Consider the following 264,285-nt stretch of genomic DNA (forward strand, 5'->3'; position numbering starts at 1 on the left):
AGCTGGCCTGTTCTGGGTGAACCAGGACCTGGGCCCCACCCACCCCCCGTTCTGCTGTCCCTTCTGCACACGTCTCGCAGCACCAGGGTGAGGCATGGAGCAATGGGACCACACTCCCAAAGCCTCTTCCACGGCCTGTACAGCCTGGCCTTCCCTGCTCCCGCCTGGGCCCTTGTCCCGAGTGGCCACTGATTGCGGCGGCGCTCTGAGGCGTCCGGCCCCTGTCCTCCGAGCTGCCCGCCTCTGGAAACCCCACTCATCCCTGGAACGCCTCCCGGCGCCTTCCTTCCGGGTCGGGTCAGCGCCCCCCATCCGACGATGAGCCCTGTCACGGGCCCTCCCCACACGGGGACACCCTTGGGAGCAGTTGGATGAGCGTGGAGCCCGTGCGGACACCTCGCTGACCGCCACCTGCCTGGGTGCGTCGCGCTGTGCCTGCCCCGTCCCCGTCCCGTGCGGCCGCCACTGGTACTGAAAAGCAGCAGTAACTCCTCTCCACTTGGGGTGAAATGGGCACGGGAGGCTGCGTGTTAGGTTGACCGCAGACGGGAGAGCGCTGCTGTCGCCCCAGCCCCCGCCACGGCTCGGCAGGAGCCCTCCCTACCCCCCACATTCTTGGCCAGCACAGCACTCCTGGCGCCTGGTCAGTAGCCACCACGCCCTGTGCCAGGCACAGCCCTGGGTGCAGGATGCACAGGGGGCCATTAGCCTCTGCTAACTGAAACTCAGCCCCAGGCCCTGAGGACCCGCCCACCCCCGAGGCCACAGGCCAGGCTCCGTGACTGCAGCACAGGCCGGCCTGGACAGGCTGGGGTGGGGTCCGAGCCTGCAGGGCCTCCCCCAGGGCTTGCTCCTCTGCACACTGCCTCAGCGTCCCAGCGGCAGGGAGAAAGCCTGGCAGGGCCACAGCAGGCCTTAGGGCTTGGCCCCGGAAGTGACGCGGGTCCCCTCGAGTCCCCACCCGTTGTCCAGAGCCGGTCACGTGACTCCACCCAGCTGCCATGGGGTCCAGGAAGCGTGGGAGTCTGTGTGTCCCAGGAGAGGCAGAAGACGGGAACCAGATGTGCACATCTGGAGCTCGGCACAGCCACGGTCCTCCCACGGCTCTCCCTGTGAGCCCGCCTGGGCCCCTTGCTGCCCCGGGGCCAGCAGGTGACCTCAGATGGCCACCAGGCCCTCCGCACCTCCGCCCTGCCCAGTGCGCCCTCCTTGGGGGAGGGGGATTCGCCTCGGCAGGGGTGCCATGTGCTGCCACAGGCTCGCTGTCCACAGCCCAGGTGATCAGGCAGGGCCCAGGGAGGGGCACTCAGAAAGGAGCCAGAGCAGGGGGAGCCGGGGCGCGGTTGCAGAGTCACAGGACTGCAGCCCACCCTGCTGGAGGGCAGGACCACCGGGAGGCCCCGGGGTGCACCAGCCCCCACTGGGCGGGCGCAGCTTCTGAGAGGCTGAGAGGCAGGATGCCGCCTCCCGTGTTCAGCTTGGAAAACTCCTCCAGGGTGCTCGCCCCATGCTGGCCCTGCGCCCCCCTGGTGGACGCACGGCCCCAGGGAGGGGCACCTGCTTCTCCACGCTTCCTCCCGGAGCACTCTGGGTCCCCTGACCATCTGGGAGGCGGAGCCTTCTGGAACCCACGGTTCACAGAGGCAGAAGGGCGGCTCCGAGAGGCACCAGGCCACCTTCCCGGGGCTGCCCAGCTCAGCACCACTGAGGAGGCTGCGCTCTGGGCTGGTGGCAGAGCCTGGCGTGGGGGTGGGGCTGCTGGCCCCCCCCAGCTGGGGAGGAACAGGTGCCGGGGGCGGGATTTCTCTGCCCCCGACCCCAACACAGGGCAGGTTGCCAGGCCGAGGCTGGACTCCTGGCCCTGGTTGTGTCGGCAGGTGGGGACACTCACCATCATGCCAGTGCGGGTGGGCTTGCTGTGGCTGGCTGGGAGCTGGGTCCTTGTCGGGGCGGCCTGGCCAGGGAGTCCTGAGGTTGCTGCCTGTCACCTCGGTTCTTGGGGATCCCCTGAGACACTGGCCTTGGTCAGTGGCCTTCCTTCTGGCCTCAACACCCCATGGGTCTTCTCCTTCCTCCCTTCAAAGCAGCCCTGGCCCCCATTTCCCAGCCTCTCTGGTGCTGCTATGGCTGCCATGTTCCAGCTGCAAGACTCCCCAGACCCCTGCGACCGCCAGGACTGAGCCAGGCCACAGCCAGGAGCCCTGAGCTCAGAGCAGGGACCCCAGTACTAGAGCCTCCCGAGACAGGAGTCAGCAGGAAGCTGGCAGTCCTGGTGCAGCCAGCCAGGACTGTGGGCTGTGGGGGTCTCCAGCCGTGTCTCAACTGCTGTGCCAGGCACGTCTCTGCCGCCCAAAACACGAGGCCACCCCCGTGGGGACCTCTGTGGCCCGTGAATGATCCCAAGACCTCTCTCTCCCATAGGAAAGCTGGTAAATGCAGTCGTCCGGCCAGGCCATTCTCCAGCCCCAACAAAGCCCTGGACACAGTGTGCGGCCGAGGACCCTGCCATCACGCCTGGGACGGGAGGCTGGGCCAAAGTGGCCACTTTTGGCCGGTGTCTGGGTACCAGCCACGGCCCCGCCCCCGGGGCGCAGGGCTCCAGCTCTGCCCAGGAATGACCCTGAATGCCGTGGGGCCCTGGCCCCGCCCTCCTGAGCGCACCTGATTGGGCCAGAGGGGGCAGCCGGCCCAGAGGTCGGAGCCCATAGGCTGGCTAGCAGCCCACGAGGTCTGGTGTGGACATTCTGTCCCACAGGAGGGAGGGTGAGCCTGGCCAATCAGAGTCTCTCTCTGAAAGCGGAGCAGGGCAGTGGGGGGTCCGCTCTGGAGAGGAAGTGGAAGCGGGTCGTGGCAGAGCCCAAGACAAGACCCCCAGGTAGGAGACCCCGCGTCTTGGTGGCCTCTGTGTAGATGGGCCTGGAGCAGCCACTCAGACCTCATTCCAGAGAGTGGGGGTGGGGCAGGTCCAGACGGAGCCATTCCGGGCCAAGTGGCCAGGCCGAGGGCTGGGAGGTCGGTTGGTCCCGGGCTCGGGGTGTGTGTGCCTGAGGCGGGTCCTCCGCACCAGGCCTCAGATTCTGCACCTGCCGGAGGCACCGGACTCCAGGGTCCTCCGTTGGCCTCGCACACAGGCGCCCCAGGTGGCGCGAGCCATTCCTGGTCCTCAAAGTGAAATGCTCCTTTGACAATGTTGTTAAAATGCGTCTGATCCGTTTTTGATACGTAATAAAGGTTCCTCATGTGAAAGGCTCCAGGCCGGTCCGCTGCCCTGCCCCCGCCTCCACTCCCGCCCAGCCCACCTTTGTCCACAGCTACGCCCAAACACAAGCTTAAGTCGACAGCGGCGGAGGTGGGCGCCTCGCTCTGGCTTTCCTAGGAGTTTCTCGCCTGATGCCAGGTGTTGGGTGTGCATGGTATCCTGTCCAGGAACCAGCAGCCCTCTGTGTGTGTGTGTGTGTGTGTGTGTGTGTGAGAGAGAGAAAGAGAGAGAGAGAGAGAGATTGGGAGCCGATGTTGAATTTTCTCTGAGCCTTGTCAGCTGGCTGGGAGGTAACTGTGTTGGTGTTCTGGTGTTCTCGGTGGGAGACCTGTCCCTGAGCTCTAATCCCAGCTTTGCTAATACCAAGCCCTGTCACATTTGAGAGAGAGAGAGAGAGAGAGAGAGAGAGAGAGAAGAGAGAGAGGTCTTCCATCCACTGGTTCACTCCCAGAGCTGCACTGATCTGAAGCCGGGAGCCAGGAGTTTCTTCCAGGTCTCCCTCGTGGGTGCAGGGGCCCAAGCACTTGGCCATCTTCTACTGCTTTCCCAGGCCACAGCAGAGAGCTGGATTGGAAGAGGAGCAGCCGGGACTCGAACTGGTGTCCACATGGGATTCCCGCACTGCAGGCGGCGGCTTTACCCGCTATGCCTTGGCGCCGATCTCGGGGCTGTTTTTGACTTCCTGTTCAGTTCTCTAGGCTTTACTCTGAAAGCCACAGGTGAGCCCGCTTGAGAGAGAGATGTTTTTCACAGAAGTCCCACGCTTTTGGGAAATCATTAAACTCTGCCAGGGAGAGAGAGAGAGAGAGAGAGAGAGAGAGAGAGAGCGGGCTAGGGTAGAGCCGCTCAGCACACATGCACACTGGCGCCCCCCCCCCCCGCTGTTGCCACGGCGTGTCAGCACGATACCACGTTTCTGTGGCCACTGCAGCCAATGGGTGTTTCATATGAAATGGAATTAGAGGGAAAAAAAAGCATGGATTGAATTGGAATCTGAAAAGAACCAGGAGTGGAAATGCTGTCTTAAAGAAATATTTTGTTGGCAGAAAGCACCAAAAAAAAAAAAAAAAAAAAACCCAAAATGAAACATTCCATTGAGATGAGGCCTGGGAGCTCCCAGCCAGCTGAGCCCGCGCGCTGCAGTCCCAGCCTGCCCCGCGTTCCTCCTCTGAGGCCGCCTCTCCGCGCACTGGAGTCGCCATTAACTCCTGCTCCGAGCCGGAAACGAGCCGGCGGCTTGCAGGCGTTGCCCGGGTTCGAGCCGGAGCGGCTGGGGGAGGCGGGCGCCACTGGCTCTGCTCTACGGCTGAGCAAACTGAGGCCGGGAGAAGCCAGGGAATGGCCTTGGGTCCACGGGGGCCGGGGGGGTGGGGGGTCAGACCAGCGAGTCAGACTGCACAGCCCGGGTCTTCGAGACCGAGCAGGGATTCTCGGTCCCCCGCTGTCTGACCACGGCCCGGGGCCTGCCTAAGGCTCAGAGTCCACGGCCGGGGCTCAGAGCTGTGGCATCTGTGCCCGGCTGAGGGCCTCTAGGCCCGTGCGTCCCCTGGTCCTTGGTGCCCCCTCTTCCCTGTGCCCCACACCCCGCCGGGTGATGCCCGGGTGCAGCCGCTGTTGTCTACAGCGAGCCTGCGGGGACGCTTCCCTCGCCCAGGCCCGGGGGTGGGTGTGACCTGCGTTCTCTGTCGCGGGGCATCACACCTGCCCCTGCGGGCGCCGAGTGGGTGGAAGTCAGCTTGGTTTCGGCCATCACATTCATCTGAAATCGGAAGCATGGTGAGGAGCCTGGTGGGGGGCGGGGTCCTCAGAGACCGGCCAGGCCCGCTCCCGGGTTCTGCAGGAGGCAAACAAGAGCGAGCGACCACCCCATCACCAAGAGACCGCCCAAGCCCCAAAGCCCAGAGCGTGAGCGCCTGTGCGGGGTGAGGGTGGGGCTGCCGCCTCTGCCGCCCACCTGCCGTGGGCGTGGGCGAGGCCAGCCGGAAGTGTCTTTGGGGTGGGTGTGGGGCACCCACTGGTGTCCCTGCGAGGCCCACCCTGTCGTTTGGGAGACACTCGCAGGAAGCTGCAGCTGCACGGTGCTGGTGGGTGTGGCCTAGGCCACGCACTGGGCGCTGGCCATGAGGTCCTGATTGATTGGCGTGCACATCGTGGCGCTCCGCCCTCGGCGGCCGCCCGGCTCTCAACTCCACGCCTACCCAAACGTACACTTGCGTGGGCAGCTGCCAGCCGGTTCCTGTCCATGGAGGTTTAACTTCACTCGTCGCCCAGGGGCTTCGCGTCCAACCTGCCCTTCCAGGCGGGAATGGTGGGGTTCACCCTGAGGACCATCCGTCCCCTTTCCTGACCCCAGACTGCCTGGGGAGAACGGCAGGGGGTGGCCAGGGCGCAGGTGGGGAGGCTGGTGCTGGCGCAGCAGCCAGAGCCCTGAGGGAGCTGCAGAGGCCCGGAGGCAGGGCAGGAGGACCCGGGTTCCACAGGGAGAGAAGAGGCAGGCCTGGGTCTTGCTTTCTGCCGTGGGTGATGGGGGGTGGCGGGGGAACCCAGGAGGAGCCCTGGGCTTGGGGAGCGGGAGAGCAGCTCCATCTCACTGAGGAGACAGCTGGACAGACGGACCTGACTGGGGGTGGGGACGGCGCCCAGGGCGATGGCGACAGTGAGTGGAGCTGAGAGCCCTGTGCAGAACCTGAGGCAGGGTGGTCCCTTTAGGGTGTGGTGGGGGGAGGGCAGAGCAGGACGAGGAGAAGGAGGGTCAGCAGGAGTGTGGAGCACCCTGGACGCCAGGGGAGCAGGATCCGAGCAGCAGAGGTCCAGGTGGGCTCACACAGCACTGGGTGAGTCCTCTGAGGGTAGCCCCAAGGAGTGCGCAGGGACCTTGGCAAGGAGAGCCCTGTGCAGTGGGGGAGGAGTGACAGAGAGAGTGTCACATTGGCACCCATGCGTCCACCTGGGGGTCACAGGGCACCCACGTGTCCATCTGGGGGTCACAGGGCACCCACGTGTCCACCTGGGGGTCACACGGGCACCCACATGTCCACCTGGGGATCACAGGGCACCCACGTGTCCACCTGGGGACCACATGGGCACCCACATGTCCATCTGGGGACTACAGGGGACACCATGTCTCCATCTAGGGGTCACACCAGGCACCCACCTGTCCATCTAGGGGTCACACAGGCACCCACATGTCCATCAGGGGATTACAGGGGACACCCACGTGTCCATCTGGGGGTCACACTGGCACCCACGTGTCCATCTGGGGACCATAGGGAACTCCCATGTCTCCATCTAGGGGTCACACCAGGCACCCACCTGTCCATATAGGGGCCACACAGGGCACCCACGTGTCCATCTGGGGGTCACACTGGCACCCACATGTCCATCTGGGGACCATAGAGGACACCCACGTGTCCATCTGGGGGTCACACTGGCACCCCATCTCCATCAGAGGGTCACACTGGCACCCATGTGTCCATCTGGGGACCACAGGGGACACTCACATGTCCATCTGGGTGTCACACTGGCACCCACGTGTCCATCTGGGGACCACAGGGGACACTCACATGTCCATCTGGGTGTCACACTGGCACCCACGTGTCCATCTGGGGACCACAGGGGACACCCACGTGTCCATCTGGGGGTCACACTGGCACCCACCTGTCCATCTGGGCACTATAGGGGACTCCCATGTCTCCATCCGGGGGTCACACTGGCACCCAGGTGTCCATCTGGGGACCACAGGGGACTCCCATGTCTCCATCTGGGGGTCACACTGGCATCCACCTGTCCATCTGGGGGTGGGGTGGCTCAGGCAGCAGCTGGAAGGGTGGATGTGCTGTCTTTACAACTCAGACCTGAGCACATCAGGACCGACGGAAAACAGGAAAATACGCTGCAGCAGTGTTGTGAAAGATTGAAACCTCTTGACAGCCCCATGAGCTGCACCAATTACATCAGCAAATAATCCCTGCGCACCTGCTGTGGCCAGGTACCCTTCTGGAATGCAAAGGTACAGTGGTGAACAAGGCAGATAAAAATCTGGACCTGCCCTCCAACTGGGGTGGGGGGAGCCGAGGGAGAAGAAGGACGATGAGGGTGTCAGTGAGGGGGACGGTAGGGTCCCTCTGGGGGGAGGAGGAGCAGGCAGAGTGCTGGTGCGTGTGAGCATAAATATTCCCAGCATAAGATTAAGATCTGGACAACTCTCTGACATCCAGCTGTCTCCCAACAAACAATAAGCATTCGTCAAGCACCCATGACAGACCCAGGCACCCCGTGGGTGCCAGGGAGGTTAGGGGCATCGCCTGCTGTGGGCAAGTTCCCCAGAGCACACAAGAGACAGATCAGGAAACACACCAGGACCGTGTGGACTAAGCACTGTGGTACTGTGGTTGTTCAAGTGGCCCAGAGAGGGTGACGTTCGAGCTGAGTCTGGAGGGGCGGGTAGGGCCGTGCCAGCAGGGGAGGAACTATCCATGAAGTGCCTGCGTGAGATCAGCAGTTTACAGATCCAGTCCCAGGGGTCCAGTGTGGCAGGGCTGGTGCGTGTTACATGGATGTGGCCACTGCCGGTGGGGAAGCTGAGAGACCTGCCCGTGGTCATACGAGTGTCAGAGCTGGTCTCAGAAGGCGATTGTGTGTGCTTTCTCTGACACCACCCACCCCATCCTTCCGATAGGCCAGAGTTTCCAAAGGGGCAGAGCCCTGCAAGGGGGCCCCCTGTGAGGTGTTTCCTTGTGCGGGGAGCCGACTGCAGCCAGTGCGCGACAGCCGTGGTGGAGCCGTGGGTTCTGCAGCAGACCGAGTGCCATTATTCCATTGTCTTCTGGCCTCCATTGTGCTGGGTGAGGAGTTGTCTGTCATTCCTGTATTCTACAGCACAGAGTGTGATGCTTGATTGTTTTTGGTTGCTTTTAAGATTTAAAAAACGAATCATTTGTTTTCAGCAGGCAGCCCCTGGGGTGCACCCCACTTCCTGGCACTCTCAGCCTTGTGTGACCCCTTCTGTTGAGTGTGGGCTGCTCCTACGGACTTAGTTTACACAATGCCAGACAACGATGAGATTCCCCTTCTGGACCTGGGTTAGTAAGGACTGTGGCTCCATCGTGGGTGCTTTCTCTCGCCCCCTCGCTGACCTGTTCCTGAGTCATCTTGAAAATGCTTAGCTGTGACTTGACCTGTGAATGACTCATGTGACAAGCCATGGAGGGAGACCCACAGCTGGCCAGGGGCTGAGGTCTGTCATCATCGTGTGAGTGAGCTGGAGACAGCTCCCCCTCTCACAGTCCCAGCTACAGATTCCCTGCAGCCTTGGCGAGAGACCCTGAGCCGCGGGCACCGGGGAATGCAGGCTGGGGTCCTGCCCCACAGACACTATGAGATCACCGCTGCTGGTTTGAGTCTCTAGGCCTGGGGTGGGTAATTGTGCGTGCAGCTGCCCCGTGAGCTTTCACTCCGGTGAACTGGGATGGCATCTGACTGGGGCCCCGGATTCCCCCGGGTGCCCGGGGGTCGTGGGTGAGCTCTGCTCCCTGTAGGCACGCTGCGTCCAGAGTATCAGGGAAGTGGAGCTTACTCTGGCTCTGAAACAGCTGTGACAGTTTCCTTTCTCGTGAGATCTGTTGCTGGGAAAGTTTGGGGAACGGTCTCGAGTCACCAGCTCCACCAGGTAGCCCTTCGCAGAATCAAGCTGGCCTGGTCCAGCTCTCGGAGCAATGAACCTGCTCATTCTCCTGGAGAGAGAGGCTCTCTCTACGTCAGAAGGCTGTGGCGGGAAAGCAGGGTTTGGTTTGTGTCTTGAGGTCTCAAGAGGTGAATTTCATTTTCATAAGACCTTTCTGCTAATCCGGGTGTACTGCTCTGCCCGCAACCGGGCCGGGGGTGTTGTGAGGGGCACCCCACGACGGCTGGTCCCTGACAATGATTTCTCAGCCGTACGATGGCACACGAGGGGCACTCATTCGGTGAAAACCACACCTTGAGTTTTAAATTGTGATCTTGTCCCACGGAAGCAGTGCACGGTGCAGGCCTCTCTGGTGACGCCAGGCAGTGGCCCTGTGCTGCTGCGTCCAGTCTGAGGCTCACACGGGCCCCTGCACTGCGCCGTGCGGCTGAGCTGGGATGCCTGGTGGGTCAGGTGCGCTCAACTCGGGTTCAGCTTCGGATGTTTTCAACTTTTGATGGGATAATTGGGATGTGACATCTTCGTAAATCAAGGGGCCTGGCCACGTCCCTCCGAGGTGGGCTGAGTTTATCCTACAAATAGGCATCGAGTGTCCACAGGCTTCACTGAGAATCCTTTGTGTGAGGTGGAAGCAGCCAACAGTGGCCTCACCAAAGAGGCCTTTGTGTCTCCTGGCTCATGGGAGTTTTGGGGGTCGGTGACGCAGGTCCTGTTCCAGGGACCCAGAGCCTGTCTGGTCTCCTTGTGTTCCCCATGGCTACAGCTCAGCCACATGTATGTCCAGGGCCACAAGGGCTGTGCGTGGATGTGAACGGGACCTGTTCCCTGACACCACGCAGGGCCTGTCCCCTGACATCACGCAGGGCTGCACTCCCCAACATGTTATGTCTGTGGTAGTCAGAGGGTGAAAACTCAATCCCACCTTGGAAAATGAGTGGATTATGTCGATAGGGTGGAGCCCTGGGATTTGAATCCTGGAGGCCCTGCAAGATGGCACAGGGACAGACACCCCTGTCCCATGCCACGTGCACTCTGCACGCCGAAGGGCTCATGCTGGGTGAGGTGGCCATCACCAGGAAGGGCCGTGGGCCAGAATAAACCTCTCATCTTTATAACCTGACCGCCTTGGGCAGTTTGTTACAGAGACAAAAGCTGAATCTGGGAAGAAGAGAGGAAAAGTCCGGATTTTTGCCAATTTTGGGGTAGACTCATCCAGTCTGCTGATTTCAGGCTGCCAACACGACCTCTCAACCCCTTAAGTAAGATTTCTATCACACAGGAATCCACACGCCTCAGGAGCCAGGATCAGGAAATAATGGATTTCGACTGTCTTTGTTTTCTACATAGTTTAATGTGTGTTGTGTATTAATATATTTTTGACATAGTTTAAATTGCAACCTTAACCTGATATAATATTTAAGTAACAAATATAGTGGCTCACTTGGCTAATGCTCCACCTGCGACATCAGCACACCGGGTTCTAGTCCCAGTTGGGGCGCTGGATTCTGTCCCGGTTGCTCCTCTTCCAGTCCAGCTCTCTGCTGTGGCCCAGGAAGGCAGTGGAGGATGGCCCAAGTGCTTGGGCCCTGCACCCCATGGGAGACCAGGAGGAAGCACCTGGCTCCTGGCTTCGGATCGGCGCAGCGCCGGCCATAGCGGCCATTTAGGGGGTGAACCAACGGAAGGAAGACCTTTCTCTCTGTCTCTCTCTCTCTCACTGTCTAACTCTGCCTGTCAAAAAAAAAATAGACTTATAAAATTCCTGAACAGGCGTCAGTGTTGTGGTGTTGTGGGTTAAGCCCCTGCCTGCAGCGCCGGCATCCCATACAGGGGCCAATTCGAGTCCCGGCTGCTCCACTTCCAATCCAAGCTCACTGCTAATGCACCTGGGAAAGCAGTAGAAGATGACCCAAGTCTTTGGGTCCTTGAACCCCTGTGGGAGACCTGGATAAAGCTCCTGGCTCCTGGCTTTAGCCTAGCCCAGCCCTGGACATTGGGGCCATTTGGGGAGTGAACCAGATGAGAGATCTCCCCCTCCCCACCTTCCCTCCCTCTCTGTAACTCTGCCTTTCAAATAAAAAATGAATAAAACTTAAAAAAAAAAATCTCTGAACAACAGACAGTCAGCGCTCATGGCCACAAACCCGCCATAGTGGGCCCACCCCTAGAAGCCTCCCGCCACCTGCACTCACGCTGACCTGGCCTGGGCACAGTGCCACGGCCGCCCGCCGAAGCTCGCCCGGTTTCTGTGGCAAAGCACGGCCGGGGGAAGGGAGGCGGGTCAGCCACCCGTGTCTGCAGCCCATCTGGAGGCCAGCCATGGGCCTGCAAGTGGGTTTCTGTTCTCACGGGGACTTCTTCCCACTGGCCAGAGAGAGACCCGAAACTGTAAGGACGACTGTGATGAATGCCAGGAAGAAGCAGGGGGAGCTAGGACGGGGTAGTGCCAAGGAGACCCGCACAGTTTTATCTGAAAGGCAGGGTCGCAAGTGCTGGAGCCGCCACCTGCTGCCCCCCAGGGTCTGCTTTAGCAGGGAGCAGCATGGAGGGCAGAGCTGGGACTTGCACCCGGGCCCTCCAGCATGGGCTGTGGGCCTCGCAAGAGGCAGCCAGGCCAGCACACGGAGTGTCTGCCCCGTGTCTGCTTTATACTGCTTCATGGCAAATAACCACAGACTCCGCTGGAAACAGCAGCCCAGTCTCGTAACTGAGCGTCAGGGGCGCGCAACCCTTTACCTGGGTCCTCTGCTGGGGTCCTCACCAGCTCCATGCAGCCCCACGGCTGGGCAAGATTCCATTTCCAGACTCCTGCTGGTCGAGCAGACCCCTCCCCAGAGGCGCCCTGCACACACACCTCCTTCTGATGTCCTGAGGTGGAGGCTCAGGGAACGCCAGGTGACCGCGGTTACACACTTGCCCCGGTTCTGCCCGCAAGCGAGGCTGGGGGCATCATACAAGGGTGTGGATCACGGGTCACCTCTTCCCGCGAGGCTGCCGCAGTGGTGAGGGTGGTGGCTGGGAGGTCTCACCTTTAAGGCGAGGCTTGAGGTGCCGGCAGGAGTTGGCCAGGCCCAGGGTGCAGGGGGGTCAGGTTGCCTGGGCGTTGGCTTTTCCTGGTCCCCAAGGACACCCCAAACCACAGTGGGGCCCTGGGTGGGGAAGAGCTTGTTTGAGGCCAGGTTTTCAGCCGCCGGCAGGTGTGTGAGTGGGTGTGCAGGTGTGTGTGTGTGTGTGTGTGTGTGTGTGTGGAGGGAGCTGAGGAGGGGTCCCCGATCCGTGCTTCCAACTTCCGCTGTGCACAGAGAGGGCTAAGGATCGGACCCTGCCTTCGCGGAGGCGAGACCCACAGACCCCTGCGCGGGCAGCGAGGCCTGTTGGGGGTGGGTGGGGGGAGGAACAGAGGGCGGCCTTAGCGTCCGACCTGAGCTGCTTCCCGAGAGGAGGAATGCGGCGGAGCCGGCTGGGGCTGGGGGCTGGGGGCGGCGAGGTCCTTCCCTCGGGGAGGTGCCTCCGGCAGCCAGAGCCAGGAAGCAGGTGAGGGGGCCAAGGCACAGGTCGGCAGCAAGGGCGCGGATCGAGGTGGGCGCCGGACCCGCGGGCAAGGGCAGCCGCTGCGGGGGAGGACGCCAAGGCTCGCGGTGAGGACGGCGGCACCTGCCGGAATGGGGGTGACAGGCGCGGACCCGGGCACCGCAGGTGCGCACGGCAAGGACAGAACAGCCGGAGGCGGGAAAGGGCGGTCCGGCGCCTCGGGGACGCCGAGGACCCTCTCCACCTCCGGCCCTGCCGGGACCCGGCGGTGGGCGCTCGGGCGGCAGGCGGCTTCGCCCCCCGGCGCGGTTTCCCTTGCCTGCAGCACGGCCGCCCGGTCGCTCTCAGCCCCGCGGACCTGAGTCCGGGGTGTGCCGTGGACGCGTCCAGGTGAACCGAGGCCACGACGCCTTAGGGTGGGGCTGGCGGGAGCCGCGAGCCCGGCCAGCGCCCGGCCCCGCCCCCGCGCCGGGACCCCCGCAGCCCCCGCGGCGCCGCCCCGCCCCGGCTCCCTTTGTTTCCCCGGCCCCGCCCCCTCCGCCGCGCTGCCTCCCCATTGGCCGGGGGGCGGGGCCTGGGCGCTGGGCTCCGCCGGGGGCGGGGCGGCGTGCGCCTGCGCGGTGTGCGCCTGCGCCGAGTCGGCCCGGCCGCATCCCCTCGCCGGCTGCAGCTCCGCGCGAGCCCGAGCCCGAGCCCGAGCGGGGCGACCGGCTGAGGCGAAGGCGGCGGCGGCCCCGCCCCGGGGGTCCATTGTTGAGGCGGCCGTGGCGCTGCCGGCTGCTCAGCTGCCTTCACTGTGCCGGGCGCCTCGGGCCGGGAGCGAGCGCTGGGGGCGGCCCGAGGCGAGGCGGCGGCCTGAGGTGAGGCGGCCGGGCGGGGGTCTCCGCACAGGGCTGGGAGGGGTGTCCGGGGCAGGGCTGGGGTCTCTGCACCGGCCGGGTTTCCCGGAGCCGCGCGGGGGTCTCCTGGCGGCCCGGAGATCTCAGGGCATGGCAGGGGTCTCCCCGTCCGGCCGGGGGTCTTTGGACCGGGCTGGCTTTCGAGGGGCGGGATTGGGGTCTTGGAGGCAGGCGGGGGTCTCCGGGGCCCAGCTGTGGTCCGTAGACGCGGCGGAGGTCCCCAGGGGCTGGGCCGGGGTCCCGGGGCCGGGCGTGACGGGCGCGAGTGGGGCGCCGCCCTGAGCGCCGCCGAGACGGGGCTCGGGGGTCGCGGCCTGACGGCCGCCGCGCGTCCGTGCGCCCCGGCCTGGCCTCGTCTCGGGGACGCCGAGGGGGCTCCGCGACCCTGCGGGGCCGCTGCCCGGCGAGTCGGGTGCGCGTGCGGGGCTGGCTGTCCGCGGGGCCCTGCCTGCCCGCCGCGCGTGTCGCCGGCGGTGCCTTGTGCTTTGTGCGTGGCCCCGGGGTGCGTGCGCGGCCCCTCCCGGCGCCCGCGGGGCCGCCGTGTGCGTGTCAGCGGGCCCGGGTGGGACGCCCGCCTCGCCGGGCCGGGGCGCGCGGGCGCGTGGGGCGCCCTCCGGGCCGGGCCGGGCCGGGCGGCTCTGGACCCTGGCGCGGGGGTCGGCCGGGCCGCCCCTCTGCCCCGCGAGCGCGGCTGTCAGGCCGCCGGCTCCAATGGGAGGGAGCAGAGCCCTCCGCCCGGCGCGTCTTGGTGTCTTCCGTTAGATTTGGGAAGAAAAAAACCCCGGACGGGCCGACTTCCCTGCGCGCGGGGGAGCGCGGGCCGGGGCGGGCCGGGCCGGGCCGGGCCGGCGGTCCTCCTGCTGGTCTCGGCCTGGCCGCCAGGCTCTGCCGGCCCCGGGCCGCTGTGTTGCAGCCACCGCGCGGTGGAGGCGGTCGGCCGGCCGGAGTTTCATCAGCCGCCCTGTGCCACGCGTGACTGTGGCCCTGGGCACCGCAGGCTCCCGCAGCACAGCCTTTCCCTTTCCAAGGTGTCCCTGGGCACGGGCAGCGCGCGTTTCTCTCCGGGCTGGAGGCGGTGCGTGGCCGCCGGCGGTCACCGCTGTGCCTGCCTGGGCGACACCCTGGCGCTGAAGCTGCGTCCTGCCCGTCCCAGCTGAGGGTCTGCAGGGCAGAGCGGTCGGCCCAGGCTAAGGGCCGTGGTCTGAGCCCGTAGCCGGAGGAGGCCGCTCCCCTGCCTGGACCCCTGGAGGAGGCCGCTCCCCTGCCTGGACCCGCGCTGCGCCGGGTGTTAAGCCTCCAGTTCTCCAGGGGTTTTCAGATGCCCCTGCGCCCTTGGCTGTGGGCACTGGATTTGAAGTCTCTCGTTCTGATGTGACTCTGGTGGCCCTGGTTCCTGGGGGCTCCCTCTTCTGGGCTGGGCTCTTCTCACCCCGAGGGTCTTAGACCAGGTGTTTGTGAGAGCCCTGTCAGCCCTGAGCCTTGCACCGCGAGCCACAGGTTTCCTGGTGGCCGTGTCGTGAATGGTGGAGGACGTTTCCCTCCCGATGAAGCTAGGGCGTGCACTTGGCAGTTCCGGGCAGGGGCACCCTGGTGTTCTTCATCCATGTTTTAGTTGCAACATCTTCACTTCTAGACCGGTTCCTTCTTGACGAAGGTCGTGGGTGCAGGTCCTTTTCTGTTTTTTTTTTCCAGGGTGGGTTTTTTTTTTTTTTTTTTTGAGTCTTTTAAATCTCATCTGAAATCTACCGAATGTAGGCTTCTCTGTGTCCCAGTACTTTACAGAGATTTTGTTTTGGAGAATCTGAAATCAATGGAATTTTGGGAGTGCCTTGAAGACTTGCGTTATACGTTAAGGGACCTTTAAGGAGGCTCTGAGGCTCAGGAATGTAGCAGCCAACCCTTTCGAACGTCACCCCCTTCCCCGTGTACCTGTTTGTAAGGTGGGACTGGGGTTGCCTGGGTTTCTTCAAGCCACATGTTTCTGTCTGTAGAAAACATTCATAAACAAATTCCCTTCGCTACTCTTAGTCATTTACAGAGATTAAGTTTAAAATTAAAATTAAATTACAGAGATTAAAAATAGTTGATAACTGTCAAGTAGGGCTGCTGAAACCCACTTTTTGTTTAAGTCACTGGAGTTTCGTCTTGGTTTTGATTTGCATTCTTCACTTACGACGCGCTCTGTCGTTTGCCCCATGTGGTGTGTTTTGTAAGGGTCTCTTATTTTAGGAGGGGTCTTCACACTCAACTATATTTTTCTATTTCTTTCTTTTTTATTTTTTTATTTAAAGATTTTATTTATTTGAAAGTCTGAGTTACACAGAGGAAAGGCAGAGGGGGGGTGGTCTTCCATCCAGTGGTTCACTCCCCAATTGGCTGCAACGACCGGAGCGTCACTGATCCAAAGCCAGGAGCCAGGAGCTTCTTCCGGGATCTCCCATGCGGGTGCAGGGCCCAAGCACCTGCGCCATCTTCCACTGCTATCCCAGGCCACAGCAGAGAGCTGGATTGGAGAGGAGCAGCCGGGTCTCGAACTGATGCCTATTTGGAATGCCTGCACTTCAGGCCAGGGCATTAACCCACTGAGCCACAGTGCCGGCCCCTCTTTCTTTTTTTTATTATGCAGTTTACGGGGAGTGGGGGGTGGAGGGGAGAGAGCCATCTATCTCCCATCTACTGTTTCACTCCCCAGATGGCCACAATGGCTGGAGCTGCGCCGATCCAAAGCCAGGAGCCAGGAGCCAGGAGCTTCTTCTGGGTCTCCCACGTGGGTGCAGGGGCCCGAGGACTTGGGCCATCTTCCACTGCTTTCCCAGTCCACAGCAGAGAGCTGGATCGGAAGTGGAGCAGCCGGGACTCAAACTGGTGCCCATGTGGGATGCCGGTGTCACAGGTGGAGGCTTTACCCACTAAGCCACATACCAGCCCCTAGATTTCTTTATGGCCTTGGATTTTATTAATGTTTAAAATGAAACTTAACTAGTTCACGCTTGCTTTGTATTGAGAGTGTTTTTCATTTATAGCAGGATTGGTTCAAAGAAATTATTTATTTGAAAAGGCAAAGCGAGAGGCAGAGAGAGCTCTCCCGTCTGCTGGTTCACTCCTGCAGTACCGTCAGTAGCTGGGCCTGGGCTAGGCTAAAGCCAGGAGCAGGGGCGTTGCATCCAGGTCCCCCATGCAGGTGGCAGGGACCCACAGAGCTCAGCCATCGCCTGCTGCCTCCTGGGGGCGTTTGCCCAGGCGTTGCGGTTTGGGCTGCGGGTGTCCCACACAGCGTCTTAACTGCGTTGCCAAATGCCTGCCCCAAGTTGATTTTATGTGGATTACACGGAAAGGGATCTCCCTCATAGACGTGGGTGCAGGTGGAGAAGACAGATTTTGGACTCTGTTTCTGAGTCGTCCGTTCGTCTGTGCCCAGAGGACCTAATTCAGCTCGTTACTGGGCACTGCTCGGTTTGATGCCGTGGCGCGGCGTCCCACAGGTCTGCTGCGGCTGCCAGGAGTGTTTGAGGAACTCGGGACGGTCACTTGTGCGGAGGGTTGAACCCCTTGTTGCAGCGCCCGTTCCTAGTCCTTGGCCGTGCCTCAGGACCTGTCTCCCTGCTGACGTGCCTGGCAAAGCAGCAGAGATGGTCCCAGTACTTGGGTCCCTACCCACGTTGGAGACCTAGATGTTGCTGCCTCCCGGCGTCAGCCCGGCCCAGACCTCTGTGACGTCCATCTGGGAGTGAACCAGGAGGTGGGAGATATTCTGTTTCTCTCTCCTCTCTCTCAGTCACGCTGCCTTTCAAATAAATAGAATAAACCTTTGAAAAACGTGTTTCTCTTGGGGCCGGCCCTGTGGTATAGTGGGTAAAAGCTGCTGCCTGTGGTGCTGGCATCCCATCATGGGCACTGGTTCGAGTCCTGGCTGCTCCACTTCCAATCCAGCTCCCAGCCAATGGCCTGGGAAAGCAGGGAAGATGGCCAAGTGCTTGGGCTCCTGCACCCACGTGGGAGACCCAGAGGAAGCTCCTGGCTCCTGGCTTCAAACTGGCCCAGCCGTTGTGGCCATTTGGGGAGTGAACCAGCGGATGGAAGATCTCCTCTCTCTCTCTCTCTCCCTCTCTCTGTAACTCTGCCTTTCAAATAAATAAATAAATAAATCTTTTAAAACCCCTGATTTCTCTGTTTTCGGATTACGATGGTTCTGTAAATCTTCCTGTTTAAGTAAGTATTGCTTTTCAGGGAAGAAGTTCAGAGATAATTTTTCTTGGGCTTTAAGTTCTAAGTCTTTGGTGTCAGCTCCAGCAAAGACCGTTTCCTGTGTTTGGTTTCGCACCTCTCGCTGCCCAGGTGTGGTAGTGCAGACGGCCTAGGAGCCTTTCGGGTGGTGACCGCGTGGGAATACGAATCGTATGATAGAACTTCCTGGAGTGCTTTTGGGTGAGGGCTTGAGTTGGAGACTGGGTCTTGAAGGCCTTTGTCATGGCCAGGCGCGTCTCAAACTTCAGTTCCGTCACCCGTGGGTGCGGTGAGGCCTCAGTAAGACCCTCTCCACCCGGCCGGGATCCCGGATCGCGCGAGTGACGGAGGCATGGGATCTTGTTAAGTTGTACAATTTCGTGTTGCCAGAGGTTTTCAATAATGCTTTATTAAACAGAGGGCCTTCAATCCGTGTGTTAGGCAGCTTCGTTTAGGGTCCTCTTCTCTCTTTAATTGGCCCTCTAGCATTTCTGCCCGACGTGAGGCCTGGGTTTGTTAGCATTAACCTGCTCTGAGCAGAACTGTGATTGAGCGCACACGATTCGGCCCGCGTCGCCTCGGTTCCCGACGTGTGCGTGAGCCTCCCTTTAACGCAGCACAGGGGCGGGACTTTCAGTTCCTAAGTGACCTGTCTTGAGGTTGGGGAAGCAAAGGGCAGCCGAGGTCAGGGGCAGAAAAACACTGGGCAGCCTGCGTTTGAAGTGTCCGGCACTGGTGGGCAGCAGGTGTCTGGTGACTGCCCCAGCACCCAGGAGCAGCCTGCAGCCCTTCTTTCCCCAGAACCAGCGGAGCCCCTCGTGGAAGGCGCGTGCGATTAGGTTGGGCCCTCCCAGAGCATCGGGACAGTCGCCTGCGGTACTGTGGCTCAGTCGCAGGCTCCGGGAGCTCGGGGACCGCTTTCTGCCCACCGTGGGAGTCTGAGGCACTTACAGCAGCGTCCTGTGAGCTCGTTCTGCTGGACACGCACGCCGAGGCGGGGACGTGAGGGTCCCTCCGCGGTGACTGACTCCCGGTGAGCCGTTGGCGAGGTTCACAGCGGGGAGGGGGTCAGTCAGACGCAGCGCCAAGTTCTGTGTTTTGGAGCCTTGAGGCAGCCTGATCTGCCTCCCCAGGTTCTGCCGGGAACTCATTAGAGAAACACCCGTGTGGGGAATTTGGGGTGCTGGCTGTTCAGGGTTTACATGAAGGAGTCTACGAGGTGAGGAGTGCGTGGTTCTGTGTCCCTCTGGAACGGAGACAGCGACTCGAGTGCCCGAGGTTCAGAGACTGCCTGCAGGCTGGAGACAAGTCCGGCCGGCCACCTGTCCCCTCACTGACAGCCAGGAATCAGGAGTCTCTTGTGGGCCAGGACCCAGCTGATGGCGCTCGTCCAGTGCTTCAGGACCCAGCGTGACCTCGTTGACCTTGCAGGTGGCTGGGAGTTTGTCATTAAGCTTTTCTTCCTGGGGGGTGGGCGTTTGGCGCAGCAGCGAAGACGCCGCCTGGGAGCCTGCGTCCCTCGTGAGAGGGCCCGGGTTTGAGTCCTGGCTCCACTTCTGACTCGGCTCCCTCTCACGTGCACCCTGGGAGGCACAGGGGTGGCTGGGTGCCTGGGTGCTTCCCCCAGGTGGACTGGAGATCCGGCCTGGCCCAGTCCTGGCTGCTGCAGGCGTCTGGGAAGTGGGATGGGCACTCGCTCTCTGGCTGTCGAAGAACATGAAAGTGAATCTCTAAGATGATTAAAATTTCTTTCCTGTATAATGAATGGAAAGCTCTGATTTGAAATGAATTTTCTGTAAGAAACAAGAACACGCCCGTAAGGCAGTAAACCTCGTCTTCAGGCTTCAGGAATATAGAATCCCCTGAAATACTGCAGAAAAAGTTTTCTGGGCCGCTGATGTGTGTGTACCTGGGAGAGGATCTTTTTTTTAAATATTTTATTGAAATGCAGCATACGTACCAGGAACTGCACATAAATGCACAGAGAGGTGAGCTTTTGTCTTCTATCACACGCGTGACCAACACTCAAATTAAGAACAAAACATTACCAGCACCCAGTACCCCCCGTGTTCAGTATTTCCGCCCTCACCCTTCCTCCCAGGGGCGGGATTCGCAGCTTTCCTGGTTTTCAAAGTTGTGGATTCCGAGCAGCTGGAGAACATAGCACTCCATGTGGTGTTCTTGTTGGTCGAGTATCAGATATTGTTTAAACATTCAATACTCTTTAGCAGAGCTATAGGGCACATCACATCGTTTTAAGAATCACCAGTTCTGCAGAGGCCTGGAGCGGAGAGATAGCAGTCGCCCACCCTCTGCACTCCCCAGGGGCTGCCACTGGCGTGTTTCAGATCTTCTGGGGGGGGGGGAGAGAATGGATTTCTTGCTACTGGGGAAGAGGATTTAGGTCACTTCTCTCTCCCCTACCCTCCCGTGTAATTATTGTGGTATAGTCAGAAAAATGTATCTGGTTTTCATCCCTGGGTCCGGCCCAGGGCTTCTAAAAGGCTTGTAATTTTCTGAGTGATAGGGCGGGAGGGACCCTCCGGGATGAGTGTCTTTGCTTGGTAGTGAGGTGACTGGTGGCCCGGAGAGCTCAGGCTTGGGGGCTGCTCACCAGGCAGACCAGGGCTCGGGAGCTCGGCCCCAGGCCTGCTCACGCTGTGATGTGATCAGGCCTCCGTAAAGGGTGCGTTCTGAGAGCCTGCAGGTTGGTGAACACAAGGAGGTGCTGGGAGGGTGGCACCCAGAGAGGGCACGGAGGCCCCGTCTCCCCCAGACCTTGCTCTGGGCACGGAGGCCCCGTCTCTCCCCCAGACCTTGCTGTGGGTACGGAGGCCCCGTCTCTCCCCCAGACCTTGATGTGTGCACGGAGGCCCCGTCTCTCCCCCAGACCTTGCTCTGGGCACGGAGGCCCCGTCTCTCCCCCAGACCTTGCTGTGTGCACGTCTTCCGCTTGGCTGTGGCTGAGCTGTGTCCTTTGCAGTAAACTAGTAACAGTGAGCTCTGTGTTTGGGTGTGGGTTGAGTTTGCGCCCAAGGGTTTATGTTGTTGGCAGTTGGGTCCCCGTGTGGTGATGTTACTGGGGGGGGGGGAGGCAGTGGGTCCTTGGGTAGCTAGTGGGTGTGCCCTCAGAAGGGATTCAGGGGATTTCCTGGGGTCCTCAAGTTGGTGTTTGTGAGACAGTTGTTACGGAAGGACAAGCCTAGCTGCTCCCCACGCTGGGCTTCCTGTCTGGCCAGGGACCTCTCCTGTTCATGTGCCCCACCGCCGTGATGCCAGGCGCCATGAGGGCCTCACCAGCGTCCCGCTGATGCCAGCCCCAGCTCAGTAGGCGTCTTCATAAACTTACTGTGCCCCAGGTAGTTTGTTTTGTTTTTTTAAAATTTAGTTATTTTACTTGAAACTCAGTTACACATAGAGAGAAGAAGAGGCAGAGAGAGAGAGAGATCTTCCATCTGCTGGTTCACTCCCCAATTGGCCGTAATGGCCTGAGCTGCGCCCATCTGAAGCCAGGAGCCAGGAGCTTCTTCCAGGTCTCCCACACGGGTGCAGGGACCCAAGCACGTGGGCCGTCTTCCACTGCTTTCCCAGGCCATAGCAGAGAGCTGGATAGGAAGCAGAGCAGCCGGGACTTGAACGGGCACCCATATGGGATACTGGCACTGCAGGTGGTGGCTTTACCCTCTACGCCACAGCACCAGCCCCAACCCCAGGTGTTTTGTTACGGTGGTGGAAAACGGACTGAGTGCAGTGCTTGTCTGAGTTTTGCAAGAGCTGTAGTCAGGGAACCCAAGGAGAGGTTGAGGGAACCCTGCAGGGCCAGCTGGTTGGTCAGACGTTCGTCCTGGGGTCTGGAGGGCGAAGTCTTGTGACTGAGCCGTCACACGTAGGACCTGTGTGCACTCCAGACAGACGGTACCGGCACCGGACTGAACCGTCGGAGGCCCGGCTGGGGCCAGAGGAACGGGGTCAGAAGTGTCCTTGGGAAAAGAAAGTGTTGGCTAAGTAAGTATCAACAGCACTTAGGATGATGATGGAGATATTTTTTCAGATGAGATACTGAGTCTATTTTGATTAGATTTCCTTTCTTCTATAGTTTTTTTTTTGGGGGGGGGGGGCTTGGTCTTCTTTGTATCATCATTTATCGCCCCCGCCTCAGCAGTATCAGCCTCTGAATACAAAGCTCTCGCAGGCAGCCTGTGCAGTTCCTCCGGTTAGGCCCACTCTCCTGTGATGTGGGCACGGCTGTGAATTTCACTCCAGGTTCTCCTCTTGCCTAAAGACAAAGGTTCTAAGTGCAGACACGTGCAAAGTGTGGAATGTGGTAACATTGTATTCTGAAGGTGAGAAAGCCAAGGTGGGTGCAGTTAGGAGGGGTTGCCCCTCATGGAGAAACCCCCTCAGGATGGGCAGTGGGCCAGGAGGTTGTCTGGCAGGAGGCGGGGAGGGGGGGGGCGCAGGGCGTGACAAAGGGCACCTGGGCAGTGTCCCGGCCTCCCAGCGTGGGCCTGTTTTCTGAGCTGGAGCCACTGGGGGTCACGTGGCGCCCCACAGTCCCGCATGGCCTCGGTGTGCATTTGTTCCTGGGGTCCCTGCTTAGGTCTTGGGAAAGGAGGCGGTTTGATTGACACAGGAGGAGGATGGAGTTACCTGAACCGGCCCCTCCCTGCCCCAGGCTGGCCGCTGCTCCGCCGGGAGTCCTCCTTTTTATGTTTTCTCTCATAGTTTTGTTGAGAGAAATATAGGTGAGCATGATCAGCAGTGCCGTTCTGAGTAATCCTTTTTTAGATACATAACATTTGAATATTTTACTGTCACATTTAGTTGATCGTTTTGTGTATAGAATTTGGGGTTAAAATACATTTTCTGTGGAATTAACATTTAAAAAAATACATGAAAGGTGCACGTATGTCCACGTGCACACGCACACGCACACACAGCCCCCATCCCTGGTTCACTCCCCAGATGCGCACAACGGCTGGGACTGGGCTGCGGCTGCGGCCGGGAGCCAGGAGCTGCGAGTAGCGGGAATGCACTGTTGAGCCTTCCGCTGCCTCCCAGGGTCACACCAGCAGGAAGCTGGAGCCTGGACCACCGCCAGGACTGGAACCCAGGCTCGCCCGTGGGGGACGCGGGCGGCCCCCGCCAGGGCCCAGCTGCCCCGTCACAGCCTGCCCTTAATTTCCTGTGGAATTTTGATGACGCTGCCTGCTTGGCTTCGTCTTCCAGCAGGAAGATGGATGTGTCTGGAGCCGTCGTGTGTGACCAGCGTCTGTCCCTCGATCCTCACTGTCCTGGTGCTGGGGCGCTGCGAGTTCTGTGTTCATTCACTGCGCCGGCTTGGGTGTGCTGTGCCTGTCGGCTGCTGGCCTCTGTTCTGAGCACGCGTCCTGTCCATGTCCCTGTCTCTGTTCTGAGCACGCGTCCTGTCCATGTCCCTGTCTCTGTTCTGAGCACGCGTCCTGTCCATGTCCCCTGTCTCTGTTCTGAACATGCGTCCCTGTCCCATGTCCCTGTCTCTGTTCTGAACAGGCATCCTGTCCATGTCCCTGTCTCTGTTCTGAACATGCGTCCCTGTCCCATGTCCTCTGTTCTGAACACGAGTCCTCTCCCATGTCCCCTGTCTCTGTTGTGAACACACGTCCTCTCCCATGTCCCCTGTCTCTGTTGTGAACATGAGTCCTCTCCCATGTCCCCTGTCTCTGTTGTGAACATGAGTCCCTGTCCCATGTCCCCTGTCCTCTGTTGTGAACACAAGTCCCTGTCCATGTCCCCTGTCTCTGTTGTGAACATGAGTCCTCTCCCATGTCCCCTGTCTCTGTTGTGAACATGAGTCCCTGTCCCATGTCCCTGTCCTCTGTTGTGAACACGAGTCCTGTCGCATGTCCCCTGTCTGTTCTGACACGTGTCCCTGTCCCATGTCCCCTGTCTCTGTTGTGAACACGAGTCCCTGTCCCATGTCCCCTGTCTCTGTTGTGAACACGAGTCCCTGTCCCATGTCCCCTGTCTCTGTTGTGAACACGAGTCCCTGTCCCATGTCTCCCGTCCTCTGTTGTGAACACGCGTCCCTGTCCCATGTCTCCCTTCCTCTGTTGTGAACACGCGTGCCTGTCCCATGTCCCCTGTCTCTGTTCTGAACACGAGTCCCTGTCCCATGTCCCCTGTCTCTGTTGTGAACACCGTGCCTGTCCCATGTCTCCTGTCTCTGTTGTGAACACGAGTCCCTGTCCATGTCCCCTGTCTCTGTTGTGAACACGAGTCCTCTCCTATGTCCCCTGTCTCTGTTGTGAACACGTGTCCTCTCCCATGTCCCCTGTCTCTGTTGTGAACATGCATCCCTGTCCCATGTCCCCTGTCTGTTCTGACACGCGTCCCTGTCCCATGTCCCCAACCTCTGTTGTGAACACGAGTCCCTGTCCGTGTCCCCGTCTCTGTTCTAAACACGAGTCCCTGTCCCATGTTCCCGTCCTCTGTTGTGAACACACGCCCCTGTCCCATGTCCCCGTCCTCTGTTGTGAACACGCGTGCCTGTCCCATGTCCCCGTCTGTTCTGACACGAGTCCCTGTCCATGTCCCCTGTCTCTGTTGTGAACACGAGTCCCTGTCCCATGTCCCCTGTCTGTTCTCACATGTGTCCCTGTCCCATGTCTCCCATCCTCTGTTGTGAACACGAGTCCCTGTCCCATGTCCCCTGTCTGTTCTGACACGCGTCCCTGTCCCATGTCCCCTGTCCTCTGTTGTGAATGCGAGTCTCTCTCCATGTCCCCTGTCTCTGTTGTGAACACGAGTCCCTGTCCCATGTTCCTGCCCTCTGTTGTGAACACGTGTGCCTGTCCCATGTCCCCTGTCTCTGTTGTGAACACGCGTGCCTGTCCCATGTCCCCTGTCCTCAGCTTCGCCATCTGTTGTTTTGTTTTCCATTTTGGGACGTTCTCCAACATCTTCTCCAGAGCCTTCTGTGAATCTTTTGTTAGTATAATACGTGTATTTCAAGAATACCTTACAGCCCCTGAAAGTAGTTTTTAAAAATACCGCACTTCCTTGTTTCAAGGATGTGGTCAGACAGGGTTTTTAAAAGCTGTTTTATTTTTAACGATTGTGATTTCTGTTTGAGAGGCCGAGAGACAGAGGCTGGCCTCCTATGCTGTTTGACCCCCAGATGCCCTGGAGCCGGGGGCACATCCTAGGTCTCCCACATGGATGGCAGGGACCCGAGCTTTGAGCTGTCACCCACTGCCTCCCAGGGTGTGCATCAGTGGGAAGCTGGAGCCAGGGCAGAGCCAGGACTTGGCCCGGCACTGGTGTGGCGTGTGGGCGTGCCAGGCAGCATCTCAGCCAGGATTTGGCCCGGCACTGGTGTGGCATGTGGGTGTGCCAGGCAGCGTCTCAGCTAGGACTTGGCCCGGCACTGGTGTGGCGTGTGGGTGTGCCAGGCAGCGTCTCAGCCAGGACTTGGCCCGGCACTGGTGTGGCGTGTGGGCGTGCCAGGCAGCGTCTCAGCCAGGACTTGGCCCGGCACTGGTGTGGCGTGTGGGCGTGCCAGGCAGTGTCTCAGTCACTGTTCAGATGCCTGCTCCCGTTTTGTATTTCCATTGATAAAAACTGTATGCATTTTTAAACATCTATTTTAAAATTTTATTTATTTAAAAGGTGGATTTATAGAAAGTGGTGGGGTGGGAGAGACTGACCTTCTATCTACTGGTTCACTTCCCAAGAGGCCACAATGGCCAGGGCCGGGATAGGCCCAAGCCAGGAGACTGGGACTCCATCCGGGTCTCCCATGTGGGTGCAGGGGTCCACGTACTTGGGGCATCTTCTGCTGCCTTCCCAGCCACAGCAGGGAGCTGGATCAGAAGCAGGGCAGCCAGGACAGCAGTCGCACCCCTATGGGATGCTGGCTTTGCAGGCGGCGGCTTAACCCACAGCGCCACATCACCAGCCCTGAGCCTAACATTTCCAAATTTAATAAAGGTTTCTATTTATTTATTTGAGATTTATTTGTTTATTTGGAAGTCAGAGTTAGAAGGAGAGGCAGAGAGGGAGGGAGGGGGGGGAGAGAGAGAGAGAGAGAGAGAGAGGGAAAGGTCTCCCATCTGCTGGTTCACTCCCCAAATGACTGCAATGGCTGGAGCTGCGCTGATCCAAAGCCAGGAGCCAGGAGCTTCCCTCAGGTCTTCCCACGTGGGTGCAGGAGAGAGTGAGAGAGAGCCAAATGCCATCTGCTGGTTCATCCCCAAATGCCCACTGAAGCCAGGCGCCAGGAACTGTTTGGTCTCCCACATGGCCTGCTGGCACCTGCTCCTGAGCTGGAGTCGGGTGCGGCCGGTGCTGGAAACCGGACACTCAGCCCGGGAGACCGGTGTCGTCCTGCTGTGCCGCACGGCTGCTCCTGGAACGTGACTTCCCAGACGTTGACGTATCCTGATTGTTGGTGACTTGAACCCTAGATGGGGGAATACGAGACAATTAGGATGAATCTTTAGGAGGTTGTGGGGAGCAGGGCCCGTCTCCCGCAACATGGCGGGGCACCCGGGAGACAAATAAGTACTGAGACTACCGAGACTGGACTAGACCACTGAGATGATTGAGACTATCTCGATGCACCAGATCTCCCACCATATGGCGCTGAGAGGGAGTAAACAAATCTTACACAGCTGCTTCGTTGATTAGCTGATTCCTGGCCCAACCCCCTCAAAGGGGGAGAGAGACAACATGTGTGGCCGCGCCCCCCTGAGAGAGTCGGATGGAGAGCTCGCCGGTGCCGCTCCTCCGCGGAGGCGGGGGGGGGGGGCGGCAGCAAACCCGGGAAGGGCCGGGAAAGAGAACAGCGCAGGGTCCGGTGTCGTTCCTCCGCGAGTGGGGGAGCGACAGAGGTGTGCTGGGATTAATCCCCTCATCCCAGTTAATTCAAATTTGTGTTTTGGGTGGGAGGTCATAGGTTAGTTAAGACTTTTCTCTAGTTACATCAATTATTTGAATTTTCGTATTCTTGAAGAGTGACCCCCTAAGCAGCTGGGATGTGCTGTGTCTGTGCTTGTGGTCTCTCTGTGGTCTTCGTGCCCCGAAAGCCTGTCCTGTCCTGGGGCCCGGCAGCCTCCAGTCCAGCCTAAGCTCTGGAGGCACCCGCTGGCCTGTTGACCACAGTGGTCACGGGCCTGGTGCCCTGTGCTTTGTAGCACCTGGGGCTCGCGAGGCTGGAACCTGGCTGCGGAGCTGCCATGTGCCTGGAGCGCTGGCTTGGCCGCTGGACGCGGTCGTTTCTAGATTTGTGCCTGTTGTCCCTTTTATGGCTCTGGGGCCGTTCTGATGGGTGGAGCAGGCTGTGCTAATATATATATATATATATTTTAAGATTTATTCATTATTTGAAAGGCAGAGTTACAGAGAGGCAGAGAGAGAGAGGTCTTTCATCTGCTGGTTTGCTCCCCAAATGGCCACAATGGAGCTGAGCCGATCTGAAGACAGGAGCCAGGAGCTTTTTCTGGGTTTACCACATGGGTGCCAGGGCCTGAGGACTAGGGCCATCTTCTGCTGCTTTCCCAGGTGCATTAGCAGGGACCTGGATTGGAAGTGGAGCAGGTGGGACTTGAACCAGCGCCCATATGGGGTGCCGGCACCCCGGGCGGCCGCTTCTCCCGCTGCACTGCAGTGCTGGCCCCTGGCTGTACTGTTCTGACCAGGACTACAAGGAAGAGGTGGTTTCCCCTGGGAGGGGGCAGGAACCCTCTTCTCAGTCACAGGGTGCTGTGGCCGCATGACCCTTGGAAGCCACCTAGGACAGCAGGACCATCTGGCGTCCTCTCTGAAACTGGCGTGAGCACTGCTGGTGTCAGTGCACAGCTCGTGTGCAGTGGACTTCCCGAGTGGCCACGGGCGGGACTGGTACTTTCCCAGGGGCCATCTCGTGGGCCTGTATCCTCATGGTGTGCTGTAACTACAAGACCATCAGGTGCTGAGAAATTAATCAAGTAAACTGAATTAAAATCAACCCGTATGGAATTCCTAGAGCGAGTGATTATTATAGACTTCCATGAAGTGGATAATCAGCCCAGCTCCTCTGCTCGGCAGCTGTCAATGGAGGCAGAGAAGCCGGGCCTCTCCTCTCCCCTGGTGGTAGGGAGACTGGGGAGCCTCCTCACCCCTTCCCTGGCCAGAGCCGTGTCAGGAGCAGCCGGCTACAGCAGATTTAAACAAGATCCAGCGTCTCGTGACCTAACGCCCCAGATGTCCGGGTTTCCATAAACAAAACAACCACAAAAAACATCCTTCAGAAGATGCAGGGAAGCCTCACCTCGAGTGGAAGATGCGGAGGTGGGAACTGAAACGGCAGGATGCTGGGGTCACCGGAGATGTTCGTGAGGCGGTGAGCACAGTGCTCCGCAGTGGGCAGCGAGGGACACGCCTGAATCAGTGGAAGCTACCACGCCTAGCAAAGAACAGAAAATACAGAGGGAAACCAAATGAGAACTCCAGAACCCAAAAGTTCCGATTGCAGATAACACATAAAAGTGTGTTCAGCGCCCTTGGCCTTTATGCAGAAGTGAATTAAAATCACAATGAAATACCATTACAGACGGATCGGAATGCAGGAATAGGGAACAGCAGTGCCCCGGTGCTGGCCGGGGCTCAGAGAAGCGGAATCCCCCGTTCGTCGCTGCGCTGGTGGGAGGGTCGAGTGACACAGCCACCCTGGGAAAGATTGGGAGTTTTTTGCTTTTTGTCACCAAATCTAAACACGCAGCTATTGGACTGCTCCGGGAGCACACTCCTGGCATCTACCCCGGAGAAGTGAACGCTGTGCTCACACAGAGGCCGTGCACACTCGTCCGTAGCGGGGTTTCTCCCAGTAAACGGCCCACCCCGGGAGCCGGTGCCCTTTAGTGGGTGAGGACACGCTCCTGCACACCGGGGCGGCGTCCACAGAAGGGGACATGGGGGCTACTTGCAGGAGCCTGTGTGGATTTCCAGAGAACCATGCTGAATGAGTAAGACTAATCCGGAAGGGTTTCCTGCCACGAAATTCCATTCACATAGCGTCCTGGACTGACAGTGTTGTGGAAGGGGTGGAGCACGGGGCCGTCCTCCACTGCTTTCCCAGGCTGTAGCAGGGAGCTGGACTGGAAGTGGAGCAGCCGGGACTCGAACCGGTGTGCATACAGGATGCTGGCGCTGCAGGCGGAGGCTTAGCCTACTATACCACAGCGCTGGCCCCTGAGTAACCATGTTTAAAGCCGCACGACTTGAGGTCTTGTCAGTTAGTGCTATGCCGCTCTGGGCTGTGTGCTGTCACCCCCCCCCGCCCCCACCTCCTGTGTGTGGGGGGAACTGCAGACTAGAATGATTTCCTTCCCGGAAGCTGCTTGGTGCCTCGGGTGAGCAGATGTGGTGCTGACGCTGGTGAGCCACGCGGCTGCGTGTGTAGAAGAGGCGGGAGAGTGCTGGTTGAGATACGTGCAGGTGCCCCCCAAGAACTCTGTGAAGTGCAGACCTAGCTGCCAGGGGCGGTGGCGGGTTAGGTCCCGGCCTCCCCACCGCTGGGCTGTGAGTGCCCGCCTGAGAGTGCCACTGGCCTCTGCCGCTTTGGCCCCTTTCCCAGTGTCTCCCGCGGGAGGCAGGGCACCGGTTTTGGCCGCCGAGTATTTATAGCAGTTGGTACCTCCTGCGCGGGTCACTTCTGTACCGTGGTTTCTCGGGGGACATTGAGTGTTGCTGTCCTGTCCAAACCACACCGCCCACTTCAAGGTGTTGCTGACTTCTGGATCCCTCAGCGACCGTCCAAGCAGGGAAGCACCTGCATCGGGCAGAGCCTGAGTGCCAGGTGGGGAGGCCTGGCAGGGACCTTGGCCTGGGTCCGTGACGGACTTCCCTCCTCCCTTTGCCTCCTTTCACGTGTGTGTGTATGTATGTGCGTGTATATGTACGTGTGCATGTATGTGCATATGTATAGGTGTGCGCATGTATGTGCACGTGTTATGTATGTGTGTGCATGTGTGTGCGCATGTATATATGTGTATATGTATGTGTGTGTCTGTGTGCATGTCTCTGTGTGTATATGTGCATGTGTGTATGTGTGTATGCATGTATGTGTATATGTATATGTGTATATGTATAGGTGTGTGTATGTGTATATGTGTATGCATGTATATATGTGTATATGTCTGTGCATGTGTGCTTGTCTCTGTGTATATGTACATGTGTGTATATGTACGCATGCATGTATGTGTATATAGGTGTGTATGTATGTGCATGTGTGTATGTATGTGTGTGCATGTGTGTGCGTGTATGCATGTATATATGTGTATATGTATGTGTGTGTCTCTGTGTGCTTGTCTCTGTATATGTACATGTGTGTATGTGTATATGTATGTGTGTGCATGTGTGTATGTGTATGCATGTATATATGTGTATATGTCTATGTGCATGTGTGTATGTGTGTATGTATATGTGTGTGTGTGTATGTGTGTGTGTGTGTATGTGTAAGTGCATGCATGTATATATGTGTATATGTCTATGTGCATGTGTGTATGTGTGTATGTATATGTGTGTCTGTGTATGTGTGTGTGTGTGTGTGTATGTGTAAGATCTCTTATTAAAAATTGAACCGTTATTTTGGTCCTTCGTTTGCTGTCCTTTGCTAACTGACTATAGGGTGACCTGGGAAGGCGAGACAGACTCAGGAGCCTCAGTTGTAACAGCCTCACTGAGGGCTCGTGCGTCGCAGACGTGTCAGTGGCTGTGCACGCGCCTGCCTTTCAGTCCTCAGAGCCCACCAATGGAGGTGGCGTGGCTGTCCCCAGTAAGGATGAGGACGTTTAGCTCCGAGCGGTCCCAGGAGCTTCCTCATCACAGAATTAGGGGCAGCAGATCCTCTGAGTCAGGCACGTCGTCTGATTCCAGGATGGGCTCTGACCCTGGGACGGGGTGGACGTGACGTAGCCAGTCTCTTACGTCTGATACGCACCTGTCCGAGTGGCTGAGATGAAAAGCAGTGACAGCACCAGTGCTGGTGGGGGGGAACCCGATCACTCAGCCGGTGGTGGTGAGGGGGGCCCGGTCACTCAGCTGGTGCTGGTGGGGGGGACCTGATCACTCAGCCGGTGCTGGTGGGGGGGCCCGGTCACTCAGCCGGTGCTGGTGGGGGGGGGCCCGATCACTCAGCTGGTGCTGGTGGGGGGAACCTGATCACTCAGCCGGTGCTGGTCGGGGGGCCCGGTCACTCAGCTGGTGCTGGTGAGGGGGGGACCCGATCACTCAGCCGGTGCTGGTGGAGGTGGAGGATGGACCAGCCACACCGGGACTCAGTGGAACAGTCTCTTAACAGACGGACTGCTGGTGCAGTTGTCACAGGCCCAGTGGTGGCACCCGTGGCATTTTCCCCAGAGACGTGAAGACCTTGTGCCTACGGAAACTTGTCCGTGCGTGTCCATAGTAGTTTTGTCCTCAGGGGCCAGACCTGGGAATGCTCTGGCGTGTTTCAGGAGGTGACTGGTTCGACAGACGGGTCCTGCTTAGGGGTGGTAGTGCAGCCTTGGTCATCAGTCTTTCTGGTGGAAGTCACCGTCATTGCTACTCCCCCTTTCATCTCATGTTTTATTGGACTCATTCCTTCCTTTCTTTCTTTTCCTCCCTCCCTCCTTCCTTCCTTCCTTCCTTCCTATCTATCTATCTGTCATCTCTCTATCTATCATCTAATCTATCATTATCAATCATCTATCTATCGTCTAATCTATCATTTATCTATCATCTATCAATCATCTAATCTATCTATAAATCATCTAATCTATCAATCATCTAATCTATCTATAAATCATCTAATCTATCAATCATCTAATCTATCTATCAATATCTAATCTATCATCTATCTATCATCCATCTATCACCTAATCTATCATCTAATCTATCTATCATCTATCTACCTATCTATCAATCATCTAATCTATCATCTATCTATGTATCATCTATCTATCCATCTATCATCTATCAGCTATCCATCTATCTATCATCTAATCTGTCTATCCATCTATCTATCATCTATCATCTAATCTATCATCTATCCATCCATCTATCATCTAATCTATCATCTATCTATCATCTGTCTATCCATCAATCATCTAATCTATCATCTAATCTATCTATGTATCAGTCATCTAATCATCTATCATCTATCTATCTATCATCTATCAATCATCTATCGTCTATCTATCATCTATCTATCATCTAATCTATCATCTATCAATCATCTATCTATCAATCATCTATCTATCGTCTAATCTATCTATCATCTATCTATCTATGTATCTATGTATCTATGTATCTATGTATCTATGTATCTATGTATCCTTAAAGCTGCATTTATTTACTTGAAAGGCAGAGCCCTGCTTTCCCAGGTGCATCAGCAGGGAGCTGGATGGACGTGGAGCAGCAGGTGCTGGAACCAGCTCCTGTGTGGGATGCCAGCATCGCGAAGTGGCGGCTCAGTCACCGCACATGGTGCCGTTCCCACTTGTGTTCTTTCACGCGCGCTTTTCCCTGCGTCCTCCCGTGAGAAGCATTCACACTGTGTCGCGGACGCTTGATTGGCGCTGCTGTCCGCACTTCACCCTCCACGTCGCCGTCGGCACGACCCTCCCAGAACATAAAGGAACTCGGTGCAGGATGCTCTTGGTGCCCCTGCAGCAGGACTGTGCTTCCTGTGGGAGGTTTTGTTACTTTCCAGGGAAGCCGGGGACTCTGGACAGACACACTGTGCCTGCGTTCCTCTCGGGTGTTTATCTGTTCGTGTGTGTTCAGGTTTATTTCATTTATTTGAAGCACAGAGTTAGAGAAGGCAAGAAGGAGAGAAGGAGAGAGAGAGAGAGAGAGAGAGAGAGAGAGAGAGAGAGAGAGGTCTTCCATCCTCCAGTTCACTCCCCAGATGGCTGCAACAGCCAGGGCTGGGCCGGACAGCCTGGATGCAGGAGCCCGGAGCTTCCTCTGGGTCTCCCATGTGGGTGGCAGGGGCCCAAGCACTCGGGCCATTTTTCTCTGCTCTCTCAGACACATTTTAGGGAACTGGGCTGGAAGTGGAGCTGCCAGGACTCCCAGTGGCTCCCACGCGGGTGCAGGTGTTGCAGGCAGCTGATCCTGCTGGGCCACACTGCCTGCGTTCCCAGGCCCAGTGGGCATCCCTGGAGGGACCGCAGGGCAGACGGCCCCTGTCCTGGAGCTAATTCTAGCTGCATGCCCTTAATTTCGGAAAGGTTTGGTTTCGTTATCTAGAGGAATGGGAGGGGCAGAGGGGACAGTTGTGTGGTGAAGGCGCTTTGCGGTCTGTAACGTGTTACATGTGTGTGAGCGCTTTGCGGTCTGTAACGTGTTACATGTGTGTGAGCGATTTGCGGTCTGTAACGTGTTACATGTGTGTGAGCGCTTTGCCGCCTGTAACGTGTTACATGTGTGTGAGTGCTTTGCCTTCTGTAACGTGTTACATGTATGTGAGTGCTTTGCCTTCTGTAACGTGTTACATGTGTGTGAGTGCTTTGTCGTCTGTAACATTATATGTATGTGAGTGCTTTGTCGTCTGTAACGTGTTACATGTGTGTGAGTGCTTTGTCGTTTGTAACATGTTACATGTGTGTGAGCACTTTGCCGTCTGTAACATTATATGTATGTGAGTGCTTTGTCATTTGTAACGTGTTACATGTGTGTGAGCACTTTGCGGTCTGTAACGTGTTACGTGTGTGAGCACTTTGCCGTCTGTAACGTGTTACATGTGTGTGAGCACTTTGCCATCTGTAACATTATATGTATGTGAGTGCTTTGCGGTCTGTAACGTGTTACATGTATGTGAGTGCTTTGCCGTCTGTAACGTGTTACATGTATGTGAGCGCTTTGCTGTCTGTAACGTGTTACATGTGTGTGAACACTTTGCCGTCTATAATGTGTTACACATGTGTGAACGCTTTGCTGTCTGTAACGTGTTACATGTGTGTGAGCGCTTTGTGGTCTGTAACATGTTACATGTATGTGAGTGTTTTGCGGTCTGTAACATTACATGTATGTGAGGGCTTTTCAGTCTTACATGTTACGTGCACGTGGGCGAGGAAGCTGTCTGAGTAGGCAGCATTTCTGGAGTAACCGTGGAAGTTTAAAAAGCTCCTTTGCAGTTGTGCCGGCCGACACCCGGGCCGCGTTGTGCCCGCCGTTGGTGACATGGGTGCGGCCGGGCTTTGCAGTTGTGCCGGCCGACACCCGGGCCGCGTTGTGCCCGCCGTTGGTGACATGGGTGCGGCCGGGCTCTGTACAGCCCCCCCCTTCTGCTGTGGGGAGACGGAGGCGCTCTCCTGCCTATATTTGGTGGGCTCGTCTCCGAGGGCTTCAGGACAGGAATGCACAGGGAGTGGTGGGGGAGAAGGCTGTCCTCGCTGCCTGCCAGTCCCACACGCGAGGGAGCCGCGGCCGCGCAGCCTGCCAAAGGCTTTCCTAGCCCTCTGCGTGGAGGAGCGGCTGGCATGACAAGGACAGGATCTGCTGGACACAGAGGGGCTGCGTTAGCCCCGTCCGTTAGGCTCGTGTGGCCTCAGGGCTGTGGGCGTGGCTTGCTTCCTGGGGGATGCTGGGTTAGTCGGGGCCTGAAGAACGTGGCAGGAGGAAAATCCATTCGTGTGTGCTATGGCCTGCGTGGGCTGGGGGGCCATCGGACAGGCTCTCGCACGTCGTCCCCGAGAGCAGAGGGGCTCTGTGGGGATGAGATGAGATGCGACGGAGTAACGTGCCTGCCACCTCAGGGAGCTTGCCCCAAGGAAGGCTCGGCCAGGCGCGGCCGCTCGCTTCCGATACCTGTGGCCTGGGTGAGAGTGAGCGTGTGAGCGGCAGGTGACCCACACCGCTCCTCTGTCCAGGTTCCCGCACTGTGGGCTGGGCACACCGCTCCTCTGTCCAGGTTCCCGCACTGTGGGCTGGGCACACCGCTCCTCTGTCCAGGTTCCCGCACTGTGGGCTGGGCACACCGCTCCTCTGTCCAGGTTCCCGCACTGTGGGCTGGGCACACCGCTCCTCTGTCCGTGTTCCCGCACTGTGGGCTGGGCACACCGCTCCTCTGTCCAGGTTCCCGCACTGTGGGCTGGGCACACCGCTCCTCTGTCCGTGTTCCTGCACTGTGGGCTGGGCACACCGCTCCTCTGTCCAGGTTCCCGCACTGTGGCCTGGGCACACCGCTCCTCTGTCCGTGTTCCTGCACTGTGGGCTGGGCACACCGTTCCTCTGTCCAGGTTCCCGCACTGTGGCCTGGGCACACCGCTCCTCTGTCCAGGTTCCCACACTGTGGCCTGGGCACACCGCTCCTCTGTCCAGGTTCCCACACTGTGGCCTGGGCACACCGCTCCTCTGTCCGTGTTCCTGCACTGTGGGCTGGGCACACCGCTCCTCTGTCCAGGTTCCCGCACTGTGGCCTGGGCACACCGCTCCTCTGTCCACATTCTCATGGATGCTGTGAGCAGTCCACACGTGTTCTGGCCGTGTTCCCGTGGCTGCTGTGAGTGGTCCACGCGTGTTCTGTCCGTGTTCCCGTGGCTGCTGTGAGTGGTCCACGCGTGTCCTCCTGTCCGTGTCTCTGCACTGTGGCCTGGGTGAGCGTGAGAGCAGCTGGTGGCCTCCCCGCTCCTCTGTCTGCGCTGTTTCTCTTACTTCAGTCCATTTGACGTGCTGGCTGCTGGATTTCTGCTTTCACTTTTGATTTCTTAAGAAAGGAAAAGTACCAGAGATCCCAGTGTTGCCTTCGTGTCCCTTTGTTCCTCTGTGTGAGACACTGGAGCTTGGGGTAGCGTTTCTTTGTTCCCTTGGCCCTCGCTTCACTGTTACCGAGCTGAGAGCAGAGCCTGGCCCAGCTGGAGCGGGCGGGTCTGGGACTCCGGCCTCCTGGCTGCCGGCAGGGCCGTGTTCCGTGCCCGCTGCCTTGCCTGTGTCCCCCCTGCACTGCGGTCCAGGGCAGCCTGCGCGTTCCCGGGGAGCTGGGGGAGGGCGTGCACTCTCCCGGTGGCCGGCGTTTAGACGTGAATCCTCCTTCCGTTCAGAATTCCCCTGGCTCGGAGTTGGTCCCGCGACCCCCAGGGAAGATGCAGGAGGCCGCTGGGTGTGGAAGCCCGTGCCGGCTGCCTTCCCCTGGGGCTGTGTTTGGTTTGGACCACGTACATCTCTGCTTTTGGTGTCTCCCCGTCACGGCAGAGAGCTATGGACTCTGTGGGGGGCAGCTGCCTGTCTCCCTCCAGGCTGCTCCCTGGAGCTCAGAATCTCAGTGCGTCTGCTGAGCGGAGCTCCTGCGTGAGCGGCTCGCGCCGCTGGCAGCCCCGGCGGCGTCTGTGGAGACGCGCCTCTCCTGGCAGACAGGTTACCTGCACTGCTGCGCCGTAGCCTGGGTGGCTGCGTTTGCAGAGGTCCTGGATGGCTGTGATCGCCAGCAAAGGCCCGGAAGCCCTGGAGGCCCCGGCAATGGAAGTGTCTCGTCTTCGCCGGCTTAGAGTGGCTCTGGGTACCTTGGGGATGAGTTGAAGGACGCTGCGCCGGCAGACGTGGAGTGACGCAAGCGCCGCTCCCCGTCTCTTCTCGGGACCACGATCCGACAGCTGATGGCGCCGACCTCTGCCAGCCGAGGATTGGCAGGAAGCGCTCCGCAGGTTCCTGTTGCACTCCTGTCCTGGCGCCGGGCTGGCAGCTGCTGGGCGATGCTGCCTTCTTCGGTCAAGGTCTGTGGATTGAGGCCGGCCGGCCGTGTGACCTGGGACAGAGCTTAGGCTTCCCTGAGCCTGGCTTGCCCCACGTGTAGAGGGTGACGGTCTGCCTGCAGACACGCGTGGCGGTGCTAGCCTGGTGCCTGGCTCATCTCAGTGACTTACGCTGCCACTGGACAGCGTGCTTTTTCATGTAAACATTTGATTCACATAATCAGAAAGTTCTCTCGCTGTCCCTGGCGATGTGAATCTACCTCTGCAGTACCGGCCTCGTGCAGACGCTGCGTTTCAAGTGGAAGTAGCCGCGGGTTTCCTGGCCGGGCTGCTGCCCCTAGCGCTGGTTCTAATCTCTGTCTGAGAAGGAGCACTGCGGCTGTGCACTCCTCTTTGGCGTCTCTGGTCCCGAGGGCATCACCTCACTGCCCTTGGCTAGCGCTGCGGGAGAGAGGATCTCGTGCTACCGGGAGCTCAGGCTCTGAGGTTTGCATGCTGCCCGGGTGCGGCTAGGCCGGGCGCGGCCTGTGGCAGCCTGCGCCCCCTTGGCTCTCTTGTCAGTCTGCTGCTGCCTGCTGCCCTGTCTCCTGTCTCCCATTCGGCTGTCACTTCCTTCTGAACGAGGACTACTGTCCCTGCCTTTGTGAGCTTCTCAGTGAATAAGAAGCCTCCCACATACCATGTTCTCACTCGCATTTAGCAAGTGAAAATCCGGCAGAACACAAGGCAAACACACAGGTCGAGCTTCAAGCTGTGTGGCATGAAATCGGCATTGGCTAAACTTGTTAATTCAAAATGAAAACACTTTTTTTTTAAGATTTATTTATTTATTTGAAAGTCAGAGTTACAGAGAGAGAGAGAGAGAGAGAGAGAGAGGTCTTCTATCCTCTGGTTCACTCCCCAGTTGGTTGCAACAGCCGGAACTGAGCCGATCCAAAGCCAGGAACCAGGAGCTTTTTCCATGTCTCCCACATGGGTGCAGGGGCCCAAGGATTCAGACCACTTCTACTGCTTTCCCAGGCCATAGCAGAGAGCTGGATCAGAAGTGGAGCAGCCGGCACTTGAACCTGCGCTCATATGGGACGTCGGCACTGCAGGTGGCGGCTTTACGCGCTATGCCACGGTGCAGGCCCCAAAACACATCTATTCGAAAGGCAGAGTGACGGGGTTGGGAGTGTAGAGACGAGAGACAGAGACACAGAGAGGACTTCCGTCCGCCGATTTACTCCGCAAATGCCTGCAACAGCTGGGGCTGGGCCAGGCTGAAGCCAGGAGCCTGGAACTCCACTGGGGTTCCCGCGTGGGTGGGCAGGGACCCAAGTACGTGAGCCATCATTTGCTGCCTCCCGGCGTGCACTGGCAGGGAGCTGGGCTGGAAGCGGAGGAGCCGGGATGGAACCGGGATTCTGGTGTGGGATGTGGGCCTCCCGAGCCGCGGCTCGCCCACTGCACCCCCACGCCACCCCACACTTTTACAGGTTTTAGCAGTTTGTTTGCTAATCATTATGGAGTATCTTACAGGCTGGGCAGTGAGTACAGAGCGTGTGTGGTGTGGGGGACACTGGGCAGTGAGTACAGAGTGTGTGTGGTGTGGGGGGGACACTGGGCAGTGAGTACAGAGTGTGTGGTGTGAGGGGGACACTGGGCAGTGAGTACAGAGTGTGTGGTGTGGGGGGGGGACACTGGGCAGTGAGTACAGAGCATGTGTGGTGTGGGGGGGACACTGGGCAGTGAGTACAGAGTGTGTGGTGTGGGGGGACACTGGGCAGTGAGTACAGAGCATGTGTGGTGTGGGGGGGGACACTGGGCAGTGAGTACAGAGAGTGTGTGGTGGGGGGGACACTGGGCAGTGAGTACAGAGAGTGTGTGGTGGGGGGGACACTGGGCAGTGAGTACAGAGCGTGTGGTGTGGGGGGGGACACTGGGCAGTGAGTACAGAGCGTGTGGTGTGGGGGAGGACACTGGGCAGTGAGTACAGAGTGTGTGTGGTGTGGGGGGGACACTGGGCAGTGAGTACAGAGTGTGTGTGGTGTGTGTGGGGGACACTGGGCAGTGAGTACAGAGCGAGTGTGGTGTGGGGGGGACACTGGGCAGTGAGTACAGAGTGTGTGTGGTGTGGGGGGGGACACTGGGCAGTGAGTACAGAGTGTGTGGGGGGGGACACTGGGCAGTGAGTACAGAGTGTGTGTGGGGGGGACACTGGGCAGTGAGTACAGAGTGTGTGTGGTGTGGGGGGACACTGGGCAGTGAGTACAGAGTGTGTGTGGGGGGGACACTGGGCAGTGAGTACAGAGTGTGTGTGGGGGGGACACTGGGCAGTGAGTACAGAGTGTGTGTGGTGTGTGGTGGGGGGGACACTGGGCAGTGAGTACAGAGCGTGTGTGGTGTGGGGGGGGGACACTGGGCAGTGAGTACAGAGTGTGTGTGGTGTGGGGGACACTGGGCAGTGAGTACAGAGTGTGTGTGGTGTGGGGGGGACACTGGGCAGTGAGTACAGAGTGTGTGTGGTGGGGGGACACTGGGCAGTGAGTACAGAGCGTGTGTGGTGTGGGGGGGGGACACTGGGCAGTGAGTACAGAGTGTGTGTGGTGTGGGGGGGACACTGGGCAGTGAGTACAGAGTGTGTGGTGTGTGGGGGACACTGGGCAGTGAGTACAGAGTGTGTGTGGTAGGGGGACACTGGGCAGTGAGTACAGAGTGTGTGTGGTGGGGGGACACTGGGCAGTGAGTACAGAGCGTGTGTGGTGTGGGGGACACTGGGCAGTGAGTACAGAGTGTGTGTGGTGTGGGGGGGACACTGGGCAGTGAGTACAGAGTGTGTGTGGTGGGGGGGACACTGGGCAGTGAGTACAGAGAGTGTGTGGTGGGGGGGACACTGGGCAGTGAGTACAGAGTGTGTGTGGTGTGGGGGACACTGGGCAGTGAGTACAGAGTGTGTGTGGTGGGGGGGACACTGGGCAGTGAGTACAGAGAGTGTGTGGTGGGGGGGACACTGGGCAGTGAGTACAGAGTGTGTGTGGTGTGTGTGTGGGGGGACACTGGGCAGTGAGTACAGAGTGTGTGTGGTGTGTGTGTGGGGGGACACTGGGCAGTGAGTACAGAGCGTGTGTGGTGTGTGTGTGGGGGGACACTGGGCAGTGAGTACAGAGCGTGTGTGGTGTGGGGGGGGGACACTGGGCAGTGAGTACAGAGTGTGTGTGGTGTGGGGGGGACACTGGGCAGTGAGTACAGAGTGTGTGGTGTGTGGGGGACACTGGGCAGTGAGTACAGAGTGTGTGTGGTAGGGGGACACTGGGCAGTGAGTACAGAGTGTGTGTGGTGGGGGGACACTGGGCAGTGAGTACAGAGTGTGTGTGGTGTGTGTGTGGGGGGACACTGGGCAGTGAGTACAGAGTGTGTGTGGTGTGTGTGTGGTGTGTGTGTGGGGGGACACTGGGCAGTGAGTACAGAGCGTGTGTGGTGTGTGTGGGGGGGGACACTGGGCAGTGAGTACAGAGAGTGTGTGGTGTGGGGGACACTGGGCAGTGAGTACAGAGCGTGTGGTGTGGGGACACTGGGCAGTGAGTACAGAGCGTGTGGTGTGGGGACACTGGGCAGAGGCTGTGACCGAATACCGGCAGTACGAGGCGCGCCCTGTGTTTACCGGGGCCCGCAGCAGGGGCGTGCGTCCTGACCGTGGGTCACTTGAAGCTGCCCTCACGGCTTCCTGCGCACATGTCCTCGTGGGGAGCCTTGGCCTCCAAATGGGTGCCGTGTGAGCCCCATACGGCCCCTGCCCACGCCTGGGTTTTTCTGCCCTTCCTTAGGAAAAGCATTCAGTGCGGTCTTGTTGCCGGCGCCCTGGCGGTGTAGGCTGCAGGGTTTTGATTTCGGCTCCCACTTAGCCCAGACGGTTTCTTTCCATTCCCTGGGCCTCAGGTCCCTCCACGGTCAGGGCAGGGGTTGGGCCTATGCAGTCCTGACTGTGAGACCCCTCACGTAGCCCTCGTCCTCAGCGGTGGACAGAGAACGCGGTGGTCTGGGAGCTGTTGATCTGCGGTTGCTGGGGTTCTGTCCCTAACTCTGGGTGAAGGTCATCTTCCATGGGCCCAGGGAGGGGCGTCAGTGGCTGCGTTCAGCCCTCAGCTCTTCTGGGTTCAGAGGCGTGGTCGTTTTCCTGGTATTTGTCGGAGCTTGTGGGGCTCCCAGCAGCAGTGGATTGGCTGGAAGAGGAGGTGGGTGGCTCCAGTTGAGTGGAAGGCACGTGGAGCAGAAGCCACTAAGTCTTGGTAGCGAATACATTTTCCAGGGGTTCCATCTTTGGTTTCTCTGGCATGAGCACCGGAAGTGTCACACATGTGGCCTATGCTATGGGAACGTGCAAAAGCCAACTCCCGAGTCTTGCGTTAGAGAGCCTCTCCGTTGCTGAGCTGTGCCGTTTGCACGTCTCCAGGCCTGCCTGGACCATGTGTGGCATTTCACGTCCTCTGGTTCTCTCGGGGAACTGAGGGAGCACCTGCAGTGGAAGGCCATGGCCATGTGAGGCGGCACACGCACAGCGTCTGGGGCTGCCCACAGGCGTCTGCTGCACCCTGCGTCCTGGCTAGAGAGGACGTGGTGGACGCACGGTACCTCATGCAGGGGGGGCACACACACAGCGTCTGGGGCCGCCCACACCTGTGTGCTGCACCCTGCGTCCTGGCTGGGAGAGGACGTGGTGGACGCACGGTACCTCGTGCAGGGGGGGCACACACACAGCGTCTGGGGCCGCCCACACCTGTGTGCTGCACCCTGCGTCCTGGCTGGGAGAGGACGTGGTGGACGCACGGTACCTCGTGCAGGGGGGGCACACGCATGGTGTCTGGGGCCGCCCACACCTGTGTGCTGCACCCTGCGTCCTGGCTGGGAGAGGACGTGGTGGACGCACGGTACCTCGTGCAGGGGGGGCACACGCATGGTGTCTGGGGCCGCCCACACCTGTGTGCTGCACCCTGCGTCCTGGCTGGGAGAGGACGTGGTGGACGCACGGTACCTCGTGCAGGGGGGGCACACGCATGGTGTCTGGGGCCGCCCACACCTGTGTGCTGCACCCTGCGTCCTGGCTGGGAGAGGACGTGGTGGACGCACGGTACCTCGTGCAGGGGGGGCACACGCATGGTGTCTGGGGCCGCCCACACCTGTGTGCTGCACCCTGCGTCCTGGCTGGGAGAGGACGTGGTGGACGCACGGTACCTCGTGCAGGGGGGGCACACACACAGCGTCTGGGGCCGCCCACAGGCATCTGCTGCACCCTGCGTCCTGGCTGGGAGAAGACATGGTGGACATGTGGTACCTCGTGTAGGGGGGGCACACGCACAGCGTCTGGGGTCGCTTACAGGCGTCTGCTGCACCCTGCATACTTGTATCTGGGAGAGGACGTGGTGGACGCACGGTACCTCGCGCGGGGGGGCACACGCACAGTGTCTGGGTCCGCCCACACCTGTGTGCTGCACCCTGCATGCTTGTATCTGGGAGAGGACGTGGTGGACGCATGGTACCTCGCGCGGGGGGGCACACGCATGGTGTCTGGGGTCACCCACACCTGTGTGCTGCACCCTGCATTCTTGTATCTGGGAGGGGACGTATGGACGCGTGGTACCCCGTGCAGGCAAGGCCAGCAGCACCGTCCGGAGGGCAGCACGTGGGTGAAAGGAGTTTTATTGACGAGATGTGTGAATGAGGACTCTTAGCAGCACGGCCCTGTTTCTCCCCCAGAGTTCAGCTTCAGCTTGGAGAAGCAGCTGTGTGCCCAGAGGGCTGTGGGCTCAGATGTGGCAGATGAATTTGATTTGTTTCGCGTGAGTGTCTTAGCCTTTTGTGGTTTATTAGACCTTTCTCCCAAGTGGAGTAGATTCTTCTATAAAAGTCACACTTCCTTTTTGAGAAGTGTAACACTAATTTTATGGATGATCTTCCAAAAGATTACCCAGCAAGAACCAAACACCGCTTCAGGCCTCTGGCCTCTGATTACGGCCCAACCCACACGGCTGAAGGGGTGAGCGCATTCTCCGAGCCGGAGAATGGGCGCGGGCCTGCGTCCTGCGCTCTCGCTGTCTGTTCCAAGTCTGCAGGCTGGCGGGTCTTTCCCCTTCAGGACACAGGCGGGCGTGTGCGTGTACGGCCTGCAGGACGGTGTGGTGCTGGCAGCCAGACGGCAGCATTGGTCTCCGCGCCTGTCCCGTCTGCCGCCTCCGGGACTCGACACGCCGCACTTTCCTGAGTTTCTGTGGCGCATGTGAGGGCGGGTGCTGTGGCACCACAGGTTACACCGCCACTTGCAACGCCAGCGCCTGTCAGAGCACCTGGCTGCTCCGCTTCCGCCTCAGCTGCCTGCTGGTGCACCTGGGAGAGCAGCAGGAGATGAGCCAGGTCTCGGACCCCACCTGCCACACGGGAGACGTGGATGGAGTTCATCCTTCTGGTGGTTTGGGGAGTGATCCAGTGGAGGGAAGATGGCGCTCTGTGTCTGTCTCCCTCCCTCCCTCCCTCCCTCCCTCCCTCTCCCTCCCTCTCTCTCCCTCTCTCTCACTCTCCCTCTCTCTCACTCTCCCTCTCTCTCACTCTCCCTCCCTCTCTCTCCCTCTCTCTCCCTCCCTCCCTCTCCCTCTCTCTCTCTCTCTCCCTCTCTCTCCCTCTCTCTCCCTCTCTCTCTCTCCCTCCCTCTCCCTCTCCCTCTCTCTCTCACTCTCTCTCCCTCCCTCCCTCTCCCTCTCTCTCTCTCTCCCTCCCTCTCCCTCTCTCTCTCTCTCTCCCTCTCTCTCCCTCCCTCCCTTCCTCTCCCTCTCTCTCTCTCTTTCCCTCCCTCCCTCCCTCCCTCCCTCCCTCCCTCCCTCCCTCCCTCTCTCTCTCCCTCTCTCTCCCTCCCTCCCTCTCCCTCTCTCTCCCTCCCTCCCTCCCTCTCACTCTCTCTCCCTCCCTCCCTCCCTCTCACTCTCTCTCCCTCTCTCTCCCTCCCTCCCTCCCTCTCCCTCTCCCTCTCCCTCTCCCTCTCTCTCTCTCTCTCACACTCACTCTCCCTCCCTCCCTCCCTCCCTCTCCCTCTCTCTCTCTCACTCTCACTCTGCTTTTCAAATAGATAAATCATTTCCGGAAAAATGTGCTTTGTATTTTTAAATTTCAAACCTGTTTATTTTTGAAGCATATTAATAATTTTTTTAAAGATTTACTTATTTATTTGAGAGGGAGAGTGACAGAGAGAGGAGAGAGAGAGGGAGAGAGAGAGAGGTCTTCCATCCATTGGTTCACTCCTCAAATGGCTGCAGTGGCCAGAGCTGGGTCGATCCAAAGCCGGGAGCCAGGAGCTTCTTCCGGGTCTCCCACTTGGGTGCAGGGCCCCAAGGACTTGGGCCATCTTCCACTGCTTTCTCAGGCCACAGCAGAGAGCTGGATGGGAAGTGGAGCGGCCGGGACTCAAACCAGCGCCTATATGGGATGCTGGCACTGCAGGCAGTGGCTCTTCTCCCTCCCTCTGTCTGCAACTCTGCCTCCCAAGTAAACAGATAAATCTTCAGAGCAGTTTCGTTCAGGTATCACTGTGTGAAGTCCAGGTGGCGGCCAGCGTCTCCATCTCCATTCCCGTGCATCGCTTCTTCGTGTGGGGAGCCTTGGAAGGACTGGACTCTCGGTCTCTACGAAGCCTCTAACGGGTGCCTGCGCCCTGGTCCCCTGGCCGCGCCCTGGTGCCCTGGCCGTGTGTAGAACAGTGGAAGCCGTTCCCCGTGCCTGGCAGAGTGGGTACCGCTGTTCAGCTCCCCTGGTTGATTGGGAAGTAGGCTGAAGGTGGCGCCTCCCCGGGCGTCTGGCGTTCTTCTAACGCTCAGGCTGCAGCGCCTCCACTGGTGATCGTGATGCCAAGGAAGCGAGTGTGTCAGGCTCGCTGCAGAGGGGACGGCAGTGCCTGGTGCGGGGCCCCAGTTGTAGGAGAGCTCCCGTTTGCCGGTCCCCACGTCGCATCGAGTGCTTCCCTGTTCTGCAAGGGTGATCTCGACCCGTGAGCGCCGTTGCGGCCTGGCTGGCTCCAGGCGGCTCCCAGAGAAGGGCCTCTTTGATTCTCGGTACATCCGTCAGGACCGCGACCCTGCTGCTACCGTCCTCCCTTTGTAGAGGAGACTGAGGCCTGAGGAAGCTCGTCGGGTCCCGACACCCATGGGCTGCAGGATTCAGGCTCGGCTTGGCCCAGAGCCGCTGTCTGCCAGGGCTGGGGGGCTGCCTCTGCCTCCCCCCAGCCCTCGCTCACTGCACCTTCTAGCGAAGAAGAAGCCCTCTGTGCTCCAGGGACCCCAGCCGTCTGCCCACCACGCGCCTCCAGTGCTGACAGAATCGCAGCCCAGAGCAGGCACTGTTGAAGACGACGTGGGGGGCAGCGGGGGAGAAGCACGTGGGTGTCTCATCCCGCATCAGAGTGCCCTGCTCAAGTCCCAGCCCCAGCTGTGATTCCAGCTTCCTTCTAAGGCACCCCCGGCAGGCGTGAGGTGACGCTAAGTCCCTGCGAGACCCAGGCTGTGGTCCGGGATCCCAGCTGCAGCCAGGCCCAGCCTTGGCTAGTGCAGGCATTTGGAAAGAAGGCGTTCCTGAGAGTAGTATCTTATCATTGTTAGTACATGATTTCTGCACATCTGTTTTATCATTTGACCCTCAGAACTGTGAAGCAGTAGTGTTGTCCTCCCGTTTCTTAGATAAGAAGCTTAGCCATACAAATAGTGTATGGTAGATTATGAATTGAACTTCTCTTCTTTTTTTAAGATTTATTTATTTATTTGAAAAGGCAGAGTTACAGAGAGGCAGAGGCAGAGAGAGAGAGAGAGAGAGAGAGAGAGAGAGAGAGAGAGAGAGAGAGGTCTTCATTCCATTGGTTTACTCCCCAAATGGCTGCAATGGCCGGAGCTGCACTGATCCAAAGCCAGGAGCCAGGAGTCTCTTCTGGGTCTCCCATGCGGGTGCAGGGGCCCAAGGACTTGGGCCACCTTCTACTGCTTTTCCGGGCCACAGCAGAGAGCTAGACTAAACGTGGAGCAGCTGGGACTCGAACCTGTACCCATGTGGGATGCTGCCGGCCCCCTGGGGTGGGAAATCTGAATGACATTGGTTGAATCTTCCTCCATTCTTTTGCCATTAGTCTTTCACTCATCTATGGCTGTTTTCATGTCTTCGCCAACATCCTTGCTTTGTCCCGTCCCTTTAGGTAGTTCTGTGCTGTCTTCTAATATTATTCTGAATATCACAGAGTTTATGATGTTTTTCCTTTGTAAAACCAGAAAAAAATTAGATAAACCAGTGAAACAGTTTTAAAAATTCTTAATTATTTGAGAGGCAGAGACAGAGAGAGATCCCATTGCACATTCCCAGCTGGGAGCAGGGAACTTGATCCAGGTCCCCATGGGAGTAACAGAGACTGTGGACTTGAGCCATCAGCTGCCTCTGCTAAGGGATGGGGCGTCCCAGGGGCGACTTGAGTTCTGTGCCAAACACCTGCCCCCGTGACTCACGTTTTTATCCCGTGAGGCCCTGTGTGGGACGCCTGCCGGGGAGCCCTGATTTGGGAGGACGCCCACAGCCTGAAGCTTAGGAGGGGCTCCCCCGGCCTCAGCTGCTCGTGCAGACGGGTCCCGCTGAGCACCTGCTGTCCTTCAGGGCGCCTGGGTTTGGGCTGTGCCGGGCGGGGTGCCCGCTGCGTCTGGGTTTGGGCTGTGCCGGGCAGGGTGCCTGCTGCGCCTGGGTTTGGGCTGTGCCAGGCGGGGTGCCCGCTGTGCCTGGGTTTGGGCTGTGCCGGGCAGGGGTGCCCGCTGCGTCTGGGTTTGGGCTGTGCCGGGCAGGGGTGCCCGCTGCGCCTGGGTTTGGGCTGTGCCGGGCAGGGGTGCCCGCTGCGTCTGGGTTTGGGCTGTGCCGGGCAGGGGTGCCCGCTGCGTCTGGGTTTGGGCTGTGCCGGGCAGGGGTGCCCGCTGTGCCTGGGTTTGGGCTGTGCCGGGCAGGGGTGCCCGCTGCGTCTGGGTTTGGGCTGTGCCGGGCAGGGGTGCCCGCTGCGTCTGGGTTTGGGCTGTGCCGGGCAGGGGTGCCCGCTGCGTCTGGGTTTGGGCTGTGCCGGGCAGGGGTGCCTGCTGCGTCTTGCTGGGCTTCCCTGGTAGGCAGCGTTTCGCACGGTTAGAGCTCGTTGCTGGGGAGTTAGGTGTGAGCTGTGGGGCCCCACGGGGAGAGGATTCCGAGGCCCGAGTCTGGTTGCCTGGACTCCGCATTTCTGACGGCGCCTCGCACACCTCGCACTCCTGACTCGAGTTCTGAGGGTGCCTCTGGGCTGCCGCCCGGGGTTCCCCTCTTGGGTCACTGACCTTGGGGTCTTGGGGACCCCTGGCCAAGGCCATTCTTTTTCTAAGTATAAATAAATATGTACGTATTTGTAATAAAATGGCTCTTACATTTTTCTGAGATCTTTAATACACACCAGTGAGTGTTTTGTGATGTTTTAAGCATGAAGTAAAATTGTCTTCGATTATATCTTCAATGTTCAGACGGCACCGGATGGGTGAGTTTAAGGATACATGTTGGCACGACAGGCGATGACAAAATCCGCTGGCGTGCGCTGGCGCGTGTCTCTGCTCCTTCCCTTAGGATGAGATGATGAGGGGAGGTCCTGGGAGCACTCGGGACACGTGGCGGAGTCTTCTTTAGAGTGCTGTCCCCTCACGCCCCCCTGCCTCTCCCCGAGTCCTCGCCAGTGCAGTGTCGTCCCCACAACAGGTCGTGTGATTTGACGTGTGAATTGCTGCGTGTTGCTGGCTGTTAGCGCGCTTGAGGGATTCGCCGTGGGTGCACTGACGCTGTCGTCGCTGTCCACGTCCTTGGACCGAGAACCACGGGAATGTCCCAGTCCTCGTCCAGATGTTTTGTGGTTGTTATCGTGGCGAGGATTGTGGTCCTGAGGGTCATGGCGCTGCCACAGCCTGCACATCTGTGGGTGATGCTTAAGCAGTGGCCTGGGTTCTGATGAAGACAGTAACATGTTACGTCCATAGGTTGGGTGATTCCTTTTATTTTAGTTTTCAAGATTTGTTTATTTGAAACTTAGGGAGAGACAGAGAATCTTCCGTGCCCTGGTTGTCTCCCTGGGTGGCCATCGCGGCCAGGGCTGAGTCAGGAGAAGCCAGGAGCTTCAGCCAGATCTCCCATGTGGCTGGAGGGGCCCAGACGCTTGGGCCGTCTTCCGCTGCCATTCCCCCGGCATTAGCAGGGAGCTGGATTGGGAGGGGAGTGGCCGGGACTTGAACCCATGCCCGTGTGGGATGCTGGTGTTGAAGGCGGCGGCTTCACCTGCTGCGCCACAGCACTTCCCAGGCGCGTCTTTTCTGAATTGGAATTTCTGGTTTTTAACAGATTCACTGTGATTTTAGGTAGAATTCTGAGAACATCATGGTATTCTCTCCCCCCCCTTCCCTCCCTCCTTCCTTTCCCCCTTTTTTCAGTTGCTGAGATAATCTACGTTAAATCTACATTACAGTAAAAACGCTTCATACTTCACTGGATAATAAGTTTAATAAAAAGCAAAAAGGCCCTTGTTTAGTGGGAATAGAGACAAGAGCTATAAATGATATTTGAGTGGAAAAATGAGTATTTCACCATATATGGTGCATTTTAAAGTAATTTAGCAGTGTGGCTTTTTTTTTTTTTTTTTGACAGGCTGAGTTAGACAATGAGAGAGAGAGAAGGGTCTTCCTTCTGTTGGTTCACTCCCCCAAATGGCTGCTACGGCTGGTGCGCTGCACCAATCTGAAGCCAGGAGCCAGGTGTTTCCTCCTGGTCTCCCATGGGGTGCAGGGCCCTAGCACTTGGGCCATCCTCCACTGCACTCCTGGGCCACAGCAGAGAGCTGGCCTGGAAGAGGGGCAACTGGGACAGAATCCGGTGCCCCGACCGGGACTAGAACCCGGGGTGATGGCACCGCAGGCGGAGGATTAGCCTAGTGAGCCGCAGCGCCGGCCCAGTGTGACATTTTTAACCATCGATTGCAAAGGTATAAAGGTTTTATAAAACTGTATTTGCAGCAATACTGACACGCAGACATTCGGGTACGTGCTGTTTAAGTGGGTATGATACTGCACTGGAGTTCGTGCCAGCCGTGGGAGAAGTCCCGTGGGGGACAGTGGTGCTGGGCGCCCCTGTGCAGCGATTGGGAGTGAGAAGACGACCTGCGTTTTTGCTGCTTGCTGCAATATCACAGATACCTGCTCCAGGGTGTGTTCGTGTGACTATAAAGAGGCTCGTCGCAGGCGAAACTTTGCTGAGCTGTCATCTGTGTAACTGCAGAAGCGACTCAGGACATGGAGCAGCGAGACCAGGGAGGGAAGGCAAGCTTGCGGAGTGGGGAGCGCAGGTGCTGGTGCACAGTGGTCCACAGAGGCAGGTGTTGGGGGCCATGTGGCTGAGGGGTTGCACACTGAGCGGAAGGCACCGGGACGCAGCACCGGGCGGCGCCGCAGCCGTGCCAGTGTGGCTCTCAGCAGCCTGTGTCGCCCGTCAGAGTCCTCTCTCGAGCTAGCGAGGCCTGGCCTCCACCCTGCCTCGCCCTGTTCCAGCGCAGCACTGCTGTGCAGGGGTGCTCCAGGCAGGAGTCCTCACAGAGGAACCTCGATGCCCACGTGCGCGTCCACACGTAGCAGTCATTACTGGTTGCTGGCAGGAAACCATGGCCGGACGTGTGCGGCCACACCTGTGACGCGCGGGAGGCGGGCAGGGTGCTGAGCTGCTGTGTCTGTGGGACCCGTGTACTTTGCCTTTGTGTGGCTTCTGGAGATGCAGTGGGGGGTCTGGGGGCCATGGGGTGCGCAGTAGCTGCCCTCCTCCCACGTGCTGGGAGAGCCGTCTCCCTGGTGGTGGTGCTCTCAGGAGCAGGTTGTGGCCGGCACTGTGGCGCTCCTGATCCCGTGTGTGTGTGTGTGTGTGTGTGTGTGCGTGGGGGGGTGTAAATGCTCAGGCGTGGCCCTCGAGGCGTGCAGAACAAACAGGAGCGCCGGCTGCCTGGGAGGAGGCCCTGGGAGCTGGAGATGGCAGTGAGGGGCGTTCCCTGTTTCTGGGGATTTTGACTTTTCGTTGTTGCTGTTTTATTGTTGAGTGGGTTTTAATCACCTTTAAGTTTACCACACATTTGTAATCAAATATTCTGAAGATTTGAAAGCGACTTTCCTTATCCATGCAATGGAGCTCAGTGTGCCACTGGTTTTGTGGGATTGTGATGAGGATTAAGGAAGGCGGAAGTCAGGGTCTGGCCTTGCGTGAATTAGAGGGCGAGAGATCCATTAGGACGTCTCACCGCGCCTGCTCGTGGTGTTGGAAGTCGCTTGAATTCCACGTGGCTGCGTGGTGGAGACCGCTGTCGCGCTGCCTGGGCTCTGGGCTGTTTGCTGGGAGCTGTGCCCCTTCCTCTCCTCCATGGGGGGGGTGGGGAGAGCGCTCCCACGTCACAGGTGTTGGTGGGATTGCGTGCGTGAGAGACGTGGAAGTGTCTTGAATGCCACAGCGGAGAGCAGTCCTCGCCCAGAGAGCAAGGCGTGAGCCTGCCTCGCGGAGTTGCCTCGTGTCCCTGTTGGGCGGTGGGGCTTTGTGGATGCCTGGCAGCCGGGGGGGGGGGGGGGGGGGCCGGCTGTCACCTGCTGTCCTCGCAGCAGCGGCAGTTGAAGGGACAGCTTGCCCCGATTTGCATTTCTGGGTGTTTGTGCTGTTTACGACTAGTTAAGGCAAGGCTTGGAAGGCTGTCCGTGGCAAGCTGGCAAATTCAGCAAAACAGAAAATCTGTCAGCGAGGTGTGCGCCGGCGTGGGCACAGCGCATTCACATAAACACACACACTGGCTCTTAGAAAGACACTGCACCGTTGGCAGGTGGCTGGCTGGGACTTTTCCCTCAAGAGTGTGCCTGTGGCTGTTGATGTCTGAAACCTGAACCCTGGCGCCCCTCCCCCGTGGGATCCTGGCGCCCTCCCCTGCGTGCTTGAGGCGTGAGGGGTGGGGAGGGATCAATCCTTGGGATCCATCTCTTCTTCCCCCAGGTGCCCTGGGCCCCGTTCACATTTCCTGTTCCCGGCAGGGAAGTCTAGGACAGCACATTTTTTCTTTCCATTTCCTGTCACTTTTTGTCCATAGCTTTGATGAGCCTTCAGCACACTTTCTGAGCCGTCCGTCTGCCGACACGCTCGGCTCACGGCCCTCGCCGGTGCCTGGCACCCAGAAGCTTAGTCAGCGCTTGTTCAGCGAGCGCACGGCTGGAAGGGTGTCACTACTCTTTCTGCTGCCGCCTCACGGAAGGTGCCTCTGGGAAAAGCCGGCAGAGAGGTGGCACGTGCGGCCGCAGGCTGTGGTACGTGTGGGGTGTGCCCCTGGAGCGGGAAGGGTGTGAGCGGCCTCCCCAGGAACGGGTGCGTGTGACGTGTGCCCGTGGGTTTCTGTGGTGGGCTGTTGGATCCCCTGTACCACCAGGAACCAAAGTAGGGCACCGAGGCGGTCTGCATTCGCCCCTCCCACGCCCGTCAGCTTCTCTCCGCTGAAGCCGAGACTGAGTATCTCACAAGGCCGCCGGGGGCGGGGCGGGGGGGGTGTCCGCCAGGGTCCTGGGGTGGCGAGCAGAGCGCGCAGTCCAGCGTGAGAGGCGGCGGTGCTTGTGCCTCCCGCCTCCCGCGTTATCCCTCGCAGGATGGCTCAGCCCATGGAAGGAGCGCGGGAGCTGGCATCTTCAGGAAAGCAAGGAAGCCCTCGCAGGGCGTCAGCACTCTCTCTCTTGTCCCCGGTCTGGGACAGGAGCACTTTGCCTCCTGCTCACGTGCGACGCGAGGCCATTGTGTCACCGTAATTATCTGAAATCTTAGACGGATGCAGCCCGACCTGGTCCCCTGAGAGCGGTCTTATGAATTTTAAATCCCCGTGGCGGGGGAGCAGATGGCGAGGTGGGGCAAGTGCCTGGAGTTCTCTCATGGCCAGCTTTCGCTGGACGTCCTCCGTGGGGAGCTGGCGCTGGGGAAGCCGCTCCCTCGCCAGCTGGGTTCCCTCCTGCCGCTGCGGGAAGAGGGCCCTGCTGCAGTCGGCAGAACTGCTGGTTGTTTTGAAATCATGAAAGCTCCTTGGCCCCACCCAAAGCCCTGGGCAGAGCCATGAAAAGCTTCTCTGCCTGTACGTCTTAGATCTGCCCCCCCCAACTACACATGCAAATGAAGGTCTTCTCTGATAGCTGAGACAGTCCACTGCTGCATCCTCGGGCTTCCTTGGTGCACGGATGTGAGCCTTGGGGCAGGAACTGTGTTTCCTGGAGGACCGTGTCGGATGACACTGACACCAGACAGATGCCCGTACCCAGTGAGCTCTGTTTGGCCTGGTAGGATTTCACAGCAGAATTCAGAAGAGCAGAACTTGGAGGGAAGTTCCTGCCGCTGGATTCCAGAGCTGGAGAGCGGTCGTCACCCCGGTCCTTGCCCGGCCCTTCCCTGCCCTGCGCTGCCCTGCGCTGCCCGCCTTTGCCTGCGCGCCCGCGGGCCCCCGGGCAGCCTTCCTGAGCCGGGCAGGGCTGCGGCCCGAGGGGATGGCGCTTGCCCACTGCTGCAGTTTGGTGATTGCGTGGCACCAGAGCATGCAGCTGTGTGAAGTGAGAGCCAGAGCGAAGCGGTGGTGCCTTCCCCGGTGGTGCTCTGGGGGAAGCCACGGGGCGACAGGTGATGCCCACGATCTGACGTCAGAAGGAAGTCGGGGCTGGGTGGGGCGTTGGGGTGGAGTCAGGAAGGGAGGCGTGAGAGGCAGCCGGGCCTCAAGTGGCTCCTCCCATCTCCCTGCGGGCGCCGCTCCCCACCACCTTATCTTCTGCGCTCTGCTTATTTCTCAGGGTGCCTTGCAACCATGTTTATTATTATTATTATTTATTTTTTGACAGGCAGAGTGGACAGTGAGAGAGAGAGACAGAGAGAAAGGTCTTCCTTTGCCGTTGGTTCACCCTCCAATGGCCGTGGCGGCCGGCGCACCGCGCTGATCCGATGGCAGGAGCCAGGAGCCAGGTGCTTCTCCTGGTCTCCCATGGGGTGCAGGGCTCAAGCACTTGGGCCATCCTCCACTGCACTCCCTGGCCACAGCAGAGAGCTGGCCTGGAAGAGGGGCAACCGGGACAGAATCCAGCGCCCCGACCGGCACTAGAACCTGGTGTGCCGGCGCCGCAAGGCGGAGGATTAGCCTAGTGAGCCACGGCGCCGGCTCACAACCATGTTTAAAAGATTGCATTCAGGGCCGGCGCTGCGGTGTGCTGGGTAAAGCTGCCACTTGCTGTGCCGGCATCCCATGTGGGCGCTGGTGCGAGTCCCTGGCTGCTCCACTCCCGATCTAGCTCTCTGCTAATGGCCGGAGAAGGTAGCAAAAATGGCCCAAGTGCTCGGGTCCCTGCAACCACATGGGAGACCCAGAAGAAGCTCCTAGCTTCAGGCTTCAGCCTGGCCCAGCTCGCCTGTTGCGGCCACCTGGAGAGTGAACCAGTGGATGGAAGACCTCTCTCTCTCTCTCTCTCTCTCTCTCTCTCTTTCTCTGCCTCTGCCTCTCCTTCTCTGTAACTCCGACTTTCCAATAAATAAATAAATCTCGAAGAAAAAACTGATGTTCTTCCTCATACAGTAGGCCACAGAGCGCGCGCAGCATGGACGCCGGCTCTTGCTGTGTAGTAAAATCGGGGCTGGAGTGACAGGGTTACCAAGTGAGAATGAGGAGGCGGCCGAGGTTCCCAGCCCAAAGCTGTTTCGAGAGTGTGGAAACAGGATGCGAGAGGTGGGTTTGCCCGGGGCCCGGGGGCGTTTCCCGTGGCATGGGAGCCACGCGGCGTGTGCTTGTCTAAGCGTGAGCCGTGCCTCCTCTGGCTGCGTGTCCCTCCTGTTTGCGTGGATTCCTGCGTTGCTGCCATGTAACCATGCTCTGGGATGGACACGGACGTTCCTTCAGTCCGGGGTTGAGCTGGACGGTCTTACAAGTCCTCCTTGCAGTTTCCCGTGGATTGCAGAGTACGTCTCAGGAGCTGCCCTGAGATATGTTCACGTTGATGGTTTTTCAAAGGCCAGTTTGGTGAGAGCCACGAAGAGTTCCTGGGCTGGGGGAGGGGCAGTGACGGTCTGTGACAGCTGCCCCCTTTAGAGCCTGACCACACCCGCGGCCTGTCCCCCTCGTGCACACTCCTGACTTCCTCTGTCTGGGTCTCCTCCGTTCCTTACTGCTGCCACGAAGACCGGTTCAGAGAGAGGCCCACGACAGCACCCCTGTGCTGGACGCTCGTGAGCAGAGGCGTCTCCCCAGGCGCCGTCGCGGGTGCTCCTGTCGGGCTAGCGGGAGCGCTGCGGGCGTGCCGCGTCTTTCACGGTGCCGCCTTTTGGGGTTGTGGATTTTTGGAGGTCTTGGTGATAATTGTAGTCATTGAGAATGTCATTCTTGCAAGTTCTGCTAAGTCAGAAGCTGTCCCGTGTTGAGTTGCCAAAAACAGCTGTATTTCCAGCCAGATCTCCGTCGCCCGGTTTCCACCAGGGCTGTTGGATGTGTTTGCCGTGGCGTGGTCTTAGGGAAGCCCAGGAGTTACAGGACAGTTCAGCCATGGAGAGCCGAAACGTGTCTGAGTGTGTTTCCCGTATTGGTTACTGATCCCTGCTGACAGTTCTGTTAGACCTGAGTTCCTGAGCCCCTGTGCACACACATGGCGCGCACACACACACACACACACACAGGCCCTCCTGTGGCTGCCACCTGTCCGTTGGGTTCCGCGCCTGCTAATGCTTCTGTTTGCTGTGCCCGGTTACCTGGACCACAGCCCGACTTCTCTGCGCGGCTCCTGTAGGGCCAGACTGTCGGAGCGGGGCTGGGGTGCCCCTGCACAGTTACCAGGGCTCTCAGAACCCGGCGTGACCTAGCCGTGGGCCGGGAAGAGCTGTGGGCGAGGCTGAGGCTTGTGTGCTGTGTGCGCTGGGGATGCCAACAACGTCTCCGGTACAGGGAGCCGGGGAGGGTGAGGAAGTTTCGTGACGGCTGTCTTTCCTGGGAAGCATCACCCGTGAACTGTTCTTGCTTCCAGCTCGAGAGGAGACAGTTTGCATCTCCGTGCACTCGTCGCGTTGGATGTGGACGCCAGCTTGCTGGGCCACATCATTCCCTTGGCTTCGTTTGTCGGGCAGCATGTGTGTGCTGGGTGCAGTAGGCCCCGCCCTGTGGAACAAGTAGAGATGACCCTGAAGGTTGGCAAGGGTGCCCCGGGGACGGGGGGCGGAACAGCGCGTGCCTCGCCCACCCGGGAGGTCACGTGTGTGTCCAGCGTGTCCCATTCCCGTGCGTCCTACCCATGCACGTGTGGTGTGGTGTTGAACTTCTGTTGGTGTACTTATCCTTCCCATTAAATTGAGAACTCGGTAAGGATAGGGTAGGTGTCCTTAATCACACACACACACACACACACACATACACACTGCAGGTAAGAGTTGGGTAAGGGCTATTGTAGTGTTTGATGAAAAAATATGGATTTGATGGGTGACTTTCCACACTGACTGGGGGGAAGGCAGGAGGGCTTCACCGGGGGAAGTTGTTGGTTTTTTTTCTTTAAATATCACTTTAATTTAAAATAATCCAGGACTAGAGAAAGGAGCATAAATAGTTTGATGAGTTCCTGTGCGCCCTACCCTCAGATCCCCACGTTTTACCTCGGTTGCACCTCTTCTCTCTCCTTAACTCTTCCACAGTGTTTGAGAGTGGGAGACGGACACGGGGTCACAGTGAGAGGGGAGAAAAGAGGTAGATGGAGGCTTTTCTAGTTCTGGGATGGGATGGGCGCTGAGCTGGGGGCGGGAGGGGCTGTGAGATCTGGGCGGCTGGGTGGCGGGAGGCAGAGCAGTGTTGGAGGGTTCTGGGGGGTGCGCAGCCTGGGTAACGGCTGGGGCGCAGAGGCGCTGTGTTGGGACAGGGCAGGCTGTGGGAGGAATGGTTTCAGCAGGGGATAGGACCTTGGTATTGGGCACTAAAATTTGAGCTCCAGGGCAGATGCCAAGAGCTGTTAGGGAGAAAGAGACAAAAGCAAGATCCCCAAGAGGCCGAGCAGGGCAGAAAGGGCATCGGCTGACCAAGGAAGCAGGCTGCCCGCCCTCGGGGAGCACGCAGCTGTTAGCTGAGTGTGTGTGCGCAGCTGAGCCTGCGGCTCACCCGCCCCGCCCGCTAGCCAGTGCACGGCAGGCCCTGGCCCTGGGAGCCCGCTCTGAGCCTGTGGCTCACCCCGCCCCGCCCGCTAGCCAGTGCACGGCAGGCCCTGGCCCTGGGAGCCCGCTCTGAGCCTGTGGCTCACCCCGCCCCGCCCGCTAGCCAGTGCACGGCAGGCCCTGACCCTGGGAGCCCGCTCTGAGCCTGTGCCTCACCCCGCCCCGCCCGCCAGTGCACGGCAGGCCCTGGCCCTGGGAGCCTGCTCTGAGCCTGTGGCTCACCCCGCCCCGCCTGCCAGTTCACGGCAGGCCCTCAGCTCCAGGAGCCTGCTCTGAGCCTGTGGCTCACCCCGCCCCGCCCGCCAGTGCACGGCAGGCCCTGGCCCTGGGAGCCCGCTCTGAGTCTGTGGTCTATAACGTGTTCCTCGTCAGCTTCCTCCGAGACTTGTTGCCGTGACTGTCCGGCACGCGTGCTGAGTGTCTCCTTCACATTCCTCAGCAGGTTAGAGTGAGCTCAGTCCATAGGAAGGCAGCCGAAGTGGGGGCTCAGGGCAGAGGCCGCATCCACGGCCGCAGTGAGGGCCGTGTTGTGAAGGGGCCTGAAGTCGCCCGGGGAATGCACGGTCAGCCAAGGAAGAAGGTCCATGGGCAGACGTGGGGTCTGCAGCCTTCAGAGGCTGGGGGGACCTAGGAGCCGACGCACAGAGCGAGAGAGCCTGTTTCCACAGGAGTGGGTAGAGCCACGGAGTCGGCTGCTGCCCCCAGAGTGGAGGAGGCCTGAACCTCACAGTCAGACTTGGCTACAGGGACGGCACTAGGTGACTGACAGGACCCCCTCAGGGGCTGGGGGACGATGCCAAGGGCGCGCTGGGCTCCTCCTCTCTGGCTCCTCATCCTGGGGAGCAGATTAACGCCCCTTAGCTGGGGCCCACGGGTGCACGTGGTCTGCGAATGCCGGGTTGCACTGTGTGCTGGGCATTGCAAGGAAAATCTTTGTGGAAATGGGGCCCTTTAGATGAAGCCAAAAAACAAGCCTTTTCCGGAGGACACACAGCTTGGTGTGTGAGTGACAGGGGGGAGGAGCTTGGTGTGTGAGTGACAGGGGAGGTCCCCTTTTGGTTTACTGAAGCGGAGGTGGCAGAGCTGACAGTTCCTGCAGCTGCTGGGTTTTCTGAGAGGAGCAGGTGCTCAGACAGCCTTGCGCAAACGCCTTTGTCACCCTCGACTCCGGGGAGTCGTTTGCTCTGCTGTAAAGTGGTGATCTCTGTGGAGTGCGTTACTTAACACACATTTAGTGGCTGTTGGGAAGTGCTGCTGTGAGGTCCGTGGTGCCCCGTGAGTGGACGAGGGGGCCTGGGTTCGGTTGGGTGGGGCAGCTGTTTGAGCACCTGCTGGGGGTGGCCGCTGCAGTAGGCAGGTCCCGTTTTATCTCGTCCCTAGGCGGAGACTCTGCGGGCAGTGACGCTGCTGCTCATGGTCAGCATCGCGGACTTCTGTGTTGAGTCGTGTGTTCCGTCCCTCACACAGGGACACTTACAGAGGTCGCCAGGCCTCCGAGCAGCCTTGTGTTACAGAGGCAGGATAAGGAGCAGGCCACGTCTGGGTGGGGGCAGAATCAGCCCAGTCCCGTGGGCACCGCACCGTGTGCTCATTCAGTGCCTCCGCACACGTCTGTCCCATCATCCTGTGGTCTGACCCCAAGAACCGTCTTCCGGAACGGGCTTCCCTTCACACCCAACGTGTTCAGAGTCCCTGCCCCTGCACCGCCTCTGAACCCACGTGCTCTGTAGGAGGAACCGCCCGCCAGGGGAGCCGGGCAGGGGGAGAGGGGGTCTTTGTGCCTCCGTTCCTGGAGGTCAGCCCCCAGCCAGTGTTCCCTTTCGACTCAGTCCTGTGCCGCCTGTCGGGAGCCCTCGCGGCTTTCCCTCTGTGTCTGTGAGAGGAGACTGCGTGGAAGCAGAGACCATGGCCGCAGCACTTCCTGCCACCCGGCTTTAGGCGCCCGATGAACTCGGAAGCCTCGCTCCACCTTCTTCACTGGGACACTGAGTTACGGAAGGGGTCAGGGACAACCAGCATGATGAGTCAGCCCTCTAGACAGAGCTGAAACGGCTGTGGAGGGTGGTGGATGCGGACGCCTACAGATGCCGACTCAGCATTCTTGGAAAAGCGTGATGGCATCCAACAAGTGGGTTAGGGACCTCGTTGCTAATCTGGGTCCCTGATTTTCAGCTTTTACCAGGTGTCACTTAAAACCCAGCTTTTGGGGCCAGCACTGTGGCGCAGTGGGTTAATCTATCTCCTGCAATCCCATGTGGGCACTAGCTTGAGTCCCGGCTGCTCCACTTCCAATCCAGCTCTCTGCTGTGGCCCGGGAAGGCAATGGAGGATGGCCTAAGTGCTTGGGCCCTGCACCCGCGTGGGAGACCCAGAGGAAGCTCCTGGCTCCTGGCTTCAGATCGGCACAGCTGCAGCCATTGTAGCCATTTGGGGAGTGAAGCAGTGGATGGAAGACCTTTCTCTCTGTCTCTTCCTCTCACTGTGTGTAACTCTCCCTCTCAAATAAAAATAATAACATCTTTAAAAAGAAAAGAAACACTAGACTAGGCCAGGGAATCTGCCCCGGCCTTGTGTGTGACCACGCAAATCAGTTGTTCTCTGTGCTTTGCTTTCCCGTATGTGACACGAGACGCCTTTGGTCAAGGCTACAGGGGTTGGAGGGCTCTGTTCCCTCTCAGGCCTGCATTTTGAGCCTCTCCCTCTGCCCCCTGCCACCTTGAGGGGGTTGTTGTCGTTCTCCGTTGTTGTATGTGACCCCCAACCCCACCCCATCCCATCCCGCTTTGCCTGTTGGCTGGGGTCGGGGCTGAGCTAAATGCGTGTGAACGGGTGTGGGAGCTGCTTGGTGGAGGCCTCTCCCGTGGGAAAGTCTGGAGTCTTGGCGATTGCTGTGCTCAGCGTTCTGGAAGCTGCTGCCTCCGCCTTCTCCACTAGATTCAGGTTCAAGTTCAATGACTTCATTAGGGCAGGCTTTTTATTTTTTTTTCCAAAGGTTTGTTTATTTATTTGAAAGTCAGAGTTACAGAGAAAAAGGGAGAGGCACAGAGAGAGAGAGAGAGAGAGAGAGAGAGAGAGGTCTTCCCTCTGCTGGTTTACTGTGTAGTTGGCTGCAGTGGCCAGGGCTGGGCCAGGCTGAAGCCAGGAACCAGGAGCTTCATCCCTGTCTCCCACGCGGGTGCAGGGCCCAAGCAGTTGGGCATCTTCTGTTGCTTTCCCAGGCGCATTAGCAGGGAGCTGGATCGGAAGTGGGCAGCCAGGACTTGAACTGCTACCCACATGGGATGCCAGTGCTGCAGGCGGCAGCTGAACCCGAGAGCCACCGCACCAGCCCTGGTTTTTTATTTAATGGACTGGAGTTGGAGGTGTGGTAAGATGGAGTGAGTGGGCGGCGTTTGTTCTCTGGGTTGTTGGAAAGGTGGAATCTTACAGCACACAGCCTGGAAGTCCTGCTGGCCCCAGACCTCCCCCTCTCCGAGAGCGGTCCTCGCTCCCCCACGTCTCCCTGGGACCGCAGACGTCTGTGAGCAGCTGGCCTAGTCTGGAGTCGCTCAAAGCCTGCCGTCCCAGGGGCCAGGAGCCGTCCGTCTGGGCGGTGGGGGCTGCATGCAGGGGGCTGGGAGGTCGTTCGTTCCAGGCGGGGGGCCCTAAGTGGGTTTCTGAATGCTTCCCTACTCAGGGTGGTGCCAGCGCCTCTCCCGTGCCGAACCTCCTGCGTTAACCTGGCTGCGCGGGGACGGCAGGGCACTGTCGTCACCCAGAGAGCGTCTTCCGGGTGGCTGTTCCTGGGCAGTGACTAGGCCTGTGACCTGAAGGTCGTGTCTGCTCTCTGGGCTCCTGTGTCTGCATCTACGCAGCTGTGGCGTTAGATAAGAGACACTACCACCACCCCCGACTCTGGAAGCCTCTCTCAGGAGGAGGGAGTTCAGTCAGAAGGGGTGGGGTGTGCTGACCAAGACCGTCCCTGTGTGCAGTTCACTGCCGGGGCACAAGGCGCAGGCTGGCACGCGGTGCCTTTCCTTCGGAGCCCGGCCTCTCCCTGTTCTTGGGGAGGGAGGTCGCACCCTTGTAGTGGGACGCCCTTACGGCCTGGCCACTGCTTCCATGTCCCCTGAGTTCCCTGGAAGACAGAACTGTCTGCTGGGACACTCGCTCCTGTCCTCTGTAGGCACGGGGGCCGTGGTCCTTCCAGACCTCAGGCACCTGAGCAGCACAGAGGGGCTGAGCCTGCTCTTTATCTTCGTCCCAGCCAGTCTCCCTTCCCTCGCCTGATGTCTTTATCCTTTCCCCTTGACTGGGAAGCCCTACTCAGGAGTGTCAAGAGGCAGACAACTTCATGACAGTGATGACAGCACAGGTCACCAGGGCCTCTGACTAGAACCCTGCCTCCTTAAGAAAAATGGATTCAGTACTTCATATATATATATGTATATTTTAAGATTTAGTTATTTATTTGAAAGTTACATAGAAAGAGGAGAGGCAGAGAGAGGGAGAGAGAGGTCTTTCATCCACTGGTTCACTCCCCCAATTGGCCGCAACAGCCGGAGCTGAGCTGATCCGAAGCCTGGAGCCAGGAGCTTCTTCTGGGTCTCCCATGCGAGTGCAGGGGCCCAAGCACTTGGGCCGTCTTCCCCAGGCCATAGCAGAGAGCTGGATCAGAAGTGGAGCAGCTGGGTCTTGAACCGGTGCCCATATGGGATGCCGGTGCTTCAGGCCAGGGCGTTAACCCGCTGTGCCACAGCACCGGCCCCAGTACTTCATGTAATCAGCCCGCCTGACACCCTTATCTCCTGTTTGTTGCTGATGTGTAACTAAGTCTTTTCTTAAAATTCGGTTTACCTAGGTCTTGTAGTAGATACAGTGGGCAGGTGTCCTGTTTATTTTACTGCACCTTGACTATTTGGGTTTTTCCTGATTCTTAGACCCTCCCTGTGACTGATTTTTCTTCAGCCCATGGAATCCTGGTCCAGATGACACTAGACCCACGGGCCTCACCTCCCCGAGTTACCCGTGGCCCTGGCTGCCAGTCCCCTCCCTGTTCCCCATCCCTGTCCCTGGTCCAGACGACACTAGACCATGTGCCTTACCTCCTGGAGTCACTCGTGGCCCCAGCTGCCAGTCCCCTCCCCGTTCCCTGTCCCTGTCCCTGGTCCAGATGACACTAGACCACGTGCCTCACCTCCCCGAGTCACCCGTGGCCCTGGCTGCCAGTCCCCTCCCTGTTCCCTGTCCCTGGTCCAGACACTAGAACCACATGCCTCACCTCCCCGAGTCACCCGTGGCCCCAGCTGCCAGTCCCCTCCCCGTTCCCTGTCCCTGGTCCAGACGACACTAGACCACGTGCCTCACCTCCCCGAGTCACCCGTGGCCCCGGCTGCCAGTCCCCTCCCTGGTCCCTGTCCCTGTCCCTGGTCTAGACGACACTAGACCACGTGCCTCACCTCCCTGAGTTACCCGTGGCCCTGGCTGCCAGTCCCCTCCCCGTTCCCTGTCCCTGGTCCAGACGACACTAGACCACGTGCCTCACCTCCCCGAGTCACCCGTGGCCCTGGCTGCCAGTCCCTTCCCTGTTCCCTGTCCCTGTCCCTGGTCCAGACGACACTAGACCCACGTGCCTCACCTCCCCGAGTCACCCGTGGCCCTGGCTGCCAGTCCCCTCCCCGTTCCCTGTCCCTGTCCCTGGTCCAGACGACACTAGACCACGTGCCTCACCTCCCCGAGTCACCTGTGGCCCTGGCTGCCAGTCCCTTCCCTGTTCCCTGTCCCTGGTCCAGACGACCCTAGACCCACGTGCCTCACCTCCCCGAGTCACCCGTGGCCCTGGCTGCCAGTCCCCTCCCTGTTCCCAGTTCCTATTCCTGGTCCAGACGACACTAGACCACGTGCCTCACCTCCCCGAGTCACCCGTGGCCCTGGCTGCCAGTCCCCCTGTCCCTGCTGGTCTGCTTCTGTCAATGCAGATTCCTTTTGCTACTTGGGGAATTCCGTAGAAGAGGAGTCATTGGTGAGTGTCTCGTCTTCTGCATAATTCTTGGAGGTTGATCGCAGTTGTGGCCGTGGTAGTTTGTTTCTTTGGTACTTTGCTTGTTTTTATTGCTGAGAAATTCTGTTTTGTGAGTGTATCCGTGGGCTTGTTCATGGTTGTTGTGAGTAATCTGCTGATGTCATCATGTGGACGTACGCAGTGGTGTCCCTTGGGTGACCGTCGGGAGTGGCGTTAGTGGCTCCCAGTTTCCCGTACCAGAAACGGCCAAGCTGTTGTCCACGGTGGTGGCTCTGCTCCCTGCCCCTTCTCCCCACACCCCTGAAGTGCGAGGGCGCTGGGGGCCCCACAGTCGAGTTGTCGTTCTGCTGGGTTCCTTGGGGTGCTGTGTGATTGTGATTTGTTAACCTGGTTACTCACGACTTACTGGCCATCTGTGTGTCTTGTCAGAAGTCTAACTGCTTTGCCCATTTTTAAAGGTGTTTTTCCATACAGTATTTTTTTTTACAATGATGCACTTTCAGTTTATTTTATACTCATAAGCTTAACCCTCCACTAAAGTAAAGAATTCAACAAATAGTAAGAAGGAAAAACCACTGTTCCTCAATAGCAGAGACGGGGCTGTAAACAATAATCAGATCTTAAAATGTCGATTTCACTCATGTATATTACGCATTCTTTACTCTTACACATTCTCGTGTACAGAGCCTGTGACTCTACCTCTCAAATGCATAAATAATTAAAAAATAGTATTTTAAAATTTTCTTTAAAAAAGATTATTTGAAAGGCAGAGTTACAGAGAAAGGGAGAAGAGAGTGAGAATGAGAGAGGGAGAGAGAGAGAGAGATCTTCCGTCTGCTGGTTCAGTCCTCAGATGGCTGCAGGTTCACGCCAGCAGCTCGGAGCTCCATCTGCGTCTCCCCTTGGGCCGCAGGGCCTCGTCCACCTGGGCCATCCGCTGCTTCCCAGGGGCTTTAGCAGGGAGCTGGGTCAGAAGTGGAGCGGCCGGGACTCTGCTGTGGGATGCAGGTGTCCAGCGGCAGGTTAGCCACCGCGCCACGACACCCGTCCCACATTCCTCATTTCCTTAGAGGGGGTTTCGTTTTTTTCCTTTCAATCATGGGTGGATGTTGGATTAATCAAATGATTTTTTCTGTTCAGTGGAGATGGTCATTTGGTTTCATTTACGTCTGTTAATGTGGTGAATTATGCTTCCTGATTTTCTAATTTAAAGCCAACCTTGAGTTCCAGGGATAGGCCCCACTGGGCTTAGTGTGTTACCCTTTTTGTATATCGTCCCATTTAACTGGCTCAGGTTTTGTTACCGCTTTCTGGTCTGGTCCTTGAGGGACACTGGGCAGTCGGGTTCTTGTGGTGTCTCCCGTGAACGTTTGCTGGCCCTTTCCTTTGATTTTCTCTGAGTTTGTGGAGAACTCCTGTTGTTTGTCCCTAGTCCAGTGGATAGGACCCATCAGTGAGCCGTCTTAGCCAGCAGTTTTCTTTAATGCACAAGCGCCCAGTTCCTCTGTTTTCCTAGTTTGTGTCTTTCAAGGAGCTTGTTTGACCTAGTTGTTGAATGCACCCTCACGACGCTGCAGTGTCTGTGCCTGTGTGCGGTGTGCGCTAGGAAGAGGGGCTCAGCAGTGCTGGCAGTCAGTGTCTGTGCCTGTGTACGGTGTGCCCTAGGAAGAGGGGCTCAGCAGTGACTGGCGGTCAGTGTCTGTGCCTGTGTACGGTGTGCCCTAGGAAGAGGGGCTCAGCAGTGACTGGCGGTCAGTGTCTGTGCCTGTGCGCGGTGTGCCCTAGGAAGAGGGGCTCAGCAGTGACTGGCAGTCAGTGTCTGTGCCTGTGTGCAGTGTGCCCTAGGAAGAGGGGCTCAGCAGTGACTGGCGGTCAGTGTCTGTGCCTGTGTACGGTGTGCCCTAGGAAGAGGGGGGCTCAGCAGTGACTGGCGGTCAGTGTCTGTGCCTGTGTACGGTGTGCCCTAGGAAGAGGGGGGCTCAGCAGTGACTGGCGGTCAGTGTCTGTGCCTGTGCGCGGTGTGCCCTAGGAAGAGGGGGGCTCAGCAGTGACTGGCGGTCAGTGTCTGTGCCTGTGTACGGTGTGCCCTAGGAAGAGGGGCTCAGCAGTGACTGGCGGTCAGTGTCTGTGCCCGTGTGCGGTGTGCCCTAGGAAGAGGGGCTCAGCAGTGACTGGCGGTCAGTGTCTGTGCCTGTGTGCGGTGTGCGCTAGGGAGAGGGGGGGCTCAGGGTCTCTCGGCGACACTGATTGATTGGCGGTCAGGGTCTCGGAGTTGGGGGCTGGGCACTGTTCCTGCAGAAGGCTGGGCTTTGATGTGCGCTGGGTGCATTGAGTGAATGATAAGGTCACTCCCATCTGTATGGGAGAGATTGGGCAGCAGTTCATTTTTGAACATTCAGACTTTTGTGTTAAAGTGTTCCGAAATTAATAACTGCTCTTTGTGGGGTGCAGACAGGTAGCATAGGGTGGTGAACCAGGCAGTGCTGAGTCCAGACGGTGACCGAATGTCACTCCGTGTCTGAGAAGCACTGGAGTCCCGCGTGCCCCGTGAAGACGTGTGGGCTTCTGTGTGTTCTGAGGTCTGGGCATTCCTCGCACTGAAGCTCAGAATAGAAACAGGAAAATGGCTTAAAGCCTCATTAATGTTCGTGGCACACGGTTGCATCATTCTCCTATTTTTAGTCCAGCTGGTTCTACTTTTGTTTTGAATAGGATTTTCAACATAGTGTAAGTGGCTTTGTTAAACTTTTTTCTTAGACACTTTGACATCAACAACCTAAAACTGTTGGCCACATGGTCTTTTAAAATATGTATCAGCCATCGCAGTTTCTGGCTGTTCTTTCTGTTTGCAGTCCGTCCCTCTCTGACTTCAGTGGAAGGGATTGTGTTTGCTTTGCTTCTCGTCGCACACCCCATACTTAGACACCAAATGTTTGTGCGCCGGGTTTATTGCTGTTGTTTTCAGAAAATGCTCACAACACACAGCGCAGCTCTGCGCTCCCCTCCGCCCAGCTGTCAGTCCCCGTCGTGTGCCTCTTCCCACTCCGCCTCTCGTGCCTCTGTCCTGTAGTGCCGCTTCTAGAAGAATCTTCCAAAACGGAGATCCAGAAAAAGATTTGTTGGATGGGGCTAGCACTGTGGCGCAGTGGGTTAACGCCCTGGCCTGAAGCACCGATATCCCATATGGGCGCCGGTTCGAGACTCGGCTGTTCCACTTCCAATCCAGCTCTCTGCTATGGCCTGGGAGGGCATTGGAAGACAGTCCAAGTCCTTGGGCCCCTGCACCCTCGTGGGAGACCTGAAGGAGGCTCCTAGCTCCTGGCTTTGGATCAGCGCAGCTCTAGCCATTGCGGCCATCTGGGGAGTGAACCAGTTGATGGAAGACCTCTCTCTCTCTCTCTCTCTCTCTCTCTCTCTGTGTGTGTGTAATTCTGACTTTCAAGTAAAATAAATAAAATTAAAAAAAAAAAAGATTTGTTTGAGGGCAGAGTGACAAGGGGTTGGGGGGGGGTCTTCCATCTGTTGGTCTACTCTCCAGACAGCCACGACGGCCAGGTCTGAGTCCGGCGAAGCCAGGAGCCCGGAACTCCAATCTGGTCTTCCACGGCTGACAGGAGCCCAGGTACCGGAGCCATCTTCCTCTGCCTCCCAGGCACATTGGCAGGAAGTTGGATTGGAAGTGGAGCAGCCGGGACTCACACCAGTGCTTGAATTGGCGCTCTGGTAAGGGACAGCAGTGTCACAGGCGCAACTTGACCTGTGCCACAACACCAGCTTCCTATCAGTGCCACTTTTATTTTCCCAAAATTTATTTATTTGAAAGAGTTAACAGAAGGAGAGGCAGAGAGAGAGGTCTTCCATCGCCTGGTTTACTCCCCAGATGGCTGCAGTGGAGCCAGGAGCTTCCTCTGGGTCTTCCCACATGGGTGCAGGGGCTCAAGGACCTGGGCCATCTTCCACTGCTTTCCCAGGCCATAGCAGGGAGCTGGACCGGAAGTGGAGCAGCCAGGACTTGAACAGCGTCCATGTGGGCTTTGCCCACTGCACCCCTGCGCCGGCCCCCATCAGTGCCACTTTTGAAGAGCTGTTTGTGAGTCTCCCTGTCCTAGGGCAGCAGCTTCGAGAGTCCATGCCTGCACCCACGCTCTAACTCGTGGGCCCTTGGACGTCTGGCTTGTCTTTAAACTTTGAGTGCAGGGTTTTGAACGCAGGTGTTACTTGACAGCTTGTCACTGAATGAAATGGAACGGATGGAAACGGATGCGTAGGACCTGCTTGGTTTATGTCCGTCGTCTCCCCCTGCTGCCCAGGAATCAGGAAAGCCGGCTGCTCTCTCGGTTGAGTGTGTTACTATAGTCGGTAAGCAGCACGTGCAGACCTGGGTTTGTCTTTCGCTTTCCACCGAATGATGGAAGGATATTTTCCGGAGGGCCTGCATTGTCCGTCGCTGAGTTAGCCTGACGTGTAGGGTCAGCCTAATGTTTGCTGACAACTCGTGTGCTGCGAGTGTCACCCCGGTTCCTCTGGGGCTCGTGGCTGGCAGCGTAGAGGCGTTCTGAGCTCTCTGTGTTCCGGTGCGGCGCCCGCGGTGGGGCGTCCTCACGGCAGTTCGGCCGGGCGTGGAGCTGCCCCCCCCGCGGCTGGGGACTGAAAGAGGAGCTCCTGACTCACACTCGCATCACCCCGTCCGTCATCCGAGGAATCTGTTTCTACAGAATGCTCCGCGTGTGCCAGCGGGGGACTTTCCCCCAGACAGCGTCCAGAACCACGTCGCCTGCCCTGAGGCTGCTCAGAGCAGCCCGAGCGAGCAGCCCGCTCAGCGGAGCCGCAGAGGCCTGCGGGAAGCTTGGACGGCGTGGCCCTATAAGGGAAAATGTGCAAGCGCCTTGTTCAGTTCCTGGGCCGCGCACGCTCCGCCTGCCTCGGGCGTGTCTGAGCCTCCCGCAGGCAAGGCCCTGACCCCGGGGCGCGGTTAACTTGCTGAGAAAATGAGCCGGGGAGAATCGCGCTTTTGTCACTTTCTTGTGTGTTCTCAGAATGTCACAGAAGACGCGGCTGTTCTGAGAGGACGTCCATTTTGCTTTAAAACAAACCTTGGGAGTTCTTTCTGTTACGAGAACTAGCAACCTGCAGGTGAATTAGTTCGTCAAACAGGTGTTGTCTGTCAGGCTCTGTGTTTGACGTTCAAGGTGGAGTTCGGACCGTGGTCCGTGCCCTCCGACCGCCTGCCGGCTGGGGGGGTACACACACAGCAGTCCTCTCAGTGCAGCCTGCGCAGTGTGATGACGCAGGCCACAGGTGCGGGGATTGAGCTGTGTGTAAGGGAGCATTGGGAGAGGGAGCCAGTGACCGCAGGCGTGGTGGTGGCGGGCGTGAGGGACAAGCCAGGCTGTCGGGAAGCGGGCCGGGCAGACGGCAGCAGCGCGCACAGAGCTGGGCAGCGGCCAGCATCTGGGGCCCCGGGCTGTGCAGAGGGTGCTAGGTGGAAGAGCTCGGAGAGCTGAGCTCCTGCGGGGCGCAGGGAAGGCTCAGAAGGGGGGGAGGGGCAGTGGGGGCCAATCAGGGCTCAGAAGGGGTGGGGGGAGGGGCAGTGGGGGCCAATCAGGGCTCAGAAGGGGAGGGGGAGGGGCAGTGGGGGTCAATCAGGGCTCAGAAGGGGAGGGGGAGGAGCAGTGGGGGCCAATCAGGGCTCAGAGGGGTGGGGGGAGGGGCAGTGGGGGCCAATCAGGGCTTAGAAGGGGTGGGGGGAGTGGCAGTGGGGGCCAATCAGGGCTCAGAAGGGGAGGGGGAGGGGCAGTGGGGGTCAATCAGGGCTCAGAAGGGGGAGGGGGAGGGGCAGTGGGGGTCAATCAGGGCTCAGAAGGGGGAGGGGGAGGGGCAGTGGGGGGTCAATCAGGGCTTAGAAGGGGTGGGGGGAGTGGCAGTGGGGGCCAATCAGGGCTCAGAAGGGGAGGGGGAGGGGCAGTGGGGGCCAATCAGGGCTCAGAAGCCGCTCCAGCGGAGCCTCTGATCTAGCACAGTGGTCCTCAGTGTGGGGCGAGGCCGTTTCTCTAGGGTCTGAGGCTAGACCTCAGAAGGAGCAGCTATGTGTGTGTGCGAGAGTCCACAGTCGCCCCACGTGTGTGTCCTGGGCTCCCAGGGTCGGGTGTGTCCTGGGCTCCACAGGGTCGGGTGTGTCCTGGGCTCCACAGGGTCGGGTGCGTCCTGGGCTCCCAGGGTCGGGTGCATCCTGGGGGTGCGTCCTGGGCTCCACAGGGTCGGGTGCGTCCTGGGCTCCCAGGGTCGGGTGCGTCCTGGGCTCCCAGGGTCGGGTGCATCCTGGGGGTGCGTCCTGGGCTCCACAGGGTCGGGTGTGTCCTGGGGGTGCGCCCCTCTGTCAGATTCTCTCTCTGGAGCTCGTCCATATTTCAGGAGGTTTGTTTTCGGATTTGCCTCTCACATCGAAGTTGAGTCGTAGTTAGAATACTTTTCCTTACAGCTAGGTTATAAGAGTTCACCTTCCATTTCTTCTAGAACCTGATCGGCTTTATCTTGTGTATTTAGGTTTTCAAATATCTATGGAGGTTTTTATTGTGTGTTATGAAAATTTTCAGTTTCACTCGTTGTCCGTCTCGGGTGGCTGCCAGGTGTCCTGACCCCACTGAGTACGATGACCGTCTTCCCATCGATGTGAGAGGGGCGTTTACCCTACGCGCCACTCCCACGTGCTTCTGGGTCTGCTGTGGGCCTTTCATTCTGTTCTGTTGATCCGGCTGGGAACAGCTGTGCCAGTCTCACCCTGTGTCAGCGTCAGACCCTAGGGAACTGGAGTGTAGGCCCTCGCTGGTGTGCCAGTCCCACCCTGTGTCAGTGTCAGACCCTAGGGGACTGGAGGGTAGGCCCCCGCTGGTGTGCCAGTCCCACCCTGTGTCAGTGTCAGACCCTAGGGGACTGGAGGGTAGGCCCTCGCTGGTGTGCCAGTCCCACCCTGTGTCAGTGTCAGACCCTAGGGGACTGGAGGGTAGGCCCCCACTGGTGTGCCAGTCCCACCCTGAGTCAGTGTCAGACCCTAGGGGACTGGAGGGTGATTACGTCCCTGACGCTGTCCTTGGACACCCCTGCGTCCCTGCTCCTCCGAGTGAATCCAGAGTCACCGCGTTTAGTCCCAGAAGTGACAGACGCGCTGGACACTCGCTGCCTTGTTACCTTGGGGGACTGACATCTTCTTGACACTCAGGTCCTGACGCTTCCCATGGGTCAGGCTTGCTGCTTTGTCTGTCAAGAGCCTTCTCCTGATTGTTGTAAGCATCTCACTGCCTGCGGCTTTGTAAACGGGGCCTCTGTCCTGTCTTCCCGGTGTCTGTTGTGCGAGATCCAAAATGAACGTGCAGAAGGCTCGCTTCTGGTTCTCCTGCCCCCCTACTAGTTGTATTTTATTTTTAGTCTTAGATTTTCTAGATACACTTCCATATCAGCTGCCAATGAGATAATTTTGTCTTTTGCATTCTGAACTTTCTAGTAGTTTTCCCCCTTCTAATTGCTTGGGGTGACACCTTCAATACCGTGCTAAAGTGGTAGAGAAAGTGGGCCCCCGACTCGCTTCTGATCTGCTGGGGACCCCTGAGGTGCTTGCTTGTTACGATGGGGTGTGCGTGTGTGTGTTCAGATTTATTTATGTATTTTATTTATATATTTATTTGAAAGAGTCGGGGGGATTGGTTCATCTTCCGTCTGCTGACTTGCTCCCCAAGGGGCTCAACAGCCAGGGCTGGGCTGGGCCGGGCCAGGCAGGAGCTCCACTTTGGTCTCCCGTGTGGGTGCAGGGGCCCAGGCACGCGGGCCGTCCTCCGCTGCTTCCCCAAGCCATTAGCAGGGAGCTGGATGGGAAGAGGAGCAGCCGGGACATGAACCGGCGGCACCCATATGGGGGGCCGGCGCTGTGCGTGGAGGCTTAACCTGCTGCACTAGAGTGCCGGCCCCCCATAACCATTTTCAGCATTTTTGTTTAGAAGTTTTAGCACCTCCTCATTTTTTGAATAGGGTCAACTTTTTTTTATTGTGGTAAAATACACTTAGCATAACATTTACCACTTTAGCCCACTTTCAGTATAAAATGCAGTGTCGTAAGTACATTTACGTTGCTGTTTGTGCAGCCATCACTGTCCTTTTCCGGAAGGTTTCATCGTCCCAGGTTGTAACAGACTACGTGGAAGCCCCCGTTCTCCCCGCCCGGCAACTCCTGTCCTGCTTTCCCTGTCTGAATTTGCCGGCCGAGTGCCGTGTAGATGGAGTCACACAAGCCTCGTGCCTGTCTCTGTGCCTGGCCTACTCTGCTGAGCAATGTCCTGAGGTGTGGTGCGCGTTGTAGCACACACAGCTGCCCCCCACGCCTGGGCAGTCTGGAGTCACAGATTCGGCCGATCGTGTGTCGAATATGTTTGAAAGAGACAGACAAGCACGCTGCGTCTGTACCCAACATGCAGACTTCTGGTCCTCATTCCGTACAGTAGGACGGCTAACTGAACGGCACTTACATTCGTGGGTGTTGTGAGTGGTTCAGAGCTGCTGTGTAGGACAAGGGGCACATGTGCAGGTCCTCGGCGGACACGGCGCTGTTATGAGGAGGGACTTGAGCACCGTGGATTCCTGCAGGAGTCCTGGAACTGCCTCCTAGGGATCTCAAGGAACGACGGAATCTAATTCCCTTTCACGTGTGAATTAGTGGGCCACACTTTGTTTACCCATTCATTTGTTGGTGTGAAGATGGGTTGTTCTGCCTTTAGGTATTGTGAATTATGCTATCAGTCTATTATTTTTATTTTATTATTATTTTTTAAAGATTTATTTATTTACTTGAAAGTCAGTTACACAGAGAGAGAAGGAGAGGCAGAGAGAGAGAGAGAGAGAGAGAGAGGTCTTCCATCCGCTGGTTCACTCCCAGTGGCTGGAGCTGCGCTGATCCAAAGCCAGGAGCTTCTTCGGGTCTCCCACGTGGGTGCACAGGCCCAAGCACGTGGGCCATCTTCCACTGCTTTCCCAGGCCACAGCAGAGAGCTGGATCGGAAGCGGAGCAGCTGGAACTTGACCAGTGCCCATGTGGGATGCCGGCACTGCAGGCGGTGGCTTCACCCGCTGTGCCACCGCACGGCCCACCATCTGTTATTTGTAAACACAGATGAGGTTTAGAAGCACCTGGAAAGGACCAAGGCTTGCTTAGCAGGAAGGCCTTGGTCTGGACTCCCTGCTTCCCGGAGGGGAAACTGGGCACCCAGAGAAGCCAGCCGCTAGCACACAGCTGCCACCTCCTAGGTCACTCACTCACTCTCTCCACTCACCGAAAATGCTGAGAGCCGCAGTAGTTACAAACAGTGGCTTTGGGTAGAGTCTTACATTTAAAAAAAAATCTGTTTGTGTGAGAGTCTAGAGGGAGGGAGAGAGGGAGCGTGTGTGTGATCATCTGCTGGTAGACTTCCCAGATGTCCACAGTGACCAGGGCTGGGCCAGGGCTGAGACTGAGACCTCGGTCCAGGTCTTCCACGTGGCTGGCAGGGACCCCGTGACAGGAGCCGTCACTGCTGCCTCCCTGTCTGCACTGCGGACACTGGCGTTGGAGTCGGAGTCGGGGCTGGGGCTGGGAGGCAGGATGCAGGTATCTTGACTGCTATGCTGTGCACCTGTTCCTTCCTGGTGTCGTCAAGCCTGGAGAATGCTGTCGATTTAGAGAACAGTAGATTTGAAAAGAATTCCATTGACCAATAGTTCTCAAACATTTTTGCTTATGTTTCTTAAAATTTCTATTGATTTTATCTGAAAGCCAGAGAAACAGATTTTCCATCCGTGGGTTCACTCCCCAAATGCATGCAACAGCTGTTGCTGGGCGAGGCCCGAGCCCAGCCCAGGTCTCCCAAGCGTCATCACCTGCTGCCTCCCGCAGTGCTCAGTAGCGGGCAGCGGGATCGGGGGCGGAGGAGCAGGGACTCTGACAGGGACGTGGGCGTTCCCAGACGGCTCAGCTGTCGTGCCACAGGGCCCCTCCGGCTTGTGCTGTTCAGGGGAATCACTCCCCTTAGGCTTTGCTCAGAAGTGCGTGACGGGCGTCCCTGGCAGGAGGAGATGAACAGAGAGCTTGGAGTGCCTGCGTACATCGGCGAGTCTGAAGCATTTTAGCCTCAGAATGTGTTCTGAAGACCCCGAGAGGTCTTGTTTGTGTGAGCATACCTGTGTACGTTATTTAGGATTCAAACTAGCAAATTTTAAGACACTTATTTGTAAAAATATCAGGGAACCCAATTTTTGGTAAAAAGCACATACTGTGGAAAGTAACTGCATTTACCATAACAAGATAACGGGAGGAGCAGCACTGTCTACACAGGGGGTCTGTGTGACCCCGTGTCACTCAGGGCCGAGAAGGTACACCCTGAAGGGTTGGGATGCAATGACATCAATGATTTCACTCCATCAAGACCCTCTTAGGTAGAAGTGGCATTTTGTTGTTGTTGCTGCTGTTTTTAAAGATTCATTTATTTATTTAAAAGTCAGAGTTACAGAATGCAGGGCGGGGCGGGGCGGAGAGAGATGCCAATCTTCCATGTGCTGGTTCACTCCCCAGATGACTGCAACAGCCAGGGCTGGGCCAGGCAGGAGCCAGGAGTTTCTTCCAGCTCTCCCAGATGGGTGCCGGGGGCCCAAGCACTTCGGCCATCCTCCGCTGCCTTTCCCAGACCATCAGCAGGGAGTGGTTCAGACGTGGAGCAGCCGGGACTTGAGCCGGCACCCGTACGGGACGCCGGCATCGCAGGCAGCAGCTGAACCCGCTCTGCCAGGGCGCCGGCCCCTTTTGTGGTTTCCGCTGTGCGTGGGTGAGGATTCCTGTGACCACTCGCATGTCGGTAGCACTGTCTTTGTGCGAAGGGGCTCGCTGCTCTGTATGGTGAAGACGGTGTGGACCTCGTGAACTTCGAGCAAGGACTTTGGGATTCCCCCACGCTCACATTGTTATTACGGATTGCTGATGTCATCCAGAGTTCCCGTCTTGCGGGCGTCCGAGGAAGTCTGCCGTAATTCCAGAGGGAAGAGGCGTGTGCTGGAAGCCAGCGCCTGAACCTGAGTTTTGCGGCCCCCTCGGCGTCTCACACCTGTGTTGGGGCCGTGTAAGCCAGCAGAGTTGGATGCTGAATTTCTGGAACTGTGCCTTTGTGGTTATCTGAAAACTGGCGTAGTAAGCTGCCGTCTCCTTCCCGACACTGAAATCCAGTATACGTGGAATGGACACAAGGCGATGAGGTCAGGCTTCAGGGCCTTGGCACCGTCTGTGGCCAGCTGGCCTTGGAGTTTTCCCAGCTGGGTTTCCCGTCTCAAAGCAAAAGTGAAGGCACAGCGCGCATTTATTAAGGAGATTACGTGTGAATCTTTTAGTTGTTCTGGTCTCAGCAAATTGCCTGTCGTGGTAAAATGCTACGTTCCATAGCAAACTAAAAATGCAGTGTCTGCGGTACAACTTAGCATGCAGATTTTGACATCTGCGAATCCGTGGGCCTAATGCCTCTCTCCTTTGTTTCAGCCATGGAAGAGTTAATAGTTGAGCTTCGTCTCTTTCTTGAACTCCTGGACCATGAATATCTAACGTCAACCGTCAGGGAGAAGAAGGCGGTGATCACCAACATTCTGCTGAGGATACAGTCGTCCAAAGGTGCGGGTCCTCCTTTCTAATGCTTGTCGGACTGTTGCATTTCTAGTTATTAATCTGTAGGCTGCAGATGGCATGGATATGATTACAAGAATCCAGTGATGCTCTCCTTGACCTGACCCCCCCCCCCCCCAGCTTACTTTATAATCACAGGTGCTTCTGTGGACAGAGAGCCCTACAAGTAAACGCCGCAGGTGTAGACGGGGTCACAGACAGCAGTCAAATACAGGACACCAGTTTAGCTTGATCCACATTAAGTGTTTTTTTCTTTTTGTACTCCATGCATTGGCTGCAACCAATCAGAAAATGTACATTTGTCTTTTGGGGTCTGGCTTATTTCACCACACATGGTGGTCTCCAGTTGCATCCAGTCCGCCTTGATGGCTGGGTGGCGTTCCGTTGTGTGTGTCCCACATTTTCTTTATCCAGTTAGCATCTGGGTTGAGTCCAGGCCTCAGCCATGTGGGTTGATCCGCTGTGAACGGGGTGCGGGTAGCTCTTGCATAGACTGACGGCATTCCCTGTGGGTGTACACCCAGGAGAGGAACGGCCGGGTCTTGTGGTGGGCCTCCTTTGGGATTTCTGAGGGCTCTCCTGACTGTCTCCCGTGGTGGTTGTGCTAGACTGTGCTTCCACCACGTGCACTGGGCTACCTTTTCCTCCACATCCCCGCCAGCATTTGTCACTTCTGGGTTCTGGGTGGCAGCCATCCGAGCGGGACTGTGGTTTGGTTTGCGCTTCCCTGACGGCTGGTGATCCTGCGCATCCTCTCCTGTGTCTGGCCGTTGGAACTTCAGCCCGCGTTCCAGGTTCTCTTGGCTGCCGGGCCGTCTTTCACCTACCATCTTCCTAAACCGGCTCCTTTGTTCGTTGACTTAGAAACTTGTTTATTCGTCCACTTTTCACTGAAGCCAGGTGCAGATGTGCTTGCCTCTAGGCCCAGAATGATAAAGACCTCAGGGAGCTAACAGAATCCGGGGTGTGCTGGGGGTCCCCAAGAGCACCTGGCATTCAGAGACGAACTGGAAGGACTCATGGGTGTCAGCGTGTGGGTGTGTTTACCCTGCCCACATTGCATTCATGGTAGGGAGGAGACACAGCCTGTCAGGAAGGAGAGTGCCCCAGGGGGAGGCTGGAGGGACCTGTGCACCCCAGGGGGAGGCTGGGGGAGCCCATGCGCCCCCTACAGAGGCTGGAGGGACCTGTGCACCCCAGGGGGAGGCTGGGGGAGTCTGTGCGTCCCAGGGGGAGGCTGGGGGAGCCTGTGCGCCCCAGGCAGAGGCTGGGGGAGCCTGTGCGCCGCAGGGGAGGCTGGGGGAGCCTGTGCGCACCCTACAGAGGCTGGAGGGACCTGTGCACCCCAGGGGGAGGCTGGGGGAGCCTGTGCGCCCCAGGCAGAGGCTGGGGGAGCCTTGCGCCCCAGGGGGAGGCTGGGGGACCCTGTGCGCCCCAGGGGAGGCTGGGGGACCCTGTGTGCCCCAGGGGGAGGCTGGGGGAGCCTGTGCGCCCCAGGGGGAGGCTGGGGGAGCCTGTGTGCCCCAGGGGAGGCTGGGGGAGCCTGTGTGTCCCCTACAGAGGCTGGGGGAGTCTGTGCGCCCCAGGGGGAGGCTGGGGGAGCCTGTGCGCCCCAGGGGAGGCTGGGGGAGCCTGTGTGTCCCCTACAGAGGCTGGGGGAGCCTGTGCGCCCCAGGGGAGGTTGGGGGACCCTGTGTGCCCCAGGGGGAGGCTGGGGGAGTCTGTGTGTCCCAGGGGGAGGCTGGGGGACCCTGTGCGCCCCAGGGGGAGGCTGGGGGAGCCTGTGCGCCCCAGGGGAGGCTGGGGGAGCCTGTGTGTCCCAGGGGGAGGCTGGGGGAGTCTGTGCGCCCCAGGGGAGGCTGGGGGACCCTGTGCACCCCAGGGGGAGGCTGGGGGAGCCTGTGCGCCCCAGGGGAGGCTGGGGGAGTCTGTGCGCCCCAGGGGGAGGCTGGGGGACCCTGTGTGCCCCAGGGGGAGGCTGGGGGACCCTGTGCGCCCCAGGGGAGGCTGGGGGAGCCTGTGTGTCCCAGGGGGAGGCTGGGGGAGCCTGTGTGTCCCTGTCTCCTGCAGGAGCCACACAGAGCACACTCTTCTCAGCAGAGATGCAGCAGCTGCGGTGACTTTCTGTTGAGGGACGCTCACCTGGGACTCGGGGCCCAGGTTTCTAACTGGACCTGGTCACGTGGGCTCCCTGTCCCTGGCCTGTGCCAGCATTCCGGATGCCCAGGAAAGCAGGTGTTCAGCATAAACCACGTTGTGCGCACAAGTGGGGTAGTCACAGTGAACCAGCCGTGTCATCAGGGAACAGTGGGCCTCTGAAACCCACGTTCTCAGACTGCACCGCGGGCCAGCTTGCTAGCTGGCCCCTCTCCAGCCTCGCCGAATGGCAGCCCAGGTCTGCCTCGGGACCTCCGGTGCTTGTGGCTAAGGCAGAAACCCAGGGGACGGTGGAGCTTGCCACCGTCTTGCTGCTTTAGTTTCCAGATCTAGAAGAGGCCTAAGCGTGGTGTCAGCCTTGTGGGGCGGAGGAGCTAAGATACAGTCAGAACAGTGCTTAGCATCGCCGAAGCCTTCACAGCTCCCACCTGCTGTTCTCTGCGCTTTCTTTTTCGCGGGCGGTCAGTGCTCCTCCTCCTCACCTCCTGCCCGCGAGCCCCTCTGGCAGCCATGCCGGCCTCATGCCTCGCCGCTGCGGCCGGCCCCGGTGTCTCCATGTCTCCTGGCTTCCCCTGGCTCCCACCCTCTCTGCTCCTGCCTCGTCGCCCATGCTTCGTCCTGGACGCGTTCCCCAGTGTTTCCAGCCCCCTCATTCTCCCCCGGCTCTTTACTTTCCTGTAGACTCAGGCATCCGCTGCTTGGTTTTGGGGCACAGTTTCCACTTGTTCTTTTTCTTTCTTTCCTCTTTTACTGTTTCCGTTACAGCCCCTGGAGGTCAGCTGGGCTTTTGCGTCCCCACCCTGGCCTCGGGCCTGGCGCTGGACGGCCTGGAGGTGATTAGAGCTTTGTGGTTGATTTCCAGGTGGACCAGGGGTGTGTAGCGGGACTGTGTCCTCCTCTTCCCCGCCACCCCGGCAGAGGTCACCCTTGGCCAGTTTGGCTTACACCTGAGGGGTGTGGGCTCCACACAGCCCCTAGGAGAGCGTCGCCCCTCGGTGCGTGGGCGGCGGCGCCCTAGAAGCTGAGGTGGGGCAGCCTGCTCGCAGAGGCCGCGTGGGGCTGGGGAGAAAGCGCCAGCCCGGCCGTTCCCAGCGCCGTTTCCGCTACATTCCTGCCTTTCCTTTGTTTTTATTTCTTTAAACCATAGATTTGTGACCCGTAAACTGCTGGGTAATGATACCCACCTCGCGGGTCACTGTGCAGGCTTAGGGAGCATAAAGACTGTTCAGTGTGGGGCTCAGGAAGTGGCAGCGGCCCTGGAGGCCTCCCCCTCCCCTCCTCATCCCTGTCTTTGGTTGATACCTGCAGGTTTCGAAGTGAAAGATGGTCCGAAGCACGAGACCCCCGGCAGCCTGCCGGCCCCCCCTCAGATGCCTCTGCCGGAGATCCCGCAGCCGTGGCTGGTGAGCTGAACCCCGCTGCGCACGTCCTCCTGGGAGCAGGGGCGTGGGGTGCGAGCCCAATTGCAGAAGGACAGAGGCTTGTTTTGCCCGAGGTACTGCTTGGAGCGTGTTTCCAGGGCTGCTAAGGAATGGAGCTGCGGTGACGGCTCATTGGTAGAGCCGACAGGTAGCCTCCCCCGGGAAGCGGATTGCTGGGGCTCCAGGTCCTTGGAAATCTGTTCTTAAACTCGACGACCAAAAGTAGATCGGAGGGTGCAGCAGGTAACACAGCGTAGGTGGGGCCTGGGGACTCGGCCCCCTTTCAGTTAACTCTGATTCTCAATTCCTTGGCCGCTGTTACGGGGCTGGCGAGGTGGCGCACAGGGTAAGCCGCCACCTGACGCTGGGCACCGAGGGCGTCTCCTGTGAGTGCAGGTTCCGGCTGCTCCACTTCCGTTCCAGCTTCTGCTGTGGCCTGGGAAAACAGCGGAAGACGGCCCGAGTGCGCGAGCCCCTGCATCCATGTGGGAGACCCGGATAGAGTCCCAGGCTCCTGACTTTGGTCTGGCCCAGCTCCGGCTGTTGGGGCCATTTGGGGAGTGACCAGTGAATGGAAGATTTCTGTCCTTCCTTCTCTCTGTTACTCTGCCTTTCAAATCAATCTATAATTTTTTTTTAAGAAGTCACTGTGTTTATCCATTGGTTTTCAGTAGAGAGAATTATGTACATGTTCTGGGGATGTGTATTTGATTTGGTCTCACGCAGCAAGCATACTTTTTGGCTTTTCCTTTCAACCTGAGATGACTTACATCTGTAGTTCTCCATATGCCATTCAGCATTTTCTGCATTTCGCTCTTCTCTAACTGGCTTACTCAGGGAGACGAGACTTCTACTCTTGTGTGGACAAAACCAGTTACTTAGGTGTGCCGGCCTGCGGCACAATGAACTGGGTTTTCCTGAAACAGAGTGGGAATGCGGGGACAAGGACGCAAAGAATGGAGCCAAGACAAGTCCTGATCAAGGCTCCTTTATTGAATAAATCCAGTAGTATTTAAACATGACCAGTTGTTTACAAGAAGGAGCACAAAAGATTTACATATCAAAAAGGCTCTTAAGGTTACAATAAAACACCTACGTGATAAACAGCAGGTTTCAGGTGTGACTGATTATCTATATTATCTCTTGTGAGAGGTTTAGGTTCTTCCTGCCTCTTCCTGGAATCTCCCTAGCCCAATTGTCTGTGCTGGGAAGTCTCCATTCATATGTTTAAGTGTAAACAAAGGGAGCCACTACCTGTGGCTGCCCACACTTAGGGAGTCTCCTTCAGTGTTTACTTTCAGTGGGAGTCATCTGACTCTCTCTCCACAGGTTGTGAACTGCAGGCAGGCAGGACCCTGTCTTATCTGTGCTGGGGCCTAGCGTAGTACCGAGTGTCCAGTAGGTACGGAGTGTAGTACCCAGTGTCCAGTAGGTACGGAGCGTAGTACCCAGTGTCCAGTAGGTACTGAGCGTAGTACCCAGTGTCCAGTAGGTACGGAGCGTAGTACCCAGTGTCCAGTAGGTACTGAGCGTAGTACCCAGTGTCCAGTAGGTATGGAGCACAACAGCTTAGACTCTTAGATTCCTGCCTCACATCCCGGGAAGCCCGGCTGACCTCTCACTGTGTACAGTCGTCTCCCGTGTCTGCAGCTGGCGTGTTTCAGGGTCCCAGCAGGGTCCCAGCAGGGTCCCAGATGCAGCCTGGGACAGCACCACGTGCTTAGAGACCCTGTCTTCCTGTCCATGCATACCCGTGGTAGTCTAGTGTGTGAGTTAGGCACACTAAGAGACTAACCGCAGTGACTGATAGAACAGTAGCTGTAGCAATATACTGTAATAAAAATTATTGACAACTTCTTATTTATTCATTTCTGGAATTCTGCACTTGCTGTTTTTGGGCCACAGTTGGCCGGGGGTGACTGCAACCTCAGTGCACCGTGGGTAGGGGGGCGGCTGCATTCCATTTTATCCTCACCGTTTGGCTCAACTCCTAGAACAGCTTACCCTAAGAGGGTCTGCCTGCCCCTTTTCCAGGCAAGGAAATGGAAGCTCAGAGACGTGATTTGCTGAGGTCACAGGACAAGTAGGAAGAGCAGGAACTGAACGGCATTCTTAAATTCAGATCCAGCATTTATCAGCACCCGTGTGGGAGGGGTGGCAGCAGAGCCGTGCAGGCGTGACTGACAGGTGAGGGGCTGGTGTTAGGTCGGGAATCGCTTCCCTGCGCAGGCACAGCGGGTGGCGGCATCCAGGAGAGGCAGCCCCTTCCCCCGGCGGCGCGGTCCCTTGTGTGATCCCGGGGAGGAAGCGTGGCTTCTCTGTGCTCGGAGTATCAGAGCAGTGCCTGTCGAGCAGGCCCTCGTGCAGGTGATGGGCTCCTGTTTCTCCAGCGCTCGCGCCACACCATGTGGGCTGTGCTGAGCGTTGGCTCCCACACGGAGCCCCTGGGCATCTTGTTCCCGTGTGCGGCTGGGGCCTGGCTGCTGCACTTCTGAGAGTCACTGGGGAAAATCTGGAGTTAAGCGCCTTGTCTCCAGCCCCTGAGCAGGGGCTGGACGTGGGAGACCTCAGGCCCCTGAGTGGACGCAGAGTCGCAGGTCTTCCTGGGCACCCTAACAGGCAAGACCTACACCTGGGGGTTGAGCCCGCAGCACCATCAGGAACGTCCAGGCCCGGGAGGGCATCCTGCCTGACCAACAGCGCCTGACCTTGGCCACCCTGTCTCAGACCACCACACCCAGCTTGCGGCTTTGCCTGCGAGGCGGTGTCTCCGAGGCCTCCCCCTCACGGCTACAAGATCTGCCTCAGGTGTGCCGCTCCCTGCTCCCCGGTGCTGCCCCAAGAGGTCAAACAAGGCCCCTGCCCCACAGGGCAGCCTCCTGCCCGAGCCCCAGGGCCCTGAGGCCTCGGTAAATTTCCCTTTTGTTGAGTGGAGAAAGAAAGAAGGGAAATATGGAGTTAAAGAGAAAGGAAAGTAGTAAAGAAGAGGCAGGTACGGCCCGCGCTCGTGGGGCCGCTCCCCAGCGAGTCACCGTCTGCACGCGTTCTCCACCTGTGCTCGCCTCACTGGCCGCTGAGCACCTGCAGCCTGGTCGCTCCAGTTGAGATGCTACGTGTGTTCTAAAACGACTGGAGCTGGAAGACTCAGTGTGAGAAAAAGGATCTAAAATGCCTCATTGATAATGATTGCGTAGGTGACACGTTGAGCTGCATTCTGCACACTCCAGTTAAAGAAGATGCACTGGCAAGTGTTGGATACACAGTCAGTGTTGGATACACAGTGTTAGATATACAGTGTTAGATACAGTGTTAGATATACAGTGTTAGATCCACAGTCAGTGTTAGATCTACAGTGTTACATACACAGTGAGTGTTAGATACCCAGCAAGTGTTAGATACAGTCAGTGTTAGATACAGTGTTGGATACACAGTCAGTTTTAGATACAGTCAGTGTTAGATATACAGTCAGTGTTAGATACAGTGTTGGATACACAGTGATAGATTCAGTCAGTGTTAGATACAGTCAGTGTTAGATACACAGTGAGTGTTAGATACAGTCAGTGTTAATATGCAGTCAGTGTTAGATATACAGTCAGTGTTAGACACAGTGTTGGATACACAGTGATAGATACGGTCAGTGTTAGATATACGGTCAGTGTTAGATACACAGTGAGTGTTAGATACAGTGAGTGTTAGATACAGTGTTGGATACACAGTGTTAGATACACTCAGTGTTAGATACAGTGTTAGATATAGTCAGTGTTAGATACAGTCAGTGTTAATATGCAGTCAGTGTTAGATACAGTCAGTGTTAGATACAGTGTTGGATACAGTGTTAGATACAGTCTGTGTTATACACAGTTCTGTGCTGCTTGTTGATGGGGCCCTGTTTTGAGAAGCATTGCAGTAGGGTAGTTGTTCACTGTCAGGAGTTTCGTGGTGTGCATAATTGTAGATCCCATACTTTCATGTGGCTGGTGATGCCAACATCATCAGGAACACACTAGGGCTGCCTGGGGTGAGTGCTACACCGGCCCTAGGCAGCAGGAATCAGCTTCCTTGTAATCCTATGGGGCCACTGTTGCCTGTACAGTTCATTGTTGACCAAAATGTTGTTACGCACCACACGGCTGCCTTAGTAAGATTGATTTCAGCTGTTTTACGATTGTTAGAAAAAATTAAAATTTTTTTCTGTATATCACAGTTGTATATTTCTTTTCCTTTAAAAAGTATTGACTTGCTTATTTGAAAAGAAGAGAGAGACAAGTAGAGATCTTCCATCTGCCAGTTTGCTCCCCAAATGCCCACACAGAAAGGCTGGGCCAGGCTGAAGCCGGGATCCCAGAACTCCAGCCAGATCTCTCACGGGAGAGGCTGGGACCCAAGTACTTGGGCCGTGGCCTGCTGCCTCCTGGCGTGCACCTCAACAGGAAGCTGGAGCCGAGGCCCTGCCCTGCAGTAGGGGACAGGGTGTGAGAGCTGCCGTGCCAGCCGCTGGTCTCCTGCCCGTGCTAGGAACTCAGGTCATGCACGCGCTCACGTGTCCTCCATGCCTTAGGCTCCTGTGCCGTGCATTTAACTGTGCCACATTTGACGGTGTATATCTATATCTGTATATCTCTATCTATATGGATATATAAGTGTATATGATGTGTATTTTACACTGTTTGTTTGAAAGGCAGTTACAGGGAGGGGGGAGGGAGAAGCGAGAGAGAGGTAGAGCGGGGGAGAGAGAGAGAGAGGGAGAGAGAGGTCTACATCTGTTGGTTCACTCCCCTAGTGGCCACACTGGCCAGGGCTGGGCCAGGTGGAAGTCAGGATGTAGGAGCATCGTCCAGGTGCCCACATGGGTGCAGGGACCCAAGCACTTGGACCATCTTACGCTGCCTTCCGGCACAGTAGCAGGGAGCGGGATCCGAGGAAGAGCGGCCGGGACAGGAAGCAGTGGTCGTATTGATTGACATGTTACCTCATACATGAAGAAGGAGATGAGAAACCACTGATTCACTTGTTGCTGTCCTCTGAGTTGTTCTTGTTTTTCTCTGTAAGCTTGGCTTGAAGTGGGGCCTCCCGCGATGGGGCTCCCCATGCTGGGTCTTGAATTTGACCGTCGCCCTCCGTAGGAGGACAGGAGTTTCCAGACTGAGGGTGAGACAACAGCCCTGGAAGCAGCCGGGAAGGTGGCGGTGGCTCTGTGAGCTGCCCGGCGTCTTCTCTGATGCTGGAGGGGTCTGGACTGAACCCCACGCCCCTCACGTCCCAGCCGGACACGGGTTGTCAGCGTGGTTGCCAGTTTCAGACAGAGTTCTCCTGGACTAACTGCGGACCAATTGGTCAATTTCTGCAGATTTTCTCTCAAGTACAATTATTACTCAGTGTTCACTCACCTTTCTCTCTCTCTCTCTTCTTGTCTGTGTCTGTCACTCTGTCCTGCCCTGAGCCCTGTCCGTGCCCTCGGCTGCACATAGGCATGACGCAGTGGCCCGGTGGAGGGAGTGTGAGAAGCCCTCCTGATGCCATCGCAGCCGGCGGGTAGTCAGAACGCGGGGTAAGGTGAGGGACTTTAACAGGTGTCCGTGTGCCGGCAGGGTCGTCAGTTTAAACAGAGCCTTCAAGTAGCGGTGGGACTGGTGGGTCTTTCTCCCTCCTCATGCCTCGCGCATGCTGCATGTTGTGGGAACGGAGCACCAGAGACCGCCCCACCCATCAAAGGGTGACTGGCACACGAGACAGCGGAGAGCAAGGCTTCACCCCCAGCTCGCTAGGAAGGGTGGCGGTGAGCAGCCACACGTGGGGCTGCTCGTCCAGTGCGCGTCGCTGCCCTCCTCCTCACGGCCGAGCGCTCGGAGGGTCGCAGTCCCCACGGCCGAGCACCCGGAAGGTCGCAGTCCCCGCGGCCAAGTACCCGGAAGGTCTCAGTCCCCACGGCCGAGCACCCGGAAGGTCTCCGTCCCCACAGCTGTGTACCCGGAAGGTCTCCGTCCCCACGGCCGAGCACCCGGAAGGCCTCAGTCCCCACGGCCGAGCACCCGGAAGGTCTCCGTCCCCACGGCCGAGCACCCGGAAGGTCTCAGTCCCCGCGGCCGAGCACCCGGAAGGCCTCAGTCCCCATGGCCAAGCACCTGGAAGGTCGCAGTCCCCACAGCCGAGCACCCGAAAGGTCGCAGTCCCCACAGCTGTGTACCTGGAAGGTACCAGTCCCCACGGCCGAGCACCCGGAAGGCCTCAGTCCCCACGGCCAAGCACCCGGATGGTCGCAGTCCCCACAGCCAAGCACCCGAAAGGCCGCAGTCCCCACAGCTGTGTACCTGGAAGGCCTCAGTCCCCACGGCCGAGCACCCAGAAGGTCGCAGTCCCCGCGGCCGAGCACCCAGAAGGTCGCAGTCCCCGCGGCCGAGCACCCAGAAGGTCACAGTCCCCGCGGCCGAGCACCCGGAAGGTCCCAGTCTTCCCAGAGTCACCTAAGATGCCCCATTCTCCCTGTTTCTGTTTTCCAAGTATGAAGAACCTGCCTTGGTTTTTATGTTTTTCAGAAGGGCAGAAGCTTTTGCATGCCTGATGTGAGGCTGAAGGCTGAAGCCAGGTTGCAGAAGGAATAGTTGTGGTCAGCCTGAGGCACCCAGGAAGGGTCTGCCGCTCTGCTGGCCGCCCTGTCCCGTGTTGGCCGTTCCGTGGCTGCACGTCACCCAGAGGGCATTGCCCTCCCTGTAGCATCCTGTCCGCACCTGCAAGCCAGCTGTCAGCTGCTTTTCACTCAGAATTGGACACCCCGTCCTTTCCTTCAGTACAGGAGGAAAAGGCTAGCGTGGTATTGACAAGTGCTTGTTTAAAAGTGCTGGCTTGAAGTAGCTCACAGTCTGTTGGCATGCATGAGGTGAGGAGCGAGAGAGAGAGAGAGAGAGAGAGGGAGAGGGAGCGAGCGCGCGCACGCTGAAGCTGCCCTCTGCCGTCCAGCCCCGGGGAAGGGGCTCCTGGGGCCATGCTCCGTTCCTTCTCGGGTCTCTGCTTTTGGAAATGAGCCCCATGTTAGTCCTGACGACGTCAGGGGTGTTTCCCGCTGTCACTGCACAGCCGCTGCGCGTCTGCGGTGGGGCCGAGGGCTCGTGAGGCTCTGCCCGTCTCCGGGCAGGGCTGTCCAGGGTGTGCTGTGGGCCTTCCGTGGCGGTGGCGCGGCTGAGTGCAGGCCTCCAGGAGACGCGTTTCTCCGGCTGTCTCGGGCGACCCTGGCAGCGTCTCAGGGACTCCTCCGCTCCGCTTGTCACTCACTCGTTTTCATTTATTTATGTGACAGATTGAGTGATCGCAGTCACGAGGACGTAAAGATCCAAGCTGACTCCCCCTACATGCACGGCTCACGTGCTAGGACTCGCAGGCTCTCGGGAGGGGCTTGTTGGCCACGAAGGCTCCGCATTTTGTGGACATCAGGCAGTTTCACAGCGGGGCGGAGCACGTCGGTCAGCGTGTCGGTTAGAGCCTGCTTCGGAGGGTGCTCCTCTAATTTTCCGGTAGTTTTTGGTGAATTCCTAACTCAGCAAGCTAAGTGATTCGCTCAGGAACTTAACCGTGAGCTGGCAGTTGGCCAGGTGGCCATTTCCTGGTGTGCGGGAGCATCTGCTGCCCGAGGGGTGAAGGCGGGATGTGTGGGAGCTGTGCCGGGTGGACGGTGCCCCACGGATGAAGGCGCCGGCTGGCAGGGAGCCATGTGTACTGGGAGCGCGTCGGGGTGGCTGGGCCCGGGTTCTGTGTCCAGTGCAAGACAGACTTTGAAGACGGGACGTAGTCGGGGTCAGCAGAGGGACAGACTCGTGTGCACGTAAAGCAGAAGTGCACATTCACGGGGGACAGGCCACGCCCACGGGGAGCTGCATGCAGGGGGCTCTGGGCCGACCCCCAGGGGTCCCCAGTGCTGTCCGCTGGGGATCAATCCAGTGTTCACAGGTGGGGGGGCCTGGGGGTGGCGCTGGAGCGCCTCCCATTTCCTTGCCCTTTTTTGGAAGTCTTGGCAGTATCATGGCAGCAGGTGCATTATGGGAGTGTGACGTCAGTCTGTTTTACTCTAATGATCCTGTCATTGGCTGATGCCGCCATGGGGAAGCTGCTGGCGGCCCTGGTGGTTATTTCTGGCTGGTGCCGATTCCCAGCGTTGGTTTCATGGATGTTGTGGGCGGTGAAGGAGGGGCTCCAGGGAGGGGCTGGCAAGCTTCCTGTGGGCATCAGGAGTGCTTACGGTCGCTGGGTGATGGGTGGGTGTTTGTTCTGCAGGTGGGCTTGCGGGGCAGCTTGGGGTTGATCGGCGGAGTAACGCAAGCCGTGAGGGCGTTCCTGGCTCGTGGTTCGTGTCTGGCGACTACTTCTCGAGCACTGGAGTCCAGATGCGCGGACTCGCACGCTGCCTTCTCTCAGGCCCTGTGTGAGACCCCTGCAGAGGTGGAGGTTCCCCTCTCAGGCCCTGTGTGAGACACCTGCAGAGGTGGAGGTTCCTCTCTCAGGCCCCTGTGTGAGACCCCTGCAGAGGTGGAGGTTCCTCTCTCAGGCCCTGTGTGAGACACCTGCAGAGGTGGAGGTTCCTCTCTCAGGCCCTGTGTGAGACACCTGCAGAGGTGGAGGTTCCTCTCTCAGGCCCTGTGTGAGACACCTGCAGAGGTGGAGGTTCCTCTCTCAGGCCCTGTGTGAGACCCCTGCAGAGGTGGAGGTTCCTCTCTCAGGCCCTGTGTGAGACACCTGCAGAGGTGGAGGTTCCTCTCTCAGGCCCTGTGTGAGACACCTGCAGAGGTGGAGGCCTCTCTCAGGCCCTGTGTGAGACACCTGCAGAGGTGGAGGTTCCTCTCAGGCCCTGTGTGAGACACCTACAGAGGTGGAGGTTCCCCTCTCAGGCCCTGTGTGAGACACCTGCAGAGGTGGAGGCCTCTCTCAGGCCCTGTGTGAGACCCCTGCAGAGGTGGAGGCCCCTCTCAGGCCCTGTGTGAGACACCTGCAGAGGTGGAGGTTCCCCTCTCAGGCCCTGTGTGAGACCCCTGCAGAGGTGGAGGCTTCCTCTCTCAGGCCCTGTGTGAGACACCTGCAGAGGTGGAGGCCCCTCTCAGGCCCTGTGTGAGACACCTGCAGAGGTGGAGGTTCCTCTCTCAGGCCCTGTGTGAGACACCTGCAGAGGTGGAGGTTCCTCTCTCAGGCCCTGTGTGAGACCCCTGCAGAGGTGGAGGTTCCTCTCTCAGGCCCTGTGTGAGACACCTGCAGAGGTGGAGGTTCCTCTCTCAGGCCCTGTGTGAGACACCTGCAGAGGTGGAGGCCTCCTCTCTCAGGCCCTGTGTGAGACACCTGCAGAGGTGGAGGTTCCCCTCTCTCAGGCCCTGTGTGAGACACCTGCAGAGGTGGAGGTTCCTCTCTCAGGCCCTGTGTGAGACCCCTGCAGAGGTGGAGGTTCCTCTCTCAGGCCCTGTGTGAGACACCTGCAGAGGTGGAGGCCTCCTCTCTCAGGCCCTGTGTGAGACACCTGCAGAGGTGGAGGTTCCTCTCAGGCCCTGTGTGAGACCCCTGCAGAGGTGGAGGCCTCTCTCAGGCCCTGTGTGAGACACCTGCAGAGGTGGAGGCCCCTCTCAGGCCCTGTGTGAGACCCCTGCAGAGGTGGAGGTTCCTCTCAGGCCCTGTGTGAGACCCCTGCAGAGGTGGAGGCCTCTCTCAGGCCCTGTGTGAGACACCTGCAGAGGTGGAGGCCTCTCTCAGGCCCTGTGTGAGACCCCTGCAGAGGTGGAGGTTCCTCTCAGGCCCTGTGTGAGACCCCTGCAGAGGTGGAGGCCTCTCTCAGGCCCTGTGTGAGACCCCTGCAGAGGTGGAGGCCTCCTCTCTCAGGCCCTGTGTGAGACACCTGCAGAGGTGGAGGCTTCCTCTCTCAGGCCCTGTGTGAGACACCTGCAGAGGTGGAGGCCCCTCTCAGGCCCTGTGTGAGACACCTGCAGAGGTGGAGGTTCCTCTCTCAGGCCCTGTGTGAGACACCTGCAGAGGTGGAGGTTCCTCTCTCAGGCCCTGTGTGAGACACCTGCAGAGGTGGAGGTTCCTCTCTCAGGCCCTGTGTGAGACCCCTGCAGAGGTGGAGGTTCCTCTCTCAGGCCCTGTGTGAGACCCCTGCAGAGGTGGAGGTTCCTCTCAGGCCCCTGTGTGAGACCCCTGCAGAGGTGGAGGCCCCTCTCAGGCCCTGTGTGAGGCACCTGCAGAGGTGGAGGCCCCTGTGTGAGACCCCTGCAGAGGTGAGGGTTCCTCTCTCAGGCCCCTGTGTGAGACACCTGCAGAGGTGGAGGTTCCTCTCTCAGGCCCTGTGTGAGACCCCTGCAGAGGTGGAGGCCCCTCTCAGGCCCTGTGTGAGACACCTGCAGAGGTGGAGGCTCCCTCTCCTAGGGCCGCTCGGTGCCTTACGCAGTTGCCAGCTATCGGATTCTTTGAATCAAACTACACTTCAGGCTTTGAGAAGGTGTTTGTGCCTTGCACGTTGCATAATACGCAGACAACACTGCCCACGGCTCAGGAGACGCTGGTGACGCCCTGCTGCTGCCCCTGCCAGCTCTCCGGTGCCGCTGAGGCTGTTGCTGTCTCCCTCGGAGTGGACGAGCCGGCGGCCAGTGTCCCAGGCAGCACGTTTATCTGGAGTGTTCAGGAGACAGTGTAGGTGGGTGTGTGTGCTCAGTGGCCACTGCGACTCTCCCCTGAGCCTCTGGACCACAGGGGCTTCCCAGTCTGCCTTGTGTCCTTGCTTTCCAAGGGGGGCCTGGAATAGGCCCAAGCATCCGAAGAATTTTTGTGTTTGATTAGGGGAGTTGTGCAGCTGTCAGGCCGGCTGTACTTACAGGCAGCAAGTGTGACTGTGCTGAGAGCCGGTTGCCAGGATGGGCCCCGGTCTGGCAGCGGGTCCCGCCTGTGTTGGTGCTGGCTGCCCGTGACCCACCACCCAGCGCCACAGGGTCTGATGCAGGGGAACCCCACCTGTGCTTTGCTTCCTGCGCTGCGTGAGCAGCGAGTCCACAGGCGCACCTCAGCTCTTAGTGGGGAGAAGAAAGGCGGGTGGTGGTACAGCGTGTGAGATGCCACACGGAGGCAGGCGCTAGACGTGCTCATTCCACAGCTTGCATGGAACACAGTCGCATCGTATTGAGGGGTGACCCAGAGCTGATATAAATTTGATGCCAGTGGGGGCTGGCGTTGTGGCATAGTGGGCTAAGCCTCCCCCTGTGGCACCGACATCCCATGGATCCCACATGGGCACCGGTTCCTGTCCTGGCTGCTCCTTTTCCGATCCAGCTCTCTGCTGTGACCTGGGAAAGCAGCAGAAGATGGCCCAGGTGCTTGGGACCTGCACCTGCAAGGGAGACCAGGAAGAAGCTCCTGGCTCCTGGCTTCGGATGGGCCCAACTCCACTGTGGCCATCTGAGGAGTGAACCAGTGGGTGGAAGGCCTCTCTGTCTTTCCCTGTCTCTGTTACTCTGGCTCTCAAGAAAATAAAATCTTAAAAAAAAAAAGAAATAAATTTGATGCCAGTGGGCAACAGTGAAGATTAAAAAAACTGCAGTAAAACACACGTAACCTAGAGTTTACCTTTGTGAAGTGTACAGCTTGGGACAAAGCAGGGTAAGCCGCTGCTCGCAGCACTCCCGTGCGGGAAGGCTGATCCAAGTCCTGGCTCCTCCGGCTTCTGATCCAGCTTCTTGCTGACAAGCCTGGTGGGGGCGGCGAGGGCTCACGTGCTTGGGTCCCTGCCACCCGGAGGGAGCCTGGGTGGAGCTCCTGTTTCCTGGCTTTGGGGGCCCAGGCCCAGCTGCTGCCATCGCTTGGATGATGAGCCCCAGATGGAAGGTCTCCCTCTGTCCCGCTCCCTCCCTCCTCCTCTCGCTCTCTTTCTCCCTCTGTCTTTCTCTCTCACTCTGCCTTTCAAGCTACATCTTAAAGAAGCGTGCAGCTCAGCGGCGTTAAGCAGACCGACAGTGCCGTGCAGCCGTCGCCACTGTCCACTTCGGGAACGTCTGCGTCTGTCCCTTTCAGGCAGCAGGGCCCTGTTCCTGCATCTCCGCCGCTTTCAGCAGCGCCGTTTCGCTGTCTCTGTGAGACACTGAGGTTCGATGCCGGCCGCCCTGCCTTCTGGTCGCGTGTCGTCCTCGGTGTGACGGCACTGCCGTTGTATCTGACAGGTGAGCTTTAAGGCTCTCGGGATTGTGTGACAGAATCAGACATTTCTCCAGTTGCAGTGTTGAGACCGAAGCCCACGTCACACAGCAAAACCCCTGCTTGCCCTGGGGAGCCGGACGTGGTCCTTCCGTGGATGTGAGCCGTCATGTTCCTTCCTTTTCGCTGACTTTCGAGGACCTCAGAGCGTGGTCTCAGCATCCGATCCTGGCGGCGTTTTCGTCTGAGATGCGTCCTTTGGCTGCGTTCCAGACGTGCCCTGTGCGCGCTGCTCTTGGAGTGCTTGGCCTCTGCGTGGCTGCCTCTCCCGATGGAGAAGGACGAGAGAGACACGGCCGCGGGGCCGCGGGAGCTGGAGAGACTTAAGGGATGTTTTCCAGTGCGGCCGGAATGCAGATTAAACAGTGATCAGAATGGAGTGGGTGTAATTTGGGTGAAGGGTTCTGTTTTGCCAAGAGTACTTACCCAAGATTCTTGGTGTTGGTATTGAAACCATTTATTTCAGTTTAGGCTATAAAATGTTATTAGCCATTGAAAATTACTTCCCCTACCCCTCGGTCCCCATCAGCGGCACGGGAGGCCCAGGCTGTGGTGCGCGCTGTGGAGGGGCCCTGGGGTTCTCGTGTCAGTCAGAAGAGGGCCCTGCTGACTGTGACAGATGAGAACTTGACCCAACCTCCTTATCCCAGGTTAGATATTTGGCTGTTCCTCTAGGCATAGTCTAACCTCTGCCACAGATGAGCAGGCTGCGCACGCTGCCGTCTGCCCAGGGTCAGAGTCCCCACATCTCGCTGTCTGGGCTTGTCTTTCTCAGCTAACAGCAGGTCTTGCGGTTCCTTGGTGTTTTTGTGTCGAGGACCAAGGACTAGATTGGGGTAGGAGTAAGGGAAGGTGTTGCTCTCCTGTCGTCCTAGTCTGCTCTGCCACCTGCCGCGTCAGGTGCTGAGGGACATAGCTGGGACAGGGGCGGCCCAGGGTCCGTCTCAGCCTCCGCTTCCGCCGTTAGCGCTCACTCTGGCCCACCTCCGCGGCCCCGCTCATCAGCCCATACATAGTGCATGCCGCTGGGCAAGCTCTTCAGCCATCCCAGTCTCTGTCTTTACTTGCAAAATCATTTTTTTTAAAGATTTTATTTACTTGAGAGGCAGATTTACAGAGAGAGGGAGAGACAGAGACAGAGACAGAGAGAGGGAGAGAGAGAGAGAGGTCTTCCATTTGCCGGTTCACTCCCCAAAAGGCTGCAACAGCTGGGGCTGGGCTGGTACGAAGCCAGGAGCCAGGAGCTTCCTCCGGGTCTCCCACACGGGTACAGGGGTCCAAGGACTTGGGCCATCTTCTACTGCTTTCCCAGGCCATAGCAGGGACCTGCATCGAAACAGGAGTAGCCGGGACAGGACCAGTGCCCATATGCGATGCCAGTGCCTCAGGCGGAGGCTTAGTCTAACTCTGCCACAACATCAGCCTATGAAGTCATTCTTTAAATACTTAAATGTGGGTGTTACTCTCTGAAGGAGAGAGAATCCGTGCAAAGTATCCCAGAATGGTGTCCCAGTAGGCAATGTAACTACTGTTACATTGTTGGAATAATAGTGATAACAGTAACTACTACTGCATTTATGCCATAAAATTGTATAAAATAATAATTTATTATTGTTATTAGAAGACTTCTCTGTGAGGCTTTTTCTTCAAGTAGTGAAGGTGGAAACTTTTTGTTCCAGACAAATGGGAGTGAAGCTCTCGGCCGGTGCTGTGCCGGCGCACACGGTTTTGCCGGGGATTCTGCTGTGGCTGCCTTTGTCGCCCAGCAGGTGCCGTGTGGAGTCCTCGGGGCTGTGGACAAGCTCTACCTTCCCGACGCTTCCGTGCAGATGCAGCGGCGTGTCTGAGCACCTTCCCCTCAGCGGTGTTTAGGTGGCTTTCGGTTTTTTGCTGAAGAAATATTTTGAATATCCTTATGCTTTTCCTCTCGATCGAGTGGGGTGTGCTTCTAGAAGTGGAATCACTGGGTGTGGGGCTGTCTCTCTGAAAAGGCCGTACCAATGGGGTCTGAAAGTTCTGTCAGGGATCCCAGCAGCCACGGGAGCAAGCTCTCTGCATAGCCGGAGCCTGGAGAAGGGAGTCTGGGCTGTTACTGGAGAGGCCTCTGTGTGAGTCAGCTGCAGCGCTGCCCAGGACGAGTGATCTGCCGTCACCTCGCTGAGGGGAGGGGCTCCCGCCTCTCCAGGGAAGACTCCCCGTGAGTCTACCGCTCTTCCCAGAACGCACGCCTGGCGCGGGCTCCTTGACCGTGGCCGCGCCGAGCCTGCTGTGTCAGGTTCCGTTCCGAGGACTCCGCGGCGTGCCGGGGCCTGTCTGCTGCCCTGCGCTGGCCCTCGTCTGCCGGAGGTGGCGTGGGCTGGGCGTGCCGTGGGTGGGTAGTCACTCACGGGCCTTCCTGCCTCTGAGCTGAGTTACACGGAGTGGAGTGATGGAGTCGCACGTTCTAGAGTGCTCACAGAAACATCCCAGGATTCCATCGGGATGTTGCTCTACCGAAACTAGGTCGGTCTTTGTCTTGTTCATTCTCTGCGGCATGCCTCTTCCGCTGTGTTTGCTGGACGTGTGAAACGGGCAGGCGCGGGTAACAGAAGGAGAGCACGTGAACACTGAAAGCGGCGGGAACCGGCTCTCGCTCACTGGCACCAGTTCTGAGCGGGCTGTGCTGTTCGGAGGTCCACAGGGCGTTTGTGAGATGGAAGGTGGTAGAACGTGTGCCGTGGAAGAGTCCGTGTGGATCCGTGGATGCAGCCGAGAGCCACGCAGGTGGCAGGACGCGGGCTGTCTGTCCCTTCGCCGGCAGAGACGAGTTCTCAGAGGGACGCGGGATGGGCTGAGTTGGAGCCAGCAGGGAAGTTCAAGAACTTAGGCGGCCTCAGCTGTGCCTTGCAGGCTGCGCGCAGAGGGCGGAGTGAGCCCCTCGCCGGTCCCTATTCTGAAGTCAGGGCTTCAAGGCCAGAGGACGCCTCTTTTAGAGTTTGCCAAGTTGTGCTCTGATTGGTTTTATTCTATTTAATTTCCACTGAGTTATTTTCATTCTATTTGAGAGAGGGAGGGTTAGAGATGGAGATCTTTCATGCACTGGTTGATGCCTGCGGCACACAGGCCTGGGCCGGGCCACAGCCAGGAGCTGGGTGCGCAGTCCTTGTGGGTGGCAGGGCCCCCAGTACTTGAGTCACCACAGCCGCCACCCAGGATGTGCATAAGCAGGAAGCTGGACCGGAAACAGAGCAGCCAGGGCCCTCCCCCGCACCCCGGGATGGGATTGGGCGCCTTTGTTGCCTGCCAAGCACCCCCCAGCTGATTGGCTTTGACAAGGATCGGTTTCCCTCCTGCGCCAGAGAGTCATTCCGCGTTTCGTTTAGAGTGGTTCCTAGGGACTTTCTTCTCTTTCCTGGAGATCTCCTAGGACTTCGTAGGAATATCGTGAGAGTGAGCGCCAACTTTACCCGCTAATCCGGCCCGGGTAGATGCGGTGCTTACAGTGTGGTGGGCACCGAGCAAGGACAGCCCTGTGTCCCGGGAGCTTCGCCCTCTGCGGGCGCTGGGCCGCAGAGAAGAATCGGCTCTGGAGATTCCTGGGGGAGCCGAGGTGTGCGGGCTATTGTGGGCCTGTCTGCCCCCGAGGGGCTACGTGTCTCAGCACCGCATGGGAAGAGGACACGCAAGGAGACGGTGCCGTGTGCTGGCGGCGCTCCCCGGAGGGGGCGAGCCTGGCGGGCTGGCCGCAGGAAGGGGGGCTCCACGGGGGACTGCCGTCCGGCCCCTGCCCGGGTGGAGCCGGCTGCTCACGCTCACGCTCCTCTCTGTTCTCCTCAGCCTCCTGACAGCGGGCCTCCGCCCCTGCCGACTGCCTCGCTCCCCGAAGGCTACTATGAGGAAGCTGTGCCGCTGAGCCCCGGGAAGGCGCCGGAGTACATCACGTCAAGTGAGTGCAGGCTCAGGAGCGTCGAGGGCGCCGCTGCCTGTCGGGTTTGCGGGGGCGTGGGGCGCCCTGAAGCCCCGCGAGACATGGGGCCGTGACCGTGCGGGGGCTTTGAAAATCTAGAGGCCCCGATTCCCACACCCGCGGTCTGCGGCCTGCTGTGGAAGCCAGGTCGGCCACTGAGGTGCGTTCTCTTCACGAGAGGAGCAGCTTCCGTGGCGTTTCCATGGGTGCCGTGGCCCCCACCATGCTCCCCCCGCCCACCCCACACACATCGCTCAGGCTGCGCGGGCTTCCCTGGGGCTGTCTGCTGGCTTGAAATGACTGCACAAAACAGACAGCACCTCAGTCAGACTATGGTTTGCTTAGTTTTTTGTTTTTGTTACAGGTTTTACTCCAGTTTTTTTGCTTAAGTTGCTGTGCAGGTGGCTCCAGGTGACCGTGTGCTGGTGGCCTGGGCGGTGCCTGTCTGTGACCCACAGGTGGCCGTGTGCTGGTGGCCTGGGCGGTGCCTGTCTGTGACCCACAGGTGACCGTGTGCTGGTGGCCCTGGGCGGTGCCTGTCTGACCCACAAGTAGCTGTGTGCTGGTGGCCCTGGGCAGTGCCTGTCTGACCCACAGGTGTGGCTGAGTGCTGTCTGTGACCCACAGGTGGCTGAGTGCTGGTGGCCCTGGGTGGTGCCTGTCTGTGACCCACAGGTGGCTGAGTGCTGTCTGTGACCCACAGGTGGCTGTGTGCTGGTGGCCCTGGGCGGTGCCTGTCTGACCCACAGGTGGCTGAGTGCTGGTGGCCCTGGGCGGTGCCTGTCTGTGACCCACAGGTGGCCGTGTGCTGGTGGCCCTGGGCGGTGCCTGTCTGTGACCCACAGGTAGCTGAGTGCTGTCTGTGACCCACAGGTGGCCGTGTGCTGGTGGCCTGGGCGGTGCCTGTCTGTGACCCACAGGTGACTGAGTGCTGGTGGCCTGGGCGGTGCCTGTGACCCAGCTTTGACGTTTGCAGGAAGACCACCATGCCAGCATTTCCTGCCCCTGTAGCTGTCGCTGGGGTTTCCTTAGGAGTGATTGTGTCCCGCCCCTCGCCAGCCTCTGTGGGGCCGTGCGCTGTTGTGTCACAGACGCTGGGCTAGGCTGGCTGCGCACTGTCCCCTCAGGGAGCCCTGCCTGCTTTCTTAAAAACGGCAGTGGATCGGTGGCAAGTGAGTGCTGCTTGTCGTCACAGGGCTTCCGCCCGTGAGCGGTCGTGCCACACGTCTCACCCCATCCGTCTGCGTGTGGAGGTGCCCCTCCATGCCGGGGCCGCCACCGCACAGAGACTGTGCCAGCGAAGCACAGCCTGACTTGCGTGTAGGAAGGGGGTTGGCGCCGGCGAATCCTCCGGGCGTGTCTTTCCGAGCGGAGGGGTCACGGCGGCCAGGCAGCTGGGCGTGCCGTGGGGACAGGGCCCTCCAGAGCCCCTGCAGCGTCCCTGGGCAGCCCGAGCGCAGCGCCCGTCACTGTTCCCTGCGCTGAGAGAGAGGGGGAGGCTGGTCCTGGTCCTGGTTAGGAGACTTTGCAGTTTTCGGTTTTTGAGATCCATAAGAAACTTTTAATTTTCCTTCATTTAAGAACTACTTGGTGGCAAAAATGCATTCAAGTGATTTCTTTGTTAAAGATGTATTTATTTATTTGAAAGTCAGAGTTACATGGCGGGAGGAGGGGAGAGAGAGGGAGAGGGGAGAGATCTAGCTTCCGTTTTCTGGTTCACTCCCCGAAAGGTCACAACGGCTGGGGCCGGGCTGGGTTGGGTCAGGCCAAAGCTAGGGCCCGGAGTTTCACCTGGGCCTCCCCGTGGGATGCTGGCGGTGAAGGCAGTGGCTTTACCCGCGACACCACGGCTCTGGTCCCCATTCAAGTCATTTCTAAGCGTGAGGTTTTTAAGATGATAGCAGGCTAACCAGGAAGCACAGAGTTAAATGTCCTGATGTAATTCAGAGCTCCCTCCACCCTCCCGGCCGAGCCGGATTCGTTTCCCTGAGCGGAGGCCGTGCTGGTGAGTCACCTGTGTGACCTCTGTGACCTCTCACCCCGTCAGCCCTCTCACTGAGGAGAGTGAGCACCCGTGCAGACAGGGTTACGGTGACTGAGCGGAGAACCTCACTGGGCGGGCTGTAGGCACGCAGTCACACAGACCCACTGTGCGCCCATTCCTCGCAGACACAGTGTGTGCCCATTCCTCACACAGACCCACTGTGCGCCCATTCCTCACACACACTGTGTGCCCATTCCTCACAGACCCACTGTGTGCCCATTCCTCACACACACTGTGCGCCCATTCCTCACAGACCCACTGTGTGCCCATTCCTCACACACACTGTGTACCATTCCTCACAGACCCACTGTGTGCCCATTCCTCAAACACACTGTGTACCATTCCTCACAGACCCACTGTGTGCCCATTCCTCACACACACTGTGTACCATTCCTCACACAGACCCACTGTGCGCCCATTCCTCACACACACTGTGTGCCCATTCCTCACAGACCCACTGTGTGCCCATTCCTCACAGACCCACTGTGTGCCCATTCCTCACAGACACACACACTGTGTGCCCATTCCTCACAGACCCACTGTGCGCCCATTCCTCACACAGACCCACTGTGTGCCCATTCCTCTCAGAGCCACTGTGTGCCTGTTCCTCACAGACCCACTGTGTGCCCATTCCTCACACACACACTGTGCCCATTCCTCACAGACCCACTGTGTGCCCATTCCTCACACAGACACACTGTGTGCCCATTCCTCACAGACACACACACTGTGCGCCCGTTCCTCACACACACTGTGTGCCCATTCCTCACAGACCCACTGTGTGCCCATTCCTCACAGACACACTGTGCGCCCATTCCTCACAGACCCACTGTGTGCCCATTCCTCACGCACACTGTGTACCATTCCTCACACAGACCCACTGTGCGCCCATTCCTCACACACACTGTGTGCCCATTCCTCACAGACCCACTGTGTGCCCATTCCTCACACACACTGTGTACCATTCCTCACAGACCCACTGTGTGCCCATTCCTCACAGACACACACACTGTGTGCCCATTCCTCACAGACCCACTGTGCGCCCATTCCTCACACAGACCCACTGTGTGCCCATTCCTCACAGACCCACTGTGCCCATTCCTCACACAGACACACTGTGTGCCCATTCCTCACACAGACACACTGTGTGCCCGTTCTCACAGACCCACTGTGCGCCCGTTCCTCACAGACACACTGTGCGCCCGTTCCTCACAGACCCACTGTGCGCCCGTTCCTCACAGACCCACTGTGCGCCCATCCTCACACAGACACACTGTGCGCCCATTCCTCACACAGACACACTGTGTGCCCGTTCCTCACAGACCCACTGTGCGCCCATCCTCACACAGACCCACTGTGTGCCCATTCCTCACACAGACCCACTGTGTGCCCGTTCCTCACAGACCCACTGTGCGCCCGTTCCTCACAGACCCACTGTGCGCCCGTTCCTCAAGACCCACTGTGTGCCCATTCCTCACAGACCCACTGTGCGCCCATTCCTCACACAGACCCACTGTGCGCCCATTCCTCACACAGACCCACTGTGCGCCCATTCCTCACAGACCCACTGTGCGCCCATTCCTCACACAGACACACTGTGCGCCCATTCCTCACACAGACACATTGTGTGCCCGTTCCTCACAGACCCACTGTGCGCCCGTTCCTCACAGACCCACTGTGCGCCCGTTCCTCACAGACACACTGTGTGCCCGTTCCTCACAGACCCACTGTGTGCCCATTCCTCACAGACCCACTGTGCGCCCATTCCTCACACAGACACACTGTGCCCATTCCTCACAGACCCACTGTGCGCCCATTCCTCACACAGACACACTGTGTGCCCATTCCTCACAGACCCACTGTGTGCCCATTCCTCACAGACCCACTGTGCACCCATTCCTCACACAGACACACTGTGCGCCCATTCCTCACACAGACACACTGTGTGCCCGTTCCTCACAGACCCACTGTGCGCCCGTTCCTCACAGACCCACTGTGCGCCCGTTCCTCACAGACCCACTGTGCGCCCGTTCCTCAAGACCCACTGTGTGCCCATTCCTCACAGACACACTGTGCGCCCATTCCTCACACAGACCCACTGTGCGCCCGTTCCTCACAGACCCACTGTGCGCCCATTCCTCACAGACCCACTGTGCGCCCATTCCTCACACAGACACACTGTGCGCCCATTCCTCACACAGACACATTGTGTGCCCGTTCCTCACAGACCCACTGTGCGCCCGTTCCTCACAGACCCACTGTGCGCCCATTCCTCACAGACCCACTGTGCGCCCGTTCCTCACAGACACACTGTGCGCCCGTTCCTCACAGACCCACTGTGCGCCCGTTCCTCACAGACCCACTGTGTGCCCATTCCTCACAGACCCACTGTGCGCCCATTCCTCACACAGACACACTGTGCCCATTCCTCACAGACCCACTGTGCGCCCATTCCTCACACAGACACACTGTGTGCCCATTCCTCACAGACCCACTGTGTGCCCATTCCTCACAGACCCACTGTGCACCCATTCCTCACACAGACACACTGTGTGCCCATTCCTCACAGACCCACTGTGCACCCATTCCTCACAGACCCACTGTGCGCCCGTTCCTCACAGACCCACTGTGCGCCCGTTCCTCACAGACCCACTGTGCGCCTGTTCCTCACAGACCCACTGTGTGCCCATTCCTCACAGACCCACTGTGTGCCCATTCCTCACACAGACCCACTGTGCGCCCATTCCTCACACAGACCCACTGTGTGCCCATTCCTCACACAGACCCACTGTGTGCCCATTCCTCCCACACCCTGTGTGCCCATTCCTCACAGACACACTGTGCGCCCATTCCTCACACAGACCCACTGTGCGCCCATTCCTCACACAGACCCACTGTGTGCCCATTCCTCACAGACCCACTGTGCACCCATTCCTCACAGACCCACTGTGCGCCCGTTCCTCACAGACCCACTGTGCGCCCGTTCCTCACAGACCCACTGTGCGCCTGTTCCTCACAGACCCACTGTGTGCCCATTCCTCACAGACCCACTGTGTGCCCATTCCTCACACAGACCCACTGTGCGCCCATTCCTCACACAGACCCACTGTGTGCCCATTCCTCACACAGACCCACTGTGTGCCCATTCCTCCCACACCCTGTGTGCCCATTCCTCACAGACACACTGTGCGCCCATTCCTCACACAGACCCACTGTGCGCCCATTCCTCACACAGACCCACTGTGTGCCCATTCCTCACAGACACACTGTGTGCCCATTCCTCACAGACCCACTGTGCGCCCATTCCTCACACAGACCCACTGTGTGCCCATTCCTCACACACCCTGTGTGCCCATTCCTCACAGACACACTGTGTGTCATTCCTCACACAGACCCACTGTGTGCCCATTCCTCACACAGACCCACTGTGTGCCCATTCCTCACAGACACACTGTGTGCCCATTCCTCACAGACCCACTGTGCGCCCATTTCTCACAGGCACACCGCGCGCCCCTCTCAGTGTTCTGCGCACCATGCCCCTCTCATTGGTCGCCCGCCGGTCCCGGCAGTGCTGGGCGCTCCGTGCCGTGAGGAGGAGCGGGCTGTGGGGACGGCGCGGGCAGCACGGCTGGGGCCTGCCGCCCTGCGGTGCCTAGAGCGCCTTGCCGCTCTGAACGCCTGAGCCCGAGCTCGGCAGCGCAGGCCACAGCTGCTCTTGGGGTCCTGGCTGCCGCGTCCAGTCTCTGCTGGGCCGCCCGTCGGCCGCCGCTGGGGGTTCCCGAGAGAGAAGTCGTCGTCCTCCAAGGACGCCTCCCTGTGCCGCAGATTCCTGGGGCCTCCGTCCTGCCGGCCGGCTGAAGGCATTGCTGTTGATTTCTGGGGCGGCCGGCGTTTGACGGGAGCAGCAGAGTCTCAGTGGGAGGAATGAGGAGGTTAGTCCGGAGCTCAGAGCTCACGCGCACCCCGAGCCGTGCGAGCTGACAGGCGGCGGTTCCTGGGCAGCGGGGAGAGACGGGTTGAGTCTGCACTGCATTGCCGTCGCGGGGGCTCGCACAGGCCGACCCCGTCTGTCTCTGGTTCCCTCCAGAGTCAGACGACCTGCAGCCGGCACTGGTGCCTGGTGCCCTGGAGTTGTGCGTGCCCCTGTCCAAGGGCTCCACGGCCTCCCAGGAGGAGATCCCTGGCAGCCGGGGAGCTCTGAGCCCCAGGGGAGCCTGCTGGTCAGAGGCCGCGTGTGTGAGCGGCAGGGTGCCCCGTGCCGACCTCGGGCGCAGCCGGCGCTGCCTTCCCTCCTCGCAGAGCCTCGCAGACTTCCCTCGTGGCCGCCCCGTCCCGGCTGTATGGGAGGGAGGGTCATGGCCTGCCCCGTCCCGGCTGAACGGGAGGGTCATGGCCTGCCCCATCCTGACCGTATGGGAGGGCTGTGGCCTGCCCCGTCCTGGCCGAATGGGAGGGCCGTGGCCTGCCCCGTCCTGGCTGAACGGGAGGGTCGTGGCCTGCCCTGTCCTGGCTAAACAGGAGGGTCATGGCCTGCCCCATCCTGACCGTACGGGAGGGTCATGGCCTGCCCCGTCCTGGCTGAACGGGAGGGCCATGGCCTGCCCCATCCTGACCGTACGGGAGGGCCATGGCCTGCCCCGTCCTGGCTGAACGGGAGGGCCATGGCCTGCCCCGTCCTGACCGTACGGGAGGGCTGTGGTCTGCCCCGTCCTGACCGTACGGGAGGGCCGTGGGGTTCTGGCTCGGCTAAGTCGATGCAGTGCTTTCTCAGCTTCAGTTCTTGGGGGGGTTTTGGCTTCAGATTTAGATTTTATTTTTGCTTTCCGATTTTCAGTCCCCCATGCCCACTGCTTTTCGGTCCCCGTCCCTCTGCACTCAAGAGCCACTCACTGAAGTGCTCCTGTGACTTTGGGGTGAGGGCCTGTGCCCACAGGAAGTGCATTGCGTAAGACAGGTGCCGTGTGGAGGTGACCCCTGGCTGCTCCGGCCCGCAGAGAGCTCTCCCGGTTCCTGCCTTTGAGTCTCACATGTTCCTCTGAGAACGACAAGATTGGCTTACGGGCGCTGCGTCCCAGAGACCTTAAACGACCCGGTGCCCGAGGCTGCCTCGCGGGGTTGCTGCAGGAGTGGGCGCTGTGGGTCAGGGGGTGAAGCCGCTGCTTGGGCCGCCTGCATCCCGTCTCGGAGTGCCTGGATCGGGTCCTGCCTCCGCCTCAGATCCGGCTTCCTGCCGGCGTGCCTGGGGAGCAGCAGACGATGGCCATGGACTTGGGAGGCTCAGCTGGAGCTCTTGGCTCCTGACGTCGGTTTGGCCAAGCCCTGGCTGTTACGGGTACACGGGGAATGACCGAGGGGACGGAGAGCTCTCGTTCTCTGTTGCTGTGCCTTTCAAATAGTAACAGTGATGATAGTTAAAGGTTATCAAAATGTATACTATGAAGAAAAGCGTGGCTTTCAATTTTTTTAGTGCCAAAATAAGTGTATTTGTAAAGTTCTGTTTTCCGTGAGCTCCTGGAAGTCCCAGGTGTTTCTCTAGCGTGAGGGCAGAACGTAGCCAGACTCGCTGCCCAGAGTGTCAGACCACTTCTGTACTCAGAACTTCCCGGCGGCCTTGCCTGGCTCGCGAGGTCCCCAGCCCCTGTGGTGGTTACCCACTACCTGTCCCCCGCTGCTAGCTGCCCCGCGCCCCCGACTCTGCTGCCTGCACCTGGCCTAGTGCGGAGCCCATGTGGGTGCGCACGCTGGTCCCCGCTGGCGGGCACCCCGACTCCTGCTGTGAGCCGGCACGGAAGCCTGAGGAGCGCCCCCAGGGCCCGCTGGAGCTCAGCCGGAGCAGGTGTGTTCCCCCGGAGCCGCCTGTCTCCTGCCTCCCCCGCTCCGTATAAAGAAGGTGGACACGGTCTGTGTCTAGCAGGCAGTGAGTGCTCCGTGAACTCCTGCTCAGTGAGCAGAGGCTGCCTGCCCGGCTGATGGTGAGGTCACTCCATGCCCGTGTGGCGCTGATGGTGAGGTCACCCCGTGCCCCGTGTGGCGCTGATGGTGAGGTCACTCCGTGCCCGTGTGGCGCTGATGGTGAGGTCACCTGTGCCCCTTGTGGCGCTGATGGAGAGGTCACTCCGTGCCCGTGTGGTGCTGATGGTGAGGTCACCTGTGCCCCGTGTGGCGCTGATGGAGAGGTCACTCCGTGCCCCGTGTGGCGCTGATGGAGAGGTCACTCCATGCCCTGTGAGGCGCTGATGGTGAGGTCACTCCGTGCCCCATGTGGCGCTGATGGAGAGGTCACTCCGTGCCCCGTGTGGTGCTGATGGTGAGGTCACTCCGTGCCCGTGTGGCGCTGATGGTGAGGTCACTCCGTGCCCCGTGTGGTGCTGATGGTGAGGTCACTCCGTGCCCGTGTGGTGCTGATGGTGAGGTCACTCCGTGCCCGTGTGGCGCTGATGGTGAGGTCACTCCGTGCCCTGTGTGGTGCTGATGGTGAGGTCACTCCGTGCCCGTGTGGCGCTGATGGAGAGGTCACTCCGTGCCCGTGTGGCGCTGATGGTGAGGTCACCCCGTGCCCCGTGTGGCGCTGATGGAGAGGTCACTCCGTGCCCGTGTGGCGCTGATGGTGAGGTCACTCCGTGCCCGTGTGGCGCTGATGGTGAGGTCACTCCGTGCCCGTGTGGTGCTGATGGAGAGGTCACTCCGTGCCCGTGTGGTGCTGATGGTGAGGTCACTCCGTGCCCGTGTGGCGCTGATGGTGAGGTCACTCCGTGCCCCGTGTGGTGCTGATGGTGAGGTCACTCCGTGCCCGTGTGGCGCTGATGGTGAGGTCACCCCGTGCCCCGTGTGGCGCTGATGGAGAGGTCACTCCGTGCCCCGTGTGGTGCTGATGGTGAGGTCACCCCGTGCCCCGTGTGGCGCTGATGGTGAGGTCACCCCGTGCCCCGTGTGGTGCTGATGGAGAGGTCACCCCGTGCCCCGTGTGGCGCTGATGGTGAGGTCACTCCGTGCCCCGTGTGGCGCTGATGGAGAGGTCACTCCGTGCCCTGTGTGGCGCTGATGGAGAGGTCACTCCGTGCCCCGTGTGGCGCTGATGGTGAGGTCACTCCGTGCCCCGTGTGGCGCTGATGGAGAGGTCACTCCGTGCCCGTGTGGCGCTGATGGTGAGGTCACCCCGTGCCCCTTGTGGTGCTGATGGAGAGGTCACTCCGTGCCCCGTGTGGCGCTGATGGAGAGGTCACTCCGTGCCCCGTGTGGTGCTGATGGAGAGGTCACTCCGTGCCCGTGTGGCGCTGATGGTGAGGTCACCCCGTGCCCCGTGTGGCGCTGATGGAGAGGTCACCCCGTGCCCCGTGTGGCGCTGATGGAGAGGTCACCCCGTGCCCCGTGTGGCGCTGATGGAGAGGTCACTCCGTGCCCCTTGTGGCGCTGATGGAGAGGTCACTCCGTGCCCGTGTGGCGCTGATGGTGAGGTCACCCCGTGCCCCGTGTGGCGCTGATGGAGAGGTCACCCCGTGCCCCGTGTGGCGCTGATGGAGAGGTCACCCCGTGCCCCGTGTGGCGCTGATGGAGAGGTCACCCCGTGCCCCGTGTGGCGCTGATGGAGAGGTCACCCCGTGCCCCGTGTGGCGCTGATGGAGAGGTCACCCCGTGCCCCGTGTGGCGCTGATGGAGAGGTCACCCCGTGCCCCGTGTGGCGCTGATGGAGAGGTCACTCCGTGCCCCGTGTGGCGCTGATGGAGAGGTCACCCCGTGCCCCGTGTGGTGCTGATGGAGAGGTCACTCCGTGCCCCGTGTGGTGCTGATGGAGAGGTCACTCCGTGCCCCGTGTGGCGCTGATGGTGAGGTCACTCTGTGCCCCGTGTGGCGCTGATGGAGAGGTCACTCTGTGCCCCGTGTGGTGCTGATGGAGAGGTCACCCTGTGCCCCGTGTGGTGCTGATGGAGAGGTCACCCCGTGCCCCGTGTGGCGCTGATGGAGATCACCCCGTGCCCCGTGTGGCGCTGATGGAGAGGTCACTCCGTGCCCGTGTGGTGCTGATGGAGAGGTCACTCCGTGCCCGTGTGGCGCTGATGGAGAGGTCACTCCGTGCCCGTGTGGCGCTGATGGAGAGGTCACTCCGTGCCCGTGTGGTGCTGATGGAGAGGTCACTCCGTGCCCGTGTGGCGCTGATGGAGAGGTCACTCCGTGCCCGTGTGGCGCTGATGGAGAGGTCACTCCGTGCCCCGTGTGGCGCTGATGGAGAGGTCACTCCGTGCCCGTGTGGTGCTGATGGAGAGGTCACTCCGTGCCCGTGTGGCGCTGATGGTGAGGTCACTCCATGCCCCGTGTGGTGCTGATGGAGAGGTCACTCCGTGCCCGTGTGGCGCTGATGGAGAGGTCACTCCGTGCCCCTTGTGGTGCTGATGGAGAGGTCACTCCGTGCCCGTGTGGCGCTGATGGTGAGGTCACCCCGTGCCCCGTGTGGCGCTGATGGAGAGGTCACCCCGTGCCCCGTGTGGCGCTGATGGAGAGGTCACCCCGTGCCCCGTGTGGTGCTGATGGAGAGGTCACTCCGTGCCCGTGTGGCGCTGATGGTGAGGTCACCCCGTGCCCCGTGTGGCGCTGATGGAGAGGTCACCCCGTGCCCCGTGTGGCGCTGATGGTGAGGTCACCCCGTGCCCCGTGTGGTGCTGATGGAGAGGTCACCCCGTGCCCCGTGTGGCGCTGATGGTGAGGTCACTCCGTGCCCCGTGTGGCGCTGATGGAGAGGTCACTCCGACCCTGTGTGGCGCTGATGGAGAGGTCACTCCGTGCCCCGTGTGGTGCTGATGGTGAGGTCACTCCGTGCCCCGTGTGGTGCTGATGGAGAGGTCACTCCGTGCCCGTGTGGCGCTGATGGTGAGGTCACCCCGTGCCCCTTGTGGTGCTGATGGAGAGGTCACCCCGTGCCCCGTGTGGCGCTGATGGAGAGGTCACTCCGTGCCCCGTGTGGCGCTGATGGAGAGGTCACTCCGTGCCCGTGTGGCGCTGATGGTGAGGTCACCCCGTGCCCCGTGTGGCGCTGATGGAGAGGTCACCCCGTGCCCCGTGTGGCGCTGATGGAGAGGTCACCCCGTGCCCCGTGTGGCGCTGATGGAGAGGTCACTCCGTGCCCCGTGTGGCGCTGATGGAGAGGTCACCCCGTGCCCCGTGTGGCGCTGATGGAGAGGTCACCCCGTGCCCCGTGTGGTGCTGATGGAGAGGTCACCCCGTGCCCGTGTGGCGCTGATGGTGAGGTCACTCCGTGCCCCGTGTGGCGCTGATAGAGAGGTCACTCCGTGCCCCGTGTGGTGCTGATGGTGAGGTCACTCCATGCCCCGGTGGTGCTGATGGAGAGGTCACCCCGTGCCCCCTGTGGCGCTGATGGAGAGGTCACTCCGTGCCCCGTGTGGCGCTGATGGAGAGGTCACTCCGTGCCCCGTGTGGCGCTGATGGTGAGGTCACTCTGTGCCCCGTGTTGCGCTGATGGAGAGGTCACTCCGTGCCCCGTGTGGCGCTGATGGTGAGGTCACCCTGTGCCCCGTGTGGCGCTGATGGAGAGGTCACCCCGTGCCCCGTGTGGCGCTGATGGAGAGGTCACTCCGTGCCCCGTGTGGCGCTGATGGTGAGGTCACTCTGTGCCCCGTGTGGCGCTGATGGAGAGGTCACTCCGTGCCCCGTGTGGTGCTGATGGAGAGGTCACTCCGTGCCCCGTGTGGTGCTGATGGAGAGGTCACTCCGTGCCCGTGTGGCGCTGATGGAGAGGTCACCCCGTGCCCCGTGTGGCGCTGATGGAGAGGTCACTCCGTGCCCGTGTGGCGCTGATGGAGAGGTCACTCCGTGCCCCGTGTGGTGCTGATGGAGAGGTCACTCCGTGCCCCGTGTGGTGCTGATGGAGAGGTCACTCCGTGCCCGTGTGGCGCTGATGGAGAGGTCACCCCGTGCCCCGTGTGGCGCTGATGGAGAGGTCACTCCGTGCCCGTGTGGCGCTGATGGAGAGGTCACTCCGTGCCCCGTGTGGTGCTGATGGAGAGGTCACTCCGTGCCCGTGTGGCGCTGATGGAGAGGTCACCCCGTGCCCCGTGTGGCGCTGATGGAGAGGTCACTCCGTGCCCGTGTGGCGCTGATGGAGAGGTCACTCCGTGCCCCGTGTGGTGCTGATGGAGAGGTCACTCCGTGCCCATGTGGCGCTGATGGTGAGGTCATTCCATGCCCCGTGTGGTGCTGATGGAGAGGTCACTCCGTGCCCGTGTGGCGCTGATGGAGAGGTCACTCCGTGCCCCTTGTGGTGCTGATGGAGAGGTCACTCCGTGCCCGTGTGGCGCTGATGGTGAGGTCACCCCGTGCCCCGTGTGGCGCTGATGGAGAGGTCACCCCGTGCCCCGTGTGGCGCTGATGGAGAGGTCACCCCGTGCCCCGTGTGGTGCTGATGGAGAGATCACTCCGTGCCCGTGTGGCGCTGATGGTGAGGTCACCCCGTGCCCCGTGTGGCGCTGATGGAGAGGTCACTCTGTGCCCCGTGTGGTGCTGATGGAGAGGTCACTCCGTGCCCGTGTGGCGCTGATGGAGAGGTCACCCCGTGCCCCGTGTGGCGCTGATGGAGAGGTCACTCCGTGCCCGTGTGGCGCTGATGGAGAGGTCACTCCGTGCCCCGTGTGGTGCTGATGGAGAGGTCACTCCGTGCCCATGTGGCGCTGATGGTGAGGTCATTCCATGCCCCGTGTGGTGCTGATGGAGAGGTCACTCCGTGCCCGTGTGGCGCTGATGGAGAGGTCACTCCGTGCCCCTTGTGGTGCTGATGGAGAGGTCACTCCGTGCCCGTGTGGCGCTGATGGTGAGGTCACCCCGTGCCCCGTGTGGCGCTGATGGAGAGGTCACCCCGTGCCCCGTGTGGCGCTGATGGAGAGGTCACCCCGTGCCCCGTGTGGTGCTGATGGAGAGATCACTCCGTGCCCGTGTGGCGCTGATGGTGAGGTCACCCCGTGCCCCGTGTGGCGCTGATGGAGAGGTCACTCTGTGCCCCGTGTGGTGCTGATGGAGAGGTCACCCCGTGCCCCGTGTGGCGCTGATGGAGAGGTCACCCCGTGCCCCGTGTGGCGCTGATGGAGAGGTCACCCCGTGCCCCGTGTGGTGCTGATGGAGAGGTCACCCCGTGCCCGTGTGGCGCTGATGGTGAGGTCACTCCGTGCCCCGTGTGGCGCTGATGGAGAGGTCACTCCGTGCCCCGTGTGGTGCTGATGGTGAGGTCACTCCATGCCCCGGTGGTGCTGATGGAGAGGTCACCCCGTGCCCCCTGTGGCGCTGATGGAGAGGTCACTCCGTGCCCCGTGTGGCGCTGATGGAGAGGTCACTCCGTGCCCCGTGTGGCGCTGATGGTGAGGTCACTCTGTGCCCCGTGTTGCGCTGATGGAGAGGTCACTCCGTGCCCCGTGTGGCGCTGATGGTGAGGTCACCCCGTACCCCGTGTGGAGCTGATGGAGAGGTCACCCCGTGCCCCGTGTGGCGCTGATGGAGAGGTCACTCCGTGCCCCGTGTGGCGCTGATGGTGAGGTCACTCTGTGCCCCGTGTGGCGCTGATGGAGAGGTCACTCCGTGCCCCGTGTGGTGCTGATGGAGAGGTCACTCCGTGCCCCGTGTGGTGCTGATGGAGAGGTCACTCCGTGCCCGTGTGGCGCTGATGGAGAGGTCACCCCGTGCCCCGTGTGGCGCTGATGGAGAGGTCACTCCGTGCCCGTGTGGCGCTGATGGAGAGGTCACTCCGTGCCCCGTGTGGTGCTGATGGAGAGGTCACCCCGTGCCCCGTGTGGTGCTGATGGTGAGGTCACTCCGTGCCCCGTGTGGCGCTGATGGAGAGGTCACTCCGTGCCCGTGTGGCGCTGATGGAGAGGTCACTCCGTGCCCCGTGTGGTGCTGATGGAGAGGTCACCCCGTGCCCGTGTTGTGTCCAGACACTTGCAGTGCACGAGGAGGGAGAAGACGTGGCCACCGCCCGGGAGGAGGCGTCCTCCGCTGAGGTTTTTGCCAGCCTTCCCTCTAGAAAGCGAGGTCGGAAGCGCAGGCAGAGGCCTGGTTCTGCTGCCGCCCTCCTGGTCAGGGCCAGCAGGGCACAGGCAATGGCCGCGGCCCCGTGGTTCTCCCGCTCTCTCTGAGGGCTGGTGCAGGAGTCCAGATACTGGGACTCGCTCGTCCCTCAGCCTGGTCTGCACTCTGGGGCCCTGGGAGGGGCGAGGCAGCGCCACCCCTCGGGCCCCCGCTCCTGGCTCTCCTCTGTCGGATGTGCGGGGTACGCAGCATTGCCCTTTCTCATCTTTTCCCGGGGGCGGTGCTTTATGGGTCAAACACAGTGGTTCTGAGCTACCCGTACCCCATCAGAATGGCGCTGCGAGGGCGGTCCCGCCTTGTCACAGCAGCGGTGCTGGCACACGGGGGCCACGCAGTCCCGTGCGGCTCTCTGGTCTGCCCCCTCCTCTCCGAAGAGCAGGTGTCCACCTGGGACGCCAGGCCATGCACGCCAGTGCCCGCGCCTCCCGCTCGCCTCTGAGCACCCAGACGGGGTGCTATGGGCCAGGACGCAAACAGCCACTCTCCGTCCTGTGCCACTGTGTGTCTGTCTGAGTTTTCACAAAGTCCTAACTGACCATAATCTGAAACTTACAGGCAGCCCCAGACCGCGGCTCTGCCTGCCGGGCCGGGAAGCAGCGCAGTGACCGGGGGACAGCGGGAGCTCCGGGTAGCTGCTGGCGCTCTTTTCTTTGTTTCCTGTGACGTAGGCCGAAGCCCTTGAAAACAGCGAGTTGGTGTTTCTGCTCAGTCACAGGGCGGCTGGACAGTGTCGCTGTAGACCCCGCCCCTCCCCGCGGAGGGCGAGGGCTCCCAGGGCCGTGGTGCGCTTTCCAGCTAAATCAGAAGACCCAGGTGCGCGCTGCAGGGCTGCCGCCTCGGAGCAGTCACGCAGTGAGCACGCGGGGTCCTGTCGCTGAGGGCCGAGAGGCCCCGCGCTGGCTGCAGATTGAAGCCGGCCTCGCGGCTGCACACGAGTGTAGGAGCACGTCTCCCGGGTGAACGGCCCCGCAGGCGGTTCCCGTTTACAGAGCACGTATTCGTTAATTATCTTTTTCATTCGCTCATTAAATATTTACTCAACTCACGTTCCTGAAAATGAGCTGAGTCTTAGGGATCCGTGATCCTCCGAGCCCCTAAACTCAAAGAGCAGTCGCGTCCACTGCCCACCCCGAGCCCCTGCCCGCCCTGTCCCGCCCCCGCCTGGCTTCTCTGTCGTATTCTGTCACTCCCCTCCGTAGCCCAGTGTTCTAGCCATGCTAAAGTCCTCACAAACCCCTTTATGGGAAAATGCAATGTATTTAACAAGGAGAATAAACAGTGAGCTTGCACCCGGCGTCCTGGAAACAGAATTGTGTGTACATCCCCCACAGGCACCCGCCCCTTCCCTGTCGCACCCCCACAAGGTGGCCCCGGGCTGCGGAAGGCCCGTGCCCCTGAAGCGTTCGGGACTGGCAGTGCCCTTGCTCCGGGTGTGCCGTCCTCAGACTCCTCATCCGCTCTGCAGCAGCTCATCGCAGGGGCTGGCTCACACTGCGCGCGGCACCGGGTGGCACCGGGCGGCCGCACCTGCCATCTCTGCACTGCCCGGCGCTGGCTCCGAGGCTCCCGGGGGCTAGCGAGTACTCGCAGCCTTCACCGGACACTGGACACACTCAGATCTGCATTTTTTTTTTTATTTTATTATTATTATTTTTTTTGACAGGCAGAGTGGACAGTGAGAGAGAGAGACAGAGAGAAAGGTCTTCCTTTGCCGTTGGTTCACCCTCCAATGGCCGCCGCGCTGCGGCCGGCGTACCGCGCTGATCCGATGGCAGGAGCCAGGAGCCAGGTGCTTTTCCTGGTCTCCCATGGGGTGCAGGGCCCAAGCACCTGGGCCATCCTCCACTGCACTTCCTGGCCACAACAGAGAGCTGGCCTGGAAGAGGGGCAACCAGGACAGAATCCGGCGCCCCGACCGGGACTAGAACCCGGTTGCCGGTGCCGCTAGGCGGAGGATTAGCCTAGTGAGCCACGGCACCGGCCTCAGATCTGCATTTGAGTGAGCGCTCCTGGCTGCCACGGGAGGCGGGCTTGGCAGGCGGCTGGTGCAGCGCCATGCACCAGGGGTGGGTGAGAAGCCCAGGAGCGTCCGGGTGCCCTCGCCATCCTCTCTCCACGCGAGCCGCTGCCTCTCCCCCCGTCATTCACTCTTAGGTGTTCATTCTTCAGAGTTATTTTGAAAAGGGAATGTGTTCCAGAAGGTTCCAGGAGTAGAGGGAGTTCAGAGACGACTCAGACCCTGCTCAAGGAGCTCATCGCCTGCCTGGGGGAGAGGAGTGGAGATGGCGGTCGCTCTCAGCTAGTCACGTCTCCAGCGTGCCAGCCGACCCTGAGGGCGTTGCCGGAATGATCTCGGCTCCCTTAGCAGATTGGCGTGCTGTTGCAGGCCAGCGATGTTGCAGTCAGCAGTGTTCCGGCTCTCTCCCGGGCTTGGGCCCTGACTGGGAGACAGGTCTGGGACAGTGGCAGTGCGGGGTGCTGGTTTCGTGTTAGGCAGTGTGGAAAGCCCAGAGGCCACAGCTCCCAGGTCATAGGCAGAAACACCACAGGCCAGGGGCGCAAGCAACAGAGCCCTGTTTCTCACGGGGTGGGCGCTGGAAGTCAGGAAGAGGCGGCAGCAGGGCTGGGTTCTGCCGTGAGCCGTCTCCCTGGCCTGTCCGCTCACGGTGTCCATGTGGAGGCAGGGGTCTCTCTCTTCCTACAAGGAGGAGTGGGCTGCTAGCCTTGTGCCCTCGCTGAGTCTTAACAACCCCACTTGCTGAGAGCCTTGTCCCCACGCACGCTCCCAGTGGGGACAGCCTCAGCACCTGAATTTTGAAGGGGCGCCGTCCTTTCGGGCCCTAGCACCCAGCCTTACCGACACAGGGTTTCGAGGAAGAAGCAGCAGGAAGGCGAACCCTGAAACCCGAGAGCGTTGTCCAGGCAGAGGCAGAGGGCCGTGGAGGAGCAGCACGTGCCAGGACCCTGCGAATGCCTGGGAAGCTTAGGTCATAGCCATGGGTGGTTTGTCACAGACTGGGGTGACTGCCCTGGGAGGGCTGGGTGCACCTTGCTTTGAAAGTTCCAAGCATGGCATGGGGGCCTCTGGTTGGATCTTGGGTGATTGGAAAGGGTGCGTGTGGCAGCCCCAGGGGGCGGCAGATGCTGCGGATTGGAACGGAGGCACGAAGAAGCTGGGGGGCGAGAGGCCGGCGTGGCAGCCGTGGCGCAGTGAGGTGGCACTCGCCCTGCACGCCCGGGGGAGGGACGCTGGGCCTGCACTCGGTCCTGTCCGCGACAGATGGCCCAGAAGTTCTGAGTGGAGTTCTCGGCCGCTTCCATCTGGAGTTGCTGTTCAGTTCCCGCGGTGTGAGTCGTGGAGTTACGTGCTTCTGAGGGGGCAAATCCCCCGTGTCGTCCAGTTCCCTGTCGTCAGAAATAAACGCGGGGCACGGAGAGGAGACCTCATCCCGCTCCCTTCTTGTTGACAGATTACGACTCGGACGCCATGAGTAGCTCGTATGAGTCCTACGACGAGGAGGAGGAGGACGGGAAGGGGAAGAAGGCCCGGCACCAGTGGCCCTCCGAGGAGGCCTCCATGGACCTGGTGAGGGACGCCAGGATCTGCGCGTTCCTGCTGCGGAAGAAGCGCTTCGGCCAGTGGACCAAGCTGCTGTGTGTCGTCAAGGACACCAAGCTCCTGGTGAGCGCCTCCGGCCTGCCTGTGCGTGAGGTTCCCTGGCAGCCCTGCCTGGCGGGGTCCCTACCAGTGAGCGTGCGCCCCTGCGGGGCCCAGCGTACACCTCTCCAGGGCTGCCGGGCCCTGGCCCTGCCCAGCCTGGGGCAGCGCTGTGGTCTCCGGCAGTGGGAATGCGGTGTCTGAGCTGCCGGGCCCTGGCCCTGCCCAGCCTGGGGCAGCGCTGTGGTCTCCGGCATTCGGCATGAGTCAGTGAGCTCCTCAGAGCCGGTCACAGACGGGGCGGGGGGGGGCGGGGGGAGCTCGCGGCAGAGAGGGCAGAGAGCCAGGCAGGAGGTGCTTTGGGGAAGCACAGAGCCAGTTTTCGCTGTCTCTCCTCCCCCCTCTCCCCCTCCCTCCCTCTCCCCCTCCCTCTCCCTCTCCCTCCTTCCCCCTCTATCTCTCCCCCTCTCTCCCTCCCTCATCCTCCTTCCCCCTCACCCTCTCCCTCTCTCTCCCTTCCCCCTCCCTCCCTCTCCCTCCCTACCTCCCCCTCTCCCCTCCCTCCCTCTCCGCCTCCCTCTCGCCCCTCCCCCTCTCTCCTCCCCCTCTCTTCCCTCCCTCCTCCTCCCCCTCCCTCCCTCTCCTTCCTTCCCCCCTCCCTCTTCCTCTCCCTCTCTCCCCTTCTCCCTCCCTCCCCCTGTCCCTCCCTCTCCCTCTCTCTCTCTCTCCCTCCCCCTCCCTCCCTCCCCCCTCCCTCCGAGCAGCAGAACAGGAAGGTGGGGTGAGTAAGGAGAGCAGGGGAGCAGGGGAGGGGCGCAGCGGAGCAGGGAGGGAAGACGCAGCCCTTGCTGCAGGCCTTGCTCGGGCAGGGGCTGTGTCGGAGGCGGGAGGCTGAGAAGGTGAGGTGTGGGCTCCTTCCGGGGAAGCGGAGCCTCCGCACCGCACTGGGGAGCTTCTCTCTCTTTCCCCCCAAAACCCTGGGAGGGGCCTGCTGGAGGCGGGACAATTCAGGCAGAATATTGAGGATTTGTTTTTGGAAATCAGTCTCTGGTGGAGCAGATCCAGCTTTTTCAAAAATCAGGATTCGTCTGTGAGCTGCGGGGCTCTCAGCTTGTTTGATTCTGAACCATATGTTGAATTAATACTTTTGTTCAATTTTTTAAAAAACTATGTATTTTTCCACATGGGTGGCCTGAGCTTCTCCCGGATTTCAGCCATGCCAGGAATGCTGCCCCGGGGAATTTTAAAGGGAAAAATGAAGGGGGAAGGTTGGCGTGGTCATTAGTTACCGTCTGACCTGACGGCTGTGCGACCGCTGTAGAAGCAGTTTAACGCGGCGTGCAGGGGCTCTAGCTGTGTGGGCGTGGGCGGGTGGGGTTCCAGGTCCTGCTCCCGCCTCCGCACTCCACCTGTCTTTCCCGCGCTCCCCGAGTCCGTCTCCCAGTTAGCCTCCCCCCGTTCCTCCTCTTCGAGAGCCAGGGCGAGCGCGTCATTAGAGCCGCTGGAGACACCGGACGCGCTAAAGCGCCGCGTCCCCCAGAACTCAGAATCCGCGTCCGCTGTTTCTGTAGGGCTCTCCTCACCGAGACGTGGCCTGCGTGCCGGGTGTGTGGCCTCGCGGCTGAGGTGCCACTGGGCGTGGTGCCCCCTTTCACATGGCACCTGGACCCGAGTCCGGCTCTGCTCCCAGTTCCAGCTTCCTGGGGGTGACAGGTGATGGCTCAGGTAGCCGGACTGCCGCCACCACGTGGGAGACCCGGCTTGCGTTCCATGCCCTCTCCCCCAGGGTCTGCCGCGAGGCAGAGCACCGAGGCCCAGATGCGGGGGCAGCTCTGCGGCCCTCCAGGGCCAGCACTCCCGTGGGGCCCCTGACCCCTTCATTTGAACTGCATTGCTGGGTAGCTTCTTGCCAGGACCCTCCCTGAGGGCCACCGGGATGGATACCCTGCACACCTGGCGGGCAGCTGCCCTGGAGAGCCAGGCTGCTGGGAGCGCCACCGTGTGTTTGGCCTGCCTCCTGCTGCCCTGCAGAGCCGCTCTCCAGTCCCCACCCCCTCCAGACGCCTGTGCGCTTCCGTCCTGAGCCCCCCACGTGCACCTCCGTCCTGAGCTCCCACGTGCTCCTCCATCCTGAGCCCCCCCTCCAGACGCCTGTGTGCCTCCGTCCTGAGCCCCCCACATGCGCCTCCGTCCTGAGCCCCCACGTGCTCCTCCGTCCTGAGCCCCCTACGTGCGCCTCCCTCCTGAGCTCCCACATGCGCCTCCGTCCTGAGCCCCCCACATGCGCCTCCGTCCTGAGCCCCCCACGAGCACCTCCCTCCTGAGCCCCCACGTGCTCCTCCCTCCTGAGCCCCCACGTGCTCCTCCCTCCTGAGCCCCCCACGTGCTCCTCCCTCCTGAGCCCCCCACGTGCGCCTCCCTCCTGAGCCCCCACGTGCTCCTCCCTCCTGAGCCCCCACGTGCTCCTCCCTCCTGAGCCCCCACGAGCGCCTCCCTCCTGAGCCCCCACGAGCGCCTCCCTCCTGAGCCCCCACGTGCTCCTCCCTCCTGAGCCCCCCACGTGCACCTCCCTCCTGAGCCCCCACGTGCTCCTCCCTCCTGAGCCCCCACGTGCTCCTCCCTCCTGAGCCCCCACGAGCGCCTCCCTCCTGAGCCCCCACGTGCTCCTCCCTCCTGAGCCCCCCACGTGCGCCTCCCTCCTGAGCCCCCACGTGCTCCTCCCTCCTGAGCCCCCACGTGCTCCTCCCTCCTGAGCCCCCCACGTGCTCCTCCCTCCTGAGCCCCCACGTGCTCCTCCGTCCTGAGCCCCCACGAGCACCTCCCTCCTGAGCCCCCCGAGCGCCTCCCTCCTGAGCCCCCACGTGCTCCTCCCTCCTGAGCCCCCACGTGCTCCTCCCTCCTGAGCCCCCCACGTGCTCCTCCCTCCTGAGCCCCCACGTGCTCCTCCCTCCTGAGCCCCCCACGTGCTCCTCCCTCCTGAGCCCCCACGTGCGCCTCCCTCCTGAGCCCCCACGTGCGCCTCCGTCCTGAGCCCCCACGTGCTCCTCCTCCTGAGCCCCCACGTGCTCCTCCCTCCTGAGCCCCCCACGAGCGCCTCCATCCTGAGCCCCCACGTGCTCCTCCGTCCTGAGCCCCCACGAGCACCTCCCTCCTGAGCCCCCCGAGCGCCTCCCTCCTGAGCCCCCACGTGCTCCTCCCTCCTGAGCCCCCACGTGCTCCTCCCTCCTGAGCCCCCCACGTGCGCCTCCCTCCTGAGCCCCCCACGTGCTCCTCCCTCCTGAGCCCCCACGTGCTCCTCCCTCCTGAGCCCCCCGAGCGCCTCCCTCCTGAGCCCCCCACGAGCGCCTCCCTCCTGAGCCCCCACGTGCTCCTCCCTCCTGAGCCCCCCACGTGCGCCTCCCTCCTGAGCCCCCCACGTGCTCCTCCCTCCTGAGCCCCCACGTGCTCCTCCCTCCTGAGCCCCCCGAGCGCCTCCCTCCTGAGCCCCCCACGTGCGCCTCCCTCCTGAGCCCCCCACGTGCTCCTCCCTCCTGAGCCCCCACGTGCTCCTCCCTCCTGAGCCCCCACGTGCTCCTCCCTCCTGAGCCCCCACGTGCTCCTCCCTCCTGAGCCCCCCACGTGCTCCTCCTCCTGAGCCCCCCACGAGCGCCTCCCTCCTGAGCCCCCCACGTGCTCCTCCCTCCTGAGCCCCCACGTGCTCCTCCATCCTGAGCCCCCACGTGCTCCTCCCTCCTGAGCCCCCCACGAGCGCCTCCATCCTGAGCCCCCACGTGCTCCTCCCTCCTGAGCCCCCACGTGCTCCTCCCTCCTGAGCCCCCCACGTGCTCCTCCTCCTGAGCCCCCCACGAGCGCCTCCCTCCTGAGCCCCCCACGTGCTCCTCCCTCCTGAGCCCCCACGTGCTCCTCCCTCCTGAGCCCCCACGTGCTCCTCCCTCCTGAGCCCCCCACGTGCGCCTCCCTCCTGAGCCCCCCACGTGCTCCTCCCTCCTGAGCCCCCCGAGCGCCTCCCTCCTGAGCCCCCACGTGCTCCTCCCTCCTGAGCCCCCCACGTGCTCCTCCTCCTGAGCCCCCCACGAGCGCCTCCCTCCTGAGCCCCCCACGTGCTCCTCCCTCCTGAGCCCCCACGTGCTCCTCCCTCCTGAGCCCCCCACGAGCGCCTCCATCCTGAGCCCCCACGTGCTCCTCCTCCTGAGCCCCCACGAGCGCCTCCCTCCTGAGCCCCCCACGAGCGCCTCCATCCTGAGCCCCCACGTGCTCCTCCTCCTGAGCCCCCACGAGCGCCTCCGTCCTGAGCCCCCACGTGCTCCTCCCTCCTGAGCCCCCCCCAGACGCCTGTGCTCCTCCCTCCTGAGCCCCCCGAGCGCCTCCCTCCTGAGCCCCACACGTGGCTTTGTCATGTCGCTGCAGTGCTACAAGAGCTCCAAGGACCAGCAGCCTCAGATGGAGCTGGCGCTGCAGGGCTGCAGCGTCACCTACACCCCGAAGGACAGCAAGAAGAAGAAGCACGAGCTGAAGATCACGCAGCAGGGCACGGACCCCCTGGTGCTCGCCGTGCAGAGCAGGGAGCAGGCCGAGCAGTGGCTGAAGGTGGGTGCCGCGCCAGCCTCGCGTCCTCCTCGCTCAGGGCTCCTCCTGCCTCCGCCCTGGCTCGCAGAGGTGACCCGCAGCCCTGTTGCCTGTGCCGTGTGGCTGTGCTGGTGGCTTTGAGGTGACCCGAAACCCTGACCTTGCTCCCTCTGCCCTTGTCTCTGGAAGGCAGGCTGCCCCAGCAGTGCGGGCTGCTCCAGGTTTCTGCAGCTTCGCTCGTTGATCCGGACGCGGGTCCTTTGTTATTTATTCTGCTTAGCATCGCTTAGCTTATTGGGTGTGTGGACTGCATCTTAAATTTTCTTCTACCTTTTCTTAAACATAGCTTCGGGCCGGCGCTGTGGTAGTGGGTAAAGCTGTCACCTTTGATTCCCGGACCCCAGGCCCGGAGCTCTGGGACTCCCCGGACCCCTGGCCCGTCCATCTCTCCTGTCCTTGCCTGCTGTGAAAAAGCGGTTTCCCTGTCATTCCTAAGACAGTTTCAGGGTCAGATTGTAGGACGTGATGGCTTCTTCGGGCTGCTCAGGACACAGAACTGTGGCCTTTTAAAAGTTTGTTGGTTGGAGACTCAGTGGACTAAGCCTCTGCCTGCAGCATCGGCATCCCATATGGGCGCTGGTTCTAGCCCCGCCCAGCTGCTCCTCTTCAGATCCAGCTCTCTGCTATGGCCTGGGAAAGCAGTGGAAGATGGCCCAAGTGCTTGGGCCGTGTACCTGCGTGGGAGACCTGTGTGAAGCTCCTGGCTCCTGGCCTCATATTGGTCCAGCTCCGGCCATTGTGGCCATTTGGGGAGTCAACCAGTGGATGGAAGACCTCTCTCTCTGTCTCTCCCTCTGTATATAACTCCCCATCTCAAATAAATAAATAGAATCTTAAAAAAAAAAAGGGGGGGGGCAGGGGAGTACTGGCGGTGGCTGTGGCTTCCCTGAGATCTGTAAGGTGGGAGATGGCGACGGACAGTCCCGGGATCCTGTGGATGGGACTTTCTCCCGTCGGGCTCCCCTCGGCTCCCAGGCTCGGACCTGGGTGTTGTGCATCAGCCAGCTCTGTGGTCGGCGAGGCTGGAGCCCTTCACGGTGACAGAGCACTTTGCCGCCATCAGCATCCGTCCTCAGACGGCCAGCTGAGAACAGTGGTGATGTGAGCAGTCTCAGGACGACGGCATGATACCACGAGGAGCAAGGGACTGAGCCAGAAGCCACGTTCCATTTGCATTCTGTGGGGTCACCTGATTTCCACGACCTTAGCACCATCCCTCAGTAAGCAGGGGATGACAGCTGGGCAGCGAGGAGCCTTTCCTGGTGCCGGCTCCCAACCGCTGGTGACCTGGAGCCGCACGGCTACATTCTGTGATCACCTGGTGACCTGGAGCCGCACGGCTACGTTCTGTGATCACCTGGTGACCTGGAGCCGCACGGCTACATTCTGTGTTACCTGTTCCTTACCGAGACCAAGGAAGGCCACTCTGAGTCTTAGGGCTCCTCCCTTTGCCCTGTTCTTCCAGTTTTGCTAAATACTTCTGTGCGTGCAAAAGAAGCGCTCTGCTCACTGGTGTCAGTGTGACGGATGGGCCATCTGCAGTGTCACCGGGAAGGGCTGGAGCTGGCAGCTGGGGACAGAACTCTCTCAGGATCTCAGATGCTGACGGACGTGCGAGGTTCTTGCAGACAGAGGCCCTGGGCCTGTCGGAGAATGACGTCTCCACGTGCGAGTGAAGGTTGATTCCTGCCTTTTTTTTTTTTTTAAGCATTGATGATGTTTCCTTTTTTTTTTTTTTTTTTTTAAGATTTATTTATTTGAAAGGCAGAGTTCTACAGAGAGAGAGGGAGGGAGAGAGAGGGGGATCTTCTATCCTCTGGTTCACTCCCCAAATGGCTGCAATGGTCAGGGCTAGGCCAGGCCAAAGCCAGGAGCCGGGAGCTTCTTCCAGGTCTCCCACATGGGTGCAGGGGCCCAAGCACTTGGGCCGTCTTCCACTGCTATCCCCAGTGCATTAGCAGGGAGGTGGATTGGAAGCGGAGGCATGGGGTCTTGAAGCAGTATGTGTATGGGATGCTGGCCTTGCAGGCGGCAGCTTTACCTGCTGTGCCACAACACCAACCCCTGTGGTCTTTCTTAAAAGGGAGATAAATAGTATGAACTAACTGAGGGCTCTTTTCTGAAAGTGTAAGTCGGTTAACGACTCTGGTTAACGCTTATGCTGCCATTTTCGTCACAGGTGACAGAGGGAGAGCCCAAGAAGACTCAGTTGGAAGTGAGAGGTGGCAGAAATAGCCGTACCCACCAGTCATGAGATTTTGATTATTTTAGACTTCCAAGACCTGAGAAATTCTAGTTTGTTCTCTGCAGATGCAGGCATTGGCTCGGCTGCTTGTCAGATCCACCCGGAGATGGGAGCGACGCAGATGCCCCGTGATTCTCTCTTCTCCTTTGTTTTCTGTCTTTGCAAGGCCTAAAAGGCTGCAGATAGAACTGAACTGCGCCTCCCTGTTTATTAACCCGCTCTTCCTCCGCAGAGGCGGCTTTTACCCCGCACTTGGTCTGTTAGTATCTGGATATGTTGCTTCTTAAAAAATACTTTCGCTTATATAGGTGTGCATACCCGCAACTGATAACTCACGTGGCTTTGGCCTCAGATCCACATGAGCTGCAGGCGCATTTGTCACACCGACTCGTTGGACCTCGGTGCTCGTGTGCATGGCCAGGTGTGTCCCTGGCCCGCGGCGGCCCTGAGCAACTTCGTGTGTTCGCCATCTCCGTCCACAGTCTGCCCTGGCAGGGATGGGATACCTGGCACTGGAGCTGCCCTTGTGTGCCCTCTCCGGTGTGCGGCCTTCTCCGTGGGCGGTGTAGGAGGCAGGCGTGGCGCGTGTGTCCTGTGAATTCCTCGTACACCCCGAGCCCCCGCAGGACGGGGCTGTGCTCTGTACCCTGCTGCTCTTGCCTGACAAGAATGTCCCGGAGATGTTCAGTTCAGAGAATGGAGCCCTTCCCTTTCCTTGTTGCGGTTTATAGCGTTTCATTAATTAACGGATCACGCTTTAAAAATCTTCCGCCTCGCTTTCATGAACACTGGATTGCTGTCAGTTCAGCGTGGCAGACGGTTCCGTCGCACGTTACCGTGTGTGTGCGTCACACTCACTAGTCCGGAGGCCAGACTCCCAGAACGCCGACTGCTGGTGAAGGTGACCTCCACTCGCTGGGAGGTTTCCCAGTAGCACCTGGCCGGCAGCTCACTGCCTGATCAGTGTCCGTACGTGGGGGTCCAGAGCCCACTCTTGCGTTGCAGTTTCTGGGAAGTGTCCGTTTACACCCCTTGCCCCCTTTGTCTGAATTCTTTGCTTAGAAAATCTGTCGTTAAGGCGCTCCCAGATGCCGGAGGCCAAGCCAGGTTCGTTAACGGCCGCTCTGGCTCAGCCCGCTCGTTCCCTCGGGGAGAGGTGGGATGGACGAGCAGACGGGGCTCTGCAGCCTGGCAGGCAGGAAGGTAGACGGCATCCAGGCCCTGCCAGTGAGTCTTGCTTGGCTTCTCTACTCCTGAATCGCAGTGCAGTGAGTGTAAGAGAGCCAGGACACGACGCGAAGGCCACCGCCGTGTGGAAACTGCATGGCTGGGGGCCGGCGCTGTGGCGCAGTGGGTGAGGCTGCTGCCCGCCGTGCCGGCTTCCCACATGGGCACCGGTTCATGTCCCGGCTGCCCCACTTCCCATCCAGCTCTCAGCTGTGGCCTGGGAAAGCAGTGGAAGATGGCCCAAGTGCTTGGGCCCCTGCACCCACGTGGGAGACCTGGAAGAAGCTCCTGGCTCCTGGCTTCGGATCAGCAAAGCGCCAGCCATTGCAGCCAACTGGGGAGTGAACCAGCGGATGGAAGACCTCTCTCTCTTCCTCTCTCTCTCTTTCTGTGTAACTCTTTCAAATAAATAAATAAATCTTTAAAGAAAAACTGCATAGCTAAGCACAGACTGGAGCCACACTCTGCATGTTGTTGTCTTAGCTCTACCAGTTCCTTGCTGTGTCTTATTATTTTGGAAGGCACAGTGATGGAGAGAGAGACAGACAGACAGACGGACAAAGAGAGACAGAGAGCACGCGCGCGCGAGCTCTTCCATCCATTGGTTCATTCTCCAAATGCCTGCAGCAGCCAGGGCTGGGCCAGGCTGGAGCCAGGAGCCTGGAGCCCCCACCAGGTCTCACAGGTGGGGTCACGGGCTCAAGCGCTTGGACCGTCGTCTGCTGCCTCCCAGGGTGCGTTGGCAGGAAGCTGGATTGGAAGTGGAGTGGCCAGGACTTACACTGACACTCTGCAAGGGCCTGCGTGCAGTCTCACCTGCTGTGCCACAGCGCCCGCCCCTCGGTATGTCCTGGACAAGCTGCGTACATCCCTGGTGCCCAGGTTTCTCACCTGCAGAGAGGAGATGACGTCGGCTTCCTGGGGTTGCTGGGAGGGTGAAACAACACCCGGATCTGAGGCCCTTGGCGCAGCACCTGTGAGGTCGTGATGTGAGGGGCCAGGCTGGTCCTGGTGGAAACTGAGGGTGCAAGATGCTCGCTCCCCAAAACATCCTTAGCAAGGTCAGAAGTGCCTGCCCCCCCTCTACGGGAGCTTCCAGTTTTACCATGAGAATAGCTAGGGAGTGGCGATTCCATCCTTCTCACAGTTTACTGGAAATACAAATTACCTGTCCCACCCCTCAGCTAATCAGATTACAGATCAGGTCTTCCATGGCCTTTGTCCCCGCCTTGTAACTGAATGTCAAACCAAGAAGCTTTTTTTCTACCCAAACTTGTGCTAAAAAGCCCCAGAATCACCAGCCGCTTCAGGTTTCCCTCTCTTGGAGCCCCCTGCAGGCCAGCGTCGCTGGAGGTCTCTGAACTAAATAAATCTAATTTTAAATACATCTTGCTTTTCTTTTTCTCTTGTCCACTTGGAAATTCTTCTTCCATGTGAGACGGAAGCATGATGATCATCTCTACTCCACGCCATCTCATGCGTGACAGTGAACACACAGGTACAGGCTGTGAGCTGACTGTGTACCCTGCAGATGGTGAACACACAGGTACAGGCTGTGAGCTCTCTCTGTGTACACTGTAGACGGCGAACACACAGGTACAGGCTGTGAGCTGACTGTGTACACTGTAGACGGCGAACACACAGGTACAGGCTGTGAGCTGACTGTGTACACTGTAGACGGCGAACACACAGGTACAGGCTGTGAGCTGACTGTGTACACTGTAGACTGCGAACACACAGGTACAGGCTGTGAGCTGACTGTGTACACTGTAGACGGTGAACACACAGGTACAGGCTGTGAGCTGACTGTGTACACTGTAGATGGTGAACACACAGGTACAGGCTGTGAGCTGACTGTGTACCCTGTAGACTGTGAACACACAGGTACAGGCTGTGAGCTGACTGTGTACACTGTAGATGGTGAACACACAGGTACAGGCTGTGAGCTCTCTATGTGTACCCTGTAGATGGTGAACACACAGGTACAGGCTGTGAGCTGACTGTGTACACTGTAGACGGCGAACACACAGGTACAGGCTGTGAGCTGACTGTGTACACTGTAGATGGTGAACACACAGGTACAGGCTGTGAGCTGACTGTGTACCCTGTAGACGGTGAACACACAGGTACAGGCTGTGAGCTCTCTATGTGTACCCTGTAGATGGTGAACACACAGGTACAGGCTGTGAGCTGACTGTGTACCCTGTAGATGGTGAACACACAGGTACAGGCTGTGAGCTGACTGTGTACCCTGTAGACGGTGAACACACAGGTACAGGCTGTGAGCTGACTGTGTACACTGTAGACGGTGAACACACAGGTACAGGCTGTGAGCTCTCTCTGTGTACACTGTAGATGGTGAACACACAGGTACAGGCTGTGAGCTCTCTCTGTGTACCCTGTAGACGGTGAACACACAGGTACAGGCTGTGAGCTGACTGTGTACCCTGTAGACTGTGAACACACAGGTACAGGCTGTGAGCTGACTGTGTACACTGTAGACAGTGAACACACAGGTACAGGCTGTGAGCTCTCTCTGTGTACACTGTAGACGGTGAACACACAGGTACAGGCTGTGAGCTGACTGTGTACACTGTAGATGGTGAACACACAGGTACAGGCTGTGAGCTGACTGTGTACACTGTAGACGGTGAACACACAGGTACAGGCTGTGAGCTGACTGTGTACCCTGTAGATGCTGAACACACAGGTACAGGCTGTGAGCTGACTGTGTACACTGTAGATGGTGAACACACAGGTACAGGCTGTGAGCTGACTGTGTACACTGTAGACGGCGAACACACAGGTACAGGCTGTGAGCTGACTGTGTACACTGTAGATGGTGAACACACAGGTACAGGCTGTGAGCTGACTGTGTACCCTGTAGATGGTGAACACACAGGTACAGGCTGTGAGCTGACTGTGCACACTGTAGATGGTGAACACACAGGTACAGGCTGTGAGCTGACTGTGTACACTGTAGATGGTGAACACACAGGTACAGGCTGTGAGCTGACTGTGCACACTGTAGACGGTGAACACACAGGTACAGGCTGTGAGCTGACTGTGTACCCTGTAGACTGTGAACACACAGGTACAGGCTGTGAGCTGACTGTGTACACTGTAGACGGCGAACACACAGGTACAGGCTGTGAGCTGACTGTGTACCCTGTAGACGGTGAACACACAGGTACAGGCTGTGAGCTGACTGTGTACCCTGTAGATGGCGAACACACAGGTACAGGCTGTGAGCTGACTGTGTACACTGTAGACGGTGAACACACAGGTACAGGCTGTGAGCTGACTGTGTACCCTGTAGACTGTGAACACACAGGTACAGGCTGTGAGCTGACTGTGTACACTGTAGATGGTGAACACACAGGTACAGGCTGTGAGCTGACTGTGCACACTGTAGACGGTGAACACACAGGTACAGGCTGTGAGCTGACTGTGTACCCTGTAGACTGTGAACACACAGGTACAGGCTGTGAGCTGACTGTGTACACTGTAGACGGCGAACACACAGGTACAGGCTGTGAGCTGACTGTGTACCCTGTAGACGGTGAACACACAGGTACAGGCTGTGAGCTGACTGTGTACCCTGTAGATGGCGAACACACAGGTACAGGCTGTGAGCTGACTGTGTACACTGTAGACGGTGAACACACAGGTACAGGCTGTGAGCTGACTGTGTACCCTGTAGACTGTGAACACACAGGTACAGGCTGTGAGCTGACTGTGTACACTGTAGACGGCGAACACACAGGTACAGGCTGTGAGCTGACTGTGTACCCTGTAGACGGTGAACACACAGGTACAGGCTGTGAGCTGACTGTGTACCCTGTAGATGGCGAACACACAGGTACAGGCTGTGAGCTGACTGTGTACCCTGTAGACGGCGAACACACAGGTACAGGCTGTGAGCTGACTGTGTACACTGTAGACGGCGAACACACAGGTACAGGCTGTGAGCTGACTGTGTACCCTGTAGACGGTGAACACACAGGTACAGGCTGTGAGCTGACTGTGTACCCTGTAGACGGCGAACACACAGGTACAGGCTGTGAGCTGACTGTGTACCCTGTAGACGGTGAACACACAGGTACAGGCTGTGAGCTGACTGTGTACCCTGTAGATGGCGAACACACAGGTACAGGCTGTGAGCTGACTGTGTACCCTGTAGACGGCGAACACACAGGTACAGGCTGTGAGCTGGCTGTGTACCCTGTAGATGGTGAACACACAGGTACAGGCTGTGAGCTGACTGTGTACCCTGTAGATGGTGAACACACAGGTACAGGCTGTGAGCTGACTGTGTACACTGTAGACGGTGAACACACAGGTACAGGCTGTGAGCTGACTGTGTACACTGCAGCCTGCACTGAGCGGCCATCGCTGCATCTCAGTGAACTCACTGGCCCCTGGTGATTGTTTGGAAACCCAGATGACACAGGCTGTTTTCAGCGCCAGAGTTTCTGTCACTTCTCCTCACGTGAGTGCCTTGGCCAGAGCTGCAAGGGATGTTGGGAGACGTCGTCTGTGTGTCCAGAAAGCAGCAGTCCAGAGAAGTAGTCTACTGTATCTCCTGTTAGAACAAGTTAGCAGGCCCCGCAGGGCAGGTGAAGGGGGAGCCGGAGACCCTCCCCACACTCCTTTTCCAGCAAGGACCGTGAGATCCTTCTCTGAGGTCTTGTCTTCCCTTCCTTCTAAAACCGTTTCTGCCTCTGCCGGAATTCCGCTCTTCCTGCGTGCTGTCCTGTTTCTGTTAAGTGCGCTACGTTTCCGTCATGGTTAGTTCAGTCTCTGATCACTTTGGTGGCAGAGCTGCCCTAGGGTTGCTTGTGTTGAGTTCGCGTTGCCGTCTGTCCACCTGAAAGGGCGGAGGGGGAGGTTAGGCCTCGCGGTCCAGGGCCAGGCCTGTCCCCTGCTGTCCTGCGGATGGTTGCCGTCCGTCCACCTGAGAGGGCAGAGGGGGAGGTAAGGCCCCGCAGTCCAGGGCCAGGCCTGTCCCCTGCTGACCTGCGGCGTGGTTGGGGCAGATCTGGACTTGGATTCACTCCCACTGTGTCCGGAAGGTGTGAGTGAGTGGTGGGTCTGGAATTTTCCACCTGCCCGGCGGGGGTCAGGGAGCCGCGGGCAGCGTGGCGGTCTCCCACGTGTGCCGCCGAGCCAGCACACTGGGTCTGCCTTGTCTCGGGCTGGTGACCGAGCAGTGGCCCCTGCGCTGCAGTCCGGGGAGAAAACTGCTGGCCGTGTCTTCCGCTTCTGAGGCTCGGCCGCACTGGGCTGTGGAAGGGAAGCAGGGGCCTCCTGGAGGGTCCGCCCCACTCCCCGCCTCTCTGCATGGCAAGATGCTATGTGCGCCCCCACTCCCCGGAGGGTCCGCCCACTCCCCGCCTCTGCATGGCAGGATGCTGTGTGCGCCCCCACTCCCCGGAGGGTCCGCCCCACTCCCCGCCTCTCTACATGGCAGGGTGCTGTGTGCGCCCCTGCTCCTCTCCCGCCAGCGCACACCCAGGGAGGCAGTGCGTCCTTGGTCAGCCGCCCACGTGGGGGACCTGGACTGGCTGCTTGGCTCCTGGCTTCGGCTTGGCCCAGCCCTGGCCACCGCGGGCCTTTGGCAGTGAACACACACGTGTGGACTGGATCTCTTTTCTCTCTTCCTGGGCTTCTGCTTCCCCAAAAACATTGGAACAGAACTACCCGTCCCTTCTACGCAGTCCTAGCTGCGTCCTGCGTGTTCTGATGTTGTGTGCTTCTGTTATTCAGCTGCACGTATTTTCTGTTGTCTGCTGCGATATCTTCTTTGATATATTTGAGAATATATTGCTTACTTTAGAAATGGTTGCTCATTTTTAAAACTCATGTTTGTGCTTGCCTTGTAATTGACTCCTCCCGTGCTCCCAGAACTCTGTGTGACTTCGTAGCTTACAGCTTCGTAGACTTGACTTGTGCCAACACCACAGTGGGGACGAGTGCCCCGGGGCACGTGTGAGGGCTGTCCTTCCCTGCATTTTCAAATCTTGCAAATCTTTACTAGTTTATTTGCTGTGTATTTGCTTGTTTTTCCTCCAGAGTGACGTAAAACTTTGTAGCGATGGAGCTATCATAAAATAAACAAGCCACTTCCCTGGAGTTGCGTTGGAGTGGCAGGAAGGGGCAGGTGTCTGGAAATCCGGCTTGTGTGCCTGGAACGCCTGGAGCGCAGGACCTGCTGGCTCAGCACACCCGTCCCCGTCCATCGAGTGGATGTGACACTTGGCAGAATTGCCCTGTGGAATGAGAGGACGATGCAAGCACACGCGTAGAACTCCAGCACGCGGGGAATAGGAAGCTGTTGCTGTGTCATCTCTTTGGATTCCTCCAGCATAAGTTGTTTCGCTGGGCGTTTATTTATATGAACTGTGTTATCGCACAGCGACCAAAACTTATGCTGTGGACTTGTTGTATGCGGAAACACGGCTTTAACCTAAGAAGTACACGTCTCTTAACTAAGTCACAGGTGCCCTTTGTCAGTTACAAGAAGCACGAAGAATGCTTCACCGTCACGTGACTTTGCAGGCATCCCGCGGGAGTTGGTGCCAAATCTGCTTCTCCTTCCTGCCTGCAACTTACGCTGCCTACAGCTCCTGCCAAAACTGGCTGACCCCCTCCCTCCCTCCCTCCCTCCCTCCCTCTCCCTCCCTTTCCCTCTCTCCGTCTCTATCTCCCTCCCTCCCTCCCTCCCTCCCTCCCTCCTTCTCCCTCCCTCCCTCTCTCCCTCCCTTTCCCTCTCTCCGTCTCTATCTCCCTCCCTCCCTCCCTCCCTCTCTCCCTCCCTTTCCCTCTCTCCGTCTCTATCTCCCTCCCTCCCTCCCTCCCTCCCTCCCTCCCTCTCTCCCTCCCTTTCCCTCTCTCCGTCTCTATCTCCCTCCCTCCCTCCCTCCCTCCTTCTCCCTCCCTCCCTCTCTCCCTCCCTTTCCCTCTCTCCGTCTCTATCTCCCTCCCTCCCTCTCTCCGTCTCTATCTCCCTCCCTCCCTCCCTCCCTCCCTCTCTCCGTCTCTATCTCCCTCCCTCCCTCCCTCCCTCCTTCTCCCTCCCTCCCTCCTTCTTCCTCCCTCCCTCACTCCCTCTCTCCGTCTCTATCTCCCTCCCTCCCTCCCTCCCTCTCTCCGTCTCTATCTCCTCCCTCCCTCCCTCTCTCTCTCCCTCTCTCTGTCTCTCTCTGTCTCTCTGTCTCTCTCTCTGTGCATGTGTGTGTGTACACAGAGGCTGAAAGCGTGAGCCATTGTGTGGGGTCAAGCAGAAGACAGGAGCCAATATTCCCAGAAACAGAGTGGTCAGGTTTCCTGAAAAATGTGCAGAGCTTGTGTTTCTGAAGATGAGGGCTCTAGTTAAAAGCAAACAAAACACCACAAAACATATACCAGTTTGTTTTTGGAGGACTGGTGATTCTGTTTGGACCCAGTTTTCTTAAATGCGTGCTGAGCATCCGTAGAACTTGGCTCTGTAAATAGAAGTGCGTTGGTGTAGAAGCCTCGTCTGTGCTTGTTAAAGGAACTGGAATGGTCAGCCCTTCCTTGATTGCATTACCTGCAGGTGCACTTGGCAGTGTGCAGAGACCCAGGATGGAGTTTCATGAGGACAACCCGAGCTCGCCGGCGGGCTGCGAAGACTGGCCATGCTGTCTTCTCAGTAGTGCCCCCCCGCCAGGGTTCCTGTCCAGCCTCGGGGGTAAATGACCCCTCGGTGCCACGGTGCCGTGGTCCATCCTGCCTGGCCCCAGCTTCCCTTCTGTGTCTCCCTGGTCCTTCCTGTGCGCCTTGGGAAACACAGCTCCGCCCCACAAGAGTGAGGAAGGTTCATGACTGGGGACCAGACCTCTGCAGTGTTCCCAGCACCCACATGGTCCGGGTTGGGTTGGACAGTGGCCTCTGGGAGGTGATTTCCTGAGCTGCCTCTGGTGACGGCCTCCCCTGGCTGCTGACGGGAGCAGTGCCCGTGGCCGGGACGGCTGGAGGAAGTTAGCCAGCAGGCGCTAGAGCAGGGCAGGGCCTGTTGATGCCAAAGGGTTTTCTGTCTGCCGGCCTTTAACAAGACTTCTTGACCCCTGAGGGTTTCAGAACTCAGTGCAGAGGACTGGGGACTGTGTCAGGCAATTCTACTTAGTTTTTTTTTTTTTTTTTTTTTTAAATAGCCCAGCTTCTTTCCTTCAGTTTTTCATTCTCATAAAAAATCTAAAGTCCAGCTTATTTCTTCATTCTCTGGTTGTTTTCTCATTTGATCACACTTTTTAAAAAAAATATTTATTTATTTATTTGGAAGGCAGAGTTAGAGAGAGAGAGAGAGAGAGGGGTAGAGCCAGAGAGTGAGAGAGGTCTTTCATCTGCTGGTTCACTCCCCAAGTGGCCACGGCAGCCAGGCACTTCTTCTAGGTCTCCCACACAGGTGCAGGGGCCCAAGCACTTGGGCCATCCTCTACTGCTTTCCCAGGGCATAGCAGAGAGCTGGATGGGACGTAGAGCAGCCGGGACTTGAACCGGCATCCATTTGGGATGCCGGCACTGCAGGCGGCGGCTTTATCTGCTACGCCACAGCGCCGGCCCCCGACCCCACTTTAGGAAGTTGCTGATGTGGGCAAGGCATTAGCAGCATCAGCACAGCCAGGCACAGCCCCTTCCGTCAGAATGACACGGGTCACTAGGAGACACTGGCCGGTGTGGGCAGGTTCTGATAGAGAGGGCAGGTGCACAGGGCTGGCTACACCACGAAGACCACGTGGGCAGGTGCACAGGGCTGGCCACACCACGAAGACCACGTGGGCAGGTGCACAGGACTGGCCACACCATGAAGACCACGTGGGCAGGTGCACAGGGCTGTCCACACCACGAAGACCACGTGGGCAGGTGCACAGGGCTGGCCACACCACAAGACCACGTGGGCAGGTACACAGGGCTGGCCACACCACAAGACCACGTGGGCAGGTGCACAGGACTGGCCACACTAGGAAAACCACGTGGGCAGGTGCACAGGGCTGGCCATACCATGAAGACCACGTGGGCAGGTACACAGGGCTGGCCCCAGGAAAACCACGTGGGCAGGTGCACAGGGCTGGCCACACCACAAGACCACGTGGGCAGGGCCAGAGCCGGCTGCCTGGAGACGAGGGACCCCAGCTGGATCTCAGAGGGCGAGCTGCCCTTAGCTGGGAGCAGCCAGCAGCCTCGCAGCTGCTCTCGAGAGGCCAGGTGCCTGAGAAGTGCTGCCGGAGCGCTCTGCACGTCCTGCTCAGGCAGGGGAGACGGCTGTGGAGTGAACTTCCTTGTCAAAGGTCGTGGGTTTGGGCAGGCTATATGTTACGGGGTAACGCCTTTCAGTGCAAGGTGAAGAATTTATCAAGCTCAAGCTTATGTAGCTGAAACACGTTTCATTGATTGAACGCTGTAATTGTTGGGGGAAAGTTCAGATTTCCTTAATGTCCTTTATGGAAGAAGTACTGGGCTCGACACGTTTTTTTTCTTAAAGATTTATTTGTTTGTTTGTTTGTTTAAAAGAGCAACAGAGAGGAGAAATGGGGGGGGGGGGGGATAGAGAGAGAGGGAGAAAGAGATCTGTCCTCTGGTTTACTCTCAAATGCCCGCATCAGCCTGGAGCCAGGAGCTGAGTCCTGGTCTCTGACACGGGTGGCAGGGCCCGCGTCCTGGGCCGTCTTCCGCTACCTTCTCGGGGCGTGAGAGGAAGCTGGATTGGAAGTGCAGGGTCCAGGACTTGAACCAGCACTCTGATGCGGGGTGTGGGCGCTGCCAGCAGGGGTTTAAGGGGCGGCACCAGCACTCGTGCCCCGGGGCTGCATACTGCTGCCCGCGATGCTGTTCCGTGGATGTTACAGAGACGGCTCCGAGACACAGGCGCTCAGCCTCGGCTGCGGCTGGAGCGGGTGTTAGGATGGTCCAACCCAGGTCTGCTGGCTGCCCGTCGTGCTCAGATCCCGAGAAAAGGCGGGGTGTCCCTACCAGGGACAAGTCTGCCTTGCCAGTGCGAGGTGCAGAGTCTCACGGGGCAGGGAATGAAGACAGCTGAGCCAAGTGAGCGTGAGGAACCACTGTCCTCCGTGTCTGCAGCGGGCGTGGAGCACGGCCACGTTGGCCACGTTGGCCACGCGCACACCTCAGCCCGCACAGAGGGCCCTGCAGTGAGTCTCGGGCTCCTTGCATGTCCTTTTCTCTCTCGGCCTCAGATGTGGACATCACTCCTGTTTTCTGCACGAAAGAACGGAGCAGCCGAGTGGCGGGAAACGTGATCCTGGTCTCTTGTCGGGTCTTGGCTCCGATCCCAGCGCCGGTGGGAGCCAAGAGGGCTCGGAGCCGCCTGTCGCGATCACGTTGCAGGATTGCTGCACGCTCATCTGGGGCCCTGGCCTTTCTCTTCTGCCCAGACGGAACCAGAATTGCAGTCTAGTTAGAAGAGGAGACATTTTGAAAACTCTGCTGCTAACTTTTCCGTTGCAAGAATAATGTCAGTTCCGCAGGTGCCGGCATCTGTCTGATTGCGTGCCCCTGTGGGCGGAGCCACACCTGGATGCCGTGTGGGCTGCCGTGGCCTGCAGGCCGGGGGTCCTGCGTCCCTCCGCCTGGCCCGGAGTCACTCTGTGCACTCGGAACACCAGGCTTTGGTGGCTCCAGCTGCTGGCTCAGGCATCTCGTGGGGTCTCACTTTCCCTTAGTTTAACCCCAGTCCTGCAAGGCAGGTCACCGTTGGCACGCCTGTGCCAATGAGGACGTGAGGCCCAGAGAGGAGAAAACCCTCCCCCAAGGTCACACAGCTGGCACCGATGTGAGAACATGCGGTCGGTCAGACCCTGGCCTTCCTGTGTATACCCCCCCACACGCACACACACAGCTTTTCACAGACTCTCCTTCCCGCCCTGCCCCGCGCGCTCTGCTGCCACACAGAGAAATGCCCGCTGCCTCGCCGGCCTGCTCCCTGACCTTCCAGCTCGCTCGCTCCTCGCTCTCACCAGCTCCACTCCCTGAACCCCACCCGGAACCGCTCGCAGGCTCTTGGGCTTTCCCCTTATCTGGATTTTTCTGTCTTGGCTTCTCCCCAGGGAGCTCAGGCAGTCCACAGCTGTCAGCGTCACCTTTGGCTCTGCCGCCCTTGTCTATTTGTGGCTCTGGCTGGAGACGGGTCTCATGCACCCAGCCTCTCTCGTCCTGACCCGTTCCTCAGTCTCCACCGCTTGGGTCAAGTGCATCCCTCAATCACCGTGAACAGACTCGGGAGTCAGCCCAGGTTCTTCTCTCGCCCTCGGGCCTTCGTCTAACCCTCGGCAGGTCCTGCGGCCTCTCCACCAGTGCCTGCTGCACCCGGGCGTGCCCTGCGTGCCCGGCTGACTTCCTCCCGTGCCCCCTGCACCCGCGCCCCCTCCTCATCTCCTCGCAGCGCTCTGGGGTTTCCTTAAACTCTTCACGTCCACCACGGGCCTCCGTGCCGGCTGTGCCCTGCCTCGCCCCACCCCACTCCTCTGCACACGCCCGGGTCCTCCAGGCCGCCTGCTCTCGCGGCTTAAGCTTCACCCCTTGAGGCGTGCCCAGGTCTCGTGCTGCAGCAGCCACCCACGTTTTCGTTGACACAGCGTCTTCTGTCCTCTGTGTCTTTCTGTCGTCCTACATGCCCACCACGTTCTTGCTGGCCCTTTGCTGTGTTTGTGGTATCCGAGTGAGGTGGGGTGAAACTCGATGGCGGCACGCTCGTGCTCTGTGCGCCCAGAGCCTGCGGGGGCCCCGCAGCCGTGAATGAGTGAACAAGAGAGCCCTGTGAATCCCTCCGCCCGGACCCCGAGGTTGGCCCCTTATGGAAATCCGGCCTCCTCTGGGCGCACTCACACGCGTCTCTGCTGCTTTCAGGTCATCAAGGAGGCCCACGGTGGTGGCGGCGGCGGCGGCGGGCCCATGGCCCTGGAGTGCCCTCCTCCGTCCAGCTCCCCGGTGCACAAGGCAGAGCTGGAGAAGGTGAGAGCCGCCCTCACTGGAGTCCCCGTAGCACTCTGGGGGCTCCAGCGCCCCAGCTGCTCTGCTCCCGTTCAAGTGCCTGCTGTGTAGCAAGCCCGAGTCCTCGCCTCCCAGACCGCGCGCTCGTGGTGGCTCGCACGGAGAATGAGTGCCCAGGGCTGAGTTCTGAAAGCAGGCCTGTCTGTGTCTGGGGTACAGCAGGCGCTTCCTAGCTGAACGTCCTAATGCCGACCCGAGCAGAGCAGGCCCCCGCCTGCCGCCCTCTCCCACCTGCTCACTCTGCAGAGCTGCAGTGTGTACCGCAGCAGTGTGTACCCCAGCAGTGTGTACCCCAGCAGTGTGCACCCCAGCAGTGTATACCCCAGCAGTGTGTCCTGCAGCAGTGTGTACCGCAGCAGTGTGCACCCCAGCAGTGTGCACCCCAGCAGTGTGTACTCCAGCAGTGTGTACCGCAGCAGTGTGCACCCCAGCAGTGTGCACTCCAGCAGTGTGTACAGCCCGGCACCAGCTGTGTGCTTCATGCGTAACAGCCGCCACATCCTTGGAGACCCCTGGCCTGCTGCCACGAAGGCTTCAGTTGGTGGTCTGTGTCCTAGGAGCTGCCTGGACCCTCTGTGCAGCCCCGCCAGTGCACGGACAGATCCTTCTTTGTCACCCTGAGTTAGTCAGCACTCCCCCGAGGGACAGGACGGGCAGCTGTGTCTGTAGAAACAGACGTATTGTGAGGAGCTGGCCCGTGTGGCCCTGGAGCCTGCGGACCGAACCAGCGGCGTGGGCAGCCACAGGGACTGAGCAGGTGGACGGAGCAGATGGAGCGGGAAGGCCGCAGGCTGGGCAGCAGGCAGGGCCCAGGGCACGTGTGAGGCCACTCCCTCCACGGTGGCACCACAGGTGCTCGGGTGGAAGAGGAGGGAAACACCGTGTCGGCCAGAGGCCACCGTGGGATCCTAATGTAGTCAGTCCATCAGGCAGTCAAGTCCGAAACCTGACGAATCGCAGCCCCCTGGGGAGGGTCTGAGTAGTTTGCCTCAAATCTGTGTACATTCTGAGTGAATCTGTTACAAGCAGATACTTAACATTCACCCAGTTATTCGTGAATGCCAGAAGTGAATTCAGTGGACAATTTTAAGATTTTATTTTACGGAGCCGGCATTGTGGCGTGGTGGGTACAGCTGCTGCCTGCGACACCAGCATTCCACATGGGCTCCAGTCCACGTTCCAGCTGCCCACTTCTGATCTCCCTCCCGGCTGATGGCCTGGGGAAAGCAGCAGAGATGGCCCAGAGGATTGGGCTCCTGCCACTCACATGGGGGACCCCAGTGAAGGTACTGGCTCCTGGCTTTGGCCTGGCCCAGCGCTGGCTATTGTAGACATTTGGGGAGTGAACCAGTGGATGGAAGGTATCTCTCTCTGGGTCATTCTGACTTTCAAAAAAACTATTTAAAACACAGATTTTATTTTATTTACTTATATGAAAGGCAGTAGGATGCAGAGAGGGAGAGCATGCATGCATGTCTGTCCATTGACTCACTCCCCAACGGCTGAGTGGCCGGGTCTGCTCCAGGCCAAGGCCAGGAGCCCAGAACTCTGGGTCTACCATGTAAGTAGCAGGGGCCCAAGTGCCTGGGGCACCACCCACTGCTCTGCAGGGCGCATTAGCAGGGATCTGGATTGGAAATGGAGCAGCTGCCACTCCAGTACGGGACACCAGAGTTGCACAGATGGCTTGCTCGCTGCACCACGACCCTGGGCTCAGCAACGGAATAGCTGATTCTCCAAGAACCACACGCTTGGAAGGAAAATGCCTGTGAAGCGGTCAGGGCACCCTCGGCAGCCGCCTGTATCTCCGGCTCTAGGATCTCTGGGTCGTCGTGGGTTGGTCCCCATTTCCCTTCACTTTGACGTGGCTGTACTTGACCTCTCATACGTCCCATGCCAATGGGACTGTTGTAAGAGTGACGTGCGCTTGTTCTCCTTACAGAAGCTGTCATCAGAAAGACCCAGCTCGGACGGGGAAGGAGCTGTGGAAAATGGAGCTACCATGTGCAATGGAAGAGAGCAGGGTGAGTTCTGACTGCCGGCTTGTGTGAACACAGTCACGCCAGGCGTGGGAGTCGCACCTGTGAGCAGGGTGAGTTCTGACTGCCGGCTTGTGTGAACAGTCACACGGGGCCTGGGATTCGCACCTGTGAGCAGGGTGAGTTCTGACTGCCGGCTTGTGTGAACACAGTCACACCGGGCCTGGGAGTGCGACCTATGAGCATGCCCTGGGGCTTTGGAGATGTGAGTGTCCTTCTCATATACCACAGAAGCAGAGAACAGAGCCACTATCATGCATTACTCTGCCAGGACACAGGGGCGCTGTCACATATACGCTGACAGGGACACACGGGTGCTGTCACATATACACTGACAGGGACACACGGGTGCTGTCACAGATCACACTGACAGGGACACACGGGTGCTGTCACAGACACACTGACAGGGACACACGGGTGCTGTCAGACATACTGACAGGGACACACGGGTGCTGTCACAGATCACACTGATAGGGACACACGGGCGCTGTCACATATACACTGCCAGGGACACACGGGCGCTGTCACATATACACTGACAGGGACACACGGGCGCTGTCACAGATCACACTGCCAGGACACACGGGTGCTGTCACATATACACTGCCAGGGACACACGGGCGATGTCACATATACACTGACAGGGACACACAGGTGCTGTCACAGACACACTGACAGGGACACACGGGTGCTGTCACAGATCACACTGACAGGGACATACGGGCGCTGTCACAGATCACACTGACAGGGACACACGGGCGCTGTCACATAAACACTGCCAGGGACACACGGGGGCTGTCACATATACACTGACAGGGACACATGGGCGCTGTCACAGATCACACTGCCAGGGACACACGGGCGCTGTCACATATACACTGCCAGGGACACACGGGCGCTGTCACATACAACTGACAGGGACACACGGGGGCTGTCACATATACACTGACAGGACACACGGGCGCTGTCACAGATCACACTGCCAGGACACACGGGCGCTGTCACAGATCACACTGACAGGGACACACGGGGGCTGTCACAGATCACACTGACAGGGACACACGGAGGCTGTCACATATACACTGACAGGGACACACGGGTGCTGTCACAGATCACACTGACAGGGACACACGGGCGCTGTCACAGACACACTGACAGGGACACACGGGCACTGTAACAGATCACACTGCCAGGACACACGGGCGCTGTCACAGATCACACTGCCAGGACACATGGGTGCTGTAACAGATCACACTGACAGGGACACACGGGCGCTGTCACAGATCACACTGACAGGGACACATGAAGCTGTCACATATACACTGACAGGGACACATGGGTGCTGTCACAGATCACACTGACAGGGACACACGGGCGCTGTCACATATACACTGACAGGGACACATGGGTGATGTCACATATACACTGACGGACACACGGGTGCTGTCACAGATCACACTGACAGGGACACACGGGCACTGTAACAGATCACACTGCCAGGACACACGGGCGCTGTCACAGATCACACTGCCAGGACACATGGGTGCTGTCACAGATCACACTGACAGGGACACACGGGTGCTGTCACAGATCACACTGACAGGGACACACGGGGACTGTCACATATACACTGACAGGGACACACGGGCGATGTTTTATACACACTGTGTGTACTCAGTAGAGTCCCCTGTCAGGCGTGTTTTATACCCCCTGTGTGTACTGAGTCCATGTCCCCCGTCAGGCGTGTGTATACCCCCTGTGTGTACTGAGTCCATGTCCCCAACAGGCGTGTGTATACCCCCTGTGTGTACTGAGTCCATGTCCCCCGTCAGGCGTGTTGTATACACACTGTGTGTACTGAGTCCATGTCCCCCGTCAGGCGTGTTGTATACACCCTGTGTACTGAGTCCATGTCCCCCGTCAGGCGTGTTGTATACACACTGTGTACTGAGTCCATGTCCCCCATCAGGCGTGTTGTATACACTGTGTGTACTGAGTCCATGTCCCCCGTCAGGCGTGTTGTATACACTGTGTACTGAGTCCGTGTCCCCCGTCAGGCGTGTTGTATACACACTGTGTGTACTGAGTCCATGTCCCCCGTCAGGCGTGTTGTATACACACTGTGTGTACTGAGTCCATGTCACCCAACAGGCGTGTTGTATACACCCTGTGTGTACTGAGTCCATGTCACCCGTCAGGCGTGTTGTATACACACTGTGTACTGAGTCCATGTCCCCCGTCAGGCGTGTTGTATACACACTGTGTACTGAGTCCATGTCCCCCGTCAGGCGTGTTGTATACACACTGTGTACTGAGTCCATGTCCCCCGTCAGGTGTGTTGTATACACACTGTGTGTACTGAGTCCATGTCCCCCGTCAGGCGTGTTGTATACACACTGTGTACTGAGTCCATGTCCCCCGTCAGGCGTGTTGTATACACACTGTGTACTGAGTCCATGTCCCCCGTCAGGCGTGTTGTATACACACTGTGTGTACTGAGTCCATGTCCCCCGTCAGGCGTGTTGTATACACACTGTGTACTGAGTCCATGTCCCCCGTCAGGCGTGTTGTATACACACTGTGTGTACTGAGTCCATGTCCCCCGTCAGGTGTGTGTATACACACTGTGTGTACTGAGTCCATGTCCCCCGTCAGGCGTGTTGTATACACACTGTGTACTGAGTCCATGTCCCCCGTCAGCGTGTTGTATACACACTGTGTACTGAGTCCATGTCCCCCGTCAGGCGTGTTGTATACACACTGTGTACTGAGTCCATGTCCCCCGTCAGGCGTGTTGTATACACTGTGTGTACTGAGTCCATGTCCCCCGTCAGGCGTGTTGTATACACACTGTGTGTACTGAGTCCATGTCCCCCGTCAGGCGTGTTGTATACACACTGTGTACTGAGTCCATGTCCCCCGTCAGGCGTGTGTATACACACTGTGTACTGAGTCCATGTCCCCCGTCAGGCGTGTTGTATACACACTGTGTGTACTGAGTCCATGTCCCCCGTCAGGCGTGTTGTATACACACTGTGTACTGAGTCCATGTCCCCCGTCAGGCGTGTGTATACACACTGTGTACTGAGTCCATGTCCCCCGTCAGGCGTGTTGTATACACACTGTGTGTACTGAGTCCATGTCCCCCGTCAGGCGTGTTGTATACACACTGTGTACTGAGTCCATGTCCCCCGTCAGGCGTGTTGTATACACACTGTGTGTACTGAGTCCATGTCCCCCGTCAGGCGTGTTGTATACACACTGTGTGTACTGAGTCCATGTCCCCCGTCAGGCGTGTTGTATACACACTGTGTACTGAGTCCATGTCCCCCGTCAGGCGTGTTGTATACCCACTGTGTGTACTGAGTCCATGTCCCCCGTCAGGCGTGTTGTATACACACTATGTGTACTGAGTCCATGTCCCCCGTCAGGTGTGTGTATACACACTGTGTACTGAGTCCATGTCCCCCGTCAGGCGTGTTGTATACACACTGTGTGTACTGAGTCCATGTCCCCCGTCAGGCGTGTTGTATACACACTGTGTACTGAGTCCATGTCCCCCGTCAGGCGTGTTGTATACACACTGTGTACTGAGTCCATGTCCCCCGTCAGGCGTGTTGTATACACACTGTGTACTGAGTCCATGTCCCCCGTCAGGCGTGTGTATACACACTGTGTGTACTGAGTCCATGTCCCCCGTCAGGCGTGTTGTATACACACTGTGTGTACTGAGTCCATGTCCCCCGTCAGGCGTGTTGTATACACACTGTGTGTACTGAGTCCATGTCCCCTGTCAGGCGTGTTGTATACACACTGTGTGTACTGAGTCCATGTCCCCCGTCAGGCGTGTTGTATACACACTGTGTACTGAGTCCATGTCCCCCGTCAGGCGTGTTGTATACACACTGTGTACTGAGTCCATGTCCCCCGTCAGGTGTGTTGTATACACACTGTGTGTACTGAGTCCATGTCCCCCGTCAGGCGTGTTGTATACACACTGTGTACTGAGTCCATGTCCCCCGTCAGGCGTGTTGTATACACACTGTGTACTGAGTCCATGTCCCCCGTCAGGCGTGTTGTATACACACTGTGTGTACTGAGTCCATGTCCCCCGTCAGGTGTGTATATACACACTGTGTGTACTGAGTCCATGTCCCCCGTCAGGCGTGTTGTATACACACTGTGTGTACTGAGTCCATGTCCCCCGTCAGGTGTGTGTATACACACTGTGTGTACTGAGTCCATGTCCCCCGTCAGGCGTGTTGTATACACACTGTGTACTGAGTCCATGTCCCCCGTCAGCGTGTTGTATACACACTGTGTACTGAGTCCATGTCCCCCGTCAGGCGTGTTGTATACACACTGTGTACTGAGTCCATGTCCCCCGTCAGGCGTGTTGTATACACTGTGTGTACTGAGTCCATGTCCCCCGTCAGGCGTGTTGTATACACACTGTGTGTACTGAGTCCATGTCCCCCGTCAGGCGTGTTGTATACACACTGTGTACTGAGTCCATGTCCCCCGTCAGGCGTGTGTATACACACTGTGTACTGAGTCCATGTCCCCCGTCAGGCGTGTTGTATACACACTGTGTGTACTGAGTCCATGTCCCCCGTCAGGCGTGTTGTATACACACTGTGTACTGAGTCCATGTCCCCCGTCAGGCGTGTTGTATACACACTGTGTGTACTGAGTCCATGTCCCCCGTCAGGCGTGTTGTATACACACTGTGTGTACTGAGTCCATGTCCCCCATCAGGCGTGTTGTATACACTGTGTGTACTGAGTCCATGTCCCCCGTCAGGTGTGTGTATACACACTGTGTACTGAGTCCATGTCCCCCGTCAGGCGTGTTGTATACACACTGTGTGTACTGAGTCCATGTCCCCCGTCAGGCGTGTTGTATACACACTGTGTACTGAGTCCATGTCCCCCGTCAGGCGTGTTGTATACCCACTGTGTGTACTGAGTCCATGTCCCCCGTCAGGCGTGTTGTATACACACTGTGTGTACTGAGTCCATGTCCCCCGTCAGGCGTGTTGTATACACACTGTGTGTACTGAGTCCATGTCCCCCGTCAGGCGTGTTGTATACACACTGTGTACTGAGTCCATGTCACCCGTCAGGCGTGTTGTATACACACTGTGTACTGAGTCCATGTCCCCCGTCAGGCGTGTTGTATACACACTGTGTACTGAGTCCATGTCCCCCGTCAGGCGTGTTGTATACACACTGTGTGTACTGAGTCCATGTCCCCCGTCAGGCGTGTTGTATACACACTGTGTACTGAGTCCATGTCCCCCGTCAGGTGTGTTGTATACACACTGTGTGTACTGAGTCCATGTCCCCCGTCAGGCGTGTTGTATACACACTGTGTGTACTCAGTCCATGTCCCCCGTCAGGCGTGTTGTATACACACTGTGTACTGAGTCCATGTCCCCCGTCAGCGTGTTGTATACACACTGTGTACTGAGTCCATGTCCCCCGTCAGGCGTGTTGTATACACTGTGTGTACTGAGTCCATGTCCCCCGTCAGGCGTGTTGTATACACACTGTGTGTACTGAGTCCATGTCCCCCGTCAGGCGTGTTGTATACACACTGTGTACTGAGTCCATGTCCCCCATCAGGTGTGTGTATACACACTGTGTACTGAGTCCATGTCCCCCGTCAGGTGTGTTGTATACACACTGTGTACACTGAGTCCATGTCCCCCGTCAGGCGTGTTGTATACACACTGTGTACTGAGTCCATGTCCCCCGTCAGGCGTGTTGTATACATAGCTCCCCGTCTGTGGCAGGACTCTCCTTCCGTAAACGTGAGAACTGACACTGTGCTCGTTGGACCTGCGACCTGTCCCCTGCCCTTCGTTGCTTGAGTGTAGGAGGCGTTTATCTGCGCTGCCTTGAAGTCACCCAGTCAAACGGCAGCCCAGGCCACATTGAGAGGTTCACGCTGCAAGGGCGCGAGGTCTGGTCTCCTCTCCTCTGAGTGTGCTGAGTGTAATTTGGCCTGCCCACCGGAAGTCGTTCTGTGGAAGGTGCCATCTGTGTCTCCCTGGGGCACACGATGTGTCACCAGGGCTGGGAGAGCCCTGAGATGCCCTGACACACAGCCTGGTGTTCCGCTCCGGGGTTGCGTGCGGCAAGCCTTGGCTTACTGCTCCATTTCCTTGTGTTCTGCTTCTTCCCCAGACGTGCCAGGTGGAATCAGGTTCTGCCGATGTGTGTCTGGACGTGCGTGTCAGTGAACGCGTCTGTGTTTGAAATCCCGCTTTCTTTTCGTGAGAGCAGCCCTCTGTACTTGGGAATTAGACGGTGACCTCGGCTCGGACAGCAGCCCTGTCCCTGGCCTGGACTTTGGGTATAGTGTGGTCACGGCACAGGGCTCCGCGCACCGCCTCCTGTGTGGTCGCACTCCGGCTGCTCACTCCTGGCCGGTCTGCAGTTGAGGGATTACCAGGAAGCCGCCCCTGCTCGGCCAGGTGGAGTCGCGGCGCTGTCTGCAGACCACAGACAGTCCTGCGCCGCCCAGCCTCCCCCGCGTGCGGGCCCAGCTGAGGGTGGGGTCCCTGTCCACTGCGTGTGGTCCGCGCCGCAGGAGCAGCTGGACCCTCACGCCCTCTTCCCCTGGGTGGGACCCCTGCGTTGGCGAGCCAGAGCAGCGTGAACTTTGGCGCACGAGTGGGTGAGCTGTGGGTGCTGCAGCCCGTGAGGCCCAGGAGCTGAGGTCCCGCGCGGGAGCATCTGCCGGTGGGCGAGTGGGTGCGCTTGCTTCCTCCCAGCAGCCTGTGGGGTCACAGGACCTGTCCGGGCCCTGGTGTGGACCACTGACAGACGCCAAGTCAGCCTTGCTTCGGCGGTCTAGCTGCCGTCGCGCGGCCGCGTCGTCTGGGCTCTCGCATGCTCTGACTCCGGGGAGTCTGTGGGTTTGCTGCTCGACCCCCTCGCACCGCTGCGTTCTGCCTCCCGTTGAGACACAGCTTCACGCCGTCCTCGAAGGTTTCCTTCTCATGTTCCTACGTGCTGCGCTTTCTCTTCCAAGTGCGACCTAACTTCTGCTTTTGCAGAAAAGTTCACCAGTGGGTGTTCAAGGCCAGAGAGCACGGACTCCCCTCTCAGCCCTGGAGCCAGGGTCCAGGCAGGAGCAGGTCAGCGGCGAGGGGAGAATCTGGAGGCCCAGCTGGGTGAGGCGAGCTGGCCGCTGCCCCCGGCTCCCGGGCCTGCCCCTGGGCGCCCACCTGGCTCTCGACTGTCCTCTGCCAGCAGCAGCCTCTGTGAAGCCGAGCTGGGGCAGGTCCATGGAAAAGCTTGTCCTCGGGATGTCTGGACGCGGCCACGCGGGTTTGTCCACCTTTGCACCTGGTGTGGTCACGCCAAAGCCAAAGCCGCCCAGCTGTGCCGACTGCAGATCTGTCTGGTGGTGACAAGGAGGAGCCGTGCCTTTGGACTCTGGGGCTGAGAGGGGCGCTCAGTGTGTTACAGTCAAGGGGGGAAGGGCGGAGTGGACTTCCTGCGTCCTTGCCGGACTTGAGGCCTTCGTCCGGACCGTCGGAAGTAACACAGAGTGCGGGGCTGTGCCGGTTCCTGTGCTGGTGCAGCTGTAACAGGACAGCGCGGGCCACCCGGGTAACCACAGGCGGTGCTCCTCACCATCGGAGGCTGGAAGCCCCAGGGAGGCGCCGTCGGGGTTGGCTCCCAGCACGGCCTCGCTCCCTGGCTTGCAGACGGCTGCCTTGTCCCTGAGCCCTCGTGCGGCCTGTCTTCCATGCGTGTGTCCCCTCCTCCTGCAGGGACCCTGTCCTGTCGAACGACTCGCCCAACAAGCTCGTCCCACCTTAGTTGTCCACTTAGAGGTCCCCTCCCAACACACAGCCACGCTGGGGGTCGGGCCACCAACACCGCATCCGTTCAGTCTGACGCGGTGTTTGCCCTGAGACTTGGAGAGCTGGTGTTTAGCTGTCAGGACCGCCTGCCTCAGACGTGGACTGGTGAGAGCAGTGCACAGACCTCGCTGAGTGGGGCGGGGTGGCAGAGTGCACACAGGGAGGGGGCCGTCTCCCCCCGCTCCCCACCACGGGACACTGAAACGGAGGGAACCACTTCTACGCAAGATCCTGATGGATTTATGCATTGACAGTTAGTTCCTAGCTGGCCTCTGTCCACTCTGTCCAGGACAAACAGCAGAGCGGGCTGGAGGTGGGCGGCCGGCAGGTGGCCCGGAGGTTCCTGGAGGTGAGGGGCTCTGCCAGCGGGACGGCAGCTAGACCGGCATCTGTCGGCCCGCAGACCCCCGGGCCTTGTGCAGCCTGACAGCCGGCGGCGCGTCGCTGGGGCCGGCCTTGCCCGCATGTTCCTCCGTGAGATTGGCGGGCGGGCTCTCTGTGACCGAGCTCTCCGCGCCTCCCAGCCCCAGACAGGCTTTCTCTGACCGCGAGGCCGCTCCCTAACAGTCTCTGACCACGAGGCCGCTTCCCCAGACCCTGTTCTTGATTCCCACGAGCTGCTCACCGCCATTTGCCGTCCTCGTGTGTCTGCGTGGTTTGTGCGCTGTTCTCAGATCCCAAGAGCAGCCCCGTTCCCTGCTGTGACCCCAGCAGCTACCACACGGCAGGTGCTCGCCGCGTAAACTCGGGGAGAAAGAAGTGGGTTGTGACTGCTGCTTTATTTTTTCTGATTGACGTGTACAACTAAACGTGCTTTGTGACCGTTGTTGACAGTGAAGAGGAAGAAAAGTGCCAAGTCAGAGGCCAAGGGAACCGTGCCCAAAGTCACTGGGAAAAAAATCACCAAGATCATCGGCCTGGGAAAGAAAAAGCCATCCACGGACGAGCAGACCTCATCGGCGGAGGAGGACGTGCCCACGTGCGGTAAGCTGCGCCTCGGCCAGGGTCGGGGCCTGCACCCCAGGTGCGGTGCTTGCGAGCGCCCTCCGTGCAGGTACGCGGCTGCCAGGTGCAGCCAGGGCTGGGCACTGAGCCCCCGCACTCCTGGCGACCGTCCCCCGGGAATCGCCTCACGTCCACCCCCCACCCCACCCCATCAGCAGAAGACCTGGCAGGGCGTGGCGGAGATCTCGGAGGGTCCTCCAAGACTTTAAAGGGAAATGCTCTCTCAGATCCTGCCAAGTCCTCTCAAACCCTTGTGAGTATTCTTAAACTAGAGCGGGACGTGCGCGTCGGTGAACAGGGAAGGAGTGCAAAGGCCACACATCCAGGACTTGAGCGCGCTTCTTTCCCTGGGGCTGAGAGACAGGAGGGAGCTTTGTCACAGTGCGAGGTTCTCGGACCTCAGCTTCCGACCTGGCCCCACTGGTGGCCGCCTCCCCTCGTCTCCAGCAGCTGCTGTTGGCCAGGGACGGGGGACCCAAACAGCCCCGTCCTCATGCGTGCAGTCCAGGTACAAACCAGTAACACAGAAATGAGCCCGTCTGATGGTCAGTCTGTCTGGTCAGGCCCGGGAGGGGAAAGCAGAAGGGGGTGAGGATCAACAGGGAGAAGAGCTGGACCGGGGGGTGGCTGGGGGCGGCTGGGGCAGCCTCTGAAGAGTGGGAGAACCGTGCAGCGTTGCTGATAAGAGGGAAACGCGATGCGCCCAAGCCACGCGCATCAGCCATCTCCAAACCTTGGGCAGGCTGTCATGTTGCACACTAGCTTCCCCTCCGTGTGAGCCCTTCACTGCTTTCCTTTGTACGGTCGTTCTTCCTACTCCCTCCCCCCCCCCCCCCCGCAGTGTCCCTGCTGTCCAGGGTGTCGGGTTTTATTTGGGGGCTGCCCCGAGTGCATGGAGTGGGCAGTACCCACAGAGATGAATTTAGCCAGCAGGGGCCGACTCCCAGCCTGTGAGCTCATGCTGAAAGGGCTGGCGCAGGGGACAGTCCCGGGGGCTGGGGGTCCGTGCCGCACGTCAGAGGAGCCAGGAGCCGAGCCTCGTGCTGCGTCCTGCAGGGGAAACCGGGCGAGTTCTTAGCTGCCTCCTGGGTTTTGTAGCTGCGGTTCCAGGGTGCCTCATGCTGCCCACTTAGGGAAGACATGGGGGTGGTCTGGGGACAGGAGTGAAGGCGTCGTGTGGTCCCGGGTGGCCTCTCGGGGAGGGCCTGTCCCAGTCAGAGGGGCCGCCTGGGGTGAGTGCGGCGGGAAGACTGGTGGCACACCAGGGGACCGTGGTTTCGGAGCCTGGTGGGTCCTGAGGCCCAGAGGCGGGCCAGCTGTCACTCTCGTCGTTCCACCGCCTCCTGATCCCGCCCAGAGCTGACGCATACGCAGGTGACACGGCGCTGTCACAGAGCGGGCAGCAGAGTCGCTGCCGCCACGGTGCCCTTCCTGAGCTCGTGGCCATGTCCCCTCTTACTCCAACCCTGGGTGAGCGAGGAGTTAGCGTCGCGAGATGGAAAGAATTATCCAGCCAAAAATAACCCAAGTTTTTAGTTTTGTTTTCCTATTTAAAAATGTATTTATTTATTTATTTGAAAGGTAGAGTTATTAGCAGAAATGGGTGGTAGATTCCTGTCCTTGTGCAAGAAAGAATTCAGACATGAGATGGTGAGCAGTGGTCAGCAAGGTGGCGAGGTTTACTGGGGCCGGGCGTCCATCAGAACGAATGGGACAGACTCAGAGAGAGAGAGAGCGAGAGAGCGCGTGCCCGGTCACTCAGCCTGGGAGAGCAAGGTCAGGTGGGTAAATGGAGCGACTGCACCTGGCGGGCCAGGCCGGCGGCTCAGCAGAGAGCGGGGAACTGAGCCTGCGCGGTCTGTGCTCAGAGTGGGGCTTGTGAGGGAAGGGGTCCAGGTCCTCCGCCGTTCTTCCCTGCCCCCGCCCCGACCTCATCCTCTACTCCTCCAGGACGCGGGTTGCTGCGTGTGCATCGGGTGAACTCCCTCCCAGGGGCTCGTTACTCAGCGCCGGTAGACTGGGGCCCGCCTGGCACGGGCAGAGGGGTCTCCCCAGGGCGCCTGCCTGGAGGAAGGCTGGGCAGGTGTCCCTGCTCGGGGGTGTCAGGCTGGGACCCCACGTGGTGCTGAGCAGAGAGGACGCTCCGGGGGGCTGAGACCCCTGGGCGGTCATCAGGGCCGGGCAGGACTTCAGAGTGGGAGACCTGGGTGCAGAGAGGACGCTCCAGGGGGCTGAGACCTGGGCGGTCATCAGGGCCGGGCAGACTTCAGAGTGGGAGACCTGGGTGCTTCCAAGCTGAGCTGTACAGGCTCAGTTTCCCCTGGGCCCCTCTCTCACACACGCAGGCTAACATCCAGCTTCCTAGCTAAGAGTTACCTAGAGAGAGGGAGAGACAGTGAGACCATCCATCCGCTGGTTCACTCCCCAGTTGGCTACAATGGCTGGAGCTGGGCTGATCTGAAGCCAGGAGCCAGGCGCTTCTGGGTCTCCCATGTGGGTGCTGAGGCTCAAACACTTAGACCATCCTCCGCTGCTTTCCCAGGCACACTGGCAGGGAGCTGGATTAGAAGTGGAGCAGCCGGGACTCAAACCAGTGCCCAAATGGATGCCGGGGTCACGGGCTGGCAGCTGAACGTATTACACAACACCGGTGCCGGCAGATGTCATTAGAATGTGACTGCCGTGGCTTCCTCTGTGTTTAGTTTTTAATTCTGGTCCTCTTCTTGCTGGTGGTGATGGAACCTATGTTTTAGATCTGTTCTTTTTTCCCACTAGGCTAGAAAGCAGATTGTCCAAGCGTACGACGTGGAGTGGGATGGGCATGTGACGTCATGGGTAGCGCGCGAGCTTTGTCAGTGGACTGGCTTTGCCCACTGTGCCACAGCACCTTTCTGCACTGCCGAAGGCCAGTGGGGAAAGCAGGAATTTTCATGAGACGCAGCTAAACCTTAATGGGGCAGGAATCCAGAAACGCCCCTCCCCAGTGAGGCCCTGATTCTAGAGAGGACGCCTGGCTTGCTCGGGTCACACAGCTCCCAGCCCAGCTCTGCTGACCGCCCGAGTGCTGGCCTGCCAGTCCTGGCACCTCTGACAGCTGGCGGGGCGTCTGGGTGGGCGAGCGCGGGAGCAGGGCCTCCGCCGGGCGTCTCCATGGGCAAGTGCGGGAGCAGGGCCTCCGCGGGGCGTCTGCGTGGGCGAGCGCTGGAGCAGGGCCTCCGCGGGGCGTCTGCGTGGACGAGGGCGGGAGCAGAGTCTCCGCGGGGCCTCTGGTGGGCGAACGCGGGAGCAGGGCCTCCGCGGGGCGTCTGCGTGGGCAAGGGCGGGAGCAGGGCCTCCGCGGGGCCTCTGGTGGACGAACGCGGGAGCAGGGTCTCCGCGGGGTGTCTGCGTGGGCAAGCGCGGGAGCAGGGTCTCCGCGGGGCGCCTGCGTGGACAAGGGTGGGAGCAGGGCCTCCGCGGGGCGTCTGCGTGGGCGAGCGCGGGAGCAGGGTCTCCGCAGGGCCTCTGGTGGGCGAGCGCGGGAGCAGGGTGTCCTGGTTTCTCATCACAGCGGGCCGCCCTCGTCACTCCGCCTCTGTCAGCAGAGCCTCCTCTGTGCACTAGCTCTTTCTTTTTCCCCAGTGAAACCTTCTATTTAGTGAGTCCAGATTTCCCAAGTAGAACCTCAGGAATGTAGTGATTCTTCCCACCACGCCCCACCTCCTCCCTCTCCCTCTCCCAGCCCCATTCTCCCTTAAGACCCATTTTCAATTAACTTTTACACAGAAGACCAACTCTGTGCTAAGTAAAGATCTCAACAATTTGCGCACACACACACAATGTTTGAGAACAAGTTTTGCAGTTAATTCTCATAATACAAACTCACTGGGGACAGAGGTCCTGCATGGGAAGTAAGTGCACAGTGACTCCTGTTGTTAATTTAACAATTAACACCCTTATGTGTGATGTCAGTGACCACCCGAGGCTCTTGACATGAGCGGCCTAGGCTATGGAAGCCTTTTGAGTCCACAGACTCCCTCAGTGTTTAGACAAGACCGTAGTCAAAGTGGAAGTTCTCTCCTCCCTTCAGAGAAAGGTACCTCCTTCCTTGATGGCCCTTTCTTTCCACTGGGTCTCACTCGCAGAGATCTTTCATGTAGAACATTTTTTGCCACAGTGTCTCAGCTTTCCATGCCTGAAATGCTCTCATGGGCTTTTCAGCCAGAACAGCATGCCTTAAGGGCTGATTCTGAGGTCAGAGTGCACACGGGATCTTAAAACTCATCCAGGTCCTTGCTGGGGCAGGGGAGAGCGGAGACTGAGGAAAGGAAAGACGAGCAGTGACCATCTCGTTAGTGCACCTGCAGGGACTGGATAGAGGCCAGGAGCCCGTCCTGCCGAGCAGAGTCTCTGCGGGGAGTGAGTGCGCAGCTGCGGGGCCCCGGGAGCCCATCCTGCCGAGCAGGGTCTCTGCGGGGAGTGAATGCGCAGCTGCGGGGCCCCGGGAGCCCATCCTGCCGAGCAGGGTCTCTGCGGGGAGTGAATGCGCAGCTGCGGGGCCCCGGGAGCCCATCCTGCCGAGCAGGGTCTCTGCGGGGAGTGAGTGCACAGCTGCGGGGCCCCGGGAGCCCATCCTGCCAAGCAGGGTCTCTGCGGGGAGTGAGTGCACAGCTGCGGGGCCCCGGGCAGTGCAGCAGAGAGGGCAGCAACGCCTCCTGGGAGCCCCTGAGAACAGTGTGCGCCCCGGCCCGCCAGCGCAACATGGTCATCTGACCACCTGAGCCCTCGGTGCGCCATAGAAATGCTGTGGCTGCAGGATTCGTGGCAGCCCCGGCCTGGCTTAGCAGGCCCACCGGGGCCTGTGGCTGCCCCTTGTTCTGGGTCCCTGCCTCTTCTGTAGCGTTCAGCCTAGGTTGAGCTAGATCACACCCGCCAGTAGACGGTAAGATCTGACAGGTAAAAAGTGTCTCGTGGACCTGCCCTTCCCGCCTTGCGGGTCCCAGACTGGTGTCCAGTTCTTTGCTCTTCCACAGCCCTTCCCATCTGTTTCTTCTTTGTGTCTCTCTCGGCCAGCAGATGGGGTTGGGGCCTGGACTAACCGTGTCACTGCACTGAGACCGCCCCTGTCCTGTGGCCCAGCTCAGGGCTCTGGCTGTGTCGGAGCCGGGGTGAGGCGCTCACCTTTCTGATCCCCAGCGTCTAGCGGGCGCCAGGGCTCAGCAGCCAGTGAGTCCCTGGCGCACCTCACCTGCTGTCACAGGGCCTCGGCTCCCGTGTCTGTGTGATGGGCTCCGTACTTAGGCGCCGTGGCTTCCTTGGACACTGAAGGGCGCTGAGCTCCGTGCCTGGCTCATAATCTGCTCAGTTAGTGGTCACTGCATTCGCCCATTTGCTTGTCTAACAGGCTTTAAAAAAGAACACTTAGTGATTGATTTGTTTGTATTTATTTGAAAGAGAGAAAAAGGGAGAGAGTCATCTTCCACTCATCGGCTCACTCCCCAAACGTCTGCAGCAGCCAGGGCTGGACCAAGCCGGTCAGAAGCCCAGAACTCAGTCCTGGTCTCTCATGTGGGTGGCAGGAACCCCAACACTGGGCCTCCCAGGGGATGCGTTAGCAGGCAGCTGGGACTGGAAGCGTGGCCAGCCTCGAGCCAGGCACTCTCACAGGGGATGTGGTTGTCCCAAGCAGTGTCTTTAACTACCAAACACCGCCCTGTGTCTTTTTTTTTTTTTTTTTTTTTTTTTTTTTTTTTTTTTTTTTTGACAGGCAGAGTGGACAGTGAGAGAGAGAGACAGAGAGAAAGGTCTTCCTTTTGCCGTTGGTTCACCCTCCAATGGCCGCCGCGGCCGGCGCGCTGCGGCCGGCGCACCGCGCTGATCCGATGGCAGGAGCCAGGAGCCAGGTGCTTTTCCTGGTCTCCCATGGGGTGCAGGGCCCAAGCACCTGGGCCATCCTCCACTGCACTCCCTGGCCACAGCAGAGAGCTGGCCTGGAAGAGGGGCAACCGGGACAGAATCCGGCGCCCCAACCGGGACTAGAACCCGGTGTGCCGGCGCCGCTAGGCGGAGGATTAGCCTAGTGAGCCGCGGCGCCGGCCGTCTTTTTAGAAAGGGGACGTGAGCCCCACCCAGGGCCACGTGAGCACAGGGCCGGGGAGCGGCACAGGTGACGAGAGCTGTGGAGGCTGGGACGGGTGCGAGGCGGGGCGGCGGGGCGGCGGGGCGGCGGCCTGCGCCGCATCTTCAGGACCAGGCAGGTGTTTCCAGGCCTCTGCCTGCCGGGTTCTGGGGCCTCCGGCAGCGTTCAGTGGCAGGATCCCGGCACACACAGGACAGCTGCACTTCCCACTGCGTGTGTCCGCCTCCGCCCCCGAGCAGGGAGGGAGGGTGCATCCTCAGCCCAAGGCCCCGTGCCCGGCACTGCTGTGCCCGCTGCTCGGCCTGAGCCCGTGGGGACACAGGACCTCACGGCTGCCTCCGTCCGGTGCTGCTTCCGGGGAGCGCCTTCTCAGGCCGCGCGCGCAGCAGGTGGTACGTGTGCTTGCTGGAGGGTCGGATGCCCCCAGGAGTGCGGCGCGTTCGGGCCACGAGTACCCGAGGCGCGGTCGCCTCTCCGGCAGGCCCGACCGTGCCTTCCTGAGAGAGTGGAAGCTTGGCCCCACTTCTGAAAGTCTCCCTGCCTGCATTCAGGAGCCACCTAGGGCACCCGGCGCAGTGGCCGGGGAGGCTCCTGTCGCTTCCGCCGCCGCCTGTATATTTTGTTGGTTTCATCTCAGGCCCATAAAGCTAATTTTATATAAAGTTCTGAGTAAACCTCTTCGTGCAGTCTTGCCATGGTGCTGCAGCTTCCTTTAGAATTTGGGGCAGAAACAACCTCAAAACATGAAGCTGAAACTGGCAAGCTGTTTAGACACGGTAGCACCCTGCAGTAATCAGCTGAGGGAGGCCCCGAACCGTGAGGGTCGAATCATCCACGGCCGCCCCGGGGGTTCCCGCGCTCGGCGCGCTCCGCGGGTTCCCGCGGCGGGGCTGCCACCGTCCTGCCGGGCTTCTCCCTGCTCCCCACCCAGAACACGCCACTTGGGGCCACCACTTTCTGAGAACAGAGTGGACAGTGGACCTATGACTGTGGGGCTTCCTGTTTATGTAAACACGTCTGTACCCACGGCGATTATTTTCCCTTCTTGAAACAGTAAATAAATCCAGGGAAGGCACTAAAATAGGGTAACGTCCCACGAAGTCGTGCTTTACATAAATGTCAGTGTGTCCCGTAGACCACTGCTTTTGTGGATGAAAGGTCAGGGAGCTCACTGAGTGGTGGCGCTGGGCGGGATTCTGTCGGGGAAGGCAGCGGCGTGGAGGTCTGTGCGCCCCCTCCCCAGGCTGCTGGCGCTGCTGCCCGCACGCTCACAGAAGGGGAACGCAGGGAGCCCTGCGGACAGCGCACGCCTTCCCCTGGACTCAGTTTAAACTGTTTTCCTTTCCTTCTCTTTCCCTCTCCCGCTCTCCCTCCCTCCCCTCCTTCTAAGGTAGAGTTACAGGAGGGAGACGTCTTCCATCCACTGGTTCACTGCCCAAATGGCCACAACGGCCAGGGCTGGGCCAGTCTGAAGCCAGGAGCCTGGGGCTTCTTCCGGGTCTCCCACGTGGGCGCAGGGGCCCCAGGACCTGGGCCATCTTCCACTGCTTTCCCAGGCCACAGCAGAGAGCTGGATCGGGAATGGAGCAGCCGGGTCTTGAACTGGCGCCCATATGGGATGCTGGCGCCACAGGCAGCAGCTTAACCTGCTGTGCCACAGCCGCCGCCCCGGCTTCAGTTTTTAAGTCTGCATTGGAGCCGTCCACTTACCTGACGTGATTCCAAGTCCTCTGCAGGAAGGCCGGGCTCTGCGCTGTCTTCTAGGTCCCTGGTGGGTTCCAGGCTCAGTTTCTTCTGCCCTCCTGCAGCCCTGGGAGAATGCCCCCCGTCCCTGGCCACGCTGAGAGCTCAGCTGCTGCCCACCCCACAGCCCCTGTGTCCCGGGGCGGAGCGGAGGGTGCGTCAGCCGCCACCTACGGCAGGCCCCCCCGAGTGCCCCTGTGTCCCAGGGCGGAGCGGAGGGTGCACCAGCTGCCACCTACGGCAGGCCCCCGCAGTGACCTGGGGCTCCGTGCGAGGCATCGCCAGCTGTGCCCGAGCAGCCTGTCCTGCGGGCTCCTGCCTGTCCTGAGGGTCCTGCCTGTCCTGAGGGTCCTGCCTGTCCTGAGGGCTCCTGCCTGTCCTGAGGGTCCTGCCTGTCCTGAGGGCTCCTGCCTGTCCTGAGGGTCCTGCCTGTCCTGCAGGGTCCTGCCTGTCCTGAGGGCTCCTGCCTGTCCTGAGGGTCCTGCCTGTCCTGAGGGTCCTGCCTGTCCTGTAGGCTCCTGCCTGTCCTGAGGGCTCCTGCCTGTCCTGAGGGCTCCTGCCTCTCCTGAAGGATTCCTGCCTGTCCTGAGGGTCCTGCCTGTCCTGCAGGGTCCTGCCTGTCCTGAGGGTCCTGCCTGTCCTGAGGGCTCCTGCCTGTCCTGAGGGCTCCTGCCTGTCCTGAGGGTCCTGCCTGTCCTGAGGGCTCCTGCCTGTCGTGAGGCTCCTGCCTGTCCTGAGGGCTCCTGCCTGTCCTGTAGGCTCCTGCCTGTCCTGAGGGTCCTGCCTGTCCTGCAGGGTCCTGCCTGTCCTGAGGGCTCCTGCCTGTCCTGAGGGCTCCTGCCTCTCCTGAAGGCTCCTGCCTGTCCTGAGGGTCCTGCCTGTCCTGCAGGGTCCTGCCTGTCCTGAGGGTCCTGCCTGTCCTGAGGGCTCCTGCCTGTCCTGAGGGTCCTGCCTGTCCTGAGGGCTCCTGCCTGTCGTGAGGCTCCTGCCTGTCCTGAGGGCTCCTGCCTGTCCTGAGGGTCCTGCCTGTCCTGAGGGCTCCTGCCTGTCGTGAGGCTCCTGCCTGTCCTGAGGGCTCCTGCCTGTCCTGAGGCTCCTGCCTGTCCTGTAGGGTCCTGCCTGTCCTGAGGCTCCTGCCTGTCCTGAGGGTCCTGCCTGTCCTGTAGGCTCCTGCCTGTCCTGAGGGCTCCTGCCTGTCCTGCAGGGTCCTGCCTCCCGGTCCTGTCTCTGTCTCTGCGTCATCCTGTCTTTCCGCCTAGCAGATTTTGCAGCTGGCAGTCATTCATGAGAGTCCAGAGAGGCGGGCTTTGCACACGGCTGGCTGTGAGAGGTGATGCCAGAACCACCGGAAATAGGTCAGGTGACCGTCCCTTAGAGGCCAGAAACCAGAGCTGAGTCCACGTGTGTAAGCAGAGCTTGCTTTCTAAGGACTGAATGTATCCGAATTAAGTCATTTCCAAATAGCGCTGGATAGAGCAAAACCTTCCTGGGCGGCCCCGCTGCCCGCGTCTGTCTCCCGGGGAGCTTGGGGTCGGCCGTGCTGCTTGGCCATGGATGAGAGGCCTCCCCGCTCCCTCCCTAGGTGACGCCCACCTCCCTCCTGTCCAGAGGTGTGAGATGCTGACCTTCAGTCCCATCCAGCTCCTCCTCTGAACACAAGGGGGCGCCAGGTCACAGGCGCTGAGCCCAGGGCCTTGCTCCTGGCCCGCAAAGCAAAGTCCTAGTTCTGGGAGAGGCGGTGTGACCTTCTCTTTAGTATAGAAATTAATCACTTGCAGACTGATGAAAATTGGAGCTTTTTTCCTTATTTTTAATGGGTCTCAAAGTTCTACACACACACACACACACACACAGCCTCCCCCTCCCCAGGTGGCCCAGCAGACACGCTGCTGCCTTCTGCAGGCTGTGAAGCGCGTTGGTAGTGTTCCCCCCCCCCCCAGCGTAATGGCCAGTGCCGAAACCTCTCCCACCGCTGACCGAGGCTGGGGTGGCAAGAACTGGGGGATGGTATTCATGGAGCTTTCTGGGCAGCCTGGGACCGTGCCTTGCTGCCCACACAGGACGTCTGTCTCACGTCTCAGACAGGGCGGGACCCCAAGAGAAGCTCTCAGCACACCTGGGCTTGGCCAGGGACCCTCCCAGCCACGGCAGCATCACCGGATCTCAGTAGTGGGGGCCAGCTTCCTGCCAGAGTGACCGTCGGTCTTTCCCTGCAGGCAGTGCGCGCTGCGTGACAGCCAGAGCCGGGACAGGGCCAGCGCTGAGCTGCCTGGGGGCTCCGAATCCCCGAGCAGGGAGGGCAGCGTTGCCACAGTGGGCGTCTTTGACAGACACATGAGCTGGTTGACATGGACGTGCACACGTCCCCAGGAAGCCTTTCACTCGAGGCTTCCTGGGCCTGTCAACAGACGTGCCTTCACGCCAGCCAGGTTTGAGGACAGCAGTGTCCACGTGGCCCGCAGGGACGGGGCCAAGGCCGCCAGCCACCCAGTGGGGGCAGACGCTCAGGCTTGTCAGCTGGACGGGTTGGTGGGAGGTGCCATCCGGGGTGCCCAGCTGTGCGCTTCCATGGCACGGCCATTGTGGCCGGTGACTTCCCACCCTTGAACCAAGTCGTGTGAGCGCTGGGCGCCAGCCTGCTGTCACCATGCCAACCAGAAATGACAGATACTTCTGTCGTCAGGGCTGGAGCCCGTTTTCTTAGTGTAGGTTCTGACCTTCGTAGTGGTTTCCGCGTGTGGCTCATGGCTGTGGGGTGGTCTGGAATCCGTTCTGTTAGCAGCAATGGTGGGTCCGCACCCCGTGGCCGGGAGCCGGAGGGCGTGCTCTCAGGTCCGCCCTTCCTGGGAGAGCCCAGCTGCACGCTCCCCGAATGCGGCGGCCACGGTCAGGGCCGCAGAGTCGGCCCAGGAGCCTCTGCTGAGGTGCCTGTCCCGGGCAGGAGTGGTTCTCACCCTCACTTGCTGGTCTCAGGTGTCCAAGACAGCGCCGTGTCGAGGTGACGCCACGCCCACACCTGGCCTTCAGTGTGTCCAAGACCCAGGCGGACCTGAAGGAGCCCTGTCCCATCTCTGCGGCCCCCTGCCAAGGGGTGCTTCTGTGGGTGTCAGCCGTGTGTGGCCGAGACGGCCAGTGGCAGGGGGCTGCCCAGAGCCCCGTATCAGACGATGTAGTCGACCGGAGGCTTTTCCTGTCCCACGTGGCTTTGAGCAGTGGTTTCCACGACCCCCGTGTTCTGGTGGCAAGCCTGTTGCAAAAGTGTAGACCCTACACGTGTGTGCCATTCAGTTCACTGAGGAATATTTATAAATCCTCTACAAGGCTGACATGCCTGTTTCTGGTCCCTAGCATTTGCTCGTTGCTAACAGGCCGTAAGCCTTCGGGCATAAGTGGAGCCCTTGGGGCGCGTTGGGAACACCGGGACCTGGTGAGGACTTCCTGTTTCCGCAGCACTTTGGCCCGGGGGTGCGGGTGCGGGTAAGAGTGGCCGAGTGACAGGAGTCGGGGAGCGAGGACCCGACAGTCGGCGTGGCCCGTGCTATGTGACCCATTCCTGAACCTCCGCGGAGGTGCGGCCGGTGCCTGGCCCCACGGACGGGCTGCAAGTCTTCCATGCTCTGGCATTTCTGAAAAAGGTGGATTTTGTGTTTGTGACAACCGAGGGGTGTCGGTGTTCCTGTGTAGGAGGGTTGCGGTTCCGCACACATGGCGGTGTGGGAGATGCCGCGCAGCCGCCGCGGGGCTGGAGACTCGCTTTGCAGCTTCCCTGGGCAGCCAGCGTCCCCCAGGCACACGCAGGCCCTGACTCCACCTTGGGCCATGGTGGGCCCCGGGGCGGGGGCACGTGGCGTCCCCCCACCCCGCAGTGGGGCTTCCGGCTGCACGTGGTGTGCTCTGCTGACGCTAAGCCCAAGCCTGCCCGCCTGGGCTGACCGTCGCCTGCTTGTGCCGGCAGCTGCCTCGGCCGTCCGCCCTCCCTGTTTATTTGCAGGCCGCCGTCTGGCCGCGTTTCCCTCTCGCCACCCGACACTGGCCGGCCGGGGACATTCCCCGCGCTATGGCGAACGCTGGGTTCCCACAGACACCAAACCAGCTCTCAGCACGTTTCTGCTCCTGCTGTCCCCTGAGCAGTGTTTCAGCCCACAGGAGCTCTCGGGGTCACGCGTGCCCCTACACCTGGCCGCGTAGCTCTCGGGGTCACGCGTGCCCCTACACCTGGCCGCGTAGCTCTCGGGGGTCACGCGTGCCCCTGCACCTGGCCGCGTAGCTCTCGGGGGTCACGCATGCCCCTACACCTGGCCGCGTAGCTCTCGGGGGTCACGCGTGCCCCTACACCTGGCCGCGTAGCTCTCGGGGTCACGTGTGCCCCTACACCTGGCCGCGTAGCTCTCGGGGGTCACGCGTGCCCCTGCACCTGGCCGCGTAGCTCTCGGGGGTCACGCGTGCCCCTACACCTGGCCGCGTAGCTCTCGGGGTCACACGTGCCCCTACACCTGACCGTGTAGCTCTCGGGGGTCACGCGTGCCCCTATACCTGGCCGCGTAGCTCTCGGGGTCACGTGTGCCCCTACACCTGGCCGCGTAGCTCTCGGGGTCACACGTGCCCCTAAACCTGACCACGTAGCTCTCGGGGGTCACGTGTGCCCCTATACCTGACCGCGTAGCTCTCGGGGGTCACGCGTGCCCCTACACCTGGCCGCGTAGCTCTCGGGGTCACACGTGCCCCTACACCTGGCCGCATAGCTCTCGGGGGTCACGCGTGCCCCTACACCTGGCCGCATAGCTCTCGGGGTCACGCGTGCCCCTACACCTGACCGCGTAGCTCTCGGGGTCACACGTGCCCCTACACCTGGCCGCGTAGCTCTCGGGGGTCACGTGTGCCCCTACACCTGACCGCGTAGCTCTCGGGGGTCACGCGTGTCCCTACACCTGGCCGCGTAGCTCTCGGGGGTCACGCGTGCCCCTACACCTGACCGCGTAGCTCTCGGGGGTCACGTGTGCCCCTACACCTGGCCGCGTAGCTCTCGGGGTCACGTGTGCCCCTACACCTGACCGCGTAGCTCTCGGGGGTCACGTGTGCCCCTACACCTGGCCGCGTAGCTCTCGGGGTCACACGTGCCCCTACACCTGGCCGCATAGCTCTCGGGGGTCACGCGTGCCCCTACACCTGGCCGCGTAGCTCTCGGGGGTCACGCGTGCCCCTAAACCTGACCACGTAGCTCTCGGGGGTCACGTGTGCCCCTATACCTGGCCGCGTAGCTCTCGGGGGTCACGCGTGTCCCTACACCTGGCCGCGTAGCTCTCGGGGTCACGCGTGCCCCTAAACCTGGCCGCGTAGCTCTCGGGGGTCACGCGTGCCCCTAAACCTGACTGCGTAGCTCTCGGGGGTCACGCGTGCCCCTAAACCTGGCCGCGTAGCTCTCGGGGGTCACGTGTGCCCCTACACCTGGCCGCGTAGCTCTCGGGGGTCACGCGTGCCCCTACACCTGACCGCAGGCAGATTCTGGCGGCTGCGCTGCCCTTCCTGGGCGGGGCCCTCCCGGGAGGCTGACGGCACCCTTGTCCTCGCAGGCTACCTGAACGTCCTCTCCAACAGCCGCTGGCGGGAGCGCTGGTGCCGCGTGAGGGACAGCAAGCTGGTCCTCCACAAGGACAGGGCCGACCTGAAGACGCACATCGCGTCCATCCCCCTGCGCGGCTGCGAGGTGACCCCGGGCCTGGACGCCAAGCACCCGCTCACCTTCCGCCTGCTCCGCAACGGCCAGGAGGTCGCCGTGCTGGAGGTAGGGGCCCCTGCTGCGGGCGCACGCGCTCCCCTCCACCCCTGCACCAAGGCCCCCTCGGCCGCGCCGTCCTCAGGTCCCTTCCTCTCCGTTAGTCCTGCTCTCCTCTTCCCGAGAGACCGAGTTAGTCCCGCGCGCCTCTTCCCAAGGGACCGACAACGCGGGGAGCGCGCTGCCCTGTGCCCCTGCGAGCCCGCGGTGGCACTGCACACACGGCTCGTGCAGTGGGCTGCCTTTCGAAAGAGCCCAGAAGATCACTTCCTGCGGAACTCCCAGTGACACGCTCCCCCAAGCGCGGGCTGCCTTTGGAACGGCGCTAAGTGGCTCTCACAGGTCCTGTGCGATATTCTGGACTTCTTCACAGATGGCCGCTTGTAGAGAGAGGGCAGTGAGCCCCGTGACCCACCAACCAGAGAGCAGCTTGGGCTGTGAGCGCCCGGCCGCGCGTGGTCTGTGGGCGGCCGCCGCTCTCCCAGACCGTCCGCTCGCCAGCGCGGACACGGCCGCTGAGCCAGTAGCCCTCCACTGTCTTGTTGGAAATCCGCATTTCTTCCCCGGGGCCGCCTCCGGCCTTCCTGCCCGTCTTCCCCTCGCTTGTGGTGACTGCAGGCGTGGAGGGGCGTCCCGGGCCCCCCGTGTCAGAGCCCCCGCGGGTGCACCCGTGCTGTGCTCAGGGCAGTGACCTGGGGGGTCCCAGCGGTCACATGTGGGCCGCAGCCCGCTGCCTGTGGGACCGGAGCTGTGTCCAGCCAAGGGAGCCCAGGTAGACAGTCCAGCACTCGGATCGCGCGCTGGGAGTTGGTGTCAGAGACCGTTTTCACAAAAAACAACCCTTCTCAGAATCTCCTTCCCCGGCCCGGTGGTCTGAGGCAGGGCGCTCAGACGTGGTGGCTGCCGCCCCCTGCTGGCTGCTTCTGCAGCTGTGGGTTCCCACCTAAGAGACCAGTCTTAGCTGTCTGAATCCTCACAAGCAAACCTTTTTTTTTTTTTGTTAAGATTTATTTATTTTTTTGAAAAGCAGAGTTACAGAGAAAGAGAGAGAGATCTTTCACCCACTAGTTCACTCCCCAGATGGCTACAACAGCAGGGCTGGGCCAGTCAGAAGCCAGGAGCCAGGTGCTTCTCCTGGTCTCCCATGTGGGTGCAGGGGCCCAAGCACTTGGGCCATCTTCCGCTGCTTTCCCAGGCCACAGCAGAGAGCTGGATCCGAAGTGGAGCAGCTGGGACTAGAACCAGCGCCCATATGGGATGCCGGCACTGCAGAGCGTTTATCCGCTGTGCCACAGTGCCAGCCCCAGACACAGAGATTTTTCATCGACTGGTTCACTCCTCCAGACGCCTGCCTGAGGCTGGAACAGGCCAACACCGGAGCCAGGGACTCAGTCCGCCACTGCCTAAGTCCTTCAGTGTTGCCTCCTGGTATGCGAGGCAGCAGGCAGCAGGACTGGGCGCAAACTCGGGCCTCTGGCGTGAGACGTGGGCATCCCCGGCAGCGAGTTAACTGCTGCCCCGGATCCCTGACCGAGTGGCGCACGCCGACGGCTCTTGCTGCCTGCAGGCACGTGCTGGAGTCGCTCCGCTCTGTCCTGCTGCTCTGGGCGGGACCGGGCGACCTGACACTTGAGCGCCGTCGTCTCGAGGGTGTGCTTCAGACTTGCGAACGGCAGATCAGACTCGGGGAGGGGGATCCCAAGCCTCTAAAAAGCGGCCCAGTGGGGACAGCATTGTGGCGTGGCAGGTCAGGCCCCCATCTGCAACACCGGCATCCCATATCGGCACTGGTTCCAGTCCCAGCTGCCCCACTTCCGATCCAGCTCCCTGCTGTGGCCTGGGAAGGCAGCGGAGGACGGCCCAAGGTTAGGCCTCTGCACCCGCGTGGGAGACCTGGAGGAAGCTCCTGGCTCCTGGTTTCCGTCTGGCTCAGCTCTGGCTTGTGTAGGCATTCGGGGAGTGAACCGTACGCGGAAGATATCTCTCTCTGTAACTGCCTTTCAAGTAAATAAATACATCTTAAAAAAAAAGCAGCCCAGTGATTTCAAAATATTACTTCTGTGGAAACAATAGTTGGTCTGCAAGTCAGTCAGTGGTCAATGCCGGCTCGAGAGCAGAAACAAAGTGACCATTTCAGCCACGGGGGGCCCTCCCTGGGGGCTGCCCCTCCCTGGGGGCTGCTGTCTGGGCAGATTGCCTGGCTGTGTTAACGGGGTCCCTCCAGGGGCAGGAAGTTAACCGCGTGTTCGCCTCTGCTCGGCCTGGCTGGTAGGCGGTTAGGGGCTGGGATCTTAGCGCCCCTGTGCCGCTGCTGTGCGCTCTCTGCGTCAGGTTGGTGTTGGGCAGCGCAGATCCCGGGGCTCAGGCAGGGGCCCCACTTCCTTCTGCACACGCGGGCTCCGCCTCCACTCTGTTGCACGCGTCTCTACTGGCAGGCTCTGCAGTTACAGCGTCAGTGAAGTAAAGCGCTCCTTGTCTCCACCTCAGGCGGCGTCTTCCGAAGACATGGGCAGATGGATCGGGATCTTGCTGGCAGAGACGGGGTCGCCAGCAGACCCCGCGGCCCTGCACTACGACTACATAGACGTGGAGACGTCTGCGAGCGTCATTCAGACTGCCAAGCAGACCTTCTGGTAAGACCACTGCCTCTGGGCGGCACCGCGGCGGGGACCCCGGGCAGCATGTGGCGGGGACCCTGGGCGGGGACTGGCTCCTCCTGGTGCCTCCCCGGGGTCTGCCCGAGTAACAGACTCGGAGGAAAAGCGGGGCTCGCCTGTGTGAGTGGATCCGGGCTCTGCTGGTGTTCCCACGCCTCAGCCCCTGGGGTTCTGCGGCAGCAGAGCTGTAGCAGGGCCACACGAGGACCGGGAACGCCTCCGGCTTTGTAATCGGTGCAGCCGGAGACCAGACGTGAGCGGGGAAGCTGCCGTCAGAGGAACGGCACTGCAGAAGCGGGCGGTGCGCCACGCGTGGCCTGTCATGGCGGAGCGGCTCCGAGAAGCACAGGCGAGCCCGTGGGGTGTGAGGATCCCCGAGTGTCAGGGCCGGGGGTCGCGTGCCTCAGACTTAAACCGTGGTTTTTAGAAAATGCCGTCAGGCGCGAGTCTGCCCTCTGGAGCGCGGCATCTCCTTCCATGGCGGCGAGCCCGTTCACGGCAGCGGGTCTCAGCGCCGTGCCAACCCTCTCGGGCAGCCCGCAGCGTCACGCGTGCTCGCGACGCCTGTCGACACGGGGTCCACACTTGGGCGGCGGTGCGGAGGCCGCGGCGGGTAGGTCGCCTGACACGCCCGCCGCGGGGCGCTCCTGGTGCCGGCACAGCCTCACGCCTGCAGCAGACGAAGCAGGACGTGGCAGCGTCTGGAGCGAGTCCGTGGTGGCGTTTCCTCCGCTCCCTGCGGCGCCTGCTGGTGTTCCGGTGACGCCGTGGAGAGTCCCGACGTGCGGTGCTCGCCGAGGCGCTCAGGGAGCCGGCTGCTCTCGCCGTTAGGAGACGTGGGTGACGGCCATGACTGCTCGGCCTGAGACGTTCGCCCGCAGGGGAGCCGGCCGCACCCGTCCTCCGTGGACAGGCCGGCGTGGCAGTCGAGTGGCCGTCCGGGATGTTTGAGTCCCGCTGTGGGGTCCGGCTCCGGGAGGCTGGCGAGCTGGGTGGTGTAATGCGGGAGCAGAGTTCTTGCTGTCGTGTGATGGAGGTGGTGCCGGCTCGCAGGTCTGCCTGGCTCACGGGCGTGCAGGAGCCGTCCCTGACAGACGGGCGCATAGATGGCAGTGCACAGGGCGAAGCGGCGCGCCGCGACTTCAGACACTGACCTTGAACAAAGCCGCCGCTCGGTTCTGCCCCCAGCAAAAGCCGGCAGAGCCCTGGTGACGACCGCCCCGCGCCTGCCCTTCCCCCATCCGTGCCGGGGGAGCCTGGCCTGCGTCCTGCCACCCGGCCGAGCAGCGCATCCTGGCAGGCTGCGTGTGGAGACCGAGGGGCGGCGCTCTGCTAGGCCACGCGCTCGCTGCGCTGTCCACCCCGGAGGACGCAGCTCGCGTTACAGTGTTGTCATGTGGAGGCGGGGATTCCCTAGGGGCTTTAGATTTATTTATCTACTTGAAAGACCGAGTGAGGGGGAGATTTTCCACCTGCTGGTCTCCCCAAAAGCCTGCAGCAGCTGGGACTGGACCAGGCCAGGACCGGGGCCTAGAACTCCTCCAGGCCTCCCGTGCAGACGGCAGGGCCCGCGCACTGAGCCGCCACACGCTGCTCTTCGGGGACCTCAGCAGGGGCTGGGTTGGAAGCGGAGCTCTGGGGCTGGCGGGCGCTGGCCCGCGGGGGTCGCAGCTGCCCCGCCGCCCGCAGCCGCCCCACTGCTGCTAGTTTAAGTGGACCAGTGTCTCGGTGTCACTGCGGGTGGGAATCGTGGTCCATTCACTGACAGGGAGTCTGGGTGTGCACTGGGCTCCTCAGCCTGCCTGTCTCTCTCATTCTGGGGGGGCCTGGGCCTGAGGAGGGGCAGAGCCATCTCTCACCCCTGGGGGGCCTGGGTCAGGGCCTGGGGGGGGACAGAGCCATCTCTCACCCCTGGGGGGCCTGGGTCTGGGCCTGAGGGGGGGCAGAGCCATCTCTCACCCCTGGGGGCCTGGGTCTGGGCCTGAGAAGGTGGGGGGACACAGCCATCTCTCACCCCTGGGGGCCTGGGTCTGGGCCTGAGGGAGGACACAGCCATCTCTCACCCCTGGGGGCCTGGGTCTGGGCCTGAGAAGGTGGGGGGACACAGCCATCTCTCACCCCTGGGAGCCTGGGTCTGGGCCTGAGGGAGGACACAGCCATCTCTCACCCCTGGGGGCCTGGGTCTGGGCCTGAGGGGGGGGACACAGCCATCTCTCACCCCTGGGGGGTCTGGGTCTGGGCCTGAGGGGGGGCAGAGCCATCTCTCACCCCTGGGGGGCCTGGGTCTGGGCCTGGGGGGGGACACAGCCATCTCTCACCCCTGGGGGGCCTGGGTCTGCGCCTGGGGGGGGACAGAGCCATCTCTCACCCCTGGGGGGTCTGGGCCTGGGGCGGGGACAGAGCCATCTCTCACCCCTGGGGGGCCTGGGTCAGGGCCTGAGGGGGGACACAGCCATCTCTCACCCCTGGGGGGCCTGGGTCTGGGCCTGAGGGGGCGGGGGGGCAGAGCCATCTCTCACCCCTGGGGGGCCTGGGTCTGGGCCTGAGGAGGTGGGGGGACAGAGCCATCTCTCACCCCTGGGGGGCCTGGGTCTGGGCCTGGGGGGGACAGAGCCATCTCTCATCCCTGGGGGGCCTGGGTCTGTGCCTGAGGGGGCGGGGGGGGACACAGCCATCTCTCATCCCTGGGGGGCCTGGGTCTGGGCCTGAGGGGGGGGACAGAGCCATCTCTCACCCCTGGGGGGCCTGGGTCTGGGCCTGAGGGAGGACACAGCCATCTCTCACCCCTGGGGGCCTGGGTCTGGGCCTGAGGGGGGGGGACAGAGCCATCTCTCACCCCTGGGGGTCTGGGTCTGGGCCTGAGGGGGGACACAGCCATCTCTCACCCCTGGGGGCCTGGGTCTGGGCCTGAGGGGGCGGGGGGACACAGCCATCTCTCACCCCTGGGGGGCCTGGGTCTGGGCCTGAGGCGGGGGGGACAGAGCCATCTCTCACCCCTGGGGGGCCTGGGTCTGGGCCTGAGGGAGGACACAGCCATCTCTCACCCCTGGGGGGCCTGGGTCTGGGCCTGAGGCGGGGGGGACAGAGCCATCTCTCACCCCTGGGGGGCCTGGGTCTGGGCCTGAGGGAGGACACAGCCATCTCTCACCCCTGGGGGGCCTGGGTCTGGGCCTGGGGGGGGACAGAGCCATCTCTCACCCCTGGGGGGCCTGGGTCTGGGCCTGAGGGGGGACACAGCCATCTCTCACCCCTGGGGGGCCTGGGTCTGGGCCTGAGGCGGGGGGGACAGAGCCATCTCTCACCCCTGGGGGGCCTGGGTCTGGGCCTGAGGGAGGACACAGCCATCTCTCACCCCTGGGGGGCCTGGGTCTGGGCCTGGGGGGGGACAGAGCCATCTCTCACCCCTGGGGGGCCTGGGTCTGGGCCTGAGGGGGGACACAGCCATCTCTCACCCCTGGGGGGCCTGGGTCTGGGCCTGAGGCGGGGGGGACAGAGCCATCTCTCACCCCTGGGGGGCCTGGGTCTGGGCCTGGGTCAGCAGCAGGCAGTGAGCAGCGTGCAGCTCTGTCCGAGCCTGCAGGAGCCTCCGGGGAAGACGGACTCAGCGGACTCAGCATGTCGCGGCTGCTTCCTGCTCCACGCAGGCGCCGCCCTCCCTGCCCACGCCCCTGCGGACAAGGGAATCTGACCCGTCTTCCTGGGGCTTGACCATTCGCTTAGTGCTTGGCCTCGGTTGCTCTGGGACCAAGCACAGCTCTTCCGAGGGCGGGGCTGAGTGCTCCCTTGTGAGGGCTGAGTGCTCCCGTGTGAGGGCAGGGCTGGGTGCCCCCATGTGAGGGCTGAGTGCTCCCCTGTGAGGGCTGAGTGCTCCCCTGTGAGGGCGGGGCTGAGTGCTCCCCTGTGAGGGCTGAGTGCTCCCCTGTGAGGGCGGGGCTGAGCGCAGCCGTGTGAGGGTGGGGCTGAGTGCTCCCGTGTGAGGGTGGGGCTGAGTGTTCCCGTGTGAGGGCTGAGTGCTCCCGTGTGAGGGCTAAGTGCTCCCATGTGAGGGCTGAGTGCTCCTGTGTGAGGGCAGGGATGAGTGCTCCCGTGTGAGGGGGGGCTGAGTGCTCCCGTGTGAGGGCTGAGTGCTCCCCTGTGAGGGCGGGGCTGAGAGCTCACATGTGAGGGCTGAGTGCTCCCGTGTGAGGGCTGAGTGCTCCCCTGTGAGGGCGGGGCTGAGTGCTCCCGTGTGAGGGCTGAGTGCTCCCCTGTGAGGGCTGAGTGCTCCCGTGTGAGGGCTGAGTGCTCCTGTGTGAGGGCAGGGCTGAGTGCTCCCGTGTGAGGGGGGGGCTGAGTGCTCCTGTGTGAGGGCTGAGTGCTCCCCTGTGAGGGCGGGGCTGAGAGCTCACATGTGAGGGCTGAGTGCTCCCATGTGAGGGCTGAGTGCTCCTGTGTGAGGGCAGGGCTGAGTGCTCCCGTGTGAGGGCGGGGCTGAGTGCTCCCGTGTGAGGGCTGAGTGCTCCCCTGTGAGGGCGGGGCTGAGTGCTCCCCTGTGAGGGCTGAGTGCTCCCCTGTGAGGGCTGAGTGCTCCCGTGTGAGGGCTGAGTGCTCCCGTGTGAGGGGGGGCTGAGTGCTCCCGTGTGAGGGCTGAGTGCTCCCCTGTGAGGGCTGAGTGCTCCCATGTGAGGGCTGAGTGCTCCCTGTGAGGGCTGAGTGCTCCCATGTGAGGGCGGGGCTGAGAGCTCCTGTGTGAGGGCAGGGCTGAGTGCTCCCGTGTGAGGGCTGAGTGCTCCCCTGTGAGGGCGGGGCTGAGAGCTCACATGTGAGGGCTGAGTGCTCCCCTGTGAGGGCTGAGTGCTCCCGTGTGAGGGCTGAGTGCTCCCCTGTGAGGGCGGGGCTGAGTGCTCCCGTGTGAAGGCTGAGTGCTCCCGTGTGAGGGCTGAGTGCTCCCGTGTGAGGGCGGGGCTGAGTGCTCCCTGTGAGGGCTGAGTGCTCCCGTGTGAGGGTGGGGCTGAGAGCTCACATGTGAGGGCTGAGTGCTCCCGTGTGAGGACGGGGCTGAGTGCTCCCGTGTGAGGGCTGAGTGCTCCCTGTGAGGGCGGGGCTGAGTGCTCCCTGTGAGGGCTGAGTGCTCCCTGTGAGGGCGGGGCTGAGTGCTCCCTGTGAGGGCTGAGTGCTCCCTGTGAGGGGGGGGCTGAGTGCTCCCTGTGAGGGCGGGGCTTAGTGCTCCCTGTGAGGGCTGAGTGCTCCCTGTGAGGGCTGAGTGCTCCCTGTGAGGGCGGGGCCGAGTGCTCCCTGTGAGGGCGGGGCCGAGTGCTCCCGTGAGGGCGGGGCTGAGTGCTCCCGTGTGAGGGCTGAGTGCTCCCGTGTGAGGGCTGAGTGCTCCCATGTGAGGGCTGAGTGCTCCCGTGTGAGGGTGGGGCTGAGTGCTCCCCTGTGAGGGCTGAGTGCTCCCGTGTGAGGGTGGGGCTGAGTGCTCCCTGTGAGGGCTGAGTGCTCCCTGTGAGGGCGGGGCCGAGTGCTCCCTGTGAGGGCGGGGCCGAGTGCTCCCGTGAGGGCGGGGCTGAGTGCTCCCGTGTGAGGGCTGAGTGCTCCCATGTGAGGGCTGAGTGCTCCCGTGTGAGGGTGGGGCTGAGTGCTCCCCTGTGAGGGCTGAGTGCTCCCGTGTGAGGGTGGGGCTGAGTGCTCCCGTGTGAGGGCAGGGCTGAGTGCTCCCCTGTGAGGGCGGGGCTGATGCTCCCCTGTGAGGGCTGAGTGCTCCCTGTGAGGGCTGAGTGCTCCCTGTGAGGGCGGGGCTGAGTGCTCCCGTGTGAGGGCTGAGTGCTCCCGTGTGAGGGCGGGGCTGAGTGCTCCCTGTGAGGGCTGAGTGCTCCCTGTGAGGGCGGGGCCGAGCCAGGCCCTTGCTGTCGTTTGCGCCGTGCTTCCTGCCCCCACGTGCTTGTTCTCAGCACAGGTGGGCGAGTAGGACCACGAATCCAACCCTGGCGCCGTGGCAGTGAGTGAGGCATGTTTGTTCTCTAAGTGTTTATGTATTTTCTTGAACTACAGGGATGGAGCAGGCAGAAATTGGTCTTCCATGTACTGGCTCACTCCCCAGATGGCCACGACGGCCAGGCCAGGCCAGGCCGGGCTGGAGCCAGGAGCCGGGAGCTCCGTCCAGGGTCCTGGGACGGTGGCAGCAGCCCAGGCAGTTGAGCCCTCATCTGTGACGCCCAAGATGCATTAGGAGGGAGCTGGTTTGGAAATGGAGTAGTCAGGAACCGCACTCTGGTGGACACTGGGTGTCCCAGGTGGCAGCTCAGCCCGCCTCGCCACCGCCCGACATGAGGCAGATGGAGAACGGCTTCGCGGGGGTATGACGTCTGCAGTCTGGTTTAGCAGAGTCTGCACTCCTGGCTTGGCCAGTCTCTGGTCGTCAGCCAGGAAGTCCCTAGGCTTACAAACCCCCGAGCGCACGTGTCACCTCAGCTGTCACCAGGGACCGCATGTAAAGGAGACCCTGAACCAAAACACCCCCCTCGAGCATGACTGGGCTCTCGATCTGAGTGAGAGGGACGCTCACCCAGACCCCGTGTGCAAAGGTCGTGCATCTGAGAAAGGAGTCTAGCTCTTGGTTATTTCTTCCTGAGAATACGTGCAGGGACAGGAGTTTGGCCTAGAGGTTAAGACACCCATTAGCACGCCCACATCCGGCATCCTAGTACCTGGCTCCTGCGTCCTGTGCAGGCAGCCCCGGGGAGCGGTGGTGGCTGCTGAGTGGTTGGTCCCTGCCAGCCACGGGGGAGGCCTGGAGGCGTTCCCAGGGCCTGGCTTAGGCCTCGCTGTTGTGGGCATTTGGGGAGTGACCATGGATGGCAGCTCCCTTCCTCTTTCAACTAAACACATATTTATTTGTAAGGCGGGTTACACAGAGAGGAGGGGGAGGGACAGGGAGAGGGAGAGAAATCTTCCATCTGCTGGTTCACTTCCCAGATGGCTTCAGTGGCTTAGGCTGGGCCAGGAGCAGGAGCTTCTTCCAGGTCTCCACGTGGGTGCAGGGACCCAAGCACTTGGGCCGTCTTGTACTGCTTTCCCAGGCCATTAGCATTAGCAGGCAAAATTGATTTTAATGCAAAGAATAGCATTCTTGGGACAGTGAACGGCATGAACGAAACTGTCCATAGATGCACCCATTACCAATAAAAATGCAGCCAACATCAGTTATCACTTTCATTTCCTTCACACTTTCTGAGCTGGAGCCACCAAGGGAGGAGACAGAAAGGATCTAAATCTAGCCCCGCGTGGACTGATGGGTCCAGGGAGCTGGCCTCAGTGAGCAGCAGCCAACTGCTTTTACTGAGCATGGTTCCTGAAGATGCAAGCGTGCGGGCCACGTCAAGGCCCAGCGGCCCCCTGGCACTCATGTTACTGTAGGAGGCCAGCAGTGGGTCTCGTTGTAGGGGCTGACAAAAGCCTTGGTCACTGTGGCCAGAGAGGGGACAGACAAATGGATGAGGAGCCGCTCCTGAGCCCCCAGTCCCAGGGAGGTGGCTTTAATGTCTCTGTCCTGTGGGTGGCACGCGGCCTCGTCACCTCAGTGACAAAAGCCCTGGTGTGGGCAGAGCGCCACGCCGAGGTGGGCTGCCTGGCGTCCAGTCCTGGCCCTGTTTTTCTCAGAACCCTGGGTACCGACTGTCTGCTGCTGGGTCCCTCTCTGAGATGGCAAGTGGCCTTGCCTATGGTGACCGTGTCCTCCCCCCAGGACTTCCTGTGGGTCTGCGTCCCGCCCAGTGACACCGCAGGCATCTGCACCCCTCGAGGGACCCTGTTCTGACCACCCTGCCGCCACACCCGTCTGGCTCCTTGGGTCGCCGTGGGGCCAGCGTGGTGCTGGGAGCTGAGGCTGCAGCCCAGTGCAGGGGCACAGGCCAGGCGTTGGGGCCTTCGCCACCCCCGCAGCAGCACGTGCCGTGCCTCCCCGGCCACAGCCTGGCCATGAGGGCTGTCCTGGGTGCACAGGCGTGAGTCTGCCCAGTCCCTCCAGGGACCCCTCAGTCGTCCCGATGCCGTCCCGCACTTCTGGTCTGGCCGCACAGCCCCTGCCACCTTGAGGGAGAACTTGGGGCTCACTAAGGACTGTTGGTGGTGCAGGAAAAGCATTCAGGTCTTGGGTTTAACCGTCTCTCCCTCTCCCTCCCTCCCTCCCTCTCTCTCTCTCTTTCAGTTTCATGAACAGGCGTGTGGTGTCCACGAACCCGTACCTGGGCAGCACCTCCAACGGCTACGCCCACCCCAGCGCCACGGCGCTGCATTACGACGACGTGCCTTGCATAAACGGCTCGGTGAGTGCCCACCCGCCAGAGTGAACGGGGCTTGGTGGAAGGCCAGGCTCTCTGGAAAACTCTGCCCTGCGCTCCCCCGGCTTCGGCCCTAACATGACGAGGCTTTTTATCTCGCTGCTTCGGGGCGAGCTCTGTGTGCCGCTCCTGGTCCCCGGCGCTGTCCGTCCTCCCACCGTGTTGACTCAAGGTAGGCGGTGTGTCCCTGGGTGCCCCAGCGCACTGTAAGATCCTGGCTGACCAGCAGTGCAGGAGGCGCTGTGCCTCGGGCGAGTCCACGCCGTCAGCAGACGGTTCCCTCTGACCTGGCGAAAGCAGCGTGAGCGGCACACTCAGCCACTCCCCTGCGCCTGCACTCGCGCTGGGCGTGAAGGCGCTCTGCGCTCCACGGAGGAAGACACGCTTCGTGTGCAGCTGCACAGCCCGAGCGGAGTCTGCGTGCTCTTAGCGTCCGTGTCTCACGTGGGCTTGACGGGGGCAGAGGACGTCCAGGCCCGGCCAGGCGGCCAGAGGCGGGACTTGAAATTCAGTGAGTGTAGCAGCCTGTCACTTAAAGACGTGTTGTATTTATTTCAAAGGGAGACAGAGGGCCCCTCCTTCCTCTGGTTCACTCCCCAGGCTCAGGCTGAGCCACACCAAAGCCGGGGCTTCCTCCGGGTCTCCCCTGTGGGGCCCAGGCCCTTGGGCCGCCTCTGCTGCTCGCCCAGGTGCTTCAGCAGGGAGCTGGAGCAGGAGCGGAGCAGCCAGCACTCGCAGGCGTGGCCTCGCCTGCTACGCCGCAGCGCTGGCCCCAGCAGGCTGATTTTAAGTTTGCAGTTTTCTGTGGCCTGGGCATGATGTTCCCAGTGTCCTTGCAGGACGACGGTCCCCCACCCGCGTGAGTGAGCATGCTGGTAAGGTCCCCCCATGAGCACAGTGGTAAGGTCCCCCCCTGTGAGCACAGTGGTAAGGTCCCCCCCGTGAGCACAGTGGTAAGGTCCCCCCTGTGAGCACAGTGGTAAGGTCCCCCCCCCCCCGTGAGCACAGTGGTAAGGTCCCCCCCCGTGAGCACAGTGGTAAGGTCCCCCACGTGTGAGCACAGTGGTAAGGTCCCCCCCATGAGCACAGTGGTAAGGTCCCCCCCTGTGAGCACAGTGGTAAGGTCCCCCCCGTGAGCACAGTGGTAAGGTCCCCCCCCCCCCGTGAGCACAGTGGTAAGGTCCCCCCCCGTGAGCACAGTGGTAAGGTCCCCCCCCCCGTGAGCACAGTGGTAAGGTCCCCCCCCGTGAGCACAGTGGTAAGGTCCCCCCCGTGAGTGGGCACAGTGGTAAGGTCCCCCGAGCATGCTGCTAGCTCCCCCTCACAGTGAGCGAGCTCGCAGGCTAGTCCCCCCCCCACCCCCATGAGCGAGCACTCCGGCTAGGTCCCCCCCCCATGAGCGAGCATGCTGGCTAGGTCCCCCCGCCCTGTGAGCGAGCATGCCGGCTATTCCCCGCCCTCCCTCCCCCCCACCATGAGCGAGCATGCTGGCTAGGTCCCCCTGTCCGTGTGAGCTTGCTCGCCGGATAGGTTCCCCCCACCCCATGTGAGCGAGCACGCCGTAAGCCTGTGTTTTACCCACGGACAGCCTCGCGCCGAGCTTCCTGCTTGGTCTCTGGGCCCTGGCAAAGCCAACAGACCGACAGGAAGGCATGAGAACGCCGTGCGATTGCTCCCTGCACGGCGCGTGTGTAGTCGGCATCTGAAACGTAGCATGGAGTGTGTTCATGGTGTTTTCTCAGCCTTCGGAGGTGCTAGACTTTTATTTTTTTTTTTTTTTGATCAGAATACTGTTCTCCGGTGTTCTGATGACGTCGGTGAGCCCCTCCTTACCTGTCGTAGAAACCGCCCATGCCCAAGGCAGGAGCTCGGAGACAGCTGTCCTGCGGAGGCGGAGAGGGGCTCAGGTGCAAGCAGACCAGGTCCGTGGTCCGAGTCCGAGAGCCAGCCCGCTCCATCGGGCCGCGGGCCGCGCGTCTGGGCCGTCAGCACCCGACCCCCAGGGCTGGGGGACCTTCTTCCCGCTGAGGGCCTTTGGGCGTTCAGGACATCACTCGGAGCCACAGCACTGCCACCTGCACAGCTCGCCTGCTCCAGGTTCTTGAATAACTAACAATATTTTCTAATCTGTTCTTTCCGAGGCCAATAGAGACCTCTTGTGAGTGCTATCAGAATTTATAACACTTTTCACTTGATTGCACTACTTTTGAGTATGTTACTAGTATTTGAAATAGCATGCAGCAAATATATGCTAAGAATTTCATGCTAAAAAGATTTGCTGAAGGCTGGAACCATAGGGAAGTGCACTCTGCTTCTGAAAACTTCCCCGCGTTTTTCTGTCTCTCTCCCTCATCTTTGTCACTTGCCTTTTGCTTCTGTTTGAAGACAGGAAGGGCCGGCACTGTGGCTTAGCAGGTAAGGCCACTGCCAGCATCCCATTGGACACCGGATTCAGACCCGGCTGCTCTGCTCCCGATCCAGCTGTCTGCCATGGCCTGGGAAGGCAGTGGAAGATGGCCAAGTGCTTGGGCCTCTGCACCCGCGTGGGAGACCTGGGCGAAGCTCCTGGCTCCTGGCTTTGGTGTGGCCCAGCCCCAGCATGCTGGCCATTTAGAGAGTGCACCAATGGATGGACGATCTCTCTCTCTATCTCTCTCTCTCTCTCTCTTTCTCTCTCTCTGTTTCTTTCCTCTTTTCTGTGGAACTCTTTCAAATAAACAAATCTTTAAAAAAAAAAAAGACACGGAGAGAGAGAGAGAGACAGAGAGAGAGAGAGAGAGAGAGATGGATCTTCCATGTGCTAGTTAATTCCCCAAGTGCCTGCAAAACCTCCAGGCCACAGCTAGGCACCAGGCACCACATACAGGTGCCCACAGCGTGACAGGGCCCATGTGCTGGGCCACAGCCAGGCACCAGGCACCACATACAGGGCCCACGTGCTGGGCCATCGCCACTCCAGGTGTTCAGATTTCTTATTGAAGCCTGGGTTCGAGTCGCACTCTGCTCCCAGTTCCAGCTCCGTGCTGCCGTGCACCCTGGGAGGCAGTGGGGATGGCTCAGGCCCTCAGAGAGCATCCATGTAGGAGACCCAGACAGGCCCAGCACCTGGTTTCGGCCATTCCAGACCTGGCTGTTGTAGGCGTTTGGGGAGTGACACAGGGAGGAGTGCTCGTCTCACTCTCTTGCTCTCTCTCTCTCTCTCTCTCTCTCTCTCTGTCTCTCTGGGTTTCGAATGAAATGAAAGTACAAAAGGGTTTTAGAAAGACACAGTATTCTCCGTCGTGTCTTGTGGCTTGTCTGTCTTGCTGTTGCGGGTCTCCTCTCCTTGGGCCCTCAGTAAACCCCTTCTCTGTGCTGGAGCCCCACTCCCAGGTACCTCCTTTCTACAGGGCTTCATTTCTGTCTTAACGACCCAATGCCTGACAGCAGTCTCAGCTCCACAGCTTCTACCCGTCCGTTATCTCTCTGGTGCCTAGCCCAGGAAGGAGGTATGACTGCTGACTCTGAGTCTGGAAGCTCCTGTGGGTCCTGCTGGTGTCTCCTGAGCCCCCCGGTGACTTGGGCCGTGCTATTTTAGGAAGTGACGGTTTAGTCTAGACTGCTGCAATAACTGGACAGATGCAGCTGGGCTGTCCCCAGAACTCTCAGCAAGCGCATCTCTGTGCGCCGTTATTTCTAGATGATAGCAGGGTCCCCGGCATTATAAAAATACACACACTGAAGTGACTGCAAAGGAGTAAAGACGCCCTGTGCCATTCTGAGTATTTTCTATTTTTATAACAAAGGGCTGTAATTACAGTCTGGCAGAAAGGAACTCCCCACAAAAAATATAAAAATAGGGCAGAATGAGCAGAATATATGAATTAATATTTTCTTCTTAAATGCAAGGCAATATACAAAGACCTTTAAAATGCAAAGGGGTCTGGCTGTGGCTATGCATTTCTGGTTTTAATGTACGCGTTTGTGCCCCGTGAGGTGGCTCGAAGCCATGTGACAGCTTGTTAGAGTCCCTGCTGCGATGAGGCCGGCGTGGCTGTAGGAGCGGGAAACATGCTGTTTTCTGTGGGGATCTAAGTTCCTTCTCTGGCAGCCCCTGTTCTGGCTGTGGTGCTGTGTTAAGTACAAGGAGAGGAATGGGGTGCGTGGACAGTGCCCAGTCTGTGCCCGCACCCCCTGTGTTAAGTACAAGGAGAGGAACTGGGGGTGCGTGGACAGTGCCCCCCTGTGTTAAGTACTAGGAGAGGAACTGGGGGTGCGTGGACAGTGCCCCCCTGTGTTAAGTACTAGGAGAGGAACTGGGGGTGCGTGGACAGTGCCCCCCTGTGTTAAGTACTAGGAGAGGAACGGGGTGTGTGGACAGCACCCGAATCTGTCCCACACACCTCCTGCTGTGTCCCTGTTTGGGGTTATCCGACTCTGGTCTAAAGCAGCAAATATCAAATCGATACGTTTTCCTGCTTTAAGAACTAGAACAAAACGAAACGTCATAACCCAGTGACCCAGGAACAGCTAGAGGAAAATGTCACTACGTTCTTTCCAGTGTTCTGCCTGCGTGTGTGGTGTGCGTGTGCCTGTTGGTGGTGACAGCTGGGGGTCTGTGGCCCTGGGTGCTGGTGACAGGCCTTGCTGAGCCCTGCCGTTCTCATGTCGCGTCACTAACACAAGGCTGCGTGTGTGTGTGGTGTGTGTGTGTGTGTGCTGTGTGTGTGTGTGTGGTATGTATGTGTGTGGTGTGTGTGTGATGTGTGTGGTGTGTATGTGTGTGGTATGTATGGTGTGTATGTGTGTGGTGTGTGTGTGTGTGATGTGTGTGGTGTGTATGGTGTGTATGTGTGTGTGGTGTGTTTGTGTGTGTGTGATGTGTGTGGTGTGAGTGTGGTGTGTTATGTGTGTGGTGTGTGTGTGGTGTGTTGTGTGTGGTGTGTTGTGTGTGTGTGTGTTATGTGTGGTGTGTGTGTGTGTGTGGTGTGTTGTGTGTGTGTGTGTGATGTGTGTGGTGTGTGTGTGGTGTGTTGTGTGTGTGGTGTGTTGTGTGTGTGGTGTGTTGTGTGTGTGTTATGTGTGGTGTGTGTGTGTGTGTGTTATGTGTGGTGTGTGTGTGAGTGGGTGTGTGTGGTGTGTGTGTGATGTGTGTGGTGTGTATGGTGTGTATGTGTGTGTGGTATGTATGTGTGTGTGTGTGGTGTGTGTGGTGTGTGTGGTGTGTGTAGTGTGTGTGTGGTGTGTTGTGTGTGTGTGTTATGTGTGGTGTGTTGTGTGTGTGGTGTGTTGTGTGTGTGTGTTATGTGTGGTGTGTGTGTGAGTGGGTGTGTGTGGTGTGTGTGTGATGTGTGTGTGTGTGATGTGGTATGTGATGTGTGGTGTGTGTGGTATGTGTGTGGGTGTGTGGGTGTGGCGGGGGTGGCACGTGTGTGGGTGACAGGCCTTGCTGAGCCCTGCCGTTCTCGTGCCGCGTCACTAACACCGCTGTGTGTGTTTCAGTGGGACCTGGAGGAGGACTTCCCTGCGTCCTGTGGCAGAGGCGTGGGAGAAGAGGTGCCCTATGATAACGCAGGCCTGTACGATAACTTGCCGTCGCCGAGAATCTTTGCCCGCTGCTCTGCTGACAGGAAGGCTTCCCGGCCGGCCTCTAACCACGGCAGACCCCCCGCCTCCCGCAGCCCGCCTCCCGCCCCGTCTCTCACTAACACCTCTTCTGTGGGGAGGGCGTCTCTCGGGCCTCCCTCTCAGGTACGGCGCCTCGCCTCTAACCCTCTCGGCTCCGCGGTTGTGCAGCTCGCGGTGAGGGGCCGTCGGGGCGAAGCCTCGGGTTGGCGCCGCAGGAGCGTGGGGCGCAGCGCCGTGCCGCCTGGCGCGCGCCCGCTGCCTGCCCTCTGGGCGAATTCGCCAGGGAGTGTTGTGAGTGAGAACCAGAGAGAGGTAACGAAACCCCTCAGCGGTCCTCACGCCCTGCTTCCCTCCGTGTCCGCGTCACGCACGCAGGAAGGGAAGGCGTGCCGCAGCGGTGGCTCGGCTCAGGCTCACGGCGAAGCGTGCTCAGGTGCGCTCACCCTGGTCCGTGAGTGCGAAGGGATACGCGGCAGACCCTCGCAGACGCTGGGGAGGAGTGGTGATGAGCACTGAGTGACGAGTGACCTCGAGGTTGACTTTTTACATTTTGTTTTCATGTATTTGAAAAGCAGAGACACAGTGAGACATAGGGAGCTCACCGCCCGGACGCCCACAGCAGGGGTGCTCCATCCGGGTCCCCGCGTGAGTCGGCACGTCAGAGCGAGCACGTGCAGAGTCTCCATGAGCCTGTGACCTAGGCGTGGTGTGTGCTCCGCCCAGGGGTCCCGGCACCATCCGTAAGAACAGTGACATAAAGCACATGGGCCTGTTTCCTGATTTTTTCTTTTCCTCCCATTCTTTGGGTAATCTTAAAAACCATGAGTGCCAGGTGCGAGCCTGCGGGCTCAGGAGGCGGCAGCTTAGAGCAGCGGCTCCGGGAGGCTGGCGCCACCAGCAGTCCACGGGTAGTGTCTGTGCATCTGTCACCTGTCACAGTCGCCCAGGGGTCGGCCCTGGAGATCCCGAGGGTGCAGCCGGAGACGCAGTCTGGTGTGACAGCCGCTGGCCTCCCGTGTTCTCATCAGTAAGCCGAAGCCTGGGAGGTCCCTCAGGGCTCCAGGAAATCGTAGAAAGTGGGATTGAAAGATGGAGTTCTGTTAGCGCAAGCAGTTTTGAAGTCAGTGTGCTGGCACGGGTGACGTGTCAGCTCACCACTTCAGGAATTCCGTAGGGGAGGTGTCCCTGGCTCACTCATCCTCTCCTGTGTGACGGAGCGAGAATTGGCAGCTAGGTTTGTTTGCCGCCAATAAAACAAGGGCCACAGCAGAAGGAGATGCAACAAAACAGGCTTGGCTCTCCCAGGTCAACCCTGGGGGTCAAACTGGATTTACCGCACACCAAGGTGCACCAGTCGCTCGCTGGCCGCGGGCGGCCTGCTGTGTAGCAGTCAGCGCAGCGGTACTGCGTGGCTTCCGTGCTCCCCCTACGATCTCCGTAACGCGTCTCTGAGTCCTCCCCTGGGCGCCCCTGTGCATGGAAGGCAGGTACTTACCCAGGAAGCTGTCAGGCAGCAGAGCGCCTGGGTGTGCGGTAACAGCCGCTGTGGTTAGCACACACTTCTGACCTCGCCGGAATGCCCGTGGGCCGTCAGCCGCCCGCGCCAGTGCTGTGAGTGGCGTCTGTGCCCCCGGCCGAAGCACAGCCATCCCTCCCTCTGTGAGGACTGCGCCTGGCGCCTCTCGGACGCCGACGTGTGTGGGTGCTCAAGTCCCTGGTCTGCGCTGGTGCCCATGCGTGTGCCTGCCGCGTGTCTGTTCACCCGGGACGCCGTGCAGACACCGTCCAGACAGCTGCTACTGCCGTGTCGCTTTTCTTTCCCACACGGAAGAGGAAGCCTGCGTGTGTACGCACAGGGACTTCTCAGAGTGTGCGCTCCGCTGGTTCACGGCAGAGTGGAGGCCGCGGGGCCGGGGCCGTGTGGCTCCCGCAGCGTGCAGCTGGAGACGCCCCAGGGCCCACACGGGCTCTGCGCCAGCGCCGGACGTTCTCCGCCGTTCCAGGGGCCTCACGCCGGTCCAGGGCTGGAAGCCAGCGGGGTTTCCTCGGGCTCCCTGTCTCCTGTGTCTCGGCCGTTTCTGCTCACAGGCAGGGACAGAGGACACCGCAGAGCACACGGCGGTCGTTGGTGTTTGGTGTAACGTCCTCCTATGTTTGTTCGCAGTTCAAGGGGAAGAAGCCCCCAGCAGCGTCTACCGGGGTTCCAGGCAAAGGGAAGGCGGGGAGCAGCCAGCAGAAGAGAGCCGAGAGCGCCGCTGGCGTGAGGCGCACAGCGTCGAGTAAGTGCGCGTTCGCGGGGAAGCGCGGGGCACACGTGGTGCAGGCTGGGATGGCAACGGCGAGGATTCTGTGACTGATGTCCGGAGGAAGGGCCACACCACTGGAGGTCAGAGGGAAGTGACGCTTGCAGGTGCAGGGCAGGGCCTCTGCGAGAGCCGGGGCCCTGGGTAGGAGACCGCTGTGCTGCCGACCTGCTCCTGACGAGTCCTGTGAACGCCCGGGTCTGCGGGCACCTTCACCTCCTCCTGCAGCCAGCACGGGGGGCGGCCTGAAGAGATGCGCCCAATCTCTCCGGAGCTCACCCACCGCTCTGTTCCCCTCTGACCTGCGCTTCGAGTCCGTGGGCCGGGAGCCGGGCGGTGCTGGCCTCCTTGTGGCTGTCACCTGGGCCTTAGCTTCCTGGCAGTGTGTTCCCATGGATCTGCCCTCCCGCCGCCCAGCGTGCCGCGGCCTGGGAGCCGGTCGCCGAGGGCTGTGTCGGCCCGTGCTTGTTCCAGTTCAGGGTGGTTTGCGCCTCCTTCCCACGAGGCCTTCTCCAAGGAGCTCCATTCACTCTGGTGACATCTGATGGTGGCAAGAGAAAAATAATTAACGTAGGTTGCCTGGGGACCTAAGGCGGGGAAACGCGTGGGTTAGCGTGCGGGTTCGTTAGGGGAGACCCTAGTGTGGAGATGAGTGGCCCGTATGCAAACTACGTCATCACAGCACCTGGGACGCAGCACTTCCGAGCCAGGTCCCTGAGCCACCGGGGGGAGGGCGGGGCGGGGCTGGTTTCCTGTACGGTGTCGGTGTCGTAAGCACAGGGTCGCCTGGGATCATGCCGGCTGCACGGCAGGAGTCAGTGCCTGCAGCGGCCAAGACTGGCGCTGGGTGTGGCCGTGTGGCCCTGCGAGGGCGGGCTCTGGCGTGTCCGTTATCTCCGCCGCTGCGAGAGCGCCAGTGAGCGGCCCCTGCGTCTCAGCATCAGACCTTCTCCCAGACGCCACTCTGGGGGTCCCCGTCGTCTCTGCCTGTGGAGGGGGACGGCAGGCTCGCCCAGAGCCGTGCAGCAGGGTGGGGCGTCCGCCTCCCGCAGGCCCCTGTCTGGCCGCCCTCGGCAGCTTGTGGTGCAGCGAGGGAGGCTGGCGTGGGGGCTGTGCCGTGAGCCTGCTGGCCTCGGTGCGTCTGTCCAGAGAGCGGCCGCTGGCTGGCCGACGTCGGAAGGCAGCCCGGGGACCGGTCTGCAGCGCGGGCAGAGCCTCTGAACTTGCCCTGAAGCGAGTTTGGGCTTCACGCATCCGTTTATTTAGCAAGCACCATGTAGTGCTGAATCGTGTCTCCTCAGTGCCCGGTCACGAGCGCTCGAGACGGCCTGTGTGCCCTGTGAACACGAGCTCTCGAGACAGCCCGTGTGCCCTATGAACACGAGCTCTCATGACGGCCCATGTGCCCTGTGAACACGAGCTCTCGTGACGGCCCGTGTGCCTGTGAACACAAGCTCTCATGACGGCCCGTGTGCCCTGTGAACACGAGCTCTCGTGACGGCCCGTGTGCCCTGTGAACACAAGCTCGTGACGGCCCGTGCGCTGCCTCTCTCCTTCATTTCACAGGAGGGGAGCCTGGGACTCGCAAAGACCGAGTACCTCATCCAGGGTCACGTGGCCGACCAGTGGCACACTCGGCTGCAGCTCCTGCCCGGTCACCCGGCAGACATCCGTGGTGCCTCTGCGTGCCAGAGCAGGCACGGGCTGCCTCCGTCCACACGGGCGCACGGCGCAGGGCAGGACCGTGCGGACCACAGGACACGGATGCAGGGCGGTGTCCTCCCGGGAGCTCCCGTGCGGACGCTCACTTAGGGGCCGTGAGGAAAGGGGTCTCCTGACGCTCTCTCCGCATCTTGAGATCCCGTCCGGGGCAGTGAAGACGTGGAGGTCCTCGCTTTTCTCCTTCCTTCAAGCCAGCCCTCCTCTCTCTTGTTGGGGAAAACGTGGAGTTTCTCCCAGGGGACGCGCTCGGGGTGGTCTGGCCGAGGGCTGGTTCAGCAGGCGTCCGATCTACCTCTCACGCGCCTGATCCAGCCTGGTTTCTGTCGCTCCTGGTTGTAGATGCTGACCAGTACAAGTACGGGAAGAACCGGGTGGAAGCGGACGCCAAGCGGCTGCAGAGCAAGGAGGAGGAGCTGGTGCGGAGGAAGGAAGCGCTGCGGACCAGGCTGGCCCAGCTGCGGCAGGAGCGCAGGGACCTGCGGGCGGCCATCGAGGCCAACGCTGGTAGGGCCCGCGCCGCGCGGCCCCCGGGGCCTGGGCTCGGAGCAGTCGTGCCCAGCCGCGCTTCCTGGGGCCCAGAGGCGTTTCCGGAGGGCCCGGGGCGGGGACCGGCGTGGTGGGCAGAGGCCATTTGCTGAGGCAGCAGGGGTGCCGACCCCGGAGGCTGTGGATCCCGAGCACGGTGTCTGGGAGGGGGTGGCCGTCAGGCTGCGTGACACTCACAGGTGCCGTCCAGAGGCTCCTGCGGGGGCCTCGCTGAGAAGGGGCTGCCGAGAGCACGGTGGGGGCAGGAGGCCGGGTCAGTCGGACAGGCAGGCCCGGCTTCAGTGAAACCCAGACAGCAGCCAGGGCAGTGCCGTGGGTCGGCACGGGGCCAGCACTCTGCTGCCTGCCTCAGGCCGGCTCTTCCCGGGCTTTGCCAGCCCGGCAGGGGAGGGGGGACACAGGTGCAGAGGACGGGGAGGCCCAGAGGGGCTTTTTTATATTATTTGACAGATAGAGTTAGACAGTGAGAGAGAGAGACAGAGAGAAAGTTCTTCATCTGATGGTTCACCCCCCAAATGGCCGCTACTGCCGGCGCTGCGCTGATCCGAAGCCAGGAGCCAGGTGCTTCTCCTGGTCTCCCATGGGGTGCAGGGCCCAAGCACTTGGGCCATCCTCCACTGCACTCCCTGGCCACAGCAGAGAGCTGGACTGGAAGAGGGGCCACCGGGACTAGAACCGGCACCCATATGGGATGGCAGCACCACAGGCGGAGGATTAACCACGTGAGCCACGGCGCCGGCCCACTGAGGGGCTTGTGGCCATCGAACGGGTTCCTTCCACGCTGACAGCAGCTGCCACGGTGCCCACCGAGCCAGTAGCAGGGGCTGCAGCCACGCCGGACTGCTGTGGAGTTGAGTGGGGCTGGGCAGGTCGGGAGTCGGGATGGCCCTGGAGCCGGGACAGGGTGTAACGTCCCACTGAGGCTGCCTGGGAGCAGAGCAGAGGTGCAGAGTCCCAGGGCGCTCTCGCCCCCGTGCGCAGGCCTGTCACGCCCTCGGCCCTGGGCTCTCATCCGCAGGTGGGTGCGTCACTGCCCCGGGGGGCGCTCCAGTGTAAAGCAGGTGTGCCTCAAGGAAGGGCGGGCCGTGGCCTGTGGCGACGTGGGCTCTGTCACTGACGTGGAGCAGCCGGCAGGAGAGCTGGAATCGGTCAGCGCCGCCTTTGGAACTCGTAGTTCAAGTTCCGCCTTTTGGGCCGGTGCTGTTGCGGCAGGTTAAGCCACCGCCTGCGAGGCTGCAATCCCACCCGGGTGCAGGTTCACGTCCCGGCTGCTCCCTTCCTGCCCAGCTCCCTGCTATGGCCTGGGAAAGCAGTGGAGGATGGCCGAGTGCCTGGGCCCCTCCCACACGGGAGATCCGGAAGAAGCTCCTGGCTTGAGCCTGGCCCAGCCCTAACCATTGTGGCCATTTGGGGAGTGAGCGAGTAAATGGATGATCTTTCTCTCTCTCTGTCTCTAACTCTGCCTTTCAGATAAATAAACCTTTAAAAATAAAAATGAAATCAGATTTGGTTTTCTCTATAGCTCCAGATCTGGATACTGCTTTAAAAAAAAAAACGACAAATTCCACATTTTTACTAAAAATGAGCACAGTGTGGCCTCCTTCAGCGGGTGAGACTCGAGACCCGGGTCCTGGTCCGTGTCCTCCGGGCTGCAGGAAGGCGCGGGACAAGGGCGGGGTTCCCTCACAGCGGCTGCGTTTCGGCTTCGTGGGAAGGCCGGCGCCGGCGCCTCAGGGTGGGGCTTCTGCCGTGGGGAGCAGCGCCTACGTGGGAGGGGCGTGTCCTGGTTTCAGGGGGGTGGGAGGGGCGTGTCCCGGGTTTCAGGGGTGTGGGAGGGGCGTGTCCCGGGTTTCAGGGGGTGTGGGAGGGGTGTGTCCCGGGTCTCAGGGGGTGTGGGAGGGGCGTGTCCCGGGTCTCAGGGGGTGTGGGAGGGGCGTGTCCCGGGTCTCAGGGGGTGTGGGAGGGGCGTGTCCTGGGTTTCAGGGGTGTGGGAGGGGCGTGTCCCGGGTCTCAGGGGGTGTGGGAGGGGCATGTCCCGGGTCTCGGGGTGTGGGAGGGGCGTGTCCCGGGTTGCAGGGGGGTGTGGGAGGGCGTGTCCCGGGTCTCGGGGGGGGGGGGGGTGGGAGGGGCGTGTCCCGGGTCTCAGGGGGTGTGGGAGGGGCGTGTCCCGGGTTGCAGGGGGGGTGTGGGAGTGGGGCGTGTCCCGGGTTTCAGGCCGGTGTGGGAGCAGGGCGTGTCCCGGTTTCAGGCCGGTGTGGGAGCAGGGCGTGTCCCGGTTTCAGGCCGGCAGACGCAGGTGCTCCTGGAAGACAAGCTGAAGAAGCTGGAGGAGGAGTGCAAGCAGAAGGAGGCGGAGCGGGTGAACCTGGAGCTGGAGCTGACCGAGGTCAAGGAGAGCCTGCGGACGGCCCTGGCCGGCGGGCTCACGCTGGGGCTGGCCATTGAGCCCAAGTCGGGGACGTCCAGCCCACAGGTAAGCGCGCCAGCTCCCTGCAGCGGACTGCCGAGGCTCGCCCAGGCCCCGGCACCGCGCGAAGGCGGCCGGCACAGCTCCTCTCTCTGGCACCCAGATGCTGGTGGCCACAGAATCCCAGTCCCTGTCCTCCTGCCCAGTCTGACCGTGCGAGGCCCGGTTCTCCCGCCGCTCCAGGGTGGAGGCCTGATTTGCTGTTCTGGTCGGATGGAGAGCTGCATCCAAAGCAGCGAGTCGGTACAAAGCTTGCCAGGGCTGAGGAACGCGAGCGCAGGGAGCGCAGCCGCCGTCCCGCAGGGCCTAGCAGGACGGGGCCTGGCCAGTCACCCGCGCAGGGACACCAGCACGGTCAGGGGTCCCCCCTGAGGGCTCGCTGTCGTCTTTGTCACTGCTCCGTGGAGTCCTAACGAGCCCGTGAGCCAGGTGTCACGGCTCCCATGTACCAGCGAGGAGCTGAGCCCAGCGAGGTCGGCTTGCTGACGGGAGCGCACGCGCCCGGTGCCCGTGTGCCCAGGCCCCTTCTCAGCTGGTCGCCACGCCGCGTCTGCTTCTATCCCGCCCAGCTCCTTCTCTGGCTGCTCGGGGAAGTGCCGAGCCTGGAAGATGCCACCGGTAACATCTCAGTAACACGTACCCGTGTGCACACGCATGCATACATGCAGTACACACACGGGCGTGCACACATACACTCACATATGCATAGACTTGCACACACATGCACACAGGCGCACACACATGCCCCACCCCAGCACTGGGTGCATGTACAGGCAGGACCCATAGGCCCGTAGCACCCTAGTGCCTCCGAAAGCCGGCGTCCCTGCTCGCCGCTGGCCTGCCGTCTGTTCTCCCCTCCCCCTCCCCAGCGTCCATCAACGCAGGGACCACCACCCTCACTTCAGCAGCTGTGCGCGGTGGAGCGGGGAGGCGGCAGTGGGGAGGGGCAGGCCAGGCCCAGCGTTTCCTGCGTGGGGTGGAGACGCCACGCGGCACACGTGTGCCTGCCCTCCTTCGTTCCCGACCGCGTAGCTGAGTCCTGCTGAGCGAGTGTGAGTGTGCAAAGTGCAGTGACGTGACTGTCACTGTAACCAGCGCTGACGGTCTAGCCCTGCTCACTGCGCACGCTCCTGCTGCCCGCTGTGGGAGGTGACAGGCGAGCCCGCCTCCCTCCTGGAGCAGCACGGCCTGTGTGTCAGACACCAGCGGTCCCTGAAGGCAGTGCCGCAGGCACAGGGAGGCGTGGGCGTGGTGGAGCTGTGACGTGGGCGTCCCTGGCCTCCAGGCTGGACACGGACAGGCCCAGGGTGTGCTGAGGAAGGCCTGTGTGGCCCCGTGCCCTGGTGCGTACAGAGGTCTGGTCCCCATGACGCGTCCCTGGGGTCCTAGGTGAGCCAGCCCGCGGCCCCATGCCCTTCTCTTCCTGTCTGGAGGGGGCGGGGCAGGAGGCATCTGGAGTTTTGCTGTGGCCTCTTTGGTCAGCTCCCCCTTCCCACACGGGCAAAGCCATCCTCTGGAGGCCCAGGGCCCGGCTCTCCTCTGAGGGCCGTCGGCGGGCTGGGTCAGAGACCGGCCCTTCCAGATGTAGGCCACGTGCTGCCGAGACAGATGCTGCTGCCGTTCCTGCCTGCTCCCCACCACCACGCACACCCGTCCCGTGCCTCGTCCGAGCCTTCCCGGGAAGGCTGGTGCGCTGGTGGCGCGGCTGCCTGTCTGGGCAGAGGTTGGAGCAGGGCTCTGGGGCCTGCAGGCCTCCACCAGTAAGAGCAGGGAGTGCTGTCTCCGGGGTGCAGCAGGCGGCCGGCCCTGCCCCCAGACAGCACCCCGTAACTCCGTGAGGAGGAGCAGAGACAGGCCTGGGGGCTCTGGGGGCGCTCCAGTCCACAGGGCGCCTCCCAGCACTCCGTCAGTTGGCCCCCGCGTGGCTGCTGTATCCCTGGCGGCGAGATGGGATCCCGTGTGCTCAGGGACGGCCGACCCACGGGAATGCACTTAGAGAATTAGACGTGTGATCGATGCGGAGGGGCAGATGAGTGGCAGCGAGACAGCGGTGGGAGAGCCCGGCTCCGGGCGCGGCCGATGAGGCCCCGAGCCCCACCCTCACTGCTCCCAGCCAGGGCAGGCAGGTGGGAGCGGCCGCCCGGGCTCTGTGTCCCCGTCACGGCCCTCGGGCCCAGGCCGCGCCCTCGGGTCGTCCTTACTGCTCACTCGCTCTCCTGTCTCCTGCTGGCGAGCACGAGCGGCCCGGGAGCCATGCCTCCCACAGTTTTCCTCTCCCTCGCCAGTCTCCCGGCCTGCGGCACCGGACGCTGGAGAACTCGCCCATCTCCAGCTGCGACACGAGTGACACCGAAGGCCCCCTGCCCGTGAACAGCGCGGCCGTCCTGAAGAAGAGCCAGCCGGCTGCCGGCAGCTCCCCCTGCCGCGGGCACGTGCTACGCAAGGCCAAGGTGAGGTCCCGAGCCGGGGGCACCGGAGCTTTCGGGTGGCGCGCAGGGCGCCGTCTTCCCGCACGCCGGTTTCCCACAGCCGTTCTGGGTCTGAACGGCCGCTTCCCAAGTCCCTGCCGCCCCAGGGACCCGGTCAGGAGCTGGATCGAGGGCAGGGGCACCCGCCCTGGCTTCAGGTTTCCGGTCAGGGCCTGCACGTGGCACGTACCCCACATTTGGCGTCCACACTTTTTTCTTTTTTAAGATTTATTTATTTGAAAGAGTTACAGAGAGAGGGAGGGCGTCTACCCATTGGTTTACTCCCTGGATGGATGCCACAGCCAGCACTGGCCCGGGCAGAAGCCAGGAGCTTCCTCCAGGTCTCTCACATGGGTGCGGGGACCCAGACACTCGGGCCGTCCTCCACTGCCGTCCCAGGTGCATTAGCAGGGAGCTGCATCAGAAGACGAGCAGCCGGGACTGGACCCAGCGCCCATCTGGGATGCCGGCACCACAGCCGGCGGCTTTACCCGCTGCGCCAAAGCACAGGCCACAACCACACTTTCCCGTCCCCGGTAACCTCTGACTCTGCTTCCGTGTGCAAGTGTGGCTTCTCCAGGGACGTCACACAGGTGCTGTGTGGACACTCGGTGTTGCCCGCAGACGTGGGGCTGTGCCTGTGTGCGGGCTGCTGTTCGTGGGGCCCCTGCTCTCAGCCCTTCGGCTGGCTGCCCCACCGCGTGGCAGCCTGCTTCGGGAAGGCCGGTGTTGGCCGCGGCCCGCCTGTCTCAGCCTGGTCCTTGCTTCTGGTCTCACCCGGCCTCCTTTCTCTAGGAATGGGAGTTGAAGAACGGGACATAAGGGCAGGCCCGGGGCCCCGGACTGACTGCCCACCCGACACCGGCTCCTCGTCTGCGTCACCGCGGGAAGCTGAGCCCAGAGCAGCCCGGGCGGCGCGGCGAGAGCTTTGTGCCGGCGCGGATGCCGGCCCCCGGGCCTGGCGCGGTCTTCTCTCTGCTGTATCCTGGCGCCCTTTAAAGAGTTTACTTCAAGACTCGGCTTCCGACTCTATGAAAAGAGACAAAGTGCTGAGCAGGTGCAGGCCCTGTGGCCGCGGTGAAGTGCTGCCTTGGCCGTCAGAGCCACCGCTTGATCCATTGCTCCCCAAGGGCAGCCTGGCCACGGCGGGCTCCGCTCAGCCCTGGAAGAGCTGGGCGCGGCCGGCTGTGAGCGGGGCTGTGAGCGGGACCCACGCAGCACCAGGCCTCCTGCTCGTCTGCTAGGGGCCGGGGGCCGCAGAGCCGCGACCTGAATCCTGCTGCCCGGGCTGCGGGGCGGGGGCCTGCCTGCCTTGCTCCTCTTCCCCATCTCTGGTTTTGACAGACGCTTCTGTCACCAGGACATGAAAAGCTGCCGTTCTTTTTAGCCTGTTTTTTTTTTTTTTTTTTTTAAGTCGTCTCTTTGTTGTCTCTCACGCTCGGATCTGAGGGCTTCCCAGAGTCGTGTCCTATTTTATCAGGACGCGCGCCTCCCCCTCCCCCTCCCCCTCCCAGCACCTGCCTGGCCTCACAGCAGGCGAGGGCTCGTTGTCTGGTTCCAGCACGTTCCTCAGAGACGGGACTCACGTCTGCGGCCTCGCAGAGCTGCCCTCCCCCGCCCCTCAGCCCGCGTGGGGCCTCCTGGTCCGCGTCCTTGTCCTCGTTTGTCCCTCTGTGCCACAGTTCCCGGAGGGACGTGGTTGGGCTGTGCTTCTGCCCTACCCGTGGCAGGGTCCCTGGACTCCGCCGTCTCCCAAGGGCCACTGCAGACCTCCCTGGTGGGTGCAGATGCAGCCACTGGCGAGGCGTGGACGTGTCCTCCGAGACTGTCAGCACAGGCGGTGACATCGCCGCACGTGGTGCAAGCCCACCACACGCCATCCAAACATTCCCGGTGTGGGCAGGAAGCCGGTCTCCCGGCCCCTCCGCAGGGGCACCCGCAGCGGCCCCGCCCTGCCGGGCAGCAGCGGCTGTCACGGGGCCGGAAAGTGGCCGCCCGCACCGAGACGCCGTCACGGCCAGGACTGGAAGCCGCTTCCCTGCCCGTCCGAGACCTGAGCTCACCGCAGAGCCGCCTGTCGACTGCACGCTCCCTGGCCGCCCTTCCTTCGCGGCGTAGGGAGAGGAGGCGCTGCCCGCCAGGGAACCCAGCTCGGGGGCCCCGTCACCACAGGAGGCCGTGGCCACCTCGCAGCGCAGGAGTCACCTGAAACCAGAAGGCGGTTTGAGCCACCGCGGATCTGTGCCGCCCTGTGCCAGAGTCCCGCTCTGAGCAGGGCCTGGGCCAGGAGAGGGAAGGGAGGGGCTGGCCTGTCCGGGCTGGGAGAGGGAAGGGAGGGGCCGGCCTGCACCCTTGGCCTGGCCGCCGAGCCGCCAAGCCGCCAGTGTGGCCTCGGGCACCACACGCTCTCCCCCGTGCGGGGCCGCCCCAGCACACGGCTGCGCGTCGGGTCCGTCTTTGAGAACCTGCCTGCAGCTCCAGGAAGACACCAGACAGTCGCGTCCTCGCCCACAGAGCCACAGGGAGCGGCCCGTGGAGGGCGAGGCCCCGATCCCCCGACACACACTCGATCAGAAAGTCGCTTTAAAGCATTTACTCAAAATAAGTTATTTATTTGTACATGTTTGGTGAGTGTTGTTTTTAATTTATGTCTGTACATATTAGTCACACGCGAGACGGCGTGTCGGGACTCCCACAGCGGGCTCCGGCCGCTTCCCGCCCCGGCCCCTACCCAGCACCCTCCGCCAGGGCGCAGGGCAGTCCCACCGGGAGAAGTCCAGTGTCTCAGAAGACGTCACCTCCCGCCGTAACGGGCAGCCCCCTCCACAGAGAGCTGCGCACCCTGGGCTCTGCGCGCGGTTCCCCAAGCCGCCGCCGCCGCCTCCCGCGGCTATGGAGTGTGCTGGGCTCCGCCTGTGTCAGGGAAGCCAGCGTCCATGCGGGCGAGGGGGCGGCCGCACGCTCCGCCCAGGCACGGGCTGGCTCCCTGCAGGCCTGCTCCGTGATGGCGCCCGCCTCACCTCACCCTCCCACTCACCCCTGTCTACGTAAGCAGTCCCATCAGGTAGGCTGCCCGTTTGTCACCTTGTGTCCTGCGCTCTGAAGGCCACCCCAGGGACGGTCAGAAGGTGTGAACCCACTCCTCAGTCTGCATAGACGGCCTGCCCAGGAGGTGCGAACCCGCTCCCATACCTGCATAGACGGCCTGCCCAGAAGGTGTGAACCCGCTCCCGTTCCTGCATAGACAGCCTGCCCAGGAGGTGTGAACCCACTCCTGTACCTGCATAGATGGCCTGCACCCCGGAAGGTGTGAACCCGCTCCTGTACCTGCATAGATGGCCTGCCCAGGAGGTGTGAACCCGCTCCCGTACCTGCATAGACGGCCTGCCCAGAAGGTGTGAACCCGCTCCTCTACCTGCAGACAGCCTGCCAGGAGGTGTGAACCCACTCCTGTACCTGCATAGATGGCCTGCACCCCAGAAGGTGTGAACCCGCTCCCGTACCTGCAGACAGCCTGCCAGGAGGTGTGAACCCGCTCCCGTACCTGCATAGACGGCCTGCCCAGGAGGTGTGAACCCGCTCCCATACCTGCATAGATGGCCTGCCCAGGAGGTGTGAACCCACTCCCATACCTGCATAGATGGCCTGCACCCCAGAAGGTGTGAACCCGCTCCTGTACCTGCATAGATGGCCTGCACCCCAGAAGGTGTGAACCCGCTCCCGTACCTGCATAGATGGCCTGCCCAGGAGGTGTGAACCCGCTCCTGTACCTGCATAGATGGCCTGCACCCCAGGAGGTGTGAACCCGCTCCTGTACCTGCATAGATGGCCTGCACCCCAGGAGGTGTGAACCCGCTCCTGTACCTGCAGACAGCCTGCCCAGGAGGTGTGAACCCGCTCCTGTACCTGCAGACGGCCTGCCCAGGAGGTGTGAACCCGCTCCTGTACCTGCAGACGGCCTGCCCAGGAGGTGTGAACCCGCTCCTGTACCTGCAGACGGCCTGCCCAGGAGGTGTGAACCCACTCCCATACCTGCAGACAGCCTGCCAGGAGGTGTTAACACCGTGGCCTCCTGTCTTCTTAGGGGAGCAGTCATTTTGAATTTACCGTCCAGCTGCAGAGGGTTTTGTGGCCCTGTTACGACTACCTCGTGATCTGGCCACGGTGGGCGGGGCCACACTGAAAGGGGCGGGGCCTTGGGGGCACCCACACTTTGGGGGCCCTGCACCTGCCTGCCCTCGGGTCCTTCCAGAAGAGCCCAGCCCCCCAGCACGCCTCCCCCTGCCGCCATGGAAGAGGTAAATAGCGTCTGCGGCCGCAGCCCTTAGGGACCAAAGGCGTTTCTAACGGGGTCGTCTCTTGATGTGCTAACAAGAACGGAAACTGTTGACTTTGAATTTTAACATCAACTTTTAAATTATAGGTATTCAGAATTAATTGACCACGGCTGTAAGTTGTAAGATGTTTTCATATTAAGAATGTAATTATTTCCTTATTGTATTTTTTAAAAAAACTAAATTCATATTTAAAATTGAAAGAAACAGGCAAAGAAACAGGCTTTTTTATTAACTCTGATGGCAGTGCCCGTCTGCAGCAACTGTACCTGTATTCTCACGGTGTTTCCCGTGTATTTAATTCCTGAAGCAGCGTGGGTGTGCACGCGAGCTCTGAGCCATCTGCCCCGTGCTGTAGCCGCTGCGGCTTCCTGCTGTACTGACTGGTTTTCTACTGTGCCCACGCGTGAGCCCCGACCGGCGCCCCGCGGCGCGACCCTGTGTATCACCAATAAACTCACGCGGCCCCAGCCCCGGCTGGCCGCTCTCCCCGAAGTCCGAGCCTGAGTTGACTGGAGTGGGCGGGGCCTCTCTCAGCCACGGCTGTCCCGGGAGCCACGGGGCCTTCGGTGCGCGCAGCCGAGCCCCACTCCTCCACAGCTGCAGGGCTGCCCCGTGCCAGGCCGCGGGCCAGGTGCTGGGGACGGAGGTGAACCAGGCGGGGCCCCTGCTTGTCCCGGGCCGACAGGTGCACGGGTCCCCGCGTGCTCCTCTTCCAGTGGGGACCTTGAGGGGACAAAGTGCTGCTGACTGAGGCGTGGCGGGGTTTGCAGAGGGTGGGGTCTGTTTATTGACTAGAGTGAGCTGCCTTCTGCCGGCTCACGCCCCAGGGGTCCGCAAGGCGAGGCTGGGGGCCGGGAACTCCTTCCCAGGGCCCCCGTGGGTGGCAGGAGCTCAGCCACTGGAGCCGTCAGCACTGAGCCCAGGGCCCAGCGGCTGCACAAGGGCAGCTGGGTCAGGAGCCATCAAACCCAGGGCGCTTGGGGGGAACGGGGCCTCGTGTCCCAGCCACGTGGGGGGCGGGGGGCGGCGTTGAAGGAGGAACTGGGTGAGAGGCGACAGCAGGAGCGGGGTGGGGGGGGGGCAGGGTCTGCGGGCTGAGCGGAGGACGCTTTCCCTGTGGGGTGCGGTGCTGCACTGAAGCCCGTGTGACGGGGCGGGGCGGGCAGTGGGAAGGACCCCAACTGGCCCGGCGCTGGTGGCTCAGTGGCCGGCAGGTGTGCTCCCCAGCCCAGGCCACTGCTGGGCTCGGAGCACAGGGCACCCCCGGCCGGTTGCCACTTGAAGGGGGGGGTCTCTCCAATTTTTTCTGAAACTCGGGGCACCAGAGCTCTCAGCCTTGCGGTTTTGTTTGTTTTTTAGAGATTTTATTTATTTAAGAGGTAGAGTTACAGACAGTGAGAGGGAGAGACACACACACAGAGAGAGAGAGAGAGAGAGAGAGAGAGAGAGAGAGAGAGGTCTTCCATCCACTGGTTCACTCCCCAGATGGCTGCAGTGGGCAAAGCTGTGTCGATCCAAAGCCAGGAGCCAAGAGCCTCCTCCGGGTCTCCCACGCGGGTGCAGGGGCCCAGGCGCTCGGGCCATCTGCTGCTATCCCAGGCCACTAGCAGGGAGCTGGATCGGAAGTGGAGCAGCTGGGACTGGAACCAGCGCCCATGTGGGATGCCGGCTCCACAGGCAGCTTAACCTACAGCACAGTGCCGGCCCCAGGCTCATTTTAAAACCACGTGGAGAACCCAGGCTGTTCCTCATGGGAATTCTAGTTTGGGGGGCAGGTGACACAGGCGTCGCCAGCATAGATCAGGAGCCCGGCTCCTTGGTGGGGGCGCAGGGAAAACCAGCTGCTGTCTGATCCCCGAGTTGAGTCCTAGGAGGGAAGCTCCGTTGGGAGGGGCCGACGCAGGCCAGCTGCGCTCAGCTCCCGGTGTCGGGGGAGGGGTCCACCCTGGGACTGCCCCCTGGGCTGGAGGGCCCAGTGGAGCTGAGCTGCCCACTGCCCCAGGCTCCCAGCCGTCTCTTCTCTTTCGATGCTTTGACCTGCGGGGCCCCGCTGACCCCTCAGGGCTCCCGTCCAAGGCCGCCCGGCTTCTAGAGCCCCGCCCCGTCCGTGTCACGGGTGTGCTCAGGGCTCCACCCACTGCCCAGGAAATCCCTCAAACGGCCTGGCGCTGGGCCTGCTCCCCAGCCTCACCCGGTCCTCCGTGCACCCGGGAACCTCGGTAAAGGCTCCTGGCTCTGCCCGGTTCCCCACCCGGCCCTGGCCCGAGACCGTGAGTAGGACTGCAGTGACCCTGTGTCCCCATGTGTTGACCTCATCACACATGAGTCGTCATAAAACACAGAGCCCGAGGTCACCCAGGAGTGGCCGGGGTGAGGGCGCGGGGCTCCTGCCACATGGCTGGGTGTGCCGGGCGGCCCAGGCTGCTACAGGACGGACTTGGTCTTCCATGGGGTGCGGCAGGGCAGGGCCGACACCTGCGCCGGTTGCAAGCCCACAGGAGGTGGCACGGTGCAGGGAAGCCGGCGGGGCGCCGGGCTCTCGAGGCCTGGGCCGTTCCCGTGTAGACCTGCAATCAGCCCCCCGCCCCCAGGAGCCTGGCCTGGCCCTGCTGCCGGCCACCTGCGGCCAGGGCAGGTCGCTGGCAAGCGGCTCTGCGCCCCTCCAGGCCCTGGCGACACCCGGATCCCTGGGCCCCACCTGCTGCCCCGAGACCCTCATTGCGACCCTTGGCCTTTCCTCTGGCCTGTGAGGAGGCATCCTGGGGAGGCCCCTCCCAGGCAGCCCCAGTCTCCCAAACCCCTCCTCTCCTGGGTGGGGCACAGGGAGTCCCGCAGGGGGACACCGAGGACAGGGAGTGATGTGTTCTGGCCCCTTGCCTGAGGTCAGGCCCTCCCAGGCCAGGCAGAGACCTACAGCTGGTGCTCCCGCCCCGCCCACTCTCGCAGTTCCCGTAGGCACCGCACCTGGACTTGGGGGGGGGGGGGCGCAAGACTTCCTGGCGGCTGAAGCTCCACAGCGTTTGTCCTGCGGCCGGCACAGGCCTGGTGCTTCCTGCTGCACGCGCCGGTGTGGGTGCCAAGGGCCCGCCTCAGGAGCACCGGGAGGTGGCCCAGCCCCCTCAGCTGGCCGCTCGCTTGTCCGGCAAAGGCTTCGTGAGCCCTCCCGGGTCTGAGGTTGGAGTTGGGGGAGGGGAGGGCTCGCTGGTGGCATGGGTGCACGGATCCCGACTCTGTCCGTGGCAGATGGGGGCGTGGCGCAGCTTGGTGGGTCCAAGATGCTGGGATGGAGCTCACTGCTGTGGGGAGCACCCTGGGAGCCCCTGGGGCCCACGGAGCCACCCCGTGGAAACTCGGGGTCACGCAGGGACAGTGGCCTGGGGCAGGAGGGTCCACGGCGCCTCCTGGTGTCCCGAGGCAGAGGGGGGTCCCAGCAGCCATCACGAGGGGATGCTCTGTGGGGGTCCACTGCTCACGTGTCCCTGGGGCTGGGACACGTGGACAGGCCCCTGAACTGTCCACAGAACAAGTGGGCACCGCGGAGCTGGGGGCCAGAGGACCGCGTGGATTCCCAGACCTGAGCCAGTCATCACACCTGGAGCTCTGGGGGCCTGCTGCCAGGGTCTCCAGCCCCCCGACCCCGGGCACTGCCGGGAGAGCAGTGGGGCCACGGCAGGTGTCAGCCAGGGGCCATGGGCCAGTGTCGCTGGAGTTCTGATCGCCTCTTGGCCTGGACGTGGGGGTGGGGTCCGCAGAAGCCCCTAGTGCTCTCCAGACCCCAGGGGCTGTCTTGGAGGAGGAGCCCCGTGAGGAGTGCCCCCCCACTAAACCACACCCAGGAGCCGCCTCCCACACCCGGCCGTCTCCCCCTCAGGGAGGAGCTGAGCCCCCGAGCCTGTGCAGACGCACTGATGGCCCCAAGGAGGCCCCCACCCTGCCGCAGGCTCAGCTCTGAGCCCCCGGCCCCAGGGAGGAGAGCACCGGGAGCCTGGCTCAGACCCGCTGTGCCTGAGCCCAAACTCGGGGTCAGGGGCCGCCTGTGAGGGTGGGACAGGCGGCGGGGCCCTGGCTGCGGGATCGAGGGGTATCCGGACAGCCGCTGCGGGACCAGATCTCGGCCCACGCTGGGGTCCCCGCACCCCCGCACCAAGCGAGCCTGGCGGCGGGGAGTCAGGCGCGCACAGGCACTGGCTGCGGGCAGCCGGCCGGTGTCAGGAGCGCATTCCCGCTGGCGTCCAGCGAGCTGGCGGCCGGCGCATGCACACTGGCGGCTGGTAGCCCCCTGGCCCCAGTGCCACTCCCTTCGTGTTCCACTCCTGGGCGGCCCCTCACCCAGGGGCTGGCGCTTTGGCCTCCCCAGGTGGGTAGGAAGACTGCTTGGGGGTTGGTGTTTTGCCAGCTCAATGGGCAGTGACGTCACACGAAGTGGACCCTTCAGATCAAGGGGCGGCCCCTGCCCTCACGCCTGGGGTCAAGCCTGCGCCACCCGAGGTTCATTTCGGCACCACCGGTGGCTTCCCCTGGCAGTTGTCTAAAGGAAGGGCAGGCACCGGCTGCTTCTGGGTGCTATGGCTCTCGCTTCTTTTAAAATTTTTTTTAAAAATTTATTAGAGAGAGAGAGAGAGACAGAGAGAGAGAGAGATCTTCCATCCACTTGGTCACTCCCCAAACACCCACGACAGCAGGGCCTGGGCCAGGCCGGGTCTCCCACGTGGCTGGCAGGGGCCCAAGCACCAGCGTCCTCTGCCACCTTGTCAGGCGCACTAGCAGGGAGCTGGATGGAAAGTGGCGCAGCCGGGACTTGAACCAGTGCTCGGGGAAGGGCTGCTGGCGTTGGGGGCGGTGGCGTAACCTCCGGGCCACACTGCCGGCCCCTGTCCTGCCTGCCCACTCCTTGGAAGCAGCTCTCCTTTCCTGGGTGCCGGGGGGGGGGGGGTGGGCCGTAGCTCCGCCTATGGGGTGGGGGAACGTGGGATTTGCCGCCAGGAGCGCCTGGTGCCTCCTGGGAGTGCCCCGGGCGGAGTCGCCACCAGAGGGAGGGAGACGTGGAGTCTGGCGCAGCTGCAGCCCCAGGACACCTCCTGCCCCGCCCCCCAGCCATGGGAGGGGCCAGGGGACCCAGCCTGAGCGGTCTCCCCTCCCCGGCGCTGGATTTGCTCCCACTGCCCAGGGTGCGTGGGCTCTGTGCCAGGCCACGTGCGCCCCTTCTGTTTCCGTGGCCGCATCCCCACAGCCACCTGGCTGCTTTCCCGGGCGCGCAGAGCAGTGGGGACAGAGGCTCCCCACCTGGGCGCTGCCCTGGGCCCCGTTCCCAGGGGCGAGCCCCCTGTCCCCGCCTCGGCCGGCTCCTGGGCCCCTTGTGTGGCTCCGCCCACTCGGCCCTAAGCACTGGCCCTGGCTGTGGCCTGCTCTCCCTGGGCATCGCCCCTCTCCGCGTCTCCTGGCGCATGCGCAGCCTCCGGCCCGGCCCTCCCCGTCCCCCCGCCGCCCCCCAGCACCTGCTCTCCGCCCCAGGGCACGCGAAGCCTCTGACTTCGTCCTGGCCTCCGGGCGGACCCTGCATCCTTTCCCCTGGGAGCTCCCTGGGCTGTGCCTCTGCCTGGCCCCCGGCCCGCACACGGTGGGCTGACACGCAGACCCTGACTCCCAGCCTCTGCCGGCCTCCCTGGCCCTGGCAGGACTGGTGAAGGGGGCGTCAGTGTCGCCGGCCTGCCACCAGGAAGGCTCATAGGGTGCCCGGGACGTGCCGGCAGCGGCCGCGGGGCATTACTGCCATCAGCGCCCAGTGGGCGGCAGGTGCAGCCCCCAAGCCCCTCCCCCCGGCCGGGACGCTGCATGCGGCCCTGCTGGGTTCCAGACACCACTGCTCACTCCGGTCCGGTCCGCCCCGGCCTGAGCCCGTGCACGCCTGGGGCCGCCCCACCCCCAGCGGACCCAGGCCCCCTGCGGACCCGTTGCCCTGGCGACCACCGACCCCATCCCTGATGGTCACCTCGCTGCCCCCAGGCTCCGCCATGGACAGCGGAAGTGGGTTTGGTTTGGTCCGGGAGCTGCCGCCAGTTTCGCAGGTGGCAGGGCCAGGTTTGTGCTCTGACCCCGCGGCGGCCATGGCTGCTGGCTCCTGCCTTGCAGTGGCCTGGACCACCCGGGGCCCCGAGCTCCAGGCCGGAAATCCCTTTGCACAGAGCCGAAGCGTTTATCTGACAGCAAAGTGTCCGAGAGGAGCCGGGCGGGACGCTCGGGGTTCTGACGGCCACCTCTGGGGGTGCCCATCGGATGGGGGGGGGTCGCATGCTGTGTGCTGATTGGCTTAGGCTCATGGAGGTAGGGGGGGTCTCCTGGAGCCGGCCCGACTCTCCCCAGGGGCTCGGCCCCCTCCCCCGCCCGCTCTGGGAGAAAGGTTGCCCCCCGGGGTGACTTAGAGCACAAGGTCGCAGGTGCAGCACCGAAGCTGTCAGCCGGGAGAGGCCGGCGGGACCGGAGCTCCAGCCACAGCCGGCAGCCTGCTCGGGAGGGGCCGCGGGCCCCCAGCCCCACCGGGTGGCGTCAGCAGCCACAGCTTTGAAGGGTGCGCAGGTGGAGGCTAGAAAGCCCCTCCCCCAGCCTGTGATCTGGTGACCCGCGGCTGCCCGCGTGTGGACGGCTCAGGTGTGCGCAGCCTCCCTGGGGACCACCTGAGTCCCCGTGTGCCCTCCTCAGCTAGGCCCTCCCAGGGAGGGGACCCTGGGCGCAGGCCCTAGGGGAGAGCGTGCCAGGCGCCTCCCCCGACCCCGGCCCCGGCCCCCCGCCCCTTCTGGGGCTGAGCACCCGCCCGCCTGCGCTCCTCTCGCCCTTACGCTGGCTCGCGCACGCACTCCACTGCCCCGCAGGACCCCAGGGCGCGCCCCTCCAGCCCTCCGCCCAGCCTGGGGTCTCCCTCAGCCCCGGGCCCTCGCCTTGCTGTCCCTGCCCCGGGCCCGGTGCCTCCCCCACCCCTGGTCCTGGCTCAAGGTCCAAGGGGTTGGAGGACAGACGTCACCACCTGCTTTCTTACTGCCTGGACACGCACATTTATGCCGGCGGGGAAGCCACGGTGGGGTGAGCCCGGCCCGCGGACGCGGCCTGAGCTGTCCAGCCCGCGCCTGGCAGCCCCTCCGGTTCTGCACTGGGTGTGCATGCGACCCCAGCTGTACACTGTGCTCCGTGATGCTGCGAGTGCCGCCCCTCCCCCCGCCGCCGGGATCCCAGTGGTTCTCGGTCCCTACCCCCACGGCGGGCATCGTGAGCAGGGCGGCAGCGCCGAGGGCGCGGGGCTCCTTTCCTCGCTGATTCCTTTGCTTCCATTGCGTCCCCAGCGCCGGCCACACAGCGGGCCGCGGCCAGCGTTCTGCAAGGCGGCCACTCCTGGGACGGCGCCCTGGGCGTGGGCTCCCGCGGTCCTCGCCAGCGATCGGCCGGCCCTGGGGCTGATCCTGGTTCTGGTTCCAGCCCGGCGCCTGGGTCTGAGTCGGCCCTGGTGCCGCTGGGCTCTGGGGTCCCGCGGCTCTCCGCTGTGCGCGGCGTCTCCGGCTCGGTGCCTTTAGTTCCGGGTCGCCGGGGCTCCGCGTGCGAGCTTCCTGCTCTGAGTGGATTTCCCGCGTGAGGATTTTGAGATCATTCATTCTGCTCGCGGCCCAGCTGCGGCTTGCTGGTTTTATCTGCGCTCTGGTGAGGGGCAGAGGAAGTCTCCCGTGTTCCTGGCGTCGTCTTCCTCGTAGGTCCTCGCTCCCTGCTTCGTGGGTTCCGTGTCCCTCTGCGTGGCTGTCCTGGATGGGACTATTCCTAGAATTTCTCTCTCAGCAGGCTCGTTAGCAGCACTTTCTGGACCCTGTGCCTTTGCCGAATTTAAACTTCTGGGTTCTAACGGCTTCCCAGTGGCATCTCAGGTTTCCTGCCACACTGAGCCTCGTCACCCGCGCCGCGTCGCCCGCGCCCTGTGCGGGAGCAGCAGCTGCGCGTCCCCACACCTGTCTGCTGCACAGGGCTGACTTCATGTTGTGCACTCGGGAGACGCCCACAACCCGGGGTTTTAAAACTTCGTTGCTATTTGTTTTGTGCCTAAAACAAGATCCGTCCTAGAGGATGTCCCACGTGCTGGTGACAGCGATGTGAGCCTGGTGACAGCCATGGGAGCCGGTGACGGCCGTGGGCGGGCTGTGCTGCCAGTGTCTGTGGGCCGGCAGACCCGGATGTGACCTTGCTGGCTCCTCCTGCGGGGTGAGGCCCCTCCCCGCTCTCGTCCCCTGCTCGATGGCGGCTGCCTGGGGGCTGGGCACAGCCCCCTGCCCGGAGGATCCTGGTCACGACACAGGGGCCTCCGTCTGTGCCCGGGTCCCTGTCGCAGCCCGTCTGACAAGACAAGCTCTGTGCCCCGGGTCTTTTCATTGGGGGAATTCAGTCCATTTACACTGAGTTCCTGATAACCGATGAATCAGTCCTGCCGGTTCTAAGAAAAACTTGACTACTATGAATATCCTTTAAAAAAAAAAAAAGATTTACTTTTTATTCTGTTGAAAGAGCTGGGCTGAGGTGGGAGAGATCTTCCACCCAATGGTTCACTCCCTGAGTGGCCAAAACAGCCGGGGCTGGGCCGGGCCAAAGCCAGGAGCCTGGAACTCCATCCGGGTCTCCCACGTGGGTGCAGGGGCCCACGCACCTGGGCCATCTTCCACTATCTTCCCAGGTGCATTAGCAGGGAGTGGGATCAGAAGTGGAGCAGCCGGGACTCGAACCCATGGGATGCCGGTGTCGCAGGCTGTGTCACAGTGCTGACCCCATACTTGTTTTTTTTTTTTTTTTAAGATTTATTTTGAAAGGCAGAGTTATAAAGACAGGGAGAGAGAGAGGGAGAGAAGGAGAGAGGGAGGGGGAGAGGGAGAGGGAGAGACGTCTCCCATCCCCTGGTTCACTCCCCAGATGTCCACAACGGCCAGCAGGAGCCAGGAGCTTCTTCCCGGTCTCCCATGGGGTGCAGGGGCCCAAGCACTTGGCCATCCTCCACTGCCTTCCCAGGCCACAGCAGGAGCTGTATGGGATTGGAGCAGCCGGGACTTGAACCCGCGCCCATACAGGATGCCCGTGTCGCAGGCAGAGGGCTTAGCCCACTACACCACAGCTCCCTGCCCCTGTTCTTTTCTCCTCAGTCTCACCCACCCAGGCCGCCCTGTGACGGGGCGGGGCCCCTCCCCCCACCCCTCCCCTCCCCCTCCCTGCCCTGCCCCCTCCTGCCAGCGTCCCTGGGGAAGGGTCCCTGCTGGCCGCCCTCCCGCCCGAGGTGTCTGGTGAGAAGTCGGCGCCCTCACCAGAGACCCGGCGTTGCCCCTCGAGCTGTGCCGTTGGGAGCGGGCAGCTCGCCCGGCCCAGCGCGGCCTCATCCCCGCGGCCCCCTCCAGCCCTGCGGCCTGGTTCCCGCGCCCCGCCCCCCGTGGGGAGGCCGCGCCCACGCGCCTGCCGCACCTCCTCTCCCTCCCCCCAGGACGCGCTCCTCTCCTCTCCCCTGTTTTCTTGGCCCTGTCTCTGAGGCCAGAGCTCCGTGGTTTAGCTTGTCACCGAGGCCTCCAGCACCGCTGTTCTTGGCCTCGCCGGGCGCTTGCCACCTTCGCTGGCGGTTCTTCCCTACTCTGCTGCGCGCCCGCCCCGCGCCTATCAGGGATCCGCGCACCTGCGCGCCTCCGCCCCAGCCCATTGCGCGCCACTTCCCGGATCCGTGCACCTGCGCACCAGTCCGCGCGGGTCTCTGCGCCCTCATCGCCATCTCTGGAGCGTGAGACCAGAGCGTCCCTGTGTCCTTGCAGCTGTCCACATCCCCACCGCTCGGGGGTGCCTGTGGTCACGCTGTGCTCCTGGGGGACCTGTCCCCTGCCCTCCGCGGAGTGGCCTTCCCGGGCCTGAGGCGTCCACACTGAACTGTGGCCTTGCGGCTGGCAGCGCCGGCTCTAGTCCACTAGGGCGTGTGGCCTCCTTGTGTCTCCTCCAGGGTTGTGGGGGTTCCGGGGGGGGGCGGTGGGGGTCATCCTTGTGCCAGGGCCGGGACCGGGTGCATGGCTGCGCGGCTGCGCATGCTCGGAGGGGAGCTGCGGTGGGCCGGACCCTCAGTGGGGCCCGAGCTGCCCAGGAGAGAAGGGGTTGTGGGGGCACTGTGGGGGGAGGGGTGATGGCCTCAACCCCCCCGCGGATGTGAGCCCTGGCTTCTGTGGCCCCCGCGGTGCCGCCTCACTTGTCCCACGCAGGGGTCGCTGCACCTGCTGCCGCCCAGGGTTGGGACTGAGGAGCTGCGGTGCTACGCGGCGCGTGTGCGGTCTGTGCAGTGGGGCACGGGTTAGGGTCGCTGTGGGCCCCCGGGACGAGATGCAGACTGTGGGGGAGGGGGCGACCGTCCTGGTGCGGAGGAAGGGGTGGACCGCTTGTGTGCACCGGTGGGCGGTGTTTCTGCCCAACCCACCCCCACTTCCTTCCCGCCCCACCCCCCGCGGGTCAGCAGGGGTCCTGCCTGGCGGGGCTCTGTGTCACCAGTGGGGGGCAGTGGTTATGGTGAAAGGCCTTCCGGCGTCCGCGCGGTCACTGCCCGCACCCGTCCTGGGGTCCCCGGAGACCACTGCGGACTTGGGCGGGAGCCGTGCGAGCTCTCCGGCTGCGGGGGCCGCCACGGGGTCGCCTTGGAGACCCGGACGCCGGGCCGCGGAGTGGCGGCGCGGGCGGGAGGGGCTGCCCGGGCCCGGAGCTGCTTCGGGGGACCCCCGCGCGCGCGTGCCCCGGAAGACACCCGTAAGGACGCAGGCGCCGCTCGTCTATTAGCCTTTGTTAAAAGCATCACAACTGATTTATTGAGTTTTAAAAAGGAGACGTGAGAAAGCACGCGTGGTGTCTGTTAGGCGCCTCCGCCGGCTGTGCGGGCCTCGCTCCCACGGCCCGTACGTGGAGCCGGCAGGCGGGGTTTCCACGCACCCGCCACGATCTTGACGATAACATGGGGGACACAGGGAGCTGCGGGACGCCACCCGCCTCCCTCGGTGACCCGCAGGCCGGGCGCAGGAGGACGCCTCGCAGCGCGGGCGCGGGTCGGGGTCCGGGAGCCCAGGTCTGCGCGCAGGTACCGGGGAGGGGCTTGGGTGCGGCTGTGTCCCCCCACCCCAGAGGCTGCCCTCGTCCCCCGCGTGTGCCAGAGGTGACGGAGCCCTTGCGCCCTGGACAACGCTCAGGTCACCCGCCTGGGTCCTGGCTGCCCTGCGGGGCTCGGGGTTGCTCCCCGGCCACCCCGCCCGCTGGCGGCTACTGCGCCGCCACCCTCACTTCCCCCGGCCAGGTTGCTGTGGGCTCCCTTGGGCTGTGCGGACAACTGGGTGCCTCTAGGAGGGGTCCCCATCTCCCACTTCCGGAGCCAGGTGAGGAGTGGACCAGTGGGGCAGGAAACGCCCCCTGCTGGCGAGAGCGAGGAACTGCAAGCGCTGGGTTCCTCGGCGCCTCTGGACCCGAGGAGGGGGCCCAGGACCTTGTGGGAAAGCGATCCCGAGGACCACCTGGGTGGTCACAGAGTGGACCACCCGCCACCTCCGGAGGGTGCAGGCGGCCTGGCACGGTCAGCGCCGGCCTCAGCGGCCTCCCAGAGGGACCCGGCTCGGCCAGAAGCAGGCCCAGCGAGTGCGGGCTCCAGGCGCAGAGACGCAGCCGGAGTGGGCGGGGACGGCAGGGGCTGGACAGAGGGAGGAGGGTCTGTCCCCCGGGCGGGCACAGCTGGAGGAGGGGGCTTCCCCGCAGGTCCTCGACGCCTGGCTCATGGGCGGAGCCCTCCACGGGGCGCAGGACGGAGTGGGCGTGGCCTCGGCATCAGCTCACCAGGTAGCTGCGCCTCTCGTGGGGGTTGATGCTCAGGACCACGCCCGAGTGGTTGCCTAGGAAACAGAGAGGCCGCCTGAGCCCACGCCCCCCAGCCCAGGCCGGCGGAGGCGGGGCTGTGCAGGGACGTGGTGGCGGCCTCAGCCGGTGCGCCGGGTGGCGGGCGTCCCAGGCAGGGGAGTGCGCTGGGGGAGGGGTCTCCAGGTTGCCTGCCTGTGTGGGTGCCTGAGGGTGGGGCTCCCGGTGCCATCGCGAGACGAGCAGTGGACGCCCACTGACCTGCACGGGGGCTGCCCCCGGGACTGGCAGCAAGGGGGTGCACGAGGGGCTGCGGCTCTGCCCCCTCCTGGCGCCGGGCACTGCAGGGCGCGGCGTGGGGAGAGAGGGTGGCGTGGCGCCAGTTACGACGGGGTCGGTACTCGAGTGGACGGGTGGCGCCCCTCCCTGAGGGCTGGGGTCCTCCCGAGACCCCATGTCCCCAGTGGCCTCTCTGGGCCTGAGTCCCTGACCCGTGAGGCCATGACGGGGACACGGGGGACTCTGGGGTGTGCCAGGAGCGAATTCCAGCTCCAGCGCCCGCGGGCGAGGACGGGGCCTCTCTGCCCGGACTGCTCTCCCTCAGCGCGCTGGCCCACAGACCTGCAGAGGGGATCTGGCACCGCGACCCTGGCCCGTGCTCGCAGAACGCAGCGGAGCCGGCTGGGGGTGGGGGGCTGGCAGCACAGGGCCCCGACCTCCAGCGGGGGGCGCTCCTGAGTCCCGCTGGTCATCCTGCTCCGTGCCCTGAGGCCCGGCCCCTCCCCTCGGGGGCGGGGTCTGTGCTCCCTGTGGACATGCAGAGACTGTTGTGGGGGGGAGGGGGTGCCTGAACAGACAGAGCAAGGTGCGGGGCCAGGGTGACTCCGAGGGCCGCAAGCTGACACAGCACGCGCCAGGCTGGCCATCTCTGTCCGCTCGGGCTAGAGGCCCGGAGAGACCGTGGGCAGGGGCTCTGGGGCGCGGCGCGGCTGGCGGCCTGAGCGCGGGGAGGCCCACGGGAGGACTGCGGCCTGCCGCTGACCGCGGGAGAGCCCCGTGTGGGTGGGGGGTGGGGGGCAGTGCCGACTTGGCTGCCGGTGCCAGGGAACTCGCGTGGGGAAGGCCCCCCGCGATCCGGCCAGGAGGGCTTCCTGGAGGGGCCCGCCCTCTCCTGCCTCCGGGGGCGGGGCCTGCCCTCTCCTGCCCCCAGGGGCGGGGCCTGCCCTCTCCTGCCTCCGGGGGCGGGACCTGCCCTCTCCTGCCCCGGGGGGCGGGGCCTGCCCTCTCGGCGGCGCCCCGCCTGGGCCGGCCCTCACCCTGGCTCACGCCGTGCGCGTCCTCGCTGTGGCTCACGGGGCTCGTCATCTCCTGCTCCTTCTCATTGTACATCTGCGCGTACACCGTCCTGCCCGGGCGTTTCCTGCGGGCGGGAGCGCGGGGGGGGGGGGCTGTGGGCGGGGCCTGGCTCCAGGGGCCCCGCCCCAGGCACCGCCCACCCCCGGGCCAGTAGCTCCACTGGGGCACGTTCTCATCTTCCTGTCGTGGGCCCCCAGTCTCTCGGAGCGAGCGCTCGAGCCGAGCCCCGCGGGCTCAGCCGCTCTGCCGGCACAGGGGGCCGCCCTCCCCAGCGACTCCAGAGCAGACAGCAGTCACGGCGCCATTCCGCGCCCCCGAGCCGCCCAGGAGCGCCGTGGGCAGGTGGGCCTGGGCCAGCGCTGGGCTGAAACGTGGGTCAGACGCGACTCCTGGGCGACAAGGGAGGCCACCCCAGGGGACGCGTCCCTCCCAGGCTGGCCAGGGCCTCACTGCTCCCCAGGGACCCTGTCACTGTGCTCCCTCGGTTTCCATGGCAACAGCTCTACGCAGGAGGCCCGGTGCGGCCCCCACATCCCGGCCTCAGGGGGACTTTGTAGGGGGGTGAGTTCCCCACCCCCGTGTCCACACCCCGGTCTAGGCCACGGGGACAACCCCAGCTGTTTGCCTCCAGCGCCCCTGTTCTGATCCGAGCTCCACACGGCTGCCCCCGCCACAGGCAGAGGCTCAGGGCAGGTCAGGGACTGGCTAAGCCCCGGGCCGCGTGGGCAGCTGGGAGGGGCCGAGGTGGCCATGTCTTGCCGGGTCCCAGGCACCTGGACATCAGAGGGCTTTAGGGCTCCAAGGAGCGAACGGCACCCGCCTCCCCCACGCCGTGGGCGCCAGTAGCACGTGCCGGTCACTCGAGGGGCTTCTGTGGCAGCCGGCGGGGACGCACCGACCTCTGCCACCCCAGGGACCCCCAGCTCCACGCCCCAGGCAAGGTCAGGCTGCCCGGGGCTCCGAGTGGGTGGTGACCAGTCCTGAGGGGGGCAGCCAATGTGAGCGCCTCTCAGAAGGGAAACAGGCGCCGTGTGCGCCCCCACCCCGGACACCCCGAGCCCGCTTTGCGGGAGCAGCTGGTCCCCACACCGCAGCCCTCAGGGGTGGAACGGGTGAGGGGCCGAGGGGCCTGGGCCGGGGTGTGACCCTCCCGGAGGTTGCCCCTGTGAGGGTGGGTGGAGCCGGGACTGGGGAGTCCGCCCATCCCCGCCTGCGCCCTCCTACCCGTGCCCTGCTGGGGGCCCCCCACTTGCCTTTTGAACTTGTAGAGGACGAAGGCGCCCGCTGCAAAGAGCCCGGCCACAAAGAGGACCACGGCCGCCCAGTAGCCGCTGCTGCCGCTGCCCAGCCTCTGTGCACCTGCAAGGAAGCGGCCGTGAGGGGGAGGGGCGCCAAGGGCTCGGCCCCACGGGGCACCTGGCGAGGAGAGCCAGGAGGCCCCGCCTCTCACCTGCGTCCACGTCCCTCAGGGCCACCAGGACACGGAGCCCGGCGCGCAGGAGGAAGCTGATCTTCTGAGCTGCCAGTGCCTGCCGCAGGGCCGCGAGCCTCTGGAAGCAGAACGCGGCGTCAGGGGCGCCAGGGGCAGCCAGGGCCGAGCTGACCCCCTGAGCCGGGCGGCCGGGGCCGAGCTGACCCCCTGAGCCGGGCGGCCGGGGCCGAGCTGACCCCCTGAGCCGGGCGGCCGGGGCCGAGCTGACCCCCTGAGCCGGGCGGCCGGGCGGCCGGGGCCGAGCTGACCCCCTGAGCCGGGCGGCCGGGGCCGAGCTGACCCCCTGAGCTGGGCGGCTGGGGCCGAGCTGACCCCCTGAGCCGGGCGGCCGGGGCCGAGCTGACCCCTGTGGGAGACGGGAGCAGCGAGCCCGGCGGCCGGCAGTCACCACGCGTGCTGCGGGGACCCCCGGGGCGCCCGGCTGCTGCCCTCTCTCAGGATCCCTGCCTGCAGGTGCTGGGAGATGGAGACCCCGGCCATGGTCAGGGAGGGCTTCCCGGAGGAGGTGCCCCAGCGGAAGGAGGCGCCTTGTGGACCACGGGTGCCCCTTCCAGGTGCTGGACCCAGACGTATCCGGCACCAGCGGCCGCTCCTGGGCTGGCTCCGTCTCCCCGTGCCTGCGCCCATCGTGCCGGCCTTTGCCTTTCTGCCAGCCGCCGGCGTCTCCCGCTGACCCGGGCAGCACCTCTGCGGCCCGCGTCTCCTGCTCCCCGTGCACTGGGCGATAGCCCTCGGCAGTGCCTGTGCTCCTGGGGTCACAGCCCGGACCCCAGGACTGTCTTGTCTCTCCAGAAAACGCCCTGGGCGCCTCCGTCACCTTCGCTGTCCCTCGTGTTGGGGGGCGGGGCCCAGCTCCTCCCTGGTGACACCCCCACCCCAGCCTCACTCTCTGTAAGATGGGGCCCCTCCCCCTGCCGGAGGTGTGGGGCCTGGCGCCAGCTCCACCGCCTGGGTGAGCAGTTACATCACCCAGGCACACCAAGGCTCTGCAAGGCGAGGGGGCAGGCATCCCACGTGGGCGCCGGTTCGAGTCCCGGCTGCTCCACTTCCGGTCCAGCTCCCTGCTGTGCCCTGGGAAAGCAGTGGAAGATGGCCCAGGTGCTTGGGGCCCTGCACCCACGTGGGAGACCGGGAGAAGCTCCTGGCTCCTGACCGTTGTGGCCAGCTGGGGGGTGAACCAGCGCATGGAAGACCTTACTCTCGGTCTCTGCTTCTGCCTAACTCTGCATTTCAAATAAAAAAAAAACCCTGAGAACCTTTCATCTGCACAAACAATCTAGAGGGTTCTGGCGCCTTCCCCGGTGATTCACTCACCCCCGCCCCGAGCCTCCCTGGCTGCGCCGCCCCGGGCAGCCAGTCTGCCTCCGTGGAGTCACGTGGGCCGCGTGGCTCCCGTGGCCGAGCACCGGGCTCTCAAAGCTGTGCTCACCCAGCTGGGGTCAGTGCAGCCTCCAGGCACAGGCCACGCCCCTTCACGCCCCGGTCAGCGGGGGACACCCAGCTGCTCCACGTGGGGCTCTCCCGGGTCACACCTGGCCGCGGGACTGCTGGCTCCCGTGGTCACGCTGTCCAGCCCCCCGCCCCCGGCACCCATGGGGGTCTCCTTGTCCGCTTCCTTGCCAAGGCCCACTCTTGGTCTGCTCCGTGACTGCAGCTGCCCTGGTGGGCACTCCCCCCCCCAGCCCCTCTGTGGGGCTGCTCTGTGGCGGGGGTCCCGTGTCAGATATGTTCGCTCGCCCCGTGGGGCTGATTCTGCCCTGAGCCCTTGCAGTCGGGGCCACGGAAGGGCAGAGTCTGGCGTGGGGTCTGGCTCCCTGCCTTCCTCCCTTGGCCGGGGTCCCCGTGCCTTCCAGAAGGCGTGGCCACAGGGCAGGGCCCACTGCCTCGCGCCGGAGCCACCGAGCCGGCCACGTTGTGAACGCCCGGCTGTGCGGCGCACCTGCCGCAGGACACACCTTGTCGCTGGAGACGCTCCTCTTCCGCGTGGGCCGGGGCGGGGGCAGGAGCACGTACAAGTCGGCCAGGGTGGGCAGCCCCGGCTTCACCACGGTCACCAGCAGCTCCTGGGGGACGCCGGTCTCCTGTGGGGACGCAGACACCCTGTCGTTCCCCGCTTGGCCCCGTCCCCGGCCCTGCGCCCAGCCCTGCTGGCTGCTCCGCCCCACCCTCGGCGCCACCTCCCTGTCACCAGGTCCAGCGGCCTTCTCTCCCCGCCCCCAGCGCCCCAGCCCAGCCACAGCCATGCACGCTCTGCTGCCCTGGGTCCCTCGGCCTCCGGAGGTCCCAGTCTACGTAGCCCTGCCGGGGATCTTCCTAGGGACCCAGTGCCACTCACAGGCGGGAGGCGGGTCACCCCGCCCCGGGGGACCTGTCCCTCTCCCCACCCGGGCTGCTCTCCCTGAGCCCCGAGGGCAGCGCCCGGCCCTGGGGAGAAAATGAGGCCCACTTTAGAGACCCGGGGCCCACCGGGGGAGGGTGGCCCCGACCCTGTCCCTCCCCCGAGCAGCTGCCCTGGGAGGGAGGCTGCAGGGCCCGCACCTTAGCGAGCAGCCGGGTGACCACCAGGCCCACGTCCTCCCTCCACTCGGGGGTGCTGGGGTTGTAGGCGTCCAACTCCTTGGAAAACTGCAGCGGCACCAGCTGGAATTGATCTGCAGAGAGGCGGAGGCGGGGCTGCTCAGGGGGCAGCCTCTGGCTGAGGCCCCGCCCACTGCCCGTCGTGGGCTGCAGCAGGCCAGCGAGTGGCCCCGGGGAGGCACAGGCCGCCTCCCCGTGCACCCAGGGCTGAGGGCGGCCATAGTGCGCAGAGGGGAGGGCCTGGCTGCGCACAGGACAAGTCTACCCCTCCACCCCCCTCCCCACCCTGTCCAAGACCCCCCCAGCTCTGCTCTGTAGATGCAGCCCCGCCCATCACCACCCAGCTGTGCGTGGGGGCTGGGGGTAGGTGGGGGGCGGCACAGAAAGGGGAGCCCACCTCCCAGAGAGCAGGGACCTGCCGCTGGCTGTGCCCCAGGGGCATTCTCAGGTGCCAGTGGCACTGAGGGGGCCTGTCACGTGGCTGCCGTGTCCGCCACCCCCCACCCGGCCCCCTGGGGCTCACCCAGCACGCGGATGACCTTGGAGTCCTGCAGCACGGAGCTCCCACAGGCGGCCTGCACCGTCACCCGCACGTCGCCCGCCGCCGCAAACCGGGTGCTCACCGAGTTCTCCAGGGAGAGGAGGGGCTGCGGGGGCACAGGCGGGTGGGTGCGGGCTCCCTGGGTGGCCGGTTCTCAGCCAGGGGCTGGCTCTGCCTGCGTGGCACACGCACAGTGCCCGGCGCCCGCCGAGCGGCAGCTTCTCCCAGGACAGGGAGCGAGAGACGGGGCCATCAGACAGGCAGCGGAGACCACACTCGAACCCAGAGCTTCCGGACCCCGTGCCCAGTCTAGGGAGCTTCATCCTGAGTGTGCTGCCCCTCCGCCCCTGCCCCGGGCTGGCTCGGCCTCGGCTGCGGGGTCTGGAGGCCCCAGCTCCCCCTCCCACAGCACTCCGCAGGCTCAGGCCGTCTCCCCCCCCCCGTGCAGAACGGCCCTGGCTCCCCCTCCTTGCCGCCCCGGTGGGGCTGCTCTAAGGGCCTCCCCTGCCGTGACGCCGTCTCCCACCCCAGGAGGGGCCTGAGGGCAGGGACCCCCATAACGTGCCCTGCCCCAGCCCAGGCAGAGCCCGCAGGAGCAGGTGCAGGGGCTGGGCCGGCAGGTGCAGGGGGAGGGGGGCTGGGCCAGCAGGGGCAGGGGGAGGGGGGCTGGGCCGGCAGGGGCAGGGGTGGGGGGCTGGGCCAGCAGGGGCAGGGGTGGGGGGCTGGGCCAGCGCACCTGCAGGCTGTGGCCGATCCACCAGTAGAAGACGGTGAGGTTGGGGTTCAGGGGCAGCAGCGCGGCCGTCAGGTTCACCTCCTCGTTGATGCCGATGACCGGGACCACCTCCAGGGACAGGGCCTGCAGGGGGGCTGCAGGGTCCCCACAGGGGTCAGGCTCAAGGGCGGGGCACCCGGGCGTCTCAGAGGCTGCTTCTCCATCCCTGCCACACCTCCTTCACTGTTTCCATGGCGACCACCAACTGTCATTCCACCCACGACACCCCCCACCTTCATCACTGCTGCCCCCACTGCTGTTCAGGGCACGGGGAGGGGCCACCCGGGTCCCTGCCCCTCCCCTCGCCCCTCCCCCGCCCGGGTCCCCGCCCCTCCCTCACCCCTACCCTGCCTGGGACCCCACCCTGCTGTCCCCCACCCCTTGCCTGGGTCTCCGCCCCTCCCCCACCCCGCTTTCCCCCCCTCCGTCCCTGTCCCTCCCCCGCCCCGCTGTCCCCCCCCCCCCCCGCCTGGGTCCCCGCCCCGTCCCTGCCCCTCCCCTCGCCCTCCCCCACCCGGGTCCCTGCCCCTCCCTCGCCCCTTCCCTGCCTGGGGCCCCACCCTGCTGTCCCCCACCCCTTGCCTGGGTCTGCTTCCCCCCCCCTCCGTCCCCGCCCCTCCCCCGCCCCGACTCACAGTTGACCTGCACAAACAGCACGGCCTCATCGTGCCCGGCCGAGTTCTCTGCCCTGACGGACACGCGGTAGACACCAGGGCTCTCGTAGCGGTGCCGGATGGGCTCCTCGGTCAGCGTGAGGTTCACGTACATGGCCTTGAAGCCGTCGCCCAGGTCCACCTGGTACCTGGTGGTCAGGACGTCTCCCTGCAGGGACACGAGGCCACGCCTCTATTCCCTGCTCTGCGTGGGCGGGGCCCCGGGGGCGGGGCCAAGCCACCTGAGGCCCCCTGCAGGGCCCCGCTGGGCCGTGAGCCAGGCCGGCACCCGGCAGAGCCCCCTGACCCCAGCAGAGAAAAGGAAGACGCCGCGACCCGTCCGGACGCCCGCACTCCGGCTCCTCGCGGCCGTGGGGTCTGTGCTGAGAAGCCCCGCCCCATCGTGGGTCCCTCACCGGCCAGCAGCCTCCTGCCCGACCCTCAGAGGTGGGGACGCAGGGGAAGAGGCAGCTTCAGGTCCACTGTGTCCCCGCCCCTTCCTGCGTGACCCCGCCCCGCAGGCCACGCCCCCGGAACCCTTCCTAGGGACCAGGGATGAAGCGACAGAGCCCGGCACACTTCTGGTCGGCACCTGGCCCTGCCCCGAAGCCGACAGCTTGCTGAGGTCGGGGGGTGTGGGGGTGTCCCCCGAGACACACGCGGCTGCCGTGGGCGCCGTCAGCCCGCCTCCTGCCCGCTGCAAACGTGCACACACAGGTTTCCGTGTGCACAGGGGCGCGTGCCTGCCGGGCTGTGACGGCTGCACCACGGCCTTTAAGGAACTGCCATTCTCGGGCCCGCCCGTCACCACCTCAGCCGCGGCGGCAGGTGCACGGTGTACCCTGACCGCCGGTGACGCCCACGCCTTCCTGGGCTCCCACCTGGCGCCTGCACCTGCTGCGCGGGACCGCCCCGTGCCCGCCCTCGCCTGCGCCCCCCACGGCGGGCAGGGTCCCCGCGCCCTCCCACCCCCAACACAGCCTCCTGCCCGCAGAGGATCCGCCCAACGGGGCCCCGCTCTCCCTCTGACATCACGTTTTAGGGCTCCAAGCCTAAACCCCAGAGGCGCTCTCCCATGGCTGCTACGAGGCTGCCGGCGCGCCGGGAGCTTCGCTTTGGTGCCAGTGTTGGGGGCCGGGCCGAGCTTCACCGTGGGGGCTGCAGAGGCTGCTCCTGCGCCCGCCCGTGTCAGGGGGCTGCCTCCCGGGGGTCTCGGCTCTCGGGGCTGCCTCCCGGGGTCTCGGCTCTCGGGGCTGCCTGCAGGGGTCTCCGCTCTCACGTGCGATTCCTAGAGCCTCACTGTGTGATTTCTGGCCCGCGTGAGACTGGGCGTGACCGTGTGTGCAGAGGCCCCGCGAGTGTGCACGAGTGTGACAGTCTGCATGTGAGTGCACCAATGCACCTGCACACGTGTGAACACATCTGTGTCATATGTGCATGTGTACACGTGTCAGAGTCTGCACGTCAAGCCGGCGCCGCAGCTCACTAGGCTAATCCTCCGCCTAGCGGCGCCGGCACACCGGGTTCTAGTCCCGGTCGGGGCGCCGGATTCTGTCCCGGTTGCCCCTCTTCCAGGCCAGCCCTCTGCTGTGGCCAGGGAGTGCAGTGGAGGATGGCCCAGGTGCTTGGGCCCTGCACCCCATGGGAGACCAGGAAAAGCACCTGGCTCCTGGCTCCTGCCATCGGATCAGCGCGGCCGCGGCGGCCATTGGAGGGTGAACCAACGGCAAAGGAAGACCTTTCTCTCTGTCTCTCTCACTGTCCACTCTGCCTGTCAAAAAAAACAAAAACAAAAAAAAACAAAAAAAAAACACAAACAAACAGAGTCTGCACGTCAGTGCACCTGCGGGTGTGCGGGGCACACGTGTGAACGCACCTGTGTCCTGTGTGTACATGTGAGTGTGCACGAGTGTGAGTCTTCATGAGTCACCAGTGCACCTGCGGGTGTGCAGGGCACACGTGTGAACACGTCTGTCGTGTGTACTCAAGTGTGCACGAGTGCGCAGCTGCCCCCTTCCTGCACTCCCTCTGCCCTTCCCCCAGGAAGCACATGGCCTCCTGGGAGCCCACCGTCCTCGGGCCCCAGCCCGGTGCCTGCCAACAACCGCAGGAGGGGCCGGTGCTCAGCCTGGGGTCCCGGTCCCCCGGGGCTGGCAATCTGCAGACGCAGTGCGGATTCCGGCCACTAGGGGGCAGCAGGCAGCCACGTTTTCCGGCCCACCCCAGAACCAGGAGCCTTGCTGGGTCTACGCCAGGGCTCTCCCTCCTGCCACCTGAAGACACGGCGGGGGACAGAGGTGCCCCGTCTCGCCCAGGGGACTGGGCTGGTCTCAGTCGGCAAGGGAGCCTGGGACAGACGGAATCAGAGCCTGCACCAGGACCGGGGACTCCAGGAGTCCGGTCCCGAGGCCCAGGCCAGCCCTGCCGCTCACTAATGCGCGGCCCTGGGGGAGAGGCCTCACCTATCGGAGCTTTGGGGTGAGGGGGGTGCGGCCAAGTACCAGGGCAGCGGCTCACGGGACGCGCCCGATGGGCAGGTGCACAGAGCCCGCAGCCCCGCCCGCCCCGCTGCTGACCGCCAGCCTGGGGACCCCGCGAGCCCCGCAGGTGTCTACCCCCACAGCGCACACCAGCTTCTCCCTGCTCCTGACCACAGCCGCGCTCCAGGGACGCAGGCAGAGCGGGAGGAGACGCAGACATCCACTCGTTCCCCTGGACGGCTCTCCTGGTGACCCCTTTGGTATCTACTGTGCATTTTCCAAGGGTCACTGCTTCTAAAATCAGAGGAAAACAATCTGCTCTAGCAGGGAGAAGAGGGGCCGGCGCTGTGGCATAACCGGCAAAGCCGCTGCCTGCAGTGCCGGCATCCCACGGGGGCGCCGGTTCGAGTCTCGACTGCTCCACTTCCAATCCAGCTCTCTGCTGGGGCCCGGGAGGGCAGTGGAAGATGGCCAAGTCCTTGGGCCCTGCACCCCATGGGAGACCCGGAAGAAGCTCCGGGCTCCTGGCTTTGGATCGGCCCAGCTCCAGACGTTGCAGCCATCTGGGGAGTGAACCAGCGGATGGAAGACCTCTCTCCCTCTCTCTCCCTGTCCCTGTCCCTCTCCCTTTCTCTGTCCCTCTCCCTGTCTCTGTCTCTCTTTCAAATAAATCTTGAAGAAGAGCTGAAAGGCTGGTGGGACACTCACGTAACTGAACACGTGCATGTATGTTTACGCCCTGCATCATCTTTATCTGTCTGTACACAGGGCACTTCAGGAAGTTCCGGAAAATGAGGGTAACAGGCAGTTGCTGCGAAAACTGACTGTGGCCCAAGCTTCCCCCCGAGCTCGTCCGCGAGCTTCCTGCGGGCCCGGGGACCCACGCACGCACACGGCTTGCATGACCGACGGCACGTCGCCGGCTCTCTGTGTGAATTCCTTCTGTTTCAGATGCCGAGGGAACTAGATCTGAAACTGGGGTTTGAAGCAGCGTGATGGCCGTGCCGGGGAATGAGCGGGTCTCTCTCACGCGTGTGTGTGGCCAGCAGCCACGCACGGGGGCACAGGCACCCACCGCGTGCCCATCCACTCCACCCCCTCCGTGCCCGCGTCCCTCCGCTCACCCGCTCCTGCCGCACCAGGAACAGCACGTCCTCCCCGGGCCGCACGGCCACGGCCTCGCCACGGAGGCGCACCTGCAGGCCACGGGGCGGCATGAGCGGGCACTGCAGCTGCACCGGGCTCTGCTGCAGGTCCACGCCGCCCTCGCACACGTTGGACACCACCTTCCGGTACCTGGGGGGGAGGGGCGTGTCACACGGGGGCGGTGCCCCAGGGTCTGGTGGGGCCGCCCGTCACCCGTTGCCCCGAGGTCCGGCCTCTGTGGCTCCGCTCAGCTCCTCCCACGGCCCCACTGTAGAGACCAGAACACCGAGGCCCGGGGGCGGGAAGGACTGGCGACGCCGGATCTGTGCCCTGGGCCGGCTCGCACCGCTCAGATGACAGCCGGCAGCAAGAACTGGCCACAGTAGCGAGCAGCGGTGACGGCCCCATTACTGCCGCCGAGGGAGACTTCAGGGGCCAGGCTGAACGCCGTGGCTGAGAAACGGGAGGGCAGTGAGCTGGGGGCTGGGCCACCCTTGGCTTTGCTGCCCACGTGGCCGTGGCAAGATGGGTGGACTATGGGTGATGCATGGGGACACAGGTGCACGGGGATGGATTACAGACGGACAGGCTGTGGGTGATGGATGGACGCACGGATGGACGGATCACGGGGTGGACTGGGTGGATGGAACACAGCGGGTGGACTGTAGGTGATGCGTGGGTGCACAGTGGATGGACTATGGGTGACAGGTGGATGATGACGGATTATGGATGGGCGCACGGGTTACAGACAACGACACAGGTGTGTGCCTGGGGGAAGCAGCACAGCTGAGCACAGGGGACCGCGGTGGGCGGACGGCAGGTGCGGGCTGTGAGCGTCCATTCCCCCAGCCGCGTCCTCAGCTCCCCCGGGGGACGTCAGGGGCATTTCTGCCACCCCCAGGGCCTCTTCCTCCTGCTCCCTGTCCCTCCCAGAGTGGGGGGGTGCCTGCAGCTCCAGCCTGAGGGGGAAGGCCCCAGCCCAGGACCCGCCCCCAGCTCAGCCCCGCCCCCAGCTCACCCGAGGCTGCTGGTGTAGGTCTGGCCCAGAGCGCAGTCGTCAGGGGGCGACAAGGGGTTGAACCAGAAGTTGGCGGAGCACCTGCTGGTGTTGGACTCCCCGACGGGCGCTCGCTCAAACCCGTAGTCGCTGCGGGGACAGGACAGGCCGGGCCGGCTGGACGGGCGCTCTGCGGGGCCGCTGCCCAGGGTGGGGGCCAGGAGCACCCCGGAGGGGCGGGGCCGGCCGAGGGGGCGGGGCCCAGGCCAGAGGGCGGCGCCTGGGCCACAGGGGACAGCGTGGGCAGGGCTGGGGGCAGGAGCCCCGAGACCCCAAGCCCCGCGCTTCCTCTTCCCTCCCTACGTGAGGCCAACAAGCCCACAGACCCGTGGGCCTCCTCCCGGGCTGCGCTGGCCGAGGGGCGTGGGGGCGTGGGGGCGTGGGGGCGTGGGGGCGTGGGGGCGTGGGGCACTGCGCTCACCACAGGAAGTCCGAGGCCCGGCAGGCGCAGGGCCGCGACGTCAGCGCTGACGTGAAGGCCTTGCCCTGCACGCACCAGGCCGCCGGCTTTCTCCTCCGGAAGCTCCGCGCCTGGCCCAGGATGCAGCGGTCACCCTGAGGTGGGCGGGACGGGCGTGAGCCGCGGGCGGGCGTCCGCCCCACGCTGGAGAAACCGAGGCCTGGGGTCCGCCACCACCCAGCACAGGCAGGGCCCGGGCCGAGCTCCAGAGCCTTCGCGGGCCTTGTCCGTGCCCCTCCTGGTCGGGTAGTTTTAGCAGACCCCCCCCCCCCATAATGACGCCCTCTCCCATCTGCTGGGGCTCCCCCCACATCCGACAGCCCCGCCCCTTCATAAAAGCCCCACCCCCTCCCGCAAGTGCCCTGTTCAATTGGCTCGCAGGAACCCGCCTCCCTCCATGTCTCCACCCACAGGCCCCCACTTCTGGCTGGAGACCCTCAGAGCTGTGCCCGCCTGTCCCTGGTGCGTGGTCCCCACGCGGGTCCCCACACGACAGGCTGCCCGAGGCCTCCGTCCCCTGCCTTCCCGGGAGTCACAATCATTTCTCTGTAACCGACTCCACAGGGCCGCCTTCTCCCCGCGGGGGGGGGGGGGTAGCGGCGTGCGCTCACTGCACCCACAGTTCCAGTGGGGCGGCTCCAGAGGGCCCCGCAGGAGGCCCTGGCATGCACAGCCGGCTGTGGGTCTGGCAGGCTTCCTGGAGGAGGGGTTGCTGGCAGGTGCAGCCGCGCCCCGGCCCCCACCTGCAGGCTGCTGAGCTCCCAGGCGCTGTAGTCGCTCTCGCTGCACGGCCGGGGGAAGGAGGGCCGGAAGTCCACCTTGACCAGCTCCCAGTCGGAGCGGAAGCTGATGTGGCCGAAGACCCTGGGGACCAAGCAGGGGCCGGACAGGAGGCCACCTCAGCCTGGCGCTGGCCCCGCCCTGCAAGCCGCCTTCCCTCGGGGCTCCGTGCACCGAGCGGCGGGGTGCTGGAGCCCCTGGCAGGCGTGGCCACGCTGCCACGGTGGTCTGTGCTTGCTGCTGTCACCCTGTCGGCCCCACACACCTCAGCCCCTTGCTGGACGGGGAAGCAGGCCCTCGGCGGGGTCCTGAGCCTGGGCCCTGTGCCGGTCCTCCCGCTGCGCCCGGAGTGACCCGTGGTCAGATGACCATGGCCACGGCTTTCCACAGCTGAGCCACAGGCCCATCGTCCCACCTGGACAGGGCCAGCCACGGAGGACGGTGAGGGACCGCGGCCTGCAGAGCTGCACTGTCCCTGCCGGTGCCCGCGGCCTCAGCGGGTGGGGGCGGCAGAGCCCTCGGGGCCCCCGTGTGCTGGAAGCTCACACACAGCCTGAGAGCCGAGTCCCGGGTCCAGCCCATTTCACAGGAGGGAAAAGCAAGGCCAGGGCCACACAGCTCCCCGCGCTGTCCCTCCTCCCCTGGCGGGCAGTCACGCGCTGAGCGCCCGCCCTGAGCCCAGCTTCCTCCCCCCAGTCCCCCCGCCCCTGTGCACGCACAGGCACACATTCCCGTGCACACACATGTGCATGTGTACACACATGCACACAACACATGAAAACACATGTCTGTACACACATACACACACGCCTGCACATACTTGCACACAGCAATGCACACACACCTGCACATGTGCACACACATGCACACACATGCACACACGCCTGCACTTTCACATGCATGCACACGCGTACACACATGCACGCATGCACACACAACACACACACAGACACATGCCAGCATGCACATACACTCTCACACACACCTTCCTGCACACACGTGGACACACGCAACACACGTGTGTGACATCCACTCCCCAGACGCCCTCACCCATTTCACAAACAGAAGCCCGGGCTCTGCGGGCTGCCGGGGCCCCCTCTGGCCCCCCTCCCCCCGCCGCCTCCCCCTCCCCTTCCCCCTCCCATGGGCCGCAGGGTGCAGCGGGCGCCTCGTCCACACGCCTGCAGCCTCACACCTCTGCCCACGTGTGGACGCCCCTTCCAGCCGGTGGTCCTGCTGTGCTGCCAATGTCACCTCCCTCGGGCCCCCGGGCCAGCCCCACCCACAGCCCCAGGGGAGCAGGAGCCTGGGCAGGAGGCACCAGGGCTCCCCAGCAGGCAGCAGAGGCCGGGGAGCCCCAGGAAAAGCCCCCTCTGGGGCAGGGTGGGCCGAGCGCCCCAGCCAGGAAGTCAGCCATTAGCCCGGGGCCGTGGGCGGGGCTGAGGAGAGCCAGGAGGGGGCTCAGAGCCCACCAGGGCGCCCGCCGTCCATCCTGCCTCAGGCCGCCTCTGGGCCGAGGATGCGCCGGCGGGGGCCTGGACACCCCCGAGTCACCTGCTCCTTGCTGGGGCCCCGACTCTGGGCAGGACGGGCACTGCCCACTGCTCCCAGACTCCACCAGGTCCACACAGAGGGCAGTGGCGGACCCAGGCCCGGCCCACCTCCCTCGGCCCCTCCCCCGAGCCCCAGCGCTACCACCGGGGTCCCAGCTGACGTCCCAGCCAGGGCCCCGCCCTGGTGCCCACCAAGGAACCTCCTACGGAGGGCTAGCCCCCCCTCCAGCACACCTCCCACTCTGCAGACCCCACCCCACCCCTGCAGTGGGCGGGGCACGGGGGGCCTGGCCCTCCTGGTGGGAGCACCCGGGCCTGGGGGAGCGGCTCGGCCCTGCTGCCACCGCCCAGGGCCCAGCGCCGGGCACTCACGTCATCACCAGCGTCTCGTCCCCCGGCTCGCTCAGCAGCCCGTCCACGAACACCGAGGTGCTGGTGAAGTTGTGTGTGCTCCAGGTGACGCCCTCGTCCACGCTGAACCTGCCGGGGTGGGGGGGGGCGGCCGTGACCCCGGGCAGTGCCCCTGTCCCGCCCAGGCCACCTCTGGGGCCGGCCAGGCGTCAGCCCCACCCTGCGGGGTGTGGCAGGACTTAGCAAAGCCACAGCCGACAGCCCCGGCTCCGTTACCCGGGCACCCTGGTTGCAGGCTCACCGGGCCCTGGAAGCCCTCACCCGAGGCCGAGCCTGCCCAGGGGTACAGTGACACTGGCCCCTCGGCCGCTGGCCCAGCCGTGCCCTCTGGGTGCTGAGCTCACACCTGCACAGGCCACCGCAGTTAACGGATTCCTGTTCTGAGTAAAAGTCACCTCCCCCAGGGAGCCCTCCAGGCCTCCCTCTGCCTCGCCCCCACCACGCTCTGCCCATCTCTGCCACCCGGGGAGGTGTGGGAGCTGTGCCAGGGTCTCTCCCTGCCCTGGCCCCGTGGGGAGACCGTTCTGGGGGCCCTCGCGGGGGCACTGGCGCCCAGGCCCGTACTTGAGGATCTTCAGGGGGATGGAGGTGTCCTTCACGGCCACGATCACGCCCCCATGGTCCAGGTACAAGACGTGGTGCTCCTCCTCGAAGGCCTGCAGGAGAGGGGGCGGGGCCTGAGTGGGGCGGGGCCTGAGTGGGGCGGGGCCTGATGGGTGGGCGGGGCCTGAGGGGTGGAGGCGGAGGCCTGAGGGATGGGAGCAGGGCCTGAGGGGCAGGGTGGGGCCTGAGTGGGGGGCAGGGCCTGAGGGTGGGGGGCCCCTGGGTGGGGCGGGGCCTGGTGGGGGTGGGGCCGGGCCGGGCTGTGGACACTGGCAGGGCCCTGAGTGGGGTTGGGGGTGCCCGGCGGGGCCTGAGCGGGGTTGGGGGCGCCAGTCTGGAGCAGCGCTCTCAACGGCCTGGCTGGGGTTGTGGGCAGCAGCCAGGCCCCCGAGGGCACGGCCGCTCTCGGGTCCGCGTGCCCCTAGGCCGGTCTTTCTCACGCACACAGAGTGTGTGGGACTCGGGGTGGGGGGTGGATGCGGCACCGTGCCAGCAGCCTGGACACCCGGACCACGGACCCCCATGGTCAGGACAGAGGTCAGGCCAGAAACCGCCGGAGAGCGCAGACGCCTGGCCGAGACCCCCGCATCTTAGGAACGGGGACAGCAGCAGAGCTGGGGAGCCCCCAGGCCGAGCCCCAGCACCCCCGCCCTGCACCCCACCAGAACTCCCAGTGTCCCCCGTGTCCCTGGAATCCAGCGCCAGTCTCTCCGCGGCCTTCAGGGCTCTGCAGGAGGGGCCCTGCCCGCCCTCCGCGCAATCCTCCCAGCGGCTCTGGTCTCCTCTCCCGGAGCCTGCCTCAGGGCCTTTGCACATGCTGCCTCCTGCCTGCCAAGCTCTTCCCGACATGTCCTGCTCGTGGTCAGCCTCACTGGCGTTGCCCACTGCTCACGGGACAGCCCCAGGAAGCCCTTGTGCAGGGGGGGGGGGAGTGAGCAGCTGTGGCCCAGAGCCCCTCCGGGGAGGGCTGGCCCACAGAGCGATGGGCCCCTGTCTCGAGAATGTTCCAGAAGCTGGACCCCTCCACCGAGAATGTGTTGGCAGGACCCCTGGTGGCCAGGGAAGCGAGGCTGCCCCGAGAACGCCACGGCCAGTCCTGCGTCCCCGGGCCTCACGCGTCCTCCCTTGCCCCGTGTCCAGCTCCCGTGGGAGCCGACTCTGCCGCCTGCTGGGTCGGGGGTGGGGCTGCAGACACCAGGCAGTGGGTTTCTCGGAGCCTGATGGCTCTGCAGCCGGCTTCCCCCAGGATGGAGCTGGCCGAGCTGAGTGGGGCGTGGCCGGGGCCGCGTGGACACTCAGTGTGGGGCCGCGTGGACTCTGGCCCCTGCAGCCAGCTGTCTCAGGATGGACAGGACGCTGGCAGTGCCCGCCCCCGGGACGGTGGGGGCTGCCGTGGCTTGGATACTGGCGTGGGTGCCTGGCAAAGCCGCGTGTGCGCAAGGCGGGGTCCCCAGCGTTGACACTGGTGGTTCAGGGTCAAGGGTGGAGATGACCCCATTGTGGTGTCTGGGGGGGCCCCTGCACGAGGACCCGGGGCCTGTCTGTCTGCTTCCTGGCTGGCCCTGTGACCCCCGTCAGACACCAGACCAATGGGGCTGGGACCCCCCAAGCCACCCCCCTCTGCAGGCAGCTCCCTCAGGGACCCCGAAAGCAGCGCTGCTCCCCTCGGCCGGGCCCTGGTGGTGGCGGCTCTGGGGTTTTCCACGCTCCCCGGCGGGGGGGGGGGGCAGTCGGGCAGCCCCGGCCCCACTCCCCCTTCCCTGCGTCCCGGTGCTGAGCCCCAGCCTGGGGTCCCTCAGCACTTCCTGGCCGGGTTGTAGGGCCCCGGGCACTGGGTTCCCAAGGCTGCGCTGATTACAGACTCCGGGGTTCCGCTCACAGAGGCCGCTCAGCTCTGCGCAAGCCAGACACGCTGGGATGCCCCCCCGCCCCCCGCCGTGGCCTGGCTCCCCGCCCCCCGCCCAGGCCCAGCGCCTCCCCTAGCGAGACCCAGGACGCCCTCCTCCGCCTCCCCAGAACCCCACCCCGAGCCGCTGCCACTTCCCAAGGGCACGGGCATGTCCCAGGCCGGGTCCAGGGAGCCCCGTGCGGATCTGACCCCTGAGCAGCCGGCTTGGCCAGAGCGCCGGCCGGGCTGCCTCGGGTGTCCTGCTGGGTGGGGAGCTCGCCCGTGTCGCCGCCTGTGGTCTGGCGGGGGGTTGGGGGGTGACCTCGCGGCGTAGCAGAATAGAAAGATCCCCCTCCGGTAGCCTCCACTGCCCTTTTCAAACTTCCCGTTCCCCGCATGTCATTTGCATGTCATTAACAAATGTCAGGGCCTCGCCCGCGCGGCAGGTGCACGCGGCAGGGTGGGATTAGCGCATCGGCGGGGGAGCCGCTGGGGCCGGTGCTCAGGCGTGCAGGCGCCGACCCGAAGCAGGAAGCCCACTCTGTTAGGGGAGCCTCTCGGGTGGCTCTGCGAAGGCGGAGGACCCGCGTCCACGGGGGCCTCCCTGCCCACGCCCAGAAAGAGCCGGGGCAGAGGCGGGGTGCCAGCCAGGGCCAGGAGCCTGGAGCCCCAGCAGAGCACAGGTGCCTGCGACGGCAGCCCAGACCCCTGCCGAGGCCGGCGGTGGCGCTCAGAGCGCTGGTGGGGGACCGCCCCTCCCTTCACCTCCTGCCACGCTGCTGCACCACGCATGCCCCAGGCACCCCCCCCCCCAGCCCTATCCCCACGCCCAGCAGCCACCCCTGCCAGAACCCTGGGCGTCACGGCTTCGGGGGACCGCCCCGCCCTCGGTCCCGGCGTTGACCTTTCTCGGGCATCAGCGGGACGCGTCTGCCCAGAAGTGTCTCTGGCACGTGGCATTCCCATCAGCAGCCACCGAGCAAACGGCCCGGCCCAGCCTCTCCCAGGTGCACCTGCCACCGGAGGAGCCGGCCGCAGCCCCTCATCGGCCCCTCACCCAAAGGCCTCTGGGACAGGAGGGGCCGGCAGAACGGACGCCTCTCCTGGGAGTCGGGGAGGGGGGAGCGGGCAGCCCAGGCCCTCCCCCGCCCTACCTGCCGCCAGGTGCGCCCGCAGTCCGACGTGATGTACATCTCCTCCTTATACTCCACCAGCTGCGAGCCCAGGTTCCCTGGCCCAGAAGACAAGGAGCACATCGCTCTGAGGGGCGGCCACTTCCTGGTGGCTCTCGCCCAGGAGGTCCCCACAGACAGGTCCCAGGCCCAGGGTGCTGAGAAGGCGCGGCTGGGCCTGAGAGCCATGCTCAGGTGGGGGCCCCAGGCAGCGGTGGTGGGGGCATGGCTCAGGGACAAGGGTGTGGCGGCATGGCCAGGGCCGGGGGCGGGACACACAGGCCGCCTGTGTAGAGGCCCCGGGCAGGCGGTGTGGGGGCACTGCAGGTGCCCACTGAAGGCTTTGCTGAGTGGACGCTGGGTGGACGCCAAAGCCGACATCCGGGGGCACTGCCACCATTTCCAGGCCCTTGTGCCCGGGCTGGGGCTGGCTGGGTCGGTCATGGCCCGAAGGCCGCCCAAGGGTCTCAGGCCGATGGCGTGGCCGTCACCGGGGGATCCTCCTCTCACAGGTGAGGAAGCTGAGCCCAGGGAGCACCAGCCCAGGTCGGAGCTCCCCGACCGCCAAGTGCCAGGGAACCGCCGCGGCCACCAGGGGGCGCTGGCCTCCCGGAGCAGCACTGCAAGGCGCCCTGCACGGTTACCTGGCAGAGACCTGGGGTTGGGGGACCGGGAGGATGACCCTCGTGTGGCTCCCCAGGGGCCCCTGCCCTGAGGGCCCTGTCAGTCACTTGCCACAGGGGCCCTTATCTGCGCGACACTTGCAGAAGTACTTTACGTGGAGTCAGGTTTAGAAATTGTGAGAAAATCCCAAAGGAGCCGGCTGGCCTCGGATGAACCGTCAACAGGTGCCCTCCGAGCAGAGCGAGCGCGAGCCCGCGTCAGTTCTGAAGTCCGCCACCACCGCCTCCCTCCAGCCGCCCACCCGCCCACACCCAGCCATCCGTCTGTGCACCCACCTCCCACCCCGGGTCCAGCCACCATCGGCCCGCCTGGCCATCCGTCCACCCACCCACACCTCGTCCATCTGTCCACCTATCCACCCATCCATCCACTATCTGTCCATCTATCTATTGTCCATCCATCCATCCACCTGTCCACTCGTCCATCCATCATCCATTCATCCACCCACCCATCTACCCACCACCTATCCATCTGTTGACACATTACCCATCTGTCCATCCATCTATCGTTCATCCATCCATCCACCCATCTGCCTGTCCACCTGTCCATCTGTCTATCCATTCATCCACCACCCGCCTGCCCACCTGGCTATCCGTCCCCCCACCCATATCTCACCCATCTGTCCATCCACCCACCTGCCCACCTATCCATCCATTCATGCATCACCCATCTGTCCGTCCATCTATCATCATCCATCCATCTACCCACCACCTATCCGTCTGTCCACCCGTCCATCCATCCATCCACCCACCAAGCAGCACACACAGAGGCCACCTGCATGCTCACGGCAGCACCTACCTGCGCCCATGATGAGGCCCGGGGCCGTGTCCTTGGTGTGCACAGTGCCCGACACGTAGGGGTTGTCCGCCCAGCGCAGGTGCAGGTGCAGGTGGCAGTCGGGCTGCGAGGGCAGAGAAGGAGGCCGCGTCCTTAGCAGAAGCTGGCCTGAGGGGCCGGTGCTACGGCAGGGCGACACCTGCGTGGCTGCCATCTTCCAGCTAATCGGGCCTGGGAAGGCCTTGACTGACGGCCAGGCACCCGGTCCCTGCCGTCCACACAGGAGGCTGGGATGAGTTCGGGGCTCCTGGCCTCCGTGTGACCCAGCCAGGGCTGCTGTGGCCGACGGGAGAGAACCAGAGGTGGAAGCTCACTCGCTTTCTCGCGTGTGCCTTTTAGATGAATGCGTAATTAAGTAAATAAATATTGATTAAAGCCCCCTCAGCCAGAGGTCAGACGCTCCCCTGTGGCTTTTCTGGGGAGAAGCAGGGTCTGCAGGGGTGCATGGGGGGAGCAGGTGGGCGGATGGGGAAGGACGAGGACAGCTCCAGCCCAGCTGGGGCCGTGTTGGGGTGGGGCGGGCCTTGGGGGTGGGGCGGGGCCATGTGGGGGGCGGGGCTGGCTGCAGGGGGCAGGGCTGGGCCGCAGTGGGGCAGGGCTGGGCCGCATGTCCACCAGGACTCAGCAGGTGCACTCCCTAGTCGTCTTCTCGTGCCTCGGCTGTCTCCGTGGGAGCCTGTCGGGGCTGCTCCCAGGAGGAAGTGAGAGGCACAGGGCACACCCTGCCTGGCAGTCTCCTGGCTGGGCCCCCCACAGCTCGGGGGCACAGGTGACGCACGCAGCTGGGGACAGACTGTCGCGCCGCATGTTTGTGGGGGAAGCCGAGGCCCACTTCCCTCTGGGACCCCTCCCCACCGCAGCCAGAGGGTCCTCCTGTGACGGGCGCCCCAGGCGGGCACTCACGGGCTCGCAGTGGGTCGGCCGCCCGTTCATGTCGGTGCTGGGCGGGCGCAGGAGGTGCCAGTCGCGGCCCTTGTTGTAGGTGATGAGGGTCGTCACCTTCCCGCCGACGTTCTGGTTCGCCAGGAAGACCCCTTTCACCCCTCTGACCTGGGCGGGACAGGAGGATCAGGACCCCGGGGAGCCCAGCACGCGCGGCTCCCCGCCCCCGCCCTGCCCTAGCTGACTGGCAGCTCCGCCCGCTCCCAGGCCGCAGGCAGGGCCCCGGCGCCAGCGGGGAGCAGAGCCCTGGGGGCCGAGGTGCCGGTCACCCCACCTCCACCGACTCCGAGCTCTGCGGCGCCTCCGCTCTGCCCTCCAGACAGCCGGTCCCGGACCAGCACGCCGGCCCTGGGGGGTGCGGGGACCCGGGTGGCCCGGGCACGCAGTAGTGCCCGCCCCCAGGTCCCTGAAGGTCTGGTCCCATCACAGCCTTCACTCAGCACGAACACAAGGCGTGCAGATCTCGGCGCTCGAACGTCCCGACCTCGCGCCGGGAGCAGGGCCCGAGCCAGAGCCCGCTTTCCTGGCGAGGAACGGCGCCACCACGCCGGGTGTGGCAGGACTCCGGGCTCCACGCCAGGGCGGCCTGTGCTCCCCCAGGCTCTGCTGGGTCTGCAGGAGACTGGGAGAGGCGAGAGGGGCGTGGAAGTGCGTGCATGTGTGAGAACACGTGTGCAAACAGGTGGGGGCACGTGAAGAGGCACGTGTGACCAGGGTGTGCACACGTGTGTGTGAAGGGGCACGTGTGTGCAGTGTGTGCGGACACGTGTCAGTGTGATGAGGCATGTGTGTGTGCACTGTGCATGTGTGGACACGCGGGTGAGTGCATGTGAAGGGGCACATGTGTGCAGTGGGTGTGGACATGTGTGTGTGTCCTGAGGCATGTGTGTGCAGTGTGTGTGGACATGTGTGTGAGTGTGTCCTGAGGCATGTGTGTGTAGTGTGTGTGGACACGTGTGTCCCAAGGCATGTGTGTGCAGTGTGTGTGGACACGTGTGTCCCAAGGCATGTGTGTGCAGTGTGTGTGGACACGTGTGTGTGTCCCGAGGCACATGGGTGCAGTGTGTGTGGACACGTGTGTGTGTCCCGAGGCACGTGTGTGCAGTGTGTGGACATGTGTGTGAGTGCTGTCCCGAGGCATGTGTGTGCAGTGTGTGTGGACACGTGTGTCCCAAGGCATGTGTGTGCAGTGTGTGTGGACACATGTGTGTGTCCCGAGGCACGTGTGTGCAGTGTGTGCAGTGTGTGTGTGTACATGTGTGTGTGTCCCGAGGCACGTGTGTGCAGTGTGTGTGGACACATGTGTGTCCCGAGGCACGTGTGTGCAGTGTGTGTGGACACGTGTGTGTGTCCTGAGGCACGTGTGTGCAGTGTGTGGACATGTGTGTGAGTGCTGTCCCGAGGCATGTGTGTGCAGTGTGTGTGGACACGTGTGTCCCAAGGCATGTGTGCGCAGTGTGTGTGGACACGTGTGTGTCCCGAGGCACGTGTGTGCAGTGTGTGTACACGTGTGTGTGTCCTGAGGCACGTGTGTGCAGTGTGTGTACACGTGTGTGAGTGTGTCCCGAGGCACGTGTGTGCAGTGAGTGTGGGACAGCCATTTCCAGGTGACGAGCCCGAGGCTGGGGCGATGCAGGCACTGACCGAGCACCGCTGGGGCTCAGCTCGCAGGCGCCGGCTGCCGCGTTCCCGCCATGGACGGTGACAGCCTTGGGCTCAGAGCCCCACTTGAGCCCACGGGCAGGGGGTCCTCAGCTCACACGAGGCAGGGGGGAGGGGACACCAGGGGCACGGCTGGGCAGGGGCAGCTGCCCCCCCCCAGAGCCCGAGTGCGGGCAGGACGCTGGTTCCCGGGCCTGCTGCTGGGGCGTCCACAGTCTTGGAACCCCGAGTCTCCGGGGGGTCTGCCCGACACCGGCTCTGAACGAGGTGGCCCCCAGGTCGCCGCCCACTCCCCGCTGTTTGTCCCGGGGCTGCTGGGGGCCGAGTGTGACTGTCCCGCTCTCGGTTCTGGGCCCCCAGTCGGAGACCGGGCACTCCCTGCCCTGCCCTGGCCAGCCCTCCACCCACGCCCTGTGCACCCAGGTGCTGCCGGGAGCCCCCAGGTTCCTGCTCCGTGTGTCCCCAGGGCGGGACCCAGAGCGTGGCTCATGGGACACATGGGACCCAGAGCGTGGCCTGTGGGACACACGTCAGGGACATGCAGTGTGGCCCGGAGCCGCTCCCAGCCCCCCCTCGCACTCTGCCCACCACCCACAGTGACTGCGCCTGCCGGACCGGGCTGGGACCTGCCCAGTCCCCTCCTCAGTCACACGGTGACTCTTGGGGGCAGGGAATGGCTCCGGCTGCTGGGGGAGGCATGGAGCCGGGCCACCTCCGCTCGGGAGCCTCTGCCGCCCCAGGACCCAGCGAGGCTGCGTGGTCGGGGCCTCGGCACGCTCAGGGCACGCAGGCTCGGGGAGGGGCAGGCAGCAGAGGAGGGGGCGCCCGGGGGGACAGGGGCCCTCGGCATCGAAGCTCCGGGGACGGCCCTGCCCGGAGGCCCCATGGGCGGGGCCGGGGAGCACCCACCTCCAGGACGTCGATGAGCACGCTGTCCTCGGCCTGGCGCGAGCTGCGCACGTCCTCCAGCACCAGCGCGTAGCGCACGCCGCGGGGGTCCGACTGGTACAGGTTGTAGGTGTCTGTCTGGTGCCACTCCTGCACCGCCACGAACACCTGGTTCCCGTCCGTGCTGATCACCTGCAGGTCCTGGGGGCGGGCAGGGGGTCAGCCGCAGCCGAGGGGGCCGGAGCAGCCTCGTCCCCTCCCGCCCCGCACCTCGGTGCTGGTCCTGCTGCCCGGCGATGGGGGCCTCGCCCAGGGGCCAGGCCCCGTGGCCTCCCTGGAGGCGCCGCTGCTTAGCCCCCGAGGCGTGGCTGGCGCTGGGCCAGCGATGACCGGGCCAGCCAGGGTGAGGGTCTGGGCCCCTCAGAAGCTGACCCAGGACCTGCAGCACTGTCCCGAGGGCCTGACCTCAACCCTCGGGCACCCATGTCGGGGTTTCCCTGCGTGTCACGGGGTGTTCTGGCTGTATGGGGGAGCACCACCCTGTGCTACCCTGGGTGTGGCGGAGCCTCGCCCGCCGGGGACGCCTTGTTCAGTCCCTGGAGCGGCATGGCGTGGTCACCCTGCCTGCTCAGGGGTGTATGGGTGTACGCATAAATGCACATGCATGGTGTGCATGTGTGTGCATGCGTGTGCACGTGTGCATGCATGGTGTGCATGGTGCATGCTTATGTGGGTGGATGGGTGTGCATGTGTGTGCATGTGTGTATGTGGAGCCATCCCCGGGGTGCAGCAGACAGCTGCGGTCCTGCCACGCACCCCCACCAGTCTGGGGAAGCTCGGGGTCATCACTCTCTCAAACCCCTCCTGCCCCTTCCTCCTCCTCTTCCTCCTCCCCTTCCACTTCCTCTTCCACCCCTCCTCTCCCCACCGGCGTCACCCCAGTTCCTGGTGGCCCCCCGCTGGTGGCGGGGGCTCCCTGGGCTGGGCTCTCACCAGTGTCTCTTCCCCTGCCCCTCAGCCTCGGGCACCAGGATGCCCGGTCTCCGGTTCTCTGCCCGCCCTCCGTCGACGCCTCCACTCCCACTCTCTCGCTCCCACCCCTCTCCGCCTTTCCCGAGCCCCCACTCCTGCCCCTCGTCGCCGCTCTGCCACGGCTCCTGCTCTGCGCACGGCAGGGGCATCTCCCCAAGTGCCCCTTGGGTTCCCCGGGCGTCTCCCGGCCCCGGGGTTGAAGCCTCTGTCCAGTGGGACTGCCAGGCGCTCCTCCTGGGACCCCCCCCAGGGCTGTGGTACTCCCCATCTCCCTGCATGCCCACCGTTTGTGGGGTGAGACAGGGCAGAAGCAGCCCCGCATCTGAGGCCAGGCAAGAGCCAGGCTCTATGAGCGAGGAGCGGTGTCCCCCCACCCACCCGCCCAGTTGAGCTCGCGTGGCACAAGGTCCCCTGGGGGCGGCCTGGGCCCCTCGGCCCACAGTTCAGCTCTGAGTCTCACGGGCCCCTGGGCTGGGGTGGTGGGGAGGGAGGCCCCGCTGAGCCCCTCTGCTCTGTGATGTCATGCAGAGGGGGAGTGGTTGGGGACCGAGGCACAGACCAAGCGGGGCGTCTGACAGGCGACTGGGATGCACCAGGCCCACAGGGGACCTCCACAGAGCAGGTACATGGGAGCCACAGGGGGTCTGGCCAAAGAGGAGGCACACGGGAGCCACGTGGGAGGCGGCCACAGAGCAGGTTGTGGGAGCCACGTGGGAGCCAGCCACACAGCAGGCGTGTGGGAGCCACGTGGGAGCCAGCCACAGAGCAGGTTGTGGGAGCCACGTGGGAGCCGGCCACAGAGCAGGAGCACGGGAGCCACGTGGGAGCCGGCCACAGAGCAGGCGTGCGGGAGCCACGTGGGAGCCGGCCACAGAGCAGGCGTGCGGGAGCCACGTGGGAGCCGGCCACACAGCAGGCGTGCGGGAGCCACGTGGGAGCTGGCCACAGAGCAGGTGTGCGGGAGCCACGTGGGAGCTGGCCACAGAGCAGGTGTGCGGGAGCCACGTGGGAGCTGGCCACAGAGCAGGAGCACGGGAGCCACGTGGGGGCCGGCCACAGAGCAGGTGTGCGGGAGCCACGTGGGAGCCGGCCACAGAGCAGGTGTGCGGGAGCCACGTGGGAGCCAGCCACAGAGCAGGTGTGCGGGAGCCACGTGGGAGCCGGCCACACAGCAGGCGTGCGGGAGCCACGTGGGAGCCGGCCACAGAGCAGGTGTGTGGGAGCCACGTGGGAGCTGGCCACAGAGCAGGTGTGCGGGAGCCACGTGGGAGCTGGCCACAGAGCAGGTGTGCGGGAGCCACGTGGGAGCCGGCCACAGAGCAGGTTGTGGGAGCCACGTGGGAGCCGGCCACAGAGCAGATGTGTGGGAGCCACGTGGGAGCTGGCCACAGAGCAGGTGTGCGGGAGCCACGTGGGAGCTGGCCACAGAGCAGGCGTGCGGGATCCACGTGGGAACTGGCCACAGAGCAGGTGTGCGGGAGCCACGTGGGAGCCGGCCACACAGCAGGCGTGCGGGAGCCACGTGGGAGCCGGCCACAGAGCAGGTGTGCGGGAGCTCTTACCTTGGGCAACGCGTACTTGGGCAGCTTCATCAGGACGAACTCGTTGCGCCGGTAGGAGACGTAGTATTTGGTTCGGTTCATGGCGGTCGCCTGGCAGGGGGAAGCACAGTTTTAAGGGGCTCGGTCCCTGCGCGCCAGGTGCTCGTGACTGAGACACACGCTGTGCGCAGCCGGGGACGCCGTCTCCTCCGTGGAGCCCTGCAGGGGGGCCTCCTGGTCACCACCCCTCCACGCCCGCCTGTCACTCAGCCGCACGTGCAGACCGGGACGGCACCGAGACCAGGCCACTTCACCCGGAGCTCTCCCGGCCCGAGCAGGCAGCTCTGCAATGCTGCCGGCCGGGGTCCTGGCGGGCCCTGGGGCCGGGGGAGGCAGGGCAGGCTTCCTGGAGGATGCGACACAGTCCAGACAGACAGGAGCAGGCCCGAGCAGCCTCCTTGCTCCTGTAGAAGTTTGCATTCCCTGGGGAGCCATGCGCGGACATGCCCGGGGCCCACTTCCGCCAGACGTGGTGGCAAGGACGCGCGCCCCACCCCCTCGCTGTGGCGTTCAGCAGAGAGGGACGGGGCCTCCGAGCTCTGCTGCCCTCCCGCCTCCAGGCTGCACGAGGGAGGGGCTTGGGAGTGCCAGCAGCCTCCCAAGCAAGCAGCACCCAGAGCCCAGGGGCCGCTCTCCCCCTCCCGAGCCTGCCCCGCCCCCACAGCCTCCCAGAACCACCGGGCTCCCGCAGCCGCCTCCACCGCATCTGCACCGCGCACCTTGAAGAAGATGTAATCATCCTGCACTGTCAGGGAGCCGGGGTCCACGGGGGCCGCGGATGGCGCCACCAGCGCCTGCTCCGAGCAGTTGTGGATGTGACAGGCGACGTACCGGGCACCTGCGGGAGACACCGGCCCGGCCCGCCCGGGCAGCATGAGACGCACAGGCTCAGCCCCCAGCGGCAGGGGCGGGGGCGGGCATCGTGACTGCTGAGCCCGGCGCCCCCAGGGTCCCCGGCCCGCCCACACGCTGTCCCTCCCTCCCTCCCTCAGGTGCAGGTGGGCTTGGGAAGCGGCCGGAGGGTGGGGGGAGAAGGGAGTGGCAGGGGGACCGAGTGCCACCCCTCACCCCCGCCGGAGTGTCTTCCATTGGGACTTCCAGGCTGGGGCTGGGGCAGAGGGTGGGTAGGGGGCAGGGCCATCCTGGGCTCATATCCTGGCCGCTGGCTGAGGTCCTCCCCCGGGGCTGGGTCAGCGAAATGCTGGGTGCACGCGGCCGCCCCTCGTCCTGGCCACGGCCTGAGCATCGTGGGTGACAGCAGCCCTGCTGGGTCCCAGCCCCACGCCCTCCGCGCAGTGGGGGACGGGTCTGGGTTTGGACGTGGACCTGGGCCTGGCTCTCATGGTCACCAAAGCAGCAACAGTGACTGCCCCTGCCCCAGGTCCAGGCGGGGTCAGGAGCGTGAGGTCTGAGCCGGCGGGGGGGGGGGCCCTTCCGCCAGGCAGCGGCACCCGCCCACCACTGCTCCTCCCATTTACAGGCTGGGAGACCGAGGTGCCTCGGCCGCAGTCACATGGGCTCCACCCTGCCAGGTGCTGGTCCAAGCGTGGCCTCTGCGGGAGTCCCAGCAGGGCAGGCACACGGGTCTGCAGGCACCTGGGGTCAGCGACTGCCAGGACCCCGTCCGCCCGCCAGGCCAGGTGCCGTGTGGTCACCTGTGTGTGCCCAGCACGGTCAGCACTGCCCTGGCCCAGCGAAAGTGTTTGCTGAGTGAAGGGACAATCTATGGGTCCTCCCAGCTCTGATGTTCTAGAACCTTCCATGGTTCAGCCAGTGCTTCCCCCCCCCCCCCCCGAGGAGCAGAGAGGGCCTTCCTCATGGCGTGCACACGGCAGGGTCCCTGGGCAGCGCTGGGGCAGCCGGGCGCCTGCCTGTCCCCAGGGCTGGGAGCACTCGGCACCCAGGGCCGGACACATGGCCCTGCTGATGGCCTTGTCCCCTGGAGCATGGCTCCTGCCCTCCACTCATCCCCAGATGGGAAACGGGAACCTTGGAGCGCAGGCCCCGCCTCCCCGCTTACCTCCGCTGAGGTCCCGGGCTTCCATGTGCACCAAGTCAGGGTCAGCATCCACCCCAGACACAGCCCTGGAGAGGAACAGGCCGAGATTGGCTCCAGGGATACAGCTCCCAGGCCACCTGCCCTGGGCTGGGGGTGGGGCCTTACCAGGGACCGCCCACTACATTTGCAAAGGGGGCTCAGAGGCGCCCAGCAACCTGCCCGCGCCTCCCAGCCGCGAGAACCTGACCGAGATTCGAGCCAGGCCCTGGGCTGAGCTGGGCGCCCTGGGGAAGACTCTCCGCCGGCCCCCGGCCCTGCCCCTGCCGGCGACCCCAGTCCTCCCGCGGGGCTGCGGGCTCTGGTGAGGGCTGCACGCCCCCCGCCCTGCACTGGGCAGTTTGCACCAGGCTCTCAGCCCGTGTGCCGGGCGGACGGCACGTGGCTGCCGGGGCCCCGCTTTGCTCTTCACGCCAGGGCAGACTCCCGGGACCTGACGACCAGGTGCCACCGGGGGTCCCAGGCTCCTGCACGGGTGCACCTGGCCCTGAGCCTTGAGTCCCACTGCTGCCCCGGTGACGGCCGGTCCTCCCAAGGCCGCTCCGAGGAAGGCCCTGCTTTCAAGGAGAGGTGGCCCCTGTGTTGGACAACAGGAGGGGAGGTGTGGTGGGGGCTGTGCCAGGCCCAGGGCCCCGAGGAGGCAGAGGCTTGGCCCCATCCCCTTGGCGACACCCCCCCCACTTCCGGCTGCCCTGCAGGTGGAGTCACCGCCTGACCTCCCAGGTAGCGTCGTGTTCATCAGAGGCCAGGGTCAGATCCCGAGCCTGCCATACACAGCGCGTCCCCTGCACCTGTCTCACAGGTGGGCTGGTGGCCAGACCACGAAGGGGCTGCTCGCTCCCACTCCCACCCGGCGCGTGGGGACCCGAGGCTCGGTGAGGTCAAGCACATGTCCAAGGTCACACGGCTAACGGGCCACAGGTCCACCACCCCTGTCGGCACACACCGCCTTGCTAGCCATGCATGGCTCTACCACAAAATGTCGCGGCAGCCATGGAGTGGCGGATGGGGGGCTGCGGCTCGGTGGCCCCACCCTCCTGTCCACGGTCTCAGCAGCCCCCACCCTAGACACCCCCTGAGCCCTCGCAGGCTGCCCCGCCCAGGCGGGGAGTGGCTGGACGGGGCCCGGCGTGTGAGCCCCGGCCACTCCCGGACCATGGGCAGCAGTTCTGCCGGGTTTAGGCGGCGCCCCTCCTGTGGCACCCAGGAGCCAGGGACAGGGCCCGGGCTGGCACTGCGCCGATGGCAGGGGCCCCACTCACTCCCGTGCTCAGGTCACACCCGTGCCCATCACCTGTGTCCTCACACAGACTCGGCACCCACACTATGGGCCGGGGACCAAGGACGCGGCATGGACAATACTCGGCCTCTCCCTCTAAGACAGCACAGACCGGGGGAGGCTCCGTCACCACCACCTGTCCATCTGTCTGTCCACCCGTCCATGCATCCACGTCTGCCCCATCCATCGACTCATCTGTCCATCTGTCTGTCCGTCATCCAATCACGTGGGCAGGCATCCGTCCTCCCATCCGCCTGTCCATCCGTCCATCCATCATCCAATCACGTGGGCAGGCATCCGTCCTCCCATCCGCCTGTCCATCTGTCTGTCCATCATCCAATCACGTGGGCAGGCATCCGTCCTCCCATCCGTGCGTCTGTTCCCCATGATCTGCTCGTCCATCTATGCATCTGTTCTTCTGTCCATTCGTCTACCCACCATCCGTCTACCCACCCATCCGTCTACCCACCCATCCGTCTACCCACCCATCCGTCTACCCACCATCCGTCTACCCACCATCCGTCTACCCACCATCAGCCTACCCACCATCCGTCTACCCACCATCCGTCTACCCACCATCAGCCTACCCACCATCCGTCTACCCACCCATCCGTCTACCCACCATCCGTCTACCCACCCATCCGTCTACCCACCATCCATCTACCCACCATCCGTCTACCCACCCATCAGTCTACCCACCCATCAGTCCATCCGTCCGTCCGTCCATCCATGGGCAGACATCCGTGAATTTACTGAGCTCCTATTCTGTGCCTGTCCTGGGCTGGGGCTGGACGTGGAGAGGGCACCGGGCGGTGGCCCCTGTCCTTAGGAGGTTCTCACTCTGGTCAGAGGTCAGAGGTCAGCCTCAGACACATGGACACGGACAGACCCCCCCCCACGGACATGGAAGGAACCACGCCCCAGAAACATGGACACGGACAGACCCCCCCGTACACACAGACCACTACCCTCAGACACAGGCACGGACAGACCCCCACCACATGGACAGATCTCCCCACTCCAGACCACCACCCTCTGACACACGGACAGACTCCCCCATGCACACACAACCACCACCCTCAGACACACACAGACACCCCCATATACACACATAGACCACCACCCTCAGACACACAGACACACACAGACTCCCCCATACACACACACAGACCACCACCCTCAGACACACAGACACACACAGAACCCCCATGCACACACAACCACCACCCTCAGACACACAGACATGGACAGACCCCGCCCTCCATCTCTGGCCGTGTGGGCTCGCTCATTCCACACGTGGCTCCTTGGCCTGGCCTGGGACCCACACAGCCCTGGACCGAGCAACGCCCTCGCCGCCTGCTCCCCTCCCCCACCCTCCCCCCGCTGCCTGCCCCGCTGTGAGCCCGGGGGCCCTGGCATCCCCTGGCCCAGCAGCTGGGGGCCCAGCAGGGGACTTCGGCGACCCCACCAGGAAGGACCCTACTTTCCCTCGGCAGTGACCACTTCTCCTCCAGGCAAAGGGCACGGACACCAGGGGCTGGGGAGCCGGGCAGCCGGGCAAGGACAGGAGAGCCGGGGAGCCGGGGAGCCAGACCCCGCCGGTGCCGGCAGGAAGCTACCAACAACCGCGGAGCGGGAGGGGAGGAGCGATTTCGTCAGCGTCTCCAGTGCAGGCGGGGCTGTGGCCTGGTGGGCAGGCCTGGGCACCCGTGAGAACGTGAATGAGAGACGGCACAAGTGTGCACACGCGTGTGCCTGTGCATGCATGTCTGTGCAAATCTGCTACGTGCACTATTTGCATAGGTTGCACAGGTGCACACACGCATGAACATAGGTGCACATGCACACGCGTGCACTATTCGTGGGTGCATACGTGTGCATGTCTGTGTGCACCGAGAAAGGGGTTTTACCAGAACTGGTAGGGCCACAGCTGGGGGAGGCACCTGTGGGCTCCTGGACTTTGTCTACTGTCCAGTGGCCGGGCACCTTGGCCGAGGGCTCACCCCTCACGCCCGCACCCGACACACACGTCTCACGCATCGGAGTTCCTTTGTTGGTGTGCCGAGGCCAGCGCTCTGCCCCGGTCGGGGTCCACGGCACCACGCGCACTCTGCCCAGGAGCTGCCCCGCCCTGCTTGGCTCCTCTGCGGTCCGGGGTTGAGGGCGCGTCTGGGACAGGTCCCTGCCGCCCACGGCACACAGCAGCGGCAGAGCAGGGTGACGCGCCGGCCCCGGCGGGGAGCCCAGGCCCCGGTGGGGCAGCAGGGCCCAGGGACTAGAGGCCACGCTAGTGAGGCGGGCAGGGGCTGGGAGGAGGGAGGCCAGCAGCAGCCCACTATGCGCCGGGCCCTGAGCTGGCCCCATGCAGCCCACTATGCGCCGGGCCCTGAGCCGGCCCCGTGCAGCCCACTATGCGCCGGGCCCTGAGCCGGCCCCGTGCAGCCCACTACGCGCCAGGCTCTGTGAAGGCCCCGTGCAGCCCACTATGCACCGGGCTCTGTGCAGGCCCCGTGCAGCCCACTACGCACCGGGCTCTGTGCAGGCCCCATGCAGCCCACTACGCGCCGGGCCCTGAGCTGGCCCTGTGCAGCCCACTACGCACCGGGCTCTGTGCAGGCCCCGTGCAGCCCACTATGCGCCGGGCCCTGAGCCGGCCCCGTGCAGCCCACTATGCGCCGGGCTCTGTGCAGGCCCACTATGTGCCGGGCCCTGAGCCGGCCTCGGCTTGGCCTGGGCTGGGGAGGGAACGGGGGCTCAGGGCGGCCCCTGCTGCGTGTCGGGCCACACTCCTGGTTCACGGTGCAAACCTGGGTCTGAGCCCCCGGCCTCCACCATTCCAGACGCCACCCCCCCCCCGGACGAGGAGGGCACAGGGCTGGGGGCCGAGGCAGGGAGGGGCCTCCCGCTGCCCGGCGGACGGGGCTCTCACCAGAACACGTGGTCCTTGGCCACTCGCTCCCGCAGAAGCGTCCACTTCTTCCCCAGGTCGGACGACACGAGCAGCTTCGGGAGGAGAAGAGAGCTGGGTCACGCGGTCAGGAACAGGTGCACGGAGGCGGCGGCGGCCACCGCAGGGGCTCCCGGGGGTGGGGAGGGCAGCCTGGCCGCGCAGACGCCACACGAGGCCCTGCACCGACCCCGGGAGGCTGACGGCTGGCGGGGGAGAGGGCGCCACCAAGAGCCAGACCCACCCACAGGGCAGCTGTGGGAGCCAGGGGATGAGGGTGAAATCCAGGGAGACCTCCCAGGGGAGGTGTGCTGAGTTAGGCGAGCAGCAGGAATTCTGTAACCCCTGTGAGGGGCAGGGGCCAGGAGGGGGTGGGGTCCACCACAGGGGCCTGGCTCAGGTTTCAGGGCGCATGCTCTGTGGCCAAGCACTGGAGCTTCTAAATATAATTTTGTCTTTTTGAAAATGATTGATTGATCGATTTGACAGAGAACAGGGTGTCTTCCCTCCACTGGTCCACTCCCCACAGGCTGCATCGGCCGGGCTGGGCCAGGCTGAAGCCAGGAGCCCCGTCGGTGTCTCCCACGCGGGTGCCGGGGCTCACGCTGCTGCCTTCCCGGGCCATAGCAGGGAGCTGGATCGGGAGTGGAGCAGCCGGGACTCGAACCAGCACTCACACAGGATGCCGGCGGTGCGGAGGGTGGCCCTGCCACTTCCCTGCCTCAGTTTCCCCTCTGTAACATGAGCCGCCAGCCGTGATGGCTCAGGGCGGGTCTCAGGACACCGGCAGGCTGGCTCCTGGCGGGCTCCACCACGCACAGCCCTGTGGCCCCGTTCCCAAGCCGCTCTGAGCCGGTTTCCCTGGGCATCTGGGCCTCACGAGGGCAAGGAGCCCAGGTGCCCTGTGAGGCCGGCGGCATGGGGCCAGGCACGGAGCAGAGCCCGGCAAACACCCGTGGGCAGAGCCACGGTGCCGCTTCACACTGCCTCCCAGGGACACACTGGGGGGGGGGGGGCTGGGGGGCGTCGGGGGGCCAGGTGTGGCCCGGGCCCTCTGGGGCACTTCTGCCAGCAGCAAGGCCCCGGCCCAGCTGAGCCCCGCCCCCTGTGTCCAACCGTGGCTCTGTGGGAGCTGCCACAGCGCTGCCTCCAGCACGTGGCCGTGGCCCCAGTGGCGGCGGGACCCCAGCCCCTGAAGGGCACGTGCGGAAGCGCCTGAAGCCCCTCCCCCAGCCCTCCCAACACCTCGGGAGGCTCCGCCACCCCTGCACCCCCTTCCTGCTCACTCGCCCGGCCCGACCGATCGTTCCTGCCGCGGCTCCCGGGGCTCCCACAGAAGCTCAGGGTCTGAGGACTGGGGAGCCCTGAGGGGGGTGCTGAGGCTCGGAGGGCGGCTGGGCACCAGCACGGGGCCACTGAGCCCGTGGCTCCGCCCACCCCATCGCGGGGGCTCCTCCCCTTCCTGCCTGTCACGGGGCCCGCTTACTGAGGGCTGGAGGGCCCTGGAGGGGTGGGGGCTCCCTGCGTCGCTTTCTCGTGTGGTCCTCCTATGGCTCTGAAGTTATATTAAAACACTAACACCCACCCACCCCGGTCTGAGCCAGTCTGTCCGTGGTCAAACCTCCTCCTCCAGGCAGTCCTCCCAGCTTGCCCACCCAGACGAGTCCTCCCTCCCTTACTGGTAGCTCTGAGCTCTGGTCGGTTTCTCCCAGTGCTGGGAGCGGGAGAGGCTCTCGGCGGGGAGTGAGGTGACTCCTACGGTGAGTCAGCCACGCTCTAAGAGCAGGCGCCCGCGACCCTGCCAGCAAGCGGATCTGAGCAGAGAACCCGGGCTGCTCGGACCCGCACCAGCAGAGGGGCTGCCAGGCCAGCTGCAAGGCACACCTGGGCACAGAGGGCTGGCGGGAGCCAGGCTCCGTCCAAGCAGGAGTCTCACCTTGGAGGGGCTCGGCGGGTGCCCGCTGGGTAGAAGTCGCTCACCCACCCATCTAGGCAGCCATCAGCCCCCACCATCCACCCACCTGCCACTCACGTGTGTCCCCATGCATCTGCCCGCTCCCATCCACAAACCACGCCCACCCACCAATCGTCCCATCCGCCACGCCAACCGCCCATCCACCCACCCCCGTGCACCCGGTCAGCCAGCAGCCCACCCCCTGCTCATGGCGCTTCCCCTCGTCTGTCAGCCCGTGTCCCCACCAGACCCTCCGTCCACCCCGTCCACACAGCCCACCCACTCAGTGTCAGCCTGCTGCTTCAGAACGCCGTGGTGGAGACGACGTGCGGTGCCTGCCGGAGCGGGAGTCAGCCCGGGCAGACACCCCACAGCAGCGCTGACACTGCGCACTGCACCGCGGGCCACGGCCGCCACGCACGGCCGCCACACGCTGCCAGCTCATCACGGCCACCCACACGTCAGGCTACCCACTGCCACCTCCTCCCTGCCACCGACCCCTCCCTGCCACCATCTGCTCACTGTCACCTCCTCCCTGCCACCGTCCCCTCCCTGCCACCGTCCCCTCCCTGCCACGCTCCCCTCCCTGTCACCGTCCCCTCCCTGCCACCGACCCCTCCCTGCCACCCTCCCCTCCCTGTCACCCTCCCCTCCCTGCCACCGTCCCCTCCCTGCCACCCTCCCCTCCCTCCACCGTCCCCTCCCTGTCACCCTCCCCTCCCTCCACCGACCCCTCCCTGCCACCGACCCCTCCCGGAGTAGATGAGACCCTCCGTCACCTCTGCCCCCGCACCTGCCTCCCCCCTCGCTCACTCCCCCGACGCGGACGGCACCGAGGACCAGGACTCGTGTGCGCGCGTGGCGGCCGTGGGCCAGGCCCTCCCGCCGGGCGGGGCACTCTCCCGGTGCCGTGAGGCCCGCGGCCCCGAGCTGCACCTACCTTGCTCTCCCGGGTGTAGGCCAGCACCTTGTCCTCGTCCCTGGGGTGGAAGATGAGCGTCTCCACGGAGAAGGGCACCTGCTGCCTCTGGAAGCTGGCGCCCTCGTCCGTGCTCACGAACAGGCTCTGCTCCCGGTCGCTGAGCGAGGAGCTCACCAGGACGATCTGGGGGGAAGGGCAGCGTCACCACAGTGCCCGGGAAGGCCCCGGGCCTGGGCGCCACGTCGGCGGGGAGAGACCAGCAAGACCGGGACGGAGGCACAGGACGGCTCTGCCCGGGCAGCCGCCTCCTCCAGGCCGCCCGCCCGGGACGGCCACAGGACTCTGCAGAGCCAGCACTGTGCCCGCCTCACAGCTCCCTGTTGGCTGAGCGGGGCCCACCAGGCAGTGTGCAGTGTCCCCTGTCCCTGGCCTGGCCCCACTGTCCATGCTGCAGGCCACAGGAAGGCTTTGCAGGTGAGGAGAAAGGTGGGGCCAGCGAGCCCAGGGCCACCCGTACCGAGAATGACCCACACCCAGGGCCACCCATACAGAGAATGACTCACGCCCAGGGCCACCCATACAGAGAATGACTCACGCCCAGGGCCACCCATACAGAGAATGACCCACGCCCAGGGCCACCCATACTGAGAATGACCAGTGCCCAGGGCCACCCAGAGAGAATGACCAGCGCCCAGGGCCACCCAGAGAGAATGACCAGCACCCAGGGCCACCTGGTCCCTCACCCCCTGGAGCACGGTGGGGAAGGCTGGCCCCTCCAACCGCACCCCGTGGGTCTAGCCCCCACCTGCCGAGACTCCCCTTGGCTCCTCCCACACCATGCAGACGCGATCCCCCAGGGGCCCCCCTAGGCCCTGGCAGGCCCGGCCTCCCTCTGGCCTGCTGGCCTCCTGTGTGCCCTGTGGGCTCCGGCTGGCCACTCCCCAGGCCCCACTCAGCCGGAGATCCTCAGTGGGCCCTCCTGCCCCGGGCTGGGGTGAGCACCCAGCCCCAAGGCCACCTGCCTTCCTTGGGACTGTCACCCTGGGGGACAGAGGCCCTGTCTGTGGTCACAGCGACCCTCCCTCCTCACCCCCTCCCTGCAGGGCTGGGGCTGCACCGTTTGCTGAGCGAATGCATGAGTCGTCCCTGGGGAGGACGGGCGAGGGGCACTGTCTCCCGGGAACCTGGTTCCAGTCCAGGCCGGTGCAGCCCCAGGCGAGTCCACCTCCCATCCCGTGCCTCAGTTTCCCTGTTGGTGAAATGGGGAGAATGACAGCAGCGCCTTCTGCGGGTCCCTGGCCTGGAGCGAGCGCAGGGACAGCTGGGGGCCCTCGGCACAGAATGCGGGGCGGGGGGGGGGGACTCTCCCTGTGCCATCGCCACCTCTGTGGCTCCAGGAGATGCAGGCACAGGAGGGCAGAGCGGTGCTGTCACACAGGGCCCAGGAGGCGGCGGCGAGCAGCACGGGCGAGCAGGGGGCGGGCGCCCCTCGGCCTCAGCCTCACCGAAGCCTGAGCTGTCTCTGGAGGTCAGTTTAGCACCCGGAGCGTGAATCAGGGTCGCACACGGCACCCGCCTCCCGGGAACAGCGATCGGGGGATCGGCTTTTTCTTTCCGGGCGGTCGTCGTGGGCTGCCCAGGAACGTGAGCTGGCCCCGGCAGCACAGAGCCCTCCCCTCCCCCGCAGCGGGCAGAGGCGCGTTCCAGGAGAGGGGTCGCGGGGCCCGGGGCGGGGCCCATGGGCGGGGCCAGGGACTGCTGCCCGCCTGCCTGGGGAGACGTGACGCGCTCAGGGAAGCAGCAGGGCGGGGGACACCGGGAGGCCCAGCCACGGGGCCGTGGTCACGCAAGAAGGGGATATGGCTCCCGGGCTGGCGCCTCCAAGCCACAGGGACAAACAGGAGGGCGGCTTGCGGGCCAGGCGGGAGGTGCTTAGGCCGTGGGCGGTCCCCAGGTGGGGGTGGGATTTCCTGTGCGATGGTCCCTTCTAGCAGCCTGGGCTGGGCTTCCTGGCTCTCCCAGCGGGCCCTGTCTCCCCACAGCCTCTGCCGCTGCAGGAGGTGGGACCCCAGGCCCCGCCCACCTTGGACCCTGAGCCTCCTCTGGGATTTGGCCATGTCCTGGAAGGTGGAGCCCCAGGAGGACACGAGGGCCCCGAGTGTGGCTCATGTGGGCAAGACCCCAAACCCCCTGTGCCTGTCCACGTAGCTCAGATGGTCCCTTCTTTTTAACATTATTCAAAAGGCAGAGTGGCAGAGAGAGGGAGAGAAGGGGGTGGGGGTGGGGGAGGCCTTCCATTTGCTGGTTCACTCCCTGAATGCCCACAACGGCCAGGGCAGGGCCAGGCGCTTCTTCCGGGTCTCCTACACGGGTGCAGGGGCCCAAGGACTTGGGCCATCCTCCACTGCTTTCCCAGGCCACAGCAGGGAGCTGGATCGGAAGTGGAGCAGCCGGGACTCGAACCAGCGCACATGTGAGATGCCGGCTCCCAGTGTCAGCCCCCGCCCCTGCCCCATTTGCAGAACAGTGAGACCAAGGCCTGCCTGGGCAATTCAGACTCAAATTCAAATTTTCCCAAACAACAAAAAGACCGCGTGTGAGGAAATGAAATTGTTCCCTCCCAGTCTCCTGGGGACCGCCCCAGCGCCGCCGGCCTCTCATTCACTTCTGGTATCTGCTCGGCAGGTGCGCCTCGCATGAGCCGAGTCTGTATACACCGAAGGTCCTTCCCCTTGGAAGGAAACCTGTCCACCCAGGCTCGTCCCAAAGGCCCCCTCCTCCAGGAAGCCTTCTGGGATGTGGCGTCTACCCCACTCCTTCCCCTGCCGCCAACCCAGTGCCCTATGCATCCACGTGGTGGCCTTTGTCTGGGTCGCTGGGCAGAGCCCGCGCCTTCCCTGTGGTCAGATCCGGCCCAGGACGCAGGCCCTGTCCAGACGTAGGTGCCGCAGGGCCCGGGCACAAGGGCGGCGTGCCCACCACATCGGGCTCGGGTTTTCCCTGCCAGGCGGCGCCAGGAAGCCCGAGTTCTGGCCGGGGGCCGGGCAGCTGCCTCAGCCGCAGTGTTTGGCCTCCGAGCCGGGTGAAGCCGCGGGCGGGGACGGCGGGCGACAAGTGCTGACAAGGGGAGAGGGGCCGGTGCGGAGAGAACAAGTCAATTAGCGCGGAGGCTCGGGCTGCCCGCCCAGGCTGGGAGCCAGCTCTATTTTGAGCGGTGTATTTTTACCGCTTCCCATTCCGGGGAAACACGTGGCACCGGCGTGAGGCTCTGGGGCACGGGAGGCTGTGGCGTTCGGAGAGCGGGGGTGGCGGATGTGCTTCCTGGGAATCTCAGAAATGGCTCGCTGACTGCAGGGCCCGGCTTGGCCAGAGGCAGGTGCCGGCCCGCTCGGCCAGCCTCTTCCTTCACAGCTCACCTGCCAGGCAGGCGCAGCACCCCCAGGGCGAGGCGTCCCCGCACTGCCAGCCAGGCAGCTGACAGACACGCAGCCCGAGGCAACAGACTCGGAAGAGTCCAGAAAGAGCCCCCCAATCTCAAAGACTGCAGAAGCCGGCAGGACCGTCCCGAGCCTTGGGCACGGGTTTCTGACCAGAAGGGGGAAGGCCAGGCTGTGGGGCCCCTTCTTCGAGATCACAGAGGGCTCTGACACACAGGTCCCCGTCCCCAGGGCTCTCGGTGGGAGCTGGTGTGGGAGGGGGCTGGGCAGGTGGGGCTGGGCAGGTGGGGGTGGGCAGGTGGGGGTGGGCAGGTGGGGGTGAGCAGGTGGGGGTAGACAGGTAGAGGGTGGGCAGGTGGGGCTGGGCAGGTGGGCTGGGCAGGTGGGGCTGGGCAGGTGGGGGTGGGCAGGTGGGGCTGGGCAGGTGGGGGTGGGCAGGTGGGGGTGGGCAGGTGGGGGTGAGCAGGTAGAGGGTGGGCAGGTAGAGGGTGGGCAGGTGGGGGTGGGCAGGTAGAGGGTGGGCAGGTGGGGCTGGGCAGGTGGAGGGTGAGCAGGTGGAGGGTGGACAGGTGAGGGTGGACAGGTGGGGGTGGGCAGGTGGGGGTGGGCAGGTGGGGTGGGCAGGATAGGCCTGAGCTGGCACTCAGTCCCTGCCTCTCCTGGAGCCCTGGACACCCTGCTCGGGCTCCCCAGGAGGAGCGGACAGCACCCCTGCCTACCAGGGCAGCTGCGCCCATGTGGGTCCCTGTGCCCGCCGGACATCCGCCTCCTCCGGCCACACTGCCTCTCCGCACGCGGCTCCCCCCCCCCCCGCTCCTCCGAGGGTGGGGCCCGCGCCCCAGTCTGCTGCAGCGAGGCCCGCACGCCGCGGCTCTGCCTCCCCCGGGAGAAGATACAGGGAGCGAAGCCTGGGCTGGGGCTCGGGGCCGGCACCGACCCTGCACCGGCGTGGGGGGGGGGCGTTCTCAGTCTCCCCTCTGCCCAGGGCAGCCCCCGCGGTCCCCACTCCTGGCCCCAGGACCAGGGTCGTCATCCTCACATTTCTGTCTCAGACTCTCGGAAGCTCGGCCCGAGGGCAGGAGAGGCGGCGGGGAAGCAAACGCAGGCCCCGGTCCCAGATTAGAATCCGCCTGGAGCCACCATTGCCGCCGGCACCAACGCCAGGTGGCAGAGCGGAGTGCGGGGCGCTACCAGGGCCGGGTGGGGGAGCTGGGGCGTGGCCTTGAGCAGCCACTGCCGCTGTCCTCGGCTTCCCACTGGAGACCACGCCCCCTCCTGCCCTGAGGGTCCCAGTCACCCACCGGGATCTGTCACAGACACTCGAGGGCCGGCCGTCCTCGCCTGTTCTCTCTTCAGGCGGCAAGAGCTGTTCTGGGGGCGGCATGGGCACCTGGATTTCTGCCCGCAAAGACCAGCCTGGCAGAGCCCTCCAGGCCCGTGGCTCTCCCACGACCAAACTGCTCACGTGGCCACCACGTGGCCTGCCTGCCAGCAAGGCCAGGGCTGCTGCCACCCTCCACGCCCTGCGGCACCTGCACGTCCTGCCTGGGAGTGGGGTCGCTGTGCCTGGGATGCCCGTGGCAGACGCAAGAGGCTGGGCAGATTAGGAGGCTGTGGGGTGGCCAGGGGAGGTGGCCCCCAGGGGAGGTGGCCCCCAGGTGGGGTGGCCGGATGAGGGAACCAGAGACCTGCCTTAGGGCAGACCACGCAGCTGTCTCAGGTCCACGTTCAGGTTCGGTGAGGAGAAAAGAAGATGGGGCCACGGCCACGCTCCAAGCTCCTGGCTGTGCAGGGGTGGACGGCAGGGCCGCTCCCAGGGGCGGGTCAGTGTGGGAGTGACCAGGGTGGTGCGAGCCCCCTGTCGAGGTGGGGGCGCGGGGCTGGGGTCGGCCCGTGGGGCGGGGCCGGCTAAGAGCACTCTGCAGGGGCCACCTGGGGTGCACCCACACACGTGAGCCCTGGGGTCCTGGGATGGATCAACCCACGAGGGGAGGGGCCAACTGGAGGGGAAAAGCGGGAGGGCAGGGGTACAGTGGGTGACCTCGGCCGGCGAGGCCTGCGTGGACAGAGCGGAGTCAGGTCACCGCAGCACAGCGCGACACACGCCATCTTTCCACAAACCTCCTCCAGCCCTCGTGTGCACACAGAAACACACGCGTGTGCCGCCAGAAAACGCAAAGACCCTTGTGTGTGTGAAACACAGGAGACGTAACGGCCGGCAGAGGCCGGGAGCCCGACAGCGCCGCCCACGCCAGGGGACAGGGCCGTGTTGCAGCACTGCCGGCGGAGGCACAGGGCGGGCCCCCGGGGTCATCCCACACCACCCAGCCCTACACCCGGCCTCCGTGCACAGGCACCAGGGGCTCGCCCCCACCCTCGACTCCTTGGGGTGGAGGGCGCTGGTGGGTGGCGGCGATGGGGGCAGGCGTGGGTGGGCTCCTGTCACTCCTGCAGAGGAAGAAGCCACAGCCCGGAGGCCAGAGACACAGCCCGAGAGCCACGGCCCCCGCGCAGGCTGTGGCTCGGCCTGGGGTGCAGCCCCGCGGTGCCTCGGCGCCCGGCACACACGGTCATGGCACTGACTGTTGGCAGGGGACTGCTTGCCCTGTAATCACGGCAGATCGCCACAGCGCCCGGGAACCTTCGTACGTTCAACCACAAGGCAAACAGTCCCCGCTCGGTCTCGGGCAACCCAGGGCCTGGGCGGCAGTGACTAAAGACGGCAAACCTTGGTCCCGGCACTGATGCCTACAGGCTCGCCGGATAACCCCGCCGCATTCCTGCCACGGGAGTCCCGCCACGCCCGCCCCCGGTAACTGCTGGGATCTCCGCTGTCCCGGGGGGTCTGCCAGGGCCTTCACCGCATTTTGTTGGCTGCTGGGGACGTTTTTCAGTGGGGGCAGGGTGGCCGGCCGAGGGTCCCTGGAGAGACCGCGTTTGGGTACATCGTCTGTTATCAGGACAGCTGCATTAACCACGTGCGATTAGATCAGCGAACAATTTGCTCCATTATCTGCCCCTGCCGGAGCACCGGATGGGGAGGGACCGTCTCGCTGCCTCCGGCTGTCTCGCCCACGGCAGCTCCGGCAGCCTCCTGGGGACAGATGACAGCTTTGGAAATGACGTGCCGTCCCCCGAGACTCAGGGCCAACATTCGTGATGGGAGACCAGGAGGTGACCACTGCTGCCGGGCCAGTGGGCTCAGTGCTCTCTGGGAGGAGCGGTCCCTGTCGCTCAGCCCCCCCCCCCGACCGTCACTGTCCCTACAGAAAGGTCAAGGCCACGGACATCCGCTCAGGGCCAGTGACATTCAGCAGCCGTGGACTCCAATGAGGACAAAGCTGGAACCCAGCTCATTGCAAGCTGCAACGACCAGTCCTCGGCTGAAGAAGTCACTCCGACTGTCCCTGCGTGGTGGCGGGTGGACGGAGCCCAGTGGGTGGCGGGCGCATGGCCAGCTCCTCCCCCAGGAGATGGGAGAGGGAGGCTCACAGCTCCTCCCATGGCCGACCTCAGCACAGGTGCCTGGAGAAGTGGTCCTCGTCTACATGGGACACAGTCCAGCACCAGGACAGGTGACGGCCAGAGACGCCCGAAGGTGGGCAGTCTGGACTGAGTGGAGGGCCCGGCCACGTGGCAGTGCGGGCACAAGGCGGACGGAGACCACACGGGCCAGGTGTCAGGTCCAGCAGGAGCGGGAGAGGGGGCTGGGGCGGGGGAGCTGGGGGCCCACAGGAGAGGCAGGGTCCCCATGGGTGGCGCAGGGAGAGGGAAGCCCCCAGGGGAGAGCTGTGAACCTCCCGCCCCAGCCCGAGCCTGCTGCAGGGCTCATGGGTCTCGGGCTGAGGAGGGGCGGGCAGAGGGACCTGATGAGGACCAGAGAGGACAGCGCCTGGGACCACGGGCTAGAGGGGCAGGGGCGGGGGGTGGCAGGCATCTCCCCCTGGGGCCAGGCCCTGACAGTGCTGGCCGATGACCTGCAGAGCGGCTGTGATGAGCAGACGTGGCCGTGGGGGGGGGCTTGAGCCAGGCGGCAGCCACAGAAAAGCAATGACAGCAGCAGGGCCGGCAGACGCGGCCTTGACCGACAGCGGCTCCTGTTACGGCAACGGCACCACCGGCGCTGCTCACTCAGTGCCTCCCTGTGCTTGGCCAGAGGCCGCCCAGCTCCCGAGCAGCTGAGCCGGGGACAGGGCAGCCTGGTGGGGAGCGCCCCAGCCCCCAGGCCTGGCTCAGCCTGGCTGGCTGTCCCGGATCCGGCTGACTGACCAGGCTCCTGTGCCAGACTCTTTTACCCCCTTCCACTGCACCTGGTCCCCAGCACCCGGCTGGCCCACGGGAGCCTCCACCACTCCTCCCTGAGCTGCCTGCACCCCCGCTGGCCTGGACACACTGCCAGGATCTGGGGGTCCCTGCTCCCTGTCCCAGAGCCAGACAAGACCCAGAACTGTGCACCTGTCTTACCCACAGCCCAAGGCCTCCTGTGCGTGTGTGACAGCCCCAGAGTCTCTCGGGGCGGACACACCACAGCGGGGGGCTGGCAGGAGAGGGTGGGTCACAGGTCCTCAGGGGCAACCTTGGGGTCCAGGAGGCCGAGCCACCTGGCCACCCAGGTTGGGCACAGTGAGTCCCCTGGCTCAACCCCGCCTCCTGAGCCACCCAAGAGGACAGCAGGATGCACGTAGGGCCAAGGCAAGGGCAACACACATGTATAGTCACATGTATAGCTGAGATGACAGCAAACGCGTGTATGGCCACATGTGTGGCCAAGGTGATGGCAACATGTGTGTATGGCCACATATAATGGCCACACATGTGGCCAAGGCGATGGCAACACACATGTAGGCCACATGTATGGCCAAGATGACAGGGACACGCATGTACGTCCAGTACCCTCCAGCCTTGAGGACGCACGCTTCGTGCTGACACTGTGACCCCTCCCCACCCCCCTCAGCGGCCTGGGCCACCACAGCAGTCCTCTTCCTAGAGCACCGCCCTTGGCTGATGGAGTGGCTGGCCGGGGACCCAGGCCCCAGGGTCAGGCACACAGCAGAAATGGACACCACAGGAGGACTGAGGCCCCCAAGGGGAGGCGGGTCCACAGCAGGCTGGGAGCCGTGGTCCAGCCCCACAGCAGAGCCCAGGACAAACGAGAGGCAATGCCGAGGCCAGGCCGGCGGTGAGGACATCGGGGAAAACAGGTGACCCAGAGGTGCTGGGATGGAGAGAAAGGGCCGGGGGCTTCCAGACCCGGAGAGGACCGAGCAGCAGAGGCGGGGGCACGGCTGGGGGCCAACCAAGTCCGTGCCAAGACCTTGCAGTCTCCAGATGGTGCCCAGCGCTCACCATAGCATGAGTGTGGCCGTGTGGACGGGTGAGGGTGGGCGTGGGTGGTGTGGACGGGTGAGGGTGGGCGTGGTGGCTGTGTGGACAGGTGAGGGTGGGCGTGGGTGGTGGCTGTGTGGACAGGTGAGGGTAGGGCGTGGGTGGTGGCTGTGTGGACAGGGTGGGTGTGAGTGATGGCTGTGTGGACAGGTGAGGCTGAGGGCATGGATGGTGGCTGTGTGGACAGGTAAGGGTGTGGGTGTGAGTGATGGCTGTGTGGACAGGTGAGGGTGTGGGTGTGAGTGATGGCTGTGTGGACAGGTAAGAGTGTGGGTGTGACAACTGTGTGGACAGGTGAGGGTGTGGGTGTGAGTGATGGCTGTGTGGACAGGTAAGAGTGTGGGTGTGACAACTGTGTGGACAGGTGAGGGTGTGGGTGTGACTGATGGCTGTGTGGACAGGTGAGGAAGAGGGTATGGATGATGGCTGTGTGGACAGGTGAGGGTGTGGATGGCGGCTGTGTGGACAGGTGTGGGTGTGGATGGTGGCTGTGTGGACGGGTGAGGGTGTGGTGGTATGTGGGACAGCTGTGTGGACAGGTGAGGGTGTGGGTGGTAGCTGTGTGGACGGGTGGGGGTGTGAGTGTGGGTGACAGCTGTGTGGACAGGTGAGGGTGTGGATGATGGCTGTGTGGACAGGTAAGGGTGTGGGTGTGGATGATGGCTGTGTGGACAGGTGAGGGTGTGGATGATGGCTGTGTGGACAGGTAAGAGTGTGGGTGTGACAACTGTGTGGACAGGTGAGGGTGTGGATGGTGGCTGTGTGGACAAGTGAGGCTGTGGGTGGTGGCTGTGTGGATGGGTGGGGGTGTAAGTGTGGGTGACAGCTGTGTGGACAGGTGAGGGTGTGGGTGGTGGCTGTGTGGACAGGTGAGGGTGTGGATGGTGGCTGTGTGGACAGGTGAGAGTGTGGGTGTGACAACTGTGTAGACAGGTGAGGGTATGGATGGTGGCTGTGTGGACAGGTGAGGGTGTGGGTGCGGATGGTGGCTGTGTGGACAGGTGAGGCTGTGGGTGGAGGCTGTGTGGATGGGTGGGGGCGTGAGTGTGGGTGACAGCTGTGTGGACAGGTGAGGGTGTGGGTGGTGGCTGTGTGGACAGGTGAGGGTGTGGATGGTGGCTGTGTGGACAGGTGAGAGTGTGGGTGTGACAACTGTGTAGACAGGTGAGGGTATGGATGGTGGCTGTGTGGACAGGTGAGGGTGTGGGTGCGGATGGTGGCTGTGTGGACAGGTGAGGCTGTGGGTGGAGGCTGTGTGGATGGGTGGGGGCGTGAGTGTGGGTGACAGCTGTGTGGACAGGTGAGGGTGTGGGTGGTGGCTGTGTGGACAGGTGAGGGTGTGGGTGGTGGCTGTGTGGACGGGTGAGGGTGTGGGTATGGATGATGGCTGTGTGGACAGGTGAGGCTGTGGGTGGTGGCTGTGTGGATGGGTGGGGGTGTGGGTGGTAGCTGTGTGGACAGGTGAGATTGTGGGTGGTGGCTGTGTGGACAGGTGAGGGTGAGGGTGTGGGTGGTGGCTGTGTGGACAGGTGAGATTGTGGGTGGTGGCTGTGTGGACAGGTGAGGGTGTGGGTGACAGCTGTGTGGACAGGTGAGAGTGTGGGTGTGGATGGTGGCTGTGTGGACGGGTGGGGGTGTAAGTGTGGGTGGTGGCTGTGTGGACAGGTGAGAGTGTGGGTGGTGGCTGTGTGGACAGGTGAGGGTGTGGGTGACAGCTGTGTGGACAGGTGAGAGTGTGGGTGTGGATGGTGGCTGTGTGGACGGGTGGGGGTGTAAGTGTGGGTGGTGGCTGTGTGGACAGGTGAGAGTGTGGGTGGTGGCTGTGTGGACAGGTGAGGGTGTGGGTGGTGGCTGTGTGGACAGGTGAGGGTGTGGGTGGTGGCTGTGTGGACAGGTGTGGGTGTGGGTGACAGCTGTGTGGACAGGTGAGGGTGTGGGTGGTGACTGTGTGGACAGGTGAGGGTGTGGGTGTGACAGCTGTGTGGACAGGTGAGGGTGTGGGTGACAGCTGTGTGGATGGGTGGGGGTGGGGGTGTGGGTGACAGCTGTGTGGACAGGTGAGAGTGTGGGTGTGGATGGTGGCTGTGTGGACAGGTGAGAGTGTGGGTGGTGGCTGTGTGGATGGGTGGGGGTGGGGGTGTGGGTGACAGCTGTGTGGACAGGTGGGGGTGGCTGTGTTGGATGGACGCACAGCTGTACAGACAGGTGAGGAACGTGTAGGGTTAGGTGAGGCCGTGTGTAGAGGAATCTGTGAGTGTATTTCAAAATGTTTGTGGAAAAGGAAAAGTTCACTTTAAAAAATAAAAATAAATTTAAAACCATGTGTGCTTTCCAGCATGTGCGTTTTCCGTGAACTTTTAAGACACTTGCACACGTGGATTTCAAAATTATTTGTCCCCAAATAAATTTATATTTTCACTTTCCACAAACGTTTTAAAGTACCCTCACGTGGCTCAGTAGCACGTGGATGGGTGGTAGGTGACTGGGTGAGTGGAAGGATGGGTGGGCGGATGGATGGACAGGTGGATGGACAGGTGGATGGATGGGTGGATGGGTAGATGGGTAGGTGGATGGATGGATAGACCGGGTGGGTGGACAGATGGACGGACAGGTGGATGGACAGACAGGTGGACGGACAGCCAGGTGGATGGACGGGAGCTGGGCATGCAGGCTGGCTACGAGATTTGTAGTCAAGATAAGGCAGCTTCTGTGCCGGCCACTGAACCAAGCACGAGGCTGTCCCTGCTGCTGCCTCCTGGAGCCTCCTCTGTAATGCAGATGGGGCGCTGACCACTGCTCCACCTGCTGGGGCTCCGCAGCTCTCCGAGTGGCCCCGAAAGAGGCTCGGGGGCGGCGGGGGCGGTGCTGGCACACGGCAGCCCCAGGGAGCCTGAAGCCACGTGCACCGTCACCGAGTTCCCTGCGCCAGAAATCAGTTCCGCGATGTCCACGGAGGGAACAGAATTTCCGCACGGCTGGCTTGGAAATCGAGTAATTAGACGGTTTTACGGCCGGCTTTTAAAGCAAGCTCTTTAGGCTGTGGCGTAAAGCATTCTTGGTAATAGCCAGGTCATTCGGTTCTGATTTCCGTTGCAATGGATTTTATAATTAGGCAGCAAAAACACCGATCCCGGGCTCAGGCCACTTCGTTGGCCCCACTCTTTGCCCAGTGAGAGCCACGTGACCCCAGGGATTGGGGTGCCGGCTGCCCTGGCCTGCGTGTGTTCCCGGGGGAGGGGCTACAGCAGAGCAGGTGAGTGACAAGGACACAGGAGAGCCTGCCGGGATGGAGGGGAGCCAGGCTGAGGGCTGTGCGTGTGCACGGGGGTGCTCACCTGGAGGGGCCGGCCGAGGGGCCCCAGGTGCTGCGATTCCTCGGCTGCATGTGGAAACGTGCAGCCACGGGACGCGACCTCGGCTGGGCGGGGTGGGGCCGACCTGGGACCCTGCAGCCAGGCTGCAGCAAGGTCTGCCGGTGCCGGGCTTGAGGGGGACATCCAGCACGTGCCACCTGAGGGGGCGGGGCCAGGCACCGCACTTCCTCCCTCTTCGATTCAGTGCTGCCTACCGGATCCACAAGCTGACCCAATTGATAACCTGATGCACTTTGCAAAGATGCCCCACCCAGGGCAGGAGCCCCTCCGGGCGGGCTGGCCCCTTTGTGCTGGGAGAAGCGCTCCCCTCCCCCGGGGCACACAGCCTGGCCAGCGGGCCTGGGCCCCCTTGGCCCTGTGCAGTGCATGGCCGCCCTGGCCTTGCGCTCCAGCCCAGATGGGTGCCTGTCTCTCTTGCTGCTCTGCGTCCTCGGAGCTGCAGCAGTGTCAGGAGCATCTGCTCCATGCCAGCCAGGCCGGGGGTGGGGAGGGATGGACGGATGGACGGATGGACGGACAAAAGGACGGGTTAGCCGATGGACGGGCAGACGGATGGCTGGATGGATGGACAGATGGACGTATGCATGGACGGACGGATGGATAGGTGGATGGGCGGATGGATAGATGCATGGACAGATGGGCAGATGGATGGACAGATGCTGGGTGGGCCTTGGTGATGAGTGGGTGAATCTGTGAGTGGATGAGTAGGTGGATGGGCGGATGGATGTGAAGGGTTAATGGATAAATGAGCAGATGAACGGATACAGATGGGTGGTAGACGGAGGAGACGGACAGACGCGCACGTGAACAGGTGACAGACAGGCGAGTGCTGGGCAGATGGGGGAGGACGGGGATGGACGGGCAAGTGCAGGGTGGGTGGGAGGACGGGGATGGAGGGTGCAGGGCGGGTGGGAGGGGGAGGGAGGGTGCAGGGGGGTGCAGGGGGGGTGGGAGGACGGGGAGGGAGGGTGCAGGGGGTGGGAGGACGGGGAGGGAGGGTGCAGGGTGGGTGCGAGGACGGGGAGGGAGGGTGCAGGGGGTGGGAGGATGGGGAGGGAGGGTGCAGGGGGGTGGGAGGACGGGGAGGGAGGGTGCAGGGGGTGGGAGGACGGTGAGGGAGGGCGCAGGGGGGTGGGAGGACGGGGAGGGAGGGCGCAGGGGGTGGGAGGACAGGGAGGGAGGGCGCAGGGGGGTGGGAGGACGGGGAGGGAGGGTGCAGGGGGTGGGAGGACGGGGAGGGAGGGCGCAGGGCGGTGGGAGGATGGGGAGGGAGGGCGCAGGGCGGGTGGGAGGGGGGGATAGAGGGTGCAGGGATGATGGGGAGGATGGGGAGGGAGGGCAAGGCGGGTGGGAGGATGAGCTGCCAGGGTCAGGACGGGAGTCCTGAGCAGCCCCTTGGGCCCTGCCTGACGCCGAGCTGCAGCTCCCACCAGAGACCGGGAAAGGGGTCGCTGAGGGCTCAGGTTCCCCCGCTGGCGACACGGCCACGGCGGGCGGGTCACGCATCACGCCACGCTCCCGGGATGCCTGCGTCTGTAAAGGGGCCGTCTCTGAGCTGCCTGGACCTCCCGCATCCTGTGCTGCTGGACACGGCTCCCAGCCCCGGGGCGTGGGGACTTCCGGCCTCGTGGTGAGGGGCCGGCTCCCTGCTGCACCCGGTGCTCCCTCTGTCTCCCCCCAGCACAGCACGGGCCGCCTCCCGGGAGCGAGGGCCGCCAGGGGCTCCGGGGAGGGCACCCCTCCTTCCACTTCCCATCCAGCTCGTTAGCTTGGGCGCCCTACAGCATCCCGTGTGTGGGCAGGTGTGTATATATGTGCACACACATGCATGTTTCTATATGTATGTGTATACATGTGCACACGTGTGCACGTATACATGTGTGTACTTGTGCCTGTACGTGTGCTTACGTGTGTGTACATCTACATGTGTATGAATATGTGTGCGTATGTGTGTACACATATGTGCATACGTGTGTCTATGTGTGTGTGCATTTGTGTCTCTGTGTGCTAATTCTCAATGGGGAAGCAGGTGCCCCTCTGGACGGCCGTGGACCCGGCCCGGTGCCCTGCTGCCTGCTCCCTCCTGCCACCAAGGCCGCCGCTCCGAGCCCCCGTGCCCCCAGCCACACGGGTCTCAACGGCCCCACCCCCGGCCCCACCCCCGGCCTGGCTCTGCTCTGTCAGGCGTCCTTTGGGGCACCTTTGGTCCAGGTGTTGACCTGTGCCGTCTCGCAGGTCCCAGGAGCCCCGGCAGGTGGGGTTCCAGGCAGGCTGGGCTCTCACAGAGAGGAGGCAGGCCCTGTGGGGGGCTCCATGGGGACGGGGAGGAGCTGAGTGGGAGCTGGCCACGCCCCGTGACACCCGGGGGGGCGGTGACTGTGGCAGAGGCGGGTCCTTGTCCAGTGGAGGTAAACCAGCCCCCAGCAGCAGGGGCGGAGGCACCAGGCACCAGGGGGTGTGGGGGAGGCGCCTGCGCCCTCCCGGGGGGGGCTGACCCCCGCTCTCCGCCCCCTTTCACCCTGCAGCCTCTGATGGCCATTCTGGATTCCTGCTGCATGCCGTCTGGGTGAGCTCACGGTTGACAGAAACCTCAACATCCGGCCACTGCCGCTCAGCCTGACCCGGGCCAGCTGCCTCCCGGGAGTTGTCCAAAGCAACCTCCGCCCAAGAGACCCCACCCCCTACCCCGCCAGCCCCTGCGGGTGACATCACGAACCGGAGGACGGTGACGGCTGTGCCCGGGACCCCTGCTGAGAAAGAGCCGAGTCTGACTTCATGCACTGTCAGATACAGAGCTGCGCCCCCCACACCCGTTTATTCAGCAGCTCCGGGACCCCGGGACCCCGGCCGGGAGGGGAGTGGCAGGTGCATCAGCCCAAACGCCGCCCGGGCTCTCAGCCACAGCCTGCCCTCCCTCACCCGGCGCCACATGAGCTGCACCCACTCCGCAGACCCGAATGGGGAGCGCACGTCCCCGTGCTGGGTCAGACACGCGAGCCACAGACCCTCAGAAGCCCCCTGCCAGAAAGAGGGGCTCTAGAAACTTCTGAAGGGAACACGTGAGCGTTTCGGGCCCAGGGCGTGACCGTTCCCCCAGAACGCCGCGTGCGGGGAGCAGGGTGGAGAACCTGGGCGCTCCCCGCTGCTCAGTGCACCACGACTCAGGTGCTGAGGGGACCCTGGGCGAGCAAGGCTGGCGGCAGCCGTGAGAACCCTCACTCGGCCATGGAGGCCGTGCCCCTCGCCACCGCATGGCCCTGGTGCTCCTAGGATGTGAGCGCCCGGCCTGCGCTCCTGCCCCGGAGCCCACGTGTCAGTGTCGCCACGGCCTGCGCTCCTGCCCCGGAGCCCGCGTGTCAGGGTCGCCACGGCCTGTGCTCCTGTCCCGGAGCCCGCGTGTCAGGGTCGCCACGGCCTGCGCTCCTGCCCCGGAGCCCGCGTGTCAGTGTCGCCACGCCTGCGCTCCTGCCCCGGAGCCCACGTGTCAGTGTCGCCACGGCCTGTGCTCCTGTCCCGGAGCCCGCGTGTCAGGGTCGCCACGCCTGCGCTCCTGCCCCGGAGCCCGCGTGTCAGTGTCGCCACGCCTGCGCTCCTGCCCCGGAGCCCGCGTGTCAGTGTCGCCACGCCTGCGCTCCTGCCCCGGAGCCCGCGTGTCAGTGTCGCCACGCCTGCGCTCCTGCCCCGGGAGCCCGCGTGTCAGTGTCGCCACGCCTGCGCTCCTGCCCCGGGAGCCCGCGTGTCAGGGTCGCCACGCCTGCGCTCCTGCCCCGGAGCCCGCGTGTCAGTGTCGCCACGGCCTGTGCTCCTGCCCCGGAGCCCGCGTGTCAATGTCGCCACGCCTGCGCTCCTGCCCCGGAGCCCGCGTGTCAGTGTCGCCACGCCTGCGCTCCTGCCCCGGGAGCCCGCGTGTCAGTGTCGCCACGCCTGCGCTCCTGCCCCGGAGCCCGCGTGTCAGTGTCGCCACGCCTGCGCTCCTGCCCCGGAGCCCGCGTGTCAGTGTCGCCACGCCTGCGCTCCTGCCCCGGAGCCCGCGTGTCAGTGTCGCCACGGCCTGTGCTCCTGCCCCGGAGCCCGCGTGTCAGTGTCGCCACGCCTGCGCTCCTGCCCCGGAGCCCGCGTGTCAGTGTCGCCACGCCTGCGCTCCTGCCCCGGAGCCCGCGTGTCAGTGTCGCCACGCCTGCGCTCCTGCCCCGGAGCCCGCGTGTCAGGGTCGCCACGGCCTGCGCTCCTGCCCCGGAGCCCGCGTGTCAGGGTCGCCATGGCCTGCGCTCCTGCCCCGGAGCCCGCGTGTCAGGGTCGCCACGCCTGCGCTCCTGCCCCGGAGCCCGCGTGTCAGTGTCGCCACGGCCTGCGCTCCTGCCCCGGAGCCCGCGTGTCAGGGTCGCCACGGCCTGCGCTCCTGCCCCGGAGCCCGCGTGTCAGTGTCGCCACGGCCTGCGCTCCTGCCCCCGGAGCCCGCGTGTCAGGGTCGCCACGGCCTGCGCTCCTGCCCCGGAGCCCGCGTGTCAGGGTCGCCACGGCCTGCGCTCCTGCCCCGGGAGCCCGCGTGTCAGGGTCGCCACGGCCTGCGCTCCTGCCCCGGAGCCCGCGTGTCAGGGTCGCCACGGCCTGCACTCCTGCCCCGGGAGCCCACGTGTCACTGTCGCCACGGCCTGCGCTCCAGGAAACTGCTGAAGGCGGCCGCCACAGGGCAGGGCTCCCGTGCCGTGGCAGCAACGCCTCGGCTGGGGGCCCAGGGAACTCCACGGTAGCACCGCCTGCAGGAGGCGCGGTCCCCCTAGCGTGCATCTGCCTCCTCCTCTGCACGCCCCACCCCTGTGTGCACAGCAGGGGCTGCCCTGCACACCCGTCACCCCCCTACACACAGGGCTGCCCCAGGCTTCCAGGGTGGGGCATGTGGCCATGGGCGGGAGGGGAAGCCGCCTCCTGGCCCAGCACAGGTGTCAAGGTCAGGGGAGCCCTGGACACACGGTGGAGAAGCCACCTGCCCGCACGGCCCCACTGCATGAAAGCCAGCGCCCCCATCACAGGCGACATCCACTCAGCACGCCGCTGACGGTGCCGTGAAAACAACCAGCCCATCAGGGAGTGGCGGGGGTTGCGGGGGCTTCGGCACCCAGGGAGGATTGGCAGGATCGGCGGCTCCCAGCCTGATGCCACCCGTCACCCGGGAGGTCCTGAGCCTGCTCGCTACACAGCATTCCCCGAGTCAGAGGAGCACGTGCTGGCACCCGGAGGGCACCTGGCAGACAGAACCTACTCATCTGTCTGGCGCGTGCCTATAAAAAGCAGCCCTGGGGGGGAGCAGCCGCCCGCAGAGGGAGCTCCGGGGGAGGAGGCGCCCCTCCCTCCTTCCTCCTCCTCTGTCCTGTGTCACCTCCCGGTGGGGACCTATCTGTCTCACCTCCTGCCTTGGTAGCAGACGCCAGAGCCGCAGGGAGCCTGGTGGGGGCGGGGCCGGATCCTGCAGCAGCCAGTGGGGTGAGGCCAGGCGAGTCGCACGTTTCCAGTCCCCGCAGGGCCAGGGGAGCGCCGGCACCAGACCCTGGAGCTCCCAGGCGCAGGCTGTCGGTCCTGTCCACTCTGGGGCGTTTGGCCGTAGCTCAGACCTTGTTAAGTGCCCAGTGAGCAGCCGTGACGGCCTCGCCAGGACCCGCACCCCACGTGCAGGACCCCCGCGGCCACCCTGGGCTGGGCGCCCAGCAGCTGCTGCTCCTGCACGCGGCGCCGGGACAGACGCCCGTTCTCGGCCCCTGCCTCCTGGTGCGCGGCTCCTGAGGCCATGGCCATGCTCAGAGCGGCGTGCGCCTCAGGCAGGGCCATGATGACTGTGGCTGTGGCCAGAAAGACGAGAGCAGGATTGGTGCATGAGGACTTGCGGGTCAGAGCCAGCCTCTGCCGCACTCACCCTGACCCTCGGCCGAAGCTCAGGCGGGTCCACTTCCTGTGGGCCACCTCCCACTGATCTCCCATCCCATGGCCACCCGCCCTGGGGTCCTTGTTCCGGGTCACCAGCTGCTGGCCGGCAGGTGCCCACGGCTGCCAGAGCGAGGCCCTCGCTCATTCTGCATGAAGGGGCCCTCACAGGCCACAAGGGGGCGCACTGGCGGCTGGCCGTCGTCTTTGGCCCTGTCCGGCCCCCTCCCCCACCTGGAGTCCTCACCGGGCACCCCTGGAGCCCAGGGCATCCCGAGGGCCCCAGCAGCCCCCCAGAGGCTGTCAGGAGGGGTCTCCGTGCCACAGCCCGGGAGTGCCGGGTGAGCGACGCACCTCTGGGTGCCCTCGCCGCCTCCTGCAGGAGCCGAGGGATCGCTGGAGCCCAGGAGCTGGACCACGACCACGACACCGTTCACCCAGAATCAGGCATTCTCTCTGCCTCTCTGTAACTCTACCTTTCAAATAAATAAATAAATCTTAAAAAAAAAAAAAATAAACTAAACGAGCCCCTCCACTGGGCAGGACCAAGTGCGCAGCGACACAGCTGCTCCCCCCTCCGTCTGCTCCAGCCCCAGACGTGGTCATCAACATGTCCCCCAGCACCCCCGTCCCCCTCCTCCGTTCCCACAGCGTCTCCTCTGCGGGCGGCATCAGCCTGCGCCCAGGGAGTGAAACACGAGCCCCGGCCCCCAGGGTGCCCCGGGCATCAGATGGACCCTGACCCTCCGTTCAGATCCGCCTCTGCCACTTCCCAGCTGGGTGACCCCCGATTCGTCACCCGCAGCGGCCTGCCCCATGGGTTGTCACATTTCCACGTCCAGGGACGCCTTTACCCCCAGTACAACCTGCCACCGGAGGCCGCCGCTCGCTGCCCGAGGCCCCGAGCCTGAGCCCACCTCGGCGTCAGATTGCACCCCGGGTCCCTGTGCACCCCAGCACAGGTGTTCAGGAGCCCCCGCTGGCTGGGACAGGTCCTCGGACACACATGTCCCCCTCCACGGGCTGTCCTGTGCACCCACGGTGCTGGTCAGCTCCCGTCTGAACTGACCCTAGAGAACCCACTGGGTTTCTGAGTCCCCGTGAGGGGCCCCAGCGGGGCTCAGCGGCCGCCTGCTCTCTGCTCAGGAGGAGCAGAGTGGAAGGAGAGCACCCCCCACACCGACCAGAGGACGAGCGAGTGGACGCGCGGAGGAGCCAGTGACCACGCGACCCCCTCCTCCAGGACGAGGCCCGGCCAGCTCAGCCCTGAAGGTGCGTCCACGTCCACGTCCAGGTCTCCCGGGAGGACACGAGACCTCAGGCCCTAGCCCGAGAGGTGGTGGGGTGGGCGGGGCTCCACCCACACAGGAGCCTGGTCCTTGAGGCACCCTGCGGCCAGACGCCCCGCTGGGCTGCCGGCCCCACGCCCTCGGCTGGAAACCCACCCTCAGCAATGCAGGGGCAGCGTGGACGGAGGGGAAGACCACTGCCCATAAGAGGCCAGGTCGGAGCCCAGTCTCTCCTAGGGAAGAGGGAGCCCAGCAGCCCGCCGGCTTGGCCCCGGGCTCCCCCCAGGCTGTGAAGCGGGGACCTCGTGGGGGGGGAGGGTCCCACCTCACAGCCCCCCACCGCTCATGCTCAGAGGGACACATGGCGGCCTCCTCCCGCCAACACTGGCCAATTCCCTCCAGGGACAGCAGGACAAAGGACTCCTTGGCTGTCAGACAGCGCCTCTGTCCCCAGGGGCTCTGACAAATCCCCGGGGACGCTCTTCACAGCGGGCGAAATTGGTCTTAACAGCCGATAAAGTGCAGGCTGCCCCACAGGAAAGCAATCCATCTTCCTGTTGTGCCGACACCGAGATGACAAATTGATTCTCTTACAAAAAATAATCCACAGCTCCCCGGGACGGGGGGGCGGAGGAGCTGGGCTCTCCTCCCCGGCGGGGCTGGGGCTGGGCTGTCCAGCTGCACAAAGGCCCAGTGCGGACAGGAGCTGCGCCGTCCTGGCCGGGACACAGGGCTTGGTGCGCTCCGAGGTTTCCAGTTCTCGCCTCCTCCCAGCTCCGTGGTGCAGCCCATCCTCGGGACGGCCGGTGCAGCCGCTCCACCGGCCGCTGCCCCACTGCCCGCGTCTGCCTCCCAGCCCCTGTGGGACCTCCTGGGACCCCGCCTGCTTGCTCCCTAGCCGCCAATCACAGCTCCCCCCAGAAACCCTCTCTGCCTGTGCCCCGCACTCTTCCCAGGGGACGCTGACCCCCGTCACTTCCTGGAAGACTCTCTCCAAATGCAGACGCAGGAGGGTATTGGACTTCAGCAGAGGGCCGCTGGCGGGGACACAGCTGTGCCGCTCTCACCCACACACACGGCCCAAGTGGAACCAGCCCGCGTGGCCGTGAAGGGGCGCAGGCGAGACAGCGTGGTCTGTCCCAGCGATGGAACATTCTCCATCACCACGGGGATGGCGAGCTGGCCACGCTGCAGCCTTGGCAGCACCGAGCAGGTGGGAGGAGGCAGGTCCCGCGGGGTCGCAGCTGCACAGCCCGGGGGCAGCAGGTGCACCCCAGAGGGGGGGACGGCATTGCCGGGAGACGGCGGGGCCTTCCTGCACTCTGGGCAGGTGAGAACTTTCTGGATGTAGTGGAGGTGGTGTCACAGCCTTGTGGGCAGAACACCACGTGTGGACGGTGGCCCAGATGCCCACCACAACCCACCCAAGGCCGCGCGGGGGACGCTGGCTGAGCTCACAGCTGGGGCTGGCGGTGCAGGCGGCTCAGCGCGGGCTCTGGCCACCATCACGCAGCATCTGAGGTGCGAGAGCTTGGCCCTAAGGGATTACGGCACATCGCCCCCATCACAACCCTGAGTGGCAGGAACCAGCATCAGGCTCGTCTCACAGGTGGGGAAACGGCGCAGCAGCGCAGTGGCCGGGCCCCAGGTCCCCGGACGCCGCCTGGCTGCAGCGCTGTGGGAGCCAGCCTCTGCCGCGTAGCTCTGGCCCCGGGGCCTCAGCCATGCCCACCTGTGGGCATGACCAGCGCGGGGACCACACCAGCCGGGAGTCCCAGAAAGGAGAGACTGTCGCACTCAGGAGTCTGCGTGTGGCCAGAGCCCTCCACCCGGCCCGAGCTGCGCCCTCTGCCCGCACCTGCCGCTGGGCTGGGGGACGCCACAGGTCGGGGAGGGAGAGGCTTCTCGGGGCCTGAGAGGTCAAGAGCGTGAGTGACCTCTCACCCGACTGCTCCCCTGTTTCTGTCCTGTGCCACACGGGGTGCTCCCTTTCTGTTCCGGCGGCCTGTGTCTTCTGTCCTGTGAGGGACCCGCACCCACACCCAGCACAGCACAGCAGCACCTTTCCCTGTTTGCTCTCCTAGCAGCGGGCATTCGGAGCCGCAGTCCGCTCACCGTCTGCGATCCTGTGACCCCTACCCGGGCGCCAGCTCCCAGTCCCAGCTTCCTGCTCGCACACACCCTGGGAGGCAGCAGCGCTGGCTCAGTGACTCGGTCTCTGCCACCCACAGGGGAGACCTGGACGGAGCTCCTGGCTCCTGGCTCCTGGCTCTGGCTCTGGCCTGGCCCAGCACTGGACATGTGGGCAGCCAGGACCAGAACCGGAGCCCAGGACTAGAACCGGTGCCCATATGGGATGCTGGCACCGCAGGCTAAGGATTAACCCACTATACCACGGCGCTGGCCCTGAAAACAGACATTTTTTAAAACTCTAACTCTTGGTCTCCCCAAAGCATAAGCACGTGTTGACTGCAGCCCAGGCAGGGTCAGGGCACTGGGCCCCCGCGACCCCAGTCCCCCCATTGACCCACAGCCCCTCTCTGCCCAGACTTGGAGGCCGCCACAGTTCCCACGCTCTTTCAATCCTACTAATGACCGCGGTTTGCTTCCAGTAATGATAACCGCTCATCCGCCCAGCACACTACTCTCCGACACAGCCACGTCAGGAGCTCCTGGGGCTGTAGAAGAGGGAGATGGACCTCCCCACGCCAGGGCCACGCGGCAGGTGCACGCGGGTCTGTCACCGGCTGCTTGCCTCACCTGCACCCCCGTCCTCGCTGAGCCACAGCTCGACAAGTCCCCTATATTTAGCCTCTGGTGAAGCAGCTCCCATGGGCACCAACCACACAGCCAGGTCAGCACCACGGACAGCGCCCAGCGAAGCCTGGCCCAGGTGTGCTGGGGCCCCCGTGGCAAGCAGAGTTCGCTGAATCTCTCCACCGTGCAGCTCATAAAACCCAGGCACAAGCATTTCTCAGCCTCTTAACCCTCCGAGCTGGTGCTGTGGTGCAGTGGGTTAAGCCGCCACCTATAATGCCAGCATCCCATGCGCCAATTTGAGTCTCAGCTGCTCCACTTCCAATCCAGCTGCCTGCTCAGGGCCTGGGAAAGCAGTGGAAGATGGCCCGAGTGCCTGGGCCCCTGCACCCACGTGGGAGACCCGGAGGAAGCTCCAGGCTTCTGGCTTCTGCCTGCCCCAGCTCTGGCCATGGCCACCACTTGAGGAATAAACCAGCGGATGGAAGATTCTCTCTCTCTCTCTCCCTCCCTCCCTCTCTATAACTCCATTTTTCCAACAAATAAATCTTTATAAAAAATAAATAAAACTCCTCCAGATGAGGGGCCCGGGAGGCCCACAGCCCGCAGTCAAACACGGAAGAGCCGCACTTCCCGCGAATTTGTCAGAACAACGGCTGACGGTGCCAGAGACGCGCGGCATCATGGGGCGGGGCCGAGACCAGGGATTCACGGGGTGATGTCAGCCCTGCCGCCCTCGCACGACAGCTACACTGCCAGCTGGCATCTGGCATGACCCTCACCTGTGTGGACCCGGCCCGCTGTACCACACAGGGTCACCCGAGGCAGGTGGGCGTGGGGCCCGGCAGTCAGGGCGCTCGTGTCGGGGCCGGGGGCTCCGTTGCCAGCCCCATCCCTGCTAACGCAGACCCTGGAGGCGGGGCCGATGGTTCAGGGGACTGGCTTCCTGCGCCCACACAGGGGCCTGCCTGCTCCAGGGCTGTGGTGGGCGTTTGGGGAGGGATGGAGCTGTCTCTCAACTAAAGCAAACAACACAAGGTGTCTACCTTCCACCCGTGGCTGCAGTAGCATTTACACACACTAAAATGCAACTGCAAAAAAACAATCAGCTAAGAAGATCCAGGCTAAAAGGACGCCCCTCACTGGAGCTCCGCCTTTGGATGTGCAAACGTGTGTGCACCCACGCTGGGCACAGCACGTGGACACTGCGTGGATGCTAACTGGGCAGTGGGGTGCACGCCCCCACTTCTAAACACTGGGATAAGGCGGGGTGGGGGAGACGCAGCTGGGGGCGGCCCCGGGCCAGAGTCCTCAGGCCCCAGGACACAGACCCCGGCCTCGGGTCACCGCCAAAGGGCCACCCTCGGGCCGGCTGGTCCCCCAGCCCAGGTGCCTCCTGGCTTGCCTGTTGGCCCAAGCGTGGCGAGCTCTGGCGCCCTCAGTGCACAGCAGGCCCCGGGCCGTCACCCAGGGTCCCCAGACCCGCGGTCTCTCTCGTCCACAGCAGGGCCCGGCCCCAGCGGCTTCACCTCCGGCCTGTCTGGGCAGCAGGGGGAGAAGAGGCGTCAAGCTCACGGGCGGGCACGGCGCACGGCAGCGCCGCTCTCCTCGCCCCCAGCTCAGGCCACACGAGGCCCCACGAAGCCCCCTCGCCGGCGGCCGTCTGCCCCCGCCCTGGCCAGTAGTGGGGGCTCTCAGATGCTCCCTGGGGTGACCCCTGGCGGGCCGGGGGTCTTTCTGTGCCAGGGGCTGCGGGAGGCCAGGACAGGAGACAGGAGGGGCCCATCTTCAAGGGGACGTCATCTTCAAGTCACCACCATCCTCATCTTCGTCCCCTTCCTTCTGATGACGTCATCCTCATCACCTTCATCAACCCCCCCCCCCCGTCCTCGTCTTCTCCTTAGCGAATCCTCTCATCTCAGCCGCCCAGCATCTCCTGACGAGGGGGAGAGGGTGGGGGGGGAGTCAGGGCTCAGCCCAGGGCAGGCTGGTGCGCTGTTCTGGAACATTCCTTCCCCAGGGACTGGCTGTTTGTTTTTAAAGCTGTGTCTCGCGGATCCTCAGGGGAGACAAACGCGGCCGATCCAGCACCGCCTCCCGGCACCCAGCAAGTGAGCCTACTGGTGACACGTGGGGGCACGGGGGAGGGGCAGCCGTGCCCAAGGTCAGCTTGCGTGACTGGGGGGGGCACAGGAGCCCGCCCACACAGAGCTCAGGCTCACGGCCCCCGGCCACCACCTGCCCGGAGACGGCTGCCCTCTGATTCGCTGGGACTAGCCGGCAGCTCTAGAAGCCGGTGTTGGCGGCGCTCACCCTAACGGCACCCTTGGCAGTGCCTGTTGTTATGGAAACGAGCAGAGGGCGCAGACAGAAGGCGGGACGGGGCTGAGCCTGGCAGCCCCCCACCCCTGACCGAGAGCTCACAGGAGCCAAGAACGCCCCCACACAGGACCGATGACACTGCCACCACTGGGCTGCACCGTCCAGCTGAAGCCTGGGCTCACTGCCCCAGCACACGACCTCGGGGGGCACCAGCGCCGGCCGGATCCAGTGCCACCGATGTGGTCATAGGAGCCCGGGAAGCAGAAGGGATGCGGGGACTGGCCAGACGCACCGGGGCCTAGGAGAGGGGCCGGGAAGGCAGAGGCTGGGGGTGGGGTCTGCAGCCTCACTGCCCACACCCCGGCCACTCCCGGCTTCAGTGCTGCTGGTCCCCCTGGCAAGCGAGGGGGAGTGTCAGCCCCAGGACCGCCCTGGGGGTGTGGCAGGCAAGGATGAAGCTGGGCCCTCTCCCCTGCACCCTCCCTGCCGCCCCTGGCTGTAGGGAGCGGTCTGGAGCCTCCGCTGTGGGGCCCGATGGACGGATGCCCTCCCCCCACTCCCCTACTCCCCACTCAGTCTGCACCTGCAGGAGGTGGCCACGCCTGCCGCAGGCTCCTCTCGCCTACAGAACAGGTGTCGGAGCACAGACGGCACCCAGGGGTATGCAGACAGCACACGCCCGGCCGACCCCCATGCCAGCGCCGGAACCCCAGCCCCATCCTCCCCGCGACGGGGCCCGGGGTGGTGGCTGGGTCTCTGTGGACGCGGCGCTGGGCGCGTGCCTCCCCGTGGCTCCCGCGCAGAGGTGCTCGGCTGGGGAAGGCACTTGGCAAACACTCATCGGAGGAGCAAATGTGATCATTGTGATAAGAGCAGCCAGCCCGAGCAGGCACTCCAGTCCTGGTCCACAGCCCGCTATTAACCTCCATCCACTTAGTGTGATGAAGACACGGGCCCTGGGCTCGCCCCGGCACTCGACAGCGTGCGCAGCTCAGGACGGCTCTCCCAGGCTCATGTTCACGCCGTCCACGTCTCATGACAGCGGGAGCCGGGCAGTGCCAGGAACCCCCACTCACGGGCTCGTCATCAAGGCGCAAACATGAGCAGCATCTGCCCCCGGCCCGGCACTCCAAGCTGGATGACGGATCCAAGATCCCTGAAGGGAAGGGAGTGACAGGAGCCCGCCCCACAGGGCCTGCACACCCGGCAGGCGGCGCCTCGCTGGGGGCCTGGGACAGTGAAGACAGCACAGTAGTGGGCGGTGAGCGGACAGATGGATGGACAGGCGGGTGACAGATGCGCTCCCAGGCAGGTGGGTAGGTGGACGGATGGACGGATGAGCACCAGATGGGTACCCAGGCAGATGGGTGGGTGGATGGACGGACAGACAGGTGGGAGGTAGCAGACAGGGTGAAAGGATGGACAGACAGGTGGGCAGACAGGAGGACAGAGAGGCAGGTAGGTGGATGGATGGGCAGGTCAGGAACTCTGGGGCTCAGCTGCCTGCCTGTTCTGAAAGGAATCCATAGGGATCCATGGGGATCCATGGGGATCCATAGGAATCCATACTCTCCTTATGACAAGCAGACTTACTGCAGAATTCCACGAGTCTGGGGCTGGTTCTCGTCTCCTCTGCCTTTCCATGGTGTCGCTCAGGCCACTGGTGACAGGGCCAAGGCCTCCACCTGTCCCTCGCTCTCCACACCTCCCAGGGTGAGCTGCTCGGTGCCCAGGTTCCGACAGACGAGGGGGCGTCAGCGCCTCCTGCCCAGTCCTCTCCCCGGCTCCCGGCTCCCGCATCCCAGTGCCGGCTCGCGACCCCACCTGAGGAAACTCCTCCAGCGCCTCCCGTCTGGGGGGTGGGGAGGGGGCCCTCCCCGGAGGTGAAGCCAGGCCACACTGTCCCTTGCTCCCGCCGGGTCTCCACCCACCTCGCCACAGGTCACTCACAGCCTAGCGGCCCCCTCCGAACCTGTACACAGTCGCTGCAGCAGCCACAGACCCTCCTCATCCGTCCACTCTACAGTTTCTCTTAACCCATTTGAAAGGCGTGGGGGCGCGGAGAAAGAGAGCGAGCAAGAGGACTTCCCTCTGCTGGTTTGCTCCTGATGTCTGCAACAGCTGGGCCGGGCCAGCCGCTCCATCTGGGTCTCCCACATCGGTGGCGAGGACCCAATCGCCGGAGCCATCGCCCGCTGCCTGCAGGACCACACGAGCAGAAAGCAGACGGGGAGCGGGGGAGCGGGGCCAGCACCAGGCACCGTGACACGGGACACGCACGTCCCAGAGGCAGCTCCTCCGGCTGCACCGCCACGCCCGCCACACCACAGCCCTCCTGAGGTCCCCTGGACAGCTCTGCCGTGGCCACCTGCTGCCACCCTAGCCTTTCCCCCGGCAGTGCCAGCCCCAGGCACCTGCTGTCCCCACCCCCCTCGTCCCGGGCGTCCCGCCCACCTTCAGTCCACTGTGCAGGGAGCCCTCCCATCACCCTCACGCGGAGCACCGCCCAGAGCTCCGAGTTCTCCCAATGCCTGCGTGTTTCCCTCACCAGGGAAACCAGGAAACCAGAGTTTTCCATCTGGCACCTTTGATCTTTTCGTCAACGTCCATTTCCCAGGGGGAAACAGAGCACGGGCTGTGGCCGTGTGCCCCACCCCAAAATTGGGCGCAGAGACTGGCGGACGCACCAGGCCAGCCCCGCCTCCAAGGTGGCCTCCTGCCTCTGCTGTGTGCTTGGGCCCCGGCAGAAGTGCAGCTGTCTCTCTTGGGGCCGCGCAGGTCCACACAGGCCAGGGGGTGTAGGCTGCAGCCAGCGGTGTCCTTGGCAGTGGCCCACCAGGGGCTGCTGTCAGAACGCACCTGCTGAAGTCTCCCACAGGTGACTTCGGGGGGGCGCACCTGACACTCCTGGGGAGGACGCCACGGGGTACGGCGGGCTAACAGCGTGGCGCTCACACGGCCCAGCGTTCCGGTGACGTCCACGTTGTGCAGCCCCCACCATGACCACACACGCGCAGTGCTCCCCCCACTGGGCCTGCGGGAGGTCGCTGTGCGTTCTGAACCTGAACCTGGACGTCCAGAGACACAGGCGTGAACAAAGACAGCCGGCTGGGCAGCGCTGCTCCCGTCCCCGGGAGGTCTGCCTGTCCACGGCCAGCCCGAGGCGGCCACGGCTTGTGAGCACTCGCTCCTGAGCCCCAGCGCCTTGGACTGCACCTGTTCTCAGCCCCGGCCCCCTCGATGGCACCTGCGGGTGGGGCGCACTGCTCAGTATGCACCGAGCCGACATCTCCCCACAGGGCCCTGCCACGCGGCTGGCTCTGGAGGGCTCGGGCCAGCCAGGGCTTCCCCGAGGCGGACGGCTGTGCTCTGCAAATCCCGGTGCTGGCACCGGAGAGCTCTGCCAGGTGGCAAAGGGGCCCTGAGCAGAGGAGTTGTTGAAATCAGAGCCGCGCCCTCAAGGAGCCCCCCACGGCAGCCCACACTGTCCCGGCCCAGGTTCCGAGGAGGAGGCGGGGGCTCGGGGTGCTGCCCAGGGATGCTCCTCTTCCCTGCTACAAGCCAGAAACCCGCAGTGAGACCCCAGAGGCACCCCGGCGCGGACCCTCCGCCTCGCACCTGCTCCACGGCGCATGCGCCTGGCGCCCACCCCTGCCTCCCTGGTTGGATTTTCCTTCCTGGTCTGCGAGGGGTTGGCCACGTTTCATTGAAAGAGCGCAGGACGTCGGAGGACATGTAACGGCTAATTTACACGGGACAAGTAGCAGTTTAATTGGCCTCTAATTACGTGACAATTAGACCTCGCCCCACGCCACAGCCTTCGGAGCAGCTTATGACCTGCGCGGGCATGGGCCCGGCGCCCGCCACCGTTAAGGACACCAGGATTTGTGGAGCAGGCAGAGCCGCCGCCGCGGCGTAATTACCCGTGTGATGATCCGTCCCCGAGTGATCGCAGCCGGCGCTGCCGCTCCGCCATTCATTCCCGGCCCCCTTCACACGCGGGGCCAGGCCCAGGAAGCTCCCAGCCTCGCTGCGGACAACACAGACATCGGGAGGCAGAGCTCAGCGGAGGCGGCCGGCGGAGGCTCCAGGCTGGGGGAGTGGGAGGGAGTGGGAGTTCACCCCAACCCCAAGTTCCCGCTCCCAGCCTCACACCGGGGACGAGCACAGAGCTATCCCCACTGTGGCCCGTTCCCTGCCACTCTGTAGGGCAGAGGCCTCTGCGCAGGGGCAGGTCAAGGCTTCTGCCCACTGCCCACCGGCCCAGCACCTGCCGGGCCCACCCACTTCCTCCTCCGTCATCCCCCAGCCTCCGTGTTCCTCCCAGGCGGGTTCTGTGCCTGGATCTCTTTCCACGGCAGCACAAAGTTGCACACACTGGGCCAGGGTGGGTTCCTTGCACCTGCAACCTGGGGACCCCGGCACACAGCCTCCTGCCGCCTGTTCTCATGCTGAGCGGCCAGGAGTGTGGAGAAGTCTGGAACTTTCTGATCCCTGGGACGGGCCCACAGCCAGGGCTGCAGGGCCACGGTGCCTGCTTCTGAGGCCTGAGGCAGGAGAGGGGAAGCCGCCGGCACCCGGTCTCTGCCGACAGAAGTTTCTAGAAAGGTGACGTGAGCACCAGGCGCGCACTCGGGTCCCACTGCTGTGACAGACGACCACAGACCCAGGGCTCCACGTGACACGGGTGCAACCTCACGGCCGCGGAAGCCAGAGCCCGGACACCCAGGTCGAGGTGACCCCAGGCGGGCTGCGCCCGGGGCATCTCCAGCAGCCGCTGGCTCATGCCTCTCCCTGCACCGGTGACTCCCTGGCCGCCCTCGCGTGGGCCCGCTGGGAGGACACGGCCTGAGGGAGCCGCCGTGGGGACCTCGCAGCCCTGCATCCTTAGTCCTTCCTGCCGTCCCTGTAATGTGAGTGACAGCCACAGGCCTGGGGGCGAGGTGGGCACCCCTGGGTGGGGGTGAACCTCAGCTATGTGACAGCCACAGGCCTGGGGGGCGAGGTGGGCGCCCCTGCGTGGGGGTGAGCCTCAGCTATGTGACAGCCACAGGCCTGGGGGTGAGGTGGGCACCCCTGGGTGGGGGTAAACCTCAGCTATGTGACAGCCACAGGCCTGGGGGGCGAGGTGGGTGCCCCTGGGTGGGGGTGAGCTCAGCTATGTGAGTGACAGCCACAGGCCTGGGGGTGAGGTGGGCGCCCCTGGGTGGGGGTGAGCCTCAGCTATGTGACAGCCACAGGCCTGGGGCGAGGTGGGTGCCCCTGGATGGGGCGAGCCTCAGCCCAGCCCAGGGTGCGAGAGTGTGGACACTGAGCCTCCATCCCCGGGGCACGGCAGTGACTCGAGGCCCAGAAGCACGGGTACAAGGACACGCTGGCAGGGACAGGGACAGCCGGGGCTGAGCCAGGGCGCCCTGACCCCCAGACCTCGCTTTTGCCCACCCCCTACTGTCCACACCACAGAGAGACAGGGGGCTCGGAGCCCCCCAGCCCCTCCCCCCTCCATCTGGAGAGACTGCTCTCCTTGCAGAATGAACTCCGGCCCCTGGAGGCCTGGCTGCTGGGCCTGTCCGTCCAGGTCCCTGCCTCCCAAACAGGTGAGGTCGCGGTCTCAGAGACCAAGGCGGGCATCCTCGGGCCCTGTGCTCACAGCCACGTGGCTGCCGAGACCCCGGCGCCTCTTCGCCGCCGCCTCCTAGGCCCTGCCCCATGGTCGGCGCCTCTTCCCCTCCCCCAGTACCTGTGTCCCACTCAGGGCAGAGCGTCCAAGAGGCCCAGGGAGTGGCTGGAGCAGGTCGCGTGGCTGGCGGGGACGGGGAGCACCCCCAGCCTGGGCTCTGGCCGGGAGCACCCCCAGCCCAGCCCTGACCTCACGCCTTCCTAGAGTGGGGTTGTGCACCCCCAGGGCAGCGGCCAGCTGCGGAGGCGCCCTGAGGGCTCCTCCCACTTCGGATGCGCTCCCGCTCGCTGATGAGTCGGAAGAAGAAGGCAGAGGGAGCGCGAGTGCTTTGCAGCCCAACAAGGAGCGGATCTCTCCGCGGCCTGGAATCCACAAGGAGCGGATCTCTCCGCGGCCTGGAATCCACAAGGAGCGGATCTCTCCATGGTGGAGCTGAAGCTGGCGGCGCGGGGGACGCCGGTGGCCGCGGGGTCCCTGCCTGCCCCTGCTCCTCGCACAGCTGGGACCTTCTTCCCCTGACTCCACGAGACATGGGTGGGAAGACTCCCACCCAGGACACGCGGGCCAGCCTGGCACGTGGAGCGTCAGCCTCCTGGGCTCTGTGCCCGCACGCCGCCACCCCCCCCCATTCCCCGGCACTGCCAGTCCCAGGAGGCGCCCTCCCTAGAGAC

At 62.7% G+C, this 264,285-nt stretch overlaps 2 protein-coding genes across 16 annotated transcripts in view; one reads left to right on the plus strand and one right to left on the minus strand.

Annotated features, from left to right (window-relative positions):
* The first annotated feature begins 12,485 nt into the window (after positions 1–12,485).
* On the plus strand, positions 12,486–186,333 carry AFAP1 (actin filament associated protein 1). 13 transcript variants are annotated; one of them, XM_089325172.1, is made up of 21 exons: positions 13,092–13,333; positions 73,077–73,205; positions 76,683–76,777; positions 92,816–92,924; positions 110,544–110,755; positions 115,139–115,318; positions 130,716–130,820; positions 132,802–132,883; positions 141,615–141,764; positions 155,217–155,428; positions 157,907–158,052; positions 166,259–166,376; positions 171,873–172,121; positions 174,163–174,277; positions 176,363–176,527; positions 178,852–179,042; positions 181,322–181,486; positions 182,300–184,899; positions 184,941–184,987; positions 185,255–185,301; positions 185,391–186,333. In XM_089325172.1, the coding sequence occupies exons 2-18, from the start codon at positions 73,079–73,081 to the stop codon at positions 182,324–182,326; spliced, it is 2,448 nt and encodes an 815-aa protein (XP_089181298.1). In that variant the 5' UTR covers positions 13,092–13,333; positions 73,077–73,078; the 3' UTR covers positions 182,327–184,899; positions 184,941–184,987; positions 185,255–185,301; positions 185,391–186,333. The 13 variants fall into 13 exon arrangements, with proteins under 13 accessions (XP_089181287.1, XP_089181350.1, XP_089181298.1 ...); XM_089325161.1 differs by lacking the exon at positions 13,092–13,333 and adding an exon at positions 12,486–12,580 and having other exon boundaries at positions 185,255–186,333; XM_089325157.1 differs by lacking the exon at positions 185,255–185,301 and having other exon boundaries at positions 184,941–185,028; positions 185,349–186,333.
* A 10,313-nt stretch (positions 186,334–196,646) lies between these two features.
* The window catches only part of SORCS2 (sortilin related VPS10 domain containing receptor 2), a 218,855-nt gene continuing 151,216 nt past the window's right edge, over positions 196,647–264,285 (minus strand). For 2 of the 3 annotated variants that reach the window (XM_070069545.2, XM_089325237.1), the window contains exons 4-28: positions 233,473–233,637; positions 230,561–230,634; positions 226,317–226,381; positions 225,016–225,134; positions 224,258–224,347; positions 221,685–221,864; positions 219,075–219,221; positions 218,133–218,235; positions 216,633–216,709; positions 213,552–213,643; positions 212,949–213,056; positions 210,987–211,107; positions 210,205–210,338; positions 209,745–209,873; positions 208,705–208,876; positions 205,083–205,269; positions 204,409–204,542; positions 203,655–203,778; positions 203,093–203,205; positions 202,510–202,635; positions 200,513–200,612; positions 200,316–200,421; positions 199,023–199,126; positions 197,968–198,047; positions 196,647–197,744 (exon numbers count right to left, since the gene is read on the minus strand). In XM_070069545.2, the coding sequence (XP_069925646.2) occupies positions 197,721–197,744; positions 197,968–198,047; positions 199,023–199,126; positions 200,316–200,421; positions 200,513–200,612; positions 202,510–202,635; positions 203,093–203,205; positions 203,655–203,778; positions 204,409–204,542; positions 205,083–205,269; positions 208,705–208,876; positions 209,745–209,873; positions 210,205–210,338; positions 210,987–211,107; positions 212,949–213,056; positions 213,552–213,643; positions 216,633–216,709; positions 218,133–218,235; positions 219,075–219,221; positions 221,685–221,864; positions 224,258–224,347; positions 225,016–225,134; positions 226,317–226,381; positions 230,561–230,634; positions 233,473–233,637 (2,874 nt within the window). In that variant the 3' untranslated portion in view covers positions 196,647–197,720. The remainder of the gene's footprint in view (positions 197,745–197,967; positions 198,048–199,022; positions 199,127–200,315; positions 200,422–200,512; positions 200,613–202,509; positions 202,636–203,092; positions 203,206–203,654; positions 203,779–204,408; positions 204,543–205,082; positions 205,270–208,704; positions 208,877–209,744; positions 209,874–210,204; positions 210,339–210,986; positions 211,108–212,948; positions 213,057–213,551; positions 213,644–216,632; positions 216,710–218,132; positions 218,236–219,074; positions 219,222–221,684; positions 221,865–224,257; positions 224,348–225,015; positions 225,135–226,316; positions 226,382–230,560; positions 230,635–233,472; positions 233,638–264,285) is intronic. The other variant, XM_070069546.2, reaches the window with a different exon arrangement.

Source organism: Oryctolagus cuniculus, chromosome 2 (genome assembly GCF_051225735.1).
Source record: "Oryctolagus cuniculus isolate XC-2025 breed Fujian yellow rabbit chromosome 2, ASM5122573v1, whole genome shotgun sequence".
NCBI lineage: Eukaryota > Metazoa > Chordata > Mammalia > Lagomorpha > Leporidae > Oryctolagus > Oryctolagus cuniculus.

Excerpts from the sequence above, each read along its gene's own strand:
- AFAP1 (XM_089325161.1), top strand. The coding sequence starts at position 73,079 with ATGGAAGAGTTAATAGTTGAGCTTCGTCTCTTTCTTGAACTCCTGGAC. Across the intron at positions 76,778-92,815 it reads AGATCCCGCAGCCGTGGCTG|CCTCCTGACAGCGGGCCTCC; the intron begins GTGAGCTGAACC and ends TGTTCTCCTCAG. Across the intron at positions 130,821-132,801 it reads ACAAGGCAGAGCTGGAGAAG|AAGCTGTCATCAGAAAGACC; the intron begins GTGAGAGCCGCC and ends TTCTCCTTACAG.